The 288,358-nt window shown below is 39.5% G+C and overlaps 8 protein-coding genes across 14 annotated transcripts; 3 read left to right on the top strand and 5 right to left on the bottom strand.

Moving 5' to 3' along the window:
* Positions 1 to 50,325: 50,325 nt before the first annotated feature.
* On the top strand, positions 50,326 to 58,448 carry SLC10A2 (solute carrier family 10 member 2; the record flags this gene model as incomplete). Its single annotated transcript, XM_082277832.1, has 6 exons — positions 50,326 to 50,747; positions 53,643 to 53,761; positions 54,874 to 54,962; positions 57,096 to 57,271; positions 57,843 to 58,000; positions 58,276 to 58,448. The coding sequence occupies 6 exons, from the start codon at positions 50,326 to 50,328 to the stop codon at positions 58,446 to 58,448; spliced, it is 1,137 nt and encodes a 378-aa protein (XP_082133958.1).
* Positions 58,449 to 120,244: 61,796 nt separating this feature from the next.
* On the bottom strand, positions 120,245 to 136,159 carry LOC309571143 (protein-lysine methyltransferase METTL21E-like). Its single transcript, XM_082278387.1, has 5 exons — positions 136,008 to 136,159; positions 134,261 to 134,345; positions 125,135 to 125,292; positions 122,581 to 122,698; positions 120,245 to 121,683 (listed from the first exon to the last, which is right to left on the bottom strand). Exons 2-5 carry the CDS (start codon positions 134,328 to 134,330, stop codon positions 121,259 to 121,261), a joined length of 771 nt encoding a protein of 256 aa, XP_082134513.1. The 5' UTR covers positions 134,331 to 134,345; positions 136,008 to 136,159; the 3' UTR covers positions 120,245 to 121,258.
* Positions 136,160 to 137,955: 1,796 nt separating this feature from the next.
* Positions 137,956 to 154,702, bottom strand: LOC309571104 (DNA excision repair protein ERCC-5-like). 2 transcript variants are annotated; one of them, XM_082278300.1, is made up of 17 exons: positions 154,652 to 154,702; positions 154,345 to 154,365; positions 152,618 to 152,718; positions 151,823 to 151,998; positions 151,203 to 151,318; positions 151,013 to 151,105; positions 150,155 to 150,215; positions 149,083 to 149,226; positions 148,018 to 148,225; positions 146,608 to 147,756; positions 145,997 to 146,229; positions 145,507 to 145,626; positions 143,808 to 144,021; positions 141,848 to 141,992; positions 140,826 to 141,026; positions 139,906 to 139,990; positions 137,956 to 138,593 (listed from the first exon to the last, which is right to left on the bottom strand). In XM_082278300.1, the coding sequence occupies exons 3-17, from the start codon at positions 152,703 to 152,705 to the stop codon at positions 138,039 to 138,041; spliced, it is 3,588 nt and encodes a 1,195-aa protein (XP_082134426.1). In that variant the 5' UTR covers positions 152,706 to 152,718; positions 154,345 to 154,365; positions 154,652 to 154,702; the 3' UTR covers positions 137,956 to 138,038. The 2 variants fall into 2 exon arrangements, with proteins under 2 accessions (XP_082134426.1, XP_082134427.1); XM_082278301.1 differs by lacking the exons at positions 154,345 to 154,365; positions 154,652 to 154,702 and adding an exon at positions 152,886 to 152,962.
* Positions 154,467 to 169,224, bottom strand: BIVM (basic, immunoglobulin-like variable motif containing). 5 transcript variants are annotated; one of them, XM_082278304.1, is made up of 12 exons: positions 168,994 to 169,124; positions 167,311 to 167,913; positions 166,272 to 166,398; positions 165,283 to 165,378; positions 165,086 to 165,190; positions 163,243 to 163,337; positions 161,929 to 162,061; positions 159,593 to 159,664; positions 158,643 to 158,726; positions 156,867 to 156,963; positions 155,658 to 155,907; positions 154,467 to 154,734 (listed from the first exon to the last, which is right to left on the bottom strand). In XM_082278304.1, the coding sequence occupies exons 2-12, from the start codon at positions 167,798 to 167,800 to the stop codon at positions 154,697 to 154,699; spliced, it is 1,587 nt and encodes a 528-aa protein (XP_082134430.1). In that variant the 5' UTR covers positions 167,801 to 167,913; positions 168,994 to 169,124; the 3' UTR covers positions 154,467 to 154,696. The 5 variants fall into 5 exon arrangements, 4 of the variants coding, with proteins under 4 accessions (XP_082134430.1, XP_082134429.1, XP_082134428.1 ...); XR_014226283.1 differs by lacking the exon at positions 154,467 to 154,734 and adding an exon at positions 156,252 to 156,409 and having other exon boundaries at positions 155,849 to 155,907; XM_082278303.1 differs by lacking the exon at positions 154,467 to 154,734 and having other exon boundaries at positions 155,586 to 155,907; positions 169,086 to 169,224.
* Positions 169,225 to 175,346: 6,122 nt separating this feature from the next.
* POGLUT2 (protein O-glucosyltransferase 2) lies at positions 175,347 to 183,560 on the top strand. Its single transcript, XM_082278960.1, has 9 exons — positions 175,347 to 175,427; positions 175,830 to 176,035; positions 176,801 to 176,878; positions 180,000 to 180,172; positions 181,131 to 181,368; positions 181,942 to 182,151; positions 182,508 to 182,597; positions 183,134 to 183,238; positions 183,487 to 183,560. Exons 2-9 carry the CDS (start codon positions 175,892 to 175,894, stop codon positions 183,502 to 183,504), a joined length of 1,056 nt encoding a protein of 351 aa, XP_082135086.1. The 5' UTR covers positions 175,347 to 175,427; positions 175,830 to 175,891; the 3' UTR covers positions 183,505 to 183,560.
* A 1,278-nt stretch (positions 183,561 to 184,838) lies between these two features.
* Positions 184,839 to 189,890, bottom strand: TEX30 (testis expressed 30). The gene is made up of 5 exons (XM_082277749.1): positions 189,781 to 189,890; positions 189,037 to 189,267; positions 187,548 to 187,599; positions 186,287 to 186,495; positions 184,839 to 185,126 (listed from the first exon to the last, which is right to left on the bottom strand). Exons 2-5 carry the CDS (start codon positions 189,157 to 189,159, stop codon positions 184,953 to 184,955), a joined length of 558 nt encoding a protein of 185 aa, XP_082133875.1. The 5' UTR covers positions 189,160 to 189,267; positions 189,781 to 189,890; the 3' UTR covers positions 184,839 to 184,952.
* LOC309570818 (uncharacterized protein) lies at positions 189,799 to 232,950 on the top strand (the record flags this gene model as incomplete). Its single annotated transcript, XM_082277828.1, has 5 exons — positions 189,799 to 190,310; positions 228,444 to 228,595; positions 229,913 to 230,055; positions 231,602 to 231,719; positions 232,283 to 232,950. The coding sequence occupies 5 exons, from the start codon at positions 189,799 to 189,801 to the stop codon at positions 232,675 to 232,677; spliced, it is 1,320 nt and encodes a 439-aa protein (XP_082133954.1). The 3' UTR covers positions 232,678 to 232,950.
* A 138-nt stretch (positions 232,951 to 233,088) lies between these two features.
* TPP2 (tripeptidyl peptidase 2) lies at positions 233,089 to 286,022 on the bottom strand. Of its 2 annotated transcripts, XM_082278620.1 has the most exons (30): positions 285,800 to 286,022; positions 279,381 to 279,509; positions 277,520 to 277,615; positions 276,996 to 277,100; positions 276,203 to 276,327; positions 275,321 to 275,484; positions 273,966 to 274,120; positions 272,880 to 272,956; positions 272,224 to 272,351; positions 270,243 to 270,342; positions 268,072 to 268,220; positions 267,828 to 267,943; positions 266,068 to 266,236; positions 263,632 to 263,789; positions 262,061 to 262,137; positions 261,132 to 261,238; positions 260,183 to 260,337; positions 258,917 to 259,033; positions 257,264 to 257,364; positions 255,204 to 255,300; positions 254,795 to 254,932; positions 253,156 to 253,400; positions 252,879 to 252,957; positions 250,960 to 250,998; positions 244,176 to 244,327; positions 243,982 to 244,078; positions 242,967 to 243,097; positions 240,991 to 241,198; positions 234,547 to 234,666; positions 233,089 to 233,925 (listed from the first exon to the last, which is right to left on the bottom strand). In XM_082278620.1, the coding sequence occupies exons 1-30, from the start codon at positions 285,959 to 285,961 to the stop codon at positions 233,836 to 233,838; spliced, it is 3,786 nt and encodes a 1,261-aa protein (XP_082134746.1). In that variant the 5' UTR covers positions 285,962 to 286,022; the 3' UTR covers positions 233,089 to 233,835. The 2 variants fall into 2 exon arrangements, with proteins under 2 accessions (XP_082134746.1, XP_082134747.1); XM_082278621.1 differs by lacking the exon at positions 250,960 to 250,998.
* Between the last annotated feature and the right edge of the window lie 2,336 nt (positions 286,023 to 288,358).

The raw sequence follows: 288,358 nt of genomic DNA, 5'->3' as shown, positions 1-288,358 counted from the left end.
TTTGATGGGATTAAAACTGATGTATCCTCATTTGAGTCAGGTTTTTCTCCTCCATCAGAACACCAAGGCACAGAGGCTCTCTTGGGCAGTTTCTCCAGAACAGTCACCCTTGTGACAGGCTCCCATTGCCTAAAGAATGACAAATCAAGGCACTCAGTGAGAGGTCAGGAACTGAATTTTTGGATCACGTCAGAAAGAAATTAGTGGGAAAAGGAACAAACACCATTTTGAGCTAGAGTTCTGTCGCACCAAACACTTCTTACCGCATCAAACAGAATTTCCATGTGGTCATATTGCCTACTTTCTGTCACACCTTGTGTGCACACAGTATTGTGGACATCTCAGAATGTGGGTAAGGGTTCCTGCGACTCATGGTAATGCAGTTTATATAGGGGATAATCAAAAGTGATTTTATGAAGCAGAAGTTATGGCTCCCACAACAGTTACTTGATACCTCTCAACAGAAAAGAGGAGCAGAAGCTCTTGAAATCCAGCTTTAAGCTGAAAAGTTTACCTCTATTTCTCATCTCTATTATTTCACAAAAAGTCTTAATAAGATTGGCCAGTTTACATCTAAACACTTCATAGAACACTCCAGATTCCAAAAGGGACGTTCTGCCAACACCAGTAATGACTACAGAGCATTATAGAAATATAGCACTCCAGAATCAATCTGCAAACTGAAATTCAAGACCCTTGGGGAGTGACAACGCCATTAAACAATTAAACAATTTTGTTTCATGTTTTTTTCCATAAAAAGTTCAAGTCATCAATCAGTTCTCTTCTTGTTATAGTCTTTTATTTTCACAAGTGAAAACTGGATGCTGAATGTAATACATATTTCAGAAGTAAAAAATCTTACGTTTGCTTTGCTTCACTTTTCCCTATGCTGTGGAAGAGGACAAGTCACAGCATAGTGTAGTCAGATCAGTATTAGGTACCTGCAGCTGTTCATAGATTTGGACAATGTGACTGATCTACTTTTTTTTTGATGCTTCTGATGTTTCTTCAACAAATGCATGATCTTGACATTGGTACTATTTGTTCCTGTACCAATCAGCATCACCTTGTGACTTTCCTGCACTTTCTTGTTCTCCTCTTGGCAAATAAGCAGTATTTTCTTAGTGAGATGGGGGTTTTTTTTCTCACAGTCTTGCTCTATCTAGCAGGAATGGAAAACAGTGTTTCACAGGTGTTTTCCAAATTCCCACAGGGAGTTGTTTTATGATTTGGGGTATGTCTAGAATATATGCAGAAAAAGAAGAGTTGTAATCTACGTTATCTAAGTCAAGAGAGTAATAAAGATAAATTCAGTTTTAATAGAGATTTGACACTCTCTTTAAAGCATTACTTCAAGAGTTAACTGTCATTACTGGAGTTTAAAGTCAAGTAAAGAAGGAACTTTGTCTTTCAATGCAAGGTACACTCAAATTCTCAGAACTATCTTTCCTTAATGCATTTTTTCCCTTAAGGTCAGATGAAAGAAAAGGGGAGAATCTGTCCGTTAAAAGCATCTCACCAAATACAGATGGCCTGAAAACATCATCTGGGATTCACCTCCTTTTTGTGAGGACACTCTGCAATATGAAGCACCTTTAAGGTATCAAAGGAAAGGAGAGTGCTTTCACCCACATTATACAATCAAGAACTCTAGATATTGTTTCTGCCTTGAATCTTTAATATTTCCTCTAATTTTAGTTACTTCTAATGGACAAGTCATAAAGTTTGTCAAAATATGTTCTAAAGAAAGTTCTCTTCTACAGATATTTTCCAGTGAAGGTCCTGCAGTCAACACACAGCAGCATGAGCCAACACACAATTTCAGGTTCCTCAGTGAAACAACCATATTTTTCAATTAGTTTCATTATTGCCATCAAGAAATTGCAGCTTTGCATCCCTTCTGTTCTGTGGGCATAGACAGAGCTGCTTTATTTACACCATTAGGGAAGAGATCAACTGGTTCTGGAGCAATGAGCCAGAATCTGAGGTGGTACACCTCCTGCAGGCATGGCAGAGCCCCCCTGATGGGGCAGAGCCCCCCTGATGGGGCACAGCCCCCAGCACCTGCACAGAGTGAGGACAGCAAAGGTGAAGTGTCCTGGATGAGGCTGGTAGTGAGTCAGATTTGAGGTCCACCCAGGGAGTCTAGTCAATAGATTGAGACAATACTACACAGGGCCACAACCTGCCTCACCTAATGCTCCACGACAGATGAGGAAACACAGATGGTATGAGCCCATGGAGGTTAGAAATATGTAATGCCTGTGCTTGCCACTGAAACAACATGTACACACCGAATTTGAAAAGGTCTTGGAAAGCCCAGAATACAGTAAGGATGAGAGTCAATGCTGGGTAATGGAGAAGAAGACATGGTAGCTCCACCAGAAGACAAAAGAACATAGCTTCAAGACTGGTATCTCATTGCAATCTGTCTAACACAAGGGTAAATCATTATCCAGAGGAGGTTTAAACACCATTTAACCTTCAAATGAGAGAAATCCAGAACTGATGAAGAGAGGGGATCACCAAATATGAGGACACAGACTGACTCAGATTATCAATAAGAATGCTATGCATTTCTAAAAATTTTAGTATCCATTTAATCTTTTTTTTCTTCCATTCAGAACCACACCAACTTTCCACTCCGATTTGAATTTGAACCTCAGCAGTGCAATCCTGATGTAAGATCCTTATCTGTAAGGTAAATGAAGTAAATGCAGCAGAACTGTGCCCACGCAAGTTTTCAGTCACTGTCTAATCCCAGCCTGCAGCAAATCTTCCTGACTCTGACTCCACTGGTACATCAGGGAAATTCCAAGAAAGCTACACAGACTGAGAGCAGAGGTGTGGGAAAAGGCAAAGGTGGATGGAAACCTATCCTGTATTCTGAAATAAAGATTTGGAGTGGAAATACATTTAGTCTTTCTACTATGTCTGCTGTATACCCAGCCAGCTGGTGTCACGTCTGTAGTGGCTCATGCTACAAGAAAACTTTTTCTGCTGAGCTGTTTGTGGACATGGTTACTTTTATTGGAAACAAAGAATTTGAATGTGGATCATTATGACCTATGTTTAAAATAGAACAAATGTTATTTGAGTCACTTTCAAATTAACATAATTGTTTAAAAATATATGAAGTGCTTCACTGAATTTTAATCTCTCTACTGCAAAAACAATTTTAAAAGATTACAGGCTTGAACATTTTTAGAAGGATGTAATCATACTAGCTAAAACATAAATTTCACACACCACAATAATTTTTAATCATTCTGCAGTGTACATAGGCCACATTCAAATGTCTCTTTCAAATGTCAAAATAAAATTAATATTTATTACCATACCTCTGAACTCGTACTTTTACAAAACTGAAGCTCGGGACATTTTCTACTAAGCCATTTAAGCCGTTTTGTATGTTCTCAGTTAAACACATTTTCTAGAGCTATTGCTCTGCCTCAGGGACTCACAGGATTTCTGAAGCACTTTATAGCTTTTTTGACTACATTCTTCAGGAAAAATCACTCAGGTCAAGGCAGGAAGAGGATCCCAGTTCCAGAGGTAGTTTTCAATGTTGGTAGCTTGCTATAAACAAAGCCATAAGAATAACTGATGTTGCTGAACATTAAACACACAAAAAACTGTCTAAAAATATAAAATTAAGCACAGAGAAGTCATATTTGTACCAAAATCTTTGACACCTCCAGGGCACCAAAAAAGTTCATGGGGTCAAGACAGCATCCATAACAGCAGCAAGTCCCCAACAGGGTAGAATAAAGGTCCTTGATACCTCCCCATTTGGGGAAAATAATAGCTTCAGAGGAGAACTTCATGGACTCAAGCCCTCCTGGAAAAGTATCAAAAAACCTGTGGGATCTTGCCAGAGATAGAAAGCATCGTTCCCAGTCCCTACTGCAAACTAAACATTGGAGAGTTTTTTTTAATTGGGTCCCTGACTTTGCAAACATAGAGCATGGAGAGGGAAAGGGTCCCCATACATTTCTCTCTGCAACTCTTTTGCATTATACCCTCACTGTTAAGAGGATTGTAACAGAGCAGGTCTATCCAGAGAGATGTGCAAAGGATTTTGTGTATCCATAACAACCTCTCTGCTGAGTTTCTTTGACCTCCTAGGATTTTTTTTACTGTCTTCACATTCTGCAGCCAAATCTCAGGCATTTAGGAGACTCCAGAGGGGTAAAACAATACATTTATGATACTAGTCCTGTGTTATGTGGAAGGAAAAAATGAAGAGATCCTTTAGCATCTGCACTCCTAAATCACTTCACTGCCTTTGAAAAATCCTACCTTTCCCACAAAAGCACTAGCTGACAAAGATCGTATTGTCAAGCAGTATGCACCAAGCAAAAATACAAACAGATATAGTATAATTTTTTGCTACTGCCCATAAAACAATTAATCTGGCTTTAGATGTCTGGGATAGTAAACCATTCAGAGAGTGAAATTATGGGTATTACTGCCATAGTGTACCAGGGAGAAGCAGGAGAAGGAAGCTCCTTTTAACAGTTTTGAATTCAGCTGACTGGCAGCTGCTGTTTGGTTGATCACCACAGAGCATTGTCTGCCAGCAGTTTGTACTATCCAGTATTTTGCAGGACTCCCTAACACCTCACAACACCGATACTTGGGGGTGATGGCTGCTGTTTTACAGATATAGCAAGACCCTTATATTTATTACATACACCCTTCACCTCTGAGACTGTTACATTTTGTTCAGTCTGGGATAGAGACAAAGTTGGTATAAAAATTTTGGATTAATAATTTCTAATGGCAGTTGTCATCATTTTGAATTTATCTTCTGTGAACAGTTTAAATGAATGTGACTGGAGTGACCATTCTCAGAAATCACGGCACCCATAAACACCAGCTGCCCCACTGGAAGCAGAGTTACTGCTTGTCCAGTGTGGCAGCAGAAACAAGTAATGTTGCTCAATGTGTCAGATTGGGCTGAAAAAGCCTCCTCTTTCCCTCCATAAATGCTTATAATCTAATGCTTGCACATGCTTCCAGGAGAAGAATGGCCCTCTGAAATTATTCTGGCAATGATTCTTTATAGATAAGATGGTCAAGAAAGTCCCTCATCTGCAAACGGGCTACTGAACTCATCCTGTTGTGGTGGAGTGACCTTGCTCATGAAGCTCCTGGCAGTCACCCCATGCTGTGATTATACAAGTATGTAAACACACCATACCAAACCTCCCAGAAATCTCTGCTGCTTCACTGATGTCAGCACAATGTGCCAAAAGCCATAATTAACTTTTGATTGAACTTTGATCAGTCTGAATGCATACAGCCTGTGGGCAGTGCCTGGGCTGGGAACTCTGCCAAACCTTCAAGTTCCTACAGGGAAGAGAAGTACCACTTGATGGTTGTACCTGTCCTCATGTCCTCTTCCCAAGTATTTGCTACCTTCCCTGTCAAAGGCATCAGGCTGAGCTAGTTTTTGACCTTGCCTGGTGTAGTTTCTCTTTCTTTCTTCATATGTTAATAAGAATTTCTTAAAAACCCCAGTGACATCCAAGCAAGGTGGATCAAATAATTGACAAGTCACAGGAGAAAAGGGGAATTCCCTCACCTTAAAACTGATCACCACCCAAAATTGTCCTGTTCTTCTAAGCTAAATCAAGCAAAGTTTGGGCTCCAATGACACAAATACAAGCTGCATCAAGAGGGACAGAGGCTAGAAATTACTACTCGTGGTCTATCGCACCAACCCAGTAACCCCAGCAAGAAACTGGATTGGAAACCTGGCAGGGAAAAACTGTATCTTGCATTTCTTCTGTTAAACATGGTATATTATTAGCGTTATGCTAATTTAGGTCACCTAAATGGGCTCTGCGTAATTTAATAAATTTAATTACTTAATAAAAGATTGGATTTGGCTGGGTGTCAGGCAGCCAGTTAAACAGTGATTGACTGATACCCAGGGAAACAAGACTCTCTAGAGTGGAGAGACCCCATCTCAGAGTTACGATGCCGAAGCGGCTTTGTTAGACAAAGATGAGGCTTTTGGCAGTAGACATTCCTGGTTTCAGATTCAAGGTCCCAAGTTCAGCCTCTTCTCTCAGTGATCTTCCCAGGGGTGTTCTGTTACATGCCGACAAAGAAATGCATAAGCTGAATAAATCATTAATTAAAAAACATTTGTTCGGCTCTGTGCAGACGCAATGCCTCTCTCCCTTAGGGCAAATGTCTTACTCTCAAATCAATCCAAAGTGCCAGGAGAAGAGGATGATAGTTTCACTTACCTCTGGTCCAGTTCAAGAAGAGTGAATGTGGCTAATTAAATGCGCAATGCCTCAAAAAAAAAAAAAAATCCTGTGTCACTGGCTCCTACTTAAAAAAAAAATAAAAGCAACATACAAAAGTGAGGCAGGAAGACTATTTTAAACCTTCAGAGATGCAATTGTCTACATAAATTTTTTTTTTCTTTTCTCTATATAAACACTTTGCCCTTGAGGAACAATTATGACAAATGTAGAGTTTTGTTGTTGTTGTTCATACATTTAATTTCAAAAGCACACAGAAAAAGAAGAGTTAGTTTAGTTAGTGTAATCTGCCTTTTCAAGACACCCTGTAGATTCCTCTTTTTGTTTGTACAGGCTTTCATGGGCAAAAGATCAAATATTGTGGTGAAAGCCACGCAAGGCAATACAACGTCAGCAGTCAATGTACATCAACTATCTCCATAAAAGTAGTAACTGTAAAGTAGTAGCTGGTTTTTAACCTTCAGCTGGTTATCAAGACTTCTTCACTCCTAGGATGGATTTCTTTCAACCAAATGTAGATACTTGTATCTGAGCTGGCCATCTCAAGTTCCCTCTAAATTTCTAAGAAAGGAAAAGGGCACTTTCAGGACACACATCCTTCCCATTCTGTTTTATTAAACATGTAGGCCTTTATTGCTGAGTCAGAATGCCTATTTCTAGAGTCAGAGCAGTGTCCCTTCAACAGGGGAATGCAGCCACCTCCTGCCTGGATCATGCCCCAGAGGAGTCTCTTCCTCTCTTTTGATTAGGGTGAATGGGAAATATAGTTCTGTCCATAGTGGACTTCCCACACTCCTGGTTTTTTACAGTGTTTACAAGAATAATTGCCAGATCCTCCACCTGTAAGAATTAAGGGCTTGCTTCTGAAGAATTTTGTCAATTTAGTAGAGGAATGTCCTACAATTTGCTAAAAAAGAAGATAATTTTCCTTATATTAGGAAAATATATTTGCCTTTTTTATTTTGATTTGGAATTAAAATAAATTTTGAACTGGCTGTAAAACACATTCTGTGATTTGTTTGTGTTTAAAAATGATGTGTCTCAGTTTCTGAAATTCCATCTGAATTTTATTTTAGTTCCTCTCTAATGCATTTTTACTGTTCTACATGAGGTCATGCCATGTCAACAGAAGCTCATGCAGCATCAAGACTGAACTGGATAACCTCCAGGTATTCCCTTCCAACAAAACCTTTCTGCCATTAGTATACAGTAATCATCATTACATTTTAATACCTCAAACCCTAAAACATCTTTCTTCGCTATTACTTGTTTCTATTTGTGTTCCTGTTTGTTGTGTTTTAAATGGACTGAAGATCTTCATGGACAGTCACTTAAATACTCCTGGCTGAACAATCATTTCTAAAGTCCTTGTTGCCTTTGGACAGGTCACCCTAACTCCTTTTTCCTGGACAAAATCACAAACTTCAAAGGAATCTTTCATACCTACAAGTTATTAGTTTGTTTTACTATGAGCTAAGACCTTTGAACCTGTAAAATCATTTGAGAGCCTATTGAAGAGTATATATGTGTGGATGCCCTGTAGCTTTGCCAATGCCACATGCATAACCTTCAGGAAAATATTCAGAGATATTCATAAAGCAGTAAATTATAAGGAATAGCTGTACAAGAGTTGGGGGATAAAAATTTCTGGTTCAATTAACTGTGTGGTTTTATTATACCCATCTAATTGTTATACACATCCTTCTGGGACTACAAGACCCATGAAACCCAAACAAATAAATGTCACCTTGAACCTGAATGTTCAGAGCAAGCTTTTCATGTGCATTGAAGTGAGACTGAAAGTACCAAACTGAAAGAAAAATCTTGTTGCTGTTTAAATTAAATATGAAAAGCAAATTGCCAGTAAAAGATACAGAAAGAGTAAAAAACCTCAACATCTAGCAGACAGACATATGCCTCATTTCTAGACAGATGATTTTGATGTCTTTCATTTTTGTATTTGATTCTTGTCTAGACCTCAGACAAGAGGCTTGCTGATTACCCATTTTGGAACAAATTAGGAGATGAAGTCCATTGTGCTACAAAAAAGATTTTATTTGTGGCTATGCAGCTGGCTAAGAGCAAATTAGACTAAGGCAGTATACAGGCCATCCTACCTTCCTAAAATTTCCGTCCATAATAAGTGCTTATTTCCCCAGAAGTTTTCTAGTCTTCAGTTTACTGTACAAAACAGATAATAAAGCATAAATCTGTCATCCAAAAGTTTTTTCCTGTCATCTGAAAGGTTTTTTTCTTCATACAATGCTATGCAACATATTTTAAGTCCACAGATCCTTAGGAAACAAAAAGCAACAAGCCATTTCTTGAACGACTAAAAGCTTTCTCCTTCTCCAGCTGAGAGATTATTGCAAGATTTGTCTGGTGACATTTCTTTTACAAATTCGAACAGCTCTCCCTGGATTTTCTTTCACCTACCAGTAATAAGAATATAATAATATCTGCACATATTTATCCTTAATTACTGGACAAAAGCCTGAAATAAATAGAAAGAGTGACTGGCATACCTCATATAAGCATCCTCACACACATCCCACACCACAACAGACAGAAGAGTGTATTTTTAATGCAGTAATCAGAAATATTTAAGATAATTAACAATGTTCTCTTGTGTTCCTCCTAGATACAATTGTTTCTTGTATAAGCTCTTCAGCAAATTTAATAGATTGGTTAAGCAACACCTGAACCATGTAAGTGGATGACATATTTTTGGATTCCTCCTTAACACCAATAATATACAGTTAATGCATCATATTCAGTAAAATGGTTTTAAGTGATAACAGGTGTTTAGCATAATGGAAACTGCTGCTAGTTGGTCAACATGTAAATTAATTTTGTTATTTACGGAACCAGATGGTCAATTCTGGAGTACCGGCATGGATAACACTAATAAGCCTCCTTGCTGTAGAACATGATGTCTCATCTGTAGCTTCACCAGTTTCTAATTCCAGCTACCACGTGAATTGCAAGAGTACCCCTCTGACAGAAAGATTAACTTACTCTCTGCCCAAGAATACTACACCATATATCATCAAATAAAAGTGGCTAAAGGTCATACAAATGAATTTCATGAGAAATTAAGAGAAGTGGTAAGAAAGAATAATGTTCAGCTTTTTCACTTTTTTCACTCTGTACAGCTTAAAGCGTCAGTATGAATTGGTATTATTTTCTACCTGCTTTCTTCCTTTCTTAGAACAATGGCTTGTTGTTGTAGAAAAAGCAATTTAGCTACTGAGTTCAACTGGTAAGCCATTTGCATTATAAGACAGATGGGCTTATTACTATATAACGTGAAGCTTTTCTTCAAAAGTCTTATTTGAGAAACTCATAGATTGATTCAATCTGTGATTCAGAAGAAACGCCTTCTTCTGTCCACAGTCAAAGCTTGTTCAGATGAAATAAGGCAGATACACATGCAGGCAGGACTAAGAAATCCCACTTGTCTGAACATCCTGAACCGAGCCAAAAGGGATGGTGAAGACGTCCAGTGCTGCAGCCACATTAATCAGGGCAGCACACTGTGCCCAGGCTCCCACTTGCTGTGTTGCAGAGCAAGCACAGTGCAGCTGGGGCACATCAGACCCAGAGCACTTCAGCTGCAAAATTCATGGGAGCACATACAGCACCCAACAGCAGCTCCTGCCACATCATCAGGCACTCGAAAATCACTACCAACCTCTCCCTTATCCTCAAACTGCACTTGGACAAAGCCTAAAGGCAACAAACCAAGCCACTTCAGGGAAGTGCAGCCATACAGTAGCCCTGCACACACTTAAAGCCAAACAGATCTTAAAGCACAAATCACGGAATCGGGCTCCTTTGGATATTTGCCTCCTCATCTGTGATCCCCTCCCTGTGTGCTGCACAGCACTGGCCTGTCTGCCCAGAGGTGGAGTGACAAAGTGGCAGAGAAGCAGGATGAGTGTGCTCACAGTCCCTGCTAACTGCAGAGAATGTCCTCTGTTCTCATGTACCCAATGCATTCCTGTTACATACTGTAAAGTTATAAAGATTGATGCACAGTAGAAAGAAATAGTAATTGATAACAATTTTGTGCCTCATGTTTTCACTGAAGGAGGTTTCTTTGATGAATATAGACAAGAGTGCAATCACTGCACACTGCATCTTTGACACTCCTCTAATCCAATTTAACTGACTTAAACTGAAGGTAAACACAGCAAATATAAATATGGGTTCAATTCTGTCTATAACTACAAAAAAAGAGACCTTATCCAGAACTTATATCTTCTGTTTCCTTTTCTGTGTGCATCAAGAATGTTTTTCTTCTTTTCCTCTTCACTACGAGGAGATTATGCTTTAAAAATGCAAAACATTTAGTTACTTACTAAGAATTGTCATGTACATATGAACTAGTTTTGGAATTCAAGTTGCATATCTGGAAGCTTCATGTCACACTGAATTATTCAAGTAAAGAGTAATGTATTAAAATGGGTAAAATCCAGAGTGTCCTGCTTCTTGTTTTTTAAAATGCTGTCTATTTTAGAATTATTTTGGTCTGTTAAGAAAATAAAAGCATGCAGCAAGGTGTAGTAACAGACATTCCTATGGATTTCTTAGATCAGTGCTATCAAATACCTCAGTCCTCCATTCACAGCTACAGTGCCTGTAAGTACATTAAACTGTACACTACTTGTGTTATACAAAACATTTTTGCTGTTAGCATGCCATGCAATGTGTGAGACATCAAGCAAAAAAAGTCATGGAAGAGCATATATATATATTTTTTTTTTAAGATGTGTATTTGTCCAGATGTTTGCAAAGCACTGTGCACTAACTAGGTGCTTCATCTTCACAATTGGGGGTCCATGGGACATTAGTTGGACAGGTTAGAAGAAAACCATGGTAAAACAGGTAAGGTAAAATATTCAAGTCACAGAAACTATCAAGGTCATTAATGCATGAAGCAGTGATACACATCTGCAGGTGAGTAAAGGTTACCATTCTGGACAAAGTGTTTTGACTGAAGCCTTAAAAACCAGGGACAAAGACAGAATCAGGGATCCAGGCTGGCATTTAATGAGGCAGCATTTTTGAGTAGTCAGTTACAGCAGGTGTGTGTTGCTCTGTTAAATCAGTTGTGTACTGTATGGATATTATATAGATCTTGGGGAAAATAAAACAAAACAGGGAGGCAAAACAAAGACTCAGATACATATCTCCCAGGAAATACCAGAGAAAAGTGGAGACAGCCTTTGCTTTGGAAGAGTTCTTGCATGTCCCACAGAACTCCCCAAATGGGTCATTAGAAGAATGAAGAAACCTGGGAGCTGAGTGCATGAGGAGTTTTGAGTTGCACAAAATGTTGACGGTTGTGCTCAGTCAGGCAAGCTCTTGGCAACTGCTCAGAGTGTCAAATAACAACTCCAAAATATCTTTTTACAGCCTGAGTCTTTTCAGTGACCCAGTTTGCAGCACAGTTCCTCAGATTATACGATTGTTTTTTGCTTTATTCCTGTTACTGACATTAAACTGTGCTTACAAACAAGTGCATAGTGATTTATTAAAACATTCTGAACGTGGAAAACCAGATGTACAGCCACTGAACTCTGTAGTATTTGATGGAGATCCAGCTTTGTAGCAGTGAATACATGCCCAATGATGTCTTCCCTTACACACTGGTGGAAACCTGTATTTCCTCACAACAGGCCCAACAAACCCCTTTTTGTAAAGGGCAAAGGCAATTGATTTACAAAATTCAGTCTAAGAAGGAGGATCATTGCTTTCCTGGATAGTGAGAGGCACGTTGTCTGACATCTGTAGGACTGTATTCTGTCACCCTACTGAAGAAACAGAAACACAAAGAATGCTACATGCACGACACACCTTTTTCCACTGGGTATCTTAATCCCATAACTGCACCATTTACAGTGGAGAAAATTCATCCTCCCAGTGTCAAAATCCTTCTGTATACTTGCAGCAAATCAGTACAAATTTGCATCAGCAATGCTGCATAAGTTCCTTAAAAACAGACCCTGCCTTTTGTCCAGCAGCTGGCAATTTGTTTCTATTGTTTAATACCAACAGTGATATGCTTGAATAAGACTGTAAAGTAGTTTAATTAAAGTATTAAATAAGTCTTTCTCTTGGAATCCAAACAAAACAGAGAATGAAAATTGACAAAGGAGAGAAAAAAAAACCACAACCAAACAAAAAAACCAATTAACAGACACCAAACCTCTGAGAAACCATTCAAGCAAAACAAGCTTATCCCAAATCATAATGACGGCTCATTATAGAAAAATTTAATGCTGCACAAACCACAGATATTCAGTAGTTGCGATCATGTTACTTACCTGCAACTCAGTGACAAGAGAACAAGAGGAAGGTGAAACTGCATAATAAATTGGGTAAAGCCTCTGCTGTTCTCCAGAATCTGTAGGAAATGTGCAGTCAGATTTTCCCCAGCTGAAATACCCAGCTAGGGTGAACAGGCCATGCTCAAAGCTCAGGACCGATGGAGGGGGGGTGGCAACCCTCAGTGCAGGCAGAGCTCCCAGGCAGTTCTCAGGTGGCTGTGCCTGCAGCGCAAAGCTGGGCTAAGGGTCCTGAGCAGACCACAAACACGGGCCTCGGCAGCAAAGCTTGCAAAAGAAAGGTTAAGGGCGGTGTAGTAATGTCAGGAGACAGAGCAAGGGCTGGCTAAAGGCATATCTTAACATGAAGATGACTTCTAAGTATTTAGTAGGGGTTGGAATAAGTACCTGCATGCAGCAGTGCAGCACAAAGAAGGAAGCTACGAAAGTGCTTTAGATATTTCCAAAGAAAATTAAGCACTTTTCCCATCATGGCTTCAGGACTGAATGATGTTTGGTATAAAGACAGGAAGGAAAATGCATTCAGTTTACTTAGGAGCACATAAAGACAATAATTGCTTTAAAAATTAAGCTGTGTAAATACCGTAAATTGCATTTAGGTAATCAGAATACAACATTTCTAACATCCCAGTATCTCAGTCACTGCTAGGTACTAAATTCTCTAAGCTGCTAGTAGCAGAGAATTCAGCATCTTCCTCTTCTATCTCAGAAATCAACAATACAGATAAAATCAGGCATATCCATACGCTTGTAGAATATGCACAAAAACATGACAGAAGGTCAAGGTCAATTACAAAATGTCTGAATAATATTCCCATGAAGACATAAATTTTTACATATTACCATAAAAATATGTAAAACCTTATCTGTGACATATGAGGAGTTTTTGTGCTTGGTAACTCTCTGGACAAAGTCAGCTTTTTCAGTGTGCAAAGCAGTTTTGCCAACAGGTAATTGCATTAGAAAGAAAGGAGGATGGAAGCCAAGGAGGAAATTATGTGGTTGTCATGGTCAATGCAAGAGGAAAATTTGAGAGGGGTTGTCTCTGTATGTTTCATAACAACAACCTGCAGTTTATTACACTTTTATCTAAAGAATTCAAAGCATTCTATAAGCAAGGTTTCATGCAGTTGCACCTTGGCAGGACACCAAGACCTTCCTGCTCATTCCATTTGGTTTTTTCCAAAAAAATCCCTTTCTGTCCTCTAAGACTGTCATGTAAATTGGTCAAATAATACCTAGTTGAAACAGACAGTCAAACACTAAAGTTAATTTTCTCTTCTTGGTCTCTGTGGATACCTCACTATTAAATTACAGCGATATTTCTAAGATAAATCTGATACCTGCACTCTGTGTGCTCTGCAAATTTCAACTTCTCAAGGAGTTCCGATTAAGAGACCTCCAAGAAGAAGAGCAAAAGAAACTTAGTAAACCACACCTTCATGCCTTGATAGAGTGCTGTCCACCTTCTACCCAAAAGTCAATAAATGAGTTAAAATGGGAGACTTGTGTTCCAAGTTAATTCTTAATTTTCAGCTGAGAGATCTTGGACCTCTGGCCTTGGAAGTATAAAGGCACCTGGACCACAGCGTCTCCAATCTTGATGTGACATCTATAAGCCACAACTCATAGGTTTAGAAAGGACCTTTTCTAAAAACTCCCTCATAACTTTGAACAGAGAACATTTGCAAGCAAGTGTTCAGGAACACAAATACAGCCTTCCAAAGGTTTCTGCATGGCTTCAGAGATTAAGTCTCACTTCACATTTAGGAGCTAAGGACAGGTCCTCTGAATCAGTTTCTATTGATAGTTAAGTTACTGCAGGGTACTAAGGGTTATCAAGTGTGACTGACATGCTACATCAGCAGAGTTCCCAGATGTAATGCTGCTTGATCAGTATACCTGAAATTTGACCAATTTAACTTGTTTCACTCAGAGGGTAATTTAATGTACTGATGCTGACTTAATATGCATCACTTTACAGTTCCTACTGAATTTCCTCTTGGAGCAGTTATCTGCATTAGAATATTTCTATTTCCATACCAGGAAAGCACTACCACTGCACAAATAGCCTGCACATCACTTAAATTTAATGGGGCCTGATTTCTCAGGATGTTTTAGAGATATTTGGGCTCCTAAGGATGAAGTTAGTGGCTGAAGTACTTTGGAAAAAACAGTATTACCTATGTGCATCCCAAGACATCTGATTTTTTTCCAAATAAAGACCTACATGAGTTACTTACAGATATGATTATCAAATTAATCCAGGACTTCTCTAGATGCTGTGGCAAATAGATAGCATAAGCAGAACTGCAATCCAGGAAGAGAAATTCAGAAGTTTGTGCAGTAACCACAGAATAACCTTTCTTCCCTTTAACTACTTCACTCTTCAAATCAATACACACTGATCAAAAACTACTATGGTTTCAAAATAAAATTTTCTTAGACTGGCAAAGCCATTTGTAAAGTCTCATCAGAAGGGAAGCTCCAACATTATGGTATTAAAGTCTTTATAAGTTTAATTCTATTTTACTGAGGCCTATATTTTAGCCAACTGTTGGTAGTAATAATTGATTGGATATGTATGCACATTTATTTCCATTCTTATGGCAGGTTTTGTAGCTTTTTGTAATGTAAAACTCTTTTATGTAATGTTTTTTAATGGTAATGTCCTTTTTTTTAATGAATAAGTAGTTTAAAGAAAGTAATAATATACACTGCTAAGGGACAAACAGAATTTTCATAAGGTACCAAGGGAGATAGGTAGATACATGGAATAATTCTTTCACAGGCTACATTTTGGCCACAAATCTATACTTTGTTCAATATTTTAAATTGGTACCTTTATTCAGTACCTCTTCTAAAGATAATTACACTACTCAGGACTCATTATACCAAAAAAAAACCTATAAAGATACAGCAAATTAAATTTCAGGAGCACTTTTGTTTCTTAATTGATCAAAAGAGTTATGGAGCACTGTACAACAGTAGCAGCCACAGGTCTAATGGACATGTCAGGAAGTCTGGCCTGCAAATGGCAGGAAAGTCACTTAATCAGACAAGCCAGCAGGCTAAGTTCTGCCGTCACTACCTGCAATAGATGGTGTTGGGCAACTGTGTTTAAGAGCAATTTGACCCATTGACTATAGTGGAAATTGTGCTAATGCATGTAAAAGAATAAATGGATCTATCTCAGCTTAAATACCGCAGATTGAGAGCCAGGAATATTATCTCATTTATGCTGGCAGGGGCCATTTGAAGTAATGTTATTGTGTTAATGCAAACTGACATTCTTTATGTCTTCCCAGCAATCTATCAGTCTGCTGCTATGTATATCATATATAATGTGTATTGTTTTAGTGAGCAAAAATGATCATTTTAAATACATAATGTCATGCATCAGTCTTTATTACAGCCAAAACAATGACAGTCTGCCATCTCACTACAATCAAACCTCTATTTTTTATGAAAGACAATTCCATTATTCTGCAATAAGAGACCTATTACATGCCCTCATTTTGGTGAAATTACTAATGCAGATTGAGTTTCCTAGAAGAATTACTGAACTTCTGTACTTTTTGAGATTCTAACTTAAATCATGTGCTTATCATGATAATGTGCTTTATTACTTGTTACACCAAGCTGATGAATTCTCCCTAGGCAATGTGTAATTATTAGACAGTCCCTATTTCAAGAACACTGAAAATTGCTATTATACAGTGATTCCATGCAGTTTACACCATCCCTTTTATATTTCATCTCCTGACTCAGAGCTGTCACTCTGATCTGTCTGTATTAATTCAAGGACGAAAGTTCTATTAAATTTTCAAATTATCTAATTATAGTGCTGATTTCACATTAAGATATAGGAAATAAAATAAGAAGACTTGACATTATTTTATCAGTTTAACATTCCTTAGGTATGTGAGGGCACTATCCCAAATCCAATCCACTAAATGCAGCTTAGTGAAAAGTTTTAGGATGTGCTCAGTGAAACTGGGTTAAAACACTTCTACAGAAGAATAAGAAAAAAGGATAATGCTACCACTTTTCAGATCAACTTATACACATCCCACTTTCTCTCTCCAAACAAGAGCCTGTAGATCCATAAATAAGGAGAACATAGAGTATTACTGGCTAAGTATTTCACCACTGATGATTTTCACTTTATTGCTGCTCTTTTTCAAGAGTTTATATAGAGTTTTAAAATACCAGAACATTCCAGCTACAATTAAAAATTTAGTTTTATCTCATAAAATTTCAGAGAAAAGCTTGAAGATTATAAACAAGAACCCAAGAAGAGGACACAAGAAAAGAAAATCCCACTTTCCCACATGTATTTAATTTTTAATACTTAGCATTTTCCTATTCTAAATTTGTAAGCCTCATTTTAAATTTTCTATGCCACCGGTAAGTAAACAGCCTCCTTGACATATGCTGGGCCAGTCAGACACCAACAACTTCCAGCACCTGAGGGATGACAGCAGTAATTCAGCCCAGTCCTGGACCATTCTAGCTTTCCCCATTCTAGCTAGCTCAACTGGTCACAGAAATTATGCTCTTTCAGCAGAAGAAACTCATCTTCAGAGCCCAGCTACTTACTCAGTGCTGATTTACACTGCAGTAGGACTCAAAGTTGCCATTTCCCAAGCACCAGAACTTCTTTTCTACGCCCTTTTAATCAAAACCATAACACTTAACTATAATCAAAATGTTTGCTGAATTAGCTGAAATCTTCCACTTAGAGTCAGCCTGACATCAAAATGTGTTTTGCGCATTTTGTTCTTCATGAACCCCGTAGGTTTAAAGTGCCTGGAGCCCAAAAGAGAGAAGTTGCTTGGCCCTCTGGTCAGCTGCATGGAGGAAGTTCTCAGCAGCATGAGAGTGCAGAAACTTTCCACAAATAAAGACTGCTGCCTGGCCATGAGAGAAACCATATTTAATCTTTAGGAAAAACAGAGTTAATGTGTTCATTACACTGAATTTCCCCTGTTAAGAATTATTCCACTCAGTTTGTGGAACACATAACAGTGAATTAAGCCAAAGCAAAAAAATGGGCGCCGTGTTTATTGCATTACTAAGCTTAGAAAAGAGCTTCTAGGACCTCACAGGTCACCATGAATATTTAACATCCCATAACTGCTATGGTAATGTGGTTTAGGTTTTATTTTTCTCCAACAGAAGAAAATATTTTTTCAGTGTGCACTTGTTGTGCCAGTGTGGAGGAATTTCAGTTTACATTTCAGTGATGAGGCACATAAGCAGCAGCAGATGGTATTTGGAACACAGTGAAGACACAAAGATATCTGGGGAGCTGGAAGAGAGGATCTGAGCATTGCAAGCTGCCTTATAAGCCCTCACTGAAGAAAGCATGCACTTCCTAACACGTTTACTTGCTAACATTGTTTTCAGTTACTCCCTTTAAAAGGCTAACAGTAAAATACTCTAAGTATTCCTTCAAAACATTGCAAAAAAGCTCAGAAAGAAATCCCAAAGTATACTTATGTTTTCCATCCTTAGTAACCCTCCTCTATGCATAGTGCTTAACAGAAAAGAGTATTATATGAATTTGGCAAACAGAGAACTGAGTTGCAGAGTGGCAAGGGAACTCCACTGGAAGCTTGTAGTAGTACTGCTAAAAATTCAGCAGAAGTCTCCAGGCTTAAGCTATAATGCATTAATTGTGATGTTGCCTGTAGGAGAAATCAATAAAAGGTGTTTGAATGTGGAGAAAAACAGGAAACAAGCAGTAAGGAATATCTGGTGCGAGTTTAGCTGGTTATCTTTAGGTAACCAGCTACAAGATTATTAGAATCTGGGGCTATTCAAGAGACCCCAAGTCAAAAGCAAACCACGTGGATAGGTGATTGGAGTATTGGATTGCTACTGAAAGCTCAGTTCTCTTGGGAATTAAGTGCTGGTGACGCTACTCTCATGATACATGTCACTCAAGTGCAGAGTTAGAGATCATGCAGGTAGAGAAAAAAGTAGCTCAGGTTGTGAATGCAAACAGGTGGCAGATAATTGGGGTGGAGGTGGGTGTTACATGACATCTCAGACTGAACTTCTGAGTTTTCATGCAGAAGTCTGCTACTCCCTCTATTGCCTTTCATAATACCTGTACTGAACCAAAGTAGCACATGCCAAATCCTCTAGCTGGTAAAGAGACAGGAACCAAAATTAACAATTAGGAGACTGATCATGGTCTGTGCTTCCCGCACACAATATTTAGGTTGGGAAAACAGAGGTCTTTGGTGACTGAAAAGAAGGTGAAGGTCTTGACTGAAGGAAGTGTCCTAGCAGTGGATGAAGTTCCTGGAGGCCATAGCTGCATGGAGACAAGTGCAGGGGATGCCCAGAGCTCTTGGCTTCCAAAAACCAGGCTGGGTTGTGATGAGCAACAGCACAGTAGGAACCAACCCACTTTCTGACCAAAAGTCCCAGACTGCCAGTGATCTCCCTGACAAAAAGGGATGGCAAGATCTGATGATCAGAGCTCTGAGACAGCAAGGGTGCAGGAAGTGTGTAAAACTCTCATCTCACTTCTTAAATAGACCTTAGAAGCTAGATCCACTCTGTGTTATCATTCACCCTGTTTTATCTGTGGTGCTGGAGTTTTTGAAGTACTGTCAGGTCCCATCTAGGCATGGCTGTGGTGAATTAAGCGAAGGAAGTCCATTTTTTAATTTTTCTGCGACTCAAACTAAAAAGACTTCATGAAGTTCTCAGTCCAGAGAAGTTTAGATACGCAAGTAACTAAGATACATTTAGAAAGGTTTTGAATATTATTTTTTTGCTTTATACACTTCATTTCCAAGTTCAGTTCCACGTGGTAAAGTTCTGCTGTATGATGAAGATTCATTAAGGGATCATGTGGTTTGTGAGACACTCCACTACAAAAACCATCAGAAAAGCAGAACTCTGCTTGACCTTCCACCCACCTTTGCAGGTCTAAAATAGAAACAAGTCCTTCTGCCTGGACCTGGGATGAAACAGGCTGATTATTTTACCTTTGTTATTCTTACTCTGGAGCAGGAATTATGTGACAGCTTAACTTCTAGTTTATTTTAAACTGTCATTGAGTAAACAAGAACACTAATTGTGGTTAGTGATAGACAAGAATTGCCTGCAGGAAAGCTTGGATTCTACAAGGAAGGATTTAAGTTTTTTTAATCTCATAACTAAATCAAAACATGGAGGAAGCATTTTAACTGAATAATGGGCTGTATATTTGTGAAAACTTTTTATTCAAATTGATGAGGCAAACAGGATTTTGCTTTAATCCACATGGAGTGATCAGAGTAGTTCACCTTCCTATAGTACTGCAGCTGTAATGTTACAAAATAAAGACTCTGACAGAAGGAAATTGTTTTTACCATCTCCTTTGCATGCAGTACCTAGGGGAGGCTCCACACCTAAGAGGTTCAACTACCATTGCAGAGACAACTGATCTGCAGAGAAACAGGTAGCTGTTAACAGCTAGTTTACATTTAAAGGTAGAAATATGTAGCACTAACAGGTTAAAAACTCTGAGCTGTTCAGTGTGGAACTGCTGAGTGATTATTTAAACACCCTGGGATAGGTGGGAATCTATGAGAGGAGTAGGACAAATATTTGGGGGAGCTGGAGGCAATATGGCCTCCCTGATTGTCAGCAGCGGTCTGAAGACAATGGCTATTTCAAGAACATAGGTAGTGAAAGAAGATTAATTTTTAAGGTACAGAATTTTAGCAGCATTTTCTTTTACTTTGTATAATTTGTTTGTATTATTTTAGCACCTAGGAAATAACCAAGATGAGGATCCCAATGCCTACTACATGAACATTTGGGGAAACAGATGGAGCAGATGAACGTTTATCACTTGTTTAACAGTTAATGCACTGCAATACTCCGATCATTTGGTTTGCTCTGTAATTCCTCAACAACCATCATGTGGCTAACTCCTGATAGAATCTGACTTCTTAGTGGCACCCTCTGAGGTCCCTCAACCTCTGGAGGAATAAAAGTATACAAAATTTACACCATTGCGTTTCAATGCATGATTTCCAGCATGATTGTCTAGAACACTGAAAATCTGATCATACTATTTTTTTATAGCTACATGCTTGCAGCAAAAGTGATGCTATAAACAGATGAGCTTGCAGTTTAGGTAGTGTATTTTAAAAAATCTGTTTTTATTAAATCAGAATTGTATTTTAAAATGTTGCCTGCACAAACAAGATTGCAAAATAACAGATGTTATTTCCATAATTTTGGGGGTATAAGCATGAATTGCATTTTTATTTTGACTTTTTATAGTATTAATCAGTGAAATAAAAGGATTTTAACCACAAGCTTTCTGATGTCCTTCTATTAGTTTATACGGCACAGGTGATAGGCAAATATATTACAACTGCTGAATTTACAATATAGATGTAAACAATACTTAGATGAATTAATGCATGGTCTAATGATAATTAAATCAAGAGGGTTAGAAAAAGAGTGAATCAAGCCCTTTTGATTTTTGTTCAAATTTGCATTGTACATATGGAATTAAGGTGACTTTTCCATTTCAATCTACACCATAGGTCTATAAAATTCATGGTTATCTATATTTATATTTTTCAATTTTTTTTTTATTTAAAAGAGTATGAGAAAATACTTCTATTCCAGTGTAGTCCAAATTCATTCAGGAATAATTTCTCTCTCTCTCTTTACTGTCACAAGCAAGGAAGACAGGTTTCCACAGGGTGTATGTCCAGACATTTCCTTTCTATTCTCCGAATAGGGCTTCGAATTCTCTCTAAGGATGCTTAAATAAGAAGTGCAGATCTGGAGGGTACCCAAGGTCTTCAACAGAGAAAGGAATTAGAAACATCTTTATGAAATTTCAACTCAATTCAAACTTCTATGTGTATATTGCTAACATTCCTTTCAAATCTCTTCAAAGCAAAGCCTGAAATTTCTCAGCACTTTGATGTGTTCATTATGCTTTATTCTTCTGAATGCTTAAACAGTCAGAAAAAAATAAATGTAGTACACAATAAAGGCATACATGTATACATACACATACCTGGGACAAAGCTGTAACATAGAGAGTGGATGTTGTGGGTTTTTTTGATGCAGGTCTCCAAGCAAATCCTACCCAGGAATTTCAAAAATGCTGATCCTAGAGCTCTCCAAACTTTATAAGAATAAAATCTAACAAATTTCGATAATAATGTCTTAAACATAAATTCTCAATCTTACATGTAATAATAATGGAGGAAACACACTCCCTCTTATACATCAAGAGTCAGTGAATTGTATCTGCTGGCTGGACCTGACAGCCATTTCCTGATAGGAACAGATTTATTTCTGTCCAACCAAGTAAACTGATTTTACCTTTAATATATATATATTGCTTTTATTGATGGTAACATTCTGTAACTTTTTCTGTGTAGTACTCATTTGTAATAATACTTTTTTAGTACTAAAGCACACAATGGAGCAAGACCTAATGAGGGTCAGATCCCACCTCCTTAAATCACTGTGAATATCTAATTCTGTGAGTAACAACTCATGGTAGCACTTGTCACAGGGAAGGTTATGGGAGTGAGAGGTCAGTCACCCCAAGACAAAAAGGAACTGAGGCTGTTTCATTCAGCATCCAAGCCATTAGTCCTATCTACCTGTTTGTACAGTTATTAATGTATTGACAGATAACAGTAGCCATATATTTATGTGAAACATAAGGGAAAAATTATGCAGATGTTTCCTACAGAAATAGCACATTACCTTCCCAGACATGGAGAAAATCCCTGAAGAAGCAATGGTTCTTCATTTGCCAGCATGGGAATTGCCTGCACCTCTCCTGCCTTAATCCTATCAACTCAATAGAAAATCAGAAGCAGCAAGGGACTGTTAATACCCCAGAAAGAGAAGGATAAATATGTCTGAAAAAATAAAGTACTCAACAAGCTTAATTTAGTCTTGAAGAAATGGTCAAAATTTTAAATAATATGAGTCTCCCAGATTCAGCTCGTCTTCTAAAGATGCACCCAAGGCAGCTAACAGGACTGAGCACTCAGCCACTTGCTCACAGCAGTCATACAGCTGGCAGGCAGTGGACATTGAAGCAAAGAGAAAGGTTTCCAGCTTGCATTTTGGAATCAGCAGATTAAGCTCATCTTTTCCCCCTGCATCTTTATAAGCAGTCATCTTTCTCTCTTGTGTGTTGGATATTTAACTCCTGTTCTCTTCCTCTTAACCTTGACTTGTATCAAGCATCATTTCAATGTCATTAGCTAGCACTAGATTATCCCATCCCTACAGTCTAGTAATCTTTAAATAAAACAGGCTACTGGAATAATTTCACAGTAACAAGCATACTAATGCATGCACTCCAGAGAAGTGGCCTGTACTTTCACTTAATCCCCTAGGATGCTCTGAGAGGTGATATTGCAAGGATGAAAAAGACTTGTCTTCCAGGGACCTGTATTAGCCAGAGAACAGCTCTGACATATGGCGGCAGAGATGATGCTTTGGAGCCAAGGGAATTTTTAACATTTCTTCTTTGATGATTCAGAGAGGCTTGGTTGGCATATAATTGGATCCCATCAGCACATAATCTACCAGTGAGAATAATTGCGTGCCTGTGCTCAAATCATCAGCTTTCCAACTTCTTTGCCAGATAATCTCCTCAGTGTGGCTGAACTAAGTAGCAACTTTAACAACACCGAAGGTTAATTAAGCTTTCCAGAACTCCATGTGTTGCTGCTTTGATAGCAACCTTTGGAAATATTACCATATAATCTTATGCATTTTCATATCATTGTGTTTTATAGTAGAATCAGCATCTGATTTCAATATTTACTGCAGCAGAATATGGATTTCATTACACTGTAAGAGTTCAGAAGGTAAAAAAATTCAGAAGAAAATATTTTTATTAAAAATACTTTGCTTAGCTCAGGTCTGAACACCGAAGTTTTCTCTCTGCTCTCCTTTGTAGCCCAGGCCTGACCAGAAATGCTCAAGAACTTGAAAATGTCTCAAGTCTACACTAATCTGGATGGAAAATGTTAGAGTAGGGATTGCCCGAATGGTGTTCTCAGTCCTCTTCAGAGCAAAGGTTAGAGACTTCCTTTCTGGATTGGAGCTGCTGTCACTTACAGAAGGACAGTGGAACCAAGTGACAAGAGTTTTCCACCAAACAAACATTCAGTCATCATCAGTTCTGGCTGAAAAATCATTTTGCAAAGTGAATGTAGTCTTTTCATTCTGTGCATTTTGTTTAATCATAATTCCATAGCTGAAGCTCTGTCCAAGTTTGGTGTACATATTTACTAATTTTCATGTAATATTCTTATTTCATACACTTATAGTTGGAAAGCAAACAGATTACTTCATATAAAACCCACTTCTAAGCCAGATATTTTAAAAGGTGGACTTTTACTTACAATTCCAATTTTGTAATCTGCTGAAATTAACTGTATTTAAGGGTTGAACTGGATGATCTTCCAAGCAAGGCTATTCTATGTTTCTATGAGTTAAAATGTTTGTAGACATGCAGACACCTCGCATCTTAAATATTAAATAATCAAAATTTTTTTTTGCCTTCTTCTTTTTTCCTTTTTTTTTCAGAAAATGATTGCATCGCCTACACTTTATTCACCATCTTTGCTGCAGGCAATAAATAAAAAATATGTTTGTGTTAAGTAGAAGATTTATTTAGTGGCAAAAATTCAGATTAAAGAAACAATTAGGAAGGAATTTTCCAATTATCAAAACTGACAAGTAGCAAATCTGTCATTAAGCATAACTCTTCAGGAGCACAGGTTTACTTTCTCCAAGCACGATTTTAACACAACCAAATTCAGCCATTAAAATTGTCTGAGATCTCATGAGAGAAAAATATGTACAGCTAAATATTCTGGTAGTAAAAACATAAAGTTCCTGAGCAAAAATTTATTACAGACTTCTTTAATGAACTGCTGAAATATAATAATTATTAGAAAATGTTTTCATAATTTTTAATATGATTCATTTTAGCTCTTGTTTATTTGATCAGGACTATGATGATAAAAGCACTATTTCCTACAAACAAAAGCAGTAGAATTTCAGACTTAAAAGTGGAACTACATTCAAGTCGACATTTCAATTGACTGTTTATTTATCACACAGGCCATGAATTTGCAAGCAGTTGCAAGAGTACCCCTGTCCATGTATGCAAAAGCAGTTTCTTAGATGTGCAAACCCTTGCAGAACAGTAATCTTGCTGTACTTGATATGTTTTTCTTCTCAAAAGTTTTTTTCTCTTAACTTATACAGGTATAGGCTGCCTGAAGCATTTGTATCTTAATGCTGAGCTGAGAAAAAATAGTTTGACAAAACTGAAGTTTTTTCAATTGATATATATTTTAGAAAGTAATAAAAATTCTGAAAATTAAAAATGGAATCTTTTTATTGAAAATCTCACAAAGAATTTACATTTCTGTTAAATCTATAAAACCAGAGATATATTTCAGTCTCTCCATTCATTTGCTGTTGGAATTAGCTTCCTGGTTTTAGTTCATGCAGCAAAATGCTCTCTTTATGAGGGGAAAACAACTCTCAGCTTTGCAAACAATATCTAGGTTTCAGTAGAGGAGAGCTGTTTTATTGATGTTGTGTGTACAAAGAGTTACAATATTGGACTGAATGTCAGCACAGATTTACTTCTGCTGTGGAATACAGGCTAACACCCAAGTACCTCATATTCTCTTTACATTTCTGTAAAGGCAAGGACGAGACAGGAGTGTATCACAGTTAATATTTAGTCCGAAGAAATATCGCAAGTGTTGCTTATCATAGGCTCTAAAAGTATATTTTCATTACAAGCATATGTTAAAAGCCTCAAAGGGTTCTGCCATGACTTTAGTGCTTATATCTTTTGCAGCATAGTAGTCTTGTGTATCTGGTGTGTGTTTGTTGTAACAAGAATAATCAACCACAGCACCATGTCTTTACTCTGCAAGAACACCTGTTCTACCTGTTATTCCTACAGCTGTGAACAGCAAGATATTAAGAGCAATCTCTCTTGAATTTCTAGTGCTTTATTCTCTTATTCTTTGTAAGTCATGAACCAAACACATTTTCTATTAGATCTTTCAGGATTTTTTGTTCTCAATCTCACGTTGCAACAGAGATAATTAAAAACCAGAGCACACAGTTTTAACTCTTCATTTCTATTTTAATTTGTTTGACATTTGTGACTGGCCTTGGAATACATTATCTTTATGGTATCAGTGAGTATAGTCACCTTTTTTAAGCATCCATAGCCATTCTGTTACATCACGTTTTTCACCCCTCATAAGAAACAAGAAAAAAATTATGCTCCCAGCCAAGAAAATTGTTGATGTTAATGTTAATGTTCAAATGCTTCCACAGACCTTGAAAAGCGTTTTTCATTAAAGTGCTAACATTTCTGAATAAGAACTAGAGAGTTAGGGACACAATGTTCTTATGAATTGTTTCAGTTCAGAAAGAAAAAACTTCAGGTTATTCACTTGGACTCTGAAGATCAGTTTTAATAACTGTCTTTAGGCAAAATAAAGTTAAAAATTTAAGAGTAAAGTGCTTAAGGTCCATTTTTTGCCCAAGAGTTATAAACTGCTTTAGTGATCCTGTTCCTTCAGTGAGGACTGATAAACCCAATTAGGTCATTGCAGCAGTAAGATGACCACTTGCATAATAGCCAAGACCTTCTTTTCACACAATAAGCTCGGACTATTTGCTACTCTGCAAGAACATTTCAAGTTAATGAATCCTTCAATTTTCCTGCTAATCACTCATTAAACCTGTCCTGATAATAATAATTTATGAGGTTTGTTATATAACTCACCTTGAAGAATTGCAAGAGTGAAATATACATGAGATTTCATGCTGCAGTGACCACTGATAGAAATTTGTAACATCTGGGCTGTCTTGGATCCTCACTTCTTAATTCTTTGAACAGGCTGCTAACGTAAGACCCATATGCCTGTGAGCATGCTTCACATCTGTAATTGATGTCCTGCTGTCTACTGGAACACTCTTCTGTACCCATAAGATATTAAGATGAATGCTGCACTGATCTCTGGAAGAAAAAAAATAAAAGTCAAAAGTCTGTAATTTCTTCAGCAGCAAGAAAGCAGTTAATATTACCATGCACTAGCACAGACTAGGTTTAGTTTGAATGCGATTTTTCTATTTAGGTAGGAAAGAGAGCCATTAAAAACATATCAGAAATTGTGATGAAAGCCTGAAGGACAACATAAGTTAGTTAAGAGATAATTAAGAAATTTTCCCAAATCTTTGGGTTTCTGTATCTGGAAAATCCTATGTTTTCCATGCAAGTGTCTGCCAGTCCCATTAGCACTGTACTTTCCAATAACAAAATAAACTGTAACCAAAATTGACTTCAAAGTGTTGAAACTCTTGGCTTTCCACCACAGTCAAAAACTGATCCTATGGTGACAGGACAGAATTTGCACATGCAGTTTTCTCTGGTTATAGGCACAGAAAACTGTGGCATAAAAAACCCCCATCTTTACTGGTATGGTTTGGAACTCCAGTTTGTCTTCATTGTCTTTATTTCCTAGAAAATACTTGTCACAATTATTAAATTAAAATTTAGTGTTCATTTTCATACAAATATACTATCACATGAGTAATGTGAAATAAAGGTGGCTTTTTTTAAGTTGTGGAGACCATTTAGTGTGTATTATATACCCCATTCTTCCCCTGCAGGTACATCAAGAAACATTTATAGGTCTCTTGCTGTGCATGACTAAGTAGTAAAATATGAAGCACAAAAGTAAATAGAGCATACAAGCAAACTTATGAAGAGCATATGTGAACAGCACTGAACCTCAGTTAAGACAAGAGCTGACAGGGAAGTCAGTTGCTTTATTTTACAAATTGTCTTACAAAATGAATCTTAAAGAGATATTACACTTGAATTCTGAACCTTTATGTGTGAGAACCAAAGAACTTGAGGAGGAACCCGCACTTTAGCACCCACACAATTTCATGGGCAAATTTACAAACACTTTCACCCACGACAGTACAAAATTACAAAACAAATCACTGCCTTTCTGCATGTGTATCTTCCTGTTTTCTCCAGCACTGCTGATGAAAGCCTAATGGAAGCTATTAAGCCTTTTTAAAGCCATAAAAGCCATTAAGCCCCAAACATTACAGATAGGATATTCTAATACATTCATCTAAAAATTAATGTTAAATATGTTTTAATCAAATTATGTCAAGGTCTATCCATCTAATTTTACATATCCAACCTTGGAGCCTGTTTTAGTAGATGGCAGTCACAGGCTTTTAAAGAGCCCTCGTAAAATTTTGGCAGCCTGTGACTTGGAGTCATTCCATCCAATTCCAGACTCCCAAGTGATGCACCAAAGTTGGAAATACAGCTATTTTAAGTTCCATGGTGTAAGTTGGTCTCTTCCAGATCCATTCAAATCTCCTATGCCCTGGATATTTTGACTTTGTCTTGCTTACCAACAGGCAGATAGTAGTAATTTAAGAGGCCTTTATGATTGCAGCAGCATGGGAGGCCCACTTATGCTCCAAAGAGTCGACATTCTGGAAATTTTTGTTTAACTGGAAACCTTTGAAAAGAATTCTGTCCTCAGATGGAGACAAGATGGGATCACTAAACCTGGATGGTTCTCAGTTATAAGAAAACACAGTCCACTAATAGAAAAATATGCATAAGGGTAAGCATAAAAATAAGAGAATGGTAAGTCCAGATAACTTTGCCCATAGGTAGGGCACTTGGAGCATCAGTGTTTTGCCCAGGACCAGGAGAAAGAAGTCAGGCAGTACAGGTGGGGCTTTGAAACCACAGAGATTATGGACGTGTCAACACAGAAGTAAAGCTTCAGGCAAAAAGCCTGAAGCAAATCACACGGTGACAGCTGCATCCAAACTGCACCTTGTGCTTCTGAGAGCATGAGAGAGCATGCTGTGCATCAAGAGGAAGGGTACTTTCAAGCATGACAAATGTAGCTGCCATTTGTTCAGGAGTCTGTTGGCTACTGCTGCAGCAAGATTAAATTTCTGCTGGAGGTGTCCCCATCCCTTTAAAACACAAACAGCTAAACTTGCTGGGGATTAACGTTTGATGTGTGTATATCTATTTAAAAGCTTGACAGGTAGGTCAAGAAGCCCAAAGGCAGGTAGTTCAAGCCCACAAGAAGGAGGGAGATGTGCTTTACTGGCAGAGGAATCCCATTTTAATTCTGTAGGTAGAGGCTGGGGCAAACAGCACAAACTCCAAGACTCAGAAGTCACTTATAACAGAGAATATTGAAACCACTCAAAAAGGAAAATGGAAAAAAAAAAAAAAAAAAAAAAAAAGAAAGGCATGAGGGTATTTTTAAGCCCTTAAAAGCATGAGAGAAAGCACTCAGAAAGAACCTCTACAGCAAAGTGCTTATGAGGCTGAGGTTCTTGAAAATGAGACACTTAGCCTACCAGGGTCTCTGAGAAGGCAGAATTGAACCTGAAGGCAGAAGCTTTCAGATGGCAGGCACCATTTCTGTAGCACGTAATGCTCAAATCCTCCATGCCCAAGTGGTCAGGGCTGCCTGAAGCACCTGAGAAAAGGAAAAGTTAATGCCAACACCTAATTAGGTTAGAAATAAGTATGTCCTCCAGGCTGCATATGAAAACTAACAAAATTTAAATATATGTGTTCTAATTATGAGGACACAGAAAACGAGTGGAAAAACAAACAAAATCCAACAGATAATGGGTGATCCAAAACTAAAGATGAATTAGTTCTCTTCCTTAAAGATACAAAATCCAAGCCTAAAAATACAGTTACATGAGCACAAATCCTCCCTGTGGATTAAAATTTTCTGTAGCCTTCCAGAATCCTATAACTATAGAGCTTTTCTAAAAGTGGAGCCACAGAGAAACATAAGTGTAATTACATTCACATGTATTTTGAAAGGCCTTAATTGCTTTATCAAGTTCACCCCTAAACGTGCTGGAAGGAACTTGCTCAAACTTAAAAAAAAAAGAAACTTTAGGCAGGACAGAATATGAAGGAAAAAAGCAAGTTCACATAGCTATTATTTGAGTCAATCAGTGTACCTGGAAAACCCCTTTAAAAAGACAGCACTTAGGTAAGCATAACTATCCACACTCCACAGAAACAATTTCCCTTAAATTCTAAGAGCTAAGATAAACAACCTATAAAAAACTTTCATGATAGGACAGCTATTAGGATAAATAGGGTCAAAGGTGCCTCTTACAGGCTGTCTGTTTAGCAATGCTTCTGCATCAGTAAGGGGGAAAATATCTGCGAGATATCACTCAAAGAGATTGTTATAGAAAACTTCCCTCTGGTCCACACCAAATACTGGAGTCAAATGAAGCCAGCAAGACATTAATAAAAAATAAATATTAATACTGTAATATAATGAGCTCATCATTCATTCTTGTATATTTACTGTTAAGAATGTAGATTGTGATTAATTAATATGCCTTAATCTAACAGTTAAAATGATTCATAGAATTTCCAGTAGGAAAATCATGTTTCATGCAAATCCATGTCAATTATATAAAATTACATAGTTTTCTAATTTAATTCAATAAAATCTAGGAACAATTATGCAACTGCCTTCAGCAAGTAACTAAAAAAGTTATATATGAGCTAGGATTGAATGAGCTACAATCAAACATGAAACATCTTTTATATTCAATATTCAAGCACTCTCTTCCTCTGTAAACAAATCTTTTCAGACTTAAATTTGTAAACTTATGAAGGAGTCACAGAACAGAGCAACAAAAAACATGTAAGTGTATTTTGAGCAAGAACGAGTTACACTTTCCTTTCTTTTTTCTCTTTTTTCTCTAGCAGCATTTGCAGTCCTTTTGTACTCATAATTTAGTTTAAAATATATTAACCTCATTAGCTACAGTTAGAATGTTTCTCTATATTCTTGTGAGGCATGTACATTTAGTGGGGTTTCCCTCTCTAATAAGAAAAATCAAACACAAAAACATATTCTTGCACAGTGGAAAACAAGCAAAAGAAAAAAGACCATTTGACGGTTACAATCCATGTCTCAACACAGGGTAAAAGTACCTGAGCAAGATCAGGTGTCCTTCAGGAGACATTTCCTGCAGAGCATTCACAAGTCAGTGCTCCTCTTCCACCAGAAGAAGCACTTTGCAAGTCTTGTCAAAGTAGCAATGTTCTGGACTTAGTTCTCCCAGCTCAAATTCCCAAGCATTAATGTGTTATTTTCCTTACTAGAGATACTTTCTTTCCCCATGACAAAGAAAAATGTTTACAAGACACTGGAAAAAATCAGCTTGATGCATAGCATATCAAAAATACCATTCCTGCATTTACAAAGTCCATTGTAAAAGCAGGGCTAACTGGTCATATCTTCCTGGGTGCCCCATGAGCCAAAAGATAACAGTCAGGTATTAAAAAGAGACCAAAAAAATCAGGATTTGACAGAACTCCATTTTGGGATGTAGTAGCTGACAGGTTCCTACAGATATAGAGCTTCTGCTGGAGTAGGCACCTTCTCCAGTCCCTCTGAAACAAAGCAGCAAGGTGTTGCTTCTCCCCCCAGCTGTCATCTCAGCCTCTCTGCCTCTGTCCCTCTGGAACTAGGTTTTCAGCAAGGCACCACGGGTGATAAATTTGCAGTGAAGTCCTGGACTCTCTCTTTTATCATAGTTAGGTTAATCTACGAGCCATATATGACAAAAAGAACAAAAACAGGCATAGCAGTTAATGTGATAAATCACTGTTCAAATTAGCAGGCCACTGGTAGTGGTCCTCCCAGTACTGCACTGGTAATGGGTCAGAATCTTGTCGCTGGAATGCAGCTAATGAACGTGATTAATGGCAGAAGGGTGTGACATACTGGGCATTCATTTTTCCTTAACTTTACAGTGTTAAGCAATTTTACTGGCATCCTCAAAATGATAGATACACCTAATCAGTAGTAGTAGAAGTCCCATTAAGTTCTCATTAAACTTCTATATCCTGTGTATAACCTTGAACAATGCATTAGACGCTAATGAGTATATTCTCCTTTCACTGCGCACTCTACCTCCAGAGCCATGAGTGTGGTGTAAATACACACACGGAGATTGTTGGACTGGTTTTCTCTGCAAGCCTCAGAATAATTTGTTTGACTAGTGGAAGGGACAGTCTTAACACTAGCTGTACAGACAGTCTGTATTTATTTGCATTGCACTTGAGTCCTAAACGCAGGCCAGGACCTCACATTACATGCTGTATAAACACACACAGAGGACACCAGAGCTAAGCATGAGCTAAAAATAGCAATGTTACAGTACTCAGACTCCAGCTCTACTGTTCTTTTATTAATAGGCTAGGTGCAAAGTTGAAAGATGGCATGGGGGTGGTTTTAAACTACTCTTCTTAAAATTACTTAGTACCACTGTTAAGGCTGTAAGTTACATGCTACTGCAGTTGAAAGCAGCAACACACTAGCAGGCAAATAATAGGTATTTTTCAAGCTGTTTCTCATCAAAAAATGATAGTGTTAATGTTACGAAGCATCAGGAATGACTGAGAAATCTCAGTGCTGTCCAAAATAATGAGGTCAAGCTGGTAGGATAGGGATTTCAGCAGTGATCCGATGAGTTATGTGCTCAAGAGCTCACGGAAAGCCTTATTGGTTGCATTAAGCCATTAAGTTGGGCTTCACTGAGCCACTGAGTTTTGGGAAAACAGTAATAACATCTTTCCTATTTTATACAGTGCCAAATTTCATTTTAATATAGATTGAGAGACTGGATTCCTTTTATTTTCTTTTTTGAAAATCTATACCCAAGTTTAAAAAGCAACAAGGAAGGAGTAACTTGTGTTCACATGCATCACTTAAATCAGTTCAACAAAACATTAAGTACATCCCTAGATCAAAATGTATTCTGTTTAGAGGAGCAGTTTGAAATCTAATCACAGACTAGCAGTCTGCATTCGCTTCAGTCAGTCCAGAGGCATTCATATCATATGGTGATTCATATCATACACTGAGTAACCTTTCTCTTTCCAGGGGATAAAGGAGAGCACAGCCCAACAGGTAAGTTAATAAAATTGAAAAACTGCTTCAAAATAGATCTGGAAAGGTCTGGAAAGCAGTTGGAGGAGGATCACAAAATCTCAGCTGTTTAAACTAAAAGGTGCTAGTTAGGAAGGTGCTATTTTTCATCTACACTTACAATATCTTCATCTGGGATATGAGAACTAGCTGTATTCCTGTTCTAGCAGTAAAAGTCAGAGCTTCAGAAAGTAAGGGTGACTTCTACAATTAATTGCCAGTTGAAATATTTTGAGTGCTTTCAAAAAGACATTTATCATTGCAAGACAAAAGCTATATATAGTATATGGAACAGCAAAAGAAATTACTGGAGAAGCCGAAAGCCCCACTGCAGTGCTAAACAAGTGAACAAAAAAACAGCATCTTATGGGAATACATTACTATCTGCATTTTTTCCCCTGAAATTCTAGTTTGTCTTGAAACCTTAACTTCTAAAAGATTCCTTCCTTCCTTCTTTCCTTCCTTCCTTCCTTCCTTCCTTCCTTCCTTCCTTCCTTCCTTCCTTCCTTCCTTCCTTCCTTCCTTCCTTCCTTCCTTCCTTCCTTCCTTCCTTCCTTCTTTTAAAATATTCCTTCAAAAGATGTCCTAAAAGCCCTTCTGTGACTTTTCAGCCACATTTATGCCTCTTAAAGATGACCCTTGTACATCAGATAAAAAAACAGCCTATTACTTTTTCAAACCTAAGGAGGTAATATATTGTCTACACAACACATTTTAATGTAACTTCTTTGATTTTCACAGCGGACCATATGTACATTTTGACAACAAAGATTTATGATAATGATTTTCAATTTAATATATCTATTCTATAGGATGACCTTCATTGAGCTAATAGAGAGTTAGGGGTAATTTTGGTTTATATAATTCAATTTGAAATGCAGATTAAAAATGGAGATTTTGCATGTTTTATATTTTTCTAATGCTTCTGTTTTTCTACCTTTACTGTAACATATTTCTACTTCCACCACGGATTCAATATCAAATTTTACATTACACACAATTCTGAAAAAAAAAAAGATTCCAATATTTTCAGCCTGAGTGTTAAATAGGTTTGGTATTTTATGTAGTCCTACAGTATTTCTTGGATAGCTTCTCATTTTTCTTCAACATTGTTAGAGAAATGTTTGCATTTGTCCATGGTATATCGGAGAAATTGTGTTACTGTTCTTCTGTGAAAAATGTTGCCCAGCTTTGAATATGCTTCATTCTGTCCAGGTAGATTCTGTTCACTTTAACAGTCTGAATGCATCATATATAAATATATATATATATATATATATATATATACACTTCATATGAAATAATTCACTCTAGATATAACTCTAACCAAGACCACAGGCTGATTTTGTTCAAGTGAATCATATCAGTTCTTTTGCCAAGCTTTGCTATTCCCCACATGCTGGACTGTGGTAAGGACTAACCGTCAAAACCAAAGAGCAGCTGCAGGCAAAAGTGATGCTGCTTCTTTTCTTCACCAAAAAAATTGTAGCTCATACAATTCTTGATTTAAAAAATTACCTCATATTTAAGTTCCTAATCACTTTTACGTAAGTGAGATAAGTTAAAATTAAAAACTCTATCCCAAATGAGTTCTATTACAAAGGTCTTTATTGGGTGCAAGTTAAGCCCATACTCATCCCAGGTGTGGTTTCAGTAGACTGTAACCAGTGCAGTTACAGATAGAACACCAGTAACTAAGCCACAGATCTCTAGACTAAGTGATCTAAAAGGAGACCTTGCTTTCCTGAGGTGCTTACCATCTGAATCCACTGTCTCCTCTTCCCCCTGGAATGAGCAGTCTGATATGACACATGTGTAACTGCAAAAAGAAGTGGTTAAATCCTCTCTGTGAACCATCTCCTAAAATTGCTCACTTTGCTTTCAGTAGCTGAGAGTCCCTTCTGTTATACTACTCTTGCTCACAGTGAAGGAGAGCTGAAAAACATGAATAACAATAGTCTGTTTCCTTACCTTGGTCAGCCTGCACAAAGCATCTGTTCTTCTTTAATATACTATAACCATAGAAATGAAAAGGTGTGAATAATACGTATTAATTGTGATTTGAAGTGGAAAATTAAAATAAGATGGGATCCATTAAACAAGGATGATTTCTCTCGTATGCACTTTTCTTTTAGATTGCATAATTCTTGCAACAAAGTCACAAAACACAAAGTATTGTGTTAATGGACTGCTTGGACACCTCTAGGACAGACAACTCATCTGTGCAATGTTAATCTCCCTTGTTTTGATCGCAGTGTTACTTATGTTAATATTCAAGCATAAGTACCATTTCAGACATTACTTTAAAGCTGTTTTCAATAACTATTTGAAGAGTGCTAAAGACATCTATAGGAACATTTGAGTTCAGGTCTAATCCTGCTCCAGGACATTCAGGCAGTAGTCAAGGAGACAGCAGCTGTGGCTTTCAAAGAGCATTCTCTGTCTTAACTCTGTCACAGAGAGACCTCAGGAGCAAATAAACCCTTTTTCAGGTAAAATCACTGTCTAGGACTTGTTTTATCCTAAACTAAAGATCTAAAGAAGTGAGCTGAATCTTACTCTGGAAACAATTAATTTTTCTCTGAGCTTATGAATTAAGCCAATGATGGCTCATCACTCACAACTGTGTCAAGGTCCTTACCACACCAGATCTGAATTCAGGACAAACAATTTCTGCGTACATTAAAGAACAAGTTTAACAATAACAAACAGTTAGAAGAAAAACAAATATCAGGGAACTAACTCTGGCAGCAGGCCATGAGGCAGCTTGGAGTCAAATGGAAATGTACTTTACTTTTAAAATACAGTAAAATCTGTAAATCTGTAGTGAGAAAAAGAATAAAAGTTTAGCAGAGTAGTCATAAGAATAAACTTTAAACACACAACTACAACAAGAGCCTTGTATATGTGAGCAGATTTTTGACTAATTAAGATAGTTTATAGGCATCTTCATCTCCAGTGAAATGCCATTGCTTTGGCTTGTTACCTGCTTATACTACTGTATAAATCATCTGAGATTAAAATCAATAGAGGTACATAAATGAAGATGCACTAGCAATTAAGTGGATGGCTGAATAGGTCTGCCTGGGATGGAGTCCAAAACAGGTTGCTTGGAGTTTCACTTCACTCAGAAATTTAGCTGATTCATTTGGGCAGCTAAGCAAAACTAAAATCAAAACTAAAGCCATCCTTACTAATCTCCTAAGCATATGCTCCACCAGAACCCCTCTGTTGCATGAGCTGGAAGGAACCCTGAAAGCCTCTGTGTTACTAAACTGAACTGAATGACAGCAGAAGGAAAAGTAGAGACTGGGAGGTGGAAGTGTTTCTCAGTCCTATCTCACCCCTTCACAGAGAGAGGGTTTTAAAATTTTTATCAGCATACAGTGATTGCACAAAATTCCTCACAAGATACCTGGAAAGAAGAGTGTTCATTTGGGTATTTCTAAATTACAATAAATAACAACAATAAGAAGGACTTCTCAGCATACTAACTTCTATTAAATAAAGCCAAAATAAAACAAAAAAATAGGAAGTTGTGAAAATTTTTCATAGATTTAGGTTATTTCTGTGCCAAATTTAAACAATCTTTAGCAAACCCTCCTCAAGAATGTGGACCCAGATCGTATATGGAACCTCTGTTTGAAATAGTGCCAGACACAGCTCATGGCTGATGGGAAGCAAGGTTACTAACTATTTCAATATAATTCATAGGCATTGCAATGTCACAGGCATTAAACAACTTTCTAGGCAGAAATATATGTATTTTAACTCATACAAAAAACTGTTGGAGCAAACAGTGTCCACACACTTTTGAAGAAAAGGAAAATTTGAAGGTCTCAGTTTCTTGCATTAGATATCAATGTTAGAAAAATTTAGAGGCTTAAGCTGTATAAACCAGATAGGTTCAACATTAGTATTGTTCACTGTTTCAAATTCGTGTAGGAAATATCTGTGCTGATTAGTAAATGAAAGCTGAATCTTTCTAGGAACATTATAACCACTGGCTTATGACAAAACTACATATCTTGTTCAAAACAACATGCATCCAGATCACATTTGTTATAAAGCAACTTTCACCAAGTAAGTACTTTTAAAAAGGGGCATAAATCAGCATGTCTTTAAGTGTAGTAACTGCACAGAGCTGCAGCAAAATCCAATCCTCTCCTTTGTCAAAATTAACAATAGAAGGAGCATCCGTTTATTTTTTCTCAGCTAGTAGGTCTTAAAAGATGATCATGTTGCCAAAGCCATTCCCAAGGATTTTTTGTGATGGGAGCTGGATGTCACAAATTATTTTTATGTGGAAATCAGACAGCATAATTCTAAGGCATCACAAAAGTAATCTATAAGGAAAAAAAATTAAAAGTAAGTAAATAATTCCATATCCAAAACAAATTAAAAACAAAGAAAAAAGTTTTTCATTCCAGTCTTCTAATTTGCAACACAACACAGAGAAATCACAGTAGCACTCCTGCATTGAGCAAATGAGAAATGTCAAAACAAGGAAGGCACTAAATCCATATAGGAGCATGACAAATCGATTTTGAAATCACGTTTTCTGCAATCAGATGCTGCTTCCATGATTGATTGTTTCAAAATTTTATACACATGCGAGGTCTTAGGCTTATGTTTTTGAGAAGGACAGAGCAATTCAGCAATTCCAGAGAGCATTTGACATAAACTTGCATTAGTCTTTCTTTTTGTCATCATTACCAAAATTATGATGCTTCTTGGAGCCAGACAGAATTGTTAATAGATCTAAATTGTTGTATGCCAGGTTGCTTTATGCTTTTGATTTCTCTTGCAAATAAATGGATTTTTTTTCCTACTGGTTATCTATACCATAATTGTTACCTCTGAGAGCAATCCTGGTTTCATTATTTGTTATGAGTAGCAATTGTTCAACAGGCTTTTAACATATTGTTGGATAATAGAATAGAAGTCAAAAAAGTAAAACTTCTACCTTCTATAAAACTAAGTTGCCTTTCATGTGTCCTTCAGCACTTAAATTTAGTCATTTTATGTAAGGAGAGCAATCAGGTGTAAATGTGTAGGACTATAAGGTTAATTCTTCAGTAATAAGAACTGTAAGAACAGAAAATATCAATGGAGTACTTTTTACAGTCAGACATTCCTGATCTATCACACAGAAGAAAAATAAAAAAATCTGTAACATAATTCACACCATAACAAAATTCAAGATCAAGTGTCCAGCCACTATGCAGGTTTGGCTACGATCAAATTTTACAAAATTAGCATATTGCTGCAGAAATAATGGAGTTCATAATTGAAAACCATGCTGAATAATTTCCCTGAAATTTTTTTCATAGTACTAGGAATCAAAATTATTGTATGCAGAAAGTAATGCCAGAAATTAAATTGAAACACATTCTTCAGGAATCCCTCTTTCATCTCAGTGCCCACAGAATAAGCATGTTTCTCTAACACTTTAGACTTCACCAGAAGCTAAAACAAAAGGACAGAAATGTAGAAAGCAGTAATATAGAGGGGGGAAATGTGGAAAAAAATAGTGATATTTTTTATTTGGATTCAAGACAGTATTACAGTTTTACCTTCATAAAAAAATGCTGATTTGGTATTTGAAGTGACGCCAAAAAAAACAGCTAGCTTCTGCAAAGCTGTAGAACACAGGTGACGAGGGATTCTTGTTGCTGCTCCCATGGGAGGTGTCATCTTCATGCATTGCTGAACACCTTGGAGGGGTGTGGAAGGTGGAGTAGTGGGATGAGCAGTTCCAAAAGGTCCTAAATTTCCAGAAAACCATCTTTTCTCATGAGAAAAAGGGTTGGGGTTTTTAATAACCAAAAAGCACGATCGATTAAATTCACTTTTATTCATTCCTCCCTTTCCTGAGCCAAAATATTGACGCAATGATTTAGAAGTCTCTGGTGAATAGGCAGACTCTTCTTGCTGTATCAGATGGGAAGGGAAAGTGTCAGAAGCTAGACCATAAGCTAGACAGAAAACAGCACTCCACATGGAATAAAAATAACTGCTAGGTGCTTAACTAACTGACTGTCAGGTTCATAAATAACATCAGTGGGACAAAAGTAGTAAAAAAATGAAAAGAGTAAACACCCACTTGGACAGACCACAGAAACCAAGAGCTACTAGCTTAGCTAAGCTGGTAACACAAGATGCAGCAAACAGCCTCCGGAGAAGATCTCCTTAGTCTCCTTCTCCTCCTCCACAACTCAGTGACACCAGTCACAAAATGCCTTCATACTGCCTGGGGTGACCAAATTTTCCAAGATGAAAAAAGCCTCAGCCAAGCTTCCTGTTATGTTTTCTACCTCTACAAATTCCATTTCTTTGTAAAGTAGTTGTCTTGAACTAATCTGTTTCCTGAACAACATCATCCACAGTTGCAAAAATGTGGATTTGTGATTCTTTCAGGAGGTAAAGTGCTTTAAGACCCAGACGACTTTGCTACAGAGCAGTGGTTTCAATCTGCCATTGGGCCCATGAACTGCTTTGGAGATTCAAAGAAGCTACTTGGAACAAGATAAACTCATAGATAATGTTGCCGTTACCTTTTTATGACAAGTGAGTGTAAAAGGAGGCTGCTGAAGTGTTTATCTTTTTCAGCCTAAGCATTTCTTAGAATGTCTTCCTTCCTACTGCTGCTTTCTAAATTTTATCACAAGATCAGTTGGCTGCTTTTACTGTCCCATCTCTTACCACAAGAGATAAATTTGATATGTTCAAGTGGTCCAGACTTCCAGCCTAGTTATCTCGGTCACAGAAGATGGACAACCACCATATGGATTTAACAAATTGTTGAACACTCTGTTAAAGACTGCAACATTATCTGCAAGTTATACCTATGGATGTCTGCCCAACACTTCTTACCAACAGACTTGATGTTGATAAACTAAAACCCAGAATTTCTACATGTTAGAAGTCTTTATCTGGATAAATATAGAGTCCTACCACATGCCCCCCAGGGTCTAAGCCTTCTGGGACAGTCAGAAGGCTTTGGGATTGAACAGTGTCTCTTTCACTGTGTTGTTTGATCACTGCATTTCCACTTCTTGCTGTCCAGTATTGCTCAATGTGAAAACTAAATGTCAAACTATTTCTGGTAATCAGCTGCACCTTTGGGTTTGATGGGCTGTTGCAGACGTCATGGAGCTTAATTCAAACATCATTTAGTCAGGACATTTGTGCCACTTACAGTGATTACAGGGGCCAATAATAATAAATACATTTTTAAAAGCCAAATAAGTGAGCTTGCCCTACCTTAGAAGCAATTAAGTATTCTACTGCTGAGTTTTTAAATAGGTAATGGATAATTACCTATGGGAATGCTGTTTACTTATTCTTACCTACAATTTCGGAGATTAAGTCTGAGTCTCCTAAGTTTGACTGTGCCAATATATTAACAAATGTTTTTTTATTTTCATCTCCTAGTTTGTGAATGTTTCCACTCTCTGTATAAGTTCCTTGCAGAGCTTTGGTCTAAGTAGTTTCTCACACAGGGAAAGGCTGAGGATACCCGTGGTTCAGGCTGAACTGGGTAGCGGATCATTAACAGCTCTCCTCAGTTATTGCCCTTCCATATGCTCCATGTAACTTTCTGAGGAATTTAAAGTCTATTTCTTTAATTGCTTGTACGCTAATCAGGCTAGGTTGAAGGCACAAGGCCATCACAGTTCTGAAAGTTTAACAGCAATTTGGAAAAAGTAATAGAGCAGCAAGTCTGAAATTTGTAAAAAGATCTAGTGTTACTGCAGAAATCAGAAAAACACAGAGGCTTCAGGGGTCTGAGTAAAACGTGAGCAAGCACTAAGCATCAGAAGGTATGGATAATGACAAGCTAATAGACAGCTTTTCAGTATGCGCCATTCTTCAACCTGAGGTAAAAATCACTCTCCCTGGAGACGTATTCCTGAATAATGACAGCATGGATAGACATATGCATTTAAGTTGAACTGCTGAAGAATCAATGAATGTGGTATGAACTGGCTGTTCCTACTAAAGTCTGGGCTGGAAAAGGCAGTCTCAAGCCAGAAGAAATAGCTAACTGAATCAGATTTTTTTACTTAAAAATTTTTTCTGTTACTTGTGTAGGGCAAAAAGCCTTTAAAAAATGAAATTCTGGGCGTAATCAATTTACTTATCTTTCTCATTATTTATGCTATTCCTCAAGCCTAAGAAGGAAAGCTTCCTCATCTCTCTGGAAAACCCTTCTGCAATTACCTTCTCCTGATCAGTTTAATTTCACCAACATGGTTTCACTGGTAGCCCCTTGGCCCTAGTTGGGTCTTACCCACTGCACTTACAGCACATTGTTGCCAATACCAGAGGTTTCCCTTCCATGAAAAAAGAGTAAATAAAAAAAAATTAAAAAAAAAAAAAAGGTAAAGGACAAGATGAATTGCCATGTTTCTCATTAAACTGACTAAACCCAAAGCTTAAGTTCTCCTCCTTATGTAGTTTGCAGTAATGAACTGAAAAGCCTATAGAGAACAGCCAGCCTCTGGCTCAGAGAGCTCCCTGGCTGGCAAGCAGTTCTTAAATATGTGTGGAGCTGCAGCTACTCAGGGGGGTCTCATTTCTGGGAGACAGAAAGAGAAAACTTCTCATTCAGATGTAGAGTCATTCCTTCCTATCTTGTCCCCTCTCTCTCCACTATGCAAAAATATCCTGGGCCAGAGACAGCAGGGGACTTCAGAGGGAAAAAGGGCTCAGGGGATGAGGCATTAATCATTGTCTGCATGTCTTTGTCACTATTGTCCCACCAAGGGCAATCACAGAGGACAGCAGTAGGACCATTGGATTCCTGGAAAGTTCTGCCTATCAAACATCTCAGCAAGCCCCATTTACTCAGGTGTGTTCAGTGCTGATAACACAAGTGCAAGCAGCCCTGAAAACAAAAGGAGACCTTCAGATTACTCATTCGCTCAGTCACAGAATCAGGAGACAATAAATATTGTATAAGAACTGCTGATGACATGCTGGATGTGAAGAAAGGAGGCTTCCTTACCAGAGAGTATTTTATCTTTCAATTAAATAAATATTCCTCAATTTTCACGTAATGCTGTTGCTAGCAAGTCTATTATTTGGCATGTCATGGTCTCTGTCTTACCCAGGCTTAGCTGAACATAGGTGCTATCATTCAGACAGAAACATTTTTCCCCTGAAGTGTGTATAAACATTATCTACCTCCTACTTCAGAGACTGCTTTTAAAAGATTTCTTTCCAGAAATCTATAAAACTAATAACAAGTATTCTTCATTCTTGCTAGTGATCAAAGGAGGAGTTAGATCCCAAAGATAAGGCAAGTTAAAGAGATAAAGGTCTATCTCCCCCACATGCTCAGCATATATCAAATCTCAAGGTCGATGTGCAGCTAACAAATAGTACATGCAGAAAGTCAGCCAAAGAAAGATTTGAGCTGTGAGATTTGTGAGTTACTTTGGTGAGCTCATTACTGTCCTGGTCAGAGCACAGTCTGGTCCCCATCCTCACTGCAGACTGTACTACCCTCAAAAAGCACCACCCATGCCTGGCCTTGAACCTGTGTCCCTGCGGAGGGACTAGAGGAGGACATCTCCTCCAGGGAACACACACACACATTAGATGCAGAAAGAGGCCGTCTGACCAGAGGTGTTCCTCTACACAAAAGAAATAACAGCTGTTCTGCAGAGAGGAAAAATAAAAGGAGTTGTTTCAGATGCTGGTACTAAACCTAAGTTTCTCCTTTTTTTTTCCTAGCTATATTCTTGAGTGACCTAAAAAATGTAGACTTTTTGCTTTCATTTACTGTAGAGGGTTTTTTCCTATTTAAAAAAATATGTACTTCTGAGAAATATTTTATAATGGAAATGGACTTCAGCAGGCTGCGTGCCTAAATTGGACTTGCTTTTTTATTTCAGCTTGTCCACTAATGGTATTACTAAGTCTCCAAGGATCTACCTTGTACTCTTAAGTCCACTTTTTTTCAATATTTTGATTTCTACTGCAAGATACCTCCAGGTCACATTGGCAAAAAAAAGGGGGAAAAAAGGGTGAGAAAGTTGAGCCCACACATTTAGAGATGCAGATGAAAAATTTTTGGACCATAACTTTGTCATTTGATATAAAGTACATGAACTACTTTTAAAAAGGGTTAATAAATTTTTTACATTTTAATACATTGGTATGGTGCTGTCCCATTTTTTTATAATGAGTACCACTCATCAATTTTATATTCCTGACTGTTGCAAAAGCCATGTCTACATTAGTATTTTGTGCCCATGCACTCTTGTTTAAAACTCATTTGAATGCTTTTTAGAGATATTACTGTGAACAGATAACTGGGTTTTTTCACCAACTTATTGATTTCATTGAAGTCCCACAGTGATGTGTTTTTCTATGCATGAGCATTCAAATTCTCATTTTAAGAGCATTTCTAAAACTCACAAAAGAGAGTTCATAACCAGCATTAAGCATAGTCTAAGTGTCCAGGAATCAGAAGGCAAAGAAAACAATTTCCTCCAATTAATACCTGGATCTTTTAGAAACACTCAAAGGTGTTTCAAACATTTTGAACTGGAACACTATGTATGTAAATAATCATATATTTAAATTTGCAAACTGAGTCATGCAAAAATCATTAAGAACACTGAAACAAAATTTAGCGATTACTTGTCCACGTTTCTGATAAAGCATTCAAAATGACGTGGGCTTTTTTCCTAGTTAATGCTACTTTGCAGTAGGTCAACAGGTTTTTGACTGATCACAAAATCCTCATGAAGAGGAAATAGATATTACTGAAATAGCTACAGAAGATCTTAATGTACAAAAATCTAATATTTCCTATACTTATTTCAGCAGCAGAAAAAAAATGTATTTTCTTAAGTATGTTGTAATTTGCTGAAGGAGGCTAAGAAAGTTTTTAGAAGAGTCACTTCATTTACATGGAAATTCTCAGAAAGCACAGGTGCTCTCTCACCAGAAATGCCAAACCACCTCCACACCCATATTTAATATTTTTTTTAGTGTTGCATATGCTTTATATATAAATGTATATATGCAGTGGTTTATATGTGCTCATTTTTACATATTCATATATAAATTGCTTTTCTTGTAAAGATGAAATCAATACACCTTTCTGATTTATTACACTCCAAATAGGAGATATTCAGCTGTGTTGGACATGAAAGCAACCAGACGAAGATTATATTTCCATGGAAATAATTTCAGAACAGAACTGATTGAAATAATTCTGACAAGCATTTTCAGAGCAGACATCTGCACTAGCAAGAGTGCATGTTTCAAGAAGAGCTGTGGGTCCTGTACTAACAGGTTGCCACTGCAGGAGCCTGATGCCAGATGAGATCCTCAGGTTTTCTTCGAGCTGCCATTTACGCCTGACTCTGCCCCAGCTCCCAACATTACCAAGAGGCAAAAAGCACAGCCAAGGTGCAGGAGCATGCAGAAACTGTGTCTGGCATCTCTGCTCCTTTTTTTTCACCCACTGGTTAAAAAACTGATGCAAGCTGAAAGGGTAGCAGACTTAAAATTGCCATTTCTGCCCAGAGGGACCTGTGCGTGCATCAGCCGGGTCCCAGACAAACCATCTGCAAAATTCTCTGAGCACAGCCAGCAGGCTGCTCCAGGCCAGCACTCCCTCAGCCAGCCCACACAAATAATGTGGCATAATCAAATATTGACTAGGATAGAGAGAGGTCATGAGCAAACAGGGTTTGTGGAAAAAAATTTCCTCTCCTTTACTTCTTTTTCTCATTCCCAGAAGTGCTGCTCAGTGTTTACCTGAAGCAATTCCAGCCTCTTGACTTTCTGTTCCTGTTCAAATTCCTGGGCAGACTAAAAGCAGGAACTCAGTAACATTTCTTCTCCTCAAATTTCTTGGTTTTGTGTTCATTAAAGGATGTGCTCTAGAAAACCTGGCTCTCAACATCCCCAGTGTAGCTGTCTGATTCAGAGCTGTTCACATGAGCCTTAATTTATTCTCAGCAGAGATCAGGAACGTCAGGGCACAATTCACAATTCTTCAGCACAGCTATCCAGGCTGGGACTCAGCTGTTTAAATGTAGGTATCTAATGCTACTTTTGATGCCCTTAGGATATTCTGCCCAGCCATGTCCCTGCAGGACACACACCTCTCACAGCCCATGGCCCATCAACCAGCCCAGTGCAGATGACATGGATAACCTAAGGCTGCATCCCCTTTGTAGTTTTGGTCTGATGCACTAGAGCAATGTTGAAATAAATCCCCAAACTTTTCCTATTTACTATGTGCCAGGTTGTTTAGCAGAGAGATTTTGGTGAGTGCTAACCGGTTTTCTTTAATGGTTTATAACTAAGCCAAAAAGCCCACTGCACATTTATAGATGTGCTCCAATACTAGGGATGTATGAGTTCATACCCATGATTGATCTTTCAGACCATTTCAAAGTACACATGATAGGGACACCTAAATCAGGGACCAGACTAAACCATGCTGAAGTAAAATACCCAGATTACATGCAGGGAAATTTTTAAATCCCCAGCACCAGATGCTTTGATCTACTGATCTCCTTCTGTCATGCTTTATTTCTTCATAAGCCACGTCCCATCCACTGAGAGGTGAATTAACTCATGAGCATTATTCACTTATTATCAATCATATTCTACTGTAATTCTCTGCTTTCTCTGCTCTGCCTTTATCTCTCAAAGTAATAGAGAGAAAAATTAAGTGATTTTCTTATTAGTTCAAAGACAAAATATCAAATTAATTTATCAATTATCCAAATGAAAATTTTAAAAGGTGCAGCCAGGTTCCAGACTTGGACAATGCTGGGAAAGGCCATTGGAACTGCAGGCAAAAACACTGGTTTCCTACTACTTGTCAGGAGTTAAATGTCATAAACTGACACAACAACAAAGAAGAAACTGTATATATGGTTTCCCCTTCTGATGAATATTAGCAGAGCCAATTTTGTTTCCAAGGAAATAAAATTCCTATAACAATTTTCTTTTTCTTTAACCTTGTGGACTTAAAATCAATCAGACCTTTGAGCTAGAATTTAGACATCTATTTTTTTTTGGCCACTTATCCCAATTAAGCCTTACTACTAATTAAAATTACAACTTTAAAAGGACAGGTAAAGGTACCAAAATATTTGTGTGGGGTGTTAGCCCTCGAAGACCAAAGCCAATCCTTGTGGAGGAACGTGAAAACATGCTTTTACTAAGGGATTCCAATCCAATAGAATCATTCAAAAACTTACACTTTTATAGTTGGTAGCATGACTCATTTCTTTGATTTGTTATGAAATTATCTAACTTTCATCTTTTTAATCAATGTCAGAAGTCACTCTTACAGTTTGGCAGTCAAAAGGCTACCTTATGCTTTTGGCAGACTGTTGCTGTTTGTCTCACAGCAGACAGTCCTTGCTGAACATGTGAAATGCAGATTTCCCCTCATACACCTATCAGAAAAGAGCAAACTTCTTTGAAGTCTAAGGCCTTTGCATTCTCTTGCATGCATTTGTGTAGTAACGATGCACTTTTGTTATGTTCTACTGAAAACGCTCACATTTGGCTACTTAAGATGGGTACACTGAAACATGATTTGAATTGGCAAGCCTGAATTGCATTAAAAAATGCAAAAGCATTATGGATTTCTCCTTGCACAATAATTAGAGCTCTGTCAAATTGTAGCAGAACCCTATATCTCCAGCCAATCACTTATTCTGTGCAGGAACTCAGCCATGATTGTAAGGTGCATCTCTCGGAATCAGTACACCAGCCAGATAAATTTGCCTGTAATCCAAGTATGTAACACATCAGGCTTTTTTTCCCAGCTGAATTCAACACCTGTGCCCCCAATATTTCATCTGAAACTCAGCTCAAGAATCTAACAGGCAGAGTGCAGATGTCTGCACCAGTCAGTGAAATGTAAAAATGTAAATGTAAAGATTTTGTAAGTTAGCTTTGCAGATGACTTTTTGGTGTTCTTTAGGAAGCTATTCCGAGCTAGATGTATTTTAATGTCATCAGTTTCTCTCCTGCTATTGTGTGGAAATTTTATTTTCTTAATGCCTTCTATAAGCTTCCAATGCAGTAAAGCTTTTAACAAATGAGCAAAATCTTCCATCTATAGTTATACTAAAGTTTAAAGTTATAAACAAGGTCACCAATATTAGATACAGCTGCTGTCTCTCTTTTAAAGATGGTGGTAAAAAGCAGGTAATTGACTTTAGGTAATCAATTATCTGAAAGAAAAGATTCTTCTAACCAAGACATAAATACACTAAGAAACATCTCAGAGTCTGAATTAAGCGGACAGGGAAGATTCATAAGTCTCATTAAGAGAAACATCACAGAAATAAGCACCAGACAGCCATAAAAGACAAAACTGTTAAATTGTCTCTCCCAGTGTAGGGCTCTGTATCCACTTACTGCTATTCTTGTTTTATAACTACCTGAGTTAATGGATAAATCAATTATGTAATTGGCGGCACAGGGACAGATCCTTACAAGTTGTACCTGCCTGGATTTGTTTGCTGAAGTGACACTAAACTAACTTGAATAAGCCGGTAGCCTCATCACCGCAAAAAATTCAAGAAGACAAATCAGAGTATTGCTGTTCAGGATGCACATATACAGTTAGGTTGGTATTTCTCTATTTAAGCAGAGATTTTTTTCATTTTTGATGTATGCTGACAGTGTCAAGAATCAGTCTGGGCATGTTAATCATCACCAAAATGCCACCAAGTTCACCGCACTGCTCCTTCCTTCTCTGAATGTTAATGGCAAATACTTAAAATCACCCTGACTAACATGTGCAACACGTACAGGCAAAAGATGCCAGCTGAGTTCAGAAAGCAGTACATAGTCCATCTCACCAGTTAAGCACCATAACTTGAGTGGAAAACAGGCAGTGAAACAGAAGGCATACAGCTAAGAATCTCTGAAAACCATCTCTGAATTGCTGCTTTCCTTGAGGATGTCTCCCGCTAGCCTGCAAATGGATTAAATCCCAGAAGCACATTTTGAAAACCAAAACAGACTTAGAGGAATGTTTGAAATCCAGCACTCCTGAGAGACCCACCTGCCTACTCAATAATACTGTACCTCCTGCAACATGCCAAGGTTTTTAACTGTGCCTGTAAATATTTCAATGTCTTGGATAAGGTTTTAGTTCCCGAACAAAACACAAGGATTTCTTGATACAAATATTCCCATCTGTGCTATATTGTGGCAATGTCAGCCTAATAATAAGTTGAATTCAGAAGGGCTGCCTTCTGTTTCCAGACAACATTTTTGTGATCTAAGGTTTTATACAGCTAGCTGCTGAAATAATGACTTCCAACCGTCCCTTTTAAAATAGAGGGAAAAAAACAAAGGCAAATCTAGCACTATGTACAGGTTAATTTTACACAACTTTCTGACCCCAATGCCATGTTGGTGAGTAGCTGATGTCCCGTTTGTCCCCAGCTGAGCACAAAACCTGAGTGTGAAGGTCTCCCCTTACAAACTGCTTCCAAAAATCAAACTCCAAAATGACAGCTGGACACTCTAGTCCCTTGGTGGAGGCTGGAGACCAAAACCAAGGACATTTCATCTGTGCTGGTTTTGGGGGTACAGCATCAAGCACCCCTACACTGCCCAGACAAAGGGTCTGCAAGGAGAGGAAGGAGGTAAAAGCAAGGCCCTGCATGAGGCTCTGCCGAGAAACAGCCACTCCCAGCTTCACCTCCTCTCCCAAACTACTCACTCTGGGTTTCCACAGCATACCAGACATTTACAGGACTAGGAAAGTCGCCCCCAGCCCTGAGGCTTGTTGGAGATTTCAAGACACTAGTAAAAAATTTTGGTTTCAACAAGAAGCAAGTTCAAGTGCAAATCAAGACTCTGATAGAGGTTTTATAGAAAATATTAATACAGCATTATTAACATGGCTTTTGAAACCTTACTAGCCCTTTAAAAGATTTGGATTGAAAAGTAAAAGCTCCTAAAACATTCTGCTTGAAAGCAAGCATAAAAAGGAGAGTAAGTTTTTCTGCCAAACCAAGATCTTGTAGCCTTCTTTTCCTTTCATCTACTCCTTATTACCTTACTTGTTGTTCTGTTAGACATATCCTAGTCACACAGATGTGGCACTAATCACAGGGTAGGAGCTGCCAGCTGCCTGGGAGGATAAAGCTACTCTGACATTATCCTATCAGGCACCCAACAGTGACTTAGGAGACACAGCCATTTAGCTGACCCCTTTGTAAAGAAGCAGGTGCCGTCTGAGCATGCTGGGAAATCCTTTCTAATGCAGTCAGTTCCCCCTACATGATTCAAGGTTTAAAGTGAAAAAAAAAGAGCAACTCCTATCATTTCACACACTGATGTTAGGCACAAAGTGCAGAGGTTTCCAGTGAGAGTCTTGCTTGCCGAAGATAATTACAGATTAGCACGCTACCCTAGTAAAAGATATTTCTGTGTTGAAAAATAAAGATTATTGGGGGGCATCAATTGCACTTTAGTTTCAGGCTTGATTTTTGTCTAAGATATACACTTGAAGATGCTTCTGCCACAAAGCTTGGTCCCAGGCAAAGAATCATTAATATTCTTCCTCTGAAAATCATCCAAATTTCCAGATTTTCAGGGAAGCCTGAGGGGCAAATCTTTAAAAGTTTTTCAAAACTTGAGACTTCTTTAGAGCCATGGGGATGACAGAGAACCACAAGCCACACCAGGTGTGGCTTTGTGCCACAACCTTTGTGCTACACCAGGCAAAAAAAAGGTGACCTGCACTGTCACCCCTGGTGTGGAATCTGAGCGTGTCACGGCAGAGAAGGGGATGTGGTCGACTAGCTGGGTGCCATGGCTCCACAGTAGCGTGCCAGCCTCACTGCCCTGCTCTCTGCTCCCCACACTTGGCTCAGCGAATATATCTCCCTCCCCCTCTGCCCTTGCCACCCCACCCTGCTCCTCTCACTGTCCACCACTTCCATTCCAAGATGGATCAAAGTCTGACTGCTCCAGCTGTGCATGGCAGAAGGTGCCAGGAGCATGGTGAATCTCCATGCTTCCAGAAACAAAGATTCCACATCATTCAAATCAGCCTGTGTGTTATGCTGAATGTTGCATCCATTTGCAAGAGTTGCAGCTTCAAATAATATCTCAGGACTTCTGCTCATGGTTTCTTGTGTCTCAGTTACTCACCACACAGACCCCCGTACTGTCAGCGGCACTGCATGCGTGAGCAAGTCTCCCAAAGGCATGCAAGAAATTCAAAGAATGAAGCCTAACTGTCTCTTCCTCCTGTGGTTCTCATTTCATGGGCTCAGCAGCACTACAAGCCTCCTTTACACCCTTAAATATTAACACAGCTATTCTCTTGATGCGGGATTCCTCATTATCATATGAATAAATGATTAATTGTCACTGTACCCACCAAGTGCAACTTTTATAACTATATGAATCAGCACTTTGCCAAACCCTTCAAGAGTAGTAAGAGTTTTCAGGCATTTATTGCACTTTATTGCTTCCTGGATCATTTAAAAGAAGTCACTGACCAACAGCCATTTACACAGGCTTGAAAGTTTACCACGGATGTACTGAGCAGTTCTGTGTTTCAAAATGCAGACAAACTTTCTTTCCCAGCAATTTAATGCTGGCTATTTGGCAGAAAACTCCACGGCTTGTCCAGCAAATGCTACTATTTGTGATGGCACATCTTGCGTATTACCAGAAGATAATTTTAATCAAACTTTGAGCGTAGTTTTAAGTACTGTTCTAACAATCATGCTGGCCTTGGTGATGTTCTCCATGGGCTGCAATGTGGAAATTAAGAATTTCTTGGGCCACATAAAAAGACCCTGGGGTATATTTGTGGGTTTCCTTTGCCAGTTTGGAATTATGCCTCTCACAGCCTTCTTGCTCTCTTTGGCCTTTAACATCCTTCCTATTCAAGCTGTCGTGGTGCTGATCATGGGATGCTGTCCAGGGGGCACAGCCTCGAATGTCATCGCCTACTGGGTGGATGGAGACATGGACCTAAGGTAAGAGCAGCCATTCTCTAAGTACTTCATGTGGTTCTTTACATGGTAAATTTTACATTGAAAAGGACTGTTTGATCTGTCTGATGTTTTTCTTAGCTTCCTGGCACATGCATGGTGGTTTCTCCTTGTATAGTAGGTTAGTTACCGTAATCGCAGTAAATATAAGCAGAATAGCAAGTATCCTTGGTTCATTGGAAATTTGTGAGGAAACTATCACGACAGAACTGTGTACATTAGAAATATCTTTATTGTAAAACTTCAGATCCTGGAGCAAATATAGTTTATGAAGACAATTAAGATAACATACATTGTGAAAACTTTGCCCAAGTTAGAATTACTTTTCTTTCTCCCAAGATCCTGAGTTCTAAAAAAATACCCCACTTAGGATTTTAGTATCAAAATCCTCTGCACAAGATATTGGCTGTGCAATTGTTCTTGAAGTAATGTTTCTTGAAAAAGAGCTCCTGTGGAAAAATATTTTCCGTCCTTTTGTGTTCTATACAGTGAAAAGGCAGGCATTTATTTTCTCTTTGGGAACTAGTTTTAGTGAACATCACTTGTGACAATTCTTTCTGCTCCTGGAAACTTATGCAGAGTCTTCAAACTGAGGGAATATGTTACAGGCTAGAAACCACTACTTAAGGCAGTCCCGCATATTGGGAGGCAATGAAAAACCCTCCTTTGTGGCAAAGTGTGATGGTCTCAACGACAAAGTGCTATGAACTCAGACACAGATGTGTAAGGCACCTGACATGGCCTAGGACAACAAACACACAGGAGAAATGAACACTACACTTGACGCAAATTCCGTAGAGGATTCATTAAGAGCCTTTAAAAATAAGCCGTCTAAGAATGCTAATATTTGTAGCTTTAATTTGTAGCTTTTCCATCCTTTGAAAAGAGTGAACTTTTCTGTCACATACAGGTGTTAATGTAAAAACAGCTTTCAAATTATGAATGAGGTCAGCTCTGCTAATCATTGACTTCCTCATTGTAGAGGAAAGAGCTATGATACTAAGAACTGTAAGACACTTATTTTCAATTAATACAGGTCTAAGAAACCACAGATGGGAAGATATTGAGTACAAGTCTGAAATTTTTTTCTAATCTCTCCTTGGAAGAATAAACTGAGCTAAACTATGCTTGGTCAGCTCTGTGTGTTCAGAGTTGCACCACTGAAATCAAGGGTAAAAATGCAAATTTATAGTTCTATAAACATGAACAGGATTTCTATCCTGTGATGATGTCAGAGGGTGAAGTTAATTGAAAATGCCTTTAAAAGGTTATTCTTCAGATAAAGACCTTTACGGTAAGAAGTCAAAGGCTTTTGGTCAATTCCTTTGCAACAAAGCTGAAGGGACCACAGGATACAGGAGATTGTCAAGGCGAGCATCTTTTCAATAGAAGAGTAACATTAGAAGTTGTGTGGCTGGTTTCTGGAACCACCACAGTATTATAGAAACCTGCTCATCATATCAGACAATGTTTTCATTTTAACTGTAATATTTTATGATTAAACATTACAACCCATGGTCATTGTCTATAGTTCTGCTTCAACACCTCTCTGCGCAAATAGACCACAAGTTAGAGCAGGAATTAGTTTTATAGTGAACACTACACTTACAAGCATTATAAGCATGGTAAGGTGAAGCATGATGCTTCATACCTTTCTTAGTAAATCAAACCCAGCTGATATTCTTTAATGTTTCCCCACGGAGACATCTCTTGATATTTCATAAAAACAACTGCTTCTGTGGAAACAGGGACTGGGGTTAGAGGATGGACAGATTTTGGAGAAGGATGTATGTTCAGGGACAATATAAAGATACAAGAAATAGAGAGGTATGGAGCATGAGAGGTTTTATCCATTTGGGACTTCATCAAACCTTAATTGTAGCCTGTGACCTTTTTCTCTGTAGGAGTCTTCTACAGGAACTCTTTTGCCAGAGGCTCCTGCAAAATTCTATACAATGACTCTAAAGCAGAGAGTGACAGAAACCAAAATTAATGCAGATATTCCTATGGCTTCTGCATTAATTTTTCTAGATTTCTCTGGATCTGCTCAGTTTGTGGGCCAGGACCAGTAATCCCTTTTCTGAGGACAAGCAACAAAAAAGAGAAATCGGAAGTGAGGATCGTAAGAAAGCTTCCAAACTCTCTTAACTAGAACCGTCTCTCAGTATTTTTATATCAGAAGAATGAGATTTGTAGGCATAATTTTATCCATTCTACTGTAATTCTCAGAGTTTCCTCCTTATTTAAAATGTCTTTTTCTTCGTTCCTGTAGCAGAATGCATCTTTTTGTACAACAGAGAACCAGAAATATCTTTGCAACATGCAGCAACAACACTTATGCTAAGCCTCACTGAGCAATTCTTAGCACCTACTCTTTGGCCTAGAGCAAAACAAAATCCCTAAAAAGGGATTTTCATTACATCACATGTCCTAGACAATGAAATGGATTTCTATGCTGTTGAGTTCAGAGTGAAATTTTAACAGTCTAGAACTGCTGTTATAATGGCAAACTCCATTTGATGTCCATCTCTGCCCCTGTTGCCTGTGCAGATTGTCATCCTCTCTGAAACAAGCCGGACAGGCAGAATGCAGACAGACTTGCCAGCAGACCTTCCTGCTGGCCACCTGTCTGACTGCCTCATCGTACCAAAAGTTATGGTTCTGTGGCTGCAGAGCACCTTGATATTTCGTGGTTTTTCTTTTCAGCAGAAGCCGTTCCTTTCATTTAGCTTTTCTCTAACCTGATAAACAGGATAAATTGTCAGTACCTAGCAATATTTCTTGCACAACCTTTCACAAGGTGTGAAATGGTAATAAGAAAATGAGAAAAACCATGGGCTAACATGAGATGAACAGTCACTGTAACCAATTTATTTGCAGCATCAGCATGACAACTTGTTCCACTCTGCTTGCAATGGGAATGATGCCACTTTGCCTCTTTATTTACACCAAGATGTGGACTGATTCTGATGCAATTGTACTCCCCTACGACAGCATTGGTGAGTCCAGTGAACCAGCACTTTCCCTTCTGTCTATCCTCCCTTTAGTGACAACCACCTGTATACCATTATCCTGCAGTCAGGGAGAAATTACCTCAGATTTTTAAAAATATTCCCCTTTCTACATTTTAATAACCACCATGGGCATTAGGTACCAAAAATCATTTCACATCGTCCACAGCTCTGCCAAAGACTTGAAGCCATTATAAATATTGTACAGATAATTATGACAAGATTGTGCATGTTTTTCTTTCCACTCTGCGTGGTACCGGGATAAGAATACAGAATAGTTAATATAGGGATGGCTGCTTCTCCTGGATGAAAGTGTTTGTAGCAGCTTTAAGACACGATCCTGCAAAGTGCTAAATGCTGAGGCCATAATCTGGCAAAATACTTAAGCACACGTGGATAATTAAGCAAGTGATTAAAACTGCTGAGTCTCTTTGAAAACCTGCAATCTACACTGCCAGGAGTGGCTTCATTCGACTTCCTGTCAAAAATCTCATCCAGCTACAAAGAGAAAATAGTTAAGGTATTTAGAAATACATGCTCCAGTGCTTTGCAGAGCTGTGGCCCTAGTGCTTATCAAGTGCAGTTCCATGTTGTGCTAATCTTAAAAACCAGCAGAATCACTTTCACATTCTTCAACTTCACTTCCCATTGTCCTTGGGGAAAAACAAAAATCACATACATTGCTCGTGCTTTCAAAATAAATACTGGAAGGGGAAGGCCAAAACAAAAGAAGCTCTAAACCGGTTGCTGATACGGTACAGTAGCGAAACACCTGCAGACAAAATGAACATTTAGTATAGCTACTCACATCACAGGATAGTGATGATTAGCACACTCAAATTTCTGTCTGCCTTTCTGATGCAGGTGAATGAGCATGTAGCTCAGCAGAATGGCAATTACTTCAACAGGCTGCCAAAGATAACAGAGTCTATGGAAAAGCAAACGGGCAGGTGCGGGTAGAGCGAGCATGCATGCTCCGGGATGTGCACACCAGAAACATTCCCTGTGGGCTCCATGCCCACAGTCACTCAACTTGGTGTCTGTCCTGCTGTGAGCTTCTGCACCATAACTGGCCTTAACTTCTCTCCTTTTTTTTACAGGAATTTCTCTGGTAGCTCTTGTAATTCCTGTTTCGTTTGGAATATTTGTTAACCACAAATGGCCTAGTAAGGCAAAAATTATACTTAAGGTAGGATATATAAGGCTGAAGCATAAGCAATTATGGACAAATTATGGAATCAGTGGCACCACTGAAGCAGTACATTGCTATTCATAGTATTAGTATCTGACTTCATAAGACCTGGAAAGTTTTCAGCAGAAAACAAATGAGATGGTGTGGAAATGTATTGCTTTCCCTCTGCACAAACAGGCATGAGTTGCATGCATTATTAGAAACCATCATTATCTAAAGAACCTGCTTTTGTCTTTTGCTGCAACTATGTTAGTAATTGAGTTCAGTATATAATGTAAACTCAGATTGGAAGGCAAATCATTCAGGTCAACAGAAAGAAGTTTTTCTCTGTAAAACAATAAAAAATAAAATCATTATGGATCAAAATGCCTTCCTCCTTTTTTTCAAAGCAGTTTCATGCTTTTTTGTAGGCCAAATTTTGAGTGGGAAGTCAATTTTTATTTAAAAATAATAAACTGAAAATATTCCAGCTCTTATAAAAAAAACCTAAAAAAATTATTCACAAAATACAGTTATCTTTGTAAGATGGTTTCAGATACATCAAAAATATGGGGGTTTTGGCAAAAACTGTTCTCATCAAAATAATTATAATAATAATTTAGCCATATCTAGGATAACAGCAAATTAATCATTCTGAGTATTTGGTTTAGGTTTAAAGAGATTTTCAGATGTGCTGAGAACTCTTGGCCTTTGCTAACCATTCTTAGTTAACACATATATTATCTAAATTTTCTTAAAGAAATCTAGTCTGGTCACTTGTTTTTCTACTTATATTTTGTTATCCTGTCTTTGCTATAGGCTCAGACAGCATAGAGCACAAGGTCTTTTAAAGTCAATTCATTTTCATTAAACTACTAACTTATCATGTTGCATTTTTAAATGCATTCACATTTAAATGCATTACTATTTCTGTTTAATCAGTCAAGGGAAAAGCGTGGACTTGTACTCACATGAGAGAAACTCTACTTGATCTCTCACCAAAGCCCTGTTTCATCCCCTTTCTTGCCAAGTGGGTGAGCAGCCCACAGAACGGTCCATTGACAGTTTGCTTTGTGTAGGACGATGAAGCATCAAGATTGAGCTGTAGCTGTCAGATTGGCCCATATAGTGAGAAATTCAGACAAGAGCACAAAGGCAGTGTGCCAGGTGAAAGAACAGCGTGTCATGGCCAGACCATGTTTCTTCTTCCTAGGTGCATGTGGTTAATAGCTAAGACAAACAAAAGCACTTGTTCACTCAGTGCTCTTAAAAATGCTTCAGCCAAAGACTGATGAAGCCAGTTCAATGGGAATACATGTTTTAGCTGAGGAATAGATTCTTCTAAGCTTAGACTAAGAAGTCTATCTCTGGGATTCCTGGCAACATATGCTTTAATGACAGACATTTCACTTGGGTATTGAAAAGAGAGTGAGTTATAACTTTTTTAGGGGAGCAGCAGTAAAGATCTCAGTACATTCAGACACAGGAAATAAGAACAACTGCAGTGATTACATCTATCTAGAAGGGCTATACAAGCTCATAACCAGTTTTCAAACAAGAATTTTCAGCCCCATTAAAGATTTACCCCTGCACTTGGCAAATAATTTCCTAGCACTAGCTCACTAGCAGTCTAGCATCTAGTTAGCACACACTGTACTAAGCCTCAGAGTGTGATTCACCATGGGGGGAAGGAAAATGCGGTATTCTACCTACTAGGCTGTAAGTTTCTCGACAACTCTGGGGAAATTTTTCTAATGTGTGCACCATTCCTCACTCATATCACACCTGTATTTTTAATCTCTAGTCCTAAGTACAATTATAGTCAAGCCTTCAAAAGACTAGTTTTACAGGTATCTGCTATATATACCTATTACAGCTGTGTCTTGATCTAGAGCTGTTGTCACACCTTGAAGTATATCGTACATCTTTTGTTTGGGAAAAATGGCAGCTATCTAATCTCTCTGCCAGCTGTGAATTGTATTGCTGTAAACATTAGGTTTTGTGTTTAACGAGACTTTCAGTGACTCAGAGGCAATCACTGGCATGTTTGACACCATATTTGTTGTGTCTAAATTTCCTTGAGATCTCATTTGCGCAGTATTCTGTGATTCCGTGATTCAGTGACTCAGAACCTCCTCTTTCCCTTCACAGATTGGTTCCATTGTGGGAGCAGTGCTCATCGTGCTCATTGCTGTGGTTGGGGGAATACTCTACAAAGGCTCCTGGATTATCTCACCCAAATTATGGATCATTGGCACCATATTTCCAGCAGCTGGCTATACTTTAGGATTTTTTCTGGCTCGTGTAGCTGGCCTGTCTTGGCACAGGTATTCCACAGCTTTATTCAACTGTGTAAAAAGATTTTATTTCATGATTAATCAATGCTGAGAATGCTCCCTAAACATTAGTCATGTTACAGAGTCACTCATTCACCAACCCTGCTTTTTGCTATACTATGTGGAGACAAAACTTTCCTTGCGCACATTTATTTACAGATTCTGACTATAGCATTTCCTCCTATCCTTCATATGTTTTCCTTTTGTGTGCTAATGTCTTGCACTTCAAACAAGTGAAACAGACCTGACTTGTAAGTGGGTTGGGACTCCAATAAAACTTCTCGTGTAGATGCAGCAGTCTACAATTTAGAACATCATTGTGAGAGAGGGAGACAGCGAGTGCCACATATGTGCCTTTAAGGTGGTTCACAGTCTTTTACAGCTGCTGAACTGCCAATAATTGGTGGTACCAGCCATAGGCCGAGTGTTTTTTTGACTATGTCAGCTGAAGGATACAATTTTCTTAGTTATCCATTACGTTGTTTGTCTATCCAGATTAGTAAAAAAGTGTAAGGACCTACAGGATACTATTTCACAACTGTCTTTGTATTATTCCCTTTAGGTGTCGTACAGTGTCTCTGGAAACAGGCATGCAAAACACTCAGCTGTGTTCAACTATAGTACAGCTCTCATTCACTCCTGAACAACTTGAACTGATGTTTACTTTCCCACTCATCTACAGCATTTTCCAGCTGTTATTTGCGCTACTAATTTTAGGAGGTAAAGCACAGTGATTTTCTATTATAGCACTATAACTACCAATATTATTATTATCAGTTTAACTTTTCATGTAAATGGAGAAAACAAGAAGGGTAAAAAATAACCAAATGGATTTCAAACTCAAAGCATAACTTTAAAGAAACTGTCTGGAGGTGTTGAAATGTTTTAACAATATAAGGAAAGAAAATATTGCATGGCTATATGTTACTACAGTGTCTTTTTTGGGCAATTTTTATAATTCCTTTATTTAACACTAAACATGTATTGATCCTCAGGCTACCGTCTTTACAGAAGGCACCGAGGCAAAACAAAGACAGATGTCGAGAAAACAGAGCAAAAAGAGGATTCAAAATCAAGTGCCAAAATAAATGGAGGATTTGTATCAGATGAGATGAGAGAGAAAACTACCTCTGCTCCCACCAGCTGTAAAGATAAAGAATATATATAGTTTACTTAAACCTTTTTTTTCACATTATTTTTGCTCATGGAAATAGTTAACAAAAGAAGTTCTGCCGATATTGTACAGTGAGACTGTAAAATGATTAACTTAAGAAAGATCTACTTTGATTTTTAACATGTTTTTTGCCACAATGGTAGAATCTGGTTTTGAGGTTAATTCCCTAAAAATATGTCATGTTTTATTATGGATTATTTAACAAAAAGCAGAATAAAGGTGGGCTGTTGCTAAAAAGAAGCTGATATCTGCAATACCAACTCCAGCCCATGGTCCTGCAAATCCATCTGCTAGTCTCAGCTGCACACCAAAGAGATATCTTGTGAAAGTGCCTGAGCAGGAACAGGAGTTGATGTGAAAGATCTGGAAAGGCTGAATATGAATCAAGCATGAAATTGGACCAAGCCAATAATGAAAGTTTCATTTAGTCTGGATAGACTAAAACACTGTATTAATTTCTTGAAGCATTAATTTATTCTGAAGCTATAATTTTAGCAAGTGCAAGGCACCTTATGACTCCATTTTTTTGCCCAAAGTAATAGAAAGTAACAGAATGTAACAGTCTTGCATCTTTAGTCTGGGTCTTTTAGGTGCTGGAAACATGAAGAGAGAGACAAAGGTGAGGGCGTAAGCCTTGAGCAATTTTAGTGACAGCAGTGACACTTCATACAAAGGAGCAAGCAGAGGTTCTGGAAGTGTAAGAAATTATCAGCTCCTGCACTGACAGGAAGGCATTTGAAAATGGAACACAAAATGTCCCTGATTCATCCAGGACTAGTTCCACCAATCTTAACATGAGACAGCAGTGCTTGGAGAGAGCTATTTATTTTTGTTATTTTATGAACTAAATAAATTTGACCCTGGCAGATGTCTATGACATGTAGACACTGGTGTAGCTGACAATTTTAAGATTTTATTTTTATCAACCCTGAATAGAAATAATTGGACGTACACATACACTACACATTATTTGTTTCTGAAAATTCAAGAGTACCTATGGAAATCTCTCCTAATTGAGTGGAGAAAATGAGTATAATTCTAGGAGAAACAGTGCAGTAAACTCCTTGCAGCTGTAATTTTTTAAGGAAACATTCAGTAACATTAGTCCTGTAGCTGTTATGTAAAGAAAATTTCCAGAGAACTTCAGATAAATGAGTGAGAGGTTGGCTGACCAAAAAACTCAAGAATGAACTGGTTATGAATATGGAAACAGTACATCCTTTTGTCATATTCAAGTGGACCTTCCAAGGTACGGTGAGTTAATGTGGCAGGTTTTTTACAAACACAACTGAAATTGTGGAATTTAAGTTCCCAACGTGCAGCTTTCCATTGCTGCAGAAACATGCCCAATACTAAACAAAGAATAAATTATTGCTGTCTACCATATGTGGGGGAAAGGGTCTCAAAATGTTCCTGAGTTCTGGGAAGCTTGAGGATGCTTTATTTTGGCAGGGAGATCACAATGGTCATAAGTTCCAAGGAGGAGTTCAACACTGAGTGGGAGTTAGTACACAATGACGGGGTCTGTGTTTTATAGAGCAAATATTAAACAAAACAATGTGATGAAGACTTGTTGGGGTCCCTCCCCTGCCATGTAGCCTGGGAGAGGGGCTCTGGGGGGGAGGCACGGGGTTTCCCTGCCCCTGGTCAGCCTCATTCCCCATTGGTTGTTTTGTGTTCCCTGATAACGCCAAGGACCCTGGGGTCCCGGGACTGCGGGGTTCCTGAGCTGAGCCCCGGCCATGCGGCTGGAGAAATAAACATCTCTGAAACATCTACCACGAATCTGTCCATATATACTTCATTTCCACGGGACTCCTGGTTTGAAATATGCTTGTTGCAGTAATCCCCGCTGCAACAAACTGGTGGACGAATGCAAGCAAGATACCGATCCCTGAGGGAGATTCGTGAGTAAAATAACCACTCTAGACCTCTCTCTTCTCATCTTGGTTTGGATATTCTCTCTGGGCTATGGAAGAATCGTGGGAAATGGGGCTCTCTGAGCCACAGAAAGAAATGTACCTAGAAGTTAAAGGAATCCTTGAACAACAAAACAAAAAAGTAATGGAACCAGGAGATCTAGAACATTTCTTCATCTGGCTTTTCAAAAGGTTCTCCTATATTTCTCGAGACTTACTTTTTAATATCGAACCTCCTGTATCTTGTGAGGGGTGTTTCGGGGACCAGATATGGGATAAAGTATGGGATCAAAGAGAAGCTTTCCATGCATACCTTATAATCAGGGAAGCTCTTGAGGAGCATTTGAACGGTCCCATTACCCCTAAAGCAGAAGATCCTACTTATCCTGTGGCCAAGACCGCGTGGCCGCCATCCCAGGAGCACATGATTGCAGCCGTGCCGGCGGAGGTGCCTGTGCTGGATGCGCCCGGCCCCCTCGGGAGCGCGCTCCTTATCGCGGACCCCATCCCTGTCTCGGGGTCCCCAGCCACGCGGCCGCGAGTGAGGGAGCGATGCCGCAGGCGCCGCGGGTGCCGTGGGCCACGAGCAGCCAGGAACCGGCATCGGCGTGGCAGCCCGCTCTGAGCACACGGCTCGGAGAGCCCTGCGGAGGGAGAAGCCGCGGTTCCCACAGCGACACGAGAAGCCGCGCAGCGCCGAGCCAGAACGGAGCCGCTCTCAAAGCAGCGTGGAGTTTGTGGAGCGGAACCGCTCACAGGGCACGGAGCCAGCGGCGATGGCAACGCGGGGCTGCGCAGAGCCCAGACACGCGCCAGAGCAGCGCCGCTCGGAGAGCGCGGAGCAGCCGCAACGCGGGGGCCCGGCCGAGACATCGGAGTCAGCGAGGCAGCGGCCACGCGGGACCGGCAGCCACGACGAACACACAAGCATGTGATAGGAGGAGTTATAGCCATGAAAGTCACAGGAACTGTGAAATGGTACAATGTCAAAAACAACTATGGATTTATAACACGAGATGATACAGGGGAAGGTCTGTTCATCCATAGAACTGCCATTAAAAGGAATAACCCTAAAAATTACCTGCAAAGTGTAGGAGATGGGGAGGTTGTACAATTTGATATAGTGCAAGGAAAGAAGGGTTTACAGGCAGCGAATGTTACTGGGCCTGGGGGTATTCCAGTCAAAGGCAGCTGTTATGCACAAAATTATAAACAATATCCATCCCAGCAATTTCCCTACCCACAGCCTACTTTCCCCTTTTACCCTATACCCAATATAAACCCCTTCCTAAGTTTACCCTATCCCCAGTTTATTCCTAATCCGTTTTTCACCCCATGGCTTCCCTATACAATTCCATTTCCCTACAATTCCTCTTTGATGCCGAGGGGGGGATGAAAAGGGGGAGGGAAGAAATTAAACCCTCTCCTGCCTCAGTTTCCCCACAAAGCATGCCCGGAGAGTTTTGTCTCCCTTCTGTCAGCCCTAAGATGTTCCAGAGAATCTGTTTGGACATTTAAAGACTCAGGAGGGTGGCTTGTTTTGTCTTGAAACTGTTCTTGTTATGTTTATCCAGTTATTTTCATTCTCCTTTTATTAAAATAAAACGGGTGAGATATTGGGGTCCCTCCCCTGCCATGGAGCCCTGGGAGAGGGGTCCTGGGGGGGAGGCACGGGGTTTCCCTGCCCCTGGTCAGCCTCATTTCCCATTGGTTGGTTTGTGTTCCCTGGTGTGGCCAAGGACCCTGGGGTCCCGTGACTGAGGGTTCCTGAGCAGAGCCCCGGCCATGCGGCTGGAGAAATAAACATCTCTGAAACATCTACCACGAATCTGTCCATATATACTTCGTTTCCACGGGACTCCTGGTTTGAAATATACTTGTTGCAGTAATCCCCGCTGCAACAAAGACTGTTATGGAGAAATCATAAATTGTGAAATAACAGGTTCATCAAGAAAAGGATAAGCTGTTATTTGTAACATCTGTACTAAAATGGTTATTGTCTTGCTCCTGCATCAGTCAAAAAATGGACAGTGGAAGTTAGTTAGGATCATGTCTTTCTCAAGCATGAAGCTGCTACTCTTCCCCCATGCTGAACTTTGATGTTTCTGTGAATATTTCAAGCAGATCTTGAAAATGTATTGAAGAATAATCGTTTGTCTTGCTTATACTCTGTGTGCATGTGTGTGTGTGTGTGTGTGTGTGTGTGTATTTAACACAACTGTATAAACACTGAACTAGATAAAGTCAGAAACTATTTATAATTTTGCCTACTGTAGTAATTTAAGGTGAAAAGAATTGAGGCCGAAACCTAACATGCAGACAGAGTTTATAGCTTTGAGATGTAACAAAAACATCTCATGTTATGTGTCAAATGTATATGTTTAGTAATCATAAAATCATAGAGTGGTTTGGGTTGGAAGGGACCTGGAAATTTTTGTAGTCCAACCTTCCTTCAGTGAGCAGGGACATCTTCAACTAGATCAGGTTGCTCAGAGCCCCATCCAACCCGATCTTGAATGTGACCAGGGATGAGGCATCTACCATCTCTCTGGCTAAAATGATGATGATTAAATGAACATGAGATATCTCATGCCATATTCAATACACATTTTTAATACATGTGTGCACTAAAGGCCCCTGATGAAGGATGAAGCTACAGTTACATGTAGCAAGGATCCTATGTCCCAAGCTTTACATGAAGCGAAGCCAGCTCAAAGATCTTGCCCCAAATATGGCTCTAGAGGAAAAAAACCCAGGTCTCGTTAATGTGTGAGAAGCAGGCTTATGCTGATGTGACAACTTCTAAATCTCAAGCTGTAGAGGTGAAATCTGGACAGCATCAGTATCAGACCATCACTTGTGGAACTGGGGTGAGCTGTCTCACAGTAATGTTAGGAACCACTGGAGAGGTTGTGTTCTCTCCCCAGAGCTCTCCAGAAAGATATTTCTTTGTCTATATATAGACCTATAAATGCTGGGATATAGGCTATTCAGTTGCAGGAGTGTGGTGGCCTCCAACCTTGCAGTTGCAGTTTTCTTGGTATTGTCAAAAGGAAAACTCTGGACTGCTGAGATCAGCTTGTTTAACCTGCTCAGTGTCACCTCCTCACATTCCACAGTGAATGTGGAAAATCCTTTCAATGAAGGGCAGTATCACTGAGTCACCACTCCTTTTTAAACAATCTTCTATCCACGGAAACAATCTGTGGATGGGACATTGCAGCTTGTGCAATTTAAAAGCATCATGCACTGTTGTTCAGGCTACCAAATGCCCATTCTAATTAACTCTTACACATATTGGCAATTGTGAATTTACCACTTCTAAGAAGTCATACAGGTTCTAGGCTACCACTGCTAGTTTACTTTTAGATTGTCATTCATGTTCAGAAGGCCTGGGTAGACTGTGTCTCTGCTGCAGTGCTTGTTCTCAAGCTACTGCAGACAAAATGAGATGAAATATGTCTAAGGAGAGACACCTTAAAAGTTGAAATGACGGTTGAATTAATGCCTCACTCATCCCAAGGTCTGTAGTATAAGGCCTACAAAGATGCAACAATCACATTTGCCAAGCCAATCTGTAGCCATAAATCTGGATATAAATATGTATTCCGTGGTCAGCAAAGAGAGGGACAGGGAGAATTCTGGCAGGAGAAAAAGACATTGTGCATAATCAAGCATGACATTCAGTTGCCTGAACACAGGACCTAGTGTGATGTGAGATGCCCTGGAATGTCCTGCCTGGATTTCTGCTGCCATTCCAGGAAGTCACAAGTATTCTGTAGGTCCTGTGTCCAGCCTGCACCCACCATGGCGACTAAAATGGCACCACACTCTTGTTTAATCAGCCTAATACTCCTTCTGACTTCTGCGTAATTAATCCTTATTTGCAGGGTTTCCTGTGATCCATATTAATTCCTCCACAGTCAGATGAAAGGTCAATGCTTCACATGGGATAATTGTAAGGCCATAAGAACACCCTCACAATATGTTGTAAAATATATAAGAATTTAGAAAAATGAACAACAAAAGTGTTACTTTCAGCTGCCTCTAAGAACTGAACAAAAGTATATCTCCTTAAAAAATTTCTCCCAGCCCTGCATCTCCCCCTAGAATTACATGGGACTTGGAAAGATCTAGAAATAAAATTCAGTGAGGACATTCTAAACTATGTCTATGTAAACAAAGAGCATACAAAAAAGTATTAGTGATAGCTCTACTTGCCCATAATGGACATAATGTAAGATGAATCAATCAATTACCAGTTTCTCTTGAAAGATCATAAATCAGCCTACTACCTTAGATGAAATTTGATTTAGAAAAACATGAAGCTTTAGAAATATTAAATTGAAATACAGGGCATCATCTTTTGTACTTCAATTTTTTGGGGATTCTGCCATGAGGACTGAACTTCTGCCTTTCTAATCACCAATTGAGAAATCTTTTGCAATCACAGCAAATACTTTAAAACTCCAAAGAAAGGGAAGGGAAAGCTCAACACTGAAGCAATTTCTGTTGACTTCAACAGGGAGTGGATCAGCTCCTTCAAATGGTTCACTTCCTGGTTACTACATATCTAAGATATTATTATGAAAAGGTTTCTGTTCCAGACAAACAGAATCCAGTTAATTTCCCTTAGAGCACACAAGGCTCGAGCACAGTTTCTCATTCACTGCAATTCTTCCTGGCCATGAGAAATATTAGCAATTACACACCCAGTGTTTCTACTCAAACAACTTTAACATTGCTTCATATCTTACAGATGTAACTTAATTGCTTCGTATATACTGATTAGGTCTGCTGATCAGGTATCATTAAGGTAATTTGATACATTCTTTTAAATATGACTGCAGACCTTCTGTCTCCTTCTTCTGCAATGAGTTTAAGTATTACTCATTTGGGAGATTTCATCACAGTTTTTAAATATGCTTTCCCCCATCTCAATTCAAACTAGAAGCAAGGAGGTCATATTGAGATGGTAAGGCCCTGATTAAATAATTTGATGGTACAATTAATTCCCCACAAGTGGAATTAACTGCAGGGGATTAATGAAAATGTCAGGGTTACAGGTTGTGCTGGTGATGTGTTTCTAATGTGAGTAGTAAATCTGCTGTAGGTAGAACACAAATTCTTTCCACGAAAGGCTTTTTGTTTAAAAATATACTCTGAACTCATAAAATAAACCACAGCTAGTATGGAAAAATTTTCCATAAAAGTGCACCTATTGAGAAAACAGACAAAACATACAGCTTGTCTAGAAGAACACATATTTCAGGTTTATGATATCCAATGATAGCTAAAAAAAAGATAAAATTATGCACAATATCTAAAAAATGGGCTTAAGAAAAAGATGAAAAAAAAGACTGATTTATGGACCATAAATTCATTGCTAGCAATTTAATATGATGTTTGAGGTAAAGCTCATAGGATAGTCTTTAATAATTGTTTGCTGGAAGCTGCAGAGATATGTGCCCGTGCCTCTTACACCCTTTTCTTAAGCACCTACTTGTGTCATTGCCAAGCTAACTGAAGCTCTGAGGTTCTTGTGTTTGCTTCTGCAGTCATTTCCAGTAAACATCAAATCCAAGGAAAAACACAAGATGCTTTCAAATATTTTGCCTGTTGAAAGGGAAATAGCATCTGAATAGAAGGATAGAACAGACTCTACTGAAATGAACAATGTAGTGATGGGAGGACAGGAGAAAATTCAGATAAAATTATTTTGTGAAGACATACCTAGCTGTCTACAGAGGAACCAGTCATCACACAGATGACTTTCTCTCTGTTCTGTACCACTTCACCTGTTCTATAGTGCTTTTCAGAAATCTTCCACAGAAAACATTTAAGACACAAATGAAAACCTGCCACAGTCAGAAAATATAAAACAGCCAGACGGTTTACTATATCAAAATCACAAAGGATATTTGGATTGCCTCTGGAATATGGTCAGACCAGTTTGCAATTGAAGAGAGCATATAATCCTCGAGGTCTTTGCAGTCACTCAGAAACACGGTGGTGCTACAAAGTGTGTAGAGGATTCAGCTGCATGAGTTGGGAGGTGAAGAATCAGGGATGGCTGGGAGAGGAACCTGTGTTCAGGCACTGGTGAGCAGAGAGCACTGGGGTGCCTTGTTCTCCAGCCAGCTGGGCTGCACCAGCTGTACTCATACCATCCATGGGGGCAGTGGAGAAGGATGAAGCAGTCACACTCTCTGTGCTTACTTTTCCCCACTTGGTTCCCTACAGACAGAGCCAGACCACAAGCCACTACTAAGGCTTGTATGGACAAGAAAATAGGCTGGGATCAGGCTCAAATCCAAGCTAACCTGACAGTAGAGATGAAAGTTTAGGCTACCCCTTTTCTAGTAAATAAACTGGGGAGCAGTCTCTGACCCCAAAGCCGAGCAACGCTGTCTCACTCACATGCACAAGGGTCAGCTCTCTTCCCCCACGAGCAGGAAGAACACACTTCTGGCTCTCTTCTGGAAACAATCCCCTTCATCAGCCCTAGCCTGGTGCCACTCAAGAGTGCCACCAGAGCTGAAGCTGTGCCAGGAAGGGTGCAAGCAGTCATGAGACAGCCCTCAAGCTCGCGCCCTCCTCTTGGCTTATTTACTGGTGTAGATGTAACAGTACATGCCCAAACCCATTTTTTTTTCTTTAAACACTCAAAATTGTCCGGCTTTAGCAGAGCCAGAGAATTCAGGGTAAAGACTGTGTATTTTCCCCTATTGTTTCCTTATAGACTTATGGTAACTCTGACTCATGTTGTTAATGATAAATTAAGCTTTAACTAAGTAGATATTTCAGTTAGAGCAATTTCTGCTTCTGTGGAAGAGAGCCCTCATTTATACAAAGAAATGAGCATGTTCATTCCAAAAGAATACTATATCTTTGATGTAATGTTGGGGGGTTTTTTTACAATTTAGTCATGGTGCCATTTACACTGCACTTTGAATGTTACATATTTTTATTGTTAAATAAATTAATGGCTATGAGAGGGAATTAAAGTGATCCCTGGTATTAAGTTCTCAAAGGAGAATTTCTACTTTTTTACTATGTTATGAAGGCTAATTTTATTGCATGAGCTATTTATGTTTAACTGCAGAGAACTACAGGGCCAGGTTCAGAGATTATGTTCTATCTTTAGGCATGTTTTTCAAAAATCTGTGATTCACATGATATTTACTCTGCATGTGCTGTGAGTTCACCCCAGACAGCAACTAAGTCCCATGAAGCTCCTGGCTCACTTTCCCCCTATAAGTGGGATGGGGAGGAGAATCAGAAAAAGGTAAAACTCTTGAGCTAAGAACAGTTTAATAATTTAAATAAAGTATACTGTTAATAATAATTTATTTTTATTTTTATTGTTATTGTAATGAAAATGAGAGAGAGAAGTGAATAAAACTCAAGCAAAACAAGTGATGCACCATATAATTGCTCACCACTCACTGACTGATGGCCAGCCAGTCCCTGAGCAGTGAACATCCCCTCCCAGCCAACTTTCTCCAGTTCATACACTGCATGTGACATTCTATTGTATGAAATATTCATTTGGCTGGTATGGGTCAGCTTTACCAGTCATGCTCCCTTCCTCCCATCTTCTTGTGCATCTCCTCACTGCCAGAGCATGGGAAACTGAAAAGTCCTTGACCAAGGGTAAGCAGTACTTAGCAACAACTGAAACATCAGTGTGTTAACAGTGTTATACTAAATCCAAAACACAGTACTGTTCCATCTCCTAGGAAGAAAATTAACTCTTTCCCAGCCAACACCACGACAACATTATAAGAAAGGACACTTGACAGTGGAGGAGGAAGATTAGTGCTGAGAGGATACACAGTCTGATGCATAAGCACCTTTGCAAAAGTGCAAAACTGTTTGTTGCACTCAATGTTAAACTCTTCGTAAAAGGTACCTGAATTCCAGAGACATATTGCAGTTTTATCTAGAAGCTCCTCAGACAGTTAACCAACAAAAGCATACAGACTCTGAAAGTGCTTAAAATATCATTCAGGTCAGAAAGAAGTTTACTCCAAAGCCCAGCAAGGACCTAGAAATGAGGAAATCCACCACCAGTTGCTCCTCGGGGTCTCAGTCTAACAGACATGTTCTTAGCAAATCTACTTGAGTCCCAGAGCAACCAGGTGTTTCTGCTGGTTTTTTTATATGCAGCTACTGTTGATGACCCATTTACTACTTCCTTGTCCTACTTCTCTCAGTGTGCATTAGCCAAATCACCTTTGCTTTGGAAGAGTAGGGGAGGGCAGAGGGACAGAGTTCGATTTCCTCTTCCACCTAAGAAGATTTAAATCCCATTTCCCAATTCCCTAAAGAAATCTCAACCACTTAATTATTTTTATTACACTTGTGCTCAGCACGTATCAGCATCCTTAGCACAGAGCCTTTGAGCCAAGCTGTCCTTGTAGCTCTGCTCTCGACCGGCTTCCACTGTGTCCCTTCTCTGAGGGACTGCATATTCTCAAAGCAGAAGTCCTGTGTTCCAAGCAGCATGAAAACTTTCCCTAGAGGTCGTACAACTGCTTACATTCCTGCAAATTATGCAAGAGCACAGAAAATAGTGTGTAGGCATCAGAGCACTGTATGGTACAGTACTGCTCCTAGACTTTCCACCAGAATAATTGGACTGAGCCAGCAGCATATGTGGATTTTGACTTGTTCACAATATTTGATATGTAGGCATTTGTCAAGTCATATGTTTTATCCCCTTAGAAGAGAGCTTTGACGCTGATGGTGCAGTAACACAGGACTGCGAGATGCCTGAGAGACAGAACAGACACCATCCCCTGCCGCTGGGGCTGCCCTCCAGAGAACCTCTTCAGCCAGAGGGAAAGTAACCATGAGCACAGCTCAGCTGGTGGGTTGTAGGAGAGGGCCACGTGGGCAAAGAGTGACCAACACAGCTGCATCCCAGAGCTGTGTGTGTCAACAGCAACCAGTGTGAGCCATGGCACCTCAAGTCCTTACACATTCCACTCTGTGGCTGGAGATTACCCTGTGCACAAGGGAATGGTGCTAAACGACAAGGTGGCCAGGAAGAAAGTCTGCACACAGGGTTGCAGTTCATGTCCACTGCTATTTGTTTTTGCAGTACTTACAAGTATTGGCAAAGGCCAGGCCCCAGCACTATGGGGTTGAATCAGGCCCTGTCCTCTGTGTTTTAAGGGTATACATATGTACATACATATATATACACATAGAGTGAGACAATCTAGACAATCTTCCTTCTGGCTGTGTGGAGGTACCTGGGCCTCCATGTGCCTGAGCACATGCCAGACCCATCACAGATAGCTCTGGTATCCCCAGGAGGTAAATCTTAGATCCAGAAAGGCACTGTTGTACGCACCCGCTCTTTGTCAGCAATTGATAGATAAAGCCATGTATTGCATGGCACTTAACAACAAACAATAAGTCTAGACTCAGCCAGAGAGGTGCAAAGAGCACCTCTGTCCTATTTCATGCAGATTGGCTAGATCACTAGCAGGGAGATGGGAAAAAAAAGTTTACCTCTTCCAGAAATACAAGTGTGAATATATGAGTAGGTATAAGAATAGAGGACACTAAAAGGAGAGAAGAGAAATGAGGATGACAGATATTGGTAGAAGTGTGCAAAGCTGAGCAACTACATTAACTATTGATGGAAGTAAAGTCTGAGCAGATAGAAACAGAATGGATATAACACAAGGAAAGCCAGAAATGTTGATTGCAACACCCCAATCCAACCAAGAAGACTTTTGGCATAAAACTGAGATGAGGGATCAGAATTAGCAAGAACAGTTTTTAGAAAAAAACAGGGTGTGGAGCCTTTCATATCGACACTGACAACTGCCAAAGAATTCACATTTTTCAATATTCCTCTTTTTCTCTATGAAAATGTACCATCAGAATTCAGATATCAAAACAGATGACAAAGTAACTGCTCAAAGTTTAATATTCCTTTTGTCTTTAACTACATGCTGAATCAAATAGGGTGTGCCACACACTTTTACCAGTGAGTCCCATCTTTACAACATCAGAGATAAAAATGGCTTTTCTTATCAGATAAATTTCAAGAGAATTGAGACAAGACCTCATCTAAAAGATGCACTTTGGATTAGAAAGTGAGCAATGGACAGCTGCTAAACTGCAAAGAATCAAAAGAAAATAACATCCTGTACCCTGATAGATATACAAAGCCCTGTCTAATTTTGTTGTTTTAAACAAACACTTCAGTCAGTTTTTCTCTGTAACTTTCAAGCAGAGTTTAGTTTTACTCGCTGCAGTACAGGCTCTGTCTCCTCAGCCCACTTTAATTTGTCTGGTTAGTTTACATCAGAAAAAGTGAGATCCATGTTAAGCAGTTTCATATAGTGCTCTATTTCACTGAATTTATGACACAGACTGAGCTTCCACAGAAAAATGGTGTACTGTAGCAAATATAATCTATGTATTCTTAGGAAAAAGCTTAGAAAGCAGCCTAAGCAAATATAAAATATTTTAGCACCATTTTACTGTGCACTCATTAAGTAGTAGACTGCACAGATTGGTTCTCTCTTTCCTCCCTAATTCTAATATCAAACTTGTGAAGATTGATCTGATTTTTGTGTGGAGAGAGTTTTGCACAGATGATTGGGATTTGTGAATTCAGATTTTAGACTAATTTTAGATCTCAACACAGATAACTGAAATCCTTTATTGCAGTTTAATCAATCCCTTGAAATTTTTGTCTAAGTGATAATGAGTACTCCATCTCTTGAAGCACTGTACTAAATCTCATTTTCTGTTCAGAATAGTAGGTTTTGGCTGCAGAAATTTTAATGGAAATTCCACATTCTATGCAACACCACCAAACTAAACAACCTCAATAGTCTTTAAAAAACAGGGATCTGTGGAGTTAAACTCATAGGTCATTTCAGATCTGTCACTTGCTATTTCAATTGGAAAACAATTTACTGTACTGCTGCATTTGTTTTTCCTTCCTTCCAACTAGCTCATATTATTTTGTCTTGTCTCCTATTTTTCATTCTATGTCCTGAAGCTAAACTTTTGAAATCATGTGAAATATTTACACAGAAATCAGAAACTACTGGTATTTAACATGACATATGATGGAAGCAGGAAAACTGAGCTCCGGTTTCATTCTGCGTAATCAATCCCTGAGATCAGATGATTTCACTGCACAGCAGGATGTGCCAGCACAGTGTGTTCAAATAAAAAGAAGACCATAAACATTATCTACAGCAAAATGTGTGAAAAAAGTTATCACTTCTTTGCATATCTTGTTCTTGAAAACTGGCATCAGAGATATGAGATAGCAAGGTGGAGTACAAATCCAGGCACTAATTGGTTTAATTTTTAGCTCTGAACAACATAGATAAAGGGTTTGCTGATGATGTACCATCAAGATGCATCTGCTTCTACTAAAGCATCTTTATTTACTCAGCTCAATGAAACACCAACCCAGATACCAGAAGGAAACAGGTATTCAATTAGCCTCATGGATATATCCTTGGCCAGTCTGCCTTGGTGGATGTAGATGTAAGATCCTTCCATCACTGGCTTTGCCTGCACTGCAAGATGTCACCCTGCTTGTTCACAGAGCCCATGGGATGATCATCCCATATGGCCAAGTCACAGAATCCTAGAATCATTTAGGTTGGAAAAGACCTCTAAGATCATTGAATCCAACTGTGAACCCAGCAGTGCCAAGTCCACCATTGATTCCTGAAGAGCAGCTACATCCCAGAAACTGGGAAAGGTCCTCCTCATTCCTCTCGTGGAAGACACCACTTCCTTAGGCTTGGCTGTAAACAGAACCATACCCTGGCTATGTAATATTAAATTCATTGATGTGGGGCCAATTTTCAGAACAGTGTAAAGGGTGCTGTTCACTCTGTGTGTTACACAGTTACTACCACCAAGAAGATGGGTAATATACTCATTCCCATCTCCTACCACTGATAAATCCATCTTTATCCACCGCAGTTCTTGGGGGCCGTTTGACCCCTCTTCGTTTACTCCCCCTGCATCTCTGTCCACGTATCAGCTTGAATGGAGAGGTTTTATTGCACAGACTGGAATGTCATGCCAGATCAGAAGATGGAATGACACTGCTTACGCAGTGACGTACACATCTCAGAGAAGTCCTTTTGTGTCCTTTCTATCTAATCTAAGTGCTTATACTGCAGGCATTACTATGACTTCTAAGTGTTTAATTATCTCAGGTAATAATCTACAAAGATTGCAGCACAGTATTTCGATCAGATTCCATTGCCATTTATTCTGGTTTTGCTGACTCAAATGGTAGAAGTCTCCTGGGAGTGTCTTTAATTATGTATCATCTGCAATCTGAAGAAGTTCGGTTTTCCATGCCCAATATGGCAACAGCATTTTACTGTCAAAAATAAATTCCTTTCTTTGCCGAATTCTCTCTTCACTGTGGTAGTCACAACTGACACTTTTCCACAGGAATCCAATACTCTAATTTAGCATCTTTCAGGCTTGTATTTACCAAAAGAGTCAAGATCTGAACCTCTGTGCACTTTTAACACTACCATCTAGCTCTACTGCATGCATGCCCTGACATATTATGGCAGAACCCTTCAGTAACACACCAGCTGCCGTCTCCATTTTCTTCTGTAATTGCACCCAGCCCTAATTGCCTCCCAGAGCAGATACCTGCTTCTTTTAGTGCAATGCATGAGCTCTGCACAAGAGCAAAAAAAAAAAATGTTCAACTCCCAGGCTTTGGGGAAAGTTCCTTGTAGGGTGGCACAGACTACAGGCAAAAGCAGGCAGCTGGCACTTAACGCTCTCGTGTTGAGCTAAGGCAAAAAGAATGTGAACAGGTCCATTTACATCCAATTATATTTTATGCTTGCAGACCTGTCCTTCAGAGATTTTGTTTTTGTCTTTCATGCTAATTGGCCAAAATAGCACAAATCAGATCTGATCAAAAACCCTCAGCATGCATTAAAAGAGGGAAAATTGAGAGGGGAAGGTCAGTCATGTAAAGGTGTGATACGGCCAGTATGAGCCAAGTTGCTGAAGGGTTAGCCCTCTAAACAGCCAAGTTAAATAAGATACAATTGGTGCTAAGTTAACTTCCAAGAGCTCCCAAGTGTAAGCTTATGAATGCCTGGAGGGACAGGTTTGCTTCAATTGTGCTGTATTTAACTTGGCAATTTAAATGGCAAAAGTCATTCCTAACTTGGCTCTTGATATAAATATCACACCTTTATATGGTTTAATATCTTTTGTAAAGTGGAATTTTTTTCTTCATGTTAATTAAATATTCCATATGTGTGTACATAATAGTCAGGTATATAGACACACACACACATGAAATACATGCATCTATTAGATATCAATGAAAATTCTCATGGGGTAGGTAAAATTTTCCGACTTCTGGCATGTAACATATACTCAGATTTTTAGTCTTGAGGAAACTGGTTTTCTTAAAGCAAGTCCCTAGTAACCCAAATAGTCCAGGGAAGAAAGGGAACTGTAATGAAGGCTTGTAGAAAGAGATCCTGTCTAGTTTGACTTGTTACTTCTATTATCTGGTAATTTAGGGGGGGAAGTGGGGAGGCGAGGGAGGCGTCTATTTAGGATTTCAAATGAATCACCAAATAAAGAGAATTGGATTTTCCACCGATATACCTTTTCCAGATACCTCCATTAAAGATTGATGAGAGTTGCTAAAGATTGAATGAGGTCACACTGTACGGCTAAGGTGGGCATTGTACAGGTGTTCTCCATCATGGGAACCAAATTCAAATGATTAAGGGCTAAAAAAGGTGGTGGGATTAAATTCTTTTTTAGTAAATCCTTCCCTAACACTGGCATAACTGAGGCCATAGTCTCTCTCTTTCTTACTTCATCTCTTAATTTTTACTGAGATATGCAATGAACCTCCACTACTATTTTCTATTTTAGTAACCCAGGTGTTCTTCTCTAGGATAGCAATAAGAAAATAATTGGAGGTAAATTGATCTGTATTGATTTTTCTAGAATGCCAGCCTCATTTGCCCTCAAATTTTAAACTTTACATCCTTAATCATTTAAGCTTAAATTAAAGCACTTCAACCCTCTGATTTCTAAAGGAGCACTTTTCTCTCCTAACAGCCATCCTTTTCAGATAATACAAAGAAAAAAAATATGGTTTTTTGTTTTGCATTGATTTAAGTGAAGGAGGTACAAGAGAGAAGACATGGATTTAAGGGCTGAGAAGGCATGTCTTCTGGGAGAAACCAGACTCTGTTTGGTCACCTTTGGTCTGAAAAGTGCTTGTTCCCAGGATGGTCTGTTCCTTTATTATGTATCAGATTTGAAAGTTAAATTTCACTTCCTCACCTTCTCTCAACAAAAATATTGAAGTTAGAAGGCAGATTACAGGTTGATGACACTACTGCAGGCTGTAAAAGAAACTGATTTGAAATGAGATGCCTTGTTATTTGCTCCACTTTTAGTCACTTTTATTTAACCATTGCATTCTTCAAAATGAGCTATGAAAGCATCACCTCAAAATGGCTTTTCTCCACAATGTCAGTGACATGTTTTAGGGTTGGGGCAGTATTCTTCTGCCAGTTCAAAAGGCATTGTCATGAGATCACAACCTAGAACCAGTAGACTGGGCAGTTTGAGGCTTCTAGTCTTGCTGAAGACATCAAAAGAAAGTAAGCAAGTAAATCTGTTAAGACAAGGTACAGGATTTCATTACATTTCGTGGTGTTTTATTGCATTGTCCATATCATCAGTTATAATCCTTCTATCAGTAAAATGTTCAATTATAGGAAGCTTCAGATACCAATTATTTGTTTTGGTGGGACATTGCAGTTATCTAATGCACAGTATTTCAAATAGAAACAATATGTGTACTTCAAAGAACACATAATATGCCCATTTGATATTTAAGCAGTCATCACCATTCCAAAGCCATAATTCTTTACAAAGTGGTTGATGTGGCAACGTCTTCTGCCACAATATTTTATGCACAGACAAATAGACTTTAGGAAAATGGTTTGAAGGACAGGTTAGGAGCTGGGTTCAATTTACTGCTTAGTCAAGTGGTTTGGGGACAACCTGGTACATTATTTAGGACTACGCCCACAAAAAAATGACAGAGTTCAGGGACATGAGCATGCCAAGGTCACTGACTGAACTCCACATGTGACACAGAGGGAGAGGAAGGCAGTAGAAAGAGAGATTCACAGCAACAGTTTCTGGAGCCATGAGGGAAGTGGCAGGTTAGCATGAGATAGTAAGCTTCAAATCAGTGGGGAAATTAACATACCCAAAATTGTTGAAATGTGCAAATAAGACTCCCAGGCACAGATATCAAACCTCTTCAAAGTTATATAATTGGTTGTTAATGTACCCTACTTCAAAATATAGCTGAAACAGGGGATGGTATTACTGCTGCCATTCATCCTTTGCACAATAACTGAAATAATAGTTTCCTGTAGTATTTCTTTCAGTGCAATGAAAGCAGTGGAGGAAAAGAAATAAATAACAAGCATTCCAAATAGTCCTTAGTGCTTTTCTTTTCTGCAGCACAAAACCACAGTGATGACTTATAAATATTCTGCCTTTTCTGCTAAGGTTTTGTGTGTAACAGTACATCACTGCTGGGGAATTGTAATTTATGTATTGTGTTTATGAGTGTTCCATACTCAATCTTTTTATGACTTAGGATACTGGACGTTAAAATTTAAGATAATATTAAGGTTCTAATTGACTCCAGTGTGGAAAACCAGTAGCATAAGCTTCCTTGAAACTAGTCAAGGAAATTTTACTGTATTACATTAACTTAAAACTGATGAAATTTTGCTACTCATCTTTCACTTTTTAAAGTCTTACTATGTAATTTAAAAAAAGCAAACTTCATTGTTGAAACAAATTAGGTATAGAAAGTATTATTTACACTGCTGAAGAACTCCAATGAAGGTCCCTCATTCATTAAGAACCCCCAGCATAGTAACACACAGTTTGGACAAGAAGTAGGTAGCAAAGAAACAGCAAATTCATAAACAAAAAAAAACCCTGCAGAGTTTCTTAGGTTCATGAATCCAGCACTGATTTTTTCCAATCCTCCAAGTTTTTTGTTTCAGGCTAAATGATGCTCTATGTGATTAAGCAAAAATAGGTAAATGGGAACTTTAGATAGGCAAGATAAGTTATCTGAAGCTGTCTAGAGCTATCCAGAGAAAAATTAGGTCCTCCTACATGATTTTGGTCTGTCTAGCAGAAAGGGATCATGAACAGGGGTGATGCTCTGATCTATTCAACTGCATCAGAGATGTGAAATAGAGATGGTTCTTCCTTTGTGACAGTCACTTTGTCTTGAATGGGCAGCCAGGCAATAAAGATGCATATCTGGTGTGAGGCACAGTATTCTCCATAATAGCTACTGGACATTTTTCTCATTTATAGCAACTACATCATAAAGCAACCATAGCCTAAGGAACTGTTCTGAACTGGTGCCTTGTAGCATCCTTAAATATCTTCAAGATATGGAAGATGTGTTAAAGCAGAGAGCGGTGCCCTTGCATGTGTCAAACTCAAACACTGGAGATACTTCACATCAAATGGTAACAGTCATGAAGCATGGAGAGAGCCATCTGTTTCCCATACTTGAAAGAGGTGTTGAAAAGGAAGCTTTTTTTTTTCACTTAGCTAAGATTATGATTTTCGTGAGGCCAGAGCATATGCCCAAAACAAGCAAAAACAAGACCCCCTGTCCTCTGGATGATGACAATTTGAACTCTAATATTACTCTAATGTGACTGGAGGAAAAAGAATATAGGTAGGTGAAATAAACCTCCTGAGTGCTATAATTTTATATCAGAAAATTAGGTGTGGGCCCTGTCGTTAATCCCTAGATCCCTGCCATCCGGTGTTTGTGGGAAATGTGCAGCTTGGAGCATTGCCATGGTCCTGCAGTGATAGTGAGAGACTGCTGATGCCAGGCCACGAAGGAGTGCTAGAAATAACACCTGCTCTCCTTCAGATGGAGATAACTCTGTGAGAAAACTGTGACAGCTGTTAGAGATATGGGACACAGCTCTGATGGATAAGAGCATTCAGAGGGCAAAATTTGCTCTAGCAGTTCTGAGAGCACTTGATAACTTCCACAGCACAGTATGGCAGGAGATCAAAGGCAAGTATCTTCTAGAAGTCCTTTTCTGTCAACAATGTACTTGGATGGTTTCAGCTTTCTGTAAAGAAACTGAAAATAAAACAGAACCTGAATTATCTGTTCACATTGCATGGCAAAGGTCCCCCATGAGAGATTCCCATGGATCTGGAGTGAATATTTGCTCTACACCATTCTGCCTCCCTAAAAGAAAGGCATCGAGTCAGCATTGGTGGTTTTCTTGTTTTTTATGTTGGAAATATATGTATATTTTAAAGTATTTTGCAACAAAATACTCACAAAGGAAGGTAAAAAAAAACAAACCAAAGGGTAGTTAAGGGCAACAGATCTTTAGGGGCACTTTACACAATTACAATATCCGAGATACCTGTATGTACTTAAAAAACAATCCTTGCACAGCTTACAGATGGAAACTAGAAGCTTCGTTCATGCAGCTTTTCAGCCATTTCTAGACCTCCATGACCAACTCAATATGTCATTAGTATCAGTATGTTTTTTTATAGCTGTTTTTCACAATTTTACGTATAGAGAAAAGTTTGCTGTCTTCAGCAACCTTTGTGCCTTCAAAGGCAGTACTGTCATGGAACATTTTTTCAATTTCTAAAAGAAAGAACATTTTTCAAAGGGTCATACTCTAGTAGTAATGGGAAAACACCTTTGCTATTTCCTAAGTATTGACAGATCATGGCTTAATGCAAACAACTGTAAATATAGAATATTCTGTTAACATCAGCCAGGAAAGTTTCCTTTTTTTATCCCCCTTGAAGGAAATGAATATCTAATCTGGTAAACTCTGAGGTTAAGAACACCAGAAAGCATGTTAAACATTAAGCAGCTGATGACATTTGAAAATCATTGTCACTAGTGAGAGCTATAAAAGGATTCCATAAAACCACATTTTAAAGGAAACTAGAGTTGAAGCCAGACGAAGAAGAGAAGGATCCTGTCATTATTGCTAATTAAAGCAAAGTTTGGTTTCAAAAGAAAAAAAATTATTTAACATCAAGGAATTATATTTTCACATCAGTTTCCTATCTAATTATTCACTGTCAGGCAGCTTGTAAGGATATTTTCCCCTGTGACTTCCCATGTTCCTGTGAAACACAGGTATTCCACTGCATGCTATACAATCGCTACCCTAATAGGCTCCAACACAACTGTTTGCATTATTTCAGACACATAGAAATGAACAGTCATACAAAGAAGATGATGATGATGTCCTAAGAGCACACGAGCTCATCAGATACCCAAAGCTAAGACCAAGCAGCAGCAGATGCAAGAAGCACACCCTGGGTAGGGTGAGCCTTGAGGCACAGGGCCATGAGTCATTGGGCACCACATGGCATGTACGAGACTGATGCAGATGGAACCACCGAAACTGCGAAACACAATGTTGGCTGTCTACATATCTCTGTAAATAGAATACTTGGAATTTATTACCCTATAAACTCTGACCAAAAGGTTGCTATTTGAAGGACAACTTAGCAGAAAGAATACCTGCATCTGATACAGAAGTTACAACTTTTATTTACAGGAATTTCTTCTTGTTTATATTACATGATTTTATAAAGTACAGGAATGTTTTCATTGTAGCTCCTAACATAAAAATAAACACCTTTATAGTATTCTTCCACAGCTGGCATGAGCTCCCACTCATGTTTTGTACCAGTTAGTCCATTGCAATGATGGCCATTCCTCCCAGTTTGTTCCTCTTAAGTTGAAGACAGAATTAAGGCAGGCAAGCTGCAGAGATCCTGCTGTGATAATTGTTCACCATCCAGGGAGATGTGCTGAGAGAATCCCAGACATCCTCAGGTGGGATTCTCTATATCCTATAGCAAATCAGCTGTATGGTTGTGTTTTTTCTTGGTGTTTCTCCTCTATGAATAGCACATGGGACACAAGAAATTCAGGATCTGGTCATTATGCAGAAAATCTAGACAGTATATTTTTAGGGGGAAAAAAGAAAGGAAAAACAAAGTCAGCAAGAATTTTTTCTATAAGGACAGAGGTAGCAAAAGGATATCTAAGGAGACTGAAATTGTCATGGTTTAACCCCGGAAACTATGCACCATGCAGTCATTTACCCCATTCAATCCCCAGTAGGATAGGGAGGAGAATCAGGGAAAAAAGGCAAGGCCCATAGATGGAGATAAGAACAGATTACTAATTTAAATAAAGTAAAATATAATAATAAGGATAGAAGAAGGAGAAGGAGAAGGAGAAGGAGAAGGAGAAGGAGAAGGAGAAGGAGAAGGAGAAGGAGAAGGAGAAGGAGAAGAAGAAGAAGAAGAAGAAGAAGAAGAAGAAGAAGAAGAAGAAGAAGAAGAAGAAGAAGAAGAAGAAGAAGAAGAAGAAGAAGATTGAAAAGTGAGACAACAAAAGAGAGAGGGAGGAATAAAACCCAAGAGAAACAAGAGATGCACCACACAGTTGCTCACCACCCACTGACCAATGCCCACTCCATTCCCCAGCAGCTCCTGGACAACTCCCCCCAGTTTATATACCAAGAATGACATTCTATTGTATGGAATATTCCCTTGGTCAGTTTGAATCAGCTGTTCCAGCCATGCCCACTCCCGGCTTCCTGTTCATCTCCTATCAGAGTAGGTGAAACTGAAAAGCCCTTGATTTAGTGTAAGCACTACTGAGTGAATACCAAATCATCAGCATGTTGTCAACATTATTCTCATATTGAATGTAAAAAAAACCAGCACTGTACCAGCTAGTAGGAATAAAATTAACTCTATCCCAGTAGAAACCAGGATAGAGAGGTAACAAGGAGAAACATGAGGTCCTCAATCCCTTTTTTTGCTTCAGTTTTCACTGATAAGAACCCAGGAGCTACAGGCTAGTCAGCCGCACCTCAGGCCCTGGGAAGAGGATGGACCAAATGTGCTTAGGAGTCTTCTCCAGTCGTATAAAAGATAAGATGACTGCAAAGAGTCAACATTAATTTACCAAGGCCAAATCATGCCCAAACAACCTGGTGTTTTCCTGTGATGAGATGACTGGCACTGATACAAGGGAAAGGGCAGGATTATGCCGCATGCTTTGACTTTATCAAGGCCTTTGACACAGTCTTCACAGTCTCTGTATCACCAAATTGGTAAGATATGGGCTGGACGAGTGAACAATAATGTGGGTGGGAAGTTGGCTGGACTGCTGGCCTTAAGGAGTCATCATCAGTGGTGCAAATTTCAGCTGACAGACAGTTAATAGCGATGAATGCTGGGACCAACACCGCTTAGTGTCTCCATTAACATCATGGGCAGCAGTGTACTCTCTGCAAGTTTGCAGGTGACACCAAATATATTGCTATTCAGAGGTCCTAGACAAGCTGGAGAAACAGGCTGTCAGCAAAACTTTAAGTATTTTTATAAAATATCTGGATGCAGGACTAGAATGCAAATTAAGTAAGTTTGCTGATGATACTAAACTGGGAGAGGGTGTGAGCTCCCTTGAGGGTAGAGAGGCCTTACAGAGAGACCTGGATCTACTCTGGATAGAGAGCTGGGCAATCAGAAGCCATGTGAAATTTAACAAGAGCAGGTGACAGATTCTACACCTGGGGTGGGTATAATCTTGGTTATATGTACAAACTGGCGGATGACAGTCCGGAGAGCAGCCCTTTGGAAAGAGATCTGAAGGTCTGGGTAGACAGCAAGTTGAATATGAGTCAGCAGTGCCCTGGCAGCCAAAACAGTCAAACATGCCCTGAGGTGCATCAGGCACAGCATCGCCAGCCCACCAAGGGAGGTGGTTGTTCCACTGTCCACTGCACAGTGAGGCCCTACCTTGAGTCCTGTGCTCAGTTTGGGGCACCTCAACACAAGGAGAACATTAAATTATGAGTGTGTCCAGAGGCAGGCAAACAAGTTGGTGAAAGGCCTCAAGGGAAAGACTTACAAGGAGTGGCTGAGGTCACTTGGCTTGTTCACCTTGGAGAAGAGGAGGCTGAGGGGGGACCTCATCACAGCCAACAGCTTCCTCAAGGGGGGCAGTGGAAGGCAGGTGCTGATCTCCTCTCTGGTGACCAGAGATAGGATACGAGGAAATGGGATGAAGCAGGAGAAGTTCAGATTGGACATTAGAAAAAGGTTCTTCACTGAGACGATGACTGGTCACTGGAACAGGCTCTCCAGGGAAGTGGTCATGGCACCAAGCCTGTCAGAGATCAAGGAGAGCCTGAGCAACAATGCTTGTCACATGGGTTAGCTTTAGGCAGTCCTGTGAGGAGCAGTGTGTTGGATTTCATGGTTCTTATGTGTCCATTCCAACTGAAGGAATTCTATGACAAGCAAATGCAAAGTCCTGCATCTCAAATGGGAACAACTCCATGAGGTAGTACAGGCTACAGGGCACACATTTAGGAAGCAGCTCTGCAGAAATGGACCTCAGGGGCCTGGTGGACAAGTAAAACAAGTAGCAGCTGCAGCAAAGTGCCGAAAATGGATCTAGGGAAGGACTTTTTGCTACTTTTGAAGCTGCATTTGTAGTACTATATTCTGTCTGAGGGATCACCACTGTAAGAAAGAGAAGGACATACTGGAGCAAGTCCAGTGGACTTAGTGATTAGAGGGAGAGAGGGATGATTGTTATCTCACTGCCCCTAATTACTATCCCTGAACACATAGGCTGTTAGAGAGGAAGTCACATGAATTCATCCACTGCAAGTACCTCAGGTGACGCTCATTTACTGATTTTTTCAGTGGAAAAACATGGAGACACAGCCTGAAGCATCATTCAAGGCAGAAATCTTTTTCCAGAATTTAAAGTATTTTGGAGGGCTTATTGTGCTCCCACTGCCTATACAATCCAAGGGATTTCAGCACATGAGACAGAGGTAACCTCCCTGAACCTCCATTCTTTTTTCTCAACTTTCAAGAAAAAGTGCACAATTAAGTTTCATCACAGTTTAGCAGCTTTTGGGTTATGCAGGAGTCTGTGCTTCTGCTGTGACACCTGTGTGAGATTTAGGAAATTTCACACTTAGTCTTATTTGTCTGCAATGAGACAAGTTTTTAGTAGGCAGCCTTCTGCTGCAGTACTGGTGTCAGATTTCCAATTGAAAGTGTTCCCCCACTTGTGATTACCTGAATAACTGAAGGTCTTATGCAATTAAACTAGGGGTATCTGAAATATAGAGATTCCATGGCTTTGATTTGCCCTCTACTATGAACCTGAGCCACAGAAACTCTGCAAGACACAGCTGACAATGCTGTCAGAGTGAGGAAGTTGTAATAGGAGACATAGTTATACTGTAAATATTTTATTTCTCATTACTAATTTATTTTATTTTATATCAATATTTTAATGTCATTTGCTACAGAGCATCGTTATCTTTTTTTTTGTCTACAATAAGATTTAAAGACCCCCAAATCCACTAAACTTTTATATGTTTGATTCTGTGTTGGATAAAAGAGAAATAGGGACTTGAACAGCACCTACTCTGTCCTCTATTTCTTATGGTGACAAGTAGTCAAGCTTTGCTCTCCCTGCACATTCAGTGAGACTCCAGTCCCTCAGTCTCCCTGAACTGTCTCTAAAACAGACACATATTGACACTCAAAGGTATTTTCTACCTGGTTAACTCAACAACATGGCAAGTGTCAGGACTCAATGGAGAACTCACAGTGGATGATGGTTTTCTCATAGAGACACTTGCAAGGGAATTTTGTCTCTCCATTCCTCACCTGTCAGAAATACTGTTCTCATTCTCCATTTCACTCAGTCAAATTCCTAGTTCAGCTACTAATGCAGACAATTGCTACTGTTGCAGTGTAATTGGTGCAAAGCCTAGGGGATGGGAGGTGGAGAGCTTACATATTAATTATCCCTCCTAAATATCTGCACAAATATGGAGCTGGGAGCTTATTAAGGAATATTAAGCAGCTGGACCTCTATCTGTTTCAAAATACATGTTTAAAATTAAAGTTGTTTAAATAGCATGCACCTTTTACATTGTATAAATTTAATTTAATTTAATCTTTTTCTTTCTTTGAAGACTTGAAGATTTGAAGTTTAGCCTGAACAATACATGAAAAATAATATGACAGACTGGAGTAGGTCTGAGTCCAAAGGCCTATCATCAGAGACACCAAGAGCTCTGAGCTTTTTCAAAATCATCTGCAATTGACCATATGCAAGACAGGTATCTTTTGTTCTTAATCTCCCTAAAATGTATTTGTTATACAAAAAAAGGGACATATTTTCATCTCAAAGGCATCCCACATCACTGTACCTAGCAAGCTTGAATGTGTGCAATTAACAGAACTTGTTCCATTGCCTTCTGCCAAACTTACTGATGATCCTTGACCAGTGACAATCTAATAAAACTATCCCATGAATTGTGTAAGGAAATTTCCAAGAACAAAAAAGTAAAATATAACTATACTTTATTTTATGTTATAAAAAGAGTGAAAAAGACTTTACTAAACTGCTGCAGCTTATCACAATCTTATCTGCTTAGAGAGACAGCTTGCAGTGCTTTCCCTTAGAACAGCAACAAAAGGCACTGAGGAGCACAGAAATAAATTCTTCACTGGATGAAGAATTTGCTTTATAAATCTGTAGTAAACTCAAATTTTTGAAACATGAATATCTGAAATCAAGGGCCCACATCAATACCTAAGCCTGCCTGAAGAAGTGACCTGGTTTTTAACTGATACTGGGCATCCACATCCTCCTTTTGATTAATACAGCAGAAATGCAGCACATACCACGAAATTTGGTGCACCATATGTGTGGTTAAAGGCACCTGAAAATCAGACCACTTACACTTAGAAGCATAAACTTTTGCCCTGCGATAGCAAAATCGTCTTTTACAGGTACATACTACAGTTTCTATCATATTGTTAGTAGTCTGCAGGGTATGAATGGTGATGCTACAAGTTCCTCACTATAAAGGAATTCTTCCTATTTGCCTTCTGCTAACTTGCCTTCTAATAATTTCACAAGGAACAGTTCGTTTTTTTCTTTAAACTTATTCCAAGTCACATATGGAAGACATCATCAACTTTGTTCTATGACAGCTATTGTATTTTGGGGGTTTGTTTCTGTGGGGTTTTTTAATGGAAATCAGTGGATCAACAACCAAGATGGAGAAGATGTAAAAATGAACACTGGGTTTTGGGGTTTTTTCTTACATATGATATCCAGATAAAAAATTCCAACAGTTCTGGGTTTTGGTAAGAATTTTCTGTTTCATCAGTTGTTAGGTAACTTGTCATCACTTACTGACACAAATACTATGGCTTTCTTACATCACTGCTTTTTTCTTCTCTGCCAAACTCCCCATGCAGCTGACTGTGCATTTCCCACACAGAGCTGTGCTGGATCTTGCACTCCCAGCAACCATGGGGACAGTTTGTCACCTTTGCCAAAACATTCTCTCTGACTTCAAGAAAAAGGGAGACAATGACACTGCTGGTAGCGTTCAACTGTTTGCACTTCCTCCTACGACCGTGTCCCCTTTCCTTCCACTATAGTTAGTAAGGCTATAGCATGTAACCTTAAGGTAGAGGAAACAGTGTTTTTTCTTAGGAGGTGCCAGCATGTTCATTTTTAAAGCTCACATTTTCTGTCTTCTTCAAAAGGAAATGACTGGGCAGCATTCTTGTCAAAGCATTTTCCTGACCCAAGCTTCTTTTTATAACTTCTACAGGGCTAATTGTCTCTGTGTCACAAGGCTTTCAAGGTGTCAGTACTGAAGTTTTTATCTTTGTGCCCATAAGCCTTAGAGCTGGTGTTCCTAATAAATCATCCTGAATTGTGCTGCAGTACTCTCACAAGGATATATATAGTTCTTTTGAAACTTAAGGAATGCTTTTAAGTCAAGTTCATTGTACTGAGTTGTTTAAAAACCAGTTTTGCTTTTCACACTGTAACCTTGAAACAAGTCCAAATAATACTTTAAAATAATCTCCCAAATTAGTTACCTATTACAAATTCACCACAGATGTCACAAGTGCAATGTAATGTAAAGTGTTCAAGTACAGAGTTTTTAATGCATTGAAAAAATTTTCAATCTATAACAGTTTGAAGATAGCCTGCACCAGTCTTGAACTATGAGCAAAGAGAATTCAAAAAATATTTATTTTTTATATTTTTGCTATTTTATTTAATTTTTAAAAGTGATTCATTGGAATTGTTTATGTATTGCAAGAGTAAAATATCTTTGTCCTTCAGATGAAAATAGGAGTAGTGCTTATGTATTTTGACCACATTTTTAACGTTTTCCAGGGAATCTTCTAATTTTACCCATGTAGTCAAAAAAAAAGTTGTTAAGCTTGAAGATCTGGGGGATTTTTCTGCTGGTCATTCATCTGGAGTATTGCCTTTAAGTTTTGACACAATGAGCTCATTTTTTTATTTCCAACTGAAGACTTTCAAAATCATTTCTAGAAATCCATATTACTTGTGTCTTACATTCTTCAAATCACTTTTTCACAGTTCTGGAAATTTGCTCTTAAGAAGTATCTTTAAAATTCTGTGTCCACCACAAAGATCATCATGTCTAGTCTGCATTTCTTATTTAATGAAGCAATCATTTTTGATTCCTAGAAGAGTTGGAGATGTTTTTTAATAGTTGGTCCAATATTAATTGTGGTTTTTTTCTACTCTAGCTCTTCCTTCATTACTGTTTTTGCCTATGGATAGTTTAAAAATGAACCCATGAAAAAACCTACAGAAGTAAAAACAAGCATCAAAATAATTCCCATAAATTACTCTAGTCCAAATCCAGTGTTCTTCTGTCACTAAAAATTTTTACCACTCAACTACTGTCACTAAGACAGTACAGTGTCAACGTGAAAATCCCTAGCAATGTTTAAAAATATGCTGCTCATATATAAACAGGCATTTAAACATAAAAATACAATTCAGTTTTCAAACAGCAACAAACAGAAACATCAATTTATGCAATGTAGATAACAGACTTAAAAACCAACCAACCAAAACAAAACAAAATAAAAACAAAGAAAAAATCAACTCTTAAAAGGGAGAACTCCCCCACTTGCTCTTCTCAGAGTGAAAGTTTTTGTCTGAAAGGAAGGCCACCATGACCTTCTTGCAAGGGTGGATCAAAGCTGGTACTCATTCTGGGCAGAGCCAGGTTAGGCTGCTGGACAGCTGCCCCCACCAACCAAATGGGGGACCTGCAGCTGCTGGAGGCTCTCTGCCCTTCTCCATCCTGTTCAGAGGGATCACATCAGGCATTTGAGTTGGACCTCTGTGGAAGGATGGACAGGAAAGCCCCAGGGGACTTCAGTGTGAGGGGCTGGCCATAACCTCACAGCACATAGGACAGAGGATGCCTCCAGACCCTGCTGTCGCACAAGAACCCACCAGATGTTTCTGAGTGAATGTCTGGATTGTGAGTAGCACTTTTTATGGTTTTAATTGTCAGGAAAGCAAATAACCAGGTTTTTTTATGTTGTAATGGCATTTTGAGAGAAGAAAAATCATCAGTTGTCTAAACTAGACTAGAGGACAAACTAGGCAAGTGTGAATCAGCACATTGCTGACCCACTACATATAAATATTTTAGATTCTTATGTTTCCCAGTCTAGCAGAAACTTTCCATTCTCTATAGCATGTTCTAGCACTCATCCACTCATGTGTTTTTTTCCCATGCATTGAAATTTGCTGATGTCATATTAGGAGAGATCAGATGTTTGCACATGACTCAGTGCAAAAGGTTGCCTTTCCCATAAGCCTTCCTCTTTCCTGTACTTTTCTGAAACTGAATATATGAGACCTCCTTAAATAGTAGTGAGGCTGACAGTTATGAAACTAATGAATCCTAGTACTTTGAAGAAAGTTCTAGGACTAAATCATTTAACTTGATAATAATTTTGTGCAAACGTATTCACTTTCAAATAAAATATAAAAAGGCTAAAGACTAACTTGTAGTGTACTATGAGTATATATATTTTTGCCAAGAAAAGGAAAATTGAATACCATTATCAACGTAGAGAAAACATGCCAGATATAACCTTGATCTCCTACTGGTATAAGAGAGACGCCTCTGTAAATGATAAAACTGAAACCTTCATCTGCTATACCTCTATCTCACAGTAATTGTAGCAGTTTACATCATCCTCTGAAATATTCCACAAGACAAAGATGAATCTTTTGATGTATCCATCTAGTTTACTACAAAAACAGAAGGCAAAGTGATTGCAAAGGCTGCAGTTGCATTCAGTAAATATTGTCACTCTTTTTAAAACTTGTACAGGGATGCATGAAGCATCAGATACTAGCAAAACCGGCGTGGTACAAATGTTTGCCTTGTCATTCTGGAAAATCCTTGACCAACAACGACCATGGTGGAGAGCTTTCTCACCACCTGCTTTTGGGCACTCAGTATTTCCAAATAAGCCTGATTTTCCTAAGCTCCCTTTATGCACAAGGGGGAGATAAAAGTATCGCCACATTGAAACTGATTCAGCTTCACTCCAGAGCCCCAGTCAGTGGGAGCAATACCTGCATTGCTGACTGTCACAGGCTTTGCTTTTGTACATACCAAGTGCCTCTCCTGCTGAAGAAACAAGCCATCACAAGATACTGTGACACAGGTGTATTTCTGTATGCAATCTCAGAGCACTCAAAATTATACTTCTGTTTTCAATCACTCCCTAAGGTAACCTCTCTCTCTAAAGGGAGTTTATAGCTAGAAAAGAGGGAGACTACTTTTTAAGCTAGACTTGAGTACCTAAAGTTTTAGTACTAAAAGTTAGAACATGTGAACTATCCCTGAGTTTCAAGAAAGGTTTTCAGACCCCAATCAGAAAATATAGAAAAAAAGTATAGAATTAATTTGAAGCTTCATTTCACAAAATAATTCTTTTCTTATTGCTTCATTGTCTCATGGATGCATGATGAAAAAGTTTTGGAGTAAATTTCTTTCGTTCACTTTAAGGATACATTGTCAAGCTAATCATTACACAAGCTTCAGCAATACTGCCTGCACTGTGCTATCCTGATTTCACCAACTGTTAACTGTATAAAATCAAAGAGGGATAAAGTTCAAGATAATCACTGATAAAGGCATCGTGAAATAAAAAAAAAAAAAAAATACCATAGCTATTGTTCATTGGAATTTAGAGAATTTAGAGGTCAGAACTGTCGAAGGTTTACATTCTCAGATACAGTACAAATATTGCCTTTGATAAAAATAAAACTCCTACAGACTGTATCAGTCAGTACTGTTCACAGTGGTGAGTAGTTAAAAAGAACGAGAATCTTAATTTAGCTTCGCTGCATATTTCGTAGTTATAAACACAGCACCACAGTGCCCTAACCTCATCATAAAGTGTTTTAAATGAGCTACTTAAAAAGAACAGTGCTACGTCATTTGTTGGCTTTCATACCCATGAGATCTAGAACTCGATGCACGAGCCCCTGGGATAAAAACTAACACTTGTTGTGTGGATTCCTTTAGGCACAGCTGATGCTAACCGCACAGCAACAGATACTTGATATTATGTACTCGCAGCTAATTCAGGATAAGTGTTAAGGACTAACAGGTTTGTGTACAAAACAGTGATGATTAATATTCTGTAAGATTTAGCCATTATCAAGAAGTATGATGTTAAGCACTTAATTTACTGAAGTTAAATTTTAATGTTTAAAGCTGGCCTAATTTTTCAGCCTTCTAAACATTCCTATCACAGTGATCATTAATTTCCTAATGGGTATGTGCTCATTCGCAGTGCTGTCTGGCTTTATCCCATACCTTGAAGTAGGCAGAATTGTTACCATTAAATTAAAAGGAAGCAGATCCAGGGTAAGTTCACTGTTTAATATGTTTGGAAATAGTCACTTTTCCTTCACTTTAGCCATCTTCCATCTTTCTCTCACATACTGATTCTCATGCATGTTTTTTCCCACCATTGGAAAGGACGATATTTTTCTCTCACTGAAGTAAAAGAATTTCTCTATTTCTCTTTTATTTTTGTTGTGAACATATATTCTTTATGAAAGGCTAAAGAGAAACCAACCATATAGGTGAGTAGATTCATGACTTTTGCATAGCCAGAGATCCCATAGAAACATGGGGTTGGAGTGCAAGCCCTAGCCAAGATGTCTAAACCAGCAGAGATGAATTACACTGTGAAAGTGGCAATTTCTCTTCATTAACTGGTAAAAGAATTCAGGCACTTAACTTTGAGGTGATTCAAGTTGGCAAAACAAGTGCTGCCCGGAGCAAAGAACTGATGAACATTGTTTCATAATGCTGTCAGGAGTTCAAGGCCACTGTTTAAGTGCAGGATAATGCAGGAACCAGAGTGAGCTGCACAGACATATGATGGATTTCTTCATTTTCTCATCAAGTTTCTTCCTTCCAGGAAACCCTGGACATCTGAGCTTTGGAGTCCTCACATAACTGGTGCTGGAAAATAGGAGACGCTGAGACTGGCAGATTTCATGGCGCTGGCAATAAAAAGCCTGAAACAAAATTATTTCCTATTGGCTGAAAATGTCCTGATATCCTGTATGCCACAAAAATTGACTGAGCCATATGATCTTTTTTATCATTGCTTGAGAAATCTGAATTGTTTTGAGACCCCTCTGTTTTCATTAAAAATAGATTTGTGTATTGTAACAAAAAAATGCATGTCTTTGTAGCAGAAGGATCTAAACCTCCTAACAGGTATATTGCCTCCTCTAGTTATATTCTTGACCCACACTTCACTTGACTTGAGAAACTAAGAAGTCTCAGTAATATTCAATCCTTTTTATACCTCTAAAGATGTAGAAATATATATCCAGCTCAGAAAAGCAGTAATCAGTGCAGCATTTGGGTACCTGAGAAACAGTAGCTAGGTAAACTAATTTCTCTTATTCTCCATCAACAGCGCAATGACAGCAAATGTGGTATATGGTTTCCATTGAAATGCTAAACCATCACATATTTCATGACCCTCAACTCTGCATAAAGTATGCTCTATAAAACAAGTTTTTGCTGATACACACATCTAGAAGTGTAATGAAATGAAAATCTACACTATATGCTCAGTTCTCTCCTCAAGGAAAGCGACAGATTTGAATGCAATAAGGGACAACTCTGGGATGGTGGAACATTTATCTATTTAAAGTAGACTCAGAACAGAAAAACTACATGTAGCTTACCTCAGCAGAAAATACAGGGCCAGGAGCAAATAACTTTTGGGACTGATCAAAAGCACCTAGAGTAATAGATGTTGCTGTAATATACATTCTCTGAAAAATGAGGATTCAGACACAGAAGGATTCATCCTTACCGGATGTTTCCAATGTCTACAATCTACATCTAAGTTAGTCATCCTGAGTGCCTGGTTAGAGGGTGTATTTTTAGGTGTGGTTTGTTCAATCTACTCTTAACCTCATATTTAGGATGGGAGGTGCTGGCTTCTCCCTTGTTTAGACTGGAAATGCTTGTTCCTTCCTGTGGCCTATAAAGGAAGGTGACCTGAGGAACCCATCAGATGTCTCTGCATTACACACGCACACCTGATCCCTTTTAGAGATGCTGAATTTAGGTTACTCAGCACATTATGATTTGCCACTCTTGCCTTCTCCCAGGCAGTATTCTTGAAACTATGCAAAGCACAGAGAGAACAGGAATTTGGGAAGATATTTCATCTTGGGTCATTGGTGACAATTTGCCAGTGACACAGTCTGGCAGGGCAGAGTAGTTTACAGGGTCACAAATATCAGCTTTACATATACTGCCCTCCAAGGACAGTGGACGACCTGAAGCTCAGAGATGCTTACCACATGTTTACACAAACTGAAGTTCAGAATAACCATAAAAGTATCCTGCCCTCTTTGGTGTTACCACAGTGTTAAAATTAGTGCTGAGTTTCATGTACTTAACAAATATGTAAATATTTATAAACACTCCATCAGCATTTTTGCCTCATTTGACATTTTCTTTGAATGACTTTTAGGTCACTTTTAAATACAGTGTCACATTTCAAGGGCTGTCTTAATATTACAAACACATTAGCAAACTGAGTGGTGTCTCTTCCGCTGGGACTAGGTGAGAATTGATCTATTAATGCACAATACATGAAACCAAATTTAACTTCTAAATTGCCTTGTTCCTTACCATGTAGGAAAAGAGCACTCTGGAAGTGCCTGCTAATTGACGCATTTTATGGTCACCAACAAAACCAAGAATGCATAGAGCAAGGAACTGGTCGGTTTCTGGAATTAGTGCCAACTCTTCAGAACTTCCAAGCTCTAAGAGTTGTTTTCTAGACCTGAAGTTCATGACTTACTCCCATCCTAGGTACTTGCTACTACTGGTCCTGCTTACTGGTACTACTAGTAGTACTACTGCCTAGGTACTACTTACTACAGGTGACAGCTGCAGAAAACCAGGGGAGACAACAACTGCCTTACGCTGGATCAGAGAGATGGAAAATAAGAGGCATTTTGCAAGGGCAGAAATTCCTCTGAGAAGACTCTGGGAAGGGTCTGATGATCATATAAAGTTGTTAAATCTGGAGAATGACAGTGGAGGAGATTTTTTTCTGGGAGTACTGTTTTCTTTGGGCAGAAGCTCTACTTTTAGGTTATTGCCCATAGAGCTTGTCTTTGAGGGGGTGGCACCAAAGTAAAGCCTTTGACAAGAAGGTATGGCTTGCTGGGATGCAATTCCAACACCTGAAGAAGTGAGACAGAGGAAAGGGTTCCTCAGCAGTCATTCTCTTCCCTTTTACAAACTCCGGGTACCTTTTTTCTATTCATCTTTTTTCATGGTTTTGCTTGGTTTTTTTGTTTGGAGACACTTTCAAGTTTAATGAAGAGACTATGGACTGAAGCATCTGTCTGTATTTTGCTAGTGCTACTGTGTCTAGAGTCCCAAGAGGGAAGGGAGTGCCAAAAGTTAATTTATGTAGTTCATTAACCCTAGGTTTCCTCCCCTCTTGTGTGCACAGGACCGACCTTTCCCAGAAGCTACCTTGACTTGTGCCTGGTCTGTTGTCACTACCTCCTTGATCTTCTAGTTTTTCATGCTGCAGATGTGTTTTTCAGCACATTTCTGGCACCAGAAGCAGACTCACATCCTGCATTAAATTCACAAGCAGCATCTTAGCATTCAGAAAGGTAAAGCATGAGCATCAGTTTGTCAGATAAAGTCAATAAATTCTTGTGATTCAGTAGCAAAGGCCAGCCATGTAAACAGAATCCCAGTAGGCAAAACCTGCTGTAACACCCTTCATCCTGGGATCATGTCAGGCCAGGAAAAAGCTCAGCCTCCAGAACACTGCAGTCACAAAGATGCTGCTTGCTGGAGCACATGAAGAGTTTTCCTTTTCCAGGACTCCATGGTAAAGGAGCATTAGTTTGTACATGCCCGCCAATCACTGTGCAATCAGGATATAACCAGACCACACGTTGGCCAATAACACCAAAACCACAGGAAACAGCCTGATCAAAGTGTTTAAATAAAAATATGTTTGTATCATGGCTCACCATGAAACATCTCCCAAGCAGACTACACCAACTCCTTATAACTCCAGCTAAAGGAGATCTTCAGAGCCCAAGTTAGCGAGCTGGCACTAGCTCAAGGTTGCCCTGAAAGTTATCTTTTCAGTGCTGTTTTATCCCAGCGACAACCTTGAAGAAAAGGGGGTTAAAGTGTCAAAGGTGGCATTCCAGACCTGCTGCAAGTAAAGAACTTTTTGATAAATGCTGAAAGTTTCCACAGTTAAATGGAGAGGAAAAAGAGATGCAGAAAAACTTCCTTAAGAATAATAGAGTATTTTGAAAAATGAGAACACTGTGTGGTAGCAGTGTTTTTTTCTTCACACTCCTCTTTCTCTCTAACATCAACTTCTTACACATGCTTATCCATTTATGCCTAAATTTATGCATCAAATATTGTATATCTTATTTCATTCCCCTTACTTTTAAGTACCTATCCCTCTCCTAGTTGCTGAATACATGTGTTAACAGTAACAAACATTTTGTAAATGTCATTTTAATATAGACATTTAAATATCTGACTATTCTTTAGCTATAACAACCCCCAAATAACTTTTTCAACTTTCCAACAAATTGAGTTTTACTGTCCATAATTTTGTATATAAAAGTGTGTACATCTATTTCCCATTTCAGGTTACATATATGTGTTATTAATAAAAACATTATAAAAATAATTCAAAAACCAGAGCAATTCACAAGTAATAGGTGTATCAACTGCATCAAAATTAAAAATAAGGAAATTGTTAATATACAGTAATAAAGAGATGTGTACATCAAAGTTAGAAGCTGACAGACTAGAAATTATTGAATATCTAAAATTAAAATGCCAAAGCTGGATCTGATAAATAATGAGAAACCGATTGACTCAATTACCTCAGAGGAAATGAGTTCAGCAGTACAGAAATAAGCAATCAAGTCGATGGGTATCAAATAGAATATTTTATAGATTTTTTTGGAGAGAGAGAGCAGTCTTTCAGACAAGAAGTACATCCTGGAGCAATGCATGGCGAATGAGATGAACTCTTACAGCTGTGATTTGTAAGATGAGCGAGCTAGAACCTCATTCAGAGTGACAACATTTACCCTGTTTAATCAAATAATTAATTAATTTTTTATCAAAATCCTGTCAGATATCTTAAAACAGGTCACAGATAAACTAATTCATAGAGATCAGATTGATTCACTCCATGGCCAATTTGTGACTGATAATTTCTGTAAATTATCTAATTTAATACAGCAAGTAAGTAAATTAAACATTTCTTCTACAGCAATTCCTGTTGATACACAGAAAGGCTTTAAAAGGCAATTTACTCAAGATCTGAAATGAACTGAATTTCCAATATCTCTTACTAATCCTTTATTAATATATTTTAATGCCATTGCAAGGTTTTTTCTAGTCTTTGCCAATGCATGCAGTGAAGATGGAGGAAGGGCCAAAAGCTTAGACATTAGTCTTGCAGCTCAATATGATCAGCACTGAGGGAAGCAGTTCTTCACCCTTTGACTTGTTTATTCCTTCTTTAGCTGATGGAGGAAATTAGGTGTTTAATAAAACCTCAGAAGTCCTGGCTGCTTAGGCTGAGTTATCTCAGGTTTCCCCTGCCTTTTCTGTGATGAGTTGGAATGCTCTGTAATGACTGCTGATCATTATGTCACACAGACACATTCACGGGGACAGAGCTGTGCTATGCGCCAATCCTTGTCAAAACAACCCGGCAAAACAATGCCCCTGAAAAATGTGCTGTCATCATGACATTTGCTCTCTAGAGGGGAAAAAAAAGGCGGAGAAAGGGAATGGAATCGAAAGTCTAGTCTTGAAAGCCTGCTGAAGGAGGCAGCAGAGGTCATGGGTAGCAGCCTGACAGTTACAGCATCCACATTAGGGATGTGTGGGACCCACCTAAGGGATGCCCCTGCTCCAGGAGAGTTTCTTAACAACTGAGCCGTGGGCGTTGTAATCCCTCCCCTTGATCCCTCTCTGTTTTGTGTAATATTCTGAAATACTCCAAGCAGAATGAGAATGACTCAGAAAGAGGGAAACTTAAGCCCCAGTCCCCTTTCTAATCCAGTTCATTCTTGGCTTATATTTACAAAGCCAAGATAAGTGTCAGCAGAAGAGGTTGAGACAACATTGTCAGAGGACATGTGTGTTCACCCCACATCCCCGGGAAAGACCAGAAGGATGTTAAGCAGGAGAAGAAGCTGAACGCTTGTCTGCAACAGCCTGAGAGAGGCAGAGGTGTAGCCCCAGGACAGGGAGTCCAGCCCTGCCTCCAGCAATCTGGCAGCTGCTCTGAGGCAGAGTGAATAAAAACAATCCAGCAGCAAAGAGAAGCAGAGGTAAGTGGCATGATGTACCACAGCCTCAGTCTACCAGCCAAGTCTACCAGCCTCCGTCTACCACCATTTTCAAGGATTAACAGGCTTCTAATCAGAATTTGAAAAACAAAGAGAATAAGACGTTGAATTACTACCAGCAGGCAAAACACAGGGGTCTGAGGAAGAAGAAGAAGCATATTTCTCCTCTTCTAGCAATATGGTATCTGTTCCCTTTTTCTCTTGTCAGTATAAGAACTTCATCGTGAAGATAAATGTGGGAACAACCATTTCAAAAAAGACCAAAGTAAACTCCTCTGACTTTTCCTTACAGCATACTTTCATTTTTATGTAACCTAGTCTTTCAGCAAAACTGCGACAAATATCATGAATTATTATCAGCTACCTTGAAACAGTAAGGGCTTTTTTATAAATATGTTATTCAGAGAAAAACACTTTGCCTGGATCCAATCAGAAACTAATTAGAATCAGCATATGCTTTTCTGCACAGTTACCGTGTCATCTGGAACACGAGATGTACAAACCCAGATCTAATCAAACTGAGATGCTTGGCTTTGGGAGCATTATCATCTGAAGAGTCTTCTGCAGACAACAGAAAAAGAAATAGCAGCATGATTCAACTTACCTAATATCTTGAACAATCCTCTAGAAATGATTATTGCTCCTCCTTGACTACGGAAGGGGTCTGAGAGTGTGATTTAGTTGCATGAGCACTGGTAACCAACAGTATTTTGGATGGCACAGGGTATCCACCCAGCCTGCACCTGCCCCTTGGAAGAGCACGATCTCTCCTAAGTCTCATGATATATCTGCCAGGCCTAGGCAGGTGTCTCAGGTACCCCAGAGAATCCCAAATGGCACCTTATGAGTTGCACCATAGCCAATTCTTCATGCTTCTGGTAGGGCCTGAAGTCATCATTGGTGAGCCTGGGCCACTGGGCCACTGCTATAGGCTCAGGTGAAGGGTATCAAAAGCTGAAGGACTATGGCTTGGCTAAGAGGGAGTCAAGGAGCAAGGAGCTGCTCAGGGCAAGCCATGAGCATGGAGCTGTTTGTTCTGGAGTGAGGCGCTCCTGTGCGGCAAGGGAACTGCTGAGACACTGGCGTTATAAATCTTATGTGTCAAGCTCTGCCTGAACCCACTCCCAACTGATACCAAGTCATGCAGCCATCAGGCACATATAAACACAAATCCCATTCTCCTGCAACGTTTCTTATTCTACACCTATTGACATTATCACAGTTATAGAAATAACACTTAAAGAGAGAAACAACCAAAGAAAAAGCCAGAATGTGCAAAACTGTAATCTTTGGCCATCACTAAATTCTTCTCTGTCAAATTTTCTTGCCTGATGAACATCCCACTTGTCCTTTTGGGGTTCCCTTTTGGATAAAGCTAAATATTTTCCTGTATCATAAAAAAAACCTTCAGTTTTATCATTAATCATAGAACTAAGACATTCATATGAAACGATTCATTTTATGGCAACACAGTAGACTTTTAAGAGGAGATATGAGAGGTTTTCCATCTTATGAGGATCGATGTTGTTGTGCAATCAGGAGAAATTTCAGTCCATTTTTCAAACCATCTGAAGTCTCATGTATTGAAGAAAAATTATTTGGCGCATATAGTTTCAATTCAAGTGGAATATATGATTCTATGTGACTACAGTGGTATTTGTAACACTGGCCACTAAGGACTGTGACTGAGACTTTGCCAAGCAAAATGCAATAGTCTCTCAGGCCAATTGCAGATTTTATTTAAACAAACATGCAAGATAGGACACATTCTTTGCACAATTGAAAACTGTTCACCCGATTTACAGTCAGTACATAATGATGTATGGTTGAACATGTTTAACCAATAATTTCAGAACATAAAAAGGCACAGTCCTATCCTGCTACGGCACTATCCAGCTCAAGGATCCTAAAGCAGGTTCCTGCACTGGAAATCTAGGCTGTCTGCACAAAGAAGTAGCATCTGAACTCTGCCTATGCTAATTTTATTTTGGGCACCCATAGCAGATACTTCAAGTCAGGTTCTGAAATAATCCCTACTTTGTGTAATTCTGAGACTGAGAAAGAGGTGGACAGAATGTTAATACTGAAATACATGTAGACTAGCCAAGACTGACACAGAAGTAGGAAGATGGACATCAAAGACTTTCATTCATTTGTTTAATGTAAATATATTAGTGTTTTAGTCCTCTGTGTTGAGGAATACCAAAACACCCTCCGATATATTATATTTAAAACAACTTCATTATTCACAAATGCTCCACCATGTTCAACTCGTTAGGACCACTGTGAGTGTGATGAAGGTGAATGTGCTTTGATCACAAGGTGCGTGGAAGATTGTTTGTCCATCACATTGATCAAGTGGAAGGAAGATTGTTCGTGTGTGACATTGACCAGGCACAATCTGCAGAACTGCCCAAAGAACAACGGCTTTTCAACCTTCAACTTGGGATAAGAGAAACAGCTACGTGCAGAATTGTTCTTAAATAACAGAGACGTTGCTGGTCGAAGTAAGAAAGAGTGTCACCTTTGATAAGAATGAAGGACAGAGACTCTGTTGAGAAGTCGCAGGAGCACCACTGTTGGAAGCCAAAGAAGAGGACATGATGAAAATCCTTGAAGATATCAGACTGTATACTGTGAAAAAAAGGAAGCTTTTGCAGATATTCTTTGAATGGGCACCCACAAATCATCCAAACATGTTGGACACAAGCCCAGCTTCATGCCCCAGGACCTTGGCTGGCCTCCAAGAAGTACCATGGGCAACTGGATCAGGTGAACTGCAGAAGCTAAGGGGAAGCATGAGAGAATGTATAAGTATCTGCTTGCGAGGAAGCTTCAGCCAACAAGAGCACTGACACTCTTTCCCTTGCAACAGCCACATCTAAGTAAGATAAATATTAAATATTAACCTGGTGAAATGTATATACTTAAAAACTGTACATTAACTTTTACTTGGAGCATTTGTGCCCCATGACGAGACAACCTGAATAGATTTAGCTTTGTCTTTGTAAATGATTGTAAAATTTCTCTAAAACTTGTTCCTCAGACAAACAAAAACTTAAGGGGAACAAAGCAAGGTCAATCCAAAGCTAACAGGAGCACAACAAAAAATCCTTTGAACAGACCTTGAAGCTGAATGATACACCAGAGCTATTTACTAGTGAGATAGGCAGTGCATGTGCTTGATGACAATAATAATGCTGTTATCAACATGGAAACACTGGGTTTAAACTTAATCTTTTCCCTGATAAACTCTCCCTTCACCAGCCCAAGGATTTGTAGCTAAAAGCATTTCAAACTCAAACTCGGGACCAAACTGTGTATCCGTTTGTCCCATTTCTCTAAGGATTTGAAGAATGTGCATGTTAAATGCAAATGCTTGAACTCTAGACGCCAGAAGCCGAGAAGCAGAGCTGAAGGATCTGAGAAGCTCCCTGGGGAGCCATACAGTCAGTAAAACACCAGTGCAGCCAACTGTGCTGAGAGCTGGCCCAGGGCTCAGCAGCACTCCATGCTCAGAGCAGTAGCTGAGGCAGCAGAAGTGGGGGTGACAGTATCCAGCCAGCTGCAGCAAACCAGCGCAAACAAAAGTAATAAGCAGATACTTACTGTTCACACAAGGTCTATAGTCTTGTAAGGAAAATAAAAGTCTTGCGCTAAAAAGTTCAAAGAGGATCTTTTAACTTTTTTTCAGCTGTATATGAAAAGCCTTTTTGCTCTTCCCTAAGATGCACATGTATTTAGAAAAATCATACGTAAAAAAATATTTCTGCTTCCAATTTTTAGTGTTGCAAAATGTTTTGTTAAATTTTCACTAATTATTGTAATCAGTCATAGAAATGTAATTTCATTTTTGCTGATAGAAAACATGTACAAAACACCTGAAATCAGAAATGTGTTTCTTGTACCTACGCTTTTCAGTAGTTTCTCCATCATTTCAGTTTTCCCCAACTTACTGAAGTGAGAGACTTCCATGACCAAAGCTGGTGATTAGCATGGGGTGATAAAATCTAAGTAAAAGGTGAGCCACAGCTACAGCAGGAGAAATGGAGAGACAAAGACAACTTTGCTTCCCACAAACAGAGAGTCAGTCGTTGAGGGATCAGTCAACATCATGTAATTAGGCCATTGATGCCTGAACATATGCTTTGCACTGAAGTGCAGAGGTACACGGAGCTTTCTCCAATGTCCAGGAAAAGAAATGGCAGTGCCTTTCTGGTCTTCTACTTTTGACAGCCATGAGGAGGAAAATTAGTACATAATGCTTTGAGAGCAAAATTCCTTCCCTGATGGTAAAACAGAATGTACAAATCATCATGTGGGTTTTGTTGTTGATTTGCCAGTAGTAATATTCAAGTTGTGACATGAAGCTTTATAATACAGTAAAGTTTATTTTGTATAGATTTTTTTATTAAAAATTGCCTCCCAGGTTGCTTTGCTAAATATTGGACTTGTCTCAGTTAATCAATAAATACAGCTGCAGGAGAGGAGAGCTGTCAGATCTGCAAGCAAGGAAAACAGTTTTCAGGTGGTTTGAGCACCAGGAATTGCCTCCTTCTTCAAATATCCACTAACAAGTGATTGGCGTATGCTCATTGGAATAAAGAGGGTTCGCTAAAGAAAATTTTGCTCTCTGTGGCATTTAACCTGCTCTTCTTCAAAACAGAAGATGTCATGTGTCACCATCCACATATTTGATGCAGAACAGTCCTAGAGAACCCAGGAGGAATTTGGACCAGCTGAGGAGAGCAAACCCTAGACTTTCCATGTCAGCTGCTCAGAGTCCATCAGTAACAGTGGAAGGGCGAAAAACAGGCAAAAAAGCTGTGCCCTCATTTTGTGTCACTGCCCACCTGTTTGAGCTCTTGCCTAATATGCAGGATATTTTGCTTCCCGGCCAAAGGGTTCAGAGTTGCATCTTCCCAGTTCTTCTAGTTAGATGTGGAAAAAGTGAGCATTGTCCCACATTAGTACTTATGGAGAGAACTTCCCCCAATGGAGAGATAGCAGGAGTAACATCACATCTCTTTAAAAAGCCCCTCAAAGTATACAGTATAAATCCATGCAAATATAAGCATAAAAAGAAATCTAATGGAGCATCTGGTCAACAGATGTAACAAGTCTCATATAAACCAAAGAGACTTTCACAGTTACTCTCAAATTTTTGATGATACAATACCTGCAGATAAACCTGTACAATCCTCATATGCCTTTTCAAATTAAGGCAGAATTCTTGCTGCATCCGGGAATCCTTCTCCCTCTGCCTGGGCTTCCTTTGGCCATGTTTTGCCATGATCTTAGCCACGCACAGGTTTACAGCATGTTTCAGAAGAGACTTGGCATCAAGAGTTACCTTTTAAAAGGTACTCTTTACAAGCAAAATAGGCAGCAAGAGAGAAAACAAATTTGCTTAATGGCGTGTCTTTCGCAGAATAACATATTCTCAGATTCGAAAAGTGTCAGCAACATCTTCATGTAAGCCTATTCATTTTTAGGAGATTATAACCCTCTGTGGTTTCTTTGGTTCTTTTTTTCTTTTCCATGGGTCAGTGCACAGACACAATTTACTAGAGCACAGTTCAGTTTTATTTCAAGTACAGAGTGCTAACAAGAACCCATAATAAGAACTGCTCATTCCAGTTCCCCTTATAGTGATATCCTTGACACTTCCCATAGAAGTGCATTAAAATCAAACTAGGCCAGCCCTATATGTGATCAGCAGAGCACTGTTTCTACATTATAAATCATCAAAAGATTCTTTACAACACAGCTTAACATTTGAAACTGTTTATAAGGGTTCCTCATTTTCACTTTTTAATTAAAACTAATGTACTGTGATGCGCATATTCAGACTACTAAGGAGAGTAGAAGTAAGCATTTACACAGTCACAAAAGCAAAACCTCAGAGTGTGGATCCTTGGACACATTCCTGACGTCCCTGCTAAGCCTAGCCTGAATTTTCTGATTCCAACCATAGCAGAATAAGAACTTAGAGTAGGAGTTAATGGCAAACACTGGAGGATGGATTAATAGCTCTGTGGCACTTTGAAGTCTACATCCAGGAGTGAAGATGAAGTGCAGTTAAACGCCAAGTATCATAGAAGCCACCAAACATAATTCTTTCCCAGTTCTCTTCAAAAGTGAGTTTAGAAGTTGAGGTGGGGAATTAACATCAGACTGGAGGTCTGTATTTAGACCTAGCAAGAAATCATTGAAAAGAAAGAATGGCAACCCTGAGACACAAATGAAATGAGCTGCCAAGCAGATTTTTCACAGTCATGATAATTATTTTTGAAATCTCACAGCTTGATTTTCTCCAAGTAGAAAGCAATTCTCCTCACTATTCTCCTTCATGACAACTTGGGCATCAGCTCCCACAAAACTGATTTTCACTTGCAGTGGTACTGTTAATTATTATAATGAGATATGCAAGTATCTAAGGCTCAAAAAAAAAAATCCAGATATGGTGCCTCATTGTCTATTTAATTAGAACACAATAAAGTGTAGAATTTATCCTTTTCAATGTTTTGCAGAAAATTTTCACACATGTGGTAAATCTGTTAGAAATTTCATGCATAGCTAGATTTAAAGCCTCCCTGATGTTTGTCAGATACAGCTGAAGTAGTGATTTTGTGTTGTAGATATAATTAGGTGGCATATTGCCATGATTTTCCCTTTTTCTCTCTTCTTTTTGCAACTCAGATGTCAAAGCAAATTATCGATCAGCTGTGAGATGTAAGGTCGGTTATGGGGAAAAAAGTTAAACCTAAATTTTCATTATTTTTTCATTTAAATTTGCAAGTTCCTGAAGCATATTCTCAGTATGTGAGAATGTGTCCCCCACTCAGTTGCTGTTCTTCTCTCATTCTAAGGCAGCCTGTCATTGAAATGTTCTCACCTGGGAAGTAATTGCTTGTTTCAGACAGTATCTTGGTGACTGTGTGTCCTCACAAGAACTATCCCCTGTTTTGGCTTTTTTGATTCTTCTGACAACAGAAGAGGCAAGAATTGAAAGGAGATAGTCTGCACAGTGTTTGGGAGCTAGCCAGTGCTGTCTGGATGCAAGCAAAGGGCACTCCATGAGGAGAGCAGACCGTGAGATGAATTCCCACCACCCCAAGGAGTTGTCTGCAAAGCTTTCAGGCAGCAATGGGCACCTTGTGCTGGCAGAAGCTCCCACAGCTGCTTCTCAGAGATCATGTAGAGACATGGTTAGAGAAACTGACTTTCCTTTTCTCCACCTCTGCATAGCTTTTCTAAATCAAGGGCAGGAGGTAGTGTCAGGGGATTTGGGAAATGTCCTTCTGCCATTTCCAGCTGTATCCCCTCTCTGGGTACTCAGATGAGAGATGGGGTGAACTTGTCTGAACTTGCTCTTTCAGTTCCCTTCACCACCAGCAGCAAGAAACACATCCTCAGCTAGACATTTAAAGCAGGAGAAGGGAACCACATTTTGGAATGTGCATTTCAAAGGTGCTTGGGAAGCCTTCTATCGAGCAGACAATGTACAAAAAGAAAAGGTGTCTTAAAGTATGCAACATAAGTCCCACTCCAGAGTCCAGAGATAATGATCTAATCCTTTCCTGCGCACACTGTGCAAATAGTTTGGGAAATATACATTCATTAGTACCTTTCATAATGACAGACACGAAGTGGAAGGGAAAAATAATTTACCTTTGCTTTCATTTTAAATCCCTTTGCTGTGCTGTTTAAAGATTTGGTTCTTTCATGCAGAAGCTGAATTCCCCCAGAGGGGGAAATTACACTGCCCATTCAACAGCAGAATTTTACAATTTTTTTTAATATCTAAGTATTAAAAACTAAATGCTTCTTAATAACAGAATTGTATTTTATATTATATAGCTATATTTTTATTAAGGTAATAATACTGGTGATGTTAAATAGTAATTCCCTCAGTAATATATAAATCTCTGATTTCCAGCTTAGTTTGCAATTTCTTCAACAGTTCTCTGCACCTCAATGGCTCAGATAGCTACAGTATTGATAATTTGAAGATTTCTGCTGTGCTAAATCAAATCCTAACAATCTTGAGACTTGTCTGAAACCCAGAAGTAGTTGCCTTCCTTTTCTGCTTTTGAGCTTATTGACTCAGGCTTGAACTCCTTCAAGTTGTACTGGGTCAAAGGAATGCCTTTCTGCCTCCTTTCTTCGCAGTACCCATCCCTCTGGCATGACTGCACTGACCAAATATCATGCTCATTTTGCAGGGCGAAGGACAGTGGCAAAAAAATCCTAAGAAAATCTTACCACAAAGCTACATGGTGTTTAAGCAGTTACAGTATGACAACACCACCTCCCTGAGCCGCAGCTGTTATTTCCTACTCCAAACACGAGCAGACTAATGATTTGCCTCCTCACCTCTTTCTTCATACCTCTGCAGCTTGTCAGTGAATCCCATACTATTTCTAACATTACTGCTGTCTTGCTTTCAGTCTCCTGCTGAACAGCATGTCAGTAGGTGGCAGCCCATGGCTCATTAAGGCAGCTCTGTGGTGCTAAATTCATAGCACAGTCTGGATTTACAGCTTTTTCAGTGGACAATTTATTATTTTAATGCTTTTTTCCACCGTCTGTTATACTGGGAATGATGGAGACTAGCAGTAATGTGTCTAAATCCAAATTTTACTGCAAATTGCCCAATTTTATGTTCTCTAAACTGTGGCCCACAGTCAGACATTATTATTCACCATGTACAAAGTGTAGTGAAAGATTGGCTGGATATGTATGATCATGCGTTACTGCAGTAATTCCCATGGGGAATTGAAAAGAGCAGTTCAGGATACACCTCTCAACAATTTTTTAACAAACACAGAAAGGTTGCTGTTTGTTTTCGAGAAGGAATAAAAAATAAAAGATGAAATTCCTTTGTGATATTTTCATTCTAACAGAGGACCTTTCAGAAGCACGTCCAAAATTGTGTATGTAGCAACCAAAATCCCAACAGCTAGAAACAAGACCTGTTAATTGCACACCCTCAGTGACTCAAGAACACAACATCACGAGCAATCAGAGAAAATGCCTCCACTGCCCATGCAAAACAAGTAAAGAAGGGACATGAGCTTCTACTGAAGCAATGGTACACACAGCATAAGCATGTGAGTGATTGCATCTATGTGTCCATCTGTACCTTCTTTCTGAGTCTTTGTCACACCCACTGCTACATGGTCAAATCTTGTCAAAGTGGGTTGGGTGTATGATTCATCCTCACTAGTGGATAACTCAGACCTGACAAACTGTTCATTTGGGGGTGGCTTTTTTTCAGTTTATGATGTTAAAATTAGGAATGTGAAAAAATGTATAATGTTAAAAATAGGAATTGCCTCATAGGATGGCCACATCTCCAAGCTCCCAGCAGAAACGAGTTCCAGCAGAGCAAGGTACAAATGCAATAGAGAATTTGCTGGCTGAAGAAAAGACCCTCAGGACAGCCCCAGCAGGCAGGGAAAAGGGGGAGAACAGGAAGGCTGGTATTCTGTCCTGGCATGTCTGTCCGGGCAGAAAGGGAGACTGGCTTAGAGAGTAGAGGCAGTTTCTTCTTCCCCTGTCTTGTGTAGAGCTGCTGTGATAGACAGTGAAGGCAACGCTTCCACCTCTGCATGAGCATGAAGCATGGAAACAGGTTCATTTTTACCATGGAGATGTCCTGGCAAACACCATTACAGCATTCCTAACTTTGTCAGCAATGTTTTGAGCATTGCAGCAGCCAGAAGATAAGGCTCACCTGTTCTGATAAGCAGAAGATTTCATTCAGCCTGTATGACTGATGTGCCTGAGTCCTGAAACTGAGCAGGGCTCTGACCACAGCTTGCACAACAGTGACACCTGCACAACCTGCCTGCACTTCAAAATCATCCCAGCAGAGACAACATTTTCTTGGAAAGTTCAGAGGAATAAAAGGGAAATAACAAAATAGGTTACCAGGACTGTGTTTACTAAGGGAGAAGAGAAAGCAAGAGACCGAACTGTCCTTCCAAAGGCAACCTGACATGAAGGAGCCAAGAAAGGACTTGGTAAAACTGTTGGCACAGATTGACACATGCACTTATCACTACCACCCCCCTCTCTTATGTTTCATGACCCACAATAACACAAGCTTAGCACTGAACCAGGCTCAGAAGCATAAAAAGGCTTGCTTTAACCTGCTTGTCCCCACCATCTAGAAGTTGGGTAGATGATAGAGTTACCATTTCATTAGGATAGATTTGATAGAGATAGCTGAAACCTCACAGACACGGTGGTTTTGGTTATTGCTCTCAGATACGCCACTGTGGTGGACATAGGTCAGCATGAGATGGTTGGTGCCACACAGCCTTATGGAGGCTGACCTGCATTATAGGCTCCTTAGGGAGATCTGGGAGGGGAAGGCAGCTTATCCCATGGCTGTCTGATATCCCTGTCAAACGTATGGTAACAGGTCAAGCAACAGCCCTAGAAAAACAGGGAGGAACTAGTAAACAGACTGGAAACATCGGAGTGCCTGGGAAAAGGCAGACTTCGTAGCACTCAGCAGGAAAACTGTATTTGACTGACAAGAAAACAGTGGCAGGAGGGCAGAGGCTTGCCCAACATCACTCAGGCAGTTACAGATAATTAGAGAAGTTGAGCTTCAAGTACATCACCCTGTGTTTGGTCCTGCTTCTCCCAAAGATGTTGATGTGGTGTTAAGGACAGACTGATGGATAATGTCTTTCAGATGCCAGGTCTCCTGTTTAAAGCATGACTGCTTTTTGTACAGTTGTCAGCCACAGTTTTTAATCAGGAGCTAAAGAGCTGATTTTCCAAATTGGATTGGAGGTTAGGATCAAATGTTAACTTTTCTAAAAAATTTCCCTTTGAGTTCTCCTACTGTGAAATTCTTGTTGCAAATCCCTTAGAAACTACCTTCTCTTCCTCTGAAGCACTTCTTCCTTTCTGATATTCAAACTGAATGGTAGAAAAAGGATGTAAACACAAAACATTTGGAAAGCAATGGAGTTGGGTGGTGAGGTGCTAAAAATTGATTAAATATTATTATATATAATTTCTGTTTTCACTCTGAAAAAGAATGAAGTTTCTCAGTAATGAGTAGGAGCACCAGCACCACCTGCCCTTGAAACTCTCCCTTCTGTGCCTACCTCCAGACCCATCCAGATATATTCCTTCCTCTTCAAGGGATAACTGCTGCACCTGGAGACTTCCCTGTCCCTTATTCTACAGGAACAGCATCCAGACTCAGCTCACACTCTGCATTCAGCCCTTTTTCCTGGCAGCCTTCATCAGGCCTCTCTGAGCAAAACTGGTACTACTGCTCTCTGCTTCTCTCTGTGACTCAAGCACACACTCACACAGTACAGGGAAAATTGTAGACCTCAAGTAAGACCTTTTCCCACACTTGATTTTCAAAGAAATAAGCCTGGAGGGCTAGTAAATCAGATGAAAATCCAAAGTCAGCATTCTAAATGTCTCAAATTTCTGCCAGATGGAAGCAGTAGAGCACATACCTTAAGGCTCACATGGTGTCCTTTGTACCAGCCTCTCCCTTCTGTCTACAATCCTGTGAGACAAGTTTGTGACAGGAAAGGATTTAAGTGTCGAAGCGGTTGTACTTCCTATGGTACCAATGCCCAACCACAAGACCAGCTGTGAACCTACTCCCCTATTTTGCCACCTTCTCCACATGTCTTCACTGGCATTTTTAACTTATGCACCTTTTGTGCATGGCACACATGCAATGAGCTGTCCTGGAATAGCATTTCTCTATCCTCCTTCAAACTCTAGCTCGGGACTCAATCAAATGATGTACCGATTGCATTTATGCACATAGCAAAGTCAAATATGTTGTTATTAACCTCCTAACAGCTCCTCAGAGGAGTGAGAGGTGCTGTGCAAGTCCATGAAGACACCAAACAACTCTAGACATAGCACCAGCCTTATCTAAGTGCCAATACTCCTAAAAGAGAGCTTAGTGGGCACTAGCAAAAGCCCCATTCATAATTATTTTGAGCATTTCTAACACGAAACAAAGAGGCTTTTTGGACTTTCTGTCACCAGAAAATAAGGCAACACTGATCTGAAATGGAAACATCAGTCTAAAGCCCTTTCCAAATTTGTTGCCCTTTTATTGAGACACAGACATAAAGCCAGCGGCTGCAGTGTTGCATTCTCCACCCCTACCCCACACACCTTGCAGGGCAGCTGTCCTCTGCACGAGCCGGTCGCAGGCATGACATGCAGACTGAGTGCAGTGTAAGTATTTATGCAGACAGATGACTCCAGGGGATTCCACTCCATTATTTGGTCATCTTTTATCTCAATCCACCAAACTTTTTCTTGTGAGCCTGTTAGCCACACTTTGCATCTTGTGTCCAGACATGTGTTTGAAGGTTATTTGCACTGAGTATCAGATATCAATACACATAATAAACAACCAACACTTAAGCGTGCATGAATTTTCTATTAAATTGGCTTGTTACCACCTCAAAGAAAGAGATGTGAGTGACCACAGCTTCTCTTTGAAATGCACATTTCTGACCTTTTCTGCCATTCACTTGCCAGCTTGTCTCGCTTAAAATGAAGCCTTCCTGGGGAAACAGGCAGATTGCTCTGAGCCATGTCTCTCATGTTGCTGATAGCACAGCTAATCTTACTCACCACAGGGCATGACTGTCACCTAAAGGTGGGTTGGGAGGTGCCAACCCTCATTTACTCATGTTTTCTTCTGCACAATTGAAAGGAGGCAGAGATGAGGAATCCCCTCAGAGCTAAATTGTAAAAGGAAACTGAGGCTTGTACCTTGCACAGGATGAACCTCGGTTTCAGTGCTTTTAGTAGACGTCAATCTAATGGAGCAGATCTTTAGTCTCTCGGTATTTTTCCTCACTTGTATTTTTCATATTAACTGTTGATTGACTGCCTTTAGCCAGAGGCTTTTTTGGGCCAAGATTTGTATCTTCCAGTGACAGATCTCCAAGCTGCACCTATTAGAGTACAAGTGACAGGAAACCATTCTGGTACAAGAACTTAACAAATTCTGAATCTTTTTAAAAGTTTTCACATTCTTCAACCATATTCTTATACACTATTTGAAGTCAGGGACATAGTTATGCCTGAGCATATGCTAAAATGCTCTGCTGCAGGAAACCATTTTGTATATTATTGCCAAAATTTCATCCTTCCTTAGCTGGCTTTAAACTGGGTGGCTCGACAGCTGATGGCAGGAGTGCTGCAGCAGCACAGAGCTCAGGGCAGGATAAAAGCCATAAAGTCTAACCACCTTTTCACATAGATTTTGCAGTCTTTTTTGGTGTTGCTGCTACACATGCAGCAGGTAACAAGTTTCAGTGAAGGCAGCTCAGTGCTCATTACAGTGCCATTTCCAGTGCTCGCATATGCATCAGTAACCAGGAGTAATGAGAGCTGGTTTCAGGCCCTGGTGCACCAGGGCTTGCTGTGGCTGAGCATGTCATCTGCCTGCTGGGAGGCAGATGTTGCACTTTTACTGTCTGGAGAGTCAAAGAAGGACAAAGGCGAAATTTTGAGAAACCTTGTTTCCTGTATCCTCAGGGTGTAGATCTCCTCAAGAGGTGGCCAGCTAAGTGATGCAGATGCTTCAGATAACAGTCACATGAGGCTGGAAAAAATTTGTGGTAGAAAAAATCCTTCCCTATGTAAAGATGAGAGGATGAGCATTAGCCTAGTGCCTTCTCTCTCACACTGAGCACTTGAAATCTTCACAGCATGCAGAGGAGCACGTGGGAAGTGGACTCCTACACTATTTGCTCAAAATACATCCCAAACATGCACAATTTGGAAAAAAAATGTGCAAAAATATGTCATGTATTTCAGTGGAAGTTTTTTTTTTGTTGTTTTATATCCCACAGTTTTCACACTGTAAACACAATAAAGTCCCAGAACACTCAATCTTTAAAGCCTTCCTTGGTCAGTTGTTAATTAATGTTTTTTAGGGGTTTGGGGTTTTGTTTTTGGCTGGGGGGGGAAGGGGGTGGGGTTTTTTTGTCGTTGGCTTGTTTTTTCTCTAGAGCTACAGTGACCTCCGGTGGCCAAAAGAAGCCTTTCCCGCTTCTAGACTTATTTTAGGAACGGTAAAAGTATACCTGATTATTATCTATGTGTGACAGGTGGGCATGGAAATGGAGACAGAAACTAGATCCCTGTACTTCTAGATCAAAGCTGAAGACTAACTATCATCATTATCTCGAATTAAGGAACAGGAGAGAAGTTTAAAGTATTCATTATCTAGACACTTCTTTAGCTGGTATGCTTTTAATTAAACAGAGTTTGTTTATCTATCTATAAACCCTTCTCTCAGCATCTCTTCATTTAGAGTTTAGTGGGATAAATTTCATGCCTCTTCATCAAACATGAACCCAAGTAGTGAAAAAGCCCATCAAATATTGTAAAGTATGGAAAAGCAAATTCCAAGTTACAAGAAGGAACAGCTAAAGTGTGAAAGAAAAGTGCAGAAACACATATACTTAGCATTAAATACTTTCTGGTTCAACAACTTTACCTATTTCAGCTTCAGATGTGTGCAACAGCTTTGCTCAGTCCCATGCTGGACTGATGAACATTCATGAGAGAAGGGATGTAATGGTGCAGCCCCTTACACAGCCCACAGTATGCTAAATCTTATTCTGACACTAGCCCCTGCCACGCAGTGCCACATACCTGCAGACAGACTGCCAAACCAGCACACTCAACCTCCTCAGACATGGCTTCAGGTGGGAGATACCATCTTGCCCACCACTCATTTTTTGAGTGACATTCCTCATTATGGTTTCTAGGCTACTAAAATACCACCATGGTTTCCAAGGCTATACTGATACAATGAGTAGCCTGATTGTTGTTAGGCATAAGTGAAAAAAGCCCCCAGGCTTAATACAAGATCAAATAATGGAAGAGCAACTCTTACTGGTCCTTTTCCAAGTAGTGTTATGGAATTCACACATGCAGTCACCAGCAGTGGTAGCACAACCATTTTTCTCTTCTGTATACACAGGCTCCCACTCCCCTCCACACAGCTACTTGCATTGTTTTCATGTCCCTCCATCTCAACACCAGATTCCCAGGAAAATCTTCTAGGCCTTGATAGGACAAGTGTTAAAGTACCTACAGAGGTTACATATTTAAAAGGCATAGGTGCTTCTTCTTTTTGTGTCAAGAGCTTCCCTACAGGTTCATTCACTGTGCCGGTGACTCACAGAAACACATGCCCCAAGAGATGAGGGGGTTCTTGGTTGAAAAAAAGACTGAAGGACAATGAAACAGAGGTGTTATCAAAGTAAGACATCCCAATAATATCATAAAGCTCCAAGTAGAAGCCCATAATGCCCAAAAGGGAGGCAGTAAAGTCACTTAAGCAGTGACAGAATCCACTTTGAATTATCACAGTACCTTGTCCCGTCTTCGCCTCAAGATGCCAAGACTTCTAGAACTTTCAGCTTTAGACAGATACAAGCAGGGTCTTCCTGAAGTGTCATGTTGTCCAGCTATTTAAAACCCACCTTTACAACCAGTTATATCAAAATACTGTCACAATCTTTCTGTTCATCATTCAGCTCAGTTACAACTGGGCTCTTTGCTTTGGGAAAATACACTGGCAACAGACATACCCATTGCTCAGTGTGTTGATCTCCTGTATGAACAGATCCCTGATCACTGGGAGGGAAGGCTCAGGCTATGGTGGTGCTGTGCATCTTTCTTGGCACAAAGTAGCCCTAAACATGCAAAAAGGTGGCATGATTCCTAACTTCTTAGAGCATCAGCACATTTGTGGGGGGATTGCATTTCACAGGAGAGAACAGGCTGTTAGCTTCTGGGAAAGAACGTTCTGGCTGAAGGAGGAGGCACCTGCCACTGTCAACCTGGATTGCAAGAAACAGCAGAAGGGTGGCATGAACTCCAAATGCTGAGACAAGGTCAAGTGAGACTTCTGCATACCAACAGAGGTACTACCTCCTGTTACAGTGAGCCCTCAGAAGAAGAATACCTGTAAAAGAAGACAGAAAAATAGGGTTTGGGTTTCAGCAGAGACAGAGAGAAGAGAAGAGAAGAGAAGAGAAGAGAAGAGAAGAGAAGAGAAGAGAAGAGAAGAGAAGAGAAGAGAAGAGAAGAGAAGAGAAGAGAAGAAAGAGAAGAGGCTTAACAGCTCTTGATATACTGAAGTGTTTGCTTTGACCCAGATTACCTGTTGCTCAGGCAGTACACAAATTTGAGTCTCTGTGGGAACTTCATGGTGTCTGCATCTCTCTGGAATGGACACAACTTCAAGGGATGATGATCTATTTCATACTAATAAGTAATCTATATCTCCTGTGAACATCTGGTATTTGGCTTGTGGGCCACAACGGACTGAACTCTCTAATATCGTAGGCTTATCTCTGAAGTGCTGTCTTAGCTGGAGATAAGTTCCTCTTGGAAGAAAACACTAATTATCTAATGAACTGGTTCAGTAAATTCTTCTAATGACTAAGAGAAATGTAAGATACAATAATAAATAAATAAATAGTGACATTAAGGTTTTTAATTTGCATGCTTGTCTTTGATATTACCTGAGTGAAATATTAGGTGCTTGCCTGAAGCTGCAAGGATATATCCAGTCCCTTCAGTATTATTTTTGAGGCTTCTTAAACAATTAGCAGAGAGGCAATGCCTCAAGACTTCTGCCGAGTCTTCAAATGCACTTGTCATCAGTGTCTCCATCTCTGCATTTATATTACACAGAATTTAAACACTGTGGTAATGATCTAGTTTGCATAAATTATGTATCTTCTTCTCCCACTAAAAGAAAGAGTAGGTGTCTCTTGATCCAGTCTGGGAAGCAGTGGTGCAGAATTTTATGTATTTGTCTAGTGGCTATGGCACTTACTCAAGAAGATGAAGACTGAAGTTCAAGGTTTTTTCTCATCATGGAGCTAGATGGGGACAATCTCTGCTTTGGTTCTGCATCTGGATTTCTCTGCATCCAGAAAGGTAGGAGTTATGGGATCAGATACTAGATACCCAAGGCTAAGCTTAGCCCTGCAGGACAAATGACAAAGCTCTTTCAGGTGGGAAGATGCATTAAGGAGTCTCCAATAACTCTCTAAACTGCATATACATTTTATATCAAATTTCTAGGAGGCAGAAAAAATGGATGAGGCCACACACATGAAAAAGCATCCCAGATCTATTCTTTCCTCCTCTTTCTATACTCTGACATCCTTTTTATTTCCGCAGCTATCACAACCTCTGGTACTGCTGAGATTACAAGTGGGTATCCTTATGTACTAAATAAAAGGCAGATTCCTCTTCACAGGCTGTGTCAGACAATTTGTCTTACAAAACTTTTTCCTGCATCTATTATTCAGTTGCTTAAGGCTGCTACATGGACTATCTGCTAGGAGGTTACTGAAAATGGGCACTAGACTGCAAAGAAGCATTGAATAAAGCTGAGCTATTTTACATAGCTCAGCAATAATTTCCATATGATTTCTTATCTCTGCAACCTCCTGCACAGCTTGTTTAATTTTTTTTTTTCCCACTGCATTTTCCTGATTATAATTTGCTGGGACTCTACTGATAAAGTTCATTTGCAGAATAAAACAGTGGGTTTACAGCACATATCCGTTTCAACAAACACACTTTGACTGAAAGTTACTTGCTCTTTGTGCATCTAGGAAAACCACATTTCAAAAGTTGAGGAGTCTGTGTCCACTGTTTCATCTGAGCCAAAGTCTTTCAGGCACCTCTCTTGGAGCACTGGGTTCCACCTGTTCCAGGAGACAGAGCCCTAATAGAGGTCCCCAGACATTAGGTGTGACCACCCGGATGAGTCTGGGAAACTGTAAGGCTTGTCATTTTATTCAGATTAAAACACTCTCCAACAGCTTCCTTCTTTGATGAAGGAGTACAGCCCAGAAAGAGGCAAACTGTGCTTATGGAGTGCACTTAAAAATATTTCAACAGTTATCCCTGCTTGGCAGGGAAGTTGGACCAGATGACCCACTGTGGTCCCTTCCAGCCTTACCCATGCTGTGATTCTGTGATCCATATCATGAAGAAATGGGCAAGAAAGTGATTTTTTCTGCTTATAGTCTTCGAAATTCTAATTCGGATTTACCATCTATCTCCATCTGTGTCTCCCCATTTTAAAGCAAAGCCGTACTATTTGATTCAATAAACTGGAATTAAGCTATGTGTCTTTCTTATGGTTTATGGCAGCACAACAGCAGAATCACAGAATGTTCTGAGTCGGAAGAGGCCAAAAGGATCATCAATCCAACTCTCAAAGTGAATGGCCCATACAGGGATCAAACGCACAACCTTGGCGTTGTTAGCACGTTGGTCTAACCAACTGAGCTAATCTTAGAGGGGGAGAATGTTCCAGAGTTTCACTGTTAGGTCACCACAACCATGTAATTTGGTTGTTGTCACCACTTGGGGAATACTGCTGACAATTTTATTTTGAGAGAACAGCAGAAAAAATCGTGAGAAACAATGTGTTCTGAACAAAGATGGTTTCTACCATCAAGAAATCTGTACAGTTACCCAGAGTGTTCATACACTTTTACCAGTTAATACAGTACTGATTGACTGTTGGTAGGAATGCAGCCAAGATTTAATGACCCTTCTACTCCGCTGCCAAGGATGAGCTCCTTGGAGTTCAACACTCATTGCTGCACACAGGAGTGAAATAACCACAGACATCCCAAGAGCAACAACATTTTCTGTTTACATTAAGTACTTTCAAGCTTGAAAGGGGGTCAATGACATGGAGGACAGATGGCCTATAGATAATTTGTAATAACAATCATCTGATAATAATCTGGGTAATCCAATAAAGTAATCATCTCATACTAGAGGTAAATAACCTCTAAAAATCAATTAATTTCTGTAGAAAATTCACCTAATTATGGACCTTCTAGGACATAAGCATTCAGGATTTCAATGCATTTGGACTTTATGCCTGGATAGCCCCTAAAACTGCAGCATCTCTTAAGTAATCCTGATTTACTTGTCTCTTGATTTCCAATTACCATTCTGCCCCAGAGATAGTCATAGTCACACTGGTGTATTGTAGAGCCTTGTATTTCTGATAAATGGCAAAACTGCTGTGCTGTGATCCACAGGTCTTTAAGAAGGACAGGAAAAGAAGACAAAGACAGGAGTGGATTAGTACTCTGTGAGAAGAGATTCGGATAAATGGCATCCTGCTATAGATAAGACAATGGGTGAGCCAACAGCATACGGGTAAAATCAGAGAGGAGACCAACACGGGCATCTGCCATAGACCATCTGGTAGAAAAAAGCTGGTGGGCAAGCCTTCTTTAAACAGTCTGAGGAAGCATCAGTATCATAGTCCCTGGTTCTCACAAGGACTTTGACCATCCCAAATATACGTTGGAAAGGTAACTTGCAACACTTCAAGGAACTCAAGAGGTTTCTGCAGTGCTTTGGGGTCAAAAATCAATTTTTTGATGCAGATGATGGACCAGATAGGGAAATTGCTCTGCTGGATATTCTACTCATAAATACTGGTCTCATAAATAATGACAGCCTGTGGCTGCATTGACTGCAGTAACCCTGAAATGGGGGTTGTGGGGTCTGAGAAAAGAGAAGAAGGCAAGTAGCAGAATAAAGACTGAGATTCTATGATATTAAAAAAGATTCTAAAGAATTAGATTTCCAGAGAGAAGGCTTGAAGAAATGAATAGGTGAGATCTCATTGCAGACTACCCTGAAGAGCAAAGGTGTCAAGAGGTTAATCTTCAGGAACATCTTCCTCAATGAAGTTTGGCCTATGCTATCATGCAGAAAGTCAAGAAAACTCTGGAAAAAAATATGCATGAAAAGGAATATATTCTGAGTGAGCTAAAACCGAAAAAAAGAAGAAATACCCAAAAAGTGAAAACATGGATAGGCTGCCAAGGAGGAATAAGAGCCATTGCTCAAACAGGCAGTGCAGGAGTTAGGAAAACTAAGGCTCAGCTGGATTAGAAGATACGGATGTGAAGGGCTTTACACATGAACAGCGAAAGGAAGTCAGTTGAAAATGTGACTTCACTGCTGAGTGGGGTAGGGTAAAAAAAAGATGTGACAAAGGCTGAGCTAATCCATTCCTTGGTCTTTACTGGCAAGACCAGCTCTCAAGATTTCCATATCTCCGTGTTTAGTGACAGAGTTTGGTGAAAGCAGTAGGAGTGGGGACAACTAAGCTGGTGTCCACTTAAGCCCACTGGGCACAGAGAAATCCATGGGACAAGGCAGTGTCCTGAGGATGCCAAGGAAGCTGGCTGATGTCACTGTAAGATTGCTATCAGCTGGAAAAGGTGACAGTCAGAGACAGCTCCCAGTCACCAAGGAAAAAAGCAAATATTAGTCCATATTCAAAAAGTACTAGAGGGAGGCTCAAGAGGACCACAGTCCAGTCTGCTTCATCCCATCTCCAGGAAGGCTGTGCAAGAAACCCTCCTGGAAGACACTTCCAAGAACATACGTTTGCAAACAACCAATACAAATTTGCTAAGGACCTGAACAAACTAATTGCTCTCTATGACTGTTCCTGTGGACTAGCAGAGCACAGTGCTTTTTCTTCCACCACTTTATCACATTTTTTTCCTATAGAGGCTTTGTAGCTCATTTGTAGAGATGCAGATGGAGGAGTGGTTAAAAAACTGAATGGGCCTTTAGACTCAAAGCTAGTGAACAAAAAAAAGCACAAGCAAGCAAACTGTAGGAGTGATGCAGGTGAGGTCATGACAGGGACTGATGTCATTAGTTTCCATCAGTGACATGGATAATGGACTATATAAACTGAAATTAAACACTACCAAGACACCAAACAGGGGAAGGGCAGAGTTGCTGCTCAGAGGGGCTTTGGCAGACTGAAGGAATAGGCTGATAAAATCCACATAATCCAACATAGTTACAGGAGGCAAAAGCACAGGCTTTGACTCATGCCAACATGAGCTGACAACCTAAAGAGTGCATCTGCAGAAGAGGAGCTGGACATCCTGATGGGACAGGAACAAAGACAGTGCTGTAGCCTTGCAGTTGATGCAAGTTAACTGCACTGGCAAGAGTGTGGCCAGCAGATCATTCAAAGTGATTATTATGATTATTACCCTTCTACGTGGCATAATGATGCCCCATCCACAGGACTGTATCAGCTTGTGGAGCAACTAGTAATAGAAATCTTAACAAACTAAAGAGAGTTTGAAGGAGAAGAACTAAAAGGGTAAAGGGGCAGGAGGAAGCACAGGCTGAGAGTACTAGGTTTCATCAGCTTGAGTGGTGGATCTCATAGCTGTCTTTTGCTACATAACAAGAGGGCTATTGAGAAGATGAAGCCACAGGTGCACTGCGAAATGATGACAGATGCCTAGCTGCAGCAAGAGAAATTCCAGTTGGATATCTGAGGTGGGGGTGGGGGGAAAGAAATTAACAGGCTGCTCAGGGGTATTGTGGATTCTTCTTTCTTCAAGATTTTCATGTACAACTGGAGAAACTGAGCAGCCTGTTCAGACTTTGAATACAGCCCAGATGTGAGCAGGAGGTAGGACTAGGTAGCCTTCAGAGGTGCCACCCAACCTGAATGATTCTGAAATTCCAGGCTATCCAACACAGCCTGTGTATTGTATGTTTGGATGACTTAACTATGCAAAAGGAAAATTTGTTATATTATTCTGGCCTTCTGGTGGTTTAGCAGTTTAGTTTAGAACACTTGGTGGAGAATGTGGCCTATTACTGACTGCTTATACTTTTAGGGTGTTTATAATTTATCTAGAGTGGCACAGAAGTATTTGTTTTTATGCAATAATAAAATTAATTTACTTTTTTTCTTAATGTAAGCAAATTCAAACAAGGTGGAGCACAGGAAATGTTATTTTTACTGTGAAAGAACTTTGGTACTGGACTTTCCCCTGTGAGTGAGGTTAAAATCCCTTGACATTTAGCTCAGTTTCCTCTTTGCTTTACACCTGTGTAACAACATTACCCTGAAGTCACAGACCTATTATAAGAATGAGCATGTCAATTTCTTAATCACACCCATGGAGCAATGACATCTTGACAGCTTCTTTCTATGTCACTGAACTTATCTCGAGATCACCTCAAGGTTACCAGTGCAGTAACAATGGCTGAATAGGGAAAAGTCCTGCACCATTCAGGTCTGCAGAGTTCAAAGGGTGTTAGCTGAATTGGTGACTTCTAAATCCATTTAGGTTTCAAGGTCCTGGGTTGTTTGGTAAATGTACGATTTCTTCAGATGACTGAGTCACCTGTGCTGACATACCCAATGTTACTGGACTTAAAGATCCATTCAGGAGGACACACGCGATGTTCTTTAATCTTTTTTGCTCACCTAGCACTGACTAGTGCTTTTATAATGGCCAATATAAGTTGTTCATCATTCAACTGCAATTTGGGTCAGGGGTAGTTATTTGGGCATTTTTGGCAGTTGCTTATCTTAGGCTGGGGCTCCATTACTGCTTCTAAATGAAAATCAGATTTGCACAGGAGATCTGTACTGTCATTTGATTTTTTTTTCTAAATTTTCAGCGGCTGCAGCTTTTTCTTACAGTTGTTATAAGAGGTAAAAGCCCAAGTGGGTGGGTGTAGTAACACAAACAGAACCAAATCACTCAGCTGCAACACTGAAACTCAGCAAGAGAGAGACAAAACCACAACACGACCATATGGAAACTCTACAATGTTGAAACTGTTTGTTTCTTTAATTCTGAGAGGCAAAAGGCAACGATTTGTAAAAAACCTTGATGCAATTATAAAATAAGCAGCAGAGTAAATCACTGCAATAATTCTACATACACTTTATACAAAAAGAACCCTTCCTGAAAATATTAGCACTTGAAAAACATAGTTTGTAGAAAACTTAGCAAATACCATCAAGTTACTAAAATATACTGCTGCTCTTAGCTTGAAATACATAAAACCCAAGGCATGGATTGAACCTATACCATACACCCCAATTTATCTCTTAAATTAGTTTGATTACCATAACACCCTATAAGCAACTGTAAAAGCCTACCAGCAGAGGCAGATTCTCTAGCATTCTTTAGAAGTGGAGCTTTAACTGACCTTCTTGGCCCCTGCCTTTCAGAAACTACAGATACAAATGCCATGTGTATTAGCAATATAATGCACTGAATGACAATTTGATCCTTTATCTGAGATATTAGAATAAAGAATAAGTGATTATTAAAATTATGACTGACTTTAGGGGTCAGTAATACTTGACATTTATGGGAGACTTATTCTCAAAGAGCATTAATAAACTCCATAGGCAAATGCCACATACAAGCTCACCAACCACTGGTCATGGCTAATAACCTGCCCATCACACCAGAGGACAAAAGGTGGCTGTACAATAGAGCAGCCAGTCACTAGACATTTCCCAGGAAGCTTCACACAGCAGTGCTAGGCAGACTTGTGAGAAAGAGAACTGATGTTACATTCCAGTACATATTAACAAGCTGTTGGGCCTAAAGTGCTGAATCCTGACTCCATTTGACAAACACATCTCCTGCTGCCTTCAGCAGAAGCTCAGCAGGGGTCAGTCTGTGGCCCAAACAGGAGGGCTAGTCAGCAGGACAGCTATTTAAAAGTGATCCCACTTAACCACTTTGCTGTAGTCTTCCTCTTTCACCTTCATTGTTTTGGAGTTCACAAGATCATTTCACCAATTATAGTGCCAATCCATTTATTCATGAAACATTTGTAGACTGAGATGCTCTTTCAAATGCAAGGATTATGGTTACAACTGCAGTAGATTTAATGATTGCAAGCAAGTCAAGAAGGAAGCAGGGAGAGGAAATCAAGTAATGGCAGAGATCCCTGTTTGTTTCTTAATTCACTTGCTCTAAACTATTTCTATTACACAATGTGGGAAAAAAAAATTCCAAGTATTTCCATTTTGCAGTTATGTTTTTCTACAGCTGTAATTATCTAAGGACATATGCATAATAACATCTGTAAGGAGGGGTAATACTCCTTGTCAGCTGGTAAAAAGTCTAATTTTCTAGCTATACTGATTGATCCAATAAAGGATGCTACCTCTGTCTGCAAACTTTGTCAAGGAAATTTACTGATAAGGATTAGATATTTCTCTAATAACCTACAAGGCAAAATCTCACATGTGATTTCTTAGCAGGAGAGGTAGAAAATACAGTTGACTCCCTTTCTTTTCATTTTGCCTCTGGGCTGAGACATGCTACTGATTGTTTTAATTTTATCCCAGAGTCACCCTTCGTGTTTCACCAAGGATGCCCCCATTACAATCAGTATCAAGAAAAATGGTCTACCCCTGTGCTATGGTTCCTAACCGTTTATTAAGTCAGTCTCACTGTATTCTCCTTTTCTTCCTCCATCTTACCCTCTCCCTGTAGCTACCTTTTCTCTGCAACTCTCCCTCCAACAACAGATCCCTCCTTCCACATCCTCATCTGCTTTCCTTTCAAACATGGGATACCCAGTTCCCACTGGAAAAGTTTGGCAGCTCAGTCTCTCCTCTCTGCAACACTTCATGTCTAACACTGGGCACCAATGCTCAGCTGGGACAAAAAGTACATTCCACATCGCATTCCCCACAGTTGTGCCAGAGTAAATAAGTAACATGCATCTGCCACAATCAGAGATAAAAGCAATAGTATGCTCAGGAAATCAACAATAAAAAATAAAAAACTCCTTGAGAGAATATACAAACAGGAGCTAAAAAGATAAATACTGTCAGTCCCCAGAGCCTCCATATTACTAGGGCAGTTGCCTGCTACAGTAGAATTGGTAAAGCTCTCTTCTCTAATTTGAAAGAGACTTGAAGGCCTCAAAATCAACTACATACAGAATCAGAAAACACGATGTGTGGAAAAAAATAATTTTATTAATGTTCCCGAAAGAACACTCTTGGATAGAGCGCTGAAAACAGGAGCATGCAGTACTGAGTGGTCAGGAGGAAAGAATTTTGTTTGCTCAAACTAAAAATAAATAAATAAATAAATAAATCTAAGCCTATCCATGCCTCAGCCACACCATGACAGGCTGGTTTAGTTTTCTGCCTCCGGCCACCAGCAGCCAGCAGTGCAAAGCTCCTCTCTGGATGGCCACTGTCCTTTTTCCATTGTTATTCCCTCAGGTTCAGATAACCGGCTATTTTTGGAGGAGCAGACCTCCAGACCAAAAATTTAAAGTCTTTGCGAAGGGCAGATGGTGATACACTGTATGCTTCTAATACAAGGCCTTTGTTCAAGCAACAAAACATTTAACTCCCGCTTGTCCCATGTGTGTAGCTGTCTGTTGCAGAATCCCTGAATGTAAGTAAAAAATGGAAGCATAATCAATAAATTAAGAGCAACTAATATATTCTATCTCTTTATTATAACAGGGTGTTTCCCAGGTGGTGAGTTTTTTTCAGCTAATTCAATGTCCTATTAAGGGTATTCAAAGGAAGGATTAACATGATAGTGAGAATGGGGAAATATCAGATTTGACACCAAAACTTTTAAATACAAAGATTTATAGTCTTAAGTTTTAAATAATTGTTTGAACTTGTAAGAGACTGCTCAAAGCTGCAATTGAAAACTTTTGGAAATATTCATTATATGAGCCATAACAATAATGGTAAGACTTGTGAAAGTTATTAGAGCTGTCAGCTTAGCACATAAAAGTCAAGAAAATGTCACAGATATATCTCTTCTGTGTATAACACTGTTGGCAAATTGAATTTAGGAATTTATAGGAATGCACTAGGAATCTGATGATTTTTTTTACCTATCTAGAAATGCCATTCATGTAGGTGTCAGCAGCTACTAAAATGGAAATTATTGAACAGAGAACAAGCAGGACAGCTGAAATTGTCACCTCCCTGTATCTCTCTTTCAGACCATCAGTTTGGAAGGTCTGGCTTTCATCCTGCCTTTCCTCATTGCTTTATACAAGGCTATGTTCAAACTGGGAAAATTAGAAATCATCTCTAAGTCAAACAGCGTCTGAAATCTGTCCACAAATTGGTTCTCTTTCTCCAACCTAAATTTCATGGCCCACAGAATAACAGTATCATTATTGCACAAGTGATCAAAAGTTAGGAGGAGTTCATCCAGGAATGGATGGTAGTAAACTACATCAGCAGCCATAATGTAGTCAAAGTGACAGGAAGACCTAGGAAAGTTCTTTTCCAGGTCAATTCCCCAAGACAATTCTTTAACACAAGGCTGGTGCTTGCATTTCTGCTTTGTATTGTGGAGAACGTTGTGCTGAAGGTTTCCCAGTAGTTCTGGCAAATCTGTGGCAGTCACAAAGGCACCTGTGACACAGAGAAAACAAACATAATATTTGAATATACATCAAGACTTGAGTAAAAACCCATTCACAAAAGCCACTGCACAAGGAACTGGTTTTATCAGGTAACTCTCACTGAGGGCAATAAAAAAATGTAGATGCTCCCAATAACTCTTAGACATTGTGCTTAAAATAAGTATTGCTTCCTAGTAGTTCTACTCTACAGCTTGCCACCTAAATGCAGCTGGTGGGGAGAATGAGATACTTACAGTATGTTGATATCACATTGGTTAAAAGTACAGTGGCTGACTAGGGACTGAAGAATACCAATTACTGAATCCAAGAGGTCAGCATGAGATGTAAGCATTGCCTCAGGTTCTTTCCTTCTCATGCAAGAAGAAGCTTTCTCAGATTACAGAAAGCTAAAGTTCTGTTAAAATGCAGAACCCACTGACCTGGATTACTCTTGAAAACGAATAGGGTGCCATGGGAGTAAACACAACAGTGTCTGCAGCAGAAAAACCAAGTTGCTGAAGGAAAATACTGAAACACAAATGGATAGAAAGTGACCAGGCATCCAAGAGCTATTTGATCAAAGGAAGAGGATGCACTGGTCATACCTACATCTGGGTCAGTCTATTTGCCACTGACATCCTGTGAAGCCACTAATTTCTTATTTTGATCCTCAGTTTAACACAGTAAATGACAACCTATCTACTGGGACCTCCTTTATTGCATCAATACACTCCCAGAAAAAACCCAACAAAGCATGTTTCCAAACAAGCCTTTTAGAATTTACTGTTTCTTGCTCTTGGAAGTTTTCAAACAACAGTCTCTTAGAAGAACCAAGCCTCGTCCTCTGTCCTCCACTATTCATCTGAGAGATGTTTCCAAGAGCATAAGAGAAGTATCACATACTCACCCAGCAAACTGGCTACTATGGAGACCAAGCCAGTTCCAGCTCCAATTTCAATCACATTTTTGTCAACCAAATTGCATTGTTTAGAATTAGTTTCCAAAAAATAACACAGAACGAGAGCCTGTAGGGGAGGAAATCCATGAACATACTGAACAAATTAATGAAATAACTCCCTTTACTAAATATGAGTTGTCATTTAAAAGCATGCAAAAAATTGTTGTTTGGTCAAATGAGCAATATTCATTCAAGCACTATCCCTAAAGGATCACAGCTCACTATGATCTTTGGGCTCTATAGGTCACAAAATAAATGCTACAACAGGTCTCCATATAGGTCTGTGAATCATTACAGCCAGAAGGAACAACTGCAATTAGATAATATGTCACAACATATAACATGAGCTGCGAAATTCCGGTCACCAGTTCTTCCTTATAACAGGACTTACTTCTGGTTGAGATAAAAGGTGTCCTTCACAAACACATCTCGATATAAGGACTACTTGTGAGAGAAAATCCACAACCACCCTTGTTAAGTTCTTCCAATAGTCAGTTATTTCTGACAATAATTAATTATTGTTAGGGTTCAAAAGGGACAAATAGATTTAACCCCTTTTCTTCTGGTTCAGTTTGTTTGCAGTTTCTATTTGCTTACCTTGTTAAGCTTAGCAGATTTTCATAGTAAATATAGCCACAAAGAGCATCTACAACAGACTCCTTACACATGTGTATACAAACTGTGATTAAGAATCTTCTTCAGTTTTTCTGCTCTGTCTCACACTGACCAGTGAGTTTTAGCTCACTATTGAAATAGAAATTGCTAATTTTATTTCTCTGATAAAGATGGTTTCCAGATTTTCTTCCATATTTTTCCCAGACTTCGATAATTATATAGTCTCCACTGAAAAATAGAAGGTTGTCACATCCTCTCACAATGCAGATGGCCATTTGGAAAAGCAATTATTAATGGCTTGCTCTGGCAAAGAAAAATTAGTTTTGCTTTTAACTAATTAAGAATGAAAAGGAAAGGAACAGAAGGACTGCTGACCCAATGTTGACATGCTACAAATTCAAACAAAACTTTTGTTTCCTACCTCTTAATTCAGAGCACAGAAGAGAAGGTAATGCAAACTTACATATATCACTTAATCAACAGCACTTTGATATAGAAATCAGTCTGTGAGAACCAGGAATGATTAAAGTCAGGTTCCTAAAGATTGGGTCTGATGTTTGACGTTATATTGACATTATATTTGACATTATATTAGGATTTCCTCCTAGTTACATTAATTCCTATAATTCCTTCCCTCAGGGTTTTGGTGTATTCTGTTGTAGAAAATGGTTGACATAATCAAAGTTTCTGAGGGTTAAATCAGGGAAACTTTGAAATCTGCCTTCCTTTCCATGAAACATTCAGAAACTTTACTTTCCTTAAAGTTTCTGCACTCTTGACAAATTTGGCTGACATTTTCAGAAGATTTCAAGTATATCTAGATGGAAATGGAAGGGAGAACATTAAGAGACAGAGATCAAAAAAGGGTTGTCTTCCTTCCACAACAAAACCAGCTAAGCCCTTCCAGATGAAAAAAATGTTTTTCATTGAAGTCCATGATTTTGTGAGAATAATTGGTAGTCAGCCAGACTTTCCATGAAGACATGCACTGAGGTCACTAAAACATATAGTACAGATGACTGGTCCAAGACTCCTAAAACCAGGAATATCATTTGGACTTCAAAACAGAAGAGTAGGACAACTATCCTCAGCTGAACTGTGGTCATACTTCTAAAAAATAGTATGATCCTAGGAGGATGATGCAGTTGGGAAAGAAATGGAGCATCCTGGGTCTCTCCTATAGGGACACAAATTTCAACATGCATCGTGGCACCTTCCTGGAGATTTCCTTCAGTCTTAATCATTTCAAAACAGTAAGTTTTCTGCATTGTACAGATTCAAAACTTGAAGAAGGCTCCTTGTGTGGTGAATGTGTTGATGGTTCTTACATCAAGAGCCAAGGACAGTGGTTCTCTCCAACTAGATTTCTGGCTGTCTAAGAAACTGAAAGCTCCAGCTGAACGTTTTCCCATGTCTATGTATTAACAAGGTAATTTTTTCTTACATGAGTAGGTTGAGTAGCTTCTATGAGTGCTAACACCTCGTGAGCTCGTATCACAGTTGTTTCCTCAACCTGGATCTGCCTGCTACACAGCCATCTGTATTTATAAAATGTACAGAAGTGCAATTATCATAAAACTGCCATATTTCTTTCAAAGTATGCTTGTAATTGGCTAATAGGATTAAAAGCTACCGGCAAGCGAGGAGATCATACACCTTGCGTGATTGGGGCACGAACAAGAAACACCATGTAAGATTTGCGAAACACGAATCCACACAAAACCAGGTTAAATTCAGGTTTGGGATTTGCAGAACAGAGACAGAGAAGCACAGAATTATTCCCCTGGGTTTACAACATATAACAAAATATGTTTATCATACAAAACAAATTAAAAAGTGCTAGAAGGCTCCAAATATAAAAAATAATGACACTACAAAAATATTGTACCGATGGCCAGACGACTGCCCCGTAACAATCAGTGGCTTCTGTAATTCTTATCTCATGGCCGGCAAAGTGAAAGCCTTCCCAGGTCTTATGAGTTATAAGATCAGGAAAAAAACGCCTCCCCATGATTTCTGCAACTATCTTTTCATCTTCTTTTTCCCCTGGAAGCAAAAGTATAAAAGGTCAAACAGGCTGAGTGAACTGATTATGAAACTACCAATTCATATTGAAAAGCTGATTTGGAAGCAAGAATATAAATTACATCTGTGAATAAAAATACATTTCACCATTAATGGTTAGCATGGTACACAGCAATTCTTCTGAATTCTAATTGAAATTTTTAGCGTGTAACTAAATAATTTCCTTCCTGTTTTGCTGAAGCAGCCAAGTTCATAAAAAGTAAAGAAGGGGAATGTCAGCATACATTTCTTTCCATTTCAGCAACCCAAAGGAAATTTTTAAACCTCTTTTTCCCTTCAAGAACAGCTGCCTTAGTATAGACACTCATGGTCGTATGCACCCGGATTTTTCATTATTCCCCATATCCTTTTACTGGTCACTTTCCCCATATTATGGTTCTTTTTGACAGTAAACAAAAGGAGCCAGAGTATCATTTATAAGTCTGTCACAAAACTTGAGAAACAGATCCTAGCAACACAAATTATGACAGACAGGAGTGAAAGCACTTGTGTTGTCAGGAAAGCTTATCCACCCACCCCAACAGAGCCCTGTCAGAGGGATTCTTTCCAGTTGGCTTGATATCCTGAATGCCATCCCTGTTGCTAAGCAAAGAATATTTATGATAGCTAACACAATCCTGGATAACTCTTCTAACAGGAGAGGATTCATTCCTTTTTAGCTGAATACTAAGCTAGTTTCAGTTTTGCCATCATTACACAAAACTGCACCACAATGTTAGGAAAAAAATATGTAAGTGAAATTGTCTAGAGCATTTTCTTAGCAAAGTCTAGATTCATTCCAAGTTTTCACAGGAACTTCTCTTTCATTGCCAACTGTGATCTGTTGGAAAATCATCAAAAGCAAAGCATGTTTACAAGCTACACCTTCTAGAAAGCGTTCTAGAGATTTAGATAACTGTGTTACCACCTCATCCAAAGAGTTTCTGTATCAAGCCTGAAGCTCCCATTAAAATCACAGATATTAATTTGGGATCTGCATGGAAACTGCAGGCCTGATGGCTGTTAAAAATGAAACCATTTTTGCTTTCATCAACAGAAAACACATTGGTCTATTGAAGAGTCTTCACATTCTCTTCCCCCTCGAATCATTGCAGTCACAGGACATAACACCCAAAGTGTTGTCATTTATTTTGCCACAGCAAATGCCTCAGCATTTTTATTGTGATAACTTACGGACAAAGTTATCTCTCCCTTCCTTGTGATAGAAGGCCCAAGGAACAAAAGCAGGAGTGAACAAAGAAAAAGATGATACCAAACATAAAGACATCAGGAAGCTGCTCAGGCTCACTAGCCAGTGCTTTAAGCTTGTAACTCAACTTTCAGCATCAGAGGAAACTAGAGAATAGACGCGAACAAGGAAGAAAAACCAAAAATATTCGATCTTGGTATGTTGACACTAAGACACAAAAACCCAACAAAAACTGACTAACCAACCACAATACTTGTAGAATTTATTGGGGCGGGGTGGAGGGGGGGGGGGGGGGGGGAAGGGCCCTAATCATGGGATACAGCAAAATTAAAAATAATGCCATGCATATACTACAGGAAGAAATACAGTTTTTATAAATTTTATAAAGGTAACTAAAACAAAATGCTCAACAATGAAACAATGGTATTTTAAGATGCTAGGAAACAAGCAGTATTTGTCAGCCTCTTCAAGCTTCTAATGTTAACCTGGGAGAAAACACATGCATCATTGTGCCTGTAATCAGGGAGCTCTTGACAAACATGAGTTAAGTGCCAGGGAAATGCTGCTTCTGGGCAAAATTAATCTTTCTTTTATGAAAGAAATAATAAAAAGCTGTCTTATTACACATATCATAAGTGTATTTAATAGATCATCCTTCTTTCCAAGCATACCAGATATAGCCTGCTTTTAATCTTCTCCGATTGCTTAGAGCAGTCTGATCTTGTTCTGTGATCATTACTGGCTGTGGAAGTAAAAGCTATTCTTTCTATTACCTTTCAATTACAACCATTTTTCTTGATTCTTCCTCCCTTGACATCTGTTTTGGATCCAATTTTGTTGAGAACCTGGTAACTTATTAAGCCTTAACTTATAAAGCTCCTGCCAGAAGATATATAAAACCTTTGCAGTATTACAGCTGCCCCTCTAGCACTCAATAAATATTTCCCACCTATTCCCTACAGGAACAGAAAACTTTCTACTTCAGCTTTGCATAGCACCTACACTAACAGAGTTTGTAGGCCACTGCACTCTTCCTGAGCTGAACTGTCTGTACCCCCGAAAGAAGAATCCTGAATCTGCTGATCAATAACACCACTTGAATTTTTGCCCATTTTATCCTTTTGGTAGTCTTCCAGGTGGCTTATCTGGAGAAACTTACACATTTTTTAATTTTTTTTATTTCCCTTTAAGAAGGCACTAGTATTGTGAAGAATCAAAAAGAATATCTTTTTCATCAGAGTTATCATATGTTAGACAAGGCCTGAAGGAGAAAGTTTATAAAAACCAGGATGCTAATGATCCTGACAGAGTGCTGACAAAATAAGGAGTGCAGACTTTTAGTCTGATTCACTTATTTCATACAAGTTTCCCTTCGCACAGCAAAAAGCACTCCTCTGTTTGCTGCTTTTTATCTTTCAGAACAACTTCTTGTGGGAGTGCACAAAAGGAAAGAAGTTAATTTTACTGTAACTGCCCTCAAAGCAGTGAGAATAGAAAAATAAAGAACTAGTGGGAAATCTTTCAAGTGACACAAAAACTGTTGTAAGTAAAATCCAAGTGAGATGAACTCTTTCAATATCTGAAAACATCAAGAAAATTCTACTGGTACTTTGATCAAACTAGTTCCTTGATAACAGATGTAAAAAGCTGAAAGGGGGTTATTCTCCTGGAAGTGTTTACCTCAGTGTTAGTCCATATTCTCTTGTTCAGAAAAAATGTTCTGAAATTATGAGTCAATGAATGGATTCTAATGACATTTTAAGACAAAAAGAGATGACTCATGAGTAGAATAGGGTCGGATAAGAGAAGAGGAGGCTTGACTGACCTGGCTCTCAATTCTTGTAAGAATGGAAGTGCACAATGGGCATTTCCAGCAATACTCCTGGAGCACAGATACTGAACTATCAGAACTTAAAAGTCTGACAGGAGTGGCTCCTCCCTTCTTCGCAAAGCCAGAAGAAAACAAACACACAGATTGTGTTTGACAAGATAGCTTTGCCCTCACTCCCCTTCTGTGATGTGGAGAAGCACAGAAGTGGTACACACACAGAATTGTTTTCTTCAGCCTATTCATCTTTTTGCATGAGCAAACACAGAAATCGCTGGAGTTTCTGGAACCTTATTTACAGTAAGATGAGGCAGTTTGATCCTGTCCAGGTAACATATAGAAATTGAGATCATTTTTCTTAGTGAAACAGATAGAACTCCTTTGTGTTGAACTTGTGTACACAAAGTTACCCTCTATAGATGCCCCAAATTCTTCAACAATATCTTTAAGTTTCTTAAGACTTTTTGTCTAATAGGTTAATTACTTACAGTGTTCTTTGGAATATTTTAGATAAGGGTTGTTAATTATAGAAGTCTAACATCTTTGGAGCATGTTCCATGAGCTCCCTTGATTTTACATTAATATCAGGGCTGAGGGAAAAAGCTCATGTACTGCTGACACATCTTGCATTGTATCAACCACATCAAATGAGTGTAAACATCATTCTCAAAGGCAAAGAAACTGAAATGCAAACAAAGTTTTCCAAAGAGACATACTAACCATGTGGAAGACTGGAGTTGTGAAGTCAGTGGCAGGTTAGTTAGAGGAACGTGTGTCAAACTGCAAAATCTTGTGTAGGGAACCAGAGGATTTTGCTGACACATTCACAAGTCATGGTAAACAAATGTTAAAATGTTATATATTAGAAGAAAACCTAAAGAAAGAAAATTATGTGAGTTCTGCTGAGAGAAAGCTGGAGAAGTTCTTCAAGTAGGGAAGGGAAGGGTAGAAGTAAAATAACAGGAAATAGACCAGAATCGGTCAGAATGGAACAAGTTGTAAACTGCAGCATCTTTTTATATAACACTGAGGGCAATCTTTATCTGCACACTTTTTGCTTAGAATGAGTAGAAATATTACATGTTTAGAAACGAGCTACATGATCAGCTATTTACATCACTTGTCACATAAAATCCTGCCTATAAGTATACAGCTGCATCAGAAATGGTAAATTTAAAATTCAGTTGGGTATCTCCCATCAATTAAAAGCATATGTTAAATCTCTCACTGCATCACTAGTGATACTGCCTACAATATTGTATTCTCCACTGAATGAAAAAGCAGCAGAGACAGGCATTGTAAAACAGCATTTAAAATGCATAAAAAGCATTTAAAATGCATAAAAAGCAGTAAAAAAGGGGTTAAATCAAAATTATATTTTAAAAAATGTTACCACTATCTAGATACCTGAATTAGAATGTAGCTAAAAAAGTAAAAGGGCCTTTCCACATGAAAGCTGTGATATACTAGCAGTCAACATCTCCATTTTCAGACTCATTCACAAATAACACAGAGAGTAACAAAACATACTCCAAGTAATTTGATAGTGGATTAGAAGAAACATTAATTCAGCAACAATAGTTTCACCCATTGATTCATTGGAACAGCCTACAGGGAAGAAAAAAACCATGTTAGTCTCTTTCTAGTGTTGGCCTGACTGTCCTTAATCTCTTGAGGTCAAATGGTGTCACAGACCAATGCCATAAGGAAATAAGATCCAGTCATCTTCTGCTTCTCTCCTGCTTTGATGGATTTTCTCCAACTGGCAAAAGGAATGAAATCCAAGACTTCAGCATGAATTTGACCTGACAAAGCCCAACCCTACAGCAACATGTTCTCCCTTCTTCAGAAGCAGTATACTTTCACCTATAGAGTTTAGATTTTAAATTTACCATTTAGACTTATCGTTACAAATATTTCAATACCATGCATAAACAGCCGTGAAGATGGTTCCTCTATGACTTCTCAGCAATTGCCTCCTCACAGGAGGACTACCTGTTCTGATATTACTGATTGAGTAATGCAAGAGAGTTTCCAAGAGATTCCAAGAATTCATATAATATCCAGGACTCTTCAGATCACCCCCCACTCTGGACACATGGGAGTGGAGTCATCCAAATTAAATACTTAAGATGTATTTTATTTATATTATGTGGACATAATATATATAATACATATTTCTTATATTACAAATATCTGTAATAGCTATCTATATATCCCAAAGTCAAGAGGATACCTGCAAAATGATCAGTAAGGGAACAAACCGGCAACTAGTTCTGTAAGAGATGACTGGAGAAGAGTTACACTACTCTGCTGACAGAAATCATCCAAAGGTATCCCATACGGATATTTCCAATGGCTCAGACCAAGTTTATCCTAAAACTACATAAAGGTCACAATAATAAGGGACTCTGGAGTCTCAGAATTTTTACTGAGCTACTGACATGTCAGGATCAGAGCCCTAGTCCTGCAAGCATTACAGACGGCTCCATGGAAACATACACAATCCTGAAGCACAAAGTAGTCCTTAAATTTCAAGCAGTATCACTATTATCTTTATTTCATTCCATTTATTTCTATTCTATTCCATTTCAGCCTAAGGGCCCTTAAAGGACAGGGTTAGGAGGGGAAGTTAGTCATGCCCTTGACTTCACAGAAGTCAGATGTAACCTACACCTTTCTAAGAATATAAAGCAAAGTACCATTCCAGTATGTCTAAACTGCACAGCTAATTTTTCCTTACTTCATCCCTACCTACAAAAACGATCATCATGTAAGTGTAGGCATTCCAGTACATTCGTTACAAGCTCAACCTGCTGAAGTGATGGCAATGAAGGGGTGTATTATATTGATTAGTCTGAGATACCATGTCAGGGTACTGAAATTCTTGAAACTTTATACTTTGAAATGCAGAAATACAAAGCTGCCACCCACAGGCAGCCTCTTGTCAGCCAAGAGACAAGATGCACTTAGCCCAGAGCATGAGGACACAGGAACAGGAGAAGCGTTTGTTCACAGTATCCAGTCTATGTATTTACCCAGGCTTGAGAGGCACGTTTTCAATTTCAAATTTACACCACTGCTATCCCAGCCCTATCCAAGTCACAGGTCATCTAAAAACCATTAAATGGCTGAAAATAGAAGTACTGCAATCATTTTATCTCATGAACACATAATGAATTCAAGTTTGCCAAGTCCTTCCCTTGTTACTTCTTCATGTTTGTCTGTCATTGAAAATATCTCCAAGTCTAGGCTCAGAAGCTATTTAATCTCTAAAAATAATTAAATTATTTCCCTTTGACTACAAAGAAGACTGTGTTCTTAAATTAGGTGATCCAACATACATTTTGAAAGGCAGCTAATTTCCTGACAGATAGGAATAAACTCAAGAAAATGCTGTCAGTTTTCACCTACCAATAATTCTGGATTTCTAAAATATTCCTCTGCATAAAGGACCTGAAAGTAACCTAACAACACCAACCCATGCAATCATACCACTCTTCTCATGTGGCAGTTGAGATATATAATGTATTGTCGAAATGCAGCTACTGAAAATGCTAAAGTGAAAATGCAGAAGATGGGCACATGGCTGAGACAGAAGAATAAGTTACAGACTTCTCTACAAAGTTAATGTATGCTTTGATTAATTGAGTGTTGACTCCAAATTCTGTTCTATCTATACACAAGAAGTTTTCACCTGAGTTTAGCAATGTCTTAAGCAAAAGTGTGTCTCCTTACTGAGGGGAGAGAAAGAGAACAGAGAAGTGTTAAACTAGTAAGGTGGGCCATCAGGAAACCAGGACTGCAAGAATCATGCTAGAAGGATAACAAGCAAGGAAAAGTCCAACTACAAATTGGGCACTCAGTTGTGAAGAGGCAGGCTTGGGGTCCATACTCAGGTCACAGAATGTTTTTCACATTTTATAACAGTCTTTGAAGTCAGTGAAAAAGCATCAGTGGAGAAGAGAATGAGAGAGATGAGAAGAATCTTTAGAAGTAACTCAGGAAACATGAATGAGATGCTATGTCACTCCCTCTCCCCAGCTGAATTAACTTAAATTGTAAGTTACAGGGTTAGGATGCTTTTCACTTGGCTCCATTCCAAGTATGTCCTGTATAAGGCACCTTTCTGGACTCCACCAAGATGCTCGAAATGATGGCAGGAATTGCCATCAATTAGGACATCTGCCAGGCAGGGAAAGTAGAAGGAGTGTGTCCCTTCTAAAATGTCAGGAGTTACATGAAGGTTACTAGGTCAGCATTTTCTCAGATATTTATGGATTAAAAACTGAGCCGTGGCCAAGTGAAGTGAGACGATGGACTGTCAAGGACAAGTACACCTTGCAAACTTGTTCTTCTCCTTTTGTCTCAGAGATAAAATTATTCTGGGGTGAATTTACATAATGCAACTGGGGTAAAGCAATTTAGTACCCCAAGAAATTAGGACAGGAGTGGTAGCATCTGGTCTCAGAAACATTTAACCAAGGAGAGTTAAAGTTAATATGAGAAATTATGAGAGGAAAGAAAAGAGACATCTAACAATGCAGGTGTGGAGAGCTGATTGTTTAAAGTCACAAAAGGAATGATCAGAGTGGGTGAGAACCAACCTGTAAGCTGAGAACCAGTAGTAATGGGAATCATGAACAAAACTAAGGAGTTTTAAACTGGAGAATGTATGACAAGTAAGTTAATAAGCAAAGGGGAAGGCACCAAATATAAAGCTCTCAGACCATGAGGGTGGTGCAACACTGGAACAGATTGCTTGGAGAAGTTGTGGATGCTCCATCCCTGGAAGTATTCAAGACCAGGTTGGATGTGGCTTTGAGCAACCTGTTTTAGTGGAAGGTGCTCCTGCCCATGGCAGGGGGGCTAGAACTAGATGGTCTTTAAGGTCCTTTCCAACCCAAACCATCTTGTGAGTCTATGATCCTATGACTGAAAGTTGCAAACAAACTGAACTGGAATAAGAACCCTGAGAAATAGATATTGAGACTGGGGAGGTGAAATAATAAAATAGGAATGGGGAAAGCAGTAGTGGAAAAGGATGAGAACAAGGAAGGCACAGGCTCAAAGTAATTGAGCAGGCAAATCTCCATGCATCAGGTTCAGTACCCTTCCACCTCCAGGACTTGGCATGGAATTTAAGATGCCAAAGTCTGGTGTCAGATAAAACTGTAAAGACAACCAATTTTCCATTCATGTCTCCTTATCATCTTAGACTAATGTTTATAGACATGGAAGAGAACTACCTGACTCTACACAGACCACAGTTCAGCTGAGATTTTAAACAAAAATATTATGAAAAATAATTTTTTTTTAAATCTCCTGCTTTTGCCTTCAGCTGTAGAACATAACTAGATCCCATCCCAAAACATATGCATTTGTCTAATACCTTGCCTACTCCTGGTGACCGCTAAAGAGGGGACTACTTATGAAGCTTTAGAATCTTCAAAGATGTGCAGCCATGAAAGTACTGAAGAGGAAACACTGCCAACAGCCCCTGGAGGTATTTGAAGGTAGGGTCTGAGGCTGTCTAGACAGAAACCAAGCTTGTAATAACCAATTCTCCTAACTGACAGCCTGTAAACAAACCTCTCTGAACAGCTTGAGCATAGTCACAGCCTCATTCTCTGGAACTAGACACAGGCAAGAAACTGGAGGACAGATGCCAGGCACCAGCAGGAAACTGCCAGGACAAGAGCATGCAGGTATAACACAATTAATATACCATGTGCATTGATAGCACAATACAACTGCACTTTGTGTTGCATTTTCTGTACAAATGCCATAAACACGGTTCTTCAGAAAAAAAATTAATCACAAGCTCATTGTCAGCAAGACACTTTGTTCCTTATACTTCACAATATTCTTAAGTGTAACAAGGAAAAATAATGAAACAAGAAACATTTTACCTTCTTGTCTTTCCAATTCTCTGACCCATTGATTTTGTAGCTGATTACGCTGTGATGATGTCAAATCCATACTATGCCACAAACCCTGGGACAGAGAAACACAAGCCTGTCTGAATAAAATTGCTTTATATCTTCTTTCACACACAAGCTTCATTAAAAAAAAATTCCTTGTATTATGCCACAATTTACTTCTATTGATAATAAAGACATGAAGACACATAAGTATCAATAGTCAAGGCATAAAAGTACAAGAAGCAGCAAACTAGTTCAACTGTTACACTGTCACAGAGGAAAAAGAACAGATTTTTTAAAAACCAAACCAACCAACCAAACAAACAAACAAAAGCTTTGATAAATGTTTAGAACTATTTTATGAAATTTTAAACTTATAGTCAATTAAAATCAGGTTGGGCAGGCTTATAAAGGATTTAAAGGAAAGGCAGAAACAAGTTCCTGAAAGAGAAGGAAAATTGCACCAATAGGATCTAATCTTGTTTGAATTGATTGGCTTGGAAGGCAAGGAAACCTAAAAGTAAAAGCTGAACATGAGAGTAAGGGAGCAGGATTCACAAATAATATGCTGAACAGAAAGTATGCCTATATGAACAGACAAAGAACACACTGGAGAAAAAAGTAGTAGGAAAGGTGGGACAGAGAACAATACCATTTTCAGCTGTCTGCAGAAAAGCAGACAGACAACCAACAGTCTCCAGTTCTTGATATTTTACAATCAGAAAGAACAGCAAAAAGAGTTCACAGCAAAAAGAAATAAACCAGTGTTTTGATTATTTTTGTTACTTTGATATCATTTTTAGATGTTCACTCTAATGTGGAAATTTGACTGATTTTTGCCAGGATGGTTACAGGCAGCATACAATTAATCTCCAGATGTCTAAACACCCAACAGGGTTGCAATTAAATAAGGCAATGACTAAAAGAGTATCTCTCTATAGTGGGACCAAAAAAAAAAAAAAAGTAAAAAAGAAAGGGCAATCAAAGTAAAAATATATTCTGAATATCAAATCATCTTCACAGGGCAAAGTCTTAGGCAGGTTTTTCTCTCAAAATTTCAGGATAAAGAGGACGGTATGGAACAGCCCTCTCCTGTTTGAGAGGATGCACCTTACTCTCTTGACTTCTCACTACAAGACACACAGATTCAATGTTTAACTTTGCTACTACAATACCAGCAGCCATTATCTTGTTTGAAGGTGAAAATAACTTGGGGGCTTTCTACATGTCACCACAGCACACAGAACAAAAATATTGCCATTATATTTATGTCTATACACGAACTTAGCAATAGCAACATCATTAGATAGGCAACACAAAAGATACTCCGTAGGATTCAGTCTTTGTATGCAACTTCAGAATAACAAGTAGCATAAGAAACTACGGGGTTATTAAGCAGAAAACGCTACACACATTCATCAGCTTGTTGCCTACCTAAGCAGTATAAAAAAAACCAAAAAGACAAATTTTCTTCCCACCAGAAGACAAAATAAAAGGTAAAATCACCCTACAGGACAAAGCCTTTGTATTTTGTGGTCGTCTACATTTTTTATGGTGTTCTAAAAATATCCTGAGGTACACTGAACTACTAGGCATTCAGGAGTGCTACAAGCGACTAAACAGGGCAGAACAGCTGAGTTACGCTGTTTAAAGCAAATGATACAAAATAATTTAGAGTAAGAGACAGAGACAAGTGAAATGCCACTGGCAGCCACCGCATTTTGGCCAATGTTACCTGAATCTCTCACAGCTTTCCAAAGATGGTGCTCCAACAGCAGCACAGTCCTTTTCTTGCTGGTGGCTTCCCCCCAGACAGCCGCAGGCAAACGCGTGCCCCGAAGCCTGTGTCACACATTGCCAACATCCCCACACCGGGAGCAGTAATAAATCCCGACAGCTGCAGCACGAGCAGAGACAGGGCACCGCTCACCGGCCCTTATGTAAGGGAGCAATTGTGTAACAGCAGGAGGCACCCACTCAAGGCAGCTACAACCAACCAACCAACCTGGGAGTACTGTTTACAAACACAGCGTTAGTGGCAGGCTGTTAGCAACCTCTCACTGTCACTAAAAAGTAACCAAAGAGCTCAAAGTCATTCTTAGGAGCCAAAAGGGTCTTCCAAGAGAAAAATTTACCAAGAGGCAACGGTGCTTTTGCAGCAGCATTATAGAAATGCATGCTCACATTGCAATGCAGAACTGTCACGAGGTACACAACCCCCAAAATCCTAACCCCACAACACAGCTGTCACCCTGAATAAATATAAACATACCCCTTCTCCATACCCAAGATGTCCATTTGCTCAAGAGATCGCAAACACTGTCGTGGGAACAAATACACATATCTAAGACTTCTCTTTTTTAGACTGTAATCAATTCACGACAGGAGCCATCTCTGACTTTAAGCATTTTTTAGAAAAATTAGACTTCAACCTCAACTGGGGTTTCTGGGTGTTACCAAAAAATAATAAATTATTGTGCAAAAATACTAAACAAGCCCCACAGAGACATGAGGGTCTCTGTACCATAGTCAGCAGAAGAAATTAAAGGGAGCTCATCTACATTTATAAACAACTCACCAGGACCTGATACACACTTTTAAAGTAAAATTCAGTAATGTTAACAAGTGATTTACAAAATAGTGCTGTGAACTGGTTGGACAGACTGAGAATTTGCTTAAAATGTTATAATCTTTTAGAAGAGTAGTATCAAAAGGGATGATTTTCACCCAGTATAATCTGTACATGAAATAGACTCCCTGCAACTGTAAGGGCCAAATCCCATCCAGTTCACCTCAGCCATGCACCCATTAGAGGGAGGATAAGGTCTCACACAAAAATTTAATGTATGGACTTGTATTTCAAATAATGAAACAATGAGAAATGCAGCAGAAATATCAAATGAGAAGGAAAAAAAAAGGCATGAAGGACTAAAATGTAACGTACGAACACAAGTAAGACAGGTAGAATTACGTGCTTTTCCTCCTTAAACCACAGGAGCCAGAAATAAATTCGATATTCAGAGAAGTGAGGCGTGTGGGAAGTCTGAGCTTCACACTGTCGCTCGCAAATTAATCCAATGTGAGTGCTGCAACCAGGAGGTACCTCTGAACATCACCTCTGTAAACAAATGTCTTTGGACACAGTCATGTAACTGCAAATCTAGAAACGTGTTTTACATGCAGAACACAAACAATTGCTGAACATCAGATTATAGAAGGACTTACTGTACTGTATGTTTTTCCTTGAGATTTTTTGAGGGTTTGCATCATCTCTCTTCAATAAAAAATATTACTTTGGTCACAAAAATTTCGAAACAGGCTTAGTCTCCTTTCCTCAGAAGGAAAGAAGAAAAGCAAAAAAACTGAACTTATTTTACTTCTCACACCACCTAGAAATAACCCAATTAAGTTTCAGAATTTCATTTAAATTTGAATTTAGGGAAGGAACAGATTGCAGGTGATTTTAACAGTTCTATCAAGTCAATTAGAATGCAAATAAATGGACAACATGCTTTGACTCAATTTAAAAATCTGAAGCCTGGAAACTTCTATCAAGTGCAATCTCGGTCTTTCTGAGTAAATGTGCTAAAATTAGTGTTTTCATTGTTTAGAATTGCTTCTATTTAAGTTCTGGACAGAAAATGTGTGACAAAATGCATTAAAAATAGGGATAATTTATTACATTTTATAAATAATTCATTAGAATATTTACAAAGCTCAAGTCAGAAAAATCACATACAGTTTCTCTTTTTTAATTTTTTTTTCTTTAGGACATTTTATTTCTTATTCCTCTCTTGCTCCGCAATCTCTTTTTTCTGCCTTCAAACACAGGTTTGGCAGTCACCATGACTACATTTCCCAGGTCTTCATCCTCACCACTTGAGCTACTGCACCCCTTTTTCTCTTTGAGGTCTTCTGTCTCTGTTGCAGACATGTTTTTCCTCCTTTTGCTCTTGCCTAAATCTCTGCCCTTGGATTCCTCCACTGAGGAGTCACTAGAAGTTTCTGAAAGGTGCAAATTTCCAACAAAACCACCTCCATACAAAAATTCTTTTCTGGAATCTGAATGTTTTCTTCTCTTTCCACTCTGTACTTTTGTTGCCACAGCTCGACTTGCACCGCCTGCAGTACCTTCCCCTTTCCTTTTCCCAGGCTGTGTAAGGTCCACCTCCGTAACAGCAGTTGCTGTTTCCTGAATTTCATCATCTGCTTCTTTTTCCTTTCTCTTCAGACAAGTCACAGCTCTGCGCAGTCTCTGACTTTTAATAGCTTGTTTTTCATGCTGTTCTAGTCTGAAGAATGAATCAATTCGAAGCTGAGTCTATCAAAAATAAAACAGAAACACATTTGGATATTTTTGTGATGGGAATTCAGTTGTAAGCTATGCTATAAAGCATCCAAAACTGAAGCAGGACAAAGGACTAATGAAATTAATACATATGCACATAAATGTGAACAGTAAGATGCATCATTATAGCAATACCCATACTTTATAATAAATTAGGCAACAAGAACCTTTACAGAAATTAATAATTAGCAAACTCTAGTGAGATTTCATAAATATTGTGCTGCTGGTGATTAGACATATGTTGCTATTGTCAACCCTAATACAGAGAATCTCTGTAGTGCTCTTCAGTATGTCCTTACAAACACATCCTTAGCTTCCAGCAGTTAAAGCAGAATGTTTACTAAGTAAATGCTCTAAGTGCACTTTCCATTTGTGCCTGCAATTGCAAGAATAGGCAGGCTTTTGACTCAAGTTCATTGCACCACATGCTGCTACAGTATAAACACTGAAGAGCAGAAGCAGTAGTCGTCACACCACGTGGATTTCTGCTATCCAGCCACAGCTAGGCTTTTTGTATAGGCTAAGCCACTTGTCTACCTTACCCCTAAAATTGTCTAAGAGAGACAGACACTTCCAAAGGATATTCCAGTCAACCTGAAAGTATATGTATTTAATGACAGGGCTTTTGCTCCTTTTAGCGATACAGAGAACCTAGAACACTGGTTTAGACAAGGTATCTATCTTTTGTATGGCAAAAGGAGAAAAGAATCTGATAGTGGGGACAAACTTTACAACCGACTTTGATATCACAGCAGGCATCACTATTCACTTTCAAGTGTAATTAAAGTTGACAGAACATTTATTTGGAAATAAGAGTAACATTATTAATGGGCTCAACAGTTCAGTCTGCACTCCTCCTCGAAGGATGTGTACAGCATGAAATGGGCAGTATCACTTCACCAAAATTTCAGGGGCACTTTTATAAATATTTTTTAGAGACAGCACAGTCTTCTAGAAGTACTGAATTTGCTTGAGGTACCTGTAGCTTCCACTATGTCCAGAACAAACAGCAGCCTGGACTTGAGATAGGTGCTTGATAGGTAAGAAAACTTGAAACCAACAATTGAAATTATGCAGAGTACCTCACAGCACACTCAAATCATACAGAAATGAATTCTAGAGAAGCAAGCTTAGTGACTTTTAAAAAAACAAATACATAAAAAGATTAAAAACCAAAGCTCAGCTTCTGAGAAAGATTTTACTTCAAAGCCTTGCTGTTCTTTTTAAAACACTCCTCTCGCAATTTTCCAGTTACCCTTAAACTACAGGTAGGTTTTTACTTTACCTGCTGCAAGTTCAGCTGTTTCATCACAGGCAAAAGGATTCCATCTATCTTTGTCCTAGTCCAGCCAAAGTGATCCTTGCAGAATGTGCAGGAAGTTAAGGAACTTTACAAAATGGCTATTACTGGTATTTTGTAAACACATAAAATGAAAAATCCCTTACATAAACAATGTCTGGAAGAAAGCTGCTCCACTACAAAGCTTTTTCTACTTCAAAATCAGTCTAAAGACTCTCAGTTAAAACAACATATCGCAATCACGCTACTACATCTCCATTAGTTGCAGAACTTTTCCTCTTTTGATATTTTAGAAATATCAACATTTCTAAAAGTATGTCTCAGTGAAGATAGAACTTTTTTTGGCTAAATGGTATTGCCTATAAACAAACCTTATTTTTATATTTGCACCCACTGGAAGTTTCATTTACTGTTTAAAACACTTAGCTCTGCATTCATTGCCATCTACTTTTCAACAGTCAGCTGCAGCTCAGACTGCAACAAAAGCAAAAAGCAGACATTACTGGAAGAAATGCAAGGAATAACTAGGGATAAAGTGCAGACTGAAACACCATTTCTCTCTAGGCTTTAACACTTACTTGTGAGAAATGGCAAACATGCATAGGGAGTGTGCAAACAATCCCACTCTAAGCTGAGAAACAGGCACAGGGAACTAGTCAGTTCAGCTACAAGGCTCTCCATGCATGCCAAGTGAGGCAGCCCACTCCCTCAGGAGGGCAGAGCAGCCCTGAGTGCCACACACGCATAGCTGCATTCCCTTCCATTCCAGAGCTGCTATCATTTTAGGGGAGCACATGCAGACAGGGCTTGGGGCCCCTTACAGCAAAGAGATGTTAAGAACTTGACACTCCATTACTGACTCCTTATGAACTTTGAGTACTTTTACCTAACAAGTAAAAGGATATTCCCTGATCTGCTCTACATCGGGCTTTCCCCAGGTGAACGAACCCCTTGACTCATCTACCACAGGCTTCAGGTATGCTTCTGCCACTGCTGGATTTGGGAAACCTGAATAAAGCTCTAGCTCTCGCAGCTTCTTCTTGACCTTGGTATCACGTGGATTAGGCCTCAGTTTCTTATTCTTCTGAGCCTCATTCCACCACTCACTGAAAAACAGAGAAAATTATTAATTGGCCTCATAAAATAAAATTGGAAGTATCAAGAGCCACCATGCTAATTTCAATAGCCTTAGTCTCCCTACTTCACTTACTACAAGAGATGAGGTACAAAATTTCCCAATGAAAGATGGCCATAGGGAAAAATAATCTTGAAAGTAGAAAAGACAAAACACACACATTAAATACAGCCATTGTAAGCCACAGTAGCAAACATCACCTGGATTCCCCATAAGCTGCTAAACAGAAGGCCCCAACTTCAGCCTCACTTGCAGAGGTTCTTCCACACACAATTATCATTTTTGGAGGTTTTTTGGTATGCAAGGAAAAGAAAGGGGGAAAAAAAAGACTTCTAACCATCCTTGCCATTGCCAATACAGCTGCCTTGGCCCTCTTCAAATCTTGTTCTTGCCCACACCCTTACCTCCCTGTCGCTTTCCAGGTCATCCCTTCCTCACTCAAGTCCCCTTTCTCTATGAGCAAGCTACAGCAACCTCTCAGTAAGCCAGGGAGAGTGAACCTCTACTCCACTATGGATCCAAGTCTCCAATGAACTCTGAGACAGATGCACAATTTTACAGCTGTTCTGCTGTCTTCATTTGTCTTACTGTGATTGATATATCAGCTTGTCACCTTATCTGCCTGTCATTCCAAATAGTGATACAATGGAGTCACATTTTAGAGCTACTTAGTCCCATTAATGATACTCAGTGATGGTCATACGTTTTGCTGCATGCTTAAGCATCAGAGAAGCATATTCACTAATAATCACAATATGGAGATAGAAAAAAGCAAAACATGACAAAACATACGCGAATTTTAAGAGAGGTTCCAAGCCATGCCCAGGAAATTCATTCAAAATCTCCATCGCTGTTACAAAGCCAACATTTGGGATGCCCTCAGTGTAGTCACTTCCAAGCAAGTACGCCAAATTAATTAGCTTGCTTCTATCTAGCCCTGAAAAAGAAAGTGTGTCAATTCAGCATCTATTATCTTACAAATTGAAAAATATTATCTGAAAGGCAAAAACTGAGAGGAACACAAAGGCATTAACTCAGTAAAATTATATTTAATTCAACATCAGAATTTGCAAAATTATATTCTGGAGCAGTATCAATATGCCCCTGCTAGCTCAAGTACCAATAATTGTGCTACCTTGGCAAATACATCTTGCCAAAATGAAAATGTTTCATTGGACATCAGGAGGAATTTTTCAATGGAAATGGTTGTTATACATTAGAATGGACTGTGCATTGAGGTGTTAAGAGTCACCATCCCTGGAAGTGTTCAAGAAACAACTGGATGTGGCACTCAGTGCCATGGTCTAGCTGACAAGGTGGTGATCAGACAAACATTGGACTTGATGATCTCAGAAGTCTTTTCCAATCTGAATAATTCTGTGATTCTGTAATTTCAAAATTCAGGGTTGTTGATTTTTTTTTTTACATTTATTTAATCCAGTTACTGTCCTGTTCTCATCTAATGCTGACCTGAATTCAGTAATGCCAGAATCAAATAAAAACATTCTGGTTGAATTCTAGTCCATAATATCAATGCCTCTGCTTCCTAGAAGTGTTCCCCAACTGGAGCCTTTTGCTCTGTGCTGGTACTATTAGTAGAGATGAGCCTGTGAAACAGCCCTAAAGAAGGAAGAACTCAGCAGACCACTTCTATTTGATAGGCTATAAGGTCTGGGGCAACCAGATTAATTTTTAGTGAAATTCAAGAGTTTAAATTTGAATTTTTTTTTTTTTTTTAAATTCGACACAGCAAAGGAGGGATGTGAGTCTAACACAAAGCAAGACCACCATCACACTAATCATGATATCCATCAGCTGTCCAGATAGAAGAATTTCTGCAGTGCATGGGAAAGAAGGAGAAGCACAAGACTGCAGAGCAATGTGATGTAAAGACTGACAATGACTATTTTCTCCCAATAAACAAATAAAAGATTTGGCTTATCACATTAAAACCAGTTAAAAATCACAGACATGCTTTTACAGCAATCCTTTCCAATTAAGCTACAGTAGCATAATTAAGTAGGGGAAAAATATTTCATTCAATTTTCTGGAAGAAACCAAAGCTACATTTTTCGCCACATAAAAATGTTATGAAATTTTTCATGCTAAAGACATTAAAATACTATTTCCAAGTCTATAGCCCCTCAAATTGAAAATGTAAAAACTGATTTTAAGAGAGTTCTGCTCAAGACATAATAACAAGTATAAATTAGCTCATATTTTGCCTAATACTCTATGTGACACAGAAGCTTAGTAGTTCAACAAAATTGGCAACAATTTGATTACACTAGCTCAAGAGTAATCTGAAGGAAGAAAAAAATCTGTCAGTGTCAACTATATGAAAAATGTTTTACACATATTCCAAATCCTCTTTTAATATATTACATCTCAGTACATCCAAAACTAACTTCCATCTCCAGAAGACTAAGAATCTGATGACACCAGAATATAATTTTCCCACCACATAAGAAAAGTCATGCTAACATTTACCCAGAAACTGGTATAATAGTTCATATCTTCAGCTTTGATGATCATCACACTAACTCAGTATATTAAATGCAGGTGTCTGCAGATCCAGGGGAGCCATCTGGCAATAAAACAGCAACCTAACTGAATGGCTTCAGAGACTCTCCAAAGAACAGACATTGTACTAAGAGACACAAAATTCTGTAGAGAATACAATTTCAAAGAGACAGATGATGGAGCTGTCTTATTAAAGACTGTGTTTAACAAATCAATACCTCAGGCTTACCTAGCTGGTTCTGAAAGTCAACATATTGATAATATTCTACATATTTGTTCTGACTGAAGAAATTTTTATAAACATGTCGTGCACCAAACAACCAAACATCACTGTCATCAGTGATTGTCCCAGAGGTCTGATCAGTAAGGTCCAGTATGGCACACTGTGCCTCTGCCTCCATCGGAGCTTCAATATATGGAATGCCAAACAGACGGAGGAGCTCCTGTAGGATGGAAGGAAAACAGTTAATAATTCATCTAAAGAATTAACTTCTATTATACTTCTTCTTGACTCAAAACTGCTAGACTCACACTTGGGAGTTATTTAATATTCGACAAGAAATATTAAATTTCCAGTGAAAAGTGCCAAGCTCAGTTAAGTCAAGGGGGAGTCCCCACTCAACTCCTCTCAGGCAGACAGTGCCATATAAGTCAAGCACCACTTAAGGACACTTGTACCACACAGTTTGAGAATCTGCCATCTTAATTACACAAGCATACTTAAGTATTGTTTTCCACAGCAAGGAGAAAACTCCATGCATTACAATTATGTGGCCTCCATGAAAGAAAGATGCAGATTAAATAAAAAAAGTAAAATAAAAATATTCATGTTTTAAAAAGTATTTGGTCATCACTTTATCTAAGAAAGTAGTATGAAAGCATATGAGAAACACTCATATCAAGCAGGAAACTGGGAAGACTAATCATTCCTTGGATAGTGTTTTGATGTGCCTCTATTTTGATGCATTTTTGCTTTTATGGGATACATTACATAACCCCAGTTAAATATCCCACACGCACTAGGTTTACAGACTTGTGCTAGTTACACAAGCCTGGATTACATTCTTCACTCAGACGGCTTTTGAGGCTTGACAGAATCAGTCTCAAGACTTTGAATTTTTACTGTAATTAAGAATAAAAGCACAAGATCAAAAGACAATTATAATGGTGTGCCTACAATTATATGGCATGTAATATTGCAACAGCAATCTACTGGCCTTTAAAAAAATCACCTGGAGAAACAAGCATGTGCAAATATTTAACCAAGATTAAAATACCATTTTAAAACTACCTAAACTGTCCCATTAAGAAAAAAAAAAAAAAAGCATTTACATATTTCTCAGAATTAATTTGTTAGCGTAAGTTTATTACATCACAGACACTATCACTAGTCTACTATATTTTGGGTATGTTAACCCAAACACATTGTATTAAACCTTGAAACACTGACACAAAACTAAGAGGCTTATTCAGGCATTACTGGTAAGAGTCCTTCTAATTGCTTACTCAGGGCATAAAACTATACAGACTTCTTGTAATTTTTTACCTTTTAATCCCTAGGAGAAATCAGTTTACCTAACACACAAACTGCATCAATTATTTGCTGCTGAATATAGCTTCCTAATACTTTTTGTTCATTTTGCACCTTTCACAAAAACAGGCAAAGATCAAACTTGCCCAAGCTTCAAAAGTTGGTGCTTAAAAGATATACTGACTTATCCATAACTATGTTATTATTTTATAATGTTATAACACTTACTTAAAATTATTGGACCTGAAGATTACCTCTACTCTTTCAGTATTTTAAATCAAGCAAACTGAAGAAAACAAGCTCTTAAGAGGAAGAAAAGGTGCCTTATAACTAAGCTTTTGAGTAAATGACTGGGGTGGAGGAAGCAAACAAATCAAAATGACTCAACAAATACTACCTGGCTTTCCAAGAACATCTGTCCTGTTACAGAAGCAGCAACACGTTCCTGCTGCTGTTTTTGAGACTGAAGCGTATTCTGCTCAGCAGAAAGGTCCTTTTCTAATTCTTCTAGTTCTTCCTGAAAATATAAACCAAGATTTTTATTATTTCAATAATTCAGGTATACTTAGTAAAGTAAAACACTAAGTCTCCAACTACAGTTATTCTAGTAGTATATGTTCCATTAATTCATACTAGGAAGTTGTCAGCTTCTCTAATGGAGCAAATTCTAAGACTAGAGATGGCTCTAGTCATCAATGCTCTAAAACCTTGAAATTTTCCTTTGATTTTAGCGAGAGAGATCTTTAAAGAAAGATCAGTTCCCATACAATTAGATACATATGTGAGAAAGAAATGAAACAGTAAGCAGCTGCCCAATAGTTTTCCTTAACAACTAGTTGGAGACAAAGCACTCCATTACAAGCTCAAAACAAGAAACAAGGAGTTACCAAACTGATGTCTTGCCACTCATCCACTGCATCTTTACCATCAGCTTCTCTTTCAACATTCTGAATGTTTCCCGACTGCACTTCATCAGACTCCTTCAGCAAGTCCTGTGTGACAACATCAGGTCTGTCTGTCTCCACTTCTGGAAGTGCCGTTTCATCACCCAGTTTTTCACCATATTTAGTAGGAAATTCAGCCTCATTACTGATTTCAGCATCCACTTCAATAAAGCTTCCTATCAAAGGAAAATAGAGATTTGTACACATTTTTAACTTGGGCAGTGACTTTTTTCTTCTATATGCAGTACATAAATATAAGGATTGTGAAATTACATAAACCAAGTGGCTGACTTAATGTTTATGTTAATACACCTGTTAAGGTCAATGTACACAACATGCTTTCCTGACTCTCCATATTCTATACTCAGGTTTCAGTAATAACATGTGACACCAAGGGAAAAAACATAGCTCAGCTTTTCTTCCTGCCTCCTACATATATGGGAGTAGATGTATTTTAGAGCATTTCTTACAAGGAGAAAAGGTTACATTCAAATGACTACAAATACAATATGGTCCTATTTTCTCATCTTTTTACACAATTAAAAAGCACATACCATCAGAATCACTGTCTTCGGACTGTGACATCCCTTCTCTTTCCTCCTCATGATCCCTTGCTCCTGGAAATAAACTAATATCCCCAGATACATTTTCTGCTGTTTGGGAAATTACTTCCTGTGTATTTTCAGACATTTTCAAGTTTTCCTCATTTTTAGAAAGGTCTGTTGTTTCAGCATGAATCAAAGCCTCTATACCAGTTTGCACAGGGGAACAGCTTGGCTTCTGCACACACAAATTCATATCCTTATCTCCTGGAGACTTTAAGTCCACTTTGGAACCATTTTTTAATTTGTCTAAGTCTTCATTGCCTTTTCTAGTATTGTCAATATAAGAACAATTTTCAGTTCTGGACACACTGGTATCCTTTGGTGAAATATGATTCTCAGAATCATTTTCTTCCTTGTCTACATCTTCTGTGTCTTTTATAGTATTGTCAATATAAGTTTCAGCTATAGACATATTGGTGTCCTTGGGTGCAATATGATTTTCTGAATCATTTTCTTCTTTGTCTATAAGTTCTTTGCCTTTTCTAGTATTTTCAATAGCAGAATAATTTTCATCTCTGGATATACCAGTGTCTTTGGGTGTAACATGACGTTTTTCCAACTCCTGACTCTTCTGTTTAAATTCAGCATCTTGCATAGTCACTTGGATTGATGAATGAATTGTAGCTGTAGGAATGTTTCTTCCCTCTTGAACTTCAGCAGTCTGCTCTTCCTCATCTGAGCTACTAAGCAGAAAATCCTTCACTTCTGGTCTTTCTGACAGCACTCCATCAGTTGTAGCAGTAAAAACTTCCTCCCTTTTATCATCTTCACTCAGAGCTTGCTGAATTGCCCGCAGTGTTCTTGGGGATACACTGCCTTCCTCTGATACAAATTGGTCCATGTTCAATTGCCCTGCATCCAGTTCTTCTTCTGAGCTGCTTTCTACCATAGCTGCCTGGATAGCAAGCAAAGTCCTAGGAGAGGGGGGTGCTGCCACCACACTGTCATCTTTCTCTGTCTGCATCTTGTCAGATGCAGCCAGCTTTGCCTTAGCAGGAGATTCATTGATTTTATTTAATTTAGTCAATTCATGCATTTTTGATGAGGGTCCTGCAGTAGTTTCCAAGTCTCTACTCCTAGCTTCTTTTGCTTGAATACCTGAAAGAAAGTTTTGTGTTGAAAAATACTCCTTTAAAACAACATTTCATTTTACATAATGAACATCACTATATAAAGATTAATAAACCACTTTTCTGTAGATTTACAGATCACAGTTAATGATGTGTAACAGTAATGCACATTTCATACAAAGTACTGGCTACATGAACCAACAAACAATATTGAGGTTTTTCTTAAAACTACCAGTTGCTGAGTGTACACTCCAAACAACAGGTTTTACAAAATTAAGACCTGACATACCCTTTATCAGAATATAGTGAGAAGTCTCTTCAGAGACCACCCTCCTTGATTCCACTTCTTTCACAAAACCACCTTCATTTTCATATTGTGTTTGGATTTCACCCGAGTGCTGTTGATTCATTTCTTTTTGTACATTTTCTATGCACCGATTGAGGTTGCTTTTTTTAAGCAAACCCCTAAGCTGGTACTGGGAAAAGTCATTGGAGTCCTCAAAAAAACAAAACAAAACAAAAAACAAAACAAAACAAACAAGTCAATTGAAATAAAACACCCCTTTTAAGCAAGTTGAATTCCCACGCTCTGGAAGAGTGTGGGAATTGTTTGAAGAGTTCCTTTAAGCAGCTAACATTTGTCTTTCACTGGCTGCTGCACTCCAAAGTAACAGCAATACTACACTGGCAACACACAACAATTCTAAAAGGTACCCGTAGCTCTGAGTGCTGGCTAAACAGGAGACCTCGATTTTGTGACCAATAAAACTTAGCTGGTTATCAGACCTCACCCCCACCTTAAAAAAAAGGCAATTAAAAGAGAATCCTTACGTGGATCACTTTAAAATGATGATTCTTAGCTTACACTTGGACACAAGCCATCATTTGATCTGATATATATTGGACTTTCAAGATCTCACTGTAGAAGTGGCACTATAGGATTCCCCACTTCTCTCTGAACAGCTTAACACATCTGCCTAAGTTACAAAAGCCTTTTCCCAGCTCCCAGCTCCTCTAACAACCTCAGGGTTTGGAATCGAAGCCGTGTTCATTCTGTCTGGTTCATCCACACCAGTAGCACGTTCTGCAACTTTGGGCATCATGCTGATGAGGCATGAAACACAGCATGAGTTTTAACATTTTTGCCAAATGGAATTAGCTCTGCTAATTTTAGTGCAAATCAAGAGATAAGGCTGTTAAGAGTCATTATCTCATTGGGGTCTTTTTCTCCTGAAGGTAACATCTTTTATTAAATAGTCAGGGCGTAAAGCTTTCCAGATGTAGTACTCTTTCTTCATCTGCATTAATGGCAACAGCTCCATTCTGATGTCTTGAAAGCTGTTTTAAGTATTACCTCTGGCATTGCTTCAAACAATGTTCTTCTTCGCTTTGTAAGTTCTTTAATGTCAGTCAAGATTTCATGTTTTATTTCTGGAGGCAGTTTGTGGAAATCTTCTGATTCAATATCTATAGAATAAGGATTTTCACATAACTGTTCCTATAAAAATAGAAAACAACAATACATATTGTATGTATTGTTGCACAGCACAACAAAAATACTAAAATATTTAGAGCATCATTCCAAACAAGACAAAAAAAAAAAAAAAAAAAAAAAAAAAGAACTTTGTTGCTGCTTCCCATATAGTGAGGAAAACAAGAAAAAAAAAAGTAACTACTATGTAATAAAATAATGTTAAGTAGCTCATTACTGATGTACAATATACTGAGAAACTTGGTTTTATTCTTTTTACAAAAAGATACTTAGTATAAATCACAGAAGCAGGTCATATAGCCTCAGCTACTCTGATTTTATCCTTCTAAGAGGTTCTCCTTCTGAATGAGAACGACTTCAAAGATAAACAGTCTTTCCAAGAATTTTTTCTGGTTTTTTTTTTTTTTCTATTGATGAAAGCAGAGATAATTTTATTATTTATTATGTCTTCTTCTTAGTTTATATATTTCTTTTCTCCTCTTCCTATCAGATCAGCACATCAGAAGCAAATACAGAATTTATCTGTGAAAACTAAAGTACTGACGTTCAACATCAGTTCATACTTGGAGAAGCACAGGAATTTTGTTTAATATGCTGCCTTTTACTTGCATACATATGTGCACAAATGCATGCATTTCACCTGCATTGTTACAAAAACCAATGTCTTCTCCACATGTTCAGAGGAAGTAGTAAAAAGAAAAAAAAAAAAGAGTACCAGAAGAATTTTCTATTCTGCTGTATTCTAGTGGAGAAATTACATTTATATTTCCTCCTTAACAGGAATTCTTAGAGTACTTGTTTGCTTGTAAGTAATGCTATAGTAAGACCTATATCTCCAAACAACTGGATTTTTTAAGCGCTTTGTTTGTCTTTTAAGCATAGCATATGAATGAGAAGATAGCTCACAGTAACAAGGCAACTAGGTTGCACATACTTGCAACATCATTTTCTGGCTCATTCTCATTTGCCATTCTTTTTCTTCCTCCTCCTCTGAGCTAAAAAACACAAAGAGAAAACAAAAGGTGTAGATATTCACCCAGGGAAATAGAGTTTCTATTTTAAGCAAAAAGACATTAGTCATCCCTTTGCTGGTTAAGTACAAAAATTCACATCATCAAACATATATATATATATACACATATATCTATATATATACACACACAAACACACATACAAATACATGCACAGGTCAAAAAGATCTGAACAGAAAGTAAGAAGGCAAACTTATGTCACTTAAAACTCGATTGGGACAACTGCTGCTGTTTAGATTATAACACAATTCTTAATTGGTCAGCATTTGAAGTTTATAAAAGCACACATGCGCAAAGAGTGACCCACAGGGCAGCTTCACGTTCTCACTGGGTGTTATTTAAGAAGATGTCACAGGTGTGACAAGTACAGACAAAGCCTGCCTCTGCTGAACATGTCAACACAAAACAGACCAAGCTGCCACACAGGCAGCAGCCACCCAAGCTTGAACAATCAGTCCCATTTAGTTGTATGGACATGGCCACAGAGACTGAGGTAGAACTTTCATCCTTATACATGAATCCAGTGTAGAAATTTAATCTGTGGGCTGAAAGCCTCTTCTGTTACTTTCCCATAAATAACTAGAAGGCTTCTGTATCCAAAAAGAAACTGAAATAAAATATAAATTAAAGAAATATACTTTATATATATATTACAGTGTCTCATAGATCAAAGGCCTTTCATCTGCATCAAAAAATGTGGTTTATACTTTTATCCAAGTTTATTAAAAGCCATTTAATCTATTTTTCTTAATTCTACCTACCTGTTCTTCTCTTCATTCTCTAAAGCAGGCAATACATACATATCATCAGTTCCTTCTCTTCGAACTTGTGTAATACTGGGCAAAGCTTCATTGCTTAGGGAAAAAAAAGAAAAAAACAAAACAGCAGTTAACAACATCAAAAAGACTTACTATCACTTATAAACAAGGGAAAAATAATTTTTATTCTTGCCTTTTGCCTGTAAGAGCAGTTTTGATAACGTGTCTCTTCAAAAGTGTTTTCAAGAGTTTCTCTGTAGTTTTCCTGGAATCATTGATGGCAATTTCCTTTCTTTGTCTTCGCTTAGCCTATGAAAATAAGATTACACCAACAATATTTTGCTGGATGCTGAAGATGCACATCCAGTGAATCCCTGTTAAAATTCTGTGTGCTGAGCCTAGGAGCTACTCCTAACTCATCCTACACCAAGGGGGACAGAGCCTTCAGAACCTCTATATCCGTTTCCTCTGTGGGACTCAGGAATAGCTTTCAGCTTCTGGGTACAAGTGTCTGCAGAGCTGAGTTCAGGTCCATTCCGGAGCACAAGCCAGGCTTGCATCATCATCTATTTCTCTACAACTTGGCTCCTATGCAAACCAAACATGCCTGTATCAAAAGAGAGATGCTGCATCTTCCAAGAGCTAACCCAGGCTGGAACTGCAAAGGACACCTCCACAGCAGTGGACTTCAATCCTCCATCCCCACAGCTCAGAAGCATAAGCAGAACAACAGGAAGGACATTGAAAATGGCTACTTACTATCAGCAGACCTACATCCTCTTTTGTATTGCAGTGACTCAAAAAGGTACTTACCAAGGTTTGTCTCTTCAGAAGAGGTGCTTCTCCATCAAAAACAAAGACAGGCCGAATCCGGAAAAACAGTAACTTGCAGAGTCGATGGAACAGAGTGAGGAGGTGAGCATTCCGTACAGAAATACCGCTACGATCTCTGGCTCCCTTTATTGCTTGGTTCAACCAAATACTGATATCTTAAAGAACCACTGAGAGGAAAAAATGTGTTTCTCTTACACATATACCACATTGGGATTTCCTATAAAGTGCACAGATTTGACTGAGTGGCTTTTGCCCACGGCTCCGGGCTTGTCTTATCAAAACCAAGATTATCCAAATAGCTATGAACTTAGAAAAAGAACAAATCATTGCCCCTATTTCCCTGCACAAAAAGCAGTGGAAGCAAAAGTGCAGCAAATACCTCCCCAGTTATTTTTACAGGTAAATGAAGGGTAACTTCCTTACACGTCTTTCCAGAATTTAACCAAGAATACAGGATAGGAAAGCTGATGTGTTAAGTATAAAACTTTTTCATCTTGTAGTCCTACTGAGAGCAGCACATTTATTTATAAAGTGCAAAATTCTATAGTCCAACGCTTGTATAATGAACCTGTTAAAAAAAGTCTTATTTTTTAAAAGATGAAAATAAAAGAGCTTAGTATTTCACATATTATGAAGTAAAACGCCCACTTACCAGAACGTTGGCAATTTAAAGGTAATAAAAATAATAAAAATATAATCACTTATAAATAAGGGAAATAGTTAAAATAATCTCCCTTGCAACTTCGGTTCCCCAGCTTTACTTTTAAAGGATACCAACAGCAAGAATTTTCCCTTCCAGTGTTTCTGGGTTTATGGGTCTCCCGGTGCATTCGAGCAGCTTCCAAAGTCCTTGAACTCCCATTGTCCTTTCTTAGCTGCTTTGAGAGAAAACGTATGAGGCACAAAAGAAGGAACAGCCCAAAGACTACACGGCCCGCCACTGCTTTATTAATTCAAACAGAAATAACGAGGCAGCTGCTCGGGCTGGGATAGCCAGTGGCAGGGCCAGGGGCAGGAACAGGCGGGGGTCGCGGTCCCGCACCTGCGGCGGGGAGCAGATCCTGGCGCAGGGACGCGGAAGGGACGCGGAAAGGAAACCCCACCGTCCGCGGCCTCTCCGCGCCCCGAGCGCAGGCCCCACCCGGCGCAGGCCCCACCCGGCGCAGCCCCGCGGGCCGCCGGGAGCCGCCGTGCGCGGGGCGGAGCCGACGCGGGGCCCGGCCCGGGAGCGGCCGCCCACAGCCCGCCCCGCACACCGGGGCCGGGCGGCTCCCAGCGCCCGTTCTCCAGCTTCGGGAGCACCGCGCTTCCTGAGGTCGGTGGGCTCCTCGGCTGCCCGAAGGAGAGCCTAGCGCCAAACAGCAGAGAATAACATCATCAATTATGTTGGAAAAGATCTCTCTGAGATCATCGATTCCAGCCTGTGACCGAACGTCGCTTTGTCAACTAGACCATGATCTAAGTCCCACGTCCAGTTTTTCCTTAAACACTCCAGGGACGGTGACTGCACCACCTCCCTGGGCAGTCCCTTCCAATATCTAATCATCCTTTCTGTGAAGAAATTCCCTTATGTCCAGCCTAAACCTCACCTGGTGGAGCCTGAGCTCCTCTCATCCTGTCACTTGTTACCTGGGAGAAGAGGCCGACCCCCACCTGGCTACAGTCTCCTGTCAGGCGGTTGTAGAGAGCGATAAGGTCACCCCTGAGCCTCCTCTTCTCCAGGCTAAACAACCCCAGCTCCCTCAGCCGCTCCTCATAGGATGTGTGCTCTAGACCCTTTACCAGCTCTATCACCATTCTCTGGCTGGAGAATGAAAAAAGTCTCCTGTCCCAGGACAAAAGCCCACAATGCAGAACAAAAGCAGTCCTATGTTTTCCACCCCCGAACATGACTGCCTGTGCTCTCTTTGTTCTGGCCCAACCATAGCCCCAGTGCCCCTCACTGCATGCACCGCACGACCTGGGAATCCCTAGGGAAAGCTCCCTGCAGCACAACCCCAAGGACACGCACCTGGCTCCGGCTAGTGCTGAAGAATCCGTACTACGTACTCTGTGGATGAAGTGTGACAGTCTCCAACCCAAGAGCAAAATAACTGTACAGCCAGAATTTCATCACAACCTACTTAAGCAGAGCAGCCAGCTACCATCAGAGGAGAGACCCTGTTTCTCAGTGCAACTATCACTATTAAGCAAAAGTTACGAGACACACATGTAACTCCGGCTATGTTAAGTCCTAAATCCCCTAAAGGACACAGCTTAAGTACTCTAAATAAAGCTGAGTCCTCAGCCCAACCACAGCCTGCAAAAACAGGGTCTGAAAACAGTTGATCTGGAAAATAAAGTTTCAAAACCTATGGGTTTTTGTTCAGTCATGAGGCTGGCAGACTTCGAGAAATTAAACATTAGAAGTCACAGGGGCTGCACAGAGCACCACTCTTCATGACCCAAGAGATCCTACCTACTTTGCTAAGTAGCAGTTACAACTCTGATCATTCACTTACCTACTTTGCTGAAGACCTTCACTAAATGCAGGGCCATCATTTCCATGAAAAATGAAAAGCAAACAAGATAGAAAACAAATTTTATTGAATGAACAAAAGTCTAAAAGTCTCCCATTTTTGGTTAACAAAAGCAGCAACCTACAAAACCCCTGCATTCCATGACAAATCTTTTTATGTCAAAAAATTAATCCTTGAGCAGGTATGAACATTTGTACACAGAACAATACAACTGTTGAGATGTGTTTGGGCAAACAACTAGATTAACCAGGGAAAGAAAAAAAAGAAAAAGAAAAAAAAAAGACTTCACCTGGGACACCTGAAAAAGCTTGAATTGTTCTGGCTGAGAGGTATATCATCGGGGCTGCCAGCAGCTTTCAGCACTTGCATCCCCTTCACACAAAATGAAAAGAGCAGCAGAGAAAGGACAGAGGTTTTAAGACTGAACAAGGAAAAGAACTGCCAACAGAACACAGTGTTCAGCTAGCTCACTTGGCTAATGGTAAACGCAGCTTTTTAATACCGAATTTCATAAGCTTGTGTTAAGTGAGTCCGTGCTCTCAGGAGGCTCCAGGGTAAGAATTCAGCCACTCTACCCACAGAGCAAAAGTAATAGAGAAGTTCCATCCTCAAACAGGTGATTCCTCAGAGTCAAAAACAGGCAACCAGATAAGGGAAAAGAAACGGAGACCTTCTTGACAAGATACGATTATCCGACTGACAGAAGTCTAGTGGGAATTAAACAGAGAATGTACGTTCTCTTTGTAAATCCAACAAGTTTTCTAACAAATGTGATTTTTTTTTTCATTTGCACTGGATATGGGCAGCCTTACTAAAATGAAGTGCTAGAAACAAAGGCAATGTTTACTTTTATCCTTACACCATTTGCAGAATAACCCTTTTTTATAAAGTCATACCATAATTTTTCATGCTTTTGAACAATATATATTTTCAATGAAGTCTGTTTATTACATTGACTGATTTCAATCTGTTCTTTTGTTTTCACAGATCAGGACATAGTACAATTATTTCAAAAGAAATGATTGATTTTGCTATCATATTCACCTTTGCAAAATTACAACAATCTGTGCTTATTTGTCACTTTATACATCAGATCTCGTCCATTGCAACCACATCAACGTATTTATTTAATAATTATGAAGCTGTATCTTATACCATAATTTCTATTCTTATGTGTTCTAGGACTAATAAATCCCTAATAAGTTTTGATTAAAACTAACTTTAATATATCAACTCTATCATCTAAAGTTAATTTTAATCATTTCCATCATAATCATTATAACTCTGATACCCACTGTTCCTCCTCTCCCGAAGATTAGATTTCTTCCACATGGATTCTTGATGAAAGCTAGCACTGAAAGATCGACCCAGTCGTCCATGTTGCTTCTTAGATATATTGTCTTCACTCTCAGATTTGGAAATTCCTTGTCCTTGTGTTTGGGATTGTTTATTCTGTCTAACATTGCCAAATGGAAAATTCCAAGGACCAAATCTTTGCCAGTTAAGTCTCTGAAAGGCAATGATGCAATGAAGATTTCCTCCAACCTAATCGAAGTAAAAAAGGTTCTTTGTTAAATGCACACTACAGGCACATTTCTAACATACATAGATACTTGATATCAACATTTTGGCAAGTAACACAATACTTTCAAAAAGAAAACAAACAAAAAGTGCCACAATACACAAACCAGGAAAAAAAACAACAAACAACAAAACAACACAATCCCATATACACAAATATACAACTTGCATCAATCAGTTCTGATTGTTTCCCAGATTCAATTACTGCTTTCTTTTTCACCTTTTTGATCTTTTTAAGCTACCTATTTTATCTTTCATGGGCCAGTATCTTCTTATCTTCTGCTAGTCTTTTTTTACTTTCTAGCTACCTTCTCAGAAATAATCTGTTCTGGTCCATCCTGATCTTGCTGACACAGTCTTCCACAGGGTCTTCACACCTGAAATCATCTCTTCAGTCTATTATTTCTCACAGACTTTCCATCTTCAAATCACAAATACATCCTCCACCCATGAGATACAGCCCTATCTATAGGAAAGAAAGCCACATGCATTGACAGTAACTCCACAAAAGGGAGACATGCATTCTTTTATGCCCAATCCTACTTGATTGTACTTCTTTCCCACTAAAATGTCATTAGACGGTCACACCCCAAATGGTCTGTAATTTGTCCGCAGAACATTTCTATACTTGCTGCAGCTACATTTTAAAGCAACAAAGTTAAATACTGTGACCAAATACATTCTGTATACACAGATATTGTGGTTCATCCTAGCATATACCAAGCTACTGATGTTTTATATCTTGTCCAGCAAGTAAATCTAAATGACTTTGTTATGCAAGAACTCACATTATACTTTTGTCTTCAGCAACACTTCATAACAGAGCAAATTTCTTCAGTGAAGTTATCTTACACTGCTAAAGTATGAGTAAGTTTGCAAAAACCTACCATGAGTTTCCTCCCATCTCAGTGAGTTTACCTTACCTTCTTTGTTTTTCGATGTTGCAATCCTCTCTCTAGGTGTCGAATATCTAGATATTCTGGATTTTGAGTGTTTAGGTCAGTGACAATATCTGTCCACCTACAGAATAAAATCATTGCTACTCAGCTGACATAAAACCTCAGCAGCAGAAAGACTCACATACACATGCACGCAAATACAGATCTGTAGCTTTAAACAGTCTTACCAGTGATTTAAAGATAAATGAATGTGTGAAGTTATGAAAGCCTCAATATTAAGAGACATCAAGCTAGATATAAAAGTGTCACGTTTAATCAAAGCATTCACAGTAATTATTCCTGCTCTTGGGAAACGCCTTCCAAAGTGAGTAAGAGCACCATGAGTCATTAGTTACATTCCTTACGCTTACCAATTCATCAGTTTGGGAAAGAAAGAAACAGTGTGGTTTAGGCAAGGAGAAACATTAGCCTTTTCTTTATTTAAACCTCACCTACCCTTTTGTATTATTTTGCTCAATTCCTTGGTTTTTTTCACACACTCAATGTGCTTTTACCAGACAGCTCTCATCATAACTAACTCCTCCATTTTATTTAATTCTAAACTATCAATTCAATCACTCCCCATTCACTCAGCTTTTCAAAGATTCATAATTCCTTCCAGCCCAACTGAAACAAATACTTTCATATTCCAGACCCCTTTAAACCTGCACATCACCTTTTCATTTCTATCAGTGTCTAACTACTTGTTTCTCTCTAACACCACCCTCCAAGTTCAGAAAATGCATTTCTACTCCAACCTTTGCCCTCTTTCCTTATGCACAGAACTCTCTCTGCCAGCTCTCATTAGGAGTGCAGCAGGAGGAAGAATGTCTCCACAATCAAAATTAGTATTACAAAGGGTTTTATTATATATTCAGAAACCTTTTCCTGTGCCATTTGTAGCTAATATACCACAGGACAAAGTTCTCCCTTTGGGATCTACAGTATGCCATTTCTCAGTAACCACATGCATAATGTGCTTTTAATTTTGTTGCACTTAATCTTGTAGCCCAAAATACCCAGGTATTTGTAGTTGTCACATCACTGACAAAAAAAAAATTAAATATAACTACGCCATGATATTTCTACATAGCATCCTCTAGCTCTCCTAGTCTGTATGTCTAGTTTAGACATCAACTTTGTATGAGTCAAACCTCATCATAAATATAACTGTTTAAATGCACAGATAAGCAAATAAAACAACAAAGTACAGGCTGTACCTGTACCTGAGCTAGATGTCAGCAGCAACAGAATATCCTGTGCATAGCCCAGACACAGCCTGTGGATGTCCTCAGCTTCACTGTAAACTCCTCAAAGGGCCATGCAGTCTGTAAGTCACAACTGGCACGACCGTAGATGGCTGAGGTGCCTTTTCCTCCTGACTAATGTGAGCTGTGTCACACTCAAACAAAAGATACGGGCTTTGACTTTCAGGAGCCCACATATGTTCTGACAGGTGATACAAAACTGCAGAGCCAGCCTTGAGGTCAAAACACAAAGCTTCTCACTAAAGCAGCATCTGTTTATGTCAGATACATACATATATACACACGTATATAGTCATTAAAAAGAACTAAAAAGTCCCTTGGTGACTCTGAGTAGAGAACTCCAAACTGATTTGAAAGAAAACATTGGGTCACAGAGAGCCTGTGTTGGTGAGGCAGAGTTCAGCCCTCAGCGCTGTTAGTGTGGTTTGTTTTGAAGTGCCAAGTTTTGGGAAAGGTGCAGTGGAAGCTGCTGCATTCTTACCAAGTAACATACCTTTTACAGTGTATTGTTGGATGCTTTCGGCTCGGCTCTCCAATTAAGATCCAATATTCTACTTCTTGCTGCAAGACACGACCTCTGTTCAACAGAAGATACAATCCTAGTAAGATTTATTGTGCATACTATAAAGAAAAAGAGATATTAACAGTCTGTTGTCCTTTTTAGGATTTTTTAACATTTAAAATTGTTTCCTCAGCCAAACTAAAAACCAGCTCCTGTGCTATAGTGCTCACAATTGCATACAGGGAACCTTTTGTTCCACAAGGCCTGAAAGCAAACCTTGGGGATGCTATTGCACATTAATTGGGAGGAAGACAGATTTTCACTAAAAGCAGTTTTACTTGGATGAAAGACAGTCTGGTACATGATGTAAATATAAATATATAGGAAACAACAGAAGTAAGAGTTGTGGAAAGCCACACAAATGTGGTACAAACAGCTTCCTCCCCATCTGTGATGCCTAGCAGTCATGAAAGAGTTCTTTCCACTATTTTTAACCTATACCTTGGCTGGTAGTTGTTACTAAGAGTTGTAGGGTAACCTGTAAGAACAAAAACTGGCAACTTCAAATGCTTCCTTCTAAGCATCCAATACCAGATATTAAAGATCCAAACCTTTGAACTAATCCTAGTTTGCAATCAACTTCCAAGAAGCTCAAAGCTTGCGGTAACCTTGTCAGGGAAAATTTGTGACAGGTATTAGGACAGACTGATGAGATACACAGAAATGCTCTGTGACTTCCTGTGTATAATTATCTCATGAAAAACTGCATCAATTTCAACTGTGACAAAACCTGACACTTTTCTGCCTATGGTATTAGACAACATATGGCCTTATTTCCTGGAACAATTTGTTTACTTAAAAAAAATTCCCTGTAAAATAACAATGTATTCCATCAATGCAAAGATGGGAAACCAAGACACAGGATAGATTAATTGACTTACCTAAAGTCACACTGGAAGTCTGTGGTTGAACTGGGAACTGAACCCAGGTCTCCCGAGTCCAAATCCAGCAACCTAAGATCATACAGGAAGTCTGTGGGTGACCTAAGAACTGTCTCTAAGCTCAGCCTAGCAACCTACCTACCCACTCCTTTTGGGACCTAAAATGTTTATTAGCTTGATTTTTAAATAAAAACTTTCCTTTGTAACTAGAGTGCAAAAACTGGTAAACAAGAACTGCTCCAGGATCTATGGGTAGTGCTTCTGCAACAAAACTTTTTTTTCCTCAGCAGAGTCAGAAAATACAAAGAAAACAGGATGCTCACCTGGTCTGACCTCCAGCCTAAAGTAAGGCTATAAAAGCTCCTTGAACTTGTTATTTCATGTTTCATTGTTAGAAGAGAACTGTTGTTAAGAAAAAAAGCTAATATTGACTTAAAAATAACATCACTAGGGACTAAGAATCCATTTCAGCCATGGGTAAAGAATGAAAGTGTTGTTCTGACTCATTACTAAACAATATAAATTTAAATTAATTATCAGACATGTTACATTTCCACACACTGGACCATACTATTTCTCAGATTGCATTTTTGATCTAGTGAACTTTTTTTTTTAAATTTTGGTCTTCCAGGGCAGATTCTCACTAATTGATTGAGTAAGTACGTGATTAACATTTTGGTAAATTCAAGTAGGCTAATGTGCTGGATTTCTATCTGGGGCATATTTCTTACACTCTCCTCACAAACCTGGCAAGTCAGTGAACTCGTCTCAATAAGAAACTGTATCCTTTTGTTCATACATTAAAAGCTTTCATTAACCCTATCATAAGCCTCACACTGGGGACAAATTAGATTCAGATGATTATGCTTTATCACCTCAAATCAATGACCATTTTGAACTCCAAAAGTAGAGCTAGCATTCTCCATTCCTTGACGTGACCCTACCCTCTTCAACACAGCCAAACTCAGACTGCTTAGCAAGCAAATAGCCAGTTCACTTTATACGAGTGGCCTATGCTTTTCATTGTTTGACGTTCCCCACTATTGGTATCTGCTAATTTCCTCGGGGATTGACTACTTATGCTCTATGATAATGCTCATAAATACAGACCAATGGTTGAACCTTGAGAAAGTCCAACAGAATCCTTTAGTACATACCATGTTTGCAACTACTTTGAGAGAGGAAAAACACCTTAATATGATTCAGTGAATGAGATAAAACAAACTACTCTCCACAAGAGAGTGCATAGAGTACTCTACTACGTATAGCACTCTACATTGAGCAGCAACATAAATACCTTACAAAAGCTAACACATCTCAAGAATTAATATTTTCAAAGTTAAAATTTGTGCATTTAATGCAAGACTCCCCCTAAACTCAGTATGACTATTAATGCTATTATCCTTTTTAAAACCAGTATTTAATTTAAAACTATATCTACTATTGCATTATATTATCCTAGTAGCCTCACCCTGACAAATCTGAAATTACGATACAGGTAACTGTATTTTTATTCTAAAATTGGCATATTAAGCTTATAGAAGTAGTCCAGCATGTCAAGCATTGTTTAAAAAAGCCAAACCTACTGTCAAAGTCCAAAGTTCTCTCCTAGCTTTTCTTCCCCCATCCCCTGCCAATTCCTGGTAACAAATTATTCAGATATCTTTACTTTTCTATGCCTTACACTCCAGTAGTTGGAGTTTACCATCACCATTATTAGTCAACATTAATGCAAAAAAAGTACATAATCACCATCCTGCAATACCCACACAACCCCTGCTCTTGCCACACACAAGCACTGGTTTCTAAATGTAAATTTCATCACATTCACCTCATGAGGGATTAATATCACTGTAGACTTTTTGCTTCTAGTTTATAAAGGAAAATTGCAACATACACACATTTCTTTTGTTTTCCCTTCCAAGTTCTCTAGAAACAGACTCTCCCCATAACTACTTAGCTTTTTATTGTTTAGCCTTAAAAAAACCCCACCTGGCCTTTTTTCAGCCCACACGTTTTTATCTTTCAGATTAGTTACTTTCACTTGTCCTTCAATAAAATAACCACCTTCTCTCTATCTGGCTAGAAGGCCTTTAAACAAACAATTTCTTAATACCACTTACAGTTTCTCTTTTAAGTTCTCTCAGTGTAGTCTGTTTAGTTATGTTTCATTTTAAATCAGTCCTTTCAAATCACACTGTAGTGTTTTTCTAGCTCAGACAAATGCCTATATGACACAAACTGAAATGTTATTTATGGAGAAAAATTGTATCAATTTGAAGTAAATTTTTCTGTATGTGTCTTCCACTAAAATAAGCATAAACACAGTATCTTACCTATAGGCTTTACTAGCTTTTACTGGGGTTGCTTCAAATCCAATTGGGCAAAAATAATGGTTTTGGCAATGGTAGATATAGGCCATTGATTCGTCTTTCAGTCCACGTGTTAGCTTCGCAAGGGCCCCTGCAGCTACAAAGAAAGGTCAGGTTACAGGCCAGGGTGCTTTGGATCCTATGTAACATATTCAGCAGAAAAAAAGACCTATTTCACAACAAAGTAGTTATACTGCTTTTTGAATGGGAGGACATGACCTGACAGGCATGCACAAAGTACACTTTTGATTTTGAACTTATTATTACTCTTTTGTACCAGGCAGGATATTAAATACTATCTGCTGCACAGTCTGTGCCAGGGAAACACAATGTAAAGTATGCTTTGTGTTTAGATCAAAATCAAATTGACAAGAACCAAAAGTATCTCTTAACCAAGGAAATACACGCTGCAACAGAATGTAGTCCCACTGCCCCAAGTCAGATGGGGCACACATTGATGATACTGCTGAAACCACTGAAAACACTCAAACATTTTGGTATCATGAGCTTCTTGCAGCTTCCTAGTCTCAGGAACACATATGGGCATGCAATGGTTTATAATGTGACCACAGTGCTCAGTTTCAGGAGAAGACTAGAAGAGGCACTGAAACACGACAATTTTCAAGTGGGATACCAAGAAAAAAAATATTTCCATTTTCATAATCTCTAAAACTTTTCAGCGTGGTTTTGTATTTTTAAAAAAAACCTTCAGTTAGAAGGTAATTACCCAGACTATACCAAAGGATAGTAAACTGTGCATAAAAGAAAATTTTTTTAAATAGCACGCCTAAAAAGTAGACAAAAATGCAACTTCATAAGCTAATTGAGAATAATCACCTAACTTCAGAGAGAGATGTTAGCTAAAGTCAAGCACAACAGATGAGTTCATTACCTTTAAAACTGGGCTTTTAAAAAGCATAAAACATTTGGTAAGGACTAATACTTTTTGCTCTCCCAGTGGATGACAGCAAACAAATCTTCCCACACACGAATGCAGAACTGGAAATGCAGTGTTTTCATGGATACCTTAAAATTCCAATTCTGTGGCAGCAGAATATATAGCACAGAATGTATTTTATCATAATAAAAGTACAAATGAAAATTTTAGCTAAATAAGAGAAAAAGTAAAAGCAAAAAAGTCAACCAACTTGGAGCTATTCAATACCTTATCTCAGAATGGAAGTACTACTTACAGACTTTGTCCTGTCAAATGCTACACACTGCAGGATTTTTCAATTTATACACTGTAAGGTGAATGCTTTAGGATTAGCTACGTACCAGTTTCTCCAGCTGTCTTGTTCTTCCCATGAGGTTTATATAGAACATATGAGCATCCCTTGATATGGAAGTGATCATTTATTTGCCTAAACCATCTGAAACAATAAGCTTAAAGATTGTAGTAACTCAAGAGTTATTAAATACAATGTTATTTCCTCACACTTTCCTTATGCTTGACAGTTTAGGAAAAAAAGTCTTGGTGTGCTACTAAGTACCTACCTCACTAGTATTTAGATTGTAGATGACTATGGCACCCAATACAAACGAAACTTTAAATATCCTAGACAGTAAAATAAATACATAGAGCCTTTTCCTTCATTCTGCTTTTCCAGATTTGACATAGATCCATAATAACCAAAAATCTGGATGTGAAATGTTGGTCCTATTGTACTGAGTCCAGTCACCTCTAATGTTCAATTACTCAGCCTTTAGAAAGACACACAAATTCTGAGGTGCCAAACTTCAATCGTGATTTGTAAGGTACATAAATGAAATCTAAGACACCAGAAGGAACCCTTCAAGTGAGACTTTCTGCTTATCCTGTTGGGTTTCTCTCACCTAAACTTCACAAAGCCTGAGCATTACAGGAGCCTCAGACTGCATCTCCTCACCACAGCACTAAGCAAGGACAGGCCTGCAATTTTTCCACATTAGAAGATTTAAATTCACATGTTTGAAGATAATACCTCAATCACAAAGCTATGTTGGGCAATAGGGCTGGCTCCCAGCCATCCTGTTTCGAATCTGCCAAGTACTTCAAAATTATTGGACCAGGCAGGAAAAAAAAAAGAAAAAGATGAGTAACTTCTCTGCAACACACAGGACACTCACAGGGGAAATTGAAGAGGAATTACAAGTTAAATTTTTGTCTGTATGCACTGTTGACATAAAGAGACAGAACATTGTATCAGCTTGGTCTATCAGAGTTGCTATACCCTGACATATTCCTGAAGAGGTACAAATCCTGGATCTGAATTTCCTAAAGCAGGTAAGGAAATTTTCACGACACTTTCCAACAATCTAGCCAGTATGCTGGATGCAGAAGAGACTGCTGCCACATTTTCATATCCAGCACCATCCTGATCAGCCAAACACTATATATTGCCCTAAAAAAAATTAACTAAATCAAATGCAACTCATGAAGCAAGAATAATGCAAAATTTTTTAATCTTACCAAAGTGTAACACAACAAAGCCCTGTCAAAATGTTCAGCACTCTAGTACAATACGCTTCTTGGCTCTGTTTAATCCTAGAATGTCTTATTAATTTAATACCCCAAAAAAAAAAAAAAAAGTACTAAGAATTTAGGTCCAACCTATAAATATCAGGAAACAGCAGAGAAGAAGTGATAAAAAATTCCAAAGTATTCTGTGACTCCAGCCCCATGTTTTTGTTCCTGAACAGCTCAATTGGAGCAAAGGTGCAGCACTATCTCATTTTCAATTCTTAAATTACATTTTACTTAAAGCTAATAATGTATCAATTGTCTTTTCAGGCTGCTTCAGTAACACTAGCAAGTATTTAACATGCATTTTCAAAAATAGGAACATAAGTATAAAGAGAAAGTTTCCTAACCAGAGTATTATACAACCACTACACAAACTGAACCAAAATTCAAATAGACTTTCACACTGACCTGACCTGTGTAACAACATCACACCATATAAAATGGCCAGTGCAAACAACTCTTTGGGAAGTTTCATTGTCAGAGTACTCAGGTATGCTTCATTATTCTAAAACTTAAGGGGATTAACATGTCGGCCACTTTGTTTTTAAATAAATGAACTACTACTGTATTTTTAAAGGTTCTATCTCCTAGCTGCATCAAAAGAACCAAACATACCTCATTAGAGTTGTATTTCCAGTGAAGGGACCAAACCTAATCTCCTCAAATGGGGGCTGAAAGCCCAGTATATGCAAAGCCTCTTCTTGAGTGATGGGTGGTAAACTTAAAAAAAAAAACAACAAAGAAGTATCATAATTAGAAACATATTTTTGAAGCTCTAGAGGCAAAGCAAAGCAGTCTGTGTGGCACTTTACCTTCCAGCTCCCAGTGTACTATATAAGAAATTCCAGCAAGACACTAAGGATGAAATTCCACAGGAAGTCTTGTATTGAGGTCGGCTAACACAATACCTTAAACAAAAAACCCCAAACACATTAGTAACACATTACTGACTCTCTCATATGATAAACCTGAACTACTTTTTTGTGTGCCATGTCACTAAAGTGCCACATTATATTAAATGTTTTTGTGTCACCTGTATTAAAAAAAAAACAAACAAAAAAACCGAAACAACTCTATCCCTAAAAAAAAAACATTAAGCAACTATGTTAACCAATTTCTTTGTTAGATGCTACTACCCTATTTCATATAACTCAGTCAAATTTCTAACAGCCCCATGGGAGTTCTGTGCAAACGACTCTGTCAGAAAATATGACTCTGTACTAGTATAACATATGGATTTATCCAGTCTCTTCTAACATGTGAGCTTGTGGCAAACTGCTTCTCTACCAATTTACTAATGAATGTCATTCTGGGTCAGAGATTCCCTAGGTTAACTCCAACTTTCTGATGTCACAGACATAAAGTAAGAACTGGACAGATGCATTAAACTAAGTGAATTCAGTGAACTATATTATGACAATAATGGTCCTATAGAAACAACAGATTCTGATCAATTAAAATTGGGAGTAAAATATATCAGTGGTACATTTAAGGTTACTTTTTGCCTGACCATGCTACTGAACTTGTATTTCTTTTTGAAATGAATCCCCACATAAGTTTTTCCCTTTACTGAAACTAAAAGGAACATTTAGAAAGAAAAATATTTTAAGAATTCCAACAGATGGAAGAGAAGCTCTAATTTTTCTTGTAGAATGCATCAGACAGTGTGTATGCTTAATATATCCCCTTTCTACTAAAAAAATTAAAAAGACACTACTAAGAAGTTGGAAGTCGGGTAACTAGCAACAGTGTTTACTGAGAAACTACATGGGTAATTTTAAATGCAATTTATAAATACTACCATCTCCGAAGGTCCAACACTTTTCTCTCCTTCACATCTTCAAGAGCTGAACGCTGAGGACACTCCCTGTACTGTTTGCTCTTTTTCTCCACAGATTTCTTCTTTGTCCCTTGTTTCTTCATGCTGCCTGCAAAACAAATTTCAGAATCAAAAGGATGCCTAGGCTGCCATTCATAGCTTTCTTCCTAAATACTCTTAGTAGTAGCATACAGCTCAAATAGAGACACTGGTTGTGTTAGTAAGTGTAAACTGGGACTAAATATTAATTGAAAGGAGAAAGCTCAAATACAGGAGAAAGCTCTAAACTGTCAACAGGTTTGTAAAGCTGCCATTAGCTCTGTAAACAACATGGTGTTTAGATCATAAACGGAATTAATGATGACCTGCCCAACTGTTTAGAGAGGTAAGTCAATCTGATTATTCTAATGCATTAAATCACCCATCCCAAAAATAGACTCTCAGACCAACATGGACCTCTCATCTCCTAACATTAAGTACACAGGGAACATAATGAAATGCTTGTTTTTCACTGCCAGCCTTGCAAACAGCTACAGTTTCTGATGAAAACTTATATGCAAATCCATTAATAATAATATACACCTAAGGTCTTTTCCTTTTTATAAGCCACTGTGACAGCAGAAAATGGAGAGTTGGGCCACGTGCTCAAGCAGAAGTATTTTTGTCCCATTTTGAAGCCATACATCCAGAGGTATAACGTACTAGGTTCTACTAAAACAAAAGAAAAAAGTCACACCAATAACACAGGGGGAGGGCTGGGGGCGCAACACCAGAAACCATCCCAAATACTATACAGTTAAGCAGAAGCCAGCCTTGTTTTGGATCCACTTCCCCTAGAAGTTACATTTGACTTTCTCTCCTTCTCTCTCACTCTCTTCTGTCCTGATAAGCAGGTTCCTTGAAATGAAGTACAGGCTCTTCTATAGCACTTCCTCACTGGACATGTGCTGGCCAACCCCCTTCACAGACAAGCTGTAAACATGAAGCCTTTTCCTTTCACATCAAAACTTCACCACCTCACCTGCTTTGTTCTTCAGATTTGAGTTCATGCCATTGAACTCTGATTTGTCTATTTCCCATGCCAGTGGAAGCTTTCCAAGATTGCCAGGCAGGCTTTCCAAGTTAGCATCTTCACTGTAGATTATCTCTGAAGCACCAGTTTGAACGCTGAGCAAGTTAGACGTATTATTTCCAACATTTAAGGCAGCACTGCTTGATAGGCAGGCACTAACTGAAGCACTTGGACTTTTACAAATAGATGTTACTCTGTTTAAAAAGGCATAGTCTGAGCAGATGGTATAAAACTTCTCTCTTGTATGAGTCACAGGACATCCCCATGGATAATGCCCATCTTCCCTAGACACCAGGGATGCAGTGGAGGCATCTGACATGCAGTATGGCTTCACGGGATCGTGAAGAGAAGCTTCTGGGGATTCTTTCCCAGGTCTGTTTTCAGTGTTTCCATTATTTCCAGAACCATTTTCTTTTTCATCTTCTGAAATAGTAGGCATTGAATGATACTAAAAGAGTATTGCACAGCTAGGAATACTTTTTCTTTATGTTTTAATTACAACAGGGTTTTCATCATTGCCTCCATTGCCTCTGCAAGGTATCAATGAGGTACCTGAAAGAAAATGTAAGTTAGTATAGGTGTCTCATTCGACATAAAATATACACAAGGCTTATCTTTGAACTCATAGCCAATAAAAGCTAAAATACCGTTCAAAATACCACAACACACATGGTGTCTTTCCCTAAGCATCTCTAGAACCTCACAATCAGCACTTTTTATCATTTATGAGGTGCCAACAGCATACACTGCAGTGATATCATGATGAGGACATAATGAGCAATTACACTTCTAAACCAGCACACGAATAAAAAATAAAATAAAAAAATTAAAAGCTTTCCATATTTACATGGTTGTGGTTGATCTTTTCTATCCCTTACAGTCACAATACACTGCTAATGTGGAGTACAGAATAATTTATGCAAATTAATAAATCATCATACAGCATTTTAAGGTCACTTAATTCTGCTGAATCCGGCAAACTTCTGCTGCAAGTGAAGTTCAAGCATAATATTACAGTAACTATAGCCTCTATCGATTGTAAATTGACAACACTACCCTCAACCTGTTCCAGTGTTTTCCTCCTATAGCTGTTAACGGTTCCCTTTTATTTTTATGCGCCTCTTATTCTTCAAGACGTGAGAAAGAAAAGCAGGTTTTGTTTATGGCAGCTAAGAATTACCAAAAACACATTTAGACGGCTGGCTGGCTTGCTTTGAACGATCGTTTTTAAAGGGCAAGCTGACAGCGTGTGTGCTATCTGTCATCTCAGCAGCTCGCACGTCTACAGACACGCGCCGCAGATGGGAACCTGGCGCGAGGGAGGCAGGAATTCCGCTCCACAGCCGCCTCCTGCGACACCGGCTTCGGGTCGCTGCCCCGCACCTGCAGCGCCCCGGGAGCGCCTCTGGCCTCCCACGGCCGGCCGGGTTCCGCTGGCGGAGCGCAGGGACACATCCAATCACCCGCCCCTCCCCCCGCGCTGCCGCCAGTCGGTTCCAGAGTGAACAGCCGCGGCTTGGGGGAAGGGGGCCCCCCGGGACCGTGGGCTCGCTCCCCTCCTGGGCGCCTGCGAGGGGCGGCGGGGGCGGCGGGGGCAGCGAGGGCGGCGGAGCTGCCCCCGACCCGTGTTACCTGCGCGGAGCGGGGCCCGCCGGCGTCGCCTCCCCGGCCGCGGCGGAGCGGGGACGCGGGCGCGCCGGAAGCAGACACAGCCGCGCGCTCACCTGCGCGCCCCCGCCGCCCCCCGCCTCCTCCGCCGCCGGCCCGCACCAACTCCCGCCGCCGCACGGGGACGGGGGGGAGGCGCGTGGCTGCTCGGCGGCGGCGGCCGCGCTCCCGCTGAGGGTCCTCACGGTGCCTCGGAGGAACCGGTACCGAGCGCCTCCCAGCTGGGCCGTGACTGCGCCTCAGCGCCGTGAGTGGCGCCTCTTCAGTCGCCCTCCCCCCCCGTGCGTCCTCATGGTCTCGCCCGCTGGTGCCCCGCGGGCGAGCGGGGGAGGGAGGGGAGGAGCAGGTCGGGGATGGCGGCGGCGGGAGGTGCCGGCCACTGGGCGCGGAAAAGTGAGAAACGGATAGGCTGAGGGAGATGGACCTGCTCAGCCTCGAAAAGAGGCGTCTGAGGGGGGGCCTCGTCAATATCTATAAGTATTGAAGGGAGAGAGTCAAGAGGATGGAGCCAGGTTCTGCTCGGTGGTGCCCGGCAATAGGACGAGAGGCAACGGGCAGAGACTGATGCACAGGAAGTTCGACCTGAATATGAGGATGAATTTCTTTACTGTGTGGGTGACCGAGCACTGGAACAGATTGCCCAGAAAGGTTGTGGAGTCTCCCTCGGTGGAGATACTGAAGAACCGTCTGGATGCAATCCTGTGCAGTGTGCTCTAGGATGACCCTGCTTGGCCAGGGAGCTTGGACCAGATGACCACTGTGGTCCCTTCCAACCTGACGCGTTCGGTGGTTCTGTGGAAAAGCAAAAGCATTGTTGGCTAATGAAATTTTGATACAAATGGCCCATCGCCACCACCAGCCGGAGCGCTACAGGTGCTGAGTGAAAGCTCCCAGCTCCGGCACTGCTGCCCACTGGAACTGCTCCCTGGGCAGCTCGGGGTCACCCGTGCCCTCACCGTGTCCCCTTGGGGTGTGGGCCTCTGCCTGCCCCAAAGGGCCCAGCGTGGCACAGGGCTGCCCAGGGGATGCCCCCGGCACCAGTCCCTGCTGCCCCGAGCTGCTGTTAGGTTAAAGCGGGATAGGGTAGGCCAGGCTCAACACCACTCTTGGCTCAGCTTTGGAATCACACTTCTAACTTGGCTATGTCTTCCCACTGAGCTTGGGGAAAGTGTAGGAGCATAACAGTGAGCATTGGGTTCTCCTGGGGAACAAGGGACCGATGTCTGGACGTTTTATTTGCACCAGGGTTCTCTTGGTTCCCCTGACAGTAGTAAGAACGTGTAACAACAATGCTTCTGTAAAACTGTATGAAGGAACAAAATTTTAATTTCAGGTAACAGTGTCTGGAACTGCTGATAGTATTTCAATCTCATCCTTCACTGCAGTCAACAAACACAGTGACACTGAAGATACAACTGGAGCTGCTCTGATACTGCCACAAATATGTAAAATTGATTAATTTTTAAATATTCAGATTTTTTTCATTAAATGATTGGTTTTATAACAAAGTCGTTTTCAAATTTTAAGTAAAATATCAAAAAGTTATATGATGTCCTCAAGGTAGAGGATTCACTCCTGGCAATTATGACACTGTGCCCTCAGTCCACAGAGCCTCTACTCCCAGCAATACTTTCTGTGAGAAGTGCTGCAATTAATGGGAAAAAAAAAAGAATCGAATATCTCCTCAATTGTTAGTGTTATTTGATAGTTCTCAGTGGTTAGGCTGAGCTACATTGCCAAAGTGCTCGAGCAATTGTGGATACAGCCATGTTTGCCATCCCTGGACATGAGAAAACCTAGATCACATTCAGTAGTTTATGTGGCTTCATCCTGAGGCAACCTGCCCCTTGTAATGGAGAGCATCCCTTATGCCTTTGCCAGCTGGAAGCCTGTTGAGCCTTAGTCAGCCAACAGCCTTTGATGTAATTAAATAATTCTGCCTCCAAAGCGTTTTTGTCTGAGCCAAATTATAGCCATTAGGATAGCAGCGATGTTGGCTTTGCCAGCCAAGACTAAAATTAGGTTGCATGATTTATCTTAAAACTTGTTTGGGTGCTGACAAGTAGTGCCAAATCTCTGCACAGATTCCCTGAGCTGCACTTATCTGGGGGAAAAAAGCTGGAGGAGAGAACATCAGGAGGGTGGAAGTGTGTCACCTTTACTTCATCACTGCTGTGCTTTTTTTAACATGTCATTGCCATCCTGCTGAGAGGAGGAAGGATGATCTGTGAATTCTACAGCTATCAAATTTCTTTTTAAATAAAAACATCTTTAAAGTTCTCTTCCACTAGAGGAGACTGGCTTCTCTCATACAGCAAAGTATAAGCTGAGGAGTGTGATTTCTGCCTGTAAAACACATCAGGAGAGTAAAGATGGGGAAAGGAGAGGAGCTAACGGGTCATGGATATACCATAGAGTCTGTGTGAATTTTTAGACTAGAAAATATAAGTCTTCTAACTGCTGAATGTCCTGAAAAGTCATGTCCATGAGAACATAACAGGGCAAAAACTATGCATTTAAAAGCTGGAGCTGGGTAATATTTAAGGCATTTTGTAATGAGGTTGTTGGTTAGAAAAGACTCTCTTCATTGATCCAAGTTGTCATTTCTCAGCTTGCAATTTTCTCCAAGCAAGTGATTTTTGTGTGCTTTTCTCTAAGCATATTTGCAGTATTTCAAAATGTAAAATACAAAATACCTTTGAAATTCATGAGTCCTTGCTGATGATTTTCAATTTTCTATATTGTTTGCTTTAACAAGAGAAAAGCAATAAGGAGCAAAGCTGAAAGTATCTTTTGGGATATAAGTTCTGCCATGAAGAGGCCTCAGTTTTTGTGAGGTTTCTGTAGCTAAATGTTGACAAAGAAAAGCATTGGGGTATGTGTTTGTACAACCTACCTGAAAGGAGGTTGTAGTGAGGCGGGTGTTGGTTTTTCAAGTAGTAAGTGATGAGAGGAAATGGCCTGAAGTTGCACCAGGGAAGGGTTTAGATTGGATATTGGGAAAACTTTCTCCGCTGAAAGAGTTGTGAAGCAGTGGAACAGGCTGCCCAGGGAAGTGGTTGAGTCACCATTCCTGGAAGCATTTAAAAGATGTGTAGATGTGGTGCTCACGGACATGGTGGAGTCGGCAGTGCTAGGTTAACAGTTGGACCCAATACTCTTAGAGGTCTTTTCCAACCTAAATGATTCTGTAAGTAGTTAAGAATAGCGTTAGTGTTTGGGACTAGCTCTCTGCAATTGGAGGCTGGATTACTTGACAGACAAAGGGCCATGGAACCACCAAAGGCCTGTGCTGGGTGATTGCCCTGGTGGCAGCAGGTGAGGTGCCCCTTCACCTCTGCTCCAGACAATCCCAGATCTGCACTACCGGCAGCCACACATCACAGAGTCACAAAACTGTTAGCGTTGGAAGGGACCTCGGGAGATCATCTAATCCAACCCCCCTGCCAAGGCCGGTCACCTGGAGCAGGTGGCATGGGAACACAGTGGGTTTGGAATGTCTCCAGAGACGGAGACTCCACGGCCTCCATGTTCCAGGGCTTTGCCACCCTCAGCGTAAAGAAGCTCTTCACCTTCAGCTGCTTTGAGGAGAATTTTGAAAAAACATTTTCCTGATTGTAAACTCCATTTCCCACCCTGACGTTTGGGAACGGAGTGAAGGGAGGCTGGTGGGTGGGGGGAAGAGGAACTTCAGCTCATGGCACGGGTTAAACAGCGGCGCAGAGATGTCCGGATGCGTAAATGAGGGCCGCGGGGAGAGCCAGCTGTCCTCAATGCTTCCCATGCTCCCGGTAATTCCCGGGGGTTCACCCGGCGCCTCCCAACCGGCCGGCGCCTCTCGGCAGCGCCGCCCCGCGATGTCGCTGCCCCGCCCCATGGAGCCGCGCCGGGGGCGGGACTGCCCGGCGGCGGGGGAGGGCGGGAGGCCGGTGCCGGCGGTGTCGGTCCGTCGCGGGCAGCGCTGCCGATGCGTGCGCTGTGGCCGCTGTGCCTCGCCCTGGGAGCCGCGGCGGCGGCCGCGGGCGGGGGCGGGCGGCCGAGCGCCGAGCGCAGCGCCGTGTGGGGGCCCGGGCTGCGCGCCGCGGCCGCGCTCCCCGCACGGTACTTCTACGTGCAGGCCGTGGACGCCGAAGGGCTGAGGTGAGGGCGGCGGCGGCTTTTCGGGGAGATTGTGGGCAGGGTCAAACCGAGAGGATTGCTATTTTCTTGTTGAAAGGGCAGGCTAAAAGCTCTCCACGTGACTCTTTCTGTATATCACTTATTAATCTTTTCAAGGAGTATCAGATAACGACGCGAGGGGATGAGATAAGAGGATGAGAATGTTCAGCAGCAAAACATACGTGTTAGTCAGTGGAAAAATTCATGATTTATTCTCCTTTGTCAAAACTTTAGCAGTGACTAATATATTTAATTTGTTAGGCTCAGGCAGCCTGCTTCTTTCCACTGTTAGGAACAGTCGTATTTCTCCTGCATGCCGAGGTGCAAGATCAGTAGAATAATTTAGGAATTACTCCATAGGCCAGTAGGTAAACTTCATAGGAATGAAGTAGGACGAGGAGCAATGGCCATAAACTAAAATACAAGAAATTTCACCTCACTTTCCTCTGAGGGTGGCAGAGCACTGGAACAGGCTGCCCAGGGAGGCTGTGGAGTTTCCCTCTCTGGAGACATTGCAAACCCTCCTGGACACGTTCCTGTGTCACCTGCTGCAGGTGAGGCAGGGGCATTGGACTAGATGATCTGCAGTGGTCCTTTCCAACCCTAACAACTCTGATTCTGTGATTTTCAGAGGATGCTCATTGCTTTCCATTCCTGTAGGAAAACTGGTCATACAGCCTAGGTAGGAGCTCAGAATGCTCCATCAAGGTCATCCAGATTAAGTGTGCCATGGCTTGTGTGAGTACGGAAGCTGCCAGTTCAGTTTAACTCGGGTAGTAAATATTTCTTGCATTTAATTGAACTGGCAGGTCTCGAGTATGTCTGGACTCGAGTAAGTTTTAGGAAAGGTGACCAGGATCTTGGGCTGTAACCCCCTAGTTCGGCTACTCCCACCACCTTTCTCTATCCCAGGGTCTCCTTAAATGCTTGGGACTATATTTAAAAAGATGGAAGAAAGGTGGAAAGAAGTTGACAGCATTTTGACTGCACCAACTTTGTTAATACCTCAATGATATGTGATAAATTCATGATTATTCAGATTATTTTATTTGCTTTTATGGAGGTTTTTCTGTGTTTGGTGTATGGTGAATTTTACCAAAATATCTCATTTGCACATTGAATTATCTGATCCCTCTATAATGTTTTTCCCTGCTTTTTTTCCCCATATAAGCTACCATAATGATTAAGTTTAACTTTGTTCTGTATTTCCTTAAATAATACCTGGAAAATAAGGTAATCTGAAAACATTTTGCTTCTGAATGTAAAATAATAGACTTACTAACCTGCTAAAATGAAATTTGCTCTAGTATTTTTTTTTAATAGAATTGTAGAATGGTTTGGGTTGGAAGAAACTTTTAAAGATCATCTTGTTCCAACCCCCTTGCCATGGGCAGGGAAAACTTCCAGTAGTCCAGGTTGCTTAAAGCTTTGTCCAGCTTGACCCTGAACAGTTCTACTGACGGGGCATCCACAAGTTCTCTGGGCAACCTGTTTCTGTGTCTCACCACCTTCATTGTAAATGATTTCTTACTTATATCTAACCAAATCTACCCTTTTTCACTTTAAAACCATTGCCCTTGTTCTGTCCCTACAGGAAAGGACGCAAAGATATATCCACCAAGATCCATTTATCTGCATGCTCTCTACCTTCCCATCATTTTACACTTGAGCCACTACCAATCAAAAGCTCTGCTGGCTTTTTAAAGGTGCTTTGTTCCCATATAGTCAAAGGCTGTATTTCCAGTAGGGCACCAAGTGTAGGGTGCCAAGTGATTTTTGGAGCTGCGCTCATGGCTGACTGGAACCTTCTTGATATCTAATGCTTCTAATGGCGTGAGACATTTTAGGTAGCCTACCAAAATTCTCTTTGGAAAAATGACACCTTGATTGTGAACAGTAGCATGTGCTTGTAGGGGCCTAACGTGGTTCAGAGAAGTCACTGGAAATCTGTTGGCTTGCAAAGGAATGGACCAGACTAAGAAATCTTCTATATGTTTCCTTTGTTTATTAAGCTCCTACTTATTCTCTGGGTAGGTTCACTTCATCACCAGGTGAAAATGCATTCCAGGTGAAGATCACTGCTCCCGAAGAACAGTTCACTCGTGTTGGTGTGCAAGTATTGGACAGGAAAGATGGTTCCTTCCTCGTGAGATACAGGATGTATGCAAGCTACAAAAGCCTGAGGATAGAAGTCAAAACTGGAGATAAGCATGTTGCAAAGTCTCCATATATTTTAGAAGGTAAGAGGCGCCACTACACACAGGTTTCCTACTATGGCTCACAAAGTGTGTCCCAGAATGTCTTCTACTACAAGCATAGGATTCTTTGGGACCTTGGTGCTTCTCTGGACTATGAAATCCCATCGGAATTACGGATTTATTGTATGTGTCCTACGCATAGTATTCAAAATAATAAAAGGAAGCAAATGCTGTGAAGCTGTTGCCTAATAAATACATGTAGGGGTCTCACACAGAAGCTGATGTAGGCTGACATGACTCCATTAGAGTTAAAAAAATTTTCAGACATGTCCATTTAGAGTTGCTGAAGTTTTGGCCCTAAGCAATGTTCAGTGTCTGACCCTCTTCTGTGATCTCAACAGCTCAATATTATGACTTATTAAATAATAATTGTGTTCCCAATAGGACCTATTTACCATGAAAACTGTGACTGCCCTCAGGAGGAGAGTAGTGCATGGCTGGAAGAGATGAACTGCCCTCAAACCATTCCACAGATTCAGAGGGACCTAGCAAATTTTCCCACTGTTGACCCAGATAAGATTGCAAAAGAAATTCCGCAGAGGTTTGGACAAAGACAGAGTTTGTGTCACTACACCATCAAAGACAATGAGGTATGGAATGGGTTGATCTGAAGTCCATATGGGAATTTGGTGGGAAGCCATGTTAACTGGGCAGTTCATCTGTTCCCAGTTGTGAATGCTTCTTGTAGTCAGTTCTTTAAGAACAAAACTTTGCTTGCTTCTCTGTCCTTGACTACTTTGAAGTTTGTGTATGAGCTCAGCAATATCTGTCCTGCTTTGTAAGTGCTTTTTTGTCCATGTAACAGCTGAAACACAGTGAAAGCAAATTACTTTCCAGCCAATCAATAGAAGTACTGGGCACACACCCAAGACTCCTAAATGCTAATTCAGTTTCCTGTTCTCTGAGCAGTACTGCTGTGAGGTGTCACGATCATCTAATTTGAAGTGCATCAATAAATTACATCGTGCATAATTCTGAGGTAAAGAAATATCACTTTTAGCTGCACTGAGGATCAGAGCTACAGTTCTTTATTACAAGGCTGTACTTACTTCAGTGGAGTTTTATACAGAAATTAGAAGAATGGAATACCACAGAAATAAGCAACAGTTTCTCTTTCCATGAAACAGACCTCAAACATCTGCAAAAGCAAGCAAAGCTTGTAATTTTTTATTTTTATTTATTTTATTTTATTTATTTACCACTTTTCTGTGATTTCTGTTGCTTCCCAGCTGATTCATAAATCTATACAGCCATACAATCTGTCTGATGAGTTACTAAGCGATTAAAAGAGCTCTGAACTGTGCCAGCCGTTCTCTGGAATGAAACCACCCAGTAAAACCTTTGTTTATTTTCAGGTTTATATAAAGACATATGGGGAACATGTTGGCTTCAGAATTTTCATGGATGCCATACTGCTTTCTTTGACAAGAAAAGTGAGTACATCTGTACAGCCATTTATTCTGCATGTCCAAATTTACAGAAGCCTGGACTTAAATACACTTCAGTATATTTGTTGCTGTTTCTGTTAAAAAACTCTTGCTCGTTGATTAATTATGGAAAGGTCATGGATTTTCCTTGTTTGAAGCTGTCATGTTCTAGAATACCATCTGATTGGAGTATCACAAAAGTTAATTGAATAGCAGGCTTTTATAGGTGATTTTAATAAGCCAGGACAGGGTGTGTTGGTTTTTTTTTTTTGTTTTGTTTTGGTTTGGTTTTTTTTCTGTAGACTAAATAAATCATCCTGTAACATCTAATAGAAAATTCTGTCTCTGCAAGTACATTTTACAGGATGGCTTAAAAAAAGTAGGGAATGTATGTTGTTCTCCATTAAATTCCACTGAGAAGGAGTAACAAAACCCCAGCAGGTGGTGTGGGGGGAAACTCCTTTGATGTACAAGAAAAAAGCAGCACACAGACTCTTTCCTAGGGAAACGCTGAAAAAATCCTGGCATTATGTACACAGTGACAGAATATAGCTGGGCTGAAGTTTCAGCACACACAAATATGTCATTTTTACATAAAAAGAATAGTAAGAGAAATAAGAAGATAGCTAAGTTAATATCTATTTTGACTGTAAAAAGACAAAGTGCCTTTTCTTTTAAAATAAGGAGAAAGGAGAGAAACTACTGAAGTATGGAGTTCTTCACCTAAAAAGCTTTCTTAAAAATTAATAAAAACAAACACATTATTTATAAGTAGCTGAAAGATAAGGTAATTGGTATGAAACAACATGGATTTATCATAAAATATGTCACAGTAGTAAAATTCCTTTCTATAACAAGGTAATACATTTCTATTATGATGTCAAGTATCTTTATTTTAGGCTTTTGGGGCTAAGTGTCAAAAGCTTTTCACAAACAAGGTAAAAAACTCTGCACAGAAGAAACTAATGTAATCTGCTTGGAAGGACTTACTTAAATAATAGTTGCCAATGCTTCCAGAGACATGAAAGGTGTCACAAAAATATTCTTCAGAGATTTATTGTAAGTTCAGTCACCATTTAATAACTAGTTATATTTTGACTGAATGATGGACTAGAGAATACGCTTATTGAATTTTCAGATAACAAAAATGAAAGAACCTTCAAGCACCTCATGTTACAGAATCATAATTTTAAATTTTCTTAACAAGAGAAATTTATGGAAAAATAGATAAAAATTAAGTGACAAAGGCAGGATAATACACAAATGCTGGAGAAGTGATATAGTTATGGCAGCTGTTTAAAACAGGGAGTGAGCGGTTATTTTCTGCAGAAAAGTGTGAAGGTTACAGTGTCACTGGTGTAATGTGACTCAGCAGTGGCACTCTGCTGCAAAAAGCTAAACACAAGTTAACATAACACGTGAAAGAAATGTCAAGTAACCTTTCCACTATCCTCAGGATTAGTAATGGATCAGTTATGCTACTATGTTTGCCTTTGAGTGTCACGTTTTAAGGATTGCTCAGTTGCTAACGTTGCTGAACTAATATGGCACAGGAAAATGGGACAAGTGACTAAATGTACAAATGAACATTAACTGGGGTTTGTTTCATCTGACATTGTCTAAGGGAGGACATGATGTCTAAGGGAAGACATGAATGTAGCCTGCAATTTTCTACAAGATTGTTCTCTGGAAGATGGAAGTAAACTGTTTTTGGTGTCAGTAGTGTTGGACAAGAAATAATGGAGTTAAATTGCATCTAAGGACTTCAGACTAAATGTCGAAGAAGGATTGCTAACTCCAAAACCAGAAACTGTTTACAGATCTAGAAAACACAGTTTGTCTCAGTCCCATTAAATACCTCAAAAATTTCTCTTGGGACAGTGTCACTGAGTGACAGTAGATGGTTGGAGAAGGTGATTTAAGCTGCTGAGTGATTCTGCCGCTGAGGATGTGTAGAAAATACAATTTGTAGGGGTTTATGCCCATTACAACCATTAGATGGCACTGTAGTAATGAAGCTTAGTGCTGAGCATTAGACTGTGTGGCAAACACTTTGAAAAGAAGGTAGTATCTTCCACTATTTAGAAGAATGTTTGATATTTGGCAAATTATTAATTTCTTTTGCTTTGAAAGAGGTAGCTGAGGGGTATGTATTGGAGATGTATATTTTAAAAAATGAAATGAAGAGAGTGAGCTGAGATATGACATTAGATCTGCACTGACCTTTTATGTGCCTTCAGGGTTCTGTAAAACTCAGCCATATGTCATGTTTTTTCTTTTGCTCTCCTAACGGAACTGTCCCACCATTTTCAGTGTCTCCTCACAAGGCAGCTGGTCCTTTCTTTGGAAAACTACAAAGCTGCCTTTCTTTGTACCTTTTTTTACTTCACCTGAACATACTCAAACCACACACAGTAGTGCTTAATATAGGGGTATTAATGCCTTAATATAGGCATTACAGTTTCATGTAGCAGCAAAATTATGCCCTCTGTCCTGCTTCCTGGCCATTGACAGTACTTTGCTTGCTTTTTGGCTGCGACAGTGATTTCAGGTATGGTTCTACACTACCAAATATTTTAAATAAGTGATGATGTTACGCTTAATAATTAACCAGAGTGCTGACTAGATGTGGTCTTTCCATCATGGCTGTTTATTTCTGTTTCTTCTCTTCTGTTGGATTTAGGCATCCTGCAGACACAGGGTGAATCAGATCACTGATGTGACAGAAAACTGATTTACCACCCAGCAGCAATTTTCATATAGTAACAAGGTGATCCAGCTTACCTTGGAGCTATACAGTTGCTGACTAGGTCCCAGTGCTAGCCTGATAAAATGATTGTGTGGTTAGTCATGTAAAGTATAACAGGAAACCATCCTCTAAAAAGGGTGCTCCTATGCCTTATGTGACTTTGTACAAATCTTCTTTAAAAAATACTATTTTGTAGGCTTTACTCTATGGTCTCAGTACTTCTAACAGGTTTCTAAACTTCAGTGATTTATTACAGGTACATTAAGTATATTAGACACCTGGCTATTTTTTCCTCTTAGATTGTTTAAAAAATGTGAAATGCCAGCACAATACTGTTCTGTGTTAAACTGCATTTGTACCTACTTTGTTTCTGTTTAGGTGAAAATGCCAGATGTAGAATTTTTTGTAAATTTGGGGGACTGGCCTCTGGAGAAAAGGAAGCCCCCACAGAACTTGCACCCGATTTTCTCATGGTGTGGGTCCAGTGAGTCAAAAGACATTGTCATGCCAACATATGACTTAACAGACTCAGTTTTGGAGACTATGGGACGGTAAGAAATGGCTTAAACTCTTGACAAAATTCACAGTGAATGATCTTCCATAGAGATCCATGACTTAACAGTATATTAACTGTTTTCATTTACTCATTGAGACACTGGCACCCTAGGTAGGCAGTAACTGTGTAATCAATATATTGACATTATACTTCACTGTTTCATTTCAAAAATCTAAATTTATCCAAACATGGTCAAGTCACTGAAAATAGCACTTGAGAGTGTTTCAAGGCTAAGCATTTGATTTGTTTGCTTTGTTTCTCCCCCCATGAACTTGTTGACAACTGGCCAGGTGTCTTTCATTCCTGATTTTGCAAGAATCCTGTTTTTGTGCACCTTTCATATCCCAACTAGCTAGAATTCTTGTACTAGGAGCTACCATCTCCCACCTTGATTACTGACCATAACTAGCCGTGGCAACTGCTCTGTTCTGTCTTGAAACACTACAAAGATGGCTTCTAAGGGGGATCTTTGTAATCCATCTTGAACTTGTTTATCATTTCACTGCATTTAGTTCAGGTTCCATTTTTTTTTTGTCAAGACTTTTTCTAAATTTGCTATCCCTTGCCCTCCCAGTTTATGTGTTTTAATTTCTCAACATTTTAAAGGACGTGCAGTATGTTTTATTAAGCAAGATACATTGTCCTGCCTCACCTTCATCTGTCTGGCAACCATATCCACTTTTACTTACTTTTTTCCATGACAGCTGACAGGTACTCTTTCTACATGCCATGTTGTTGAACTGATGCTGTCATGCCACATGCCTGTGAACTTAACATTCATTATCTGTTTCTATTGCTGCAAATGACTCATACAGTAACACAGCGTGGTGTGCTCATGACTTACCTTCATCTTTGCTCTCTGTCTATGGGTACTGTGAACTCGTTTAAGTAATTGCACTTTAAAAATTAGTTTCCAGTAGGCTACACTATGAAATCACTTCTTTCTCCTGCAGAGTCAGTCTGGATATGATGTCAGTCCAGGCAAACACTGGCCCATTGTGGGAAGACAAGAATACCACAGCCTTCTGGAGAGGACGTGACAGCCGCAAAGAGAGGCTCGAGCTTGTAAAACTCAGCAGGAGACATCCAGAGATCATAGACGCTGCTTTCACAAACTTTTTTTTCTTTAAACATGATGAAAGCCTCTATGGCCCTATTGTTAAGCACATTTCATTTTTTGATTTTTTTAAGGTAAGCCGCTAATCATTTTTCATAGAACTCAGTTCTCACTGTTTCCCATTATCAAATAACTTAGTTTGTATTTTTGATAATAAAGTGATTTTTAGTTTTTCAGGACACCACAAGTAACAAGCATGATTAGACATACCTCCAGTGGGATTAACTGCTATGTAGCTCTTACACTCAGGATAATAATGTCTGACTTACATCTAAAGGTTCTGTAGAACCTTGTGTAATCTATGTAACTCCAAGTTCCTTTTTATTTCTTTTTCCTGATTCAGCGATCAGGACTACTAACATAACTAACATAGTGGGAAAATCAGTGGATGAAGTGGCACATCTACCCTCACATCCGAGGATGAGCGCCTAAGAATTCCTGGAGAACTTAATTGATGAAGCTCTGTGTACCCTGCACTGTGACGAATTCCAAACTAGATAATAAAAGCTTAGACATTGATGCTTGCCTAGCCAGTCCTACATGTCTCAATATCGGCAAGTCAGTAACACCAGTGCCCTCAGAATATAACCTAACCCAGCCACTGGCATCTTGTGGTTTTTAATAACTTCTGGTCCTTTTCTTTCCAGTATAAATACCAAATTAATATTGATGGCACAGTGGCAGCATACAGATTGCCTTATCTACTAGCAGGAAACAGTGTGGTGCTAAAGCAAGACTCCATCTACTATGAGCACTTTTATAACGAGCTGCAGCCGTGGAAACATTACATCCCATTTAAAAGTGACCTCAGTGATCTGCTAGAAAAATTACAGTGGGCAAAAGAACATGATGAAGAGGTAAAATACGCCTTTAGAAGTACTCACTGATGTTTCTAGAAGAGGAAAAAATTGCATTTCTTTAAAACAAAGCAAAAAAATATTAGAAGGACTTGAAAATTATTTTCATCAACTCTACAAACAGGGAAAACACTTAAAAATGCATAATACTGTCCTTAATTTGAAATCAAATTGAACTTCAGGAAAAAAAAGAGTATTTTCATAACAATGCCTTAACGTTTAAAAAGAGTGCTTTATTTGAGTTATTCTAAATTGTCAACATCATACGTAACTCCCCAGTCAACAGTAGCACCCTGAAATAAATACTAGCTCTGGGCAATAAAAGCAATAAACCACACTTTCATTTTCTTCAACAGGCAAAAAATATTGCAAAATCTGGACAAGAATTTGCAAGAAACAATCTCATGGGAGACCACATTTTTTGTTACTATTTCAAACTTTTCCAGGTCAGTATATTTTTAACGGCTACTGGCACAAAAACAGAAATCACACAGCGAGAATTCAGGGCAACAGAGCTGCTGGAAGTTGGCCAGTCTTGAACTTGAAGCCACGAAGCAAGCAGCAGCAATTAAAATCTTCCTTTGGTTTACAAACATTGTATTCAATTATATCCTGTGAAACCCCTTAAGACTACGCTGGCTCTTTGAGAGGCAGTCAGATCCCATAAATCTTGATCTAATCTGCCAGCATACATTGCCCACAATGATCAAAGAATTCCACATCAGACGGACACCCTGTGAACCACAGCTGAAAATATCTGTGCATTAGCGCCGAGATACCAAACTCCAGGGAGGCACCCGAAGGGGCTCCTGTCTGCAGCTGAGTGTCCGCTCACCCTGTCTGTGACACAGTCTGCAGGAACACATTGTGTAGCCCCGGAGTTGTTACAGAATGGCTCAGCTGAGTTGCTGCAGTATTGGCAACCAGATGTACAATCTAAAAAATTTATGAATTAATGATACCTTCCTTTTTTTAAAACTAGGAATATGCCAGCTTGCAAGTGAGTGAACCAAAAATCAGAGATGGGATGGAGAAGGTGCAGCAGCCTGATGATGACCTTTTCCCATGCACTTGCCACCGAAAAAAGGTACAGTACATGCAGAGTTAAATGTAAGTGCTGAGTGTCTTCTGTTCCTGTTCAGCCCCGCTGGAGCAGGGCTGCTCAGTGCCCCACAGTATCAGTTATCAGGCCAGGCCATTAACACCTATCGAACTTAGAAACACTTCTTGATGTATTTGCAGGACTAGACAGTGAAAAATTAAGCTTCCAGCTAACTGAACCATGTTTCTTCTTTCTTGACTTTCTTTCTTGATTTTCTTTCTTCTTTCTTGCAGGCCAAAGATGAACTCTGACAGAAGTAAATAATTTTTTTCAAAATTTACATACATTCAGACTGTCTTCTTAAAGAAAGAAGAAGAATCTGGATTAGTATGCCCATGGATAATGTCAGTGGGTATTTTAAAGTTTACCATTTCATGATCTACATATGGAAGAAAACAAAGCCCCCCCGATTTCCTTTTTATCATGCAGTCGTGGCATGTTCACACACATTTTTATAATTTCTTTTTTAAATAAAAACCATGTTTGTAACAGTCATGTTACCTTAGAAATGCAGATACTTTTTACTCACGCTTGTTTATAGTCAGTCTTTTCACTAGCAGAAGAGGGCAGACAAGAATTGTGCATCTTCCCCCCTACTCATCTATCTATCCATCCATCCATCCATCCAAAGGTATCTTTTTCAGACCAAACTTTGTTCCTTCAGAGACAATCTCAAAGACAGGGCTGTGGGGTTCGTAATAAGTCTTGTTAACCTGAAGGAAAACCACAATTCCAATATTGCTGTAAGCCTGGTTATACCAACAGGTTACTCACAGCCCATAATGAGAAAGGCTGCAGCTGCCAGTACATACAAAGTGTTTCATCCACTCTCCAGTGTCAGAGCTCAGACAGGGACCTGAGTTCCTCCTGCTAATGGGTAATGAGGTGCAGACCCTGGCCTGCCTCTTCAGAGCCCTCGGGATAGAAGCCTTGTGTGGTATGTCACAATGGATGCAAACTGCTTCCTGCTCCAGGAGTTCCTCCATCACTAAACACAATTCGTCTTCTATGTGTTTTTATTTATCAGAGGGCCTCCTTTACACAAAGGACATTGCTGATGGGGACTTCTCAAAACTGTAAACAAAACCATATTCTTTGCTCCACCTGCCCAGCTGTGCCTGCATTACCTCTTCCTCCTCCTTCCCACACAGGAAGAATCTGGCTCCCTAAGGTGGCAGACACTGTAAACGACCAGAGATTCCTCTCCCTGCCTCACTGGTTTTGAAGCACCTGGGAATGCCAGCATACAGCACCAAGGCAGAGTAGGCTCACCAGTCTCAGGGGAGGTGCTGGCAGAACCCTACAAATCAGTAGGTTTTAATTGCAAGCGAGTGCAGCATCAGTAATAGACTTGGGAATTGAAGACCCCTAAAGATACATTGTCCAATTAGATTTTTTCCAGTATATTACTTCAAATGTTAGTCAAAAGCATTACTTAATCCTCTGCATCCCCAAGTGTTGTATATGGTTATTTGCATAGAAACACAGAGAACAATGCTCCCATGATATATTTTGTTATTTCAAGAAGTTCTTTATTGTATTGCATTTTTTTTTTCATTCATACAAAACTTTATTTGCACTTGCACTTAGACCTCTGAAAAGATCAGTTTTAAAAAATATATGCCTCTCAAAAATAACAAACCCCTTATTGGCCACATGTAGGAAAAACTAAATGAAGATACTGCTTGAACACTGCAAATTATTTGTGCTCCAATTGAACATTCTCTCTAAGCCAAGAAAAAACTCTCGCATTTATTTCTTCCATGACATCTTCTGTTGTTCGTCCTTTGACTGCCATCCCATGGTTTGCTTTATCAATCCAATGGATTTTTTTAGGGGCTTTCATTTTGCTCACCACACCTTCTAGCAATTTCTATGGAGAAAATAAGAATGCAGATATTAGAGAATCAGCTGCTACAAACTCTGAAACTCCTAGATGTCTCTTGTTTTGCCTGTGTAATGCATAATAGGCAGCTGCTAAAATCCAAATGGATCTGTGTGCACATGAAAAACACCTTGATAGGAAAATGGGATATATTATCTATCCAGGATATAAATACTGGGATCTGCTCAATGCTTCACCTTCACTCAAACAGAGAATAGCAGAAAATTAGAACTTCAAAACCTGCACAGGTCACAACCCTGTGCAGGCACTCTCCCCATACTGACAAAGGAGTCCATTTTTACCGTCAGAGGGTAGTGCTGGCAATAAAAACATAGAACTGAAGAAAGATTTGTCTACAGAGGCAAAGTAGCAATGTAATTCCTTAGGGACTGGCTTTGACACTGTTGAAGTTTCTCAGCAAACAGATCTAAGAACCAGCTCATGGAGTGGAAGATTCCCCCATTAAGAGGGCACTCCAAGGATCTGCTGGTTGCTAGCCTGACTTATTTTAGCAACAACTCCTCGCAAAAGCACTATGACTCCTTAGAAGCTGTCCAAGCATGAAAAATGCCAATTGCAAATAGCCCCAAATTCAAGCTGACCTGTTCAAGAACAACAGATACCTGTTTGCAAGAAAACAAGGCAGAAAAGCAATTTCCCTGCCTACCTCTGCACACCTGCTCTTCATCTCTGCAAAAATATCACTTTCTACCACAGAAGCCTGGCTTGTGGGTAGAACTGCTTTGCTAGAAGAATTTGCCATGGCAATGTGACCAGTGTGAAATTGGTGGCACAGCACAGGTTTTGTAACTTGAAATGGTTAAAACAAAATAGTAAATAACTCACTCCTTCCATAGCCCACTTTTAATTTGTGCAATCCTATTGAAACCATTTACATCAGTGGTATTTCAGTGGCCCAAAGATGAGCATGCTAAAGTGGAAGATCAAGCATGATCCATTAAGTTTTAAGCAGCAAAAGAAAGCACTGCTAGGCTTCTTTGTGTCTGATGAAGTTTCCTACCCAAGGCTTCCTTCAGAAGACACCTGTTCAGGGAATGCTGTTAATCAGGTGAAATACAGACATCACTGAGGCTCATTGCTGCTCCTCCAGACTGCCCTGTCATGGCAGGATGTACAAGGGTACTCACTTTTTCACACATCTCGTCTGCTGATCCTGAGACAAACAGCACTGGACACCTGGTAAGTAATAAATCTTCATCCCGGAGCTTGGACTGCAGTTTGGGTCGATGCAATGGGTAAGATAAACACACGAGACCTTGAATGAAACCATCATCATCATCATCCTGGCTCAGCTGACGTACCACAGAGGCAGCAGCTCGTGAGCCCATGGAACGGCCTTTCTCCCATGTAGAAATAAAGGAAAAAAGTATTATCTGCTGTCACCTCATCTGCATTCTGGTTTAGTACACAACTCCCAAAACCAATCCAACTGAGTGTATTTCAGTGGTATGAAATGCTAGGGATGTTCTACTCCATGAAAAACATTAATTCTAATTTCAACATTTTCTGCTGAGATATTTGTCTAGTTATAACATTTACACCCCTGTTTAAAAAAGAAGCGGAAAAGAAAGAAAATATAAATGGATAGGGATCCTTTGCAATACTGAAAGGAACAACAGCCCATCCTGGGGGCAAGGGAAGAGAGGGACTGGTCCTGTGCTCCAGAGCCTGGAAATTTGAGATAGCCATGATATTATCTTGTTAATGCAACCTCAATTTGCTCAAATTCAAAACAAAATTCTGTGCTCAATGTCACTTTGCTCACAAAACAAATCCAGCAAGTGTTTATGCACACCTTGGACTTCAGCCTAAAAGTAAAAGTAGAAGGGAGAAAAAAAAGTGTGAACTTGTAACATGAGGTCAGTCAGTGACAGCAAGGGAGTATCAAAGTATCTCCTCAAAGAGGAGGCATTTGAACTGACAGTGCACTGTAATTGAGTGTTACAAGTGGCTGATTCTTATAGCAGCACAGATCTGGTTTCACTTAGAGAAAATTTAGAATTTCCCCTATTAAGATATTCCTAATCTATTCCCCTTTTCACATAACAGCAGACTTTTTTTATCTGCTACTAGGTTTTAATTACCAAAACCTGTTTTGGGAAAACTGTTTTCCATTTACTGGTAACCAGAATTCTTCAAGACCTGCAGTTAAAAAGCACACATGGATAATCAGAAAACTCATGTCCTGTAATTTGTGACAAGGAAGTTTTCTGCCAAAGTACCTGGAAAATAAAATCTATTGCTCTTCCCTCCTCTGCAGCAAGATCTATGGGATCATAAGGAGGGCTCATTCACTTCTCACCAAAGAGGGATAGACTTGGAATACTTACAGATTGCTATTATTAGAGACAGTAAAAGAGAGAAAATTATTGATAATAAAAACAATACCTGCAAGGAAAACACCAGAAAGTTTATAATCATCAGATAGTTTCAAGTATTCCTAAAGAAATAAGAGAAGCATTACAAGTCAGAATTAAGATAGCTGGGAAGCTGGGGATCTCTTCTGTTTGTAGCTACTAAACACAAAATGGAACGCTCTTTCAGCACTGCAGATTAAACAAAGAACAGATACATACAAGGCGCTCTTTGGGGTTTTATCACATAAATGGTTTCATTACATTTTGCAGCAACAACATAATCAATTTCACATTAGCTCTCAGCAAGTCTCAAATACCACATGCCCTCTCAAGTTACCAAAACATAAGTGATTACTATGTATCAACTTAGTGATAGTAGCAGAACCCATGCAGGCTCTTGGCCCATCAAAAGGCAAAGCAGGTTAGCAAAAATGCCCTTCATTGGGGTGATGTATTTCCAATTAAAAGTTTGTGACATGATCAGTTAAGCCCAACAGAAAAGATAAAATTCAGCAACATTTTTTCAGGTTTTAGGAGATAACTAATCAGATGCTACCTTAGCAGATGCCTTCAAATTACCTTTACACAGCAGCATGTTAACATAAACGTACTAACAACACTATGCATCTTTAAAAAAGAATGGAGATCCACATTAAAGACAGCAAAGTCTGATTTCAAATTAATGTACATATAATCACAATGACATAATACAAAATTCCTTTAGAACTGGACTTTGTTCTGCTATAAAAATGCCTCATGCTCGATGCAAAGCGCTTCCTATGTCCCACTAGAAGTCCCTAGATAATCAGTAAAAAAATTCCATTCCTTCCAACATGCTCCAGATCAGGGAGATAATCTTAAACTGATGCTATTGCAACAAAAGGCTGCTCATTTTAGCAAAACGTAGGCACATAAGGACAGCCTTAACAAGGTAGCAGCAGAAAGAGAAAAACAGATGCAGATAACACTTTAAACTGATTTTGGAATCAAAGGTTACGTATGTTCTAAGGCTCTCATATGCTAATCCCAATCTCTCTTGCTTCAAATCCTGCTGTGACCCAGTCCCCTACTCTTTCCCAAAAGTCTATTTCTCCCAGCTGCCAACCTTCTGAGATCCAGCACAATTCTCAGGTCAACTTCTTTCTATCAAAACTGCTTCCAAAGCTGTCTCTTCATCTCCCTTCCCTCACCAAGCCCTCCCAGATCACCATGCTTGCTTCCATTCTAAATTGTTCCATTTTTTTGCAAGCTGTAAATTTTCCTATTAAACACCCTTGCTTTTTGTCAAGCTTTTCTTTCTCCCTGAACTCAAACCTGCACACTTGTGGCAGCTGTTCCAGCTGTTGCCCATCTAAGAATTGCTTCCGGTGCTTCTGTTCACACACAGTGCTCCATTTAGCTAAACATTGGTTTTAATTTTCCCCACTGTTGCTTGACTAATCTCTGGCTGTAATTTAAGAAACCTGGAAGACAACACCCATCGATCTAAGATTTGCTCTAAGAATTTGGTCACTCCTTACCACAACTGTTTTGAAAGCCTTAGCCCTGTAAGCAACATTAAGGCCTTTACAAGTAAACCGCAGGCACAGAACTCCATGGGATGCAAGACAGTCTGCCAAGGACACTAACTGAGGGAAGTTCATGTCTCCTCCAGCTCCATGAGTAAGAATCACTCCATATGTTGGTTTCTTCTCTGGGACAGAAAAGATAGCATCAAGGTATTTGTTTCCAAAAGGTATTTTCACTTTAACCTAGAAATGAAACAAAACCCAATATTACTTAAAAAAAAAAAAAAAAGAAAAAGCAGACAATTAAGAAATGAACCAAAATTGCAAGCCTGTTATTATTTCTTCTGTTTAAGAGTACTAAACGAGTAACTGCACCTCTGGTTCAAAGACTTTCCATGCAATAATGCACAAGTCACTTTATGACTCCACACCTTATGTTCTGCATTAGAAAATGAACCATACCTAGCTTCAAAGAATAAACTGAAATTATTCTGACCATCTCTATATTTCTATGTGTAGCTTTTCCAGACCTAACTAGCTGCCTAAACCACAAGACTACGTGACATTAAGACACAGCCTAGCAAAAATTTGGAATTACAGTGTGTTAGCCACTGAGCAAAGCAGCAGCCTGCACAGAGGCAAGGACTGAACCTCCCCCAGGGCCAGGAGACAGCACAGGTTCAGACAAAGCCAGCTCCAGGGGGACAGAGGGCCTCCACCAGCAGACAGCTGGAGGGGCTGATCCAGACACAAGACCTGCTGATGTTCTGCGGAATGAACGGCGACTGGGCAGCACACGTGCCCCTGTGGCGGCTTCTGAGAGCAAAAAGGACACCCCGGGGCTGGGATGGAGCACACTTCACCCACTGCTGTCTCCCGACGCGGTCCTTGCAGCGCTCCGAGAGGAACTGCCCAGGCCGAGGCAGGTGCTCAGCGGCCTTGCCGAGCTGCCGCTCCCACAGCCGCGGGACGGGATGGCAGATGCCGGACAAGGGGATGGCACAGGACACGCGGGACGGCCGGACGCCTGCACACGGAGACGGGCACAGCTGCAGCTGCCCACCACCCATGGATGCACCGCTCCTGGGATGGCAGAGGCGGCAGCGCACCCAGCCCGCCCGCCCTGCCCAGCTCCAGAGCCTCCTCAGAGGGGAAGGGTGGGCTGCAGGAGCACACACATCCCCACGGACGCCAGGCACAGGACCCAGCAGCGCCCGCTGCCACACGCCACTGCAAGCGGCCGCAGCCATACCTCCACCTGCCCGCTCATCCCGCCGTGACGTCACGTGAGTGACAGCCCCCCGCGCCAATCCCGTCCCGGGGCCCGGCTGCTGCGCCGCTGATTGGGCAGAGCCGGGCGTGGCCCCGCCCCCAGGGGCGGGAACAGGCAGCGGCCTGCGCGGGGGACCGGGAGTTTGGGATGGACCACGGTGGAGCCGTGTTAAATAAATAAAACCCCCGTAAATAAATAAAGCCCCACGTAAATTGCTTTTATTCACCTGTGTGCACAAAACCCCCGTGGACTGCTAGGTGGTAATTCAGAACAATTTAAGCCAATTGCTTAGGGATTGCTCAGAAAGTCAGGTTCTTACTGACTTCAAGAATTACAGATGTGATGCTTATGGTAAATTACAGATTCACATAATCATTTTAGTTGGAAATGACCCCTGGGACCATCGAGTCCAACCTATGACTGAACACCACCATGTCAACAAGATCTTGGCACTGAGTGCTACATCCAGTCACTTCTGGAACACCTTCCAAGGATGGCAACTCCACCGCCTTCCTTGGGCAGTCCATTGCAATGTTTAGAAACCCTTCCCATGAAGATATTACTCCTGATGTCCAACCTGAACCTCCCCTGGCACTGCTTGAGACCATATTCTCTTGTCCTCTCGCTGGTTGCCTGGGAGAAGAGGCCACCCCCCCACCTGGCTACAGCCTCCTGTCAGGTGGTTGTAGAGAGTGGTAAGGTCTCCCCTGAGCCTTCTGTTCTCTCCCCCAGCTCCCTCAGCTGCTTCTCATAAGACCTGTGCTCCAGAAGCTTCACCAGCTCCATTGCCCTTCTCTGGACTTGCTCAAGTGCCTCAGTGTCTGTGTGGAAGTGAGGAGCCCAGAACTGGACACTGGATTCAGGGTGTGGACTCAGCAGTGCTAAGTACAGAGGGAAGCGTTAGATGTCCAGAATGACATCAGGTAATTCTTTTGGGCAGCTGTCAGCACACTGGATCTCTGTGACATTGACGAACAGGGGCAAGACACTCAATGGCTGGTTTTCTAGGTACCAGCACACATCTGTCCCCTGGGCTGTGCTCTATTGTACAGTAAATAACCTACTGTGTTCAAACGCAGCCCTAAACTGGTGGAAGACAGCACCAACAATGTACAACAGTGCTTGCAGTATTTGTATATTGAGTATTTCATAAGCCAATAAAACCTCCAAAATCCTCTATTGCAAGGTATTTAGTCAGAGCTCATGTTTTCTTACAGTATCAGTGTATAAAGCTCACTCTTATCAATTAGGGTGCCCTATTACTTAGCTGATTGAAGGTGTCATCACCAAGCAGAACTTTGTTTTTCATATGTTCGCCTGCTGGAAAATAAGTGCACTCTGGCTTGTGCCCTCAGGGTCTCACTGTCAGCCTGCCAGCTGGACATTATCAAACACAGGGATGGAAATATTGCAGCCCTCTGAGAAGTGAACCTGGCAGGGTAGCTCAGGTTCTGAGCTGCTGTCTCAGTGACCATCCTGCTACCTCAAGGCCAATTCCCACCAGGCATTATCATAATAAGTGTGGAAGACAGAAGTGGAGAACCTGGGAGATTTACAGGCAGATTTATTTAACTGTATTTTACCTTGCCTAAAAGATGAGATGCCTAAAGTGAGATGCAGAATCATAAAGCTGAGTGAAAGCCACTGGCACAGCCTGCACGAGTTGTGCACCTTCTATTGGGAGCTGAACCACAGACAGTGTCCAGGCAGCTGCTCCTGGAGCCATAGCTCACATGTGGGGAGTCCAGCAGACTAGGAAAAAGTCAGATTAATTTATGTTGATTGGAGATCACACTATTCTGATTAGTACTTAACACCAGTTAAGCCTTTGTAAATGAGATACTTGGCAGAAGTGGACTGAGAAGATTTGTTGTCCCAAAGTAGTTACAACCTCAACTTAGAAAACAGGCATGCAAGAGGAAGGTTAAGAAAAACTTCATATTAATTTTCTGGGTTTTTTTCATCACTGCTTTCTTTCCTATACCTAATGGATGTTTATATGCTCTGGTAAAATTTATATTTTTGGTGCTGTTTTGCTCCTTTCTTGGTCTGCTTTTTGCATTGTCTTTCTTTTTAATTTTTCCTCGCTCCTCAATACACCTGCTAAATTTGTCCTGCTTTGCACACATACTGTCTCCAGAGCAGTCCTTGAGGAACAGGTATCCCATTAAATCTACCCATGTGTAACCCCTTCCCACAGGAAAACTACTTTCTTATGCTTTCTGCATTCAGCAAGCTGCTACTGGCTTACTTCCTATTTTCTCTGTTCATTTTCTTGGCCCCAAACTCCTTTCAACACTTAAAGCTCTTCTGTGCATAAGCAGAGTCTTTAAGGCAGGGTAGCTAATACCCAGAGAACTGCAAATGCCAGGCTGGATGGGGCCCTGAGCAACCTGGTCTGGTGGAAGGTGTCTCTCCTCATGGCAGAAGGGTTGGAACTAGATGATCCTTAAGGTCCATTCCAACCCAAACCATTCTATGATTCTATGATGAAATGAATGCGTGAGGAAGGAGAGAGACTGTCATTCTTTAATCCTCTGGTCCATGGCAGTAGGATTGGACCAGTTATTATTGCCAGTATTTTTGCCACACTTTTCCCGCTGTGTTTCCTTCTACAAGATAATGACCTCAAGTGTTGCTACTATGTGAGAGGCTAGGAAATTGAGATATAAATACATATATTAGATTCCAACTCATGGGCAAATTATTTATGATGGATAAACTCTGGGTTTTATTGAGTTCTACATATCTAATGAAATACATTAATTAATATGCAAATTAATTGGTTTTTAATTTGGCAGCATAAGGCAATTCTCATACCAAACTATTCCGAATTAGGCCTTTCTGGGTTTAGGGGGACATTTAAGAATATTCTTGTTGATTTTCAAGTGTGCTGAGTAACTCTTCTGAAATCCAGTTATATTCCCTGCCAGGAGTATTGAAAATCCTTAGGCTTTTTCTTACATACTTAAATATGAATTAATATTCTAAGTTAAAGCTCCCCCCAAAAAACCCAATCATGAATCTTTTCTGAATTTCTGAATTAATCTTTTTAATTTAACATCTAAGAAAACATGGTTTCTTAGGAGCATGGCATGGTTTCATAACTTTAACCTTACATCACTCCTGGAAATAGAAGTTTATTCTGGAGACAATATGCAGTGCATAATAATCTAAGTCTGTCACCAAATATGAAAATCGTTGAAGGCATGTGATTTGCCATTTCTCAATGGGAATATGTGTTGAGTGTTACAATAACCTATGCACTGCTGTAAGCACATCTGACAGATTTGATATGCCAAAGGCAGCTGGGTTTGAAGAAACAGTGGCTGTTTATCAAAGAATGACATTATCCCCAGTCTAAACTTGGGACCTGATAACTTTCAGTAGCACATCAGACAATCCCTGTTCTTTTCTTCGGATTATAAATACAGCATTTCATATCAGAGACTTAGATTAACACACAATGGAAACAACAGAGATGACCTTTTGCATTAATCTTTTGTTGGAATAGATTTATTCAGAGGAATGCATAAAAGCAATTATAAAAGTATAAAAACATATGGTGGGAGGGGGTTCTGTATTTCAGTGCAAAATAAATAGTGGCTTAAGGACACTGGGATCACAAACATTTTTTTCTTTTCTTAAAGTTTTTTAATAGAAGACCATAAAAAGTTTTTGTTTGTTTGTTTTAGGCTGGAGACACACATTTGTTCAAAAAGTTCAACTCTCCCTCTAAATTACAAACTTGACTTTTGAGCAAGAACCTTCTTTTTTTTCCCTGAGGATGTGGATACACACCAGCACGTGGACATGCTGTGTTCACAGGTATCAAAAGTAACTTAACTAATTTTATGAAAGTGATCAAGCTATTACCTGATTAGCCAGTATAGTTTCCTGTGTTTAAAACATATATCCGTATCACTGCTTAGTTTTTAGATGTTGCATCATACTGCTTGAGGGTCTGAGGCAGTTTTGAGGTCCTCTATGAAAGAGGAATTGATGGGCAGGCGATAAGCAGAACCACTATAACCTGCAGAAAAATACAGCACTTTAGCATGGCGTGTGTGAATCCCCATGTCTCCATAGTGATCTGGAGAACTTGGTCACTGGCAGACTTTCTCCTGTGAAGGGTGAAGGGTGAAGGAGTAAGCCCACCTGTTTTTAGTCTATTCAAATTGTAGTGTATCAGTAACACGCTTACATAGTAAACGTGCTACTGATATGCAGTATATAATATATAATAAATATATAACGTCTGTATGCTAGACACCTATTTTTATGAAATTATGCCCTGTACAGAGACTGGTTCCTTTTGTAGCATTATATTGGCCACAAACTCTGGGAGCACAGATAACATCACGTGGCAAATGTGCAGTGCATAAAAGCTTCTCTGTGCACAAGACTCTCTGGGAACATTTCTGGCTTTGTAGTTGTGGTGCTAAATGGAAGTTCCGTACTTTAATTAAGGAAGGTGTCATCATGAAACGTGCTTCTGCATGGCAAATTTGGATGCTATACATTTCTCAGAGTCTTTGTTAGGGATTTTGAATTCCCTCATTGTTCTTGATAAATGCAACCACTTTGTTTTACAGTGGCAGCTGTTAAAGTTCTTGTGTGTGCTGGGACTGCATGGGGCACTACTGGCAGGAGGTTGCTCTAGTTATTCTCTCCCCTCGGCTGGCGGTGAACTGATCTGGCCAGGAGCCAGTGGAACAAACCTTTCTGCTCTCACTGCTGCAAGGAAAGAATTAATATTTTTGGCATGTTCATACAATCTTTGAATGCTGAGCTCAATTCCATGTATGTTTTCCTTCTGAAGTTTCACTCTGTTTCTATCTGTTGCTTTTTAAAAGACTAGCATGGTTAGGGATGGTAAAGAACGTTATGCTGCTGCTAGGGTTACTTTTGCTGTGAACACTGTGTTAAGATTTGAGTCTCTTTAACATTTAATTCTCAGTTCAAAAATAGGATACCCTCTGCAGTTGGGTCATCAATCATCCAAATAAGTTACTTATCTGGAATTTATTGATAGTTATAATTATAAACATAATTCTATGGCCCCTAAATATGGGCACTCTGTACATTTTGCATCTTGCTGCAAGACCCTAGGCCATTTTCACTTCCGTTAATATGATTATTATGAGATGCAAAAAGTGACACTGCACTTCTCTTTTCCTTAAATTCACACATAGGTTCACAGAAATTAGAAAATTAGGCCCTTTGTTCATTCATAAGTTGTCAGAATGAGTAACTGCAGAGGGTCTGCAGATGTATGTTGTACCTTCCTCAATTATCATTCCTCCAGGTCACTTCTTTCATTTAGGCAGACAGAATCACAGAACCACAGAATCATTTAGGCTGGAAATGATCTTTGAGACCATTGAGTCCAAACTTTGGCTGTACACCACCAAGTCAACTAGACCATGGCACTGAGTGCCACATCCACTTGAAGAATTCCAGGGATGATGACTCCACCACCTACCTGAGCAGCCCATTCCAATGCTTAACCACTCTTTCAGTGAAGAATTCTTCCAGATGTCCAACCTGAACCTCCCCTGGTGCAGCTTGAGGCTGTGCCCTCTCATCCTGTCTCTGGTTGCCTGGGAGACCAACCCCCACCTGGCTACAGCCTCCTGTCAGGCAGTTGTAGAGAGCAAGAAGGTCTCCCCTGAACCTCCTTCTCTCCAGGCTAAACAACCCCAGCTCCCTCAGCTGCTCCTCATAAGACTAACTTATGATGTTTCTAACTCTCTTTTCCAAAGCATTCCAGGAATTCCTTTTAGTCTCACATCACCTGTATAGTTAAGAAGTGTATTTTCTACTCTGGAGTCCAAGATATTTCTAAACATAGTGAGTTCAAGAAAAGAGTGCAAGGAACTCTCTCTGATTTATTCTTCTGTTCCAACAGAATATCAGTCTCAGTTGCATTACTCAGAAGTGTTTTCTGGCTTTGTATGCGTGCTCTTGAAAGTTAATTTATGCTATGACTCTCTAGTCTGATAGAAAGAAGCAGTGGCAAAGTTTAATAAAGTCAACATCTATTACTGTTCACAAAATCTACTGCACTGAGGTAGGAGGAGAAATAATTTGGTTTCACACAATTTATCAAATCCACTGTCAGTAGATTTCAGAGAGTGTGTATTTGTTTAGTGCCTAGAAGTCAAACTGAAAGGTCTAATTACTACCTTCTTATTTTCCCCTTTTATATTACACACTGTCATAAACTTACATTTGTAATAGGATCTAGTTTGCTACCAGCTATATACTTTTGGCTATAAACATCTGTACTCATATACATGCACACCAGAATTGTTAGCAAGCAAAGAAATGAGCCTGAAGACTGACACATGTGACTGTGGGTGGCCCCAGGCAGAATTTTTAAAGAACTGTTACTTCCAGAGCAGTCTTCTAGCTCATAGTGTGTTCATAGGACAGTTCCTACATCCTCTAGCTGTGTTCAGTGAGTCTTAGGTGGAGGAATGCTTGCAAGGCTATCACCAACTATTTTAAATCCTCCTGGTGTCATGCAAGGCTGCACTCAGTGCTCAACCAACTAGTGAATTCATCTCAGCTCCTGTGCTCCATGCATCAGTGCTTGCAGTTGTTAGCATCTTAAGGCACTTGGTAATCACAGAATCATGGAATGGCTTGGATTGGAAGGGACCTTAAATATCGTCCAGTTCCAGACCCACTGCTGGGGGCAGGGCCACCTTCCACCAGACCAGGTTGCTCAGAGCCCCATCCAACCCAGCCTTGAACACATCCACTGATGGAACATCCACAAGTTCTTTGGGCAACCTGTGCCAGTGCCTCACCACCCTCACAGTGAAGAATTTATTCCTAATAACAAATCTAAACCTAGTCTCTTTCAGCTTAAAGCCATTATCCTTTGTCCTATTCTTACATGACCTTGCAAATCCAGGTAAGTGGGCATTCTTAAGTCTTACATTTTGTGCCGTATCTTGTTGTAAAGTATTTGAATGAACCTTGATAGTGTAGCCTGTTGTTAAGTACTTTAACCTTGATAGCGTGCCCCAGCCAAACCATTTTTAGTTATTTTTACCAGAGCCCTCAGAGTGGGACCAGGCTGGAATTACCCTCACCGGCTTCACCTGGCCTTTCCACCTTCAGCTGCAGCACATCAGCCCCAGGAAGGTTTTTAAGCACCAGTCTGAAGGCTCGAGGGGAGAGGTGGGTTAGGCTTTTATTTGTTCCTTGCCCTTTGTTGGCTTGTTGTTTGGATTTCTGGGATTAATCTGGTTGCTGATCACTGGATGGGTTTTGTTGCTGTCATCATCTTGATGCTGCTTGCCTGGGTCAGGAGCACCACCTGTTAGAGCCCTCAGGAATTCATCAAGGACTGAAAGGTAAACTGTGCTAAAGTGGAAAAGAATTGAAACCAAAGAAGCTGAAAAACTAAATACCAAGACAGCAAGGAATAGATAAAAAGGACTGTGCTGCACTAGATTAAAACCAATCATATTATCAGAAGAGTGGGGGTGGAGCTCATTGGCAAAATAGAAAAACCAATCAAGCAATCTGAGATCTCATGCACAGCAGTTACAAAATGTATATGTATTGTTTTACATAAAAGTTGTAAAATGTGCAAGTAGGTAGCATGTATAAGTAAGTAAAATGTATAAGTAGAATAGTATGTAAAAGTAGGTAGAGTGTATAAATAAGTAAATTGCATAAACACTGTTATGTAGAAGATGTAAAAAGTATACGTAAGTAAGAAAATGTATAAGTAGAGTGATATATATGTAGTATAAGATAAGCAAGTGCAATGTATAAGAAAGGTATTATGTCAAAGTTGTGAGATGTGTGAACACAGGAGTATTTTAAACAATAAGATGCTTCTGTGTAATCATATTGATTTGTTGATGAGAAGGTGTGAGTTCCTGCAGTATCTAAAACCAATCTGAGCACATCTGGGGAGATGACATTTGGCCACCCTTCTTTCTTATCTGCAGTCTCCCTCCCAAGGAAAGACCAGCCAGAAACAACACTGTTCCAGACCTTTCAATCCTGATCAAGTGTGTTCTCACATGTGTAAGAATTTCTTCACATCTTCTATAGCTTCCTGAAAAGCAATGGTTAAGTATGGCCTGAGTGATCCCTCCCCCACCTGTTCATGCTCTGCAGTTTTGGCTGTAAAATTTTCAACAGAGATGCATGGAAACTATAATATTTAATGGTGACCAAACTAAGAATGCTCCTTGAATAAGGCTGAAAGACCTGCTCTGATTATACTGGGCTTTTTGTGCCCTGCAGTCACTCAGCTGGAATTAATGGATCAAAGCTGTTATAAAACTATGTGGGTATGGCTCTTGTAGCCATTGCAAAGACTTTGATGGGCTGGGGATGAAGGCTCCAGAATGGTGCAGGTAGTAGCCCATATGTTGTACATGGACTCATTTAAAATCCAGAATTTAAGCAAAGCTGAGCCTCATAAGTACTTCTCTGCTACATCATTAAGTGTGTCCTGACCTATTTCCTCTCTGAGCTTCTTGTTAGGTGAAGTTAACCATGTCAGGTATCCTGACTCCACTTGAAGTTGTGTTGGATGTCACAAAGTGTGCTTTTCTTTTACACGGGTACTTTGATTGCCAAGTGGAAAATCTTTCACGAGATGCTGTGAGAGCAGCAGATTGCTAAAGTCCACGTGACAGCTTTTAGCCTCAGCTGTGTTTGGCACTTCTTCTCCTCAGCCCTTATAAATCAATAGATTATATGACTTGAATAAGTTCAAGAAGATGGCAAGAAGAAAGATGAAGTGTAGGATTTTATCCACTGTGAGTACTCCTAAGACCCTGTAGCATTATGAGACTTTTATTTATGTGGGATTGGTCATCCCAGGGTTAGCCTTTGAACTTTTGGACATGCAGCCTTGTCTTGATCACCTGCATACTTCAGCAAGCTAAGCCCTTTGGAGACTGGATCTAAAAACACAGGTCTCTCAAATGTCTGTTCCGCAATTAATCTCATTAACTGAAAAGCAACTTCAAAAAAAGAAGATCATTACACTGAAGCCTTCTGGGAAGACACCAAGGATAGTAACATTACACTCACAAGTTGGAGGACTTGTTTCCATGGGGAATTTGTAGGTCTTTGCCAATTGCAGCAAATCAGACGGAGAATGTCTGAGCAATGACATCAGACGTGCTGTGGAGTCGAGGCAAGTTGGTGATAAAAGTCAGAAGGAGGCAGGCTTGGCAAACTGCATCATGCCCATGCTGGCTTGTGCCAGGGCACACGGCGAGGTTTTGGCCTTGTGCTTGACAGTGTGATGGACAAGGACAGAGCTAATGAAAGGGGTGGTGAAAAGATGACCTAGGGAAAAGTCATGTGCAGGATGGAATTTATGGTGCTATTTATTTTGTGGGTTAATTGCTACTTTCAGTCCTCCCAATTTTATATCCTCCAAAGAGAATATATATGCTCCTGTGGGTTTTACTTTGATTTTGGGATTGTGGGTAGCTGTTTGGTTTTAGGGGGTTTTGTTGGTGGTGGTTGTTGTTGTTTGTCCCCAAGAAAATAACTGCAGGATTTCTGGCCAGTGAGTTTAGAATACTGACCCTTAGGAAAATAAGCCATTCTCAGATTAAGGGAGATCTCTAAGCCCTCAGTTTGGATCAAGGTCAGATTTAGCCCAGAGTAGTACTGTTGCCAAATCAGGCTTTGGAGCCAGTGGTGGCAAAGCATGTTTATGAACTTGTCATTCTCTTAGATGTTCTGTTCGCTTTGAGCTCTTGGTCTTGTCTAAATGCTGAGCTGAGGTTATAGGCCCTTGTGGTCAGGACTGAATTTGTATCTGCAAAAAAGGAGGTCAGGTCAATTATCAGTGAGGTAGGTCAGTTGATTTGTCAAAGAAGAGTTGGAAGAAAGTAATGGTTTTGCATTGATTTTTTTTTGCATCCATCTGTTAAAATACTTAAAGTCTTCCTTTCAATATTTGCTAGTGAAAATGAAATGCAGCTGAAACACATATCAGTAGATGCTTTGACAATACTGCAGTTAGATATTTTTTTAAGTGGCAAGGCATTTTACTAGGACTGCAGAAATGAGAGAATCCAGCTATGTCAGCTAGCCCTATCCCTGCCAGTGCAATGTTGTATGACATTTGCTGTGGTGACTGTCAGAAACTTTTAAGACCACGTTATAGCAGCAGCCCTTGTGTTTGCAGTGATACAGCCCCACAGAGGAGATGGAAGAGGCTGTGCCAGTACAGGCACAGTAGGTAATTCTGTTTAGTCCTTGCAGCTCTCTCACTCCTTTAAGTTTTTGCCTATATCAAAGAGTATCATTGACATCAGCTTTTTGTCCTCTCTCCCAGTGCCCGAAGGAAGTGTGCAACCAAGCACATGTCTTCTTCTGAAATGGATTCCTTGTTTTCTCCTTGCACAAACAGTGCAGGGTAGTGCATTTTTAATGTTCGTATGACAAAGTGTTTATGTGCAAGGTCTCAGTCTCAGATCTCACCTACATAGTAATGAATGCTGGCTCATAAGGTTTAATACAGACCTGCACCTACACAGTGTTTTTATTCAGCTCCTGAGAGCATTCCTCCTTTTGTTTGGCAGGGCAGGCAGGTTTTCTGCAGAGTGGCCCACACAGTGGGCACCCCAAGTGGCCTGGCCTGAGCAGGGTGTGCTGACTTTTGACCAGGCAGGGCCCCCAGGTAACTCCAGTTGAATCATTGAAGGAGAGGCTGGAAGATGCAGCATGCCATGTTGGGTTCTTCTCTTTCCTGGACTGATCTCTCTCTGTCCTCTTTCTGATTTGTGTCAGTGGAACATTGTAGAGAGGAGCTTGGTTTCTGCAGCTCTACCATTACTTAACACTTGCAGACCTCTGTATTTTGGAGTAGCAGAGCGGTCAGAAATGTCTCATTGTCATCTCTCAGCTATGTCCCAACATTGTTTGCTACCAAAGAAATGAAACTGGATAGTTGGCAATCAAATGAGCAGCAGCGATGTGTCTCTTCTGCCAGCCTGCTCTACTGGATACGCTCTGTGTGACATCAGGGGGCTTTACCTGCACACCTTGCCAAGAGCCTCATACTCTGAGAAATCTGAAGACAGGGAACTCATTGTTTCATGAAGATCTACTCCTTTAAGCTCCTGTTCCTATGGATTCTTGTTCTGACCTTCTTTCACAAGTTTTCTAGTTTATTATCTGAGGCTGATAATACCTCAAATATGTCAAGTGTTGCTTTGCATCCCAGTTGTTACATCCTTTTCCTTAGCTTTCCAAGGACACTCACCTCAACTATCTTTTATTTCTTTCTTTTATTTTCTTTTTTAAGGAGTTTTGAATTCTCCAGTGCCAGTTGCTTTTTTTTTTATCAGCTTGAAGAAGGTTTAGTCATGTGCTACCTGTGCTGACAGTTTCCCATGCTAAGTGCAGGTAACTTGACCTGCACTATACCTCCTGATTCCGTGGGTTATTGGTCCAGCAGAAGCACCAAAGCAACCCCAGTGGTAGCTGTACTGGTAAAGCTAACACATGCTGAAAGTGAGGTGTTCATCTGCATGGATGGCCTAATGCTGGCTCTACATCCTGAAGTTCCCAGAGCCTACTGCACTCCTGTCTTAGCCAGAACTGCAGGAGTGGGATTCCTTCTTCTGCGTCTTACACACGTTGAGAAACTGCTGAGGAAAATCAAGGGAAGAAAATGACTGGAATATTAATAGAGAAGCTCTTCTATTTCCCAGTGTATTCCTTCCAGTCCCTAACCAGCTGTGAAAACAAGACTGCATCTTTGGAAGATACATGTACATTTGCTACACTGTTTATGTGACACCAGGTCTTTTAACTAACCTGAAGGTAATTTATAAAAGGATTTTCCAAGCCCCGAGGACTGGTTAGAGCATCTTGAGCCTTAAGGGACCACAGGGATCATCCCTAATGCTTTCTGTCCTCTGCAGAGGAGGCACAAATGGACACTTGCAATACATGCACATTGGTGGGCTATGTTTGCAGTTGTGGAATTTCCCACTCTTCATTTGTAGTGTTATTGTTGTGCTTATTGCAGCTAATAAAATACAGCAGGAAAAAACCAAAACCAAATATCCCTTCTCATGTTTATACCATTGACTCTTTAGCCAAAAAACTTAATGGGGTGTCTTTTCAAACACCAGCACATGGGCATATGCACACAAATGTGCAGGTATGCTGATGCATATGCAAAACATAACTTTTTTTTTTAAGCTTGTACCAGAATTCTTACAAGTTCATGCCCTGCAGGATGAAACGAACTTTCCTCTGGACAGTCTAGCACAAACTCAGCATTTAGGTCTGATTAAAACCCCAGTCTGAGAGGTTAAATTGCATTAAATGTTGCAGGAGCCTCATGCCACACCTCTGCAAGGGGCGTGGGTAGAGTTCATTCACTGTGAAGTAATGCTTGTGTTAATAGTTAGAGGTAGGATGACCAGGAATCCATGCCTGGAAAATCTGTGATCTTGATGATTTCAGTGCCCTCTCTGGCATCCTGTGAAAAATCTCACATGACAGCTTTGAAGGTGGCTGGATTCCCTTGCCAGTCAGCTGCTCCCTTCTGAAAATTATTCCCCAGATCTTCTCTGGATGGCAGAAATCCCCATCAAAACACTTGTCAGAAGGGAAGGAGCAGCAGCACTGTGTAAACAGCCTGGGGAGTGCCCTCATTTCAGATGAGCCTGTGAAAAACACTGCTAGGTCAGTAACATCAAACCACTGCAATGCTGCAGCACTGGAGCTCAGCTTGAGGTAGGGTTTGGAGCGTAGGCTGCACCCCAGGCTCCTGGGGAAAGCTTGCCCCCAATGCTTAGGGGAATGAGCTGGAAGGTGCATCCACGGGCCAGAAACACCTAGAGAGTGACATCCTTTGGGATTGATGAGTCAGGAATATATAAATAAATAAGTCTTTGTGCAAGGGAGACCACCTTTATGAAAGGTATCTGGTCTGCAGCTTAGGCAAAGGTGCCAGAGAGGTGAGGACAGCACCTCTCCGTGTGCCCCACAGGGTTTATGGATAACTTTGGAAAGCTCTTGGGCAAGGCTGTGCCCGTCGACAGCAGTGCCCTCCTTGCTTTAAGCATGCAGATGCTGCAAGATCAATGTCCCCCAGGGAATGTGACTTTTCAGAGATGTTTCGGAGGCCATGCTTGAAATACTTAGTGCTGGTAGGCAGCCTGTGAGGCAGGTTTGTGAACAAGAGGTCAGTGAGTCAGGGAGTTCTCTCTGCAGATACAAGACTGTGTCTGAGGATGTATTTGAGATAGAAGTGGCCTGAGTGTAGCACAAAGCCCTTCTCTGTGCCCTCTTCCCTAAGGCTTGCAATGTGTAGCTCTGGAGGAGATTCCCACCCTACTGCCACCATGTCCCAAACAGTAATTTCAGGCTGCCTGGCTAAGCAGGCTTTGAAATGATTCCAGGATATGATTAATAAATTCCCATGTGTGTGCAGGAAGGGCAAGGAAAGCAGCGCTGGGAGCAGCTGTGGGAGATTGCCAAAAGCATGAGGTGACCTCCATCATGGCTAGGTGGCTGTCTCTAGGCAGCAGAGAGGTACTTGAAAACTTCTGACTGGATCTTACCCCACAGTTCCCACCCCTGGACGGACTCTCCTTTTCTGGGCAAGTGGGCACTGCCATCTTTTCCTCATCAGCCTGAGTGCCATTACTAGTCAGTCAGGAGAGGTGACAAACTTCTTGGTGGCAGGAGGCAGCCCTAGCATGCTGAGGCCTCTGTGATGGGCTATGGAGGAAGAGATGATGGCTGGTTTCACCTTTGTTTCACTCACTGGAGAGGAAGGGCACTCTACCTCCACTCTCCTGGGGCCTGGCAGTGAGTTCACAGAGGTTCTGTGAGCAGGGGTGAACTCCTGCTGCTGAGGCAAGTCTTTGAAGATTCATCTGTTTTTCATTTTCTTCTGATTGCCGGAAGTCACAAGCATGTGGTCCAGCCCCTGCCATGAGACAAGATGTCCATGTCCTGTTGGAAGGTGGACACATGAGGGTCTACTGCCTTTGACTTTGCTCTTTCCCCCATTGGTACTGGTACTGGCCAGTCCTCCCACACTCCCTCCTGTATCCTTTCAGTGAGTTGGTCTACAATGCTCTTGTAGAAAGTCTTGTTGCATTCAGGGAACTGAATGGGCAAAAAGCTAGAGAAAATTATTTTCTGTTTTGCCCCTGTGAAGTTAGTGTCCTGACCACTGTTTCCTGCATCAGGTTCCCAAGGGATGATAAGAGAAAGGGGGATCAGTAGGAGCAGCCTGTCCCTGCAGGTGGCCCTTTGCCATCTCATTGCTGTCCCTGCAGAGGGACAGCACAGCCTCCATCCCCCTTGGGGAGCACATCTCAAGACAGAGCACCTCCCAGTTCCTCCTGGGTGAATGAAAGCACCCCAGCTTGCTGAGGCAGGGGCACTGAAACTTGTGGGAGGGAGTGAAGAGAAAAGCACTGTCCACAGGTACACGTGGCAGATTTTCTTTTTGTTGCTGCTTACTATGGGAAGTCAGGAAGTGGACTGTTCCCAGGGTATTTTTGACCATGCAGGCCTTCTCACTCAGCAGTAATACAATCCCCACAGAAGCAGGTTGATCCTATGTACTGAGGTGCAGAGGGTAATGCCTGGTGCATTCTTTGCGTCAGCCTTTTTAACTCACTCAGTAGCTTGCCACAGACTGAAAAAAGCAAGCATAAAAAGCTGTGCCAATGGATGTGTAAAATGGAATAAAAATGGAGAAAGGTAAATTGTGTTTCTGAAACTTAGTGAGGTGTCAGATATTGATCAAGATATCTTTAGTCTTTGACAATGCTAGACAGTTTAATTTCCCTACTCATTTATTAGCAAAATCTTTCTGTGTATAATGTCTCTTTTACTTTGGAAGAATAGCAACACGTTAAAAAAAGCCCTCATTCTCAATTTAATGAAAACACACAGTGATTTTTTTATATTTCATAGTTGATAAAAAAACATCTCTCCCAGGAACAAAAACTTCCCAGCTTAGGAAGCACCAGTTTTTCCTTGGTTGCAAAGCTCACTTTTTGCTATAATTGGATATTAACACCTCTGACACTGACAGATATCAAAGGCAACCCTCTGGCACTATCCCAGCAGGTCGGTAGTTGAGCTCATGACAGGGCTGCAAAGTGCTTCTGACTTCAGGTTTCAGTTTCCCAGGGGAGGCCCGTGCCAGAGTATTCCCTCTTTCCTCAGAGGTGTGTGGAGCAGGATAAGGAGTGTGCCTGGCTGTGTCAGGTGTCCAGCTTCAATGTATTTCCTGGTACCACAGGGATGCAGCATCACAGTTAAAATACATGGATGTCTGGGTGTGCTTGAGGTGAGATATATTCACCTGGGTTCAAAAGCTCACTGCACATTTTTAAAAATCATAGAATCATAGAATATCCTGATCTGGAGGGGACCCACAAGGATCACTGAATTTCAGTTGCTGGTCCTGCACAGGACAATGTGCCTGAGAGCATTGTCCAAATACTTCTTGAACCCTGGCAGGCTTGGTGCCATGAAGAACCTTTTCCTACTGTTCAACCTAAACCTCTCCTGACACAGCTTCATGTTGTTCCTTCATGTGTGTCAAAGACTTTGTGAAGCCCTTTTTAAAGAAATGTGTGTTTTTGTGTGTGTGGAGTCCATGTAAACACATATGCATATATATATGTATTTCAACCTGAACTTGACTTCTCTTAGGTGTATGAACAGTCACTGAATGGGACAGTGGGGCTATTCCATGTAGGTTATGCCTCTTAAGCCCACTGAGATAAGGAAACACGTTATTCCAAACACTTTCAGGATCCTTCTGTATAGTAAAGTCAAAAGATATTAGGAAAAGTTTCCAAGGGAGGCTGGCAAGCTCCAGGATGCAAGAATAGTTACTTGGGAAGAGTTGCACCCTGTGATGGAAATAAACACTTACAAGCTCTTTTAAAATAAAAAATAACCTTAAATGTGAACACCCGTAAATGCCTCTGCAGTTTATTAAACAGCTGCTTTCCAGGCCATGTTTAACTGAAGAAGGAGCTGCTTGCATCACATACCCATCAGATCCAAAGGAGTTCACTTCTGGGAACCAAGGTGCAACACAAGCTTGTAGGCGCATTCATAACTTGAACATGCCGTGCATTGCTTGATGGTTATGGCTACCCATGCCTGAGTTGTGGGCTACATGTGTACCTCGGTGACCTTGGTGAAATTAGAACTTGGGTGCTGGCTTGGTGAAATAAAATTATGGAATTAGGTGGCCTAATTTGTATCGTGAGTATTATTCTAACAGGACTGTGTTTCCATTCCAGCACAGATGTGTCCCATTACCCAGGAGGCTTTGAATCACAGGTGTTACAGCATGTGTATATTAAAGTCTGTAATTCACAGGATTTGTAGCTTCCCTACTCTCTTTGCCTGTGTTTGAAGGAGGAAATCCCTGTCCAGATGTGACAGCTTCATGGGATGAAAGGACACTTGGCTGTGACAAACTCACTATGCTAAGTGCTTTACAGGCAGACAGGCATGGTCGCCACTCAGGAAAACTCAACACTGTGTGATCCAGTAAGAAGTCATTGACAGTAGAAAGTGAAAATGAATAATGCAATTGCTGAGGTACCAATTGAGCAGGCTTGGGAGGGCCAGAGTCTCTGGTCTGCTGAGGCCAGGTTGCATTGTAAGTACAATAAGTAATGCCCTTTTAGGTTTTATTTAATTACATTTTGACAAGTTTTAGTCATGGATTTCCATCAGGAAATTACAGTTCTCTTTTCATAGGGAACCAGTAATCCTGATGCCTGGAGTCTCAAACCGCTTGGGTGAGGTGATATGACTGGTCCAGCAGCCCAGCAGAAAAGGCAGCCTGATTTAGTCACTGTCCCCTTGCACTAGAAATGCCATAATAGACGTGAAAAATGATTAGGCACCTGGTCAGAGGTCTAAATGCAGGCCTTTAAAGCAGGGAGAGGATAAGATTAGAAAAGCTGCTGTTCCAGTGAAAGGAGTCTTTGCTCACGTAAAACTGTGCCAGTGGATTTTTCTAGCCAGGAAATGAGGACAGTATCCTGGAAACAGAGCAGAGTAAGAGGGAGAATGGGAAAGAAATGGACAAGTGAGGTGACTTCTCAACATCTCTATTGCTGTTGATATACAATGCAAATGTGCTGTATCTGTGTACTGAATCTGGCTGGCAAAGGGGTGGCAGCACTCCTGCACAGGACAAGCCCTCAAACCACAGGCTTCACTCCTGGTGTGTGAATACCCTGTTGATTGATTTAAATGAGGCAGCTGCAGGACTCTTGGTAGAGTGGGAGTCTCTGTGCCAGCACAGAATGGTGACTGGAAATAAGAATGTGGCTTGTCTTCCTTCTTCACTTCTGTTCCTCTTCCCACCGCTTCCCACCACACAGTGCCACTCTTTCCTTGGCCTCGCTTGGGTGCTGGTCAGCCACTGTGGCACACACAAACCCTCTCCAAGAGGAGAAGTCCCCTCTCCTGTGGGGAGAGGGTTACCAAGCTCAGTGATGTCACAGCCAGTGAGTGTCAGGGCCATGGAAAGGCTGGGAGGTGGCTGGGGAGGCAGGCACAGCCGTGGGGAGCAAAACTCCTGCTGGCAGTGGTGGGAGCACCAAGGGCATCCAATTTTTGATGTGGAGGTGGGTGAACAGGTGGGTGCTACTCTGCCAAGCTCCCCAAGACCTGGATTGCTGATGGCTCCCTATTGTGGAAAAACTCTTGAGCCAGTGGGAACCATCCCAGGTGCCCATTCAGGCTGTCCCCTCCTGCCTCACAGAGAGCTGAGTAGGTCAGGCCTAGGATCAAGTGATTGGAATTTTGATGCTTGACTCAAGAGGGTCTCATGGCTCACTTGAAACTAAGCCTGAGCTAATTAGTCCCTGAAGACAGCAGGTCAGAAATAACCTGTCTGGCTCTGGGTGGCATGGTGGGAGACTGGGATAAGGAAAGCTCATCTCTCCCATTCCGTGCTCTCACCTGGCACATGGCATGAGGCGTGTCTTAGCTGGCTCCAACCCAGCACTGCCTTGTCTGCCGAGGGGTGAGGGATGAAGGATTTCCTAAATGCTTTTTCCTGAGTTATTTTGGTTCTGCCAAAAGCCTCTTGCTTTGTGTTCAACTACTGTCATTGTAGTTGTCATTGGATCAAAAACTGGAGCAGGTTCTCCCTGCACATGCTGGGCACTATTTGGGTTAACTCCAGGTGCTCGGCCAAGTCAGCTCTGGCAGCAAGGGCAGAGCCAGCAGGGCCACCACCTCTTCCTTCCTATCACCAGGGGTGACACCAATTGAGACAACCCCTGGACTTTTCTTCACTTCTGTCTCACCTTTCAGCAATGCTTCAGAGCCCTAAGTATAGGGAAGGGATGTTTCCAGGGACAGGAAACACCAGGCATTTCAATGTTTCTAATAAATTGTACTCACAATGGAAAAAATGAATATCACATTTGTATCCAGAGATCAGAGCAATGGAGTTAAGTACAGAAGTCTCTTATTAAACAACCATCAGCCCGATGCTGTAATTGGTATTATACAGAAACCATTATGCATATACTGAATATAATTATATCCTTCTTACACTTAACAGCTACTTACTGATTTTTCCTCCTCTGGATGAGGCAGGCTGTTGCTCTCTTGCTATCTTTACGATTTTTAACTTGGCTTCTGCAATGAAATAAAAAACCAGTACTCACTTTAAAAATATGTGGTCATGTTTCTTAAATGAAACAGTGTGGTGCTGAGAGTACCAAGACTGTAACTCAAGTTGCTGATCACAAACAGCCAAAGTCATTTTTCTATCAGGATATTGCCTTTCACTGAACCTGAAGATTGACTTACAATTTGTTGGACCATACGTATCTGTTGGACCATGGATGTCTGTTACATTTAGGAAGAGTGATTAGCAAACACTGGCAAAGCATTCTCCTAAGTAATATGGCACTATTACTCACTGCTGAATTTAAATGATAAGATAAATATTACACCCCACAAGCTTAGCTGTATGCAGGTTTTGCCTCTGTTGTTTATAACATATTTCTAAAGTAGCAGATAAGAATTTTGGTGGTTTTGGAGCTGTACTTTAGAACCAACAAATCAAAGATCCTTATTGAAGGAGCTTCTTCTATTCAGAGCAGCATAGCTAGATGTTAAGCTAGAAGTGAAGAAGAAAACCTTTAAAACACTGCAAGATAAGAAGTGTGTTTGTAGAAATTGTCCCCTTCAATTGAGGGATATTTGTTTTGTCATAAAAAATAATCATTTAAAAATTGGAAGTGCTATTCTTTTAGAGGGATTTTATACTGCTGTGTTAATTGCTGGTCCTAGGTAGCAGCTGACTTGAAGAAGCTGTGTTACAAGGCTCAAGATAGTCATGCCAGCAGCATTGCTTTTAGGAAGATACATTTTGTCACTAAGAACTAAGGTAATGACTATCTGGTCCTGAATTCTCCCATCAGTCAAGCAGCAGAGAAATGTTCTGCTAGTCAGACCACACACAAACCAGTGACATGGCTTTCTGCAGAAGAAAAGTGGCCACAGAGAATGCTCTTAGACAAATCTTCCTGCTTGCACAGGTGTATCGGAGCTCATGAGACCTGTTTGGTTGTAGCCTTTAGAAGAGAGCCTGTAGCAGTTTGGTGTTCAAGAGAAGGGCTTGAAATGATGGAATAGCTTGAATCTGCATGGGGAAGCTGACAAGAGTTGGTAGAGGCAACCTTATCCTCATTAGCAACATCTTAAATCACTGCATGAATGTCCTTTCTCATGTTTCCTGCACAGATGCTGGAGATAATTCCGAGTCTATAAAACTTTGCTGGATATAGCTCTGTTTGCAGGCTCTCATTCCAGTTTTGAGGAGTAAGTATATTCTTATCTGGACTTCACAGTGATATAGTTTGGAAAAAACAACATGCCAAAGCAGTTCTCTTCCATGTGGTCCTCCTTCAGCATAGACGGCTGCAATATCTGTGCCCACCAAGTGTCACACACTCACACCTTTCAGTTTACAAATGTTTTGAAATGTCGTGGGGGTGGGAGTAGGGTGCCTGCCTACCTATGCTATTTTTTCTCTTTAAATGAGGATTTGCCCTTTAATCTTGCTAAGAAGCACAGTTTAATTTAGAGGACACTCAGCTGTGGAACTTGCTGGCTCATAAGGGGTTGGAGCAACTTCTTGCCATGTAAGTCTCAGTCTAGTGAGGCACCAAGGATATGGAAAGGTGTCAAGTAATGCCACCTCATGCTCAAACACATTTGTGGTTGTCATTCAGCAATGTGCTTGCATATATTTTTCAATTTAATCTTCTTGAGTTTAATGGGATTTGGAGTGTCCCTAATGTTTGTGCTACAGCTGTGCAATCGTCTGATTTGCAGCTTCAGCCAGAGGCTGCACAAAAGCAAACTGTTCAAACATGCTTTCACCCTTGCACCCAGCACCTGTGACCCTCTGCTCCTCACAGACCTCCGTAAAATGAAGACTGCACCTCTTGGCAGGTTAGATAAATGTCTGCCAGGAATGGCTCAGGTGTAGTTGCTTCTTCCTTGGACTGGAAGAATGGCCTTCCACATGCAATTGCAACCCAATTTTCTGAAATTTCTAGGAGTTAGATGATGGTTAGACTAGTAGATGGATGACAAGTACAGCTACTAGCTAGTAACCAAAACTGAAACAAATCTTAATTATTCTGATTTTTCTGTAGCTGTTAAACCTTTCTAACTTTACTTAGGTATCACCTCCAAGAAGAGGAGATGGGGGGAAAGAGAATGTTTTCCTGTTGGAAAGAGAATGCTTTTCAACTTACTGATTAGGGGACATACTTTTTTACATACAGTCCCATTTTACCTGTTGCTTCTCTCAAGTGTTGACACAGACAGAAAAAAAGTCTAGGTCATAAATGGCAATCATAAGCCTCTTGGGCAGTTAAGCCCAAAATGTCTATCTTGTGAACTCCTACCCCAAGCTGTTGTTTGTCTCTGGCTACATCTCCCCTGTAGCTCCATTTTCATGGTAAAATTTCCATCTCACCAGATGCTGCCCATAGATGCAATTAGTCAAATCCAAATGTTTTTGTCTGAGCACAAGGACTGGTGAATTTCCCAAAGAGACACTTTTCCATCTCTTTCACCTTGTAAGAAGAAGACTTAATTTTAAGTTTACTTCTTGCCTCCTGTCACACTTTGCTTCTGAATCCCTACACTGAACACATTTGTGGCATCCTTGTCTAGGTGACAGGGGATACAGAAGCCTCTTTCACACCAGGGATGCAGTTACAACAAGAGGGACTATGAAAAACTCACTTAAAAATAATCATCACCCTGTAAGCTGGATCGCCATTTGGGGAGGTAAGAGAAGGATGGAATAGAGATAGTTGCACCCATAAATCATCTAGTTGTGGGTTAAAAGGGGCTTTCAGTTCCTAAATCTTTTTATTTTTCCAGTGAGATAGCTTTATTTTGGGGGGTCAGGCTTATACCTTATCTTAAAATTTAGTATCTTGGCTCCTTCTTTAATCAGCAGAGATCTGTTTGATGCAGTCAAGGGAGCCTGGAGGATAATGCCTCACCAGCACAGATGGGCTTCAGCTCTTTAATGTTGGCTCCTCCTGCCATTTGATACTCAGGGCAGATGAGACATCTGCACGGGGCTGGTAGACGTGATGCAAGATGGAGAAAGCCCACATTCTTTTTGGTGAAGCAACTGGATGCCAACAGGGATACTCCACAACACCCAAAATAGCTTTAGACACCTGCTTTAAGGCTACTGAATCCTGGTTTTAGAGATTAATTATTTCTAGATTCATCGATTATACAGAATATATCTCCATGCACTGGAGTGAACTGAACTCCCACACTGATGCCTGAATTTAGATGCTATCAACTCGTATTGAATCTCTTGTTCCAAATGCCCTAAACATGGGTACCCCACCTGGACTTGTGGCTGCTGCTGCAGGAGGCTGAGGGTCTCCCAGCAGTGCTGTGTCTTCTCTGTCAAACCCATGCAATTATTGCAGACTTTCTGAGGTGTTTCAGACGGCTTTAGGCATCTGTATTTATTTGTAAATTATCTGTATTTGTATATATTAAAGCCACCCATGTCCTTACATGGCTGTAAGAGTGCTGTCAGTGTGTTCACTGCCAGGAACACTCTGATGTCCCTGGGAGGGGAGAGCCAAGGTCTGTGCTGATATTATTCACAAGACTTTTATCATGTCTGCTGTGGGTTCACCACTGGCTCACACAGGCAGCACCGATTCACTCTGTGCTTATTTTGCACTGCATTCTGTTTTCCAGCGCAAAAAGCATATTGGAGGCGGATGCTGAGATTCCCATTTTTTATCCTACAGTTTTCTGACCTGGTGGTTCTGTCTAAGCAATATGAGCTGTGCCCTCTGTCACTAACAGCACCCTCAGAAATCCCCCAGTACTTTTTTATTAATTAGAGCCACTCTGTCAGGTTATTGTATTTTTTTTTTTTTTTGCCAACCTAGTCCTCAGGAGAGATTTGTGAATTTTATTTCAATATTCAGTGGTTTGAAATTCTTTTTTTGGCATCAGCATAGACTTTGCAGAGTGGCAGGATGTGTACTGAGAGTCTGAATAATTCAGATAAAATTCGTCCTTGGCTTTGTCTGACAGCCTCTTCGGATGAGAACAAACATTACCCTCTGTGCACTGTAGTAAAGGGGTAGGGATAACAAGAGAAATCTTGACCTGTAGTGAGCTGTGACAGGAGGGAATAAACTAAAAAAATTAATGGGGATCAATCCCAGGCTAATGAGGAGAGAGTGAAGGTCTTGACATATTTAATTGTTTACAGTATCTTCTCTGACTTTGCAAAGAGATTTGCTGGATGGACGTAGAGAATTGTGTCTGTGTAGTCCTGCTGATGAGCACGTTTTTCAGTTGTGAGACTGCAGTTCATGTAGTTACCATCTCTTTTTTACCTCAGTGATCAGGTTTAAGGATAACAAATTCTCTTCCAATAAACCTGTAATCCCATGTTGCTGTTTCATGCCAGGGGAGGAGTAGTGGGGATAAATGAAACCTCCCCGCCGAGGTGCTGAAAGGTTTCCATTGTCAGTTTTACACAAGCACAGGAGTGATACAGGAGAGCAAAGATGACACCCAAACTTAAAAAGGTTTGGGCAAACTTGTTATTTGAGAGCACATTACTGTGCTCACATCCTCCCCAGTGCCTGTGTGACATTGCAGAACCTGGTCAGCAAGGACTGAGAAACCCCATCACAAGTGCCTTTGCAATAGATACCTCTGTGAGTGCACAGCAGGAGGACCAACAGCTGGGAGAGAACCACATCCATCAGCAATGCGGAGGGAGGCACCCCAGGCTGATCACTGCCTCCCGAAACACGTGCAGGGGGAAGCCACATCAGGAGCAGAGGAGCTTTGGCAGCTCACATGGCACTACCCCTAACAACATTCTTTAGAAGAGCCGCATTGCAGAAGCGATAATTAAAACCAAAGTTATTCTTCTAATTGAATTTCATAACTCATGCATGGATAACTGCCTAGGAAATCATTTACTGCATAACATCCATAATAGCTATTTCCATTTGAAACAGCTGGAGAGAGCTCCTTGCAATCTGAGCAGTACATTTCAGTGTTTGAGCAGAAAGAGAAACAAGTATCCACACAACAGCACAGTTTGGAGATACGTGAGTAATAATTTCCCTGCAGAAAGGCTTCACACAGAGCAGTGACACCAGAGCAGGTCATGAACACTCAGATAGGTGTGAGCATCACTCCCTACCACCCAAGGACACAGGAGCAGAAAGGCAGAGCACCTGCCGGTGACAGCAAGCTTGCAGGCAGGAAGGCTGGAGCTCTGGGATGGAGAAGAGGATGAGCAAGGGACACAAAACCAGGTTTGGAACACCAGATGTAGTTGTCCAGGATTGCTGATTAGCCTGTGCTCGGTGGCACGATCTGGTTACTCATGGCATACATTTCACTTGAAGATAATCCCTACACTGCATAGCTACTCCTCCTCTGAGCTTCTGTCTGTGCTGCAATGCTGCAATTGCAGTCCTCGAAGAGCTTTTAAAGCAATTGTGGTTTTGACCAATTGGCTTGAAAATGGAGGCCTGGAACCACATCCTGGGAGGGGAGGAGGCCAACAAAGTATTTGTGGGGCCCATCACTGGTATGAAATGTATAAAGTAACCCTTCATCTTTTTGGTGGTGCTGGCAGGGAATCATTTTAACCTTGATGCAATAGCTATCCCAAAATATCTTTTCTGAATAGCCTTACAAAAGCTGCCAGACAAATCTTCCATAGCCTTAAGTGTTACTGGTACTTTCCAGATAACGTAATTCTGCTTTTTCTGGGCCATTCCTAACATACTGCAGGCACACTGCATGACTGCAGAGGCAATGGCACAACAAAAGGTTTGCCAGGGCTGACTTCCTCCCTGGCACTGAGTTCCTGGGCCTTCTGGCCTCTCACCTTCACAAAACGCACTGATAAGGTAGGTGAAGCTGAGGAAATAAGCTAAGATTCAGCTGTCTTTCTAATAAAATAAAAAAAAGCCAAATCTCTCCCTTCAAACAGTCAGACCTTGATTTATGTCTCTAATTTGTGCTTCTGCAGACTAAAACCAGAAACTAATTCTGATGTCCTAAAGAAATCATGATGGGTACACTGCCAGCAGTTCCCTCTTCAGTGAGCTAGGAAGGACTTAATGATCACTTCTGACTGAAGATGTTTGTTAAACATCCAGACTGCAATCCTTTTAAACTTCTGTAGAGCCAAAATCAGCATCCTATTCCTACCTAAGAGATGGACAGCACAGGTTTTCCTGTGAAGCAGGTGCACAGCAAGACACAGCAGATAAGGCTGTACTGAATTTATTAGCCCATTTATAGCTCCAGCCAGCAGCTAAAAAATGTGATGATAGACACTGGAGCTCATTAGATTTTTTAAAAATAAATATTATTCATGACTCAGGATTAAATTCTGCAGTTCTTGCTTGGACAAACCTGCTGAGCTTTCAGACATACGACGCTGCAGCACACAGATCTTGATAAAATCCAAGTGAAACTGGAGGTTTCAGAACTATCCCTTTTGCACACAAACTCATTCTATAAATGGAGAAAGGGAGAGGCAAGAAAAAACTTTTAAAAAAGCACAATGCCAAATGTAGAAGAGCCCTCTTAAAGATAAACTTGGGAAAAAATACGAAATATATGTTTTTTGCAGTCCAAGGCAAAAAAGCCCCCTGTCTCCAGTGACACAGAACTTTATGGTAACCATCTGACATTTCCACTATGGTTTCAATAATGTCATCAAGAGTCTGAGGACTAATTGAGGCACAGACCTGCTTTGATTTGCATTAGATTTTTTGATTTGCACACACAATAGTTAAGGAAACAGACTGTATTTGTATTCTGCATCTGTATAGTGAAGCTCATACAAGTCCAGGTTTGTTAAAAATCACAGGGATTAATTGTGGGCTTGGCAGTGCTGGGTTAACAGTTGGACTCGATCTTAGAGGTCTTTTCCAGCCTTAATGATTCCAGGATTCTAAGTCAATAGACTCTTCCATCTAATATTTTTTAAATACTTCTAGTATTAGTCTGCAAAGTCTGATTTCTGAATACTTATTCCTGCTGCAAAACAAATTGCTTCATTATAATATTGCTTGAGCTACTCACTAGTCATTCATTTGAAATGACTTTAAATACACTCTTACTTTCCTCCTAGAGAAACACCACATTTCTCACAAGGGGAAGAGAAGCAAGGAGAATCTTCAGTGGGACACCATTAATCAGAACCTTCATTCTTGCTATTCAGCCATTTAATCAACCCTCACCACAACAAAACCCTCATTGGCTTCAGCAGTTTTACCTGAATAAGAACTTGAAGAATTTGTTGCTTGGCAAATATTATTACAACAGGGGATAATTATATATCCTACAAAAAAAAACCCCAAAACAAAACCAACCAAAACCCAACAAAACAAAAAATCAAACAACCCAACAAAAACAAAAAAGTAAGCTGCTAAATTATCTGTCAGTGTTAATGGTGGTAACTGTAACCAGCCAAAGCCTGTAGCCCTGAGAGTGGGGTGTTCATCCTTGACACAGCCAGCTTCAGTTGGTCCCTTGTTTGTGTATATAGTAACCAGCCCCAAACAGATTGAGTAAGGGCAGCCCCTGCTGCTAAACTTCCAGTTCAGCATATTAAGACCATCACAATCTTAGCTCTATAAAAAGCCACATGGAATTAGTTCAAGATCTTTCCTTGCCATTAGGAAAAAATAGCAGATGGCATTGAGTCCTTCTCTAGACAAGCGGCAGAGAAATGGTAGAGGGACCACAGGAGGTAAGAGAACACCCCATGGCAAGGCAGGGGGCTCCTCAGTGAAGAGCTTTGAGAGAGTTCAGATGAAAGTTCAGCTTTAGTGACTTCTCTCTGCAGGGAGCAGCAGCTCTCCAAACAGGTGGGATGAATAAGTAGATGAGAAAGGGGTGAAAAATCTGTCCCTATTTAAAACAGAGGAGAACTGAGATTAATGACAAAATTCAAACTAAAATAATAAGGCAAACAGCTTCAGATTTTGAAAAATTAACTAGAGAAGGTTTGAATATATCCTCAAAACTCACTGCTGAGGGAAGCTGAAGTGTGTGACTTTTTTAAACAGGAATTAATCTGTGTCAAAAAAAAAAAAAAATCCATGGACAAGTTATATTGCCTCTGCTGTCAAGATATAAAAATGAGGGCAAAGGATCTGATTTGCCCACAACTTCACACAGTCAAATGCACTTTTCACATGCAGCAGTGCCAGAGGTTGTGCCTCTGTTCCTTCCCTGCCTTCCCTCTGCAGCTGTACCTCTCTAGCCAACCTCCCTGTGCAAGTGTGTGGCATCTAAATGGTCTTTACTATAGTAACAGACACTTATGGAAGCTGGACAAAAAACTCAAAAAGGAAATTACTAATTAAAAAAAACCAAAGAAACCAACCTGTTAATTCTGGTATTAGAGTGTGCACTGAAACAATACTCCAGGGCTCTTCACTTAAAGAAAAGTGAAGGAAGGTCCTACTCAGACCACCAAAAAATTTTGACTCACCTGTCCCCTTGTTTTTCTTGCAAGACAGGAAGAGCTCTTGGTTCAATAGACAACATAGACGGGCACAGAAGGTACAGAACACATCTATCATCACATGAATGAGGCTCTTTAGGCTAATCCAGAGCAGCATAAGTTACAGAGGAAGGTTAGATTATGGAAATAAATCCTCAGTTTAGAGTCCCATTCCTCACCATCTTGGCTCTTGCAATAAATCCAAGTGATGCAGCACTGGTTTCCTCAACAGCTTTGCTAATGAGCTGCAGTGCTTGCACTGCCAGGGAAGGACAGAGCAGGCATTAAATGCACAATACACAGCCAGCAGCAGTCAGGAGCTGGTGACAAGGTGGGCACAGCCCGATGTCCCTCTTCTCAGCATAAAATCTTGGAGCATTTCTTCACTCTTCCATGCTCCTGAACATGAAAATCCCCTTTGTGTCAGCACAATTTAAAATAATTACTTAGAATCACAGAATGGTTTGGGTTGGAAGGGACCCAAAGATCATCTAGTTCCCACCCCTTTACCATGGGCAGGGACACCTTCCACTAGACCACGTTGCTCAGAGCCACATCCAGCCTGGCATTGAACACCTCTGGGGTGGGGGGAGGGGACATCCACAACTTCTCTGGGCAACTTGTTCCAGGTTACTTGCCTAGCAACACTCAGCTTTACTCCCCTCTTTGAGATGTGTGTCATCTCATTGTATGTGCAAATAAGGCTAAGCCTGATTAACATGAAACATTGAATCAACTAAAGAAAAAAAATAAAGTTTTTGTCAAGCACTGAGACAGGCTGCCCAGTGAAGTGGTTGAGTCACCATCCCTGACCCAGGCAAGCAAAAGAAGGTATCTACCAAGGAAAATGGATTTCTTATTTTAAAAATTATGAAAACAGTGTGTTTGGTTTGAGGTTCATATTCAGTGTTATCCTACACCTTTCACTGCCCTTATTCAGGAAGGCCACCAGAATTAACTTTGGGTATTAGTGACCTTAAGCTGAGAATTCATTCCACAGCCATAATGAATTGGAAAAAAAATGCCGAACACTGAAGATCATAGAATGCTTTAGGTTGGAAGGGATGACCTTTAAAGGTCATCTAGTGCAATCCCTCTTGCAATGAGCAGGCCATCCTGAACTAGATCAGGTTGCTCAGAGCCCCATCCAACCTGACCTTGAATGTTTCCATAGATGGGGATCTGTCCATCCCCCAGCACGTATTGGCAACAGGGGTTGCCCCGACACAGGTGCAGCACCTTGCATTTGGTCTTGTTAAACCTCATGAGATTCCCATGGGCCCACTTCTCGAGCTTGTCCAGGTCCCTCTGGACGGCATCACATCCTTCAGGTGTGTCAACAGCACCACTCTGCTTGGTGACATCTGCAAATTTCCTGAGGGTGTACTCAGTCCCTTTGTCTATGTCATTAATGAAGACATTAAATAACACTGGTCCCAGTACAGACCCCTGAGGGACTCCACTTGTCACCAATCTCCATCTGAACTTTGAGCCATTGACCATTACTCTCTGCATGTGACCATCCAACCAATTCCTCGGCCACAGAAAAATTCACCCAAAAAATCCACCTCTCTCCAATTCAGAAAAGGTTGTTACTGGGGTCCCTGTCAGAGGTTTTACCATAGTTCAGATAAATGACATCTGTAGCTCTTCCCTTATCCACTGATGTAGTCACTCCATCATAGAAGGCCACTGGGTTGATCAGGCAGGACTTGCCCTTGGTGAAGCTGTGCTGGCTGTCTCCAGTCACCTCCCTGTTCTCCATGTGCCTCAGCACAGCTTCTAGGAGGGATCTGCTCCATGATTTTCCCAGGCACAGAGGTGAGGCTGTCAGGTTGGTAGTTCCCCGGGTCCTCCTTTCTACCCTTTTTAAAGATGGATACTTTGTATCCCTTTTCCCAGTCAGCTGGAACTTCATCTGACTTTTCAAGTATCATGGGGAGTGGCTTGGCAACTACATCAGCCAATTCCATCAGGACTCTGGGATGCAACTCCTGGGATCCCACAGACTCCCGGACAATCAGATTCCTCATGTGGTCATGAACCTGATCTTTGCTAACAGTGGGAAGCACATTGCTCCCTAGCTCCTGTCTTGTGGTCCACTCACTCAAGAGGTGTGGGAAGAGAGGCTGTCAGTGACGACTGAGGCAGAAACATTGTTGAGCACCTGAGCCTTCTCTTCAGCTGCTCTTACCAGTGTGTCAGCCTTGCTTGGCATGAGTGGTACAGTTTCTTTTTTCCTTTTCTGGCTGAGATATCTGTAGGGCCCCTTCTTGTTCTTTGCATCCCTTGCCAAGCTGGGCTCCAGCTTTGCCTCAGCCTTCCTCACCACACCCCTACACTGACAGACTGTGCCCCTATGCTCTTCCCAGGACACCTACCCTTGCTTCCACTGCCCATGCATTTCCTTCTTGCCCTTTAGTTTAACCAGCATGTCCCAACTCAGCTATGCTAGTCTCTTGCCTTCTTTGCCTGATTGATTGCTCCTGGGAAGCACAATCACTTGCACTCTGTGGAAAGTGTCCCTAAAGATCTACCAGGTCTGTACTGCTTTCTTGCTCCTGAGGACACTTTCACAGAAGGTCCTATTTGCTACCTCCTTGGGGAGCTGAAAGTTGGCTTTCCTGAAGTTTGCTTTCTTAAAGTTCAGAGGCCTAACTTTATTCCTCACTTGACCCATATCTCTTAAGACTGCAAACTCCACCAGCACATAATATTGGAGGCAGCCTGGGCTGCAGTGATCGACATCCCAGAATAGCCTGCTTGTGTGGGTGACCATCAGGTCCAGTATTACATCCCCTCTGGTAGGGCTGTGTCAGGAAATTATCCTGCATGCATTCCAGGAGTCTCCTCGATTGCCTAGAGCCACCGTGCAACTTTCCCAGCAGATTTCAGAGTGATTCAAGTCTCCCCTGTGAGCACAGTGCCTCCTGTAGCTGAAGCAAGAAGGCTTCAATAATAGCTCCCCTTAATCTGGGGCCTGTAGGCACCAACATGACTTTATCTTTGCTGCCTTGGTCTCTGGTTCTCATCCCAGGCTTTTGACCTGCTCATGGCTGTTCTTCAGAGACAACTCTCCACACTCAGTGCAGCTCTTGGTGTAGAGGGCAGGCCCCCCACCTCTCCTTTCTCCCCTGTGCCTTCTGAACAGCCTGTATCCATCAACAGTTGTACTCCAGTCATGGGATTCATCCCACCAAGTTCCAGTAGTGGCAACTAGGTCACAGATTTTCAGCAGCACAGTGGCTTCCAACTCCTCCCATCTGTTTTCCATGCTGCCTGCTTTGTTATAAAGGCACCTCAGCTGAGCTGTCGGCTGTGTCATCTTCCTAGAGAAATATCCCTTAATTCCTGTGACGTATTTCACTGGTGTTTCCCTGTCAGGGATGCCAACCTGGAATAAATTCACCTTGCAGTTGTTTATACTTCAGCAGACCATGCCAAGACCATGCTGTAGACACTTAGCTGGTTGCTGACAGATGTCTCCAGCAATAAGAATTAGGAGAATCTGCTCTAGAAGTGTGAGCCTGCCATTTTTCATCAGTCATTCACCAGGCCACCCAGGCCCTCCCACAAATCCTGCAGAAGCTCCAAGACCATGAATGTTTTAATTAAAGATTCATGGCACACTGAAAATAGGAGACAATGTCTGAATTCCTATACCAGAAAAAACAGTGTTCCATTTTCACTGTTTTTGTTTGGTTGGTTAGTTGGTTGGTTGTTTTTTTTCCCATTTCCTTATAAAAATGCAACAATCCCTTTGTGTTTTTGATTACTGATGTGGTTTTACAGGTATATAGCTGTGATATATAGCTGTCTCTGGTGCCATTATAATCTCTTTCCTAGGTGGTACTGAGTTAGAGACTGTGTATTATGTGGTACTTGTCAGCACTGAATTTCATTTATCACATTATCACCTCTCATAACATGCCAGAGATCCTTCTGGAACTCTGCAGCTTATTTTGCTTTTCACTGTCTTGAATAATTCTACATTATTGTCACCACATTATTTTCCACTAGCTTTTAGGAATACACTCAGCAGCACAGTTCCTCCTGGGTCATTGGAAACCTGACCATTTATTGCCTCCTAGCTGTCAAATTATTAAAACAAAAGATAAAACACCTTCTCCCAACAAAACTCAATTTCTGTATGGATCTTTAGTGAGTGACCTATGAAAAGCCTGTGGAAAGCCCTGGACGCTGTAAACTGGAGGACCATCCATGACATCTTTGTAGACACTGTCAAAGAACACACAAAACCTTCTGTACCTCTTATTTATCACCAGCCCTGCTGTTCCTCTCAGTTTAACTAGCACTTGCCCCACTGCTCCCTATATGTCTCCAAGACCCCCTTAGAAATACACCTCACATTTGTACAATTTCCTGTGCTTGGGTATCAAGCCTACTTTCAGATGCAGGCACGACATTTTGGTGTGGAGCTGGTAATACCACTGTGGAGTTCTGAGTAATTACCACCTGGTCCTGTTCATCTGTGGTTATCAATTTAACTGACAAGAATATAATTTAACCTTTCTGGCTTGATTTTGCTGTCTTTTGGCACAAATCTGGCAGGCTTCTTGCTCCTGATGTGTTAAATGACTGTAAATGACTGTAATCCCTGTTTATCACAATCATTTAAATTTTAATAGTTTTACACCACTTTTATGCTGTAATTGCTATTGTTAACAGCAGAGGAACTTTTAAATTTGTTCTAAAATTGAAACACTGTAATCTATAATCCAATAATATGAATACAATTTTACTCTGCCTATACGCTGAAGAGAATGCTACTGCTGAGTTCAGTGACAGAGCCAGGAAAAATACTCTTCCCAGCTTTCCTGATAGTTTAATAGCACTAAATGGGAAAAAGACCCACACTACCAATTAGGTTTCACATTACCAGACTTAACACACCCCCCAAACCTATGCAAGCTACACAATTCACATTAAAATACACACATTCTAAAAATACTTGAAGTTTGCTTTACTTGATCACATTTGGCAGCCTGTTGCATTTTGTCTTCCACCAATGGTCTAAATGGCAAAATTCCCATGAGTGTTTAGAGAAACAGAAAAGCCAACCAAATAAGTCAGAGCTTTGTGGAACTGGACGTTGAACTAATAACCGAAAAATGCCCTTTTACACATAGAACTGAGGTGATGTAATGCCCTCAGCCTGCCCATTCACAGGAGTCTGGAGAAATTTTAATTCCATGGGGCTACCCGTCCAGACAACACTCATTTTCAATGTTAAACAAGAAATAATTGGAGGTTGAGTGTGGAACCAGAAGTATTTACAGAAATTATATAGTAAATGTATGTCAACAAAAGCTACAATTCAGAGTATCAGTGCTGATTCCTCCATGAGTTATAAAAAAAAATGAAGCCATGCCTGCATGATTCATAAATAAGCTGGTAACACTGTCCCTACAGTTGCTATCCTTGCTACAAGAGACACAACACAGAGTAAGCCAATTCCTCTGATTTCATTTAACAAATAAACTGTTTATGTCCAGCACCAGCCCCATTCCAAAGCTTAGGACAGAACTTTGACAGCAGCACCAGTCGGAGCTACATTCACCCCTGGTGACAAATACAATAAACATGACAGTGGGAACATGCCTGCTCAAAAGACCACGTCTTAAAAAAGCCATGGCAGTCATTCCAACAGCAGCTTATCTTCATATTTCCAATAACAGCTACTGACCTACCTCAGGACCACTCACTTGCACTACTTGTAAAGTCAGGCAGGTCTGTGGAATGCAATGTTTACAATATCAACTTAATACGGTCAGTATCTTAATACTAGTTCCCAAGTATAAATTAAAAAGTATCTTTTAACTATCAAATTTCAGAGGAAATAAACTGATGAGCATTTGAATGTGGAGCCAAGTGTTTTCTGTCCTTGGTGTGACTCCTAGAGACACACAGCAGCCCACACATGGAACAGCTGCCGTGACACAAAAGGTTCGTCTTTTACCTTTGCCACTCCTCAGAAGAGCATTGCCCGAATTCAAAAGCTGTTCACTCCAAAATGAAAACACCTATAAATTGAGTTAAAAATCTGCATTCCTTCTGCCTCCCCCATTTCTTTCGCCAGCCTTCAGCTCTTCATTTATTATCCAGGGGTTATTTTCTAGCTTTTTGACTTTCAAAGTAGCTTTTAAATTTTTCTGTCCTCTAATGGGATTGAATTTCTTCTGGCAGAATCTTTGCAAATAAGGAGAAGGGAGGGCAGAAGGGCAGCAAAAGAAAAATGGGAATATAAACCTCTCCAATTCTTGAGATGTGTAAGGAATACACATCTGGTTCATCTTCAACATCTATGACATCCATCTGTTTTAAAACAATCAGCTGGAAGATCTTCTGATGAAAGTGGGATTTTCATGATTTCCACTTGTTTTGCACCCTCTTGCACTGGATATGACCTGCACTGAAGATGATGAGAAAGTTGTTTTTTCCTTAGGACTGACACTTCCCCATACTGTCTGTGACTCAGGATGAGGAGGGTACCCACAGCTTCCCCAGCCAGACATTCAGCAGGGCAAGGAAGACTTGACCTTTTCCTGGTAGTGGGAGCTTCATGACCTTTCCCCTATGCTTGGGCTGCTGCCAAGTGGCCACACTCATTATTTATGTGCTAGTTTGCCCACAGTAAGTTGCTTGCATGGTTCAGCTCTGCTGATGTAAGGCGAACACAGGGAACGCGTCATCTGCAAAAACAGAACCAGAGTCTGGAGGAGCCAAGAAAGGTTTGTATGCTTGGGACTTCAAAGTCTAAAAGAGTTTTGATTTTGTACTGCACATGTGGAAGACTTAAGTGTAACATGGTAAGTTCTTCGAGCACTGCCTGGTAATGTTACTCTAAATAACCTGCAATCCGACTGGCTGGAGGGGAAAGTTATTCTTTTCAGGTGCACGCCTGTATAAAAACCTCTGGAGCGTGCATCCACCCACAGGAAACTTCCCGTGGCCTCTGCCACATCAGGTACCCACACAGCTGCCCAGCTAACCTCGCCTGACATGCCTTTGTGTTCCCTGCTAACTAACAACAGAAATACCTTTGTCTGAATTCTTGTATTTCATTCAGGTCAGCTCTGTGAGCCAACAGAATCCAGCTCTCTGTTTCGTGCAGAGTGACGGTCACTAGCTTGGGGTATTTGGGTGCATTTACCTTGGAGATTCAAATGTCACATAGATTTACTGTAGTGATGTTCCTAGCGTTGACATTTCCTTTATTTCCTACCATTTATATTGTTGGTGGGTTTTTTTTTAATCTAGTGCATGATAACATGAGAAAATTGCATGAGCTCTAAGAAACAGATGTTAACATATGGTAAGTGTATGGTTAAGCCCGATCTTGCAACCAACAGACTGCAATTGCATTCTCCATGTAAGCAAATGAAATTGGCTTTTGCCCAAATATTTCAGACTAACCCAGAGTACACTGTGCAAGTCTGTGCTGAGATGAAACACATTTCAGCAGAGTTGTGTTTACAGCTGAAGACCCAGAGACATAGCACTGCTCACTAACCTACTTTTTTTTGGCCACGTAGCTGGATATTAAAAGCTCTTTCTGAGCATCGATTTCAGCAGTTTAAGAGGCACAAAGTTTATTCTTACAGGGGATAAACTGTTACCTTAAGGTTTATCATCATCTTACAATTTGCCCCTGTTTCATTACCTTGTTAATTTTATGTAATATTGTCAAATAGGTATAGTTTTGTGAATTATTCTTTCTTCCTTAGGTTCTGAAGAAATCAAATGTGATTTTCTAAGTTTTGTTCACGACAGCTTAAGACTATTAATGAAGTCAATACTGGTTTAAAAACGCTGAAAGAATTTAGATAATTATTTCCCAACATGACTAATTTGGAAAAAAACCTAGTTGCTAATATTCAGAAAGAGCCAATATTTTCTAAGGGAACAGATTTTGCTTGCAACGTCATCAAACTAAAATTCTTTTAGAGATATATAATTTTCAGTAAAATATGGATCAGAAAAATGTCAAAACAGGGAGAAATGGGGTTTTTTTGTAATTCTAGGAACGCAGCAGCAACTTGAACATATTACACATAGAGAATGCAATAATGCAAACATTACCTATTTGCAAACAGCTTCTCAATACCCACTTGTGCCTGTAGTCTTCATGAACAGTTTGTCATTTAAAATGATAAATAAAGCTGTACATCATTAAGGCCAAGACACTAATATACTTGAATTCTTGGTTTTATAAGGCTAAAGCTGTCCTGTAGTTTGCAGCTAAAAAAAACCTTACTTATAACTCCTATGAAATGTATAATTGAATAATTATGGCAGTAGAATAAATGTGCGTATATATCCATATATACACACTTATAAACTCCTTTCTGTTTAGCAAAAGCTAAACCTCTACAAGATATTATTATAGCATCTAGAAGCTCCAGCCATAAACCAGAGCCCAGTGTGTCAGGTGACATACAAACAGAGAGTGCATAGTGTTTATCCCCCCAAATCACCACCTAAGAACCCAGGTAACTGATGGACTTAAGGACCACACCAGCAGCAGGGTAACCACTGGTGCGGATTTGAGGCCTCATGATCATTTTAAGGGATTTAGTAAAACCAGCAAAATTTTTTTATAAATATTTAAGCAGATTCCCATTTTAGGGGAACTCAAAGGACAAAGTGAGGGAAAGCATAACAATTTTTAATTTGAAAATGTAACATAACAAGTCTAATCAAGTTAGAGCTCTGAATGATAATAGGGTATACATACATATCAGGATCAGAGATACAATTTTATTTGCTGTAGGCACTTAATAGATGATTGACAAATTTGTAGTTATTAAGCATGATTCCAAGCTATTTTCTGGAATTCACCCACAGCCAACTGAAATTTTGGCCTGTTGTAGTAAGAACTTGTTTAAGCACGGAAAAAAAATACAGGGGGATCACTTTCCACCCAAACTGACAAATTAACAGTTTACTCATTCAATGAGCCTTCTGGTTTTATAAACAGTAGAGTACTGGACAAGGTAAAGTTTTCTCCTGCTTTTTAGTTCCAGGATTGGCTTTTTCACTTAAATAGCACAAATGTCATGCAAAAGAGCCTTACAAAAAACCTCACCAAAACAAACAAAATACTCACCCAAAAAGCCCCAAATATGAGAATGTAGTGCTCTGCATGTTTCAATATAAAATGTTCAGAAGACTATATCTTCAACCAAATGCTTCCCAGCTGTAGCCATCACCATTTCTGACAGATTCTTCTCTTTTCATTATGTACCCTCCCAATTGCACAAGTCTGAAAATATTTTCACAGAGATTTCCTAGAACATTAGAATATGAACAGATTTTATTCTAGCTTAAGGCATGAAAAGGAGCCATTGCTCAAGTCCAGAAGCCTATTTTTGATTAAATGAGAAATCATTGCTGTTGGAAGAAGGCACACTGTCACACGTGGAATGTGAACATGGATGCCCTCACTCATGTCAGGAAATGCAGTAACTGCACCATTAACTTCAGTCTCTTACCTACCATCATCGTACCTCGAATCACACACAATGGGGGAAAGCCAGATCTTGTTACTAGCCAGATGGAGACCCTCTGAAGAAAAAAAAAAAAAAAAAAAACCTGCAGAAATCGATTTAAAGCACTTTAAAGCACTCTTTTCTGTAAGAGTACAAAATCAGTGCCAAGACTGAGCAAATGCAGTGTCAGTGGAATTAGAACAGAAATCACGTCCTTGTGAATAAACACAGCAGCTGATATAAGGAATGTATCAGGTATCAGTAGAACTGTAATGGTGTCAATATCATGTGCAAATTAAATCACCCACGTAAGTCAGCAGTCACACTGCTCCTTAAAAAACTACCTGCAGGCATTGCTAAACCTCTTGGCCATTGGCAAAGATTTACTCCTTTCCAGCCAGGATATCTAAACCAGCCTCCTGCAGTATGATGCAACCCAAACAAATGATACAACACTTTGTCTGCAGTGCCTGTGGCTGGAAAGAGCAAATATGTGGTCTCAAGAATGAGCAAAATGGACAAATGTTTTTATCCTGGATAAAAAGATAGCTCACTCCAGACATCATGTTATGTGGCAAAGGTGAACTTGTACAGCCTCTGGCCAGAGCAAGTCCTGAACCTTTTGCTCTTTAAATATAGATGCGTCTGTGTATATATCTACAGCTATCTATATGTACCTCCACACACTCACAGATATATGCATATACATAGATGCTTCACTGAAGAAAACTCTAGTCAAGCAAAAAATTCCACTGACCTATTTCTCCCCAAGTAAATCTACATCAAGTCCTGTTCCTGCTTTTATTGATGTTAGCTGGTATCAAGCAGCTCCTTCTTAGGTTGGGTGCTGCCTGTACACTGAGGAGGCACAGTCATTCATAACAGAGTTATCCAAAAAGCTTCATGGATTCAATCTTCTCACTGCAATGATTTCCTGACTGCCATCTGCATACTCTGCAGTTCACTTGCATTTCAGTGTAACTGAATTAGCTGTTCTGCAGGAAAAGACAGAGAAGAGAAGGCAACGCTATGCAAGGAGACAAAATCAAGAGCACTGGCTGCAGCAAATGAAACAGTTTTATCTCTGGAATCATAAGTCCCAAGTTTCTTGAAAATAGTAAATTACACAGCTAAAAAGTCACAGACATGAAAAGACAGGTTTTTTTCTCAGCTATTGCTTCAACTGATAAGAGTAGCTCAATTTTCAGACTGACTAGTGGTATCAATTCAGTGACATAATGTCAAGCTTCTGCATAAACGATAAAATAAACACAATAATAAAAATGATAAATGAGATATTAATAAAAATTCTGATAGCATTACTACATTTCCAGAAACTGCTTGTACCACCCAGTGGAGTGGGGCTGTCACATTTCATCCTGTCCCTTCAATCCAACACTGGAAAAAAAAAACCAAAAAGCCACCAAAGCCCACCCAAACTACTCAATCTCCTTTTCCAGTCATATTTCATATGAAGAGAGTGCCTGCAAGATTTTATAGTATTACTTTTCCCATTCTATTTCAGCTCTTTTGCCATGATCTCTGCACAGCAGCCACCATTCCCCAACAAAACTGAAGGAACAATGGACTGCCAATCCAAGGAAGAAGAAACCTGCGAAGAGCAGTGTGACTCTGAAAACCGCACTTGCAGCTCCAAGCATGTAGAATCCAACACAGGTTTAATCCAATTTAAATACTGCAATTGCTATGGCATGCTAGCATATCATATTTTGATTTTTGTCAGTCTTCAAATACAGTAGATGTCATCATGTCCCTTTTCCTTTGATATCCAATTTTCCCCACTATTTCCCCTTATGTTTGCACATATTATCAGATCAAATCTACAAAAATACCCCATTGCCATAATTAAGATATATATTTAAAAAGGTCTTTGGATTTTACTTAGACATCTAAGAATTATTTCTCAATTACAATCAGAGATACGGCTATAATATGCATTGATTGGGCTGGCACTGTTAAAGCTGTGGTATTACAAATTTCAACAGGCTAAATTGCTCCAACAGCTACCAAGGATTCCAGGCGGGCATCAATTAAAATTCCTGCAAGCCAGAGCAAAATTTTCCCTTGCAGTTAATTCTACACATATCCTGCTAACAGGCTTCCAACAAAAGTTCAGTCATTCAGAATAGTGTCCTTGTTTTCAGTGACATCAGATGGAACAGTTCAGCACAGATCTGAAAAACTTCACCCACAAGCCTCCTTGCTATGATGAGACAGCCTAGGACAACTGTAGCACTGACTAGCTGAATCACATTGTGTATGTCAACATAAAAGTGTCTTACAACCCTCCTTCTGTGGAAGGATGCTTAAAAAACAACCACTAAGTGTTAGGTTTTCTTCAATGTGAAATGCAAATCCCAAGTCCTTATGTAAAAAGCAGCTTGCTGTTCTGGAGCTGCTGGCCTCACAAACTCTACAGCACAAACACCGAAATACAAGCTAACTTGGTCCTGAAAGTCTTCTAGCTGATATTATATGGAATATAATTTTATATTCCATATACGAGTTTTATATTTGAATTGTTAGCTTTTCCTAAAAGGCTCATTTCTATCTCTAAATTGCTCATTTGAACACCTAGAATGGCAGGAAATGACCATTGTTCCTTTCACTCCCTGGCCAGCCAGACTGTCTTGTTTTTGGACAGCAACTAGTCTTCACTGAAGGGGTGGTCAGGCATTGGAACAGGCTGCTCAGGGAAGTGGTGGAATCACCACCCACAGAAGTGTTCAAAAGATGCATAGATGTGGCATTTGGGGACACATTTTAGTGATGAACATAGTGGTGCTGGGTTGGTTAATGGTTGGATTTGGTGATCTTCGAGATCTTTCCCAACCTTAACAATTCTATGACTCAAGACCAATGTCCCGAGAACTTTTCTAGTCCATGTGCCCACACATACTGTTTTTGTAAAATACTTTTTACCCTTTAACAAGTTGCTCACAAACACATGAAATCTTAACTTTTCTCTCACAGGCTCACCAGTAACTCTTAAAATACTGCAGAACTGGGTTCCTAAAGTTTCACACTACTTTGATAAGGAGCACTACACGTACGCTGGCCACCAGATTGTCATTCAGGAGTCCATAGAACACTTTGGAGCTGTGGTATGGCCAGGGGTGAGTACACAAGACCACACACAGAAAGCTGACGTAACACAACAGCAAACCAGGACAGGACAGCAGCACACAAATATTAAGGAAGCTTTCTTAGATGATGCTTCTGACAACGGAAGTTTCCCTTCAATATGCAGAATTAAGTCCTTCAGCAAAAAGCTCTGCCTTAGGGTAATTTGTCAGTTCATGCCAAAAGGACTACAGCACCAAAGGTTTTGTACATTGGATGTAGGGATTGAAAAAAAACTCAGTAAGGGAACTCAGGAAGAAACATTCCGCTTCCTCCATGCTTCCAATCAGTCACCGCTGGGAAGTAAATAATCAGCAGTATAAAAAGGAGGCTGAAAAAGAAAACTGTGAGAGATTAAATAAGTAAAGGATGTTATAATGATTAAATATACTTATTTTAAAGAAAAGGCTGGAACAGTTTCATTACAGTATGGAAAATCATACTTGTAAGCAGTTCTTCAGTCTCTGCTTCTCCTGCTCTTAAAACCAGGATTTTATGCAGTCTAAGAAAACAGCCTTTGAGGGAAGAGCGGGTCAACTGATAAAGACATGAAAATTAGGATTTCAAACTTTTTCAGATCCACATTTATTTAAAAAGCTCACAAAAAAATGGCAGACAATTTCAAAACAATAGAGAGCATATGGGTGGGTGAAACAGTATCTTATTTTGAAATGTCAGATCGTCAATTCACACATTAATCAAGTGTCAGAATGCAGATGGTAAACTCTCCAAGAAAATTGAGAGGTTGCACAAATTGGACTGGTGATTCATTAGCTGTCAGCTTTCCCAGAGCAGGTAGACAGTGTTGCATTATGAAAAGCACAAGAGTTAAAACAGTAATACAATTCTAAAGAAGAGAAGCAAAAGGGGGAAGACAGTTTCTTTGGCATCAGTTCATGTTGTTTATAAACAGCCCATTTATATTCTACTAACTGACAAAATCTTTATGAAGGCCTGATAATATTTCCATACAGTGTTGTTTGGCTTTTTTCCAACGGTTATACTACTATCAATAAACAAGTGTTGAGTTTGTAAATAACCAATTTTTAATATTTTGTTTGCTAAAAAAATTGTAACAAAAAAAGTTTTCAAAAAATCTCTGCTGAAGCCTGAATTTACTTTATGATAGTGATAGTATAGCATAACACTTGTGATAATAAACCAGAACATTACTTTCTACATATTGTTAAACTTTGCTGTTCTGACTGTATGGTTCACATCTTAACACTGCCTATCCCTGTGGGTCCCTTCCAACTCAGCTTATTCTGTGATTCTGTCTTGAGCTGGCAGAGGACTCATGCAGAAGTGTGTAGTAAATCCATATCACATAAACTTAAAACTAAAAATAAACTGCTTTAATTTTTTTTATATATAAAAAAACCAGGATACATCACAATTCTTCCCATATTACATTTTTGTTATACCTTTCAGTGTTGCTCGTTATACTAAAAAAAAACAACACCCTTGTATAAAAACATCTAATGAATTTTTGTGCAACTTAGCTGTTACCCTCTTATGGATATGTGTTAACCATTTTAGGCACTGGCTTTATCTCAATATCTGGAATCAAATCAAGAACAATTCAACCTCAAAGACAAAAAAGTTTTGGAAATTGGTGCTGGAACAGGCTTGCTTTCCATTGTGGCCTGTATCTTAGGTTGGTAAATTTGTATTTCCTTTTGGATTTCTAGTGAAAGATGATCTAGCTCTGCCCTTGTGAATTTAAGGCAATGAAACAACAGTTGAAGTAAACTTCGCCACTGTTTTTTGGGTTTTTTCTTTTTTTTTTTAATGAAAATTATTGTAAAATACTGTTTTGTTAACTAAGTAACTACCCTAGTTATTGGGGAGGGGGAGGCTGGACCAGTTATGTAGATTAAGTTTTATACAAGTTCAACTACATGCCTATGAATTTTGCCCTCTCTCAAGTGAAAGGATGAGAGGAAATAGCCATTAGTTGTGCCAAGGCAGTTCAGATTTGATATCAGAAAATTTTTTTTATTTTACAGAAAGGGTGGTTAGGCATTCGAATAAGTTGACCAGGGAGGTGGTGGAATCACTGTCTCTGGAAGCATCCAAAAGGCGTCTGGATGTGGGACTTGGGGATATGGTTTACGGGTGGTTATGGTGGTGCTGGGTTCATGGTTGGACAGATGATCTTGAAGGTCTCTCCCAACCTTAGTGATTTTGTGAATTTAAACAAACTCATGCTTTCTTTAGGAGCTCACGTTACAGCTACTGATTTGCCTGAAGTTCTTGAAAATCTCTCATATAATATTTCAAGAAATACGAAGAACTTGAATATGCACAAACCTGAAGTGAGAAAACTGGTATGGGGAGAAGGCCTCAATGAAGACTTTCCTGTATCAACTTACCATTATGATTTCATACTGGCAACTGATGTTGTGTACCATCATGCAGCTCTGGACCCCCTGCTAGCAACAATGGTGCACTTTTGTAAGCCAGGAACAGTATTACTATGGGCAAATAAGTTCAGATTCAGTACAGACTATGAATTTTTGGAAAAAGTTTGCAATATATTTAATACAACCATTTTAGCAGAATTTCCAGAATCAAATGTCAAGCTGCTTAAAGCCACAGTAAGAGAGAATTAAAGAGAGAACTATTACTGATCTTGATTTAGTGGCAGCACCTCACAGTTTGGAATGCTTTCCAGGATTATGTTGCACCTTCTGTGCATTTATGGTTGAAAAGTTGCAGTTGCATCTAAGTTTTGCACTGCAAGTATGGAAAAACCAGCAAGGCAAAAGATACAGCAATTTGTCTCTGGTTGATACATACGATCTGTTCAAACTGACCAATTCCCCTCCACTGAAGGAACAATGTTAGTAAGAAGGCTTTAACAAAAAACATTGATCTTCTGGGCTGCACTGAACCTCTGTTGTTTGTGAGCTGCTTTCTTTCAGCAAGTTTTATTTATGTACTCATCCAGAAACCAATACAATTTTTAGCTTCATTATTTTTATTAATTATAAAAATGTTTTAAAGTATCAGGGTGAACATGGTGGTTTTTTGATCTTCAACTTTGCACATTTATTCTGCTGTGTTTTATATTTTTAACATTAATAAACATCTATGTATAGCTTTACAGTATCTGATCAAGATGTAACTGTCTGGCACTTTTATACATGTATCAGCCTGTCCTACATCCCCAGCTTCACCGGGATTTCTGAGTTTGCCTGAAATCACTCCAAAAAGAAGATTTACAAGAGTACTATGCATCAGCAATTCTGAGAAACATTGTAACAGTTTGAGAGGTTGAATTTTTCTTAAAAACATTAAATGTAAACTCTTGCAAACAATACAGGTGTACATTACTTTCATCTAATAAGTAAGATTGTAGCTACTCTTGAAGTAGCTTTAAGGCCTTCATACAATTGAAATTAAGATCAAACATGTTAAAATTCAGTGTACCGTAAAAAATACAGAACTTTTACAGGTTTGCAGTTAAAAGTAACAATTCAGAACCTAACATGCATGCAGTAATTCTTCCCAAACTAATTCCAAATCCTCAATGTTGGCAGTTCTGGCACATCCATTGCCAGCAATGGGATGCACAATAAGGAAACTCCCTGATGACAGGAGTTAGGTTAACAGGTATTAAGCCATACTCAGGTGCCTTTACTGATAAATACACACAATTTAATAATCAGCATTCAGTAATGAAAACATGCGTTCGAATAAAAAGTCAAATTTCTCTTTTCCTATCCTGTCCCATATAAAATCATTTTAATTTTACAATTTTCGATTCTCTAGAATACACAATAATCAGGTGGATACATGACAGGAAGCCAATTTGCAGTGAAAGTTGCACAATGAGTCCATCCAAGCAACTTCATTAGCTGAAAAAAAAAACCACACATTAAAAAATGAGTCTTACTCTTTTTTAACATCTAAATGTAAACAAACACTGCACTGATATCAACATCTTACTAAAAATGTCTACTATCAGAAAGACAACAGATTAGAGATCCAGTGAGCTTTGAATTCCTTAGTCCTGAAAGGGGGACCCCTCCTCCCCATTCTATATGATCTACATTCTCTGAATGTAATGCACAAGAATTTAATGACAGGAATTCCCATTGATTCTCCATTAAATTCTAGCAGTAGTTATGATTAATAATAGTAAAAAATAACAGTGGTAAACAGCAACATAAGGGGATTTTTATGCAGGTATCTTTGACTAAGTTGTCTCTACTTCTTTTATGCCTCAAAGTAAGTTCCAGAAAGTAAATCTGCTAAAAAAGACAGTTACTCAAAAACGAGTTATTCTAGAAAAAGGAAGAAAAAAAATCACTATTTAAAATGAAGGCCGAGTTACAAAACCTGGAAAAAGTTAAAATGTTACATTCAGTGCTTTCTAAAATGAGAAGACTACAAAAAATTCCAGGAGACTTATATCTGACTTCTGAAAGCTTATGCAGCAGGAACACAGCCCCATTACTTGAGCAAACGTTCCTTACCTGAATGCAGTTTTTTAAGTTGTCCTTTGTTGGCTTTTCTTCTGCAAGTTTGGTGGCAAACTTGAGACCTCTTCCATACATTTTATTTACCAATGCATGCTTATAGGCAAAAGTCAGAACCTACAATGCAAATTAAAAGAAACCAGAACAAATTAGGTATCTTAATATCTTACAAGGCTTAACAAGTAATATCAAATTCTGTTCAGATAGCAGAAGTGATTCAAACAAAGTAAAACATTTACACAAGATAGCTTTCTCTTTGCAGTATAACAGATGATTCACAGTAGTCATAAACATGAACTTCCTAGAGACTATTTCTGAGTTCACAAACATATTTGACTTCAGAACTTCTTATGTAACACAGATATCACTATTTTAATTATTTGTCACATTTCTAGCTTCTTTAGGTTTTCATTCTCTACAGGCAACCATATGGCATATTAAAAAGATAATTAAAGTATCACCAACCAGGCAGGTATATTTTTGACCCAGAGAAGCAAAAACCAAATTGAGAATTTTAATGCCTAGGTAGTCACAAACTTACTGCAGAAACAAGTACAAATGTACACAGTGAATGATATATACAGACAAAGACAGAGAAATGTACATAATTATAAACAAGCAATGAAGACAGGTAAGCATGAAGACAAGCCTCAAGTTTTAGTTCAGCTCCTCACTATTGGTAATTTTTTAAGAAGAGATTATAAAAAAGCTCCTTCTTGAGAACACTATGTCTAAAAAACCAGCTTAAACTCCTTACCAATGCAATGCTTCACATGAGCGAATCAATGTGTCTACCTAAGAACTACTGTAAAATAAATCAGGTTCTTAACACCCAAACACTGACAGTGTTCAGGGTGTTGCAAGACTGTTCAAACCATTTCACCAGTTGCAGCACTAAGAACTAGAGCAATCAAGACACTTTCATATATTCCCTTTGGAACACTCAGAGTAAACAAGATACTTTTCATTTTTTACTGAAGAGTGACATAGCAGTAAAGTTGGTGAATATGGTATGTGTCTGTTGTTGGCAGTGTTTATGAAATCTTTTATTAGAGCTTGCTATTCATTGCCCCTCATTCATTACAACATTTTCATTTGCTCTGACTCCACAATAAAGGTTGAAGACTTCCCACTTAAAATGTCCCATTAAGAAAAGCTAACAAAATCCCCTCAAGGATGTTCAAAAATACGTTTTACATTACAGAAAAAAAACTAAGTATTTCTCAAGAATATACACATTAAGGAACCAGAGATCTGAATCTTGCAAGGAGTGAAGAACCTGTCTAGTTTCAGCAGCCTGAACACTTCCATTTAATGTTAATCACATGCACAAGTCTTTGCAGGATCAATAAATAGTTAAAAGATAAAAAAGAAATAAACCTAATTATCAAGCAAGGTATAATTCTGAAGCTCCAAGATACTATGCCAAGTACTCAAGAGTTGCTCATTTTTCTTCTGTCTTCAAATACTTATTTTGCTGTGCGGAAATATTACTTAAGCTGTTGTAGCTTACAACACACACATATATGCAACAATAAGCATACAGCACCATTCACATATACAATTTTCCAAATATTGCTATTGGAAAAATACTCTGCATGCTGCATTCTCCATCCAATTATTTTGGATATTTTCCTAAAGCAAAACACATTAGCAAACATTTCTGAAAAACTGCTCAGTGGATCCATTAGCAGACTTAGTTAGCTAAACTAAACTCAAAAAAAAAAAAAAAAGAAAAAATTCCTTCTGTAAAAGATGATAGAACCACAAAACAAAACAAAACAAAACACCAAACAAAAAAAAAAATCAAATGAAAAATGCATTGGAGCTCTCAGCAAATATAACATATTGGAGGCTAACCAGAAATAATGTCACTGCTCTATGAAGAAAGCTCTTACCTGACCCTGTAAGTTTTGAATGGTTATTGAACATCAGTGATAAAGGCAGGAGGAAAGCCACTTGACAGCATTTCTTTCGTAACAGGGCTTCCTAGAGTTTTTGTGGCAAGAAAACAAAGCATTTTACGAAATACCCTTGCTTCGGCCAAGTAAAAGGTTGGGTATTTCTAAATGAGAAAAAGGTTCTCTGCTGAACCAAAAGGTTGAAAACAATGCTCCAAGAGCTCTTGACATAAGACAATAATTGCTGTCTTAGTGTTTGGAGAAAAACCCCCAATCAACTGTATACAAGCTCAGCAAAACTACTAAAAATTCATTAGCACTTTAGAAGTTACGTACAATGCAGGAGTTGCTTTAAAATCAGAATTTGTTTACAAACAAAAGATGTTAGATAAGAAATAGTACTTTACAACTTATACACATATTGGCCAAATTAAGCCTTATAGATAAAATACTGCCAGCTTTATAAGATCACAGAAGCAAAGGTTATGATTCCTTGATATGTGTAAGGAAAAGGTAAACTGGAGTGCTATTAAGATATAACAGAGAAAACAGCTGCTATCTGAATGTATAAAACCATCAAATAAACCTATTTGTTTTATCCAAGACCTAATTGCTAGTTGAAAGAATAGTAATGAATTCGAAGTATTTGATATTATTTCATAACTATATAATGAAATAATAAATAATAAAAATAATGAAGGCCAGCTTTTGCGTAACAAGTAATATGGCCCAGAAACAGTACAAAGAGCAATAAAAGGGTACTGAGAAAAGGCAGTGCATACTTCTAGGATACTGGAGGGAAAAATCACTGTTAGATACTTTATTTCCCAAGCTAATGGCCTGGAATACTATGTGTGGGAGCCAGACCCATGAAAGTGTTTGGATGTCCACCTCCTAACTAGCTGCCTAACTTGTCATTGGCTATAAAGATACATATTTAGGACAGTAAAATGCTGAAATGATCTCTCCCAAGAAACTTGTGAGGCTGAAGTATTTAAAAGCCAGAAAACACTCTTAAAAAAAGTATGTTTGAATCCAGCAATACTAAAACACCTAATGAAACTTTTCTAGTATCCAAATGCTGTTATCTACGGCAACAGACTTGCATAATCAATTAATTAATCATTTAAAGAGCAGATTAAAAAACACCTATATTTACAGACAGTTAAAATACTAGGTTAAACAATATAATCTGTAGGTAACATACTCCAGCTACTTGTAAAAACACTGAAGTTGTAATTTTTACAATTCCCAACAAACAAGCTTTTTCAGGTTCATATACATCTATGGTAATAAACTAAGCTTTCTTAGCTACATTTGTTGATTTTTCTCTGCTCTATTAACTGCCCTATTATAAATAAAACCTACATTAATATAAAAAAAATTTACTCATTTTTAAGAGAGGGAGGGGAGTTAAGGGAATCAAATATCCAGCAACACATTTTTGGCAGTGACTGAATAAAATCAGCTGGAAGAGACAGCTGCATCTGACAATGCAAACAGTATCAGGAAAAACAACCCACGCTAAAGATGTTTAAAAGATAAGACAGAAAGGTACGGGCCTTTTACTTGTTTTTAAACTTATTTTTAAATGTTGAGGGGCATTAAATTCTACAGATTGGTCATTCCCAATAACATACAACAGCGCACTACTCTCCTGTAGCAGTTGTGTTTAAAACTGAGGATTTTGGCCTACAAAATTTAAAGCCATGTTCTAGGAAAAAGAACTAAAGTGCCACTATAAACATGTTAGCATAATCAATCAAATACTTGCTGCATAAAGCTGTCTTAACTGGAGCCTACTTGAAATGCTTTTGTGTACACAGGGGACATAAATATTTTCTTTCATGTTTTGTTTAAAATGAACCTTCAGACAATAGCTGAAAGTGTGAACAAATGCACTTACTATCAAAAGTAAAGTTACTTCCCTACATACTTGCTACAATATGGGGAAAAGCAAGTTACTTCAATGACAAACAGACAATTCAAAGGAAGTAACAAATGCCCTGTGGTGCCCAAGTGCTATATCTGCAGAGGAGAGATGAAACAAGGGACAGTATTTTATTTACTAGAAGGTGAGCAGAAACACACAGGAAAGTGATGATGCTCTTGATTCCTCTTTAGAAACAACCTAAAAGAACACATGGTCTCTCTTAGTTTTCAAAAATTTACTTAGTTTTTTAATTACTGACAGCTGCATGAACTTTGATTTATGGGAAGCTGAGAACTAAACACACTTAGAGTAATAATTCAATCTGAAGTCATAATTTTTATATATATATATATAATTGAATGATCAGTGCAGTATTTAAATGCCTTTCTCACTCAGATGTTCCATCTTTCAAGTGCCAGTATCACACAGCCATGTCTAGATAAAAGAAGAGCTCCACATTTTCATCTGCAACACACTGCTTTAGAATAAGCTGTCTCTTGACAACTCTCCTTTGAAGGACATTCACACAAGGTCTATCCCTATCTGACTTGATTGCTCCACTTTCAAACCTCTTATGTCTGTGCTGGTTTAGGATGGGCTAATTAATTTTCTTCACAGTAGCTGGTATGGGGCTGTGTTTTTGATTTGTTCTGCGAACAGTGTTGATAACTCAGGAATGTTTTAGCTGTTGCTGAGCAGTGCTTGCAGAGTCCAGACCTTTTTCTGCCTCTCATCCCACTCCACCAGTGAGAAGGCTGGGGGTGCCCAAGGAGCTGGGAGTGGGTACAGCCAGAACAGCAGACCCCAAGTGACCAAAGGGATATGCCATACTATATGACACCACACTCAGCATAAAGCTGGGTAAGAAGGAGAAAGGGGGAAAGTTTGGAGTGATGGTGTTTGTCTTCCCAAGTCACGGTTGCATATGATGGAACCTGGCTTTCCTGGAGATGGCTGAACACCTGCCAGCCCATGGGAAGTGGTGAATGAATTCCTTGTTTTGCTTTGCTTGCATGCACAGCTTTTGTTTTGCCTACTGAACCGCCATGTTTGCACCCTGCAAGTAGCTCTGTAGCTCTCATGACAGTCAATCAGTTTAGATTTCAATTTGAGTAATAAAACTCAAAAAAGTAGGAAAAAGAAGACATACTACATAAACAGGATGGAAGTTATTTCCATGTGAAATGCTACAAAAATCTAGAAAAGTTTTGTTGGTCTTTTAGTACCAATTTAACAATATGGAATAATCTATTTTCAGAGCAAAATCTGAATATTTGACAAATCCATGGTTAAGCCAGTCAAAGAGAGAGGTTCAATTCCTCATCTGTAGAATTCAAATCAGAGTTACTTATTCCAGGCCCAGAGCACACAGCTCAACAATGTTATCTGTCTTAAAATAAAAGCCAAAGAGTGAAACACCAACAAAACATCTATATCGGCATTCTTCCACAGAAATTATTCCCATCAGCTTTAAAAAAATAAAAAACAGGAGACAGAAGTAAACCAGGGGCTACTGTACTGGAACAAAGTATTGCATTTACAAACAGACAGCAAGAAAGTCATGTGCCAAACAATATGATTGAAGCACCAAAATCTGCTACCACATATTATAATCAGTTAATGATTAGAAGAGATATGCTGAAAAGATGTATGTGTACAAGGACATATACATTAAAGTGAGGAGGGTAAGCACCATCCACCTTCTTGATCAAGCCTCCACCTAAAGCACAAGTTCTTACAGGAAGTTCATCTACTGTCAGGGAAGTTACATGTTTTTGTTCTTTTTTTTCTTTACTCTTAGAAGTTTCTCTTTTGTAACTATCTGAAGTGCTTTGGTAATTTTACGTAATTATCAACAATTACCCTGGTCACTCCATCTTCCACTAAAACACAGCCATATGTGACAGTTAAGTTCAGAAACTAATTAACATCAATAGCTCAAAAGTTAAAAATACAAAGTCAAAACCTCTCTAAATTAAAAGCTACATAACTAATCACCTACAATGGAATTTTTTTCCCCTCTGAAATTGCTGTCTTGAATGAAGGAGAAAAAAAATTCAGCTCTCAGGATCAGGAACTCTGAAATGTCAGGGAAGCCTGTGCTAATAAACATGTAAGCGTAATTATTTCCAAGGGTTTCTTCCTTTACCTCTACAGACATTACTGACAGCAAAACACAAAACTTCTCTTGTCCATAGTGTGGAAGAGGCTACAGCATGCAGGACTGAACAGGGTATGGATGCTGCACACTTCTGTGTGTACAGCTACAACAGCGCACAGGTTAATCAAAAATATTCCCTGGAAAGTACAGAAAGAAGCAATTCAATAAAGGAAGCAGCTTTTTCGTGGAAGTCTGGTACTGTCTTACACCCTTCCCTTAATCTCTACATTCACTTGCACAGAGATGGGCTTACCATGGATTTGACAGGCTTGGCAAAATCACCGTGGAAAGAGGTCATAAAGGAAGCACAACATACGGGGACATCATGGAAAAGTAGAAGAGAGGAATGTACAAGGCTGTGCACACAAAGGCAGTGCATAATTCCAGAAAGAAAACATCAGAAAACCCAACATGCAAATGAAAAAAAATCTGCTCTGGTCTCTTACCTTGCTGTCAAAAAGATCAGTCCATTTTGTTGTTTCCCAGAATGTCTCTGTCAAAGCTTCCGAGCAGCTCTCATGATCCTCATCTTTGCCTTCTGCATCACTGGAAGCAGCCCCTTCTTGGGTCTGCAGATGAAGAAGTTGGTCAGCCAGTGCACTTCCCTTTCGACAAAGTGCATCCACTAAAGTACTCTTCTGTTTTTCCATTTCACTAGGGAAAGAAAATACAGTATGAAAAGTATTTAGAGCCTTTTGCGAATACCTCCTTAAGAACAAAAACAGTGCTAACTCAGTTTAAGTTTAAAAGTTTACAGTAGTTAGTACACGCTGATGTCATGAAGATTTTTTTGCCTTTTCTTTTATACCCGTTATACCTTTTCTACAACTGCTGTATTCTTAGTGCTTTTTGCCTACATTCTTGGACTTGTTTGTTCAGCTAGGAGACTAAACATTTTAGAATCTTCAAAAATAAGGGTTGATGTGCCCCAGACCCCAAGGTCCTCTCCAGAACACATTCTGTAAACTAAGATAGAACCATCCAGGGGAAGGTTCCTTGGGGAGGGGGGCTCACTCGAGCCTCTCACTGGAGAATTTTTGATAGATATGCTAATTAGTAAGACCTATAATGTTATACCAGATCTTTTGTGGGTGTGCATTGCAGTGTGCATTTCAGCACATTCCACCTGGACGTGTGCACCTAAGGATCCTTAAAATAAATACCAAGGTAAAATCCCTTTTCCTTTCTAACCGTATTTGACTCTTGATTTTAAGACCAGGAAAAGGCATCGGTACAAAATGAAAATAAGCAGAAAGATAATTTTTAAAGAAAGGCTATTAACTATAAATTAAACTAATCATAAAAGATTACCTCAAGACACTACTCATTAAAGATACTCAATCATTCTTCTGCATATGAAATGCCTTAGATGACTTAAGGCAAGGACAACTCAGGATTCTAAAAGTAAGCCAGCATCTAGAAATACAGCTTTATAGTTCCTGGCATTGTAAACAGAGAGCGAAATCCACCACTAACATAAGCAGATACAATTCTGCTGACTTCAAAGGAATTGCATCCATTTAAAGCATTGAATTTGGTGTTCAATTTCAGATGTTATATTCAAACCACATGACCTAATGGATCAACTTACCAAGAAATGTTTAGAATGAAGTTTATTATGTCAAGGCTTTGCTTTTATATCAGCAATTCTAGAATTACACACAAATCTGAATTCAGGATAGCCAGAACAGACAGACTAGCTTTACAACTGAAATCTGGTATTTTATAGATAATCAACATAGATGCATCTCCCATTTTAAGGGCCTAATATTCAGATCTGCTGTTCTGTTACTAAAACAGCACCATGCTACACACAGCAAAATCCATCTCCATCTTCTCTTATTCTCTAGCCTAAGGTGTCACCTTCAAAATACTGTCTTCCTAAGGATATATATAGTGATAGCACAGAGGAACAATCTAAAACTAAATAAGAACAATGGGTCTCAAAAATACTCTGAAGCACATGATCACACTTTTCACAAATGAAATTTTTTGCAAGCAGTTACTTCTTAGGCTGGTGTAAATTTTGTCTTCAAACACAGATCTGAAAGGTTGCAAAACAAAGAAAAGGCAGATAGCATTCAAACAGATACTTCTACTGATACTCCAGTGGTCCCTCTGATCTTAGATTAAGCTTGATAAAACAACTTAATATCCCATTTTTCTGATACATTTACATCCTGAAAGCACCCCTGTTTATTTTATTGAATAAATAAAAAATTGGAAGTTTCAGTGTCCTTGCATTCTGGAGATATAATAAGAGAACACACTAATTGTATAGTCATATTTTAAATTGCCTGTGCCACAATAAAATAATACAAGCTATCAAAAAAAGTTACAGTCATTCCATTTCTTACATGCAGAGACAAAGTACATAGACTACAGAAATAGGATGCAGGAAAATTATTTACTGGGTAGGTACTTTTTTATAGTAGTTGCATCAGGCCTGGGATCAGTCTTCATGGCAAAATATACTGCTAATGCTGTTTGATCAATATGAGAGATTACTGTATTTGCAGCTTCAACGATTTCATCAAGTCTTTTCATTCGTTCCTAAAAGCAGAATATAAAAAGATGTTCAGCACCATGAAATCACACTACTTCATTGTTGATTCTACTAACATTAGGGTGATTGCAAAGCTATGCAGAAATAACATTTGATAATTCAACATGCTCTTTTCTCCACTTCATTCAAATTTTGCTTAAAGAACTCTGAAAAGTCTTCAAGATATCCTGCATGCTTAGTCCATTTCACTGAAAACAAACTGAAATAGGAGGTTGGTATAAGCAAAATGCAGAGAAAGAAAATCACCTTTCAGTACAAATCAGTACTCTTATATAATGCAGCGGTTATCCAATTCAGAAATAAATATCAAATCAGAACCAAATAAAAAGAAAAATAACCAAGCTAGTGGTATATGCACAAAAGTGTTTGTCTTCAAGATAAAAAAAAAAAAAAACAAACCACATGCAAACTGTTCTGTTCACAGCTCCTATTTTTGAGGACAATGATGGAAGAACCTGGATTTAGCTGTGTCACTTTAGGGGGTAACTGTCCTCAGTTGTCTGAGTCATGCTGCTAGGAGAAATTAACAGTGCAGAAGAGGAAAAGAACTGGGATGTGTGTTTGTCTCAGTAGCCACCATTCAGAATAAAACTGTTGTAGACTAAGTATGCAAGAAAATTTACAATCTGTTTAACTGAACAAGGCATAACTTGATGAGCAAACACACTCCGGTTAGGCATCCTTTCTTTTATTCTGCTGTGGGATTAAGTAAATCACACTCAAGGGAGGCACCTGTCACTCTAGTTAGAAATTTCTGCTTTTTAATACTGAGTACAGTCACTTCAATTTCAAATGTATACAAAGAAAGGCTCAGTTGCTTAAGCTACATGGATGTATTGAGACAAATCAAGTGTAAGAAGTGCTAAATAACCTTTTCAGAATCCAGCTGATGAAGTCTTGCAACATACAAAGGAAGATGATTAGGAAATGCTTCTTTCAACTCACTATACATGTCAGTGGTATCCAGCCTAGAAAATAGAAGGATATAGCATGAAAGACAGATTTTGAGTATTTTTGTGAACTTCAAGCTGCTTCAAGCTTGTGTAGTAATGACAGCAGACATACTTGGTCATCCACTGTATTTTTAGGTCTCTTAAAGCTTCAGCAAATTCTTCTTTTGCATCTTTTTCTTTTTCCTGTTCTTTTTCTTTCTCTTTGCTGCCATTTTTACTCTTTGATGGTGATGGTATCAGATGATAGTGAACAGTAAGGACATCCTGGAGGTGGGAAAAGAGATACATACTGAGAGGGATACAGTACATTTTTTTCTGATGTCATATGAAAGCTACATCATAGCCAGCAACTACTCTGAGCTACACATACAGTGAGTAAGGGTTCTGAGAGCAAAGATACTAGACAGTAAAAATTCAGGAACTCCTTTAAGTTTTTATTCTAAGCAATGCAAGAATGTAAATATTAAAACAGCATACTAGGTATAAGAAAAGAAAGCCTAAAATTTAGCCACTTTGACATTTTTACATTCACATAATTTTACATAATATTAGTTAAGGAATAAGGAAGGTGTTTTTCTGTTTGTTTGTTGATAAAAAAGCAGGTAACTTGGTTAAAAGGCTAAGGGAAAAAAGACAGAGATCCTATTCTACAAATCTGGCAATAAACAAATGAATAAAGATGGCTGAATTCTAAAAAATAATACCACAGTAGGATAAACATGAAACATGTCACAGGATATGCTTATTCCTCCCAAGATACTATTTCTTCCATGTGCATACTGAATTAGCTGATGCATCCAGTCAACTGATTTCCAGTTTGCTGCCACAGACTTTCCAGTTTCACCTGTATCTCTGTTCTAATTAAGTAGACACAACAGCAAGATTTTTTTTTAAACCTTAAATGATAGCATAGAAATATCACTATAGTTTGAGTTCATGCTACACCAGTCAATAACCACCATGAGAAGATCAGTTACAGCTATTTAAAAGGAAAATCCTAACTCAGACCATGTTCTTGAAGTTACATAGAAGTTTGCAAATAAGGTAGCATTAGATTTCATTCATTGCTTCTGAAACATCAAACTGCTGAGTAAGGCCATTTCATTCTTTTTGGTTTTAATGTTGCAATCTTTAAACAAACCTCTACCTACAGAGTGAGGGCACATATCCCATTACTTTACATATCAGATATTTCACAGAGAAGATCATGGAAGTTTAAATCCTCTAGATACCTCTACTCTGTTTCAACACGGCGCAAAATATTGAGCTGCATGCTCAATTACTGTGGCAATTTAATTATTCTTACCAATTATTCCAGAATACATTTGTGGGAATACTTCCCATAAACCAAGTCAGTGCTGTGTAATAAAATGAACCCTTGTGTACAAGATGGAGTTAAAGTTACTTAAATAGCAAGTAAAAGGGTGACAGAAACTGCAGAAAGGGACTTCAATATTACACTTCTGAAACATTCAAAAATCATGATGCAGAAAAATTTTATTTGAACTTATAGTTCAAACAGAACAGCATCTTGCTGTGGGTTACTGAACACAATACTGGTAAATGTGACTACAATATCCCCTTAGAACAATTTTTCCAGCTTTAAATTTAAATACTTTAAATATTTTTAAATACATTTAAATATTTTTTGAAAACTAGTTTAGATAACTAATCTGCATTAACATGTAGCTTTCACAGAACTATCCTGCACACATGCATTTCAAGTATGAAGTGCACGACCAGTCAGTACACCTAAATGAGCCTCCAGCAAGACCTAGGCCAGAGCATGACAAAACAGGTCATGGAAGTAAGTACACATAGGAAGAGGTCAGGAACATGGTATGGGGCTCACTAAGGTAAATATTGTTGCAGAAAGCAACAATACAGTTCATTAAAGCAAACCAAACATTCTAAGAAGTCTAATAAGCTAATTCAACACAAAAATCTTAATTTACAATGTTTTCTAAAAGATGTCCTCCCTCTATTGAGACCAGTATTTTCCTGCAAAAGAAACCTGACTTTCTAAGAAATACTCTTCCAATAGCTGAGGATTTCCTTCTTGAAAGTCCTTTTTCATTTCACTTGGCAACGTATTTTTGGAGTTACATACATAGATGACCTCTGCATTCTCAAGCCTTGTCTATATGAGAAGGCTCTGTAACTCTTGATTTAAGTTTCAAACCAAACATAATTGGATTAACAAAATCTCACTTATGTGGATGAACACTTGCATTTTGAGAGACTAATCCCATGTAGCTAAACCATCAACAGTAAAATGTCATCTCCCCTTTCTCTCACATAGGTACTTTTGGTCTCATGAGGTTCTGCAAGCCTTACAAGCTACGACCATTAAAAGGAAAACAATGACCTTCAGACCCAGGTACCCTACTCTCAAAAGAGCTTACAGAGCACACTTCTCCACAGACCTCAAACTTACTTCATGGGATAAATAAAGTTTAGGTGTTTATCACATTTAACTAAACTATTACAAGGCCTTAAGATGGACTGAAGGCTTCTTTATTTATTTTATCTGCAAACACTAGGATCATCTATAACACTTGGTAACTCCCCAGATACCAGAAGATTTCAGAATGGCACTGTCATTGCCATTACAGAAACATTCATCATTAGAGACTAAGGAGAAGAAAGGCAGCTCTTCACAATTCAGCAGTTCAATGTGTTTTCTTATTCAAACTTCTCTCTGACAGGAGCAGAATTCCTAGAGTAGTGTACTGGATTTCATTTTATATATAACTATAAAAAGATACAGAGCTATAGACAGAGAGACAGCAAGTGAGCGTATTATCCACTGAAAAAACTTCTTTAAGGAAACTTTCAAATTTATCCTCTAGAAAGATACACAGTACTGGGAAATTGGGAAGCACACAGGATATGCACTTTGGTCAGTGTACTCTGTGGAGTATCATAATCCTCACTGGGTTTACTTTTAACTACAAACTGCACACATAAACAAGCACAGTGCCCTCAAAACAGTCACCTTTTAAAAGAGGTTAATTAACAGTTAATTTGGCTTCCAAATTTCTATTTAGATTTCTCTCTGGTGTTTTAATATCTAGTACTTTACATGTAAAACACATATAAAACTATTGTTATTTGTACTTCAAAGCATTCGCAGCAAAACTAACCACAAGAAAAAGAGCTCCCTCTAGGAACACATCCCAGGTCTCATTTTCCATTTAATAAGTATCTTCATATTAATGCCTGTCTGCACATAAAATGAATATACATAGGGAATCTGAATCTGTTTTAAGATGCATACAATTTGTGCAGTGTTGCTTATTTTTATGGCAACTCTCACTTAATAGAAAATTAATTAAGCTTCTTGAAGTCACCAGGCAGGCTTACACAAAATTTTATCAGACACATACTTCATCCTATTTTTGAACACCTCATGATTAAACAGGGATAGTATGTTAATGCTCAAAGGAAGTCACCCTTTTTCACTTGACTTCACAATGGTATTTATTAGTCTTCCACTAGTACTTATCAATACCTGCATAATGCATTTCTTGCTTCAAATTGGAAGAAAGGATAGCAGAATAGGGAGAAAGTTGTAGAAACTTTCCATCCCTTGGCTAATTGTTACATATTGCTGTTCAAAAGTTGCATTATGTAAACCAACAAAAAATTATTCTTACAGACCAGAAAAAGTCAATGATATGTTTTTCATTCTAACTATGTTCTGGACAAAGCTTGAAGACAAGTGGAAAAAGTCATCAGATTGTAACTGCATTACAAAGGAAAACAAAGACACCTGTTTATTATGTGGAGAGAACCCCTTAACATTTTTGTACAGTTATAAAATAATTAACTGTCTTTGGAAAACTAGGCTGCTATTTCCTGGCATAACCACAAACTGCTTTTATGCAAAATCAGAGATGCAGTCAGGCAGACTGAAACCTGCTGAACGTCCGGGGCCAGAGGGTGATCAGTGACACACAGTTGGAGGTCAGTAACTAATTGTGTGTCCCGGGGTCAATTCTGGATTGAACCCTGTTCAATATCTTCATTAATTACCTGGATGATGGGGAGGAGGGCACCCTCAGCACGATTGCTACTGACACCAGACCAGGAGGAGTGACTGATATGCCGGGAAGTCTGCTGCCATCCAGAGGGAACTCAAAAGGCTGCAGAAATGGGCCCAACAGAAGCCTCATGAAGTTCAACAAAGGTAAGTGCAAGAACTGGAAAAGAATAAATCCAGGCACAGTACATGCTGGGGGCCATCCAGTACAAAAGTAGCTTCGCATCATGGTGGGCACCAGGTTGAACATGGGCCAGCAGCGTGCCCTTGTGGCAAAGAGGGCTCCTAATCTTACAAGAGGGCCTGGACCTGTCTTCGAAAAACATGAAAAATCTACACATACTTTTTTGACTGTCTACATCACAAAAGAAACATATAAACAAGTTTTCTGTGCTGGTAAACATCTTAACTGCATGTAAACTTATGACAGGGCAAGGTCAATATCAAAATTTTTAAACTAGGAAGGCCTCTGAGCTGCATTCTCAGCAAAATGTGTTAATTAATAGAGCTCTTGCAGAACAATGCTCTGAAATACACAGGTGTTTTATTTCATAGAATATACCGAGTTGGAAGGTACGCAAGCATCATCAAGTCCAACTCCTGGCCCTGCACAGCACCATCCCCTACAGTAAAACCATGTGCTCGAGAACATTGCCCAAACGCTTCTTGAACTCTGTCAGGCTGGTGCTGCGAGCACTTCCTTGGGAGCCTGTTCCAGTGCCCAACCACCCTGTGGGTGAAGAACGTTTTTTTAATATCCAACCTAAACCTCCCCAACACAACTTCAGGCCACTTCAGGTCCTGTCACTGGTCACCAGAGAGAAGAGACCAGTGCCTGTGGTTCCGCTTTCCCTCACGAGGAAATTGCAGACTGCAATGAGGTCTCCCCTCAGTCTTCTCTCCCACAGCTGAACAGACCAAGTGACCTCAGCTGCTCCTCATGCAGCTTCCCCTCCAGGCCCTTCACCATCTTCATTGCCCTCCTCTGGACACTCTCTAATGGTTTCATACCTTTCTGATACTGTAGCACCCAAAACTGCACACAATATTCCAGGTGAGGCTGCCCCAGTGCAGAGCAGAGCAGGACAATCCCCTCCCTTGCCCGGCTGGCAATGCTGTCTGTGCCTGATGCACCCCAGGACATGGTTGGCCCTCCTGGCTGCCAGGGCACTGCTGACTCATGTTCAACTTGCCATTGACCAGGTCCCTTTCCATGGCACTGCCTTCCAGCATCTCATTCCCCAGTCTGTCCATACATCCAGGGTTGCCCCATCCCAGGTGCAGAATCCAGCACTTTCCCTTGTTGAACTTCCTATGGTTGGTGATTGCCCAGCCCCCTATTTTGTCAAGGTCTCTCTGCAGGGCCTTAGTGCCTTCAAGGGAGACAACAGCTCCTCTCAATTTAGTATTGTCTGCGGACTTGCTCAGTATCCCTTCCAGTCCTGTGTCCAAGTCATTGATGAAGATGCTGAAGAGCACAGGGCTGAAGATGGAGCCCTGCAGAAATCCACTAGTTTATTTGCTGCTAGTACACTGATTAGTGATGGAATTACTAATCCATTAGTAGATGGAAGTAACAAGAAGGACAGTTTTTATCTGGGCTTGGGTGGTTTTACTGCTCAGATCTGAACACAAATCTCTGTTCTAAAACCAAAGGAAAAAAACCCCAACAACCAAAAAAAAACCCCAAAAGACTACAACCTCTGGAATCTGTTTAATAGTTTTGTTATTCAAATTATATTATTATGAGAGTTCAATTCCCTTGTTAGAGATTCACTTAGTGAAGATCTTATACCCTATTCAACAGGAAGCCATGCATTCACAGGGGATTTTAAATTATCTTTCTAAAGGTGATCTGCATGATTTTCAGGTATGAAAATAAAACTCAGCAACGTACACTAAAATCCTGCTTGGAAAGCCTGATCACATTCCCACACGCTTATTACACCAAGACCAGAGTAAGTTAGCAGGTTCAGCTTCCAGCTCACTATTCACAAAATAATAGACTGGACACATGACTATAAACTATATTAGTCATAGTTCTTAGGTCTTACTTCTAACAAGAATCCTGACTAATCTGCATGTCACTCGAGAACAAAGTACCTTGAAATCAACAGCAAGTAAATACCCTTACAACTTAAGAACAAGAAAAAACCCAGTAACATTATGTAAGTAGTCTAGTAAAATATTTTTTTGCATCTTTTAAACAAACTTGTTTCACACTCTGCTGGCAAATTATTGTATGACCTGATGTGAAAATATGAGAAAGCACAATATTAAACACTGCTATATTAAAAGTCACCCCCTTTCTAAACTATCTTATACACGCTCCAAAATTCAGTCTGTGAATATTACTACCTGCTACATGACTGTATAAACTCTAGCTTCCTACTGTATACGTTTTGTGGCTGTAAAGAAGACAACTCTCAATTTAGTAGACTGGGAATACAGTTAGATTTCAATTATTCAATTCAAATTAAAGTGTTAGGTTCATATTTAACTCTTAACCTGCAGACAGAATAGGCAGAAACGCTTGCCACAAAAAACCTTGAGCACAAACACTGAACATTCCTGAGTATTTAATAACATGAAAAATCGCAGACCACTAACACCACATGCATTTTTACAGCACTTGTTGCAGAAGTATACAGATGCACACGTGCCTCTCAGCTATGTGCTACAGTAGTGTTTTGTCATTCTACCAGTAAACATACTTAAGGTGCTGAAGTAAGTAACTCAGGTCTAAGCAGGTAGATGAAGGAGACAAATTAAAAACCAAGACTGGTAGACAAATTTAAGTCATATGCAAAAAGACTTCAGTATATCTTTTTCAAAAACTAACATTCAGTACCTTTTTAAATTTTCCTTGTCGCTTTGCTGCAGACTGCCCCTGGGAGTTAGAATAACATACTGTAAGAAAACATGCACACACCACACAGGATGGAGACACCTTCTCTGTACAATTAATAGTTATACTTCCAACCTACAGATTTCCAACCTTTAGAGAGTCACATCTATGATCAAACATGCTCTTAAAGCATGCCCTTTCAGGTTTTTAAAATTAATAAACCAATGCATCACTGTATATACAATCCATTACTCCTGCAATATAAGCAAGTGTTGTTAACCACTTAGCTTCAATTAATAAATTACAGAAATTCAGCCTTAGAATTTTAGCTTTTTGACTGTTTAGTGGCATTGCTCTATTTCATAATAAATATAGACAAATTAAGATACATTTTCCCTTACCTTGCATCCACCCACTGACTTAGAGACAACTTTGCTGCCTAGTCCTCCTTTTTTTGTCTACTGGTACATATTGAGGTTCACTAAAGGCAGCAGAAAGTATCAGATGCTATTTGATACCATCCTTTTTCCATTGAAATATGACCATAAGAGTAATGCCTTATACTATGACATGAGAGACACCTCAGCTAGAATGTCCTTCTGTGTAACATCTCAAGTATTCCCCATCACATGAGATTTGACAGGCTGTATCTACCTATCTCCTGCTTCCTATCCCAGAAACCACTGTACATAGCCACTTAGTCTGGTTTTAAAATAGAACATGCAAGAATTGCAAACAGTAGTTCAAGGAAGCGCACAGTTCTAGCTAGGGAAACTAAATTAGACTAGTGTAACTGATTTATCATGGATTTCATAAAAGCACATTTGCAACCTTGCAGGAATCACAAATATTAAACTAGGTATTTTCGAGCTCCTAGTTACTGGGTTTTTCCTCACTGACACATAAATTCTCCTGATACATTCTCACCCGCAGTTACATGCAATCTGCCCCAAAAGTACTAGCTACAACCAACTCAGATTGAATTAACTAAACTTTTATGCTCAACAAGATCTAAAGGTACATGCCAACCTACTCACAGAAACTTATTTTCTATGAAGATGTATTCTAGTTTCAGACGTGTTCAGCCATATCTAGTGGTATATGGACACAGATCAACTACCTCTGAGTACTAACAATCACCAGGATTGACTAAAATTTAGTCTCAGGCTTACCATCTGTTTAAAAACAGCTAAGGGAATCTTCTAAACACTGTAGCACCAGATACACAGAAAAGTGACATGGTTACTATAATCACTGTTGCATTATAGAGTCATACAAGTTAAAAAACATTTTTCACAGGATGCTGTGTTATGAGCAAAAAGATGCTTCTTTTTCTAGCATCACACAGAGATCTTATACCATTTTGTTGAAGCACAGTCATACTAGTGGTTGACAACATCAGTGTGTAGCAGGTAAGAAAATCTGTTTATGTATTTGAGTCAGCACAATTCCTACTACTTGGTAATGGTAACATATGTGTTTAGAAAGCACGTGTTTTTGCTGAAAATTGCATGCAAGCAACAAAGAGTCTTACAGAACCAACATGCACATAACACTATATGCAGGTATTTTTCATTCAAAAATTACATTAAGCTAGGGAGTTACAGATGTTCAATTTTAAAGGTTGCACACCAACAAAAAAGCAGTTGCTTATAGAAATAAAAGATTTCAGAGTAAAAGAATTAAAACTCAAAATTTAGAAAATGCAATGAAATTTGAAATTAGAAGATGAAAATAATAATAGAACTATTTAGAAGTTATGCTGACTTCATAGTGAAACAACTGCTTCTAAAACGTATTATGTTACCAAATCTAATGCTCTTTAAAGTGCTAACTCCATACAATACAGCACTTCCTGGCATGCCATTTGCTTGCTAGAAAGAATTTCAGAAAAAACCCCGTCATCCATTCCATATACTCACAGCTTTCTTTCCAAGTTCTGTTTTAGACAGAGTAAGACTTCCTGCAAGATAACATCCTGGTCCTGCTCCTTTAGGTATTCTGTTCAAAGAAAGTAAGCCCAGTGTTAAACTCAGGTTCACTAAGGTTCCATGGAAACTACAGTAAAGAAGCCAAGCCGGGGAAGAGCGACACAAGGAATTACCAAGCCTGGACAGGTACAGACTATTAAAGTATCATTTTAGTGAGGTGCAGAGGCAGTTGCCTAGATGCAATGAGAAAAACAACTTCATAACTTACTTGTCATCAGGCAGAGAAGTAACAAAGAATGGCTGACTGTGTTTTGGTGGTAACGTCAAACTGTTGGATTTCTTCTTCCCTAAGAGAGCAAGGCTATGGTTTTCATAAATATCTAAGCTCAAGGTACTAGACAACCTGTGAGAAACAATAAAGGGCAGGTCTTTGATGCGATCCAGCTCACTGTTCTGCTCATGACGAATTTGTAACCGAATGGTATAATCTCCTTTTTCCAGTTTCACAGAATACTGAAAGAAAGAAGTTCTCATAAATGTCAAGATTAAATATTTCACCATTCATAAAAAACCCCGAAGCCCAGAAATAAGACAGTCATGTTCTTGATCCTTATAGCTCTAGCCATTTAAACTATACCAGATTGCTTGGTTTTGGAATCTCCTGAAACCAAGAGTGTTTTCAAGACATGATAGCAACCAAAACACATTTTGTACTGACTGAAAAAGAAATTAAGTTTTCAGACCATGAAACAGGCTGACATAATACAGTATTAAAATAGGAACAAATTAACTGTTAAAATAATAATCAGAATTCCTGTTAAGCTTTCACTTCAGAACCTCTGCAGGTTTGCCTTAATACACTTTCAATTTACTATGTTGGGGTGCTTTGCAGTTTAGATCACAAAACATCTTCTCCTGTCCCAAACACTCTACCAGTTTTCACACCAAGGGACTCAGTATTCCTGTGAGATGCAGTTTAAAGAGCTGCCAGACTCTTTGTCCTGAGCTTGTTACTCAGGAAGATGCAGATATTGTCTCCGTTACTTTAAAAAATCCCCCAAAAAACCAAAACAAGCAACAACAGAACTAAAAACCAGGAAAACAATGCAATTTCTGAAAATAATTTATAAACTTTAAAGCATGTCTCTTGAAACTATCTTTTGTACACTTCCAGAATGATCAATCTATCAAAGTTAACATTACATTGATATTCAACTGTGATTTTAGATTGGTAAAAAACAGTTTCAAAACAAAAAAATTATGAAAAAACCTTCTTTTGTGATTTTTTTACTTTTTTTCATTTCTCCCTACTTCCCCCATGATCCAGACACACAGTCTGTTACAGCAGAGATTGCCACAGAGGGTAGAGTATCTACAAGTGTTGTGCAAAAGATGGCAACAGGAAGTAAAAAAAGCTGAAGCATTAAAAAAGCTGTTTGAAGATATCAACAGCACAGAGGACAACATTCATGAATACAGAAGCCTCTGCTCTATCAGCACACAAGTCAGACTACAGGAAAAAGAATGGATCCTTTCCACCTTGCACAGAAAAGTTTAAGGTATTGTCTTTGTAAAAAAACAAAATAAAGAACGACACGATTTTGAATTCATTTCTTGAGAAGCACCAAGCAAAATCATAAGAAATCAGAAGTTAGCAGCTTTTCTTCTTTCTCCTTCCTCAGGAGAGAAAAAAACCCAACATGTTCTATTCCATGGACACACATCTGAGTTTTTTTGATAGAGATGCATCATCATTGAACCTTCTATGTCTTCTTGTGAACATATAAGAACATTAAAACTACACATCAAGAAGTGTTAAGCGCTAACAAGAGGCTTGGGAGGTGAAAAAGAATGAACATTTTTACAGTCTGCAGCAAACAGAAGGAAAAAGAAGTACATTACTCTACCTGGTGTGGATAGGCATCTCCTGAACCCATTTGTCTTTTGTTCTGGTCAAAAATAATCCAGAGCTGACTATCAAACTCAGATTCGTACAACAATTCACAAAGAAGTGGACAGCTTGGAGTTACTTCTCCACTCTTAGGCTATTAAAAGAAAGGTTAAATCATTTAATCTACTACAGAATAAAACAATTACAATCCTTACATACATATTCAAAGAGATAACTAAGCTGTAGCCTGTTTCAAGCAACAGTTGCTTTTAAAGTGGACCGAATGGAATTTTGACTGTAGAGCATCTAGAGTGTGAATCTAGACCTCTTTTCTGAGAGAAAGCTAGTGAAAATTAAAACCTGGTTTTAGAAAACATGCTGTGTTTATCAATAACTTTAAAAAAACCAACTACCATAACCCTTACCTGATGGAAGTTATAGGTCAAAATCATCTCATACAGTTGACGATTATTCGGTAAAATATCTCTGGAGCCCAAAGGTTTTATTTTTGCACTCACTGGTCTGCAGTTAAACAACAAAAGGTACTCTTGAGAAACATGTATCTTCTATCAAAATTTGTCTTGCTTAAGTAGAAGCATGTTCTGAGGTACAACTGAATTCAGCACATATATTGTATCTCATCTATTGTATCTCATATATTGTAACTATCAAAGCACCATAAATTCCTCAGTTAAAATTAACGTCAGTCCAAAAACAAGGTTTACTGACACGACAGACACTGCTAAAAAAAAAAAAAAAAAAAAGCCAATGTAGTAAGCATATCTAAATGCTCAAAATTAAAGGCCATTAAAAGTTTAAGGGGAAAAAAATATCAGGTTCTGTTTCTAGTATCCATGCTGAAATCAGTATTTGTATTCATAACTGAAAGATTAATGGCACTGCAATTAGAAGACAGAACAATTGATAATTCCTTGTTATAGAAGGTTATATCTTCAGAGAATGTAAGAAGCCTTACAGAAATCTGAGTAGTAACACAGAAGAAGGTACACTACAGAGTGTCTATGTTAACTCAGATACAGTTGGGAAAAGCAGCCAAAGTTCAGGGCAGCCAAACATTTTAGACCTTAAACATCAAAGAATATAAACAAAACAATAATGATATAGGGAAAATCTCAGCTTCAGAAATAATAGCAGAATCAGGGTGGTCTGGCATCATTTAAGTTTACATTTCATTCATTAAATCAGGCAACTTTTAACTACGTGATCAGAATTTGTTTCCAAGATTCTGTCAGCACTTTTATCATCAAGGGCACAGAGTAATCACCCAATAAGATATGGGTGCTGGCTGGGTCAGACCACACGTCCATTTAACCCAGGTTTCCTAGTCTGGCAGACACTAGATAGACTGCTGACAGAAGTCTTAAGAACTGAGTAATACCACACATGATATGTCTCCCTAACATTCACCCTCCCTCCAAGGACTTGAAACAAAAGACAGAAGGAAAAGCCATACAGTAATTTTTCCTGTGTTATAATTCATTAGTTCATTCAAGAGACACTATTCATGCCTTAATTTAAATACATAAATATTTCTCCATAGTTTACTTAATTGCAGTTCATTTACTGGCAGATGAGTGCCTTAAATATTACAAGGAGTAAAGAGCATTTCCATTTTCCAAACCAAGAATGAGGCAAAGCTATATTAAGGGACAGCTTTATTTCCTCACTTAGGGCATATCGAACAGATTATTTCTGAATCTAACATTAGGTGATATGTTCATTAAACTCCTGGCAACCTCAATTCCACTTACAAGTACCCAAAAGCCCCAGACAGAGCCCAAGGCTCCACTGACAGACCCAGATAATGGAAAACTTTAGATTACTGAGCACTGTGAAATTGTCTACCCCACATCTCAAAATTACCACTTAAACCATATGGCAGTTCTTTATCCTTCTGAAGTGACCAACTTGAATAACTGTTGCACTGTAAAAATTTTCCAGCAAAGTTTTTCCTCCAAATCAGCATGTGTCAAACTGACAAGGTAAACACAGCTTTTCATAAAAAAATCCGGACAAGATTCTACAAAAACACTTTTAATGAAGCAAGAGAGAGAGGACAGTCTCCCCAGGTCTAAGTTTGGCAGGATCCCAAGCAGATGCTTAGGGGAAAAAAAAACCACCACAAAAAAACAAAAATGAAAAAACCAAAACAAGAAACAGTAGCAGGTAGTAACTCCAATAACTCTACAATTTCCTTCTTTAGATATTAAAGTACCTTTTACCTCTAAGTGTCTGGAAAGCATAGAATATTTTTGTAGATTTTTCTTCTTTCAAGTTAGCTTAAGGAAAGTAAAGTTTTTGAAAAAAAGAGAATGCTGACAAATTAATTGATGCTTCCAAAGCTACTTTGAATTTGACAGGAATATTTTTGTAATCCTGAATTTCACTGCTACAGTGTTACTGTTTTAACTCAACATATGAGGAGGTTTCCCAGTCTCCCGAAACAGTTCCCCAGAAACTCCACCTGAGCGTTTGAACCCAGCTTTTCAGATTTATGCACGGAGCAATATCTTCGTATTTCAACAGGGACTGAACATCAAACCGTACGATGCCTTCTGAAGCGTGCTAGAAGAAGAGTATAGAACAATTATGCTTCTGTGCACTTACAACATCAGATGGGGACCACCTGCTATGACCCTCAAAGATACAACATAAGCTATAATTATTTATTCTTTAACAAATAATACTGTGTCATTTTGAAAGCGTCACAAGTGCATTTCTATTTTACAACAACACATAATACTGGGACTTGCAAAACTTTAGCAACTGGAGCTGAAGTTTTATTTATCCATTTTTTCCCCTTCCTAATTTAAATACTTTGTACAGAACTGGTAAGTCATACTTCAAGTAGGACTGCCTTTGTTTGTGCATTTGGGATGATTTCCTTTCAATATTTAATATTCTATATTGTATATATTGAATTAATACAAGTATTTTATGGTGCTTCCTAGGACTATTATTAGAGAATAGATTAACTCTGCAAAAGAGAAACAATACTGCATACATAGACTTGGTGATGGGCAAAATAATTAGAAAAATTTATTTCTATCCCATAACAAAGACATTGAGCACTATTAAAATTTATTTTATGAAAGTTACTGGTGCTCAAAAAGGAAGGGCAAAACTGTTTGCATTATCTTATTTTTCACTGTCCATTATTCATTTGGTGTAATCCTGCTGGGCTGGGGGGCAGCTGCTGTGCACACCATCCCCAACAGCTCTTTCTTTTCCTGTTCTACCAATTCAAGACCTGGTACCTTAGCACACTGCATCCACTCTTTCTTCCTCAGTTTATTCAGCTCTTAGAGCCTGAATACATCCGAATTCACCCATGGGACAGCTATAATTTGCTCTGGCCTTTAGCTGAAAAAAAGGCAGGAGCCAAGACAGATTAGCATGGTGCTGCTTCATGTAGGTACCAGCTCTCAAAGAGCTCTCTCCTGAGGGGGGCAGTGTCGAGTCAAGCCAGGTTGCATAGGACAGCAAAGAACATAGGACCAAGACAAAGTACTCTAAATAGCACACTAACATTTTAAGCAACTTTTTCAATCCTTTAGTATCACAGAACATGAGGAATCATGACACTGCCCCACCCACCATACCTTCAACTGCCCTAAATGATACATCTCAAATCAATCACCATATCTCAATAGAACACTGAACAGAAAATAAATGTTAATTAATTTTTACTCTGAATATGGTATTGAGAGTGCTGGTGTTTTAGCAACAAGTCTAGATATTCAAGTTCAAGAACTGTGGCCCCAGCAAAGTTTATTTACATAAAACACTTGGTACTGTAAGCATATTTTTATTTTCAGCCTTTTAGGACGTTTTTTCTACTGGTGTTGAGTTTAGGGGTTTTGTTTGGGTTTTTTTCTCTTTCTTTTTTTCACTACTGGTTTGTAATGAAAAGGCATAGAAAAAAATCATAAATAATGGTAACTGGCATTTCTCTGGGACTGAACTCCTATTTAACAATTTTTAAGAGAGAACATGAAAGTCTCACATACAAAAATACCTCTCCTGTTTCTAAATACAGGCAAGAAGAAAAGCTATTTTTTTCTGAGTTACTACAGGATTTCACAATAATTCAATACAAGCACTCTGGAAAACTTACCATGTTTAACTGAGGAGCAGCACAAAGTACACCATGGAAAGAAATTGTGTAATTAATGCTAACATCGCTAAGGCTTGCCCACCACCGAGCAACACAAAATTCAATGGTTTTTCCAGCCTGGGTAACAAAAGCACAAAGTTAGACTCCAGCTCCCATCTTCCTCTTCTATTGACCCCAACCTCCCTCAGCCCAAGCCAAAAAAAAAAGATCAGAATACAATTCAAAAAAGACCTCTTATGTCCAATTTACTCCAATTGTATAGATTTGTACAGTACCAAGTAAGACATTATACTTGGCTCAGGAAACACAAAACTCCAACAAAGCAGCATGACTGACAAATGCCTCAAAACAGAGTGCCAGGGAGTACTCTACGCTGTAGGAGTACCCTACACAGAAAGGTACTGCTGTTAATGTTCTGTCTTCCATTCTTATCCTTCAAACCAGGTGGACAGGTTAGTTCATAGATCAGTTTAATGTGTGTCCCCTAAAAACAGGTATTAGAAAAAGAGATCTCACTCTCTGCCTAAGTAAGATGACATGAAACTTGGGAGGTTTGGGTTAGTTTTGTTTTTGTCTGGTTGGTGGGGTTTTCTGAGTTTTTCTTGTTTCAGTTTTTAAATAACATGATAAAATTCATGTGTCAATGGGACCAACACAGCTTACAGTCCCCCACATGACATTTTTACAGAGGGCAAGTGACTGAGTAGCACAGAAGTTATAACTATTCTTAGGCCTTAGAGCTATACAACTAAACAGAGCAAAGCAAACTTGACAAACTTGAGAAGAAGGCTCTGCTACCCACACCCCTGAACTGATAGCTCATTCCCTGATGGTTCTGGACTCTTGAGCTAGCATTACCCAGGCTAAGACTGTTGTACCTAGGATGTATGAATGTGAGCCGGTCAGTTATTCCCTTCATCTTCAAGATGAAGATGTCCCAGATAACTGCATTAAACACTAAAGGCAAAATATGCTGAACTATCCAACAAGTCACAGTTCCTATTTGAAAGGGAAACAAACTGCTTTGTATAATCAAGTACAAACAAATTGAAGAGATTAACATGTATTATATTACCAAATAGCTCAGAAACACTAGCAAGCTATTAGAGATCTTCTCAAAACTGAAAATCAGATGCATTCATTACTGTAGCAAACACACAATGTCTTGGGTCTGAGGTTTTTCTTAGGAAAAAAAAAATCCCAAATAAGTTATGTTATACTGCACTGATACATTACTTTATGTACCTCACCCTTAAGGTAACTTACTAAGACAGGAAATGCTTCAGTCACTGTGCCTTTTTCTGGTAAGGATGAAAATTTGTAGAACTCATGACTTCTGTATGCTTTTTGTTTCACAAGCTGAACAGCATGAAGTACAAATTTGGCAGTCACATCAGCTGAACATGAACACACAGTCACTTCTAGATTAAGGAAAAGAAATTTCGACTGAAGACACAAATTTTAAAAGAAAAGCAGAGATTCACCAGAGAAATACTACTTTCATAAGTAGTTTTTATGTTAAGAAGTTATGCAGTACCCCAAGTGGCTCCATATGTGAAAAATGCTTGTATCAGTTAATTTCAAAAGCCTTTCAGGTTAAAGGAAAACCAGCTAAGTTCAGAGGATGAAAAGAGAAACATGTCTCGATTAAATGGTCAAAATTAATCAGATATACAGATGATACACCTGTACTAGGAAAGACTGTTGAATTCCAAATTAAGAGTCTTATCACTGACTTCAGTCTAAATTAAAGATTTTTGAAAGGATTATTGCTTAGTAATCTCACAAAGACAAGGAAAAAAAAATCCCTTTTTTTCCTCCTTCTTGCAAAATTTTGAGCTTTTTACCCATTGTGAAAATCATTTTCTTCAGTTATGACTTCTTTTGACACTACATCCATACACCTTAAAACCTAAATAAGCCTCAGACATTGATACTTTTCCATAAACATGGGGCATTCTTCCAGGTACACGCAATCACTTCAGATTGTTATTGGCTGGTTTAAGACTTAGAATCAAGATCCTACTATGCCAAAAACTGTGAAATAACTCAAAATCACTCCTCTAAGAGCTAAAAAATAAAAAAAAAAATTTACATATTCACAGGCCAAAACCTTCAGTATTTATTCAGGCAGAACTCAAAATTATTTAAAACCAACTTTGTCAAGTCTGACAGATGCAATTTTCTATTTATTTAATGTGGTTATTTTCCTTACCAGCCCATGTAGCTCCCTGTGGAACATCAATGAAGTGCCTTCGGATCTGACCAGGTTTAAAATGAACATCTGTGTATGTCAGGTCATAGCTTGAGGATTCATCTACTCTGTATGTCAAAAGGAAAACACAAATAGCAGTCAAACAAGCTATGAAGCCAATTTCTGAAGCATTTTTAAATGCAAAAATACTCTAAAAATGTGTAGAATGAGGATATTCAACACCAATTATTTTAATCCTTCTAGTAAAGAATCCAACAGCACAATGTATCCAAAAAATCTAAAATGTCAGCTCCACCACACTACGTAAACACCTTCCCACCTCCCTGAAATTAGTGTTTAAACAGAAGTATCACAGAATCCTCATTTTCAGTGGATCTGCTTTTCCTGGCCGAGTGAATTGCCACTGAAATGAGCTAAGGTATAGAAGTAGCAATATTTCCATGAACGAGTTAGATAACAGTTACTTTTTCTTTCCCCCTTAGGACAGATTGTCCACCAAATAAGTTTAATAAAATACTCTCCTTCTTTATCAACATCACTTAAGTCTTATGTTTAAACCAATGACAGGCACAGTACCAACTCTAAACTTACTATATTGAAGTCATGATCAAAGCTTATCCCAGTGTACAATGGCCAAATAATGCCCCCTGGCCCTATGTACTCTCATTCACCGGGTAGAAATGAAAAACCAATCTCCAGCTGACCTACATACATGAATAGTACATTGACTGATAGTTTGGTCAACAAGCCAGAAGGCATCTGTATGCTGATGGACCAGGAAGCTGCTGCTGCTGCCACTGGTGGCTAAGCCCACCAGGAGACACTGCTGTCATGACCAAAGCTATAAAGAGCTGCATAAGTCTGCTGTAAGAATCTTTTCAGCTGTTTGTAGGAAGTTCAGGAACTCTCAGAGTTCTGGATTTACTGACCTTGTCGGTATAACAACAGTGATTGGAACTCTGAACAGAGGGCCTGCATTAGGTGTTCCTGTATCATATCCACACACCTAACAAAATAAAATACAAAAACATAAAATCTTTGGTCAAAATCAAACTATAGAAGACAACATTCAGCTTAAACTAGTTGCAGAGTATTTTGAATCTTTGTAGTTATCACAGAGGAGAAAAGGTCATTTGACCACTATCACCATAGAAACAGTAAAACACCAACAATCACTGAGAAAAAAAAAAAAAATTTCCCATTTTGCCTCATTTCAGTCCTTCCTCAAAAATTTTCAAGCTTTCAACCCATATCTGATAGCCCCTATATAAAAAGCTCAGCTTTGTTTCAGCTCAGAATTTGTGTCAGCCTTATTTTAGTTCAGGTAAAATATTTTCTATTGCTATATAAAAAATACTTTTATCCTTCTCTCCTAGGATTATGTTTGAAAAACTAGAGTTTGATTTACCGTGACTTTCATAGTCAAGCTTTAAATACTATCTCTGAAAATCTGTTCAATCAGAGAATCATTTGGTTTGGAAGGGACCTTATCAATCGCACAGTTCCAAACCCCCTGCCATGGGCAGGGACACCTTCCACTACACCAGCTTGCTCAGAGTCCCATCCAACCTAGCCTTGAACACCGCCAGGGATGGGACATCCACAGCTTTTCTGGGCAACCTGTTCCAGTGCCTCACCCCACTCACAGTGACTTTGATAAAATGTCCTAAGTGGTACCATAGAAGACTTGCAATTCTAAACATCTCAAGCAAACTTCTAAAGAGCAAGCTGGTACCACCTTCATTATGACCAACCACAATGCAATGGAAACATTTCAGTGTTAAAATGAACATTTGTGATGAGAAGAGAGGGGATGAAAAATGTTTTTTGTTGGTTGATTTTTTTTTGCAGGACTGAAAGAGGATAGCTGAGAGAGAAAATGAGAAATTTAATGTACTCCTTAGTACATTGGACCAAATTTGAATGTAGAAGCCTAAAATCAGCAAAATCTTCTACTGTACACAGCCATTACCACACATTTTTCTCCTTCACCTTCCAAAATGGGATGGAGAACAGGTGAAGAAACAAGAAAATTTGTTACACCACTGTGCTCACTCAACTCCTCAAGGTAAAGGAAAATCTTTGTTCCATACAAGACTGCATGGCAACACCACAAAATAGAGAAGTATTTAAAACCACAGAAAACCACAAATCTCTATCCTCAATAACAATACAGGATTGAGATACATAGCCAAGGATTAAGATACATCCAGAGGAAAAAAACTTAGTCAACGGTTATTTGGCTTATGTTTTCTATATGCTTTTATTTTTTAACACAGATAAAGTTCTACAAACATGTGCTATACAGCATTGTATAGCACAAGTGTTGCTGAACCCTGGCTTCAGTCTCTATACTGAAATGCAGTGTAGCACTATTTCCTGGTCTGTACAGCACACAGATTTTATTTCCTTACAAATAATTTCTATAAAAAGTTGACAGAGACCCCATAAAGGCACACGAGTGCACAAAACCTTGCTAAGAACACTAATATTTCCATACCTCTGTATAATGTACTCCTCCTCTCAGGCCACGTGGATCCACACGAATATTTATGTGTCGACACTGGTTCATGAGTTCTAAATGACTAGGACACTGGACCCACGGTGCATTTGAAGTTAAAGCTAAATGAAGCTGGAGAGATATTCTTTCAGTGTTTTCTGTTAGGAAACAAATTTAAAAAACAATTCAATAACACAATTATGTGTACTTAGTCCACTGTAACTCAGTATTTGCCATTAAAATGTATGCATCAGTAAAATATAACAGAAATCAATTCCTTAGGGCCCCTGGATATCAGATTCTGCACAAAGGAGAGTGTCCTATATTACTTCTTTTAACTTGACAAAAACAGAATAGCAGCAGTAGGCAGTAAAATAAAGGTGATACCCAGCTTTAAAACTCCTCTCCCCTGAAACAGTCAAATCTGACAAAGTCAAACACAGGCTGGGAAGCAATACTTCAGTTACCCACAACATAGTCTGGAAGCAGGTGTAAGCTTCCGTCTATAGACAAAGTGTTGCCCTGTGGTGGCTGGTGAAAATACATTACAAGGGACAGAGAGTTTTCAGTAAGACAAGCCCCTAGTACCACAAGAACCACTTTATGTCAGGGTGACCAAAAAGGCCTCTCCCAGGATGCTTGTTCTGTTCTGTTAATCTATCCCAGTTTGAATTCCCCGGTTGGCTGTCAGCTCTACCCCCCCTCGTCACTCCCCCAGAGCTCCCCCATTGGCCCCCGTTCCCTGATCCCGCCTTCTCGTTCGTATTTGCCTCTGCAACCTTTGACAGTGTAGCAGCAATAAATGCTCCTGCCGGAACACACACAAATGCCCTTCTCGACTCCTTGCTACCGACTGTAATACTGAACCCCCCACGGAGCCAGGCAGGGACAGTAATATTGCCTTATGCGGAGAAATACAATAAAAAGCAATCACATTGATTTTGAATGCTATGCTATTTACCAAGCTACATTATAAAGCATACGAAGCAAGAGGTAAAGTCTATTAAAATTACTATGATAATCTAGTCAGATTTTGCAAACAATCTGGCAGATTCTGCAAATTAGCTTCTATGCCAAAAATGCATTAAAGCACAGCTTCCAGAAAAGCATTCAACACAGTTGAAACGTTTTAGCAGGTTCCTCCTGCTCCAAAGATAAGTAACTCTTGGAAAATTTTTTTCCTGTTTCCTAGTCCTAATTAAGCTTAGCTTAATTTTCAGGTATTTCATCACATCTTGATTAAGCAGAGAAAAGAACACACTATTACAGGTACATGAAAAGCAATAAAAGCTCAAAGACAGCTTCAACAGACAAACTGAGCAATCAGCCTCCCTTAAACTCTTACTTAGTTTCTCTTACTCGGTCTTGTTGAAGACACCAGACACAGTACAGAAATAACTAGGGAAAACAGGTACCACGGAAAACTACGGAAACAACGTCTACAGCTACTAGTCATCCATTGCAAATGCCTAATTGTTTTGAGATTGCTTATATCCTGCAGAAGTCTAGGGAACGATTGTTTTGTGTCATATGTTAAATTTAAAATGCACCAATTGCAATGTAAGCTGTCAAGCAATTAAGTTATTTGGAGTCAGTAACCTGCCCCAATTCATAGCCTTTCTGCCCCTAAATAAACTCATCCCTTTGTCACATGCCAACCTTCTTGATGATCACTGGTTTTAGGAAAGGAACAATCTCAGTAACAAGATCTCACATGGCTCACTTTGTAAATACAACATAACTCACTCTCCCAGTGAGTTCCAATTTTTACTAAATACAGTACAGCAGAGCAAAATGGTTTGTGGAAAAAAAAGTCAAACCTTATTTTGATCTGCACAAGTTATTTTACTCTGTTAGTAATAAAATCTGTATAAACTCCTGTAATGCCCTTAGATATAATTATTAGATATTAAATGGAAGTCTAATTTGTTAAACGAGATTTTTCTCAGGTTGTGAAAACTTAGATAAAGCCCAAATCCAGAATTTACAGTCTTTAAATAACAGAGAAACTAATTTCTGAGTAAGTGCTTTCATCTTTGGAACAGTCATCAACCTCTGTCAAAAATTATCTATAACAAAAACCCTGAAGTTCTGTAATTTCATGAAACATCAGGGGTCTATGATTATTTTTCTCTGTCTCTCCCTAGCTCCCCAACTTCACTTTAAATTTCTATAGAACCAAGAGAGATCTCTTTTTTTCAGTGAGAGGAAGCATGAAGCAACAGACTCCCCAAAAAATATGAAAGCCCTGAAGTTATAAATCTATGGTTGGAAAGGAAAAGTTGTAATTAGCCTATCTTCCTTTACCATGAAACTTTGGGTTACACTGACTCCTTTTACAGCACAGATTCCTATTACTCCTCATTATCACAGCTTTTTTTTTCAAGTTCACACTTGTATTTCCCTGCACCTCCACCTACAAAAGCTCTTTCCTACCTGTATTCTCAGGAAAGACAGGTTCTATGCCAACCCCATGATCAGATGGTGCCGCTGTCTGGGCTGGATCTCTGAGGTAGATTCCACGGTTGCTGCCGACAGTAACTGTGAAGCCGATGTTACTTGTGAATGATGAATTCTGAATGAGGTAGTCATAGGCTTTATCAACCTGTTAGAAAGAGCAAGTTCTAAATTAACAGTTTTCAACGTAACAGCAATTTATGCATATTCCCTCCAATATGAAGTGTTGAGCAAGCACAGCAACAAACAGTGAAGTACCTCATATGCTACCCGAGCCACACGTGCTTGCATGATATTCAATACAGAAAATGAGGCAACTTTCACAGTCTGCCACAGAGAGCCCAGAAAGCGAAGAACATTTAAAATAAAAAAAAAAGCCAAGTCACCTCTATTATAAATCTAGCAAAAGATTCCTATTCAGAGATTACTTAGAAGAAGAGGACTTCGAGGCCCAAACCTACTAATCTAATTTAGGTGACTTCTTCATAGGTGGAACAACACTAGTGAAAGCATTTAAAACTTTTATACAGTAAGAAGCTGAGCAATTCAAATGAGACAAGTAATAGAATACCCATACAAGTTTTATTTATTGGTATGAAGTAAAAGAATCGGGTCATGAAATCCAGCCCTGAGTCTAAGTACACAAGCTGTCACAATAAAGTCACATAACAAATTCACCTTTTTGTTTTAAGAAGACACCCTTCTACCTCACTTGCTATTTTACCGACTACAAAAATCTTAAATTCTCTTCTACTTGACAGCAAGATACCTTCACCAGTGAAGATTAGGGTGCTCTCCTTTGAGACAAGTGGACACATAACAGCTTTGTCTCCCAGATCAATTTTCATCACATTTTAACACATTATTTAATCACAGACTACTAAAACACCAACTATGACTGGTGCATTCCATTTTTTATTTGATATGGCTACCACCACTGCTGCCTTCTGTATCAAACTTGGCATCACAGATGCGCTTAGCAGACATTACCTACTAGGTCCTAGCCTCTCCAGAACTTGAGTTTTGGGCTAAGCATTTAATATCTGGCACCTTGAAGCCAAGAGAAAAATCTTAGTACGTCTATTAGACTAGGACAAGAGCGCCTGTAGGCAAAACCAGGCCCAGCTCTGAAAGAACATAAGCTTATGCACACAGGGAGACACTCAGTATGCCTTCATCACACAAAGGATCACATCACAGATTTCCAAGCTACTCTGAAGCCCACAGGAAACCATGAGCACTCAGAATATTTAGTGCAGGCCTGCAACAAAGTCACTGTAAAATTGCATCTGTACTTCTTTGTGAACCAGCGTGGGTATCTATTTTCACTGTCCAGAACTTACAGTTCCAGCTTTTGTCTGGACAGAACAAGTACAGCTGTCTCTGACAATACAACGAAACATTTTTGGACATTAGGACAGAATTTAGGCGCCCAGATCTACACGTGGGTGATAAAAATCTATATCCCACTTTTATGTCCATGTATCTTTTTCATCAGTCTAAGAATGTATCCAGTTATCACATTTATTTTACAGTAACTGCATGCTGAAACTGGAAGAACTTTCTCATTCCTCCTCCCCTCCCACTACATTACCTTCCTCTCCCCCAGTGAGATTTGAGAATCAAGTAGCATGGAACAAACTGAGTGAGATCCCCTCAAAAGCTGGGGTTTTTTCGTAGGTTAGTTTTTCATTGGCAGTTATTTATATTATACTGGGGTTTTTTTTGCTTGCAAGTACCTGAATAATACCATGTCCTTGTGCAAATACTTCTATGTTTTCAGCTTTCACTGCAGTATTTTCTAAAGCTCTTCTGACAGAATGAACAGTGTAATGAACATTATTAGCTTTGAGTCCTGAAATTAAAAATAAGGATGTTACTGGATACAATGAAAATTTTAAAAGCAACAGCATTTTTTTAAGAGGAAAAAGTATCTAACCTCTTTTAGATGATGCATCTATGTTTAACATTGTAGCACTTTACCTGACAATACTAAGGCAATGCCTCCACATGCATTGGGAGAAGACATGGATGTGCCATTCATGAGTTGTGTTCCTCGCAGAGTCCAGTTTGGAACAGAAGCAATAGCCCCTCCTGGGGCACTGATACTTACTCCAAGGGCTCCATCAGTGCTAGTGTTAAAAAGCAATGGTTAAAACACCAACTTATTTTTTTTGCACACTTTATCTTAAAGTTGTCAGTACATTTAAAAAAAAAGTTCCCTTTAGAGAACATTCACAACATTTTACTTCACTAAATCCATTAATCCATTAAACCCAAGAAAAAGTGTGCCACTAAGTAATAATTTACAATGTCATGTTAATCATCAGCTATGCCTGTTTTACAGTGAGAGGTTTCTAAATTTTCACTCTTTCAGTATTCTCCACCAGACTTCATTTTAGCCAGCAGAGTACTTCCTGGGATTTGAATTAAAAAATGCACACAACCACCCTATTAAACACTTGAATAAATAAATTAGTGTTCTACACAGCCTATTCAATGGCTATTACTTTTAAAGAAAAAATAGCAAAAGGGAGAGGAAGGCTAGAAAAGATACAAAATCTAGACTTCTAATTTTGCACATTGACAGTTCACTACCAGCTCAAGTTTTGAATTACAAGCCTGAGACAAGAAGGCAAGGGGAGAACACATAAAAAGTAATGTTAAGAGGTAGATCAGGATCAGTTGGGCCTACACCCCATTTTTTCTTTCACAAGCAAATTAAAGAACCAAGCAACTGTGTGCCTATGGAACAGCTAAAGTAGCATCTGGTTTTCAACTCTATGAGCCAGATATGCTTTAACTTTCCTGCTCTGTATAGACAAGAATTGCACTGCTTGAATAAGGACAGCCCTGTGCCTGAGCTATTAAGTTCTGTGGCGAGGCATGGTATTTTAGGGTACTTATATCCCACACTAACAGCTTCATATGTCGAACACCTGTCTGAAATCAGAATATTCCAAGTATGATACTGCAATGTGATGTTTGGACATATTTTATGACAGCTGTATATAAACTCATAAAGAGGTTCTGCATCCCAACACCTCTGGACAAGCAGTGCACAGCACATCTGCCTGAAAGCCTCTACTGCTTACTGGGACAGACTGATCCCTACATGAAGACTGCTCTAGCAAACTTTAGGAACTCTCCAGTCAGCTGCATATTGCACCCTGAAAAAGGAGAATATCCCTTTGGCCAGAGTTGGCCTTTTAGCTGACATATGCTCATTCTGACTATTTTACAGGGCACAACAACTAAGCACACAAAAAGCAATTCTTATATATATATATATATATATATGTATGTATGTGAGTTTGTCTATCAAAATTAATTATAAATCCACCTCCCTTTATCACCTGAAGGCAGAAAGCACATTTCTCTTTTCCCTACACAAAACATGACAATTCTTCATACTAAGATTCTTGATACAATATACTTGCCTTCAAATATACATACACCATAACAGCTAGAGAACAATCCCAAAATCTAAACACAGGCAAGAACTCAAGAAGAGATGTTACTATTTTTTTCTTCATTAGTTGATCACATTACTATCAAATGCTTCTGAGACATGAAATAAAAATTGGAGTTTACATTGCCCTTAAAATTTCTTTTCTAGATCTTTCAGAAAATTTTCTGTAGCGTGAGGTAGAAAGCCATTTTTTCTGCCTACTCACAGCTCTGCTGGACTCAAGCAAAACCCTTGAGTAAGCTATGCCATCACAGCAATGTCACTAAAGTCAGAAGTAACACCACTGCAGTAACAGTATTTATTTTAATCTTCAACACTTACAGCCTATTTAACTTCACCACCACACTAACTTAATGGAATAAATGCTATAGAAAAAATTAAATTAAAAAAAACCAAACAAATTTCCAAACAACCTTTCAGTAACTTTTGTCGTCTTTGAATAGGTCTGCACCCAAATACTTTCCTGAAAAATACTGGCTGTGCTAAGGCAATTCCATGCTATATACTCTTCCCCTGGAGTTCCAGAGCCCAACATACAAAAGTGTTGCCAGAAGAGCAGGCTAGTTATGCTCTTTCCACAGGAAATAAATACTTTTATTTTGGTATTAGTGACCAATTTTAGATCCTGAGTTACATAATCTGAACCCCAAAGTAATCAATTTGTTCTTGGAATATAACCTACCTAGGCCCTCTGGATGACCAAGTATATTGATTTGCTGGCAGTTTTTCTCTTAAGGAGTATTCAGCAACCATCATGTCAGGTGACACGTAGGCACCAACACCTGCAAAAAACATTCAAGCGTTTTAGATGTAATAAGAATTTTTATTAAAAACTAAAGTAAAATACTTCTGTGGTTGAAATTCATTATGAGAAGAATTCTTGCTTGACATTTAAAATGGAAACACGCATTTTCCATCTCATTAAATCCAGGTATTTTTGCAAGGCAAGTATAAAACATCACGCTATGCAGTAACAATGCTGATGGGCACACTGTATAATATTAAAATATCATGTAAACGTCCAAGTTTCACTTTTACTCAGCTGGAATATAATGTATTCACCTTCTACATGTCTTTCACAACAGGTAGCTTTTACATGTCTTCTCTCTCTCCTGCACCCCTTTCCTCTGTTTACACTGCTCTGCCACAAACTACAACAACTGCACATCAGAGCAATCCATGTGAATTGGTTCATGTTCATGGGGCTCACAGCTACACCCCTGGAGCAAATGGCCATATCCACATATCTCAAACAGTCAGGGGAGAGAGCCTTTACTGGGTATCAGTTCCAAGTGCAGAGAGTATGTAAATGACTACTTCAAAGCCTGATAAAGTAGCATTTCTAGAAGAGAATGCCAAGAATGCACATTGCAATTATGTCATTTACCTATTTGAAATGATAATGCTCCACTTTGTTTAGAGCACAAGCACTACCAGGGTGGTAGAAAACTACCATACCAAGCTGACAAACTTGGCAAGGCCTGTGTCCATGTGAACTAAGCCAACCTGTCAGCTGTATTTTGCTTTACCCTCAAAAAACAAAAACTCTATCTGGCTCACTCCAGATGGAGGACAGGAGAAAGCTACTTGGCATGTGGAGTGAATAATCACCCAGTCTCTAGAGTGATACACCTAAGCTGAATTGACAGAGTAGAGGCACTGTAAGAGCAAAGCCAGTGCAGACCTGAAAAGAGCTTGTTAGTTCCAGTTCCAACTCCCAGTCTCAGTAGTGAATTAACAGCAGATAAACTTCCAGAAAGTAATCAGCATTAATTCTACTAGCTGCCCTGGAATAGCAGCTCTCCAGCTTTCAAGACTTCATGCTAGTCTGCTTACACACTGGTCTCCTTGCATAAGGATTCTGAGACTTAAAAAGCATCTTGTGTAATGCACTAGTGCGTCAATAGCGGATCTATATAAAAATTAAGACTAAGGAAGCAACCCCCTGAGTGCTAGACATTTTGCTGAAACTTATAACTCAATCTCTCACTAAAACATCAAAACCATGTATTAACCCATCAGAAAGAGAATTTTAATGACAGCAACAGACTTGCACAGAAGTGGCACTGCAGCTGGAAGAATTCCTCCCCTAGAAGGACTTGTCTAGGTCCTGACATGCGATTATTTTATATCCAAATTAAAAACATCTGTTTCACTAAAAATAAAAATTAAAAGTATGTGATAAAGACAGATGATCCAAAACTGTAGTTCTAAGAATTCAGAATGCATTGCAAGACTTTCCAGAAGATTAATTAGAATCCAACTTCGAATCATATTTTCGTAAGTTGCATTTACCAGCAGCTATTGGTTGGAGCAAAGTGGTGTACTTAGACAGTTACAGTTGAAAAAGTAATCCTGAAATATTCAAATAAGTTAGATCAAAGATTTCTTTTGCAAATTTTATACAAAGCCACATCAAATCAAGACTATTTGCCTCCTACCTCTTTTCTACATAAGTAAGGTCTTGAATTGTAAGTAGATAACAATCTAAATTTGTATACCTCAGCATAGAGCAAGTGCCTCTCTCAGAATTAACCTTGTAGCCCAGCAGACAATTTTTTACATTTACTTCCAGCAATCAATCAAATATGTAACAAAAGTACAAAGTTTGAAAAGACAGAAGCTGAATACTGCCAAAAATTCTTTCAGAACAGATTATTTACCTATTACACTAGATGTAGTTCCACCAGGACATCCTACTGTAGAAAGGCAAGGACCATTATTTCCTGCACTTGAAACATAGATTACATTGTGTTTCCACACTGCTTCATTAATCACTTCACAAATTCTCCTGAAGTAAGAGAAAGAAATAAATCATTTACTCAACAATATTGCTTTCTTCCACAGGACAAAGCTCCCATTGCTAGTAGAACCTCTGATCATTCACCAAACAAGGAATATTATGCAGCTTGCTTCCCACACCTAGCAGAGGTGGTTCCAGCACAGAAGCTGACCACAATAATATCTTCGGGTTTCAAAAAGAAGTAGTAACTATGTAGTGATCTTAGGTCTTCAGAAAATATCCCACAGATCATGTGGTGTTGCAACTACAAAAGTTCTTTATTATGTTAAAATATGATTTGTATATATATTATAAATCTGTGTATTATATATTTGTGCCTATATCATAAATTAAAAGCTTTTTCTATGGGTTTACTTCTTTCAAAGCCAGTTTAAAATTTATACTGCACAGTTTATAACATATGAATCATATGAGCCTGGATAATCCACTCTTAGTGACTAGCTGACTTACACAAAGCTCAACAAATACAATTCCACCTCTGTGAAATTAAAATACTTTAACCACAGCACTACTCACCCAGAATTTGGCCAGTGTGTTGCTTCTCCATAGCTGTAGTTGACAAGATCACATTTGTATTTTATTGTTTCTATCATCTGATAAAGTAAAAATGGAAAGCAAAATATGTACTAGTCAGAGAAAGTAAGCTACTTCAGGAATGTCAGAAAACATCTGCTTAAACTGATCTGCTACATATCTAAGAAATACAGACAAATCTCTCGACTCTAGAAAATAATTTACTGCAACCAGTTATATGCTATTTTCCCAACAAACAAAGAAAATTTTAAAAACCTACTCCCTGAATAGCCTAATTCTTGCCATGTTCCCAGCTATAAATTAAGACATTACCCTAAGACAAAACCGAGGACAGCAGATATCACCAGTATTGTCTCTAATGTCTGTCCTCAAGAACGTAAAATTCACCTTTCCTGTGCAGTTTGGTTGAACTCCAAAAAGCTGCAAAAAAATTACTGTTCATGTTGCTGTATCAAAATATTCTATGGGCTAGAAATACAATTTTCTAATTTCAGATCCTTTTCTTGTGTAAAATTTCTCCTTATCAACTCGCTGTACAGAAAAGCTCTTTATCATTAACAGGAATGATATTTTTCCTCACTAGTAAGAAGAGTTAACACAAATACAGCAACATAGGTAGTGACTAGTCTCTACTCTAGATTTGTATGTCTCCTATAGTTATTTAAGCAATTACAAAATATACACTGACAACAGAAAGACCTTTAAGCAAGAATGCAAGTAACTTCTCTCATGCATCAAGCTAGTCAGATACTGCAAGACTGTTAGCCTGAAAAAACTTTGTAAGTGCTCTATGGAACAGAAGTCTTGTTTTACATTAAAACACTAGTCTTAAAATATGCTTTAAAATACACTCTGGTTGCTTTTATGGTTTTTGGTTGGGTTATTTTTGTTAGCCTTTTTGTTTGGCGGGGGGGTGGTCAGGCTGGTTTTCTGTTTTTGTTTTCTTTGTTGGAAATATTGTAGGACCATAAAAACAAAGCCTATAAACAAGTAGGGCATGAAGTTTCACAATATTCTACACTTAAGTCACACTGCTGAGATTAATCATTTATTCAGTGAAATACCCACAGCTCTTATTAGACCAGTGCCAGTTTCCATTGTACTTAGTCTTGTATCACCAATCTTGATTGCAAGAATCTGAGCTCCAGGAGCCACACCATTTCGTTCTGGTTCTTCTGGAAAGTATCCAGCTGCAATACTAGCCACATGTGTTCCATGTGCTCCTGTGCAAATGAAAAGTGTGCACGTTTAGTGGACTTCATTTATATGAATTCAATACGCTACAGCTCAATTTTCACTTATTGAACTATAAGCACATCAATCCAGTCAGTGGCCAGTCACCAGTGGTGCTGATACCAAAAGGGTGACAGTGTTCACCAGGACTCAGCAGTGGAGCCAGCCCTGTTTAATATTTTTATTGATGATCTGGACAAGGGGATCGAGAGCATCCTCAGCCACTTTGCAGACAAGTTGGGTGGGAGTGCTGATCGGCTGGAAGGTAGGAAGGCTCCACAGTGGGATCTGGACAGGCTGGATCAATAGGCTGAGGCCAACTGTATTAGGTTCAACAAAGCAAACAGCTTTTTGAGGAGAGAAAGGAGGCAGCAGGAAGACAGGAATGAGGTATTAACTTAATTCCACTAATAAAAGTTACTTTAAAGGCTCAACGCTTCCTACTCAAAGTTATGAGTATTACACCTGAGACAACTCAGATAGCAGGGATTAAGAAAACAGAACTGCACAGAAACATAGAAAGGAACAAAAAAGTTAGCATCTATTTGGAAACCTGGACTGCTTATGTAGCTCTACTGAGATGGGATAGTTTCATGAGGAATTAAGAGCATTTTTCACAGCAAATGCATTCATACCATCCTAACCACTCTGTTTGCTTCCAAAACAAACCATGATTTAAAGAATACACTGAAACGGGTTCAGAGTGGTTTGTATAAAAAAGTTTGTATAAACCTAAATTAAGATCAATACCCATTTTGTTTATGGATATTACATTTAAGATTCTTAAAGTATACAAGTACAAAGGAGAGCAACTAAAAATCAATCGTTGCCCTATATTTAACAAACAAAACAAAAGAGGTTTTTTGAAAGAAGGTTCTCTTTAGTTTAGGCTTTAAGATGCAGGAACATCTTAAAGAGTACCTAAGTATGCACGTTCTATGTATATATGCTTATGTACATCAAGTTGACAGTATTTCATACAAAAATGCAAGCAAGTTTGGTAATGAGCTGTCATTACAGATTTAGTTAAGGAAATATGAGTATTGCTTTTAAAAGCCATAATAACAGATGCTGTATTATGACAGCTGCCTCAAGCCATCCCAAGTATCAGAATCAGGACCCAATACAAATTACTGCTTCTCATGATACCTACTTAGCAGCAAAATGTTCTTATGATTACTTTCATTTACCTCCACTTGTCACAATGGAAAGGAGGTTTCCATCATCATATATATTCACAGAATAATTCAGCATCTCAGATGTTCCAAAAGATCCATATTCCTGAGCCTCTTTGTAGGTTCTCAGCACTGTACAGTTAGCTAAGTCACCACTCTCACTTGTATCTATGCAGGCTCTGTTGACAAAAAATAAACAAACAAAAATGCAATTTCCCAGCTGCTGCAAACTTTCAATTATCTACCCTCTCCAGCTGAGCATAGCACAAAGACTTCAGGAAGTTTCGTTCTGTGTTTATGGTATCTTTACATAGTTCTTTAAGCAACTATTTTAAAACCTGGTTGTTTATACTTAAGATTCAGAAACTATGAAGTTACCTAAATAAACTGGTTTTCAAACACTACTAAATCAAATAAACCTGTATTTGAAAAGCAAGCATATGAAAATTCATGCAAGTTCAAGGAAGAAATTTCACTCAAGGTAGATATTCAGTGCTGGTACACAAACATTTGAAGTTTTACTGCTCTGTATGATGCACATTATCAGTCAAGAAATGTGCCATGTTACATCCCTAAGTCTGTGCACAGACACCTGTTTTGTTTTGGCTTTTTTTATATCACCAATGGATTGTCAAAACAGTTTTATTCTGCTTCAGAAGAAAAATCCCATAAGCTTACACTCACATCACACTGTCTTCAATAAGACTTCATTCTACCCCATCTTCACTTGGGACCAGAATTTTGTCAAGAAACTCAACTGATACAGCGGGATTATTTTAAAGAGAAAAATACTTAAAACCTCTATAAAGATGACAGATATAAAAGGTAACAAGTCTTCGATGCAAGCTGTTGTTTTATGTATAGAACAAGACATTTTAGACAAGTTTAGTCATTTACCTCCAGGTCTCACCATCATACCACACTACACAATCATATACCGGGCCAGGATCGCTGTATTTTTTTTCAAAAGAATTCAACAACTCCACCTGATTTTGAAGTTCTTCCTTTATTAGCTTATTTACCTAAGGCAAACAAAATTCAGTTAGAGTATTTCCAAAATTATTACAAGATAGGTAATCCTACATTCCTTTCTGGTGCTATACATTTGTTCCATTACTTTCTCAGGAATGTTAGACGATCCCAGGAGTCACAAACATCTAGAAGTTCAATGGCTTTTAACAGTGCACTATTTATTTTTGGCCTATGATGTAAAACCACTTCTAATTTCTGTAAATGTAACATTTAAAGCCGTTATTTTCTTAAAGACTGTTGAATGGTAAAGTAGTACCTGAGGCATTTCTGGTACTTCATTGAAATTGTACACAGTTTACAAAAGAACAAATATGTTTAGAAAATTCCATTTTAGAAAATTTGAACACAGCAAGGATGGTGGCATCAAAAATTAGCACATTTAATTAAAAATAAAACTTACTGAAAATATCCAACAAATCTTTTGAAGTAATAGCATTTTCATAATTGACATCAACTTTCAAAAGTGAACAACACTAAGCAAACCAACCAACCATCCATATAAAGACTTCTAAAATTAATCAGAAGATACGCTGGTAAGTTATCTGCCAAAATACTAACAAGTACCTTTCCTTCACTCGTCTAATGAAACATTTTAATCCTGCAGCCAGTAACAAATTGTTGCAAAGAATAAGTTTATAAATTTAAACTTAATGCAAACCTGTGAGGGAGAGCTATGAGCAGCATCAAATTCTTCCTGTTTCCTACAGGCCTCTGCTAGAGCCAGCCTGTGAATAGGATCCCAGAGCTTCTCCTTGCGTTCTTTCTGTAAAATAAAACAGAGGTTCCTCAATATATTATGAAACATATGTCAAAGTATGATGTCTACAAAAGTAATTTGAAATTCTGATTTGAGACAATGGCTAAAAAAGTTCCATACAATAGTATAAATAAACATAAATTGTCACATAATTAAAAAAAAAAGGGTATCAGTAATTTCTGTACTTTTTGCCTCAATGGACCACTGTGAGGAGGAGCACTGAGCCGCCTCCTGTTGCTCTGAAAAAAAATCACAGAAGAAATGAATCATGTAAAGAATAAAAAAATCAGAGAGAACAGCTTGCAAGCGCTGGTTAGCAGACTAAGTATGTTAGCAAATCACATGCTGTGGTTTTCTAAAAAAATCAAGAAACAGAACAGTTAAATATGACTATATACCAGAAAGAAAAGATAATTCTTCCTTACCTGAATCCTCTCCTTCAGAGCTTTAGGATAGATATCATAGCCATTTTTTATGCCAATGTGATATTTGCCTGAAGGATTTACCCAGTTTGCTGGAATCTACAGAAAAGTATATTTAGAAACAGGTTAACTAATGGCATTAAAAAAACTCCACAAACAAAAAAGCCCAACACTGTCTAGGAGAGCTTAAGCAGAACAAACCTGCAAATACTGCCAACTTAATCCCCTGTCTGCATAACAGTAACTACTGCACTGTTTTGACAGCTTGACATGGCATTTTCAATCCAGTTTCCAAAGAATCAGTATCAGGTCACATGACACTGTCATTGAACATCTTTAAGTATCAGTTGCCCTGATAGTCTACTTTTAAAACACAAAGCCTCAGCTTTACTGAATTTACTGGGGAGAGGTCTGGGGAAATAATAGTACTATAAATGAAAAGACACACTCTAACACGAGGGAGTGGGGTTGGAAGTCATGACAAACATCTGAATATCTCATTTCACATCTTGATGCAATTTAGATTCAGTATATCAGGATCTGCTCATCCTAGTAACAACAGTAGAAGAGCAACAGATTCAGCTTTACAATCATCTTCTGTGCAAAACTGAGAAGAAAGTTGACAGCATGGAAAGATCCAAAGATGTAATGCCCCCATATCTTATCATATCATCAATCAAATCAGGAAATCAAGAACATGTTAGCAACATTAGCAGTTCTGTGTACCCAAGACCTCTACTAGATTTTGTGTCCTTTCTGAAAACCCTACACCACTTCTGTTCTACGCATAGTGAGAATTCAGTGAGTCTAAACTAGGTCCTCACAGAATTTTCAGTCTCTAAAACTACTCACCATGCTTTTAACACAATTTCTCTTGCAGCTTATGCAAATGTGGAAAATACTAGCATTTTTAAAGACACAACTGTGTCTGACAGTTTTGAAGTATATTAGCATATTTTCTTCAGCCAATTTTCAAAGCTATATCCGATACTGTTTTGAACAAATAATTTAATTATTATCAAGCCCCCCCAAAAGCCCTGTACACATCCCCATTCAGCTACAGAAAATATTAGAAATAAAGACATAATAAAAGTGTAAGAAACACTAAGCAATCTGCATGAAGATGAGAAAGTGCAGCATTAGGTTTGGGTAAGATCTGGTTTGCTGGTGCCAGTTGGGCTAGGGTTGATTTTTCTTCAAAGTAGCTGATATGGGGCTGTGTTTTGGATTTGTGCTGAACACTCTTAATAACTTGGGAATGTTTTAGCTGTTGCTGGGCAGCACTTGCACAGAGTCAAGGCTCTCTCCCAGGCTTTTTCTCTCACCCACCCCAGACAGTGAGCAGGCTGGAGATGCACAAGGATTTGGGCGGGGACATACCTGGGACAAATGATCCCAACTGACCAATGGGATATCCCATACCATATGGCATCATGGTTAGCATATAAAGCTGGAGAAAGAAGGACGAAGGGGGGGTCGTTCAGAGTGACGGCATTTATCTTCAAGTCACCATTATGTGTGGAGCCCAGCTTTCCTGGAGATGGCTGAACACCTGCCTGCCCATGGGAAGCAATAAATGGATCCCTTGTTTCTCTTTGCTTGCGTGCAAGGCTTTTGTTTTACCTATTAAACTGTCTTTATCTCAATGCATGAGTTTTCTCAGTTTCACCCTTCTGATTCTCTTCTCCCCACATTGCTGGGGGAACGCTGAGTGGAAAGCTCTATGGTGCTTAGCTGCCAGCTGGGCTTAAACCACAACACCTGGTTAAAAGGAAGTAAGTTCTATAAAAACCAAAACAGGATATAAATTTGTTAAGCAAAGAAGATGATGTCCAGTGGTGTCTCTGTACCACCAAATACTCACCTTTAAAGTTCTTCCAGAAAGACCAGTAATTTCTCCATCTTTAGGCTCTGCAATGGTACATGTAGTTACATCACCACTGCCTGTGGTGTCAATTATATCAACTATCTTGGGTTTCCCATCAGTTGTCATCTGAAAATATGAGCACGGAAAAACTGAAAATGTATTTGATTACCATTTGGCACACAAACCAGAAAAGTTTTGTTGTTAAAAATATCAACTAGCTTTCTTAGACACCCAACCGTTAACTGAAGGACATAAAACCAACTTGAACTCAAGATAAATTTTCAAAGAACTAAGACCAATATGTCCATCTTTCTGGTTCATACAAATCCACTTATTTCTAAGGATTTAGAAAAGAAACAAGTAAAAAAAGCTGTATCAACAAAGCACAGGCAGCCTCAATTTAAAACCAAGCCTAAATTTGCAAAAAACATAAATGCAAGAACAGCTGTTTGTTTTCATATTATTTGCTGTGTTGTTTCTGACCCTTCATTCTGGGCAAATTTTATAGTAATGAGTGCACAAGTAAGAAAGTGAAAGTTAGAAGTACAAGCTCTCACAAGCTAGAGTCTCTAAACTGAGCTTAAAGGAACCTAAAAGGAACACAAGCCACCATTACCTTATTTTTCCTGTTTCAAAGATTCTGCTTTGTGTTTTAATCTATTTGAACTATTAGTAGCTACGGCTATATACATCTAATACTTACATAAGGAGTATTTTTGCCAGGGCGAGGAGAAGAGCTGACTACCCATAAGGAATTTATAAGCATAAATTTAAAGCCTCCTCAAATTAAAACAAAACTGGCCCTCATGGACTTTAAAGTAGTTGCAGGCAACTAAACATGACAGAAGAAACTATCTAAGGTTCCCTTCACCTAGAGGACTCTCCTACACAATTACCAATAGTACAGTCAAGCATTTCTTATTTATTTAACATTTAGCAAAAATACTCAGTTATTTTCTTGCAATAACATGCTTCATCCAGCAGCTACTAGTTTATACAGCACAAAAACTGTATTTCATATACAGTAGTATTTGCTTGAATATGAATTCAGAAGGCTGGAGCACCTCTCCTATGAGGACAGGCTGAGAGAGCTGGGGTTGTTCAGCCTGGAGAAGAGAAGGCTCTGGAAAGGCCTTATAGCAGCCTCCCAGGACCTAAAGGGGGTCTATAAGAAACCTGCAAAGGAACTTTTTACAACTGCACAGGCAATGATAGGACAAGGAGGAACGACTTTAAACTAAAGGAGACTATTGGGCCAGGTATAAGGAAGAAATTTTCCACTATGAGAACAGTCAAACACTGGGAAGAGGTTGCCCACAGAGGTGGTGGACGCCCACCCATGGAAACATTCAAGGTCAGGTTGGACGGGGCTCTGAGCAACCTATCTAGTTGAAGATGTCCCTGCTCATTGCAGGGAGGCTGGACTAGATGGCTTTTCAAGGTCCCTTCCAACCCAAACTGTTCTATGATTCTATGAATTGACCATATGGTACGTATTTTTACAGTTCTACATCAAAGACTGGTGGAAAAAGAAAAAATGAATCCATCATCTTCCTAGTATCTCCCATACATTAACTACACTGAAAGTGAAAAAAGCTTCACATTCAGAAAAGCAGCAACATTTGCTCTTTTCTACCATTTACATATATGGAATTGTTGCCTTTATTCTCTATTAATAATTCTGATGTTAGACATAGCATAAGGAAGGTAGTTTTGTTCCAATAATGCTCTGAAATTGTGAGGTCAGCTACTGGAAGCTACTGTCAAACTGTTTCATAAAAGTCACTCTGATGCTACCAAAAGGACAAGAGTCAAGCTCTTATCACATCTCAACAAACAAGGATAGATACTTCCATGGTCTCAAATTCTCATGGCTTAAAAAAAACAAACGACAAACAAAAACCCGACCAAAACCCATACAACCCAAAAAACAACCTCCCAAAACCTCAACAACAAAAAACCAACCCAAACAACAAGCAACACCCCCAATGAAAACTGGCTTTAAAAAATAAAAAGAACCAACCCCAAATATTCCAAACCCATAGCAACCATAAAAAGAACATCAATTTCATTTCCCAGAAGGTAACAAATACTGGTTTTGAAGAGGCTTGCTAGGGAAGAATTTTCATTACAGAAACCAACACTGCTACTCTGTTCATAGAAATTCAAGTTCACTGAAGAAAATCTTTTAGACCACGTTAACGTGGTAAAAACATCTACTGAACAACAGCTACACAGTAGTGAAAACTGACTTGTGGAACAGTATATAGGCACTAAACCATATAATTTTTGAGCATTGGTAATTAATGTCTTCAGTCTTGGCCTCAACTCACACAAAAGTCAAGAGCTGCTCCAATACTAAAGCGACTGCAAGTCAAATCTCAGTTTATCAGCACCAGACATTTCAAAGTACAAGAAAACAAGAATGAAAATGTAATCCAAGGTGACTTGTTTAAAGGAGGCAAGTCATACAGCAACAGGTGGCCAGAACACAGATTTATGTTGCAGCAAGCTTGGGTAGTTTTAGAAGTTGTTTCCTGGCCAGAAAGACAAGGTGCAACTCCTACACTCTACAGCTCTTTGCCTCCTAGCTGAAACCTAGCAGGCCCGCACATGCACGTGAGTTTGTACTGTCAGAACAAACAAATCAGAGTCCTTCAGTCAGACACAAGAAACTCAGAGTTTCAGCTGGTCCAGGGTTCAATTCCTAACAGCAGCAATGCAGACAGGTTCACAGTAATTTAGTGCAAGTAACTGATACAGCAGCTCCAGCTGCCATGAACTGCTCTTCAGCACACTGACCACCAGCAGCAATGCCAGAGTGAAATTCAAACATTCAGCTCGGTTTCCCTCTTCAAATCTTGTAATTCTGAGTTTAAAATTATAATGAAAAATAATAAAGTGAACTTGATCAATTCTCTTATGTGAACAGAAGAGTCCTGAAGTAATGAATTGATTACAGATAAAAGGTACATTTTAGTACCTTTTGCATTAAAATTTTAAAAAAAGAACTTTTATATGGTTAAAAATATTTTATACTGTATTTAGAAAAGTCCCCCAATCCTGCCTTAATTATAATGGCTTGCCTACAGGCATTTGAAAAACAAATTAGTAGTTTAAAACTGAAAATTATTTTGTTTTTTATACATTTCTGCTTGAAGTTTGAAAATCCTACTTACATGTTAGTTCTGACTTTGTAAAACAGATAAATTAGTAAACTGAGAACACTAAAATTAATCTATGTGCATAATCCTAGCACCTGATCAGTTATAACAGAAGTAGAGGAGCACCAGTATCTATGACAATCCCAATGGAAAAGGGAAAGCCAGATACATTTGAGCAAGTTTTTGCCAGCCCATACAATTACTGACTCCAGCTGACAGCTACTGCAACCACAAGAGACGAACAAGTTCTTCAGCACTTTGGTCGTGGGACAGCTGATCATCATCATCACAAATAAAATAACTTCCAAGCAATTTTTTTAAACTCAGGGCTGAAAAGCAAGTAAAAGCAAACTAGCTACTACTGCTAAGAAGTTATCACATAAAAGCACAAGGTAATGTTAGTAAATAATAATTCCAAAAGCCACTTCACAAAATAAGTAAATTTGCAAAAAGCAAAATGAAGGCAACTAAACATGACAGCAAAATGAACTGACTTATCTATCATGAAACATAAGAAGCCACATCGGGAACAGGGAAAGAACAGGGTGGGGTTGAGCATAGACTATACATATACAACCACAACACTCCATTAAACGCACCTAAAATTTCATCAGTCACTGTGCCTTAATGAGGAATTACAAACCATGACTTGGCAGACAGTACAAAATACATTCTACCAAGAGGACTGAAAGGGGAAAAAACTTGAAATGAAAGCAGACAAACTAAACTTTACAGTTGCTGTCAACTGGTGGAAAAACAACGGAAGAGGAGGGGAAAGGAATTTCCTAGAGGGCACTGGCTACAAAAGATTCATAAAGAAAAGGAAAGTAAGTACAAGCCTGATTAACATTTTATGTGTCAAAGAAAGCCAACCAACAGGAAAAAGATTTAAGAAGGTTTGTTAAGCTTAATAACTATTCTCCCTATAGCAGCAAGTGTCCAGGGAAGAATATAAATATAGTGGTATTTCCCTGTTAAACTCTGTACCCAAATCTTTCTGTCCCTCGAAAAGGGAACAAACACTGCTATCAATATTTACAAACCAAGTCACAGAATCAACAAGCAAAGGAATCCTACCCAGTAATGAAATACTAGGGATCAACAAAGAAATGAACTGTTTTGTTTTGACTAAGAACTCCATTATATTCAAAACAGGGTAGCTCATTTTAGCCTGTAACAATTATTGTCATTAACCGGAACTCAAAGTTGTAATACCTATTAATGTCTCCTCTTCCCTCTAAGTAACTGATTCAACTCTCAGAGTTCTAACTCTATGCCAGGCCAGGAATTGACAATAAGACTGACAGTAAGAAAAAGAAGCAGCAGCAAAGACAGGGGCGTAAAAAACAAAAAAAAAAAAAATCCAAAAATTGTCCCAAGGTTAGAAACTACTTCTTGCAGTACAGCTATGCTGTGTCACTTCCGGTGCCCAGGACACTGGAGGGAAGCAAAATGCAAACTGTCAAATACTCCAGAGAGTGAGGACATTATCTTGCTGAACACCTACAAAGCTATTCTAGACTGTGTGCTGCCTATGCCTCCTTTGCAACTCTCTGTGCAGTATGTCTCCCCCGTCTGTGGTTTAGCAAGTCGCTTAAGCCAGGTCTATTAAAAGTGGGCAGTGTGGAAAAATCACAGAACCTCTTTACAGGTTTTTCTAACAACCCTGCAAACTTACTCTCACCCATTGCGACATGAATTCTACACTCTGCCCTCCAAATTTTTTACTTCTTTTACAAATCTTGTACTTCACTACCTGCAATTTTATCCTGTGCATAAAGAAAATAAATTGGAGAAAACTGATATGGTCAGCAGTGAGATCATGATGGTTCTTAAGTATCCCTTATGAGCCTTGGGTTACCTATATCAGAACAAAGCTTCCCACTGCTACCCATAAATTTTTATTGGGGTTTTGCTACTGTCGACCACTCCTCATTCATAACTTCTGGAAACTTAGGGTTTTTTGCTTTTGTATGTGAAACTTCAGAACTATGCACATCATCTAATTTAAATTCATGTCTTCCTAATTGTCTTCTACTACTTTCTGCTCTGCCCATGGTATTATCTTGCTTTCTATTTGGCTAGCTTTCATTAAGCTTTCCAATTACTATGCCACTTACCCACAACTTCTTGCCAAAAGCACCAGCTTCATTTCAGCTTAAATCAATCAAAGTTATAGCTGTCCACTCCTTCCTTCCACCCAACCTGTCCTCTTAACTCATATTTTAGTTTGACTGAATCCCATAAGGAGTCACTTCAGAACACGGAACTAACAATCTGCTAGGGTCAAGTCCCAGAACGAGGTCACAAAGGAGTTAAATCTACACCAAAGAAAGGGTGGAAACCAACACAAACCCTGCTTAGTCAAAACAAAACAAAACAAAACAAAGGATTCAGCATCCAAGTGAGTTGCATACAACTCCGAATCATTCTTCCAAGGACTCTTCTGCCATCACTCAGGGAAAACATGCTGACAAGAAATCAAAAGCAGCAGTAACACAAAAGGCCACATGCAAACTTACACGATAAAGAAATGTTACAAGACAGGGGTTAGAAGAAATACGTGCTGAGAAATGCCCAAACTGACATCACACACAGAAATTTACAAAACCGAGTGGAGACACATAGCCGGCAGACCCAAAAAAAAGCTGGCAGACTCGAATTCGATACAGACCGCTACTGCAATAAAACGCACGAAAAATACACTAAGAAAGACGGGTATGCTAATCATGCCAGAAATATACTTTTCATGTGAAAGACCTAGGCGGCTGTGTGTAGCCTCGAGCTACCTACTGGCAAAGTAACGCTAAGGTTTAACACAAACACAAAGCGTTCCTTTATAATGAGCTCTGCGTGAGAGAAGGCAGCCCAAGAGATTTAAGTGCCATAACACGCCTGTGGACGGCTTAGGAGAAGGATCCTCACAGCAGCACCCGGAGACCGGTGTGGAGCCCCTAGCTACGGCATCTCCCCGCCCTCCCGCACCCGAGCCCCCGCTCACGCGCGCTGGGCGGGAACCGTGAGCGAACACACAGCCACGAGTCCCCGGGAGAGGGACAGTCCCCGTGACAGGGACAATGCCCGGGACAGCCTTCCGGGGCCTCCCCTGCTCTCGCCGCCGCTGCCTCGGGCCGCCCGAATGCCATGGCCGCCCCCGCACACGTCCCCGTTCCCCCGGGGTCGGTCCGGCGGGACCTGGGGGCTCTTTGCGGGCCGGGGCCATGACCCAGGACGACCGCCGCCCCGCTCTACCTGCATGCCTGGCGCCCCGGGGTCCACGCCGGTGTCCAGCACGGCCAGCAGCACCCCCCGCCCGTCGAAGTCGGGGAAGCGGGCAAGGAAGGCGGCGGCGCCGGTCTCCTTCTTGGGCAGGAGCCCGTGGAACGGGAACGGTTCCTCGGCGGCGGCCGCCATGGCGCGTAGACCGGGGCGCGGAGCCGGCGACGCCGGGGCGGGGGGACAGGCTGCGAGAGGCCACGGGAGGGCGGCGCATGCGCGGTACAGACCCACCGGCCCGCGGGGACGCGCACCCCCTCGCGGCCCGCGGCGCGAGCAGCGCCGACACTAAACTGACCAATAGAACGCCGATATGGGCGGGGCCTGCTGTGGAGATAGCCAATCACGGGAGGGACGTGTTCCACGCGCCGGGGTCGTGGCGGCCACGTACGGCAGCGGCGGGAGCCGAGGGCACCTTCCAGCTCCGCGCCCTGCGGGCGGGGCGGCTGTGGCCTCGGGGGGCCGGTCCCGCCCCGGCGCTCCCGGCGGGCCGCGGGCTGCGGCCTCGGGTCCTCCGAATCGAAAACAGAATCACGGAATCACTTACGTTGGAAAAGACCGCTAGAGATTATCAAGCTATGAGCCACCATGTCAACCAGACTATGGCACTGAGTGCCAAGTCCAGCCTTTGCTTAAACACTTCCAGGGACGGTGACTCCGCTATCTCCCTGGACAGCCCATTCCAATATGTAATCACGCTTTCTGTGACTAATTTCTTCCTGGTGTCCAACCTGAACCTCCTCTGGCACACACCTTGAGGCCGTTTCCTCTCGTCCTGTCGCTGGTTGCCTGGGAGAAGAGGCCGACCTCCACCTGGCTGCAGCCTCCTGCCAGGTAGTTGTAGCGAGCAGGAAGGTCACCTCTGAGCCTCCTTTACGCAAATAACCGGTGTGCAAACATTTACTTAGGGAATTTTTTTTTCTTCTTCTGCTGATTCATTGTTCCGGATAAAATGGTCCCGTGTTGGCAGTACCACTGCAACTGTTTAGCAAAGAGGAGAAAAAAACCCAAAAATCAAAAACCAACCAACTAAAAACCCCAAACAGAGAAAACCCCAACCACACAAAAAAACCCAAAAAAACTCAAACAAAAAACCCCTACAACAAAAACAAACCAACAAGAAAACAAACCCCAAAAGACTACCTAAAAGGGAAAAAAAAACCCAACCCAAACCAAAAAGACTACCTAAAAGCTGTAGGGAAGCTCAAAATAAAATTTTTGGTGAAGTTGTTAAGGGAAAATCTCTACTTGGAACTTAGGTTTCAAAGATATTTTTCTGGTTTTCATGCTTAAATACAAACTTGGAAAAAACCCCAAACAATGGAGTATCTTGAAAACATACACACAGAATGTCTTTCGGAAAGATGTCTTGTTTGTAGTGTCTGACATGTGGGCTCTTCAGCCATTTTAGCCGGTAATAAGTGTAAACCTAGCTGATTTCTGAGGGATCACTTTGCTTGATTCAGGCAAGTTTCTATTTAGAGTCACCTTAGCAGAAAAGGGTAAATTAACATGTTCTCTGTAAAGCAAAGGGGATTTTGGCTACTGAGAGTTTTTCTGTTTGTGCATTTTTTGTTTTTCAGGTCTAATGAAATTATTATGGAATGTTTGTTAGCCATTAATATTCATCGAAATGGAGCTGGCATTTGTTCTTTCTCTAGCAGAAGTGGGAGAGTGTTGCTAGCAAATAGTGGTACTTCATTTATTTTTCCCATTTTGTGAGCTACCATCATCATTGTCTTCCAGCTCATTAATGGCTTTAGAGAGCCACATGATTTTTATGCAAGTACTAAAATAAACCTGGACAGCATTGCCTTAAAAATACACAGTATTAAAAAAAGAAAAAAGTGAAATCTGTACCATATGAACATAGTGTGCAACTCAATCTGCTTCCCTCTTTGGTTTTCAATCATGAATCAAAATTTTACATTTTGATGTTTGGATACCATGTGCTCAACTTTCTTAGAATGCTGATGGTGTCTGACAGCCATAATCAGACTTTTTTTTTTATTACGTAAAACTTTGACTGATCTTACCACAGTGGAGAGAATTATTCTGACAGGATGGTTGTTCAGTTGTCTAATACCTAATTCATTGCCTATTTTAAGTTAGTTTTCCTTCTGTGTATCATTGCTAGTGCATCTCATTGGGAGAAGCTTGTATTTCTGGGAGCATGTTGACATCAACAGAAGTCTCATATATCCTATTCCTAGTACACTTTGAGACATTAAACTACAACAAATTCTCAAAATATTTCACATCCCATTCAATGAAAAAGCTGTGTGTTATAATTTGGAAACATTTATTACTAACCCTGAGAATTTCTGCCCGGTTCCATTGCCTTGGTCTCAAAGTTATACCACAAACAACTCATCTAATTAGCAGATACAGATTGTTCAGGTACGTATAAATTATGTGCACTTCCAAGTAGCAGGGCAGGTTTTGCAGGAAAACCCAGGATTTGAGGAAGCTGTGCCAATCCACTTTTAACAGACTTGAAAGTGATACCATGAAAACAAAAACCCTAATTTTGGT

Source organism: Coloeus monedula, assembly GCF_965178545.1.
Source record: "Coloeus monedula genome assembly, chromosome: 3".
Taxonomy (NCBI): domain Eukaryota; kingdom Metazoa; phylum Chordata; class Aves; order Passeriformes; family Corvidae; genus Coloeus; species Coloeus monedula.
The sequence above is the reverse complement of the archived record's forward strand: the minus strand, read 5'-3'. Positions and strand labels throughout refer to the sequence as shown.

Excerpts from the sequence above, each read along its gene's own strand:
- POGLUT2 (XM_082278960.1), top strand. The coding sequence starts at position 175,892 with ATGAACTGCCCTCAAACCATTCCACAGATTCAGAGGGACCTAGCAAAT. Across the intron at positions 180,173-181,130 it reads GTTTTGGAGACTATGGGACG|AGTCAGTCTGGATATGATGT; the intron begins GTAAGAAATGGC and ends TTTCTCCTGCAG. Across the intron at positions 181,369-181,941 it reads CATTTTTTGATTTTTTTAAG|TATAAATACCAAATTAATAT; the intron begins GTAAGCCGCTAA and ends TTTTCTTTCCAG.
- TEX30 (XM_082277749.1), bottom strand. The coding sequence starts at position 189,159 with ATGAACTTCCCTCAGTTAGTGTCCTTGGCAGACTGTCTTGCATCCCAT. Across the intron at positions 187,600-189,036 it reads AGGCTTTCAAAACAGTTGTG|GAATACTTGAAACTATCTGA; the intron begins GTAAGGAGTGAC and ends TTATTTCTTTAG. Across the intron at positions 185,127-186,286 it reads CAGACGAGATGTGTGAAAAA|AAATTGCTAGAAGGTGTGGT; the intron begins GTGAGTACCCTT and ends TTTTCTCCATAG.
- BIVM (XM_082278303.1), bottom strand. The coding sequence starts at position 167,800 with ATGCCTACTATTTCAGAAGATGAAAAAGAAAATGGTTCTGGAAATAAT. Across the intron at positions 163,338-165,085 it reads GGAAATACAACTCTAATGAG|ATGGTTTAGGCAAATAAATG; the intron begins GTATGTTTGGTT and ends TTATTGTTTCAG. Across the intron at positions 162,062-163,242 it reads CAAGACAGCTGGAGAAACTG|CTGCAGGGGCCCTTGCGAAG; the intron begins GTACGTAGCTAA and ends CTTTCTTTGTAG.
- LOC309571143 (XM_082278387.1), bottom strand. The coding sequence starts at position 134,330 with ATGGATTTGACATCATCACAGCGTAATCAGCTACAAAATCAATGGGTC. Across the intron at positions 125,293-134,260 it reads AGAATTGGAAAGACAAGAAG|GGGAAAAAGAAGATGAAAAG; the intron begins GTAAAATGTTTC and ends TTTTGCTTCCAG. Across the intron at positions 121,684-122,580 it reads CATAGTAGCCAGTTTGCTGG|GTGCCTTTGTGACTGCCACA; the intron begins GTGAGTATGTGA and ends TCTGTGTCACAG.
- TPP2 (XM_082278620.1), bottom strand. The coding sequence starts at position 285,961 with ATGGCGGCCGCCGCCGAGGAACCGTTCCCGTTCCACGGGCTCCTGCCC. Across the intron at positions 267,944-268,071 it reads CATTGCCTTAGTATTGTCAG|GACTCAAAGCTAATAATGTT; the intron begins GTAAAGTGCTAC and ends TTTTAATTTCAG. Across the intron at positions 243,098-243,981 it reads ATCAGCTGGATTCTGAAAAG|GAACGAATGAAAAGACTTGA; the intron begins GTTATTTAGCAC and ends TTCTGCTTTTAG.
- LOC309571104 (XM_082278300.1), bottom strand. The coding sequence starts at position 152,705 with ATGGGAGTTCAAGGACTTTGGAAGCTGCTCGAATGCACCGGGAGACCC. Across the intron at positions 151,999-152,617 it reads AGGGAAAATTCTTGCTGTTG|ATATCAGTATTTGGTTGAAC; the intron begins GTATCCTTTAAA and ends TGGTTCTTTAAG. Across the intron at positions 151,319-151,822 it reads TTCTGAAGAGACAAACCTTG|GCTAAGCGAAGACAAAGAAA; the intron begins GTAAGTACCTTT and ends TTATTTTCATAG.